The 274,716-nt window shown below is 40.6% G+C and overlaps 16 protein-coding genes across 22 annotated transcripts; all 16 read left to right on the plus strand.

Annotated features, from left to right (window-relative positions):
- Positions 1-1,531: 1,531 nt before the first annotated feature.
- Positions 1,532-8,782, plus strand: LOC115726601 (fatty acid amide hydrolase). 3 transcript variants are annotated; one of them, XM_048272413.1, is made up of 21 exons: positions 1,532-1,887; positions 2,152-2,242; positions 2,382-2,491; positions 2,593-2,653; positions 3,033-3,220; positions 3,300-3,429; positions 3,575-3,652; positions 3,738-3,885; positions 4,644-4,756; positions 4,834-4,909; positions 5,027-5,098; positions 5,912-5,963; positions 6,154-6,234; positions 6,336-6,419; positions 6,652-6,755; positions 6,910-7,002; positions 7,299-7,367; positions 7,676-7,740; positions 7,923-7,984; positions 8,248-8,343; positions 8,431-8,782. In XM_048272413.1, the coding sequence occupies exons 1-21, from the start codon at positions 1,849-1,851 to the stop codon at positions 8,488-8,490; spliced, it is 1,872 nt and encodes a 623-aa protein (XP_048128370.1). In that variant the 5' UTR covers positions 1,532-1,848; the 3' UTR covers positions 8,491-8,782. The 3 variants fall into 3 exon arrangements, with proteins under 3 accessions (XP_048128370.1, XP_030512412.1, XP_030512413.1); XM_030656552.2 differs by having other exon boundaries at positions 1,533-1,803; XM_030656553.2 differs by lacking the exon at positions 1,532-1,887 and adding an exon at positions 1,973-2,015.
- Positions 8,783-10,521: 1,739 nt separating this feature from the next.
- On the plus strand, positions 10,522-13,805 carry LOC115726606 (protein trichome birefringence-like 12). Of its 2 annotated transcripts, none has more exons than XM_048272196.1 (4): positions 10,522-11,157; positions 11,834-11,971; positions 12,691-12,940; positions 13,052-13,235. In XM_048272196.1, exons 1-4 carry the CDS (start codon positions 10,601-10,603, stop codon positions 13,088-13,090), a joined length of 984 nt encoding a protein of 327 aa, XP_048128153.1. In that variant the 5' UTR covers positions 10,522-10,600; the 3' UTR covers positions 13,091-13,235. The 2 variants fall into 2 exon arrangements, with proteins under 2 accessions (XP_048128153.1, XP_030512421.2); XM_030656561.2 differs by having other exon boundaries at positions 10,523-11,157; positions 13,029-13,805.
- A 45-nt stretch (positions 13,806-13,850) lies between these two features.
- On the plus strand, positions 13,851-92,841 carry LOC115726607. 3 transcript variants are annotated; one of them, XR_004013575.2, is made up of 2 exons: positions 13,851-14,918; positions 15,712-17,170. XR_004013575.2 is itself a non-coding variant. In XM_030656562.2 (2 exons), the coding sequence occupies exon 1, from the start codon at positions 14,398-14,400 to the stop codon at positions 14,887-14,889; it is 492 nt and encodes a 163-aa protein (XP_030512422.2). In that variant the 5' UTR covers positions 13,880-14,397; the 3' UTR covers positions 14,890-14,918; positions 92,824-92,841. The 3 variants fall into 3 exon arrangements, 2 of the variants coding, with proteins under 2 accessions (XP_030512422.2, XP_048128154.1); XM_030656562.2 differs by lacking the exon at positions 15,712-17,170 and adding an exon at positions 92,824-92,841 and having other exon boundaries at positions 13,880-14,918; XM_048272197.1 differs by lacking the exon at positions 15,712-17,170 and adding an exon at positions 14,948-15,078 and having other exon boundaries at positions 13,880-14,902.
- LOC115726602 (TMV resistance protein N-like) lies at positions 18,237-19,857 on the plus strand. Its single transcript, XM_030656555.2, has 3 exons — positions 18,237-18,760; positions 19,377-19,464; positions 19,621-19,857. Exons 1-3 carry the CDS (start codon positions 18,237-18,239, stop codon positions 19,855-19,857), a joined length of 849 nt encoding a protein of 282 aa, XP_030512415.1.
- Positions 25,467-39,018, plus strand: LOC115732420 (disease resistance protein Roq1-like). Its single transcript, XM_048272198.1, has 2 exons — positions 25,467-25,541; positions 38,175-39,018. The coding sequence occupies exon 2, from the start codon at positions 38,393-38,395 to the stop codon at positions 38,792-38,794; it is 402 nt and encodes a 133-aa protein (XP_048128155.1). The 5' UTR covers positions 25,467-25,541; positions 38,175-38,392; the 3' UTR covers positions 38,795-39,018.
- LOC115726597 (jacalin-related lectin 16-like) lies at positions 51,994-58,192 on the plus strand. The gene is made up of 6 exons (XM_048273067.1): positions 51,994-52,086; positions 55,208-55,639; positions 56,040-56,519; positions 56,638-57,072; positions 57,222-57,656; positions 57,899-58,192. Exons 2-6 carry the CDS (start codon positions 55,334-55,336, stop codon positions 58,190-58,192), a joined length of 1,950 nt encoding a protein of 649 aa, XP_048129024.1. The 5' UTR covers positions 51,994-52,086; positions 55,208-55,333.
- Positions 53,552-54,972, plus strand: LOC125312966 (disease resistance protein RPS4-like). The gene is made up of 2 exons (XM_048273066.1): positions 53,552-54,411; positions 54,691-54,972. Exons 1-2 carry the CDS (start codon positions 53,749-53,751, stop codon positions 54,970-54,972), a joined length of 945 nt encoding a protein of 314 aa, XP_048129023.1. The 5' UTR covers positions 53,552-53,748.
- LOC115726608 (pyrophosphate-energized vacuolar membrane proton pump 1-like) lies at positions 72,624-80,506 on the plus strand. Its single transcript, XM_048272199.1, is given in 9 exon segments — positions 72,624-72,879; positions 77,397-77,968; positions 78,053-78,222; positions 78,224-78,430; positions 78,587-78,673; positions 78,764-79,094; positions 79,484-79,891; positions 80,091-80,150; positions 80,254-80,506. Coding segments are annotated over 9 exon segments (2,298 nt in total). The 3' UTR covers positions 80,461-80,506.
- A 2,403-nt stretch (positions 92,842-95,244) lies between the features above and the next one.
- LOC115726605 (jacalin-related lectin 4-like) lies at positions 95,245-116,739 on the plus strand. The gene is made up of 7 exons (XM_048272194.1): positions 95,245-95,890; positions 99,111-99,379; positions 111,827-112,542; positions 113,115-113,537; positions 114,369-114,809; positions 115,764-116,198; positions 116,417-116,739. Exons 1-7 carry the CDS (start codon positions 95,367-95,369, stop codon positions 116,657-116,659), a joined length of 3,051 nt encoding a protein of 1,016 aa, XP_048128151.1. The 5' UTR covers positions 95,245-95,366; the 3' UTR covers positions 116,660-116,739.
- LOC115726604 (jacalin-related lectin 20-like) lies at positions 99,427-199,098 on the plus strand. The gene is made up of 7 exons (XM_048272195.1): positions 99,427-100,149; positions 100,262-100,684; positions 101,179-101,619; positions 101,960-102,394; positions 102,612-102,802; positions 183,773-183,909; positions 199,086-199,098. Exons 1-6 carry the CDS (start codon positions 99,442-99,444, stop codon positions 183,816-183,818), a joined length of 2,244 nt encoding a protein of 747 aa, XP_048128152.1. The 5' UTR covers positions 99,427-99,441; the 3' UTR covers positions 183,819-183,909; positions 199,086-199,098.
- Positions 110,713-111,745, plus strand: LOC115726598 (TMV resistance protein N-like). The gene is made up of 2 exons (XM_030656549.2): positions 110,713-111,357; positions 111,555-111,745. The coding sequence occupies exons 1-2, from the start codon at positions 110,774-110,776 to the stop codon at positions 111,712-111,714; spliced, it is 744 nt and encodes a 247-aa protein (XP_030512409.2). The 5' UTR covers positions 110,713-110,773; the 3' UTR covers positions 111,715-111,745.
- On the plus strand, positions 120,998-127,991 carry LOC115733391 (jacalin-related lectin 4-like). Of its 2 annotated transcripts, XM_048272192.1 has the most exons (6): positions 120,998-121,541; positions 121,704-122,709; positions 123,236-123,670; positions 124,689-125,129; positions 126,063-126,497; positions 127,639-127,956. In XM_048272192.1, the coding sequence occupies exons 1-6, from the start codon at positions 121,021-121,023 to the stop codon at positions 127,873-127,875; spliced, it is 3,075 nt and encodes a 1,024-aa protein (XP_048128149.1). In that variant the 5' UTR covers positions 120,998-121,020; the 3' UTR covers positions 127,876-127,956. The 2 variants fall into 2 exon arrangements, with proteins under 2 accessions (XP_048128149.1, XP_048128150.1); XM_048272193.1 differs by lacking the exon at positions 124,689-125,129 and having other exon boundaries at positions 127,639-127,991.
- On the plus strand, positions 131,921-169,234 carry LOC115731927 (jacalin-related lectin 4-like). The gene is made up of 8 exons (XM_048272190.1): positions 131,921-132,180; positions 163,610-164,588; positions 164,996-165,442; positions 165,602-166,039; positions 166,452-166,937; positions 167,057-167,533; positions 167,695-168,153; positions 168,952-169,234. The coding sequence occupies exons 1-8, from the start codon at positions 131,933-131,935 to the stop codon at positions 169,219-169,221; spliced, it is 3,804 nt and encodes a 1,267-aa protein (XP_048128147.1). The 5' UTR covers positions 131,921-131,932; the 3' UTR covers positions 169,222-169,234.
- Positions 188,082-196,056, plus strand: LOC115732095 (jacalin-related lectin 4-like). The gene is made up of 6 exons (XM_048272191.1): positions 188,082-188,804; positions 188,967-189,972; positions 190,534-190,968; positions 191,988-192,428; positions 194,125-194,559; positions 195,740-196,056. Exons 1-6 carry the CDS (start codon positions 188,236-188,238, stop codon positions 195,974-195,976), a joined length of 3,123 nt encoding a protein of 1,040 aa, XP_048128148.1. The 5' UTR covers positions 188,082-188,235; the 3' UTR covers positions 195,977-196,056.
- A 23,469-nt stretch (positions 199,099-222,567) lies between the features above and the next one.
- Positions 222,568-225,493, plus strand: LOC115726600 (metacaspase-1-like). The gene is made up of 5 exons (XM_030656551.2): positions 222,568-223,177; positions 223,526-223,856; positions 224,213-224,324; positions 224,769-224,954; positions 225,434-225,493. Exons 1-5 carry the CDS (start codon positions 222,742-222,744, stop codon positions 225,491-225,493), a joined length of 1,125 nt encoding a protein of 374 aa, XP_030512411.1. The 5' UTR covers positions 222,568-222,741.
- A 39,303-nt stretch (positions 225,494-264,796) lies between these two features.
- LOC115736007 (jacalin-related lectin 4-like) lies at positions 264,797-273,126 on the plus strand. The gene is made up of 10 exons (XM_048273068.1): positions 264,797-264,930; positions 265,229-265,471; positions 267,144-267,509; positions 268,142-269,171; positions 269,587-270,033; positions 270,174-270,611; positions 270,996-271,466; positions 271,561-272,001; positions 272,185-272,640; positions 272,763-273,126. The coding sequence occupies exons 1-10, from the start codon at positions 264,797-264,799 to the stop codon at positions 273,030-273,032; spliced, it is 4,296 nt and encodes a 1,431-aa protein (XP_048129025.1). The 3' UTR covers positions 273,033-273,126.
- Positions 273,127-274,716: the final 1,590 nt, after the last annotated feature.

The following is a 274,716-nucleotide window of genomic DNA, read 5'->3' on the forward strand; positions in this document are numbered from 1 at the left end:
TGTTTCGTGAGAAATGAATATCTGGAAAAACATTGTGGAAAAAAAGAAAATTGCTTATATCCTTTAAAGTAATTAATTAATTCAAGAAATTTCCATCATTGATAGTAATTTATGTTTAATAAATTCTTGTTGACTCATTCATTTTTGTAAGCAATTATATTTGGAAAAACATTTTCGAAAAAAAGAAAATTGCTTGTATCCTTTAAAGTAATTAATTAATTCAAGATTTTTTCATCATTGATAGTATTCCTTTTGGCTCATTCATTTTTGTCTTTTTAAGAAAATATTTTCAAAAATATTTATTTTTCGCGAAACAATTGCAACTTTAAACGTAATTTCTCATTTCGTGCGGTTTGATACCACGAGAAAAACGAGAGTATACTCTCCATCCTCCAAGCGCTCCACAATTTTCGGAAAACGAAAAGGAGATCGAAAGTAAACTTTGATGAACGGAACAAAACAGTGTTTGTTTTTTTTCGAGATTAAATGAGGAAAAAGAGATAGATTTGCTCAGAAAAAATTGAATCTTTTTCAGATGTCTTGCTTTGTATTCCTGACTTGAGGTGGCACCTGTTGAGTGTAAGGTAGATGTCCTACTTTGGTTCTTTCGATTTCAGACATTATACGATACACAGGTCATCCTAGCAGGAGCCGAAACTCTAATGACTCACTTCGGGTGCGGGTCGCTACTATACGAGCCTAGCCGAAAGTAGCTAACCGAAATTGACGTGTAGTTTACTTTCTCCGATGCCACCTCCTTTGAGTTTGAGAGAAAATATTTTTCTTCCCTTCGTATCAAAAGAATATCTTCGAATTTTACGTTTTAAAGCCTTCTAAGGTTATGCTCATGATCGGAAAAAGAGAGACTTGGTCGGGAAAAAATCGAGTCTTTTTTGATGTCCTGCATTGGTTCGTCCGATTCCTAACTTGGGTGTAAGGTAGATGAGCTACGCCTCTGCAGGAAACGCCCACGACTTGATGAGCATCGTCCTCTCCTCACCTAACTCAGAACTCCAATCTCGTCTCCCCTCACCAAACAAATTTCTCATCATTGAGGTTGGAGGCGGTTGATGAGCAAAATGGCACCACCGGGTCGGGTGCCGCTCCAACCGTCCCGAACCAGCCGTCGGAAAGTACGAGAAAAGAGTAAGGAGTGATCCTCGGAGGTGTGCTTCGACCCTAGAGATCAGGAGACATCGATGAAGCTGAACGTTCCCCGTGGGACTTCGATAGTGGAGCTTGACCTGCTTCGTTTCGCTTACTAAGAGAGGCAAGCATGACGATGATTCATGGGGCTCGTCGAATCGTTTTATTTGACATAAAACAAGTTCGCTTGTCGTGTCATTCACGCTTCGGGTCAACGGGGTTAAGGGTTGGTGATGCTGTGGTTTGTCTTTTTTCAATTGCCATCCGGGAGTGCTCGGAGTCAACGCTTGAACTGGCGGAATGACTCCTTAATCCACACCCCCAAAGCGGACGCAATGGACTAGACCGCGCGAATTCTTGACTCGGCGGGCGGTTTCGAGGATGGCTTGACAGTAGGGTCCCTCTTTTCTTCGGACGTGAAAGCCGCCATCTAATCAAGAATTTAATACGGTGATCGAAAGCCGAAGTCTAACGCCATCGCTTTCGCAACGACTCCGCATTGTTCCTCTGTCTGTCTGTCTCTCTCTCTCCCTGGACCTCGACCATTCCTACACGAATCGCCGGTTGACGAGACTTTCCCAATCTCTTTCCACATCTGGCGAGGAAAACAGAGGACCGGGGATTTCTCTCCGCCTTTGAGCGATTTCGTCTTTCAAGGTATGTGAGGCGACCATTACGATAGTGCGTGATTTTGGTCTGCCGATGGGGTGTCTGTCTTGCTGGAGAACTGATCGCGAGCTTGTGTGTAAAGGGTGTTTGATCATTTGCTTGTTTGACTGACGAGCACTTTCTGTCCACTGCTGGCTTCATTTTGTCCGTCTTCTCCGCAGTTACCGGTTTGCAAGTTGGTTGTCTAGTCCAGAATTCATGTCTTAATTTGTATTTTCATTAAACAGATCAATAGAGTACGAAGCTATATTTGATCCTATGTGCCTATTACTACCACAAGATCCGGTGGTTGCTCACATTTTTCAGTCGTCTGTCTTACCCTTTTTTCCCTGGTAGAATAACGTCGACATGGGCAAGAAGCGCGTAATGTTACCAGCTGAAGAGCTCGACTTGTCTACAGTCAAGTATGAGGCTGAAATTATTGACGGTCAGTACTACGTTTTCCTTTTAAGTTTTGATGCTTTTCCTCACAGTTTCTGCAAATCGACATTATCAGTTTTTGGATCATGTGAAATATGAGTTCGCCAAGATTCTGACTTAGGTGAGTCCTCTTGGCTGACTTGCAGCTCCACATCTTACCGGTCTCACGTTCAGGCTGTTTATCAAGATACTCGAGGCACCACTAATTGGCCCTACTATTATCGCCTACTTGAAGAAGAAGAATGGAATGGTTGAGGTGCGGTTTTCTTTCGTCTTGCATACTGCATTCTTCGAGCAAATTTTCTCTCTTCAATGCCGGACAATTGAATTTGACTGGATTTCTCTTGTAATTGGCAGTTTCTTAGGAGTACTGTGATACCGGAGCCACCAATGTATAAACCTGAATATCCTCCTCAAGGTTTTCCCCCTTAACTAGTTAGCTTTAGTGGTTGTCTTGTGAGTTAACATAAAACAGGTGGGAGATGGAGATGATGGATGATTGGAATGGAAATGGGATTGCTATCACAAAATTCAGTTAAATAGATTGCTATCCCAAAGTTTAAACGAGAGGCATTTTCTAAAGTAATTTCGAGCTCTCCCCTGCTTTTCTTTCCCCTATTATTACGAGCCTATGCATGCTCTGCAGTGCATTTATTGCGGGCCAATGCATTGTATAGGGGGAGTAAGAAGAGGGTACACTGGGCATTAGCAGATTAACATGCAACTTAGAATAGATTCAAGTAGAGGGCATCCTTCCCATAAGAAATATATGATGTGCTGAAGCTATTAATGTCTAGATCCAGAGCCTGGTACCATCTCATTGGATGAAGATGGAAAACCTGAAGATCGAGTAGAATTAGCATTGAAATGTCTTCCGGAGTATGATCCTGCCACCTCCTGGAACGGGGATCTCAGTCAATTTCGCTACTGGAAAATACGTGATTATGCGCATGGTTATCGTTCTAAACTTGTAACCCCATCCATGGTAAGTCCATACAGAACCTATGAGGAGTCTCTTTATTATCAGCTTGAGCGAGACACAAAGTCTTACTGTCGATTATTAGGTGGCAGAGCGGATTATTACTGTCATTGAGGAGTTTAGCCATAAGAAACCTCCGGCTCCTTTGCTAATTTCTTTTGACGCTGAGGAAGTCAGGAAACAAGCTGCTGCTTCCACAAAGAGGTTTGAGGAAGGTAGGACAATCTACTGGAACGTGAGCTTAACTCAGTGGAATGGTTGTTTTCGCACCTTCAAAGTATGGTCACTGCTTGGTGTGCAGTGCACTGTCATTAGTTGGTGCAGGGGAGGCATTGTGAAGTAATGGCATTTCTGATGCAGGGAGGCCATTATCTATCTTGGATGGGATATTCATGGCAATTAAGGACGACATAGGTTGCCACCCCTATATAATGAAGGGTAAAAATTGGTTGACGTCTTTGTCGTTTTCCAAAATAATTTCACCATCTCTTTAGTTTGTGTATATGACAATTTGTATGGACAGGTGCAACAACATGGATGGATGAAACTAATTCGAATAATGAAGATGCAGTTTGTGTTTCTCGATTACGTAGCTGCGGTGTGATCTTGGTGGGTAAAGCAAATATGCATGAATTGGGCATGGGTACAACCGGAAACAATCCAAATTATGGGTGAGTTTTATTATGTGGAACTTGGAATTCACAAGATAGATTACGAGGCATGGAAGCGAAAAAGTTTAAAGAGCATTTAAACGTGCACTTGATGTTCTAAGGATCAGCAGATTCATTTCACCATGTGCTGGCATGTTGCCGATGTATTATGAATTTGTCAAAACTAAAATTCCATAGAAATTGTCCCTCATATTTCATCAGAATTATTTACATAGATGGTCTAGTCAATGTATGTTCTCGATGGTAGTCAATCTTCCAGTGGAACTTTCTTTTAGAGGTGAGTTTTCCTGAGGAATCCTGACGTGCTTCGAGACTGCTTATGTTGACCTTGTCATGCTTAAAGCCATTTCATTTTACTTTTCCTATCAGTCTATGTAACCACAAGATAATACCTGGGTTGTTTGGATATGTCACATACACTAATATTTCAAGGAAAAAGAATTTATTTCCACGTTCCATATGATTGGCCAATGATAATACGGCTCATCCTACGGATTAGTAAGTTTCTTCTCATTAGAACGTGTCTACCTTCTCAATCCTCTCCTTTTATCTGGTGCAAAATGATCTTGAGATGGTTCATGCTTCTCGTCTTTTATTCATCAAAACAAATGATATATCCACCACTCAATCTGATTCAGTCCCTCCCTCTCACATATATATGAATTAGCACATGTCCGTTCCTCAATTCATACACACTGGAGTATATTGTTTTTGTCTGCAAAATTTTACTGCAAAATCCATTGGTTATGTATCTGCAGAACAACAAGGAACCCTCATGCCCCAGATAGGTACACTGGTGGATCTTCCTCTGGACCGGCAGCAATTGTTGCTTCTGGAATTTGTTCTGCTGCACTTGGGACAGATGGTGGAGGTTGTACTAGTGTCCTACTGTTTGGCTTGTGCTTACCATGTATTATATGCTGACACTGACTTTACATAACAAGACAGGTTCAATTCGAATACCTTCTTCCCTCTGTGGGGTAGTTGGACTGAAAACAACATATGGGCGAACAGATATTAGAGGGTTAGATTTTGAACTTTTTCCTTTATGAATGCTAGGGACCTAGTATAGGCTTCCTCACACAAAAGTGTGAATCATGGCGATATTGTGTTTTTTTAGAAGAGCTGCCATTTTTTGCAGTTCTCTATGCGAGTCCGGGACTGTGGAAATTATTGGACCAATTGCATCATCAGTGGAAGATGTCACGCTAGTGTAAGTATTCTGTACTTGTTAGCTGGATGTTAGGTGCTACTCCCTCAGCTCTCAGAAGTTTAATGTTTATAACCTAAATACGGAAATCAACAAATTTTGTGGTTGTAGGCATAGAATTGATCATCAATTTTTTGATGTTAGCAGTTTTTCTTTGCCCCTTGTCTTGACTTATTAGGAGATGAGTTCGTTCAGGGAAAACTCTGAGTTCGAATCACAACATTTGGGAGCATTTTTTCTTCCCTTATTCATTGTCTTAGGATTCAAATTGTTGTACCATGGGTTGGAACAGGTTAGCATGCAAGTTTTTTTTTTCCAACTTTCAGATAACACTGCATAAAAAAAGACAGGTTAAGAACTTATTTGACTTGGGAAGCATGTTATTCTCTCTGACTTTGCGGTGACAGTTCAAATCATAAAGGAAGGAGCAGTAATGGATGAATTTGGATTCTTTGGAATTTAAAAAGCTGAAGTGACTTCTATCACATCTAATCATATAAAGTCCTCATAATTGAAGATCTGAATGTCTTCACAGTTACTTTTGCTTCTTTATGAGACTCCACCGGTGACCTCTAGCAGGTCACACTTGCCATTGTTCATAGCTCTCCTGCAGTCTCAACCACCAAAAGAACCATATGGTGCAGTCCTAAGGCATAACAGTAGGGCTCATCTACCTTAGTAGAAGCAACAATCACACGATCTCTGTGACAAATGAGTTTCCGACTGTTTTCTTGATGTCCTTACTGTTTAACTTTAATCACTTCTTTAATTTCTCTTATTTATCATATAATTCTTATCTTGGCAATGTTACATCAGGTATGCTGCAATCCTGGGATCCAATCCTGTGGCCAGAAATATTTTGAACCCTGTAAGTTTATTTTCTTCATTAACAAAAAATGCGGCTATGCCTGATTTATGACATGCACTTGAAGAAGTACATGTTGATGCTATTAACTCGATTGATCTCTTATTGCCAAGTCTTCTTTCTATGTAGGTTGTGAAAACCTATTTTGTGTGATAATTGTCATAATACTACTAACCTGTGCTAGTTCTTGCAGTCACCACCTTGCTTGCCAAATTTCCCATCTATGGAAAGTTTGAATGCCGTGGGGTCATTGCGTCTTGGAAAATATACTCCAGTAATAGCAGATTCTAATAGTTAGAAGTTTTCCTTTTTTACTTTTTTTTTTTTAATTTCTGTTTCCCCTTTCCAATAACATGAACGAATTAATGTTTGCAGTGGTTCAACGATGTTCATTCAACTGATATCTCCGACAAATGTGAGGATATTCTGAATCAGTTGTCCAAGACCCATGGCTGTGAAGTAAGTTCCGCTTCAATTGAATAGGCCTTCGAAGTTACATGATTATTCCATGGAGTTGTATGTCTCTAAAGATTAAAGTAACTTGATCCTCTCCATATTTGTCTTGTCCCACCTACTGTCTTTTTCCCGCTAATGAGTTGGTTCTCTTGTCGAGTTCGCTGCACAAGGCATAATTCTGTCTTTTCATTCATGTATATTGCTGAGTTTCTAATTTGACTCATACATGTGCAAGGTGGTAGAGATTGTTATACCTGAGCTGCATGAGATGCGCACTGCTCATCTAGTTTCAATTGGATCCGAGATGTTAACTGGATTGAATCCTGACTGTGAGGATGGGTAAGTCTGCCGCTCTAATCTACCTGTGGAATAGCATCATCATCAGTCTGACCGGAAATGGACACAGCTGAGAAGGGAATATTAGAAGGTTTTGTTCATTCTTTATAATTGAGATTTCATTTTGGGACTGAATATCCTGTTCTCACTTTCTCAGGAAAGGTACAGAGTTGAATTATGATACACGGACTAGCATGGCACTGTTCCGATCATTCACTGCATCGGATTATGTTGCTGCCCAGTGTCTTAGGTGAGGGAAAAAAAAAAAGAAATTGCAAGTTATTCTTGACATAAGATACTTGGAACCATCATGTAAATATATTATGACCTCCCACTGTCTTCCACTAGGCAGAATACCTGTACTTATTCATGTCCAGTTTTTACATTAGCTATATCATAGCTGAAGCTATTGAAACTGTTGAACCTAGTTTATTCACTTTAGGTATATGTCTTCCATGTGGTTATTTGAAAATGCATTCGCAATCTCATTCAGTTCTTTCTTAATATATTCTTAGACATGGTGGTGATGCCGAAATGTGATTTCAGGAGAAGAATAATGTACCACCATATGGAGATCTTCAAGAAAGTCGATGTCATAGTGACGCCGACTACTGGGTATGTCAATAATGTGACTAGCTCAACTTGATGTTTCCCTTCGAGGATCCAGTTTCAGTGCTTGATGACGTGGAATTGGACTTGGCAAGCCTAATCTAAGCATAGTTTTTATCTTTTCAATCATCCAAGTTTGAGAAGGAGCAAGCTGGTAGTATGCTTAATTGGATTTAAATTTGTGATCTCTGCTTCAATGTCCTGGCAGACCTAATCAGAATCACAGTCCATTCAAATTTTGAGATTTCAGTGCTTCAATGTTAGCTTAATTCTTCTAATAAATTTTCAACTGACACATAAATTGTTTATTACAGAATGACGGCGCCTAAAATACCTCCTAGTGCCCTTAAATATGGGGAAACAGATATGCAGGTTACAGGTTTGTTCGTTGCATTATTAATCTCTGGTTTGATAGTAGCCATCTTTTCACACAAATTGCATTGAAACCATAAGCTTCGTGCACATGCTTGCTTTAATTGCAATAACAAGTTTTCAGATACTCAATGTGACATTGTTCACAAGGGACAATTCTTGAGTAGTTTATGCACACTCTTGTTTCAGGTTACCTCATGCGATTTGTCATTGCAGCAAATCTTCTAGGTCTCCCTGCCATTTCTGTCCCTGTGAGTGACATTGGGTTTACCTATGCAATTTCATGTGAACTTTTTCCGAAATTCTTTTCTTCATTTGCACAAAAGTGCCATTTTAGACAGCTGACAGCTAACCTTATGGCAAGAATTTGAGTCATAGCTCATTGAGCCAGCTGAGGAACAAATTGGATTTGCTTCCAACTGCACCTTTTGCAAATGCGTTAAGTCATTCTATTCATCAACTCTAGTACAGTTATATCTAGCTCATCCCTTTACTTTTGCTGTGAATTTCACAGATTGGATATGATAAGCAAGGCCTTCCAATTGGTTTGCAACTGATGGGCCGTCCGTGGGGTGAAGCTTCAATTTTACGCCTGGCTTCTGTAGTTGAGGTATATCTTTTTTCATCCGAGCGCTAATTCTTTAAAGTAGTTTTAGAGACGAATGCTATCACTTGCCTATCTTTCTCTTGCTTTCAGGAACTCTGTGGATCTAAGAAGAAGCCTGTATCATTCTACGATGTTGTGAAGACAAGCTGAATTCAGCTTAGCTCCTGTTGCTAATGTTTCTCTGCCGCTGATTGTAGGGGATTTCAAGCACGCGGGGAGATCTTTGCAGTGACTTTATTGCTCCTGATTTAGCAGAGATCTCTCTGCTTTAATGTCAATTCGGAAAGGACTTAGTTATCTGTCTACTTTTGTGGCTAGATGTTGGCTTTTCTAAAGCCTAATTACGATATGAAGATTTGCTTTTTATTAGATGAATCGTTTATAGACAGTGACTTTCCCCTCAAAGATGTTGATTCTTCAATAAAATCCACAGTTTCACCGTCGTTTATTTACATTTTTGCTGCTAAGGTGGTTAGATAGTTGTGAGATATATGATCTGTTAAACTGAAAGCAAAACTATTTTCCGGGCGACAACTGTAGGTGGTGATGATAGGAGCAGGGGCCTCAGCGCTCGCAGGAAGCCGAAGATGCTGGTAGGGGTGTCGACTCGCGACGACATCTATTGGCCGATGTCAGCTGGTGGTAGACTGGTAGCTTGTTTGGGGCAATTATGGTGGCGATGTTTTGAGTGGTTACTGGTGCTGTTTTGGCTTGTGATGCTGTGTGGTATCAGCAGAAGTTTAGCGCTCTCCACCGCCAAAAGAAACAAGCTCTTAGCGGCAAACTTGACCTCAGAGAATGTCTGTGGTCCCATGGATGAATAGAATCCATTCGCATATGTTTAAAGGACAGCTCGACTTCACCTGATGTTGATAACTACCTTGAGGACAAATTAACATACAGAAAGTGTGAGAGGGTAAGGTGCAAGGGAAAAAAAGGCGAGCATTTCAGGCCTTCTATCGCACGATTAATGTGATAAGGGAAAATTCCAAAAAAGGGTCCAAAGTATTTTGATTTTTTCATATAAAAGCCTGAAGTGAATATTATTTTAAATAAGGGTTTAAAGTATCTTTTTTTTTTATTTCAAATAAGAACCAGAAATGATCATTATTATTTTAAATAAGGGCCCGGCTTGACTGGTTGCCCAAATTTTCTGGTCGATCAAGAGTATTTTCATCAAAATATAAGGTTAATATGATTTTTAGTTAACTTAAATAAGAATAAAAAAAAAACAAAATAGACAAAATAGGCGAGAGGCCCTCTCGCTGTGTGGAGTCACCCCACCAACGGTGGGGCGATCTTGTTGGCAGTCAAGGTTACCGGCGTCTCGGCGAGAGCCGGCGACCCCGCCGACCAAAGGCAAGGGCCACCGGGCCCTTGACGGAGCCGAGAGAGGGCCACGACCCTCTCCCAAATCTGGGCGAGGGGCGGCCCTCGGTGGGACCGGTGCCGGGGCTAGTGCCCTCAACGGCCACCAAAGCCGCACGCCACCCACTGAAGGTGGGGTTGCTTGCACAATCAGGAGGCTGCCTTAGCCTTCTACCTGTTATTCTTTTTTTTTTATAAATAGAAGAGGCAAAAAAACAAAGAAAAAGGAGAAAAAATAATAAAAATAGATAAATGACGAAAATGCCCATAAACAAATAGTGAGATGTCATTTTTTGAGACTGATATGGTCACTTCATGCCCTTATTTGAAACAATAATAACACTTCATGTCTTTATTTGAAATAAGATCCATTTTAAGCCATTATTTAAAAGAATCAGAACATTTTGGGCCCTTATGTGAAATTTTCTCACTTGATAACAATGGTCTAATGACAATATTAATGTGTACCAATCGGGAGGTTGTCGCCATGAACACTTGATCTAGAGTCTTAGCTCGAGCTCAATGTATCTAGTCATGGCCGCTCGAGCTTTCAAATTATGGCCGTGGACGCTTGAGCTCAAGGCGATGAGCGATGTCATTTTTGTAGGCCGGGCTCACACTTTATTAGTTCTTCATTTTTTCTATTTTGCCTGTTAATTCTTTGAAATTTTCAATTTCTGTCGATTTGTTTCAATCTTAACTGTCATATAACTGTTATATGAAGTCCTAGTAATTTTTTTTTGGTAAAAAAAAAAGAAAAAGAAAAAGAAAAAGAAAAATTGGATCCGCCATTTCAAATATATATATATATATATATATATATCTATCTATCTCTCTCTCTCTCTCTCTCTCTCTCTCTCAGTGATCAGACGGGAATTCGAGGAGATCTGATATGCCTTCTCCCGCCGCTGCCAAGAAAAAGGAAGCGCCTTCTCTGAAGTCACCTTCTTCGCTCTTCCCATACGCAATCTTGCTAACCCTAATCATCCTCTTCCTCTACTCCACTTTCCTCACTTCACCATCCTCTCCTCCCCCCAAAGAAAAGATCTCCCGTTCCTGCAACCTCTTCGACGGCCGATGGGTCCTCGACCGGGAGCCCCGGAAGCCCGTGTACGACGAGACATGCCCGTTCCACAGAAACGCCTGGAACTGCTTGAGGAACCAGAGAGAAAACATGGGTATGATCAATTCTTGGAGATGGGTCCCTAAATATTGCAGCTTGGACCGGATCGACCCGGTTCGGTTCCTGGGTCTGATGAGGAACAAGAACATTGGGCTCGTGGGGGACTCGTTGAATGAGAATTTCCTGGTTTCGCTGCTTTGTATACTGAGGGCGGCTGACGCGGGTGCCAAGAAGTGGAAGAGGAAAGGGGCTTGGCGAGGAGCTTTTTTCCCTAAGTTCAACGTCACAGTTGCATATCACAGAGCGGTGCTGTTGGCTAAATACGAGTAAGACCTTTGCTGATCTGTGGTTTTATTTTTCGTTCATGCCGTTGCATTGTTGAAGAGATGATCTTGAATGATTGATGTGGCTATTGTTTTCAAGTAATAGACGGTTATTGCTGAATGTTCATGTGGGTTGCATATTTAATTAATCAACGGAGTTCCCAAGTACACTCATCCCCAGTTGCTTTTGTTTTCATCAGACAAGCTTCTTCTCCATCAGTAACTTTTATCAAGTTTCTGGAATGGAATTTGGTGACTACGTGGTGTCCCTCCACCATATTCCTGTGGACAGAGTTTGTCTGTAGAAACTGCTGAAATTGTTAAAGTGTAAAGATTTTAAGAGAGAGCTTCTGACTTTGTCTTTAGAGGTAGTTGTCAACATTGCCGTTAGAATATGTTAAAAATGCCTGAGGGGTATGGTATCGATGGACCAGCATATACCAGAAGACCATGCTGCCGTAATCTGGAAGAGTTGCTAATTGACGCTCGGTCTAACTAAAGTATCTGTAACTAAGCTATAAAGATCTCTTGCTTCGAGGAACTGGAAGTGTTAATTCCAATTGGATCACCTACTTTAGAAAATATCAATGTTGCTTATTGTCTTTTAAATCAACGTGCATAGTTTGCTTATAAAGCACTGTACTTGCAACCTCACATGCTTATAACTGATTCATTGAAGGTGGCAGCCGAAAGAGCCCACTCTGGCCGAAGGACATGGGTCAAAAGGTTTTTATCGAGTAGATGTGGACATTCCTGCTGATGATTGGGCCCACATCAATGACTTCTACGATGTCCTTGTTTTCAATACTGGTCACTGGTAATTTTCCTCTGTTGCTTAGTTTTGTTCACTGAGATCAGTCTCTTTTATGCATTTGCATCCTTGGTGTCTTAATGCTTTGATTTCTTTCCCTGCACTAATATCATGTCTCTAGTGATATGTGTGGGCTTGGCCCTTTAAATATCTAGCTTTCGGCTGTGTAGGTAAAACATGATTACTCTGCTCAGTCTTAAGATTTTGTCTGCCGTGAAAACCATTTTCTCCTCATTGCTAAGCTAGTTCATGTCATTTCTTGTGTGTCCTGATGTGTGGGGTGACCATTTATGCTATTTTGAACATTGCAGGTTGGATTAACTGGTGTATTCCTGTTATGCCATATTTATTTTTAGTTTTATGGACTCAATTGAATTCTGTGAGTACGTAGATGGGTGGTTTAAGGAGCCTTATTAGATCGGGTCAGTGTTGAGATAAGTGAATATGGTATCTGAAGAAGACGGGCGTAAGGAAAGAAGAAATTGAAGTTTTAGGAGAAAAGTTAAGTATCAGCATTATTATTCCCATTGGTGGTTTTTTGATGAAGCAAACTGATATAACATAGGCTGGAAAATAGAGGCGTCAACCAATCTAAACACTCTGGTTCTCATGAATCTGAAATGCCACCATGTCACTATTAGCCTCTTTAAGAGCTGCTAATGTTAGTCGCTTGTTCTTGCCTGTGTAAGCCTTTCCCTGAACATTTCTTGATTTGCGTTTGATAGGTGGGGTTCTGATAAGTTCCCGGAAGAGACACCTCTAGTCTTTTATCAGGCTGGACGCCCGATCTTCCCACCCCTCAAGATGTTGGATGGACTCAAAGTTGTTCTTGAGAACATGGTTTTGCATATACGAAGGAATATCCCTAACAAGACTCTCAAGTTCTGGCGGTTACAGTCGCCAAGGCATTTCCACGGTGGAGACTGGAATCAGAATGGTAGTTGCCTGTTCAATGAGCCACTCCAGGATTCTCAGGTATGTAAATAGAATCTTGCACTCTCTACATATCGCAATAGTATGATCAGATTTTTTACTTTGGGATTGGGTACTAACAACTAGACAGCTTGATATGTGGTTTGATCCCAGCAACAATGGGGTGAACAAAGAAGCAAGACTGCTGAATAATCTGATCGAGGGCACGCTGCAAGGAACGGATATTCAGTTGCTGGATTTGACGCGTTTGAGTGAATTCAGAGCTGATGCCCACCCAGCAATTTGGTTGGGGAAAAAGGACGCAGTGGCTGTTTGGGGCCAAGATTGCATGCACTGGTGCCTACCAGGCGTGCCTGATACCTGGGCCGATATTTTGTCCCAATTAATCCGTCATGGCTCGGAGAGATGGTGACGAACCAGAAAGCATCATGCGAGGGTGACTGTAAAAGATGGTGATGAAGCTAGCCTGTCGAACATTAAGGAAGGGTTCGCACCTAATCATGTGAAATGGACCCAAATCTTTGAGATTCTTAATTGATTTGCTGGTAGACTTACAGCTGCTCCATGGCTTGCGACGAACTCCGAACCGACGGAGTTTAAAGTGAAGTGTCGCTTCACAGCTAGCGACAAGCTTTAACAACCAACCATCGAGACGCTTCAGTCACAACATGTTAGGAACCCCGAATCCGAGGGTCTAGTTTGTTGCCGTTGCTGGTGCCTCGCCTTAACCATGGTGGTGATTTTATTCAGAGCTGCGCACGATTTCTTGTCTTGTCAGATCTATTCACTTACTGTGATCTTGATGTGGAGCATGGATGAGATAATCCGATGTATCGAGCAAGCATAAGTTTCAGCAGATTTTTGAAGTTTACGGATCACATAGATCTTAAGTTTGTTCTTCCTTGTATTGTAGGTGAGCCAATTGTCTCTCTTGTTTTGGGTTGCGGGGAGATGTCCGGGTTGAGGTTGGTCTCACAATTATTTTTCTTTTGAGTACGTCAATTGTTGTATACACCGTTGCTAATGTTTAATGTTGGAACGTTTTTCCCTTCATTAAAATTCGCTAATCACATCAAGATAATTAATAGCAACAATAGGTGTGATTACACACTCTCTAAATGTAACGAAATATTTCAAAGCTAGTAATTTCGTAGCCTAAACATTCTCATTTCATAACGAGGAAAATTAAGAATTTTAACATGATTAGAATTTATTCCCATGATGATCAGTAGAATTTCATGTAAGGCAGAAACAATTGGTATATTATAAGAAAGCTGTATGTTATTTTTTTTTGTCGGTCGGAATATGAAAATTATACGTGAATGTGAGGTCAATTTTTATTGGTCAATCGTAAAAAAGCGCACTTGGTAAAAATCCTACGACGGGTGGAAGGTCGTCAAACCAGTAAGAAGAACCCTAGAAACGCAATCAGTGCGTTTTCTCGTCCCGACCGTCTCCTCTATTCAAATTCTCGTTCTCTCCGAAACGGTCGGCCTCCGATGGCCTTAAGAATTCACCCTCTTCCCCTAATTGCCCTGCCACGACCCCCAAAATCCCGCCTTCGCCCCATCTGTTTCAATGAGCGCAAGTCTCTCGTCGTCTCCGTGTCGTGCGCGGGGAAGGAGATCGGCGACGCTGAGGTCGCGTCCGCTTTGGCCGAGGAGGTCGCGAGGGTGCACGCCCAGAAGAGGCAGAAAGACGAGGCCTTGAGCAAGAGCAGGGCCCTCTTGTTCTCCGAGCTCTGCGGCTACTTGTCGCTGAGTGAGGACGAGTTGCAGAAGAAGTGGGAGAGGATGGAGGACGGCGAGAGGAGGGATTTGGCGAAGGAGTTCGTGTCGAATTGGAGCGTCCATTTCCATCCTCTGTCCGCGAGGTCCGTCGTGGAGATGGTGGAAGAGCATCTGCAGCAAGAAAAGAAGCCGTCTTTTTCGAACGATTCGACGTTTTTTCCTAGTTTGAAGAGATTGATGGGTTTGGGTGAGAGCAAGTGAATGTTTCTGGGGGTTGAAATTTTGTCGGGGTACGTGTTTATTCGCTTTGCAGTTTCTTTCTTCTCTTCTCGGATGAGAAGAGCAAAGTAACGAGTAGTGACTGCAGTGCACGATGTCCTTTTTGATCAATTGATTGTACATGTTTACAGAGAATTAGCATGGCAACTTGAGTTCGGTTGATTTGTGTTTTCTCTGCTTTGCTCTGGCTTCCCCTTCTTTTCCCCTGTCCGTCTAAATGATAGAATGGAGTTTTGTTCGTTGAGTTCTGATTGATTGGCAATGCTTATCGTTCGAACGAACCATACCTAATTCGGCAATTACTTTTTTTTTTTTATGGGTGGTTTGATTTGTGTGACTAATAAGTAAAGCATTTTACCTCAGTTTGGCTGTTCTGACATCGTGGTAGAGCATAACAGAACCAGGCAAAGAAGATATCCACCTCTTTGACTCTGTCATGTTCAGTCGTACTTTCACTCTGTAATTTGCCATTTGGGCCTCTGTGTCTAAATGTAATTGCAAATTGACTTGAAGACTATGTACTTCGGTTGCGACCTCTTGCTCTCTTCGTCAACGTGGATTGCTTGTATTGCGAGTTAATTTGGGTTGTCTTCTCCGTTTATTTCTTGAGCGACTTCTGCAAGAAAAGAAGCGCACAATCTGTTTGTAAAATGTGCCACAAGTCAATAGCTACTTGCCTGCCTCGCTTGTCCAGGTAAATAGCAATTTATCTGTCGCTGCTACGCCAGGATACAATTATGAGGTTTTCTTGTGCTTTAGGGTATCGGATACTGACAAGGGCTTCACTGAATTTCTCTATGATAGCCCTATGGATGTCGATGTCAGGGCCTTCAAAGACAGTGAGGAAGCTCCCTGAAGGAGACGAGATTGGCCCTGATCTTTTAGAACCCATCAAGAACTCAAGGATCTTCATACCAATTTTATCTAGAGAGTAAAGATTATGCTTCTAGTAGATGGCGCCTCAAGGAGATGGTGCCAATGGTTAAATGCAGGGAAGAAAGGAAACATGTGATCTTTTCAATCTTCTGTTCCGTCCCATGAGTGCGGCACTCAAAAGCCTTCTCTCGGCGCAATAAGCATTACAGCCATGAGACCGATCCAAGGATGGAGGGATGCTCTTAATGTGGATGGAGCATTGGAAGGATGGGAATTGAAGAACATTGCTAATGGGTAACTTGTTAACTCATGAGTTTGCGTGACTTGCTATGTTGTGGATTTCTATTTTCTGGCCTGGTGAATGCATGCTTGGTTTGCTAGTATGTATCTGGAAAACAGATCATTGCTATTGTAAATTACTAGTCAATACTATGGCATGTCAAGCTTATATAGTATGACTGGCATTTGCACATCGCATCACCGTGTTTTATCACTGCTTTAACCGCCACCACCACTAGCTAGCCAATGCAGCGGTACTATACTGCTATTGCCTCTACATCCACCATCGGTTAGGTAAGACTGCTGTAGCCAAGGTAGTGTACGACCAACTTCTTGAACCATTTGAATGCCATATATTTGTCAAAGACATCCGAGAGCCATTGCTGCAACACAAGGGTCTTGAATATTTGCAGAGTTTACTGGTTGCTAACATCCTTAATGGTGACCACTCTGTCTTTGCAAGTTTCTATGAGGGGATCAAAGAGCTTGAGCAGAGATTGGGCAGTAATAAAGTTCTCATTCTTCTCGTGAGAAGCTGAAGCTCTTGTATCTTGGAAGTTGCAGAAGTCTACGTGAGATTGAAGGGCTTGAAGAGATGGAATCATTGGAGTTGCTGAACATTTCTTGGTGCACAGAAATTGAAAGAACTACCAAACCTTTCAAAGCTGCAGAGGTCACGAAATGGATAAATTTGCGTTTGTGAGAAATATAGATTCAGGGTCTTGAGGTACGTGAGTCTCTGAAATTGCTGGACAGTACAGGATGCACACTTGTACAGCGCTTGAAAATGTACCTGATATGCCAAGTCTTACGATTAAGCGTTTAAATATAGTTATTTAGCAAAGATGGAGGTTACTTATGTGCCGAATGTTACAATACGCCTTTCAAAAAGAAAGTTTGATGCGATGGCCTCTCCGTGCGACTTCCAGCAGGTAATGACCCTAATTGCTTGGTTCTGTTTTACTCAATTTCATTTTTCTGTCTGCATAGTCGTTGAAGCAATTGCTTGTTCTGATGAATTTCTTTTCCAACATCCAAAAACATCGTCGACAAATAAAGAACCGCAAAAAATAACACCCCTATATTTCCCCGTATGTTGAATTAGCACATAGCTGTCATACTATGTAAGTTCTTAAATATATGTCAAGTCTTTTTTTCTTTTTTAGTGGGTCGAAATATGTCAAGTCTTTGAGAAGCGTACTTTATTTATCTTTTGTCCTCGTGCGGGATCACATACCAAATACGCACCCGAGTTAGATTTGCCATTTCCATGGATGCTCACATCGGCAAGGAGGATATACTATTGATTCATCTGCTATAGGCGATGATCTCCTGAATTTTGGCCTTTTCTGATTGAATGAATTAACCGGTCCTCTTGCAATGTTTCCTATGTCATGCTGGAAGAGGTAGAGTTATCTCCTTCAGTAGGAATTTATGTCGCTTGGTGTCTGAAACTGCAATGTGTTTCTGCAGATGAAGCATGCTTGTATTGTAGATCTGTACATGAAATTACCAACTTTTTTTTTTTGGGAGTTCATCTACCAACCATATTTCAGATTGATGCAAAAGTTCGAATTGTTTCAGTAGATTACGAGTATTTGTTTGTGGAACTTACCAGTGTGTCAAATGATCAACACTCACATGAAATGTCACTAATCAGACTCAAAAGTTGCCATCATCTTCCTTCTCGTGAAGAATGGTACAAGTTAATGTGAAAACTTAAACTTTCTAAAACAAATTATAACTTCCTCTTTCCTTTTTACTACGAAAAGTCAATCACAACATTTTTAAGCTGTCTTCTGGTAATTTGATTGTTTCAAACTTACTTTTGACCTTGGAAAGTTAGAGAGCACAGGGCAAGATTGCCAACCAATATGTAGTTGATGTTTCTCGACGCCATTGCTTATTCATGGTCTGGTTCTTGACAAGGTCAAAACTACTCCGTCCTCGAGCGAACAAGTCTTCTTCAGTTCTTTAGACAAATGAAACCTCGCTTGTCGGCTCGTCCGAACAATTCCACTGAATAAGCAGAACGGGTCCTGATGGCGAAGCTTCCATTTGTCGCTCCTTCTTTATCTACCGACTCGCTCCTTCTCTCTCCGATGTGCTCTTCATCTGCAAGGAAAAGTTTGGAGCTTTTTCCCTAGTCTCACACTCAGCCGCGCATCATCCTCATGGGAATCGAAGAAATTGCGGGATGCATTCCATGTTCTTCCTTTTCTGTTCATCGGTGGAAGTATGACGTGTTCGTGAGCTTCAAAGGCGAGGACATAAGGAAGACCTTCGCGGCCCACCTCTTCCGCGCGCTGAAGCAGGCGGGGTTCTCCTACTTCGAGGACAAGGAAAAAATGGAGGCTGGGATTTTCCATGAGCCCAATCTGGTCGACGCGATCCGCCATTCCAGGGTCTCTCTCATCATGTTCACCGCTGACTACGCGGACTCGCGGCGGTGCTTAGAGGAGCTGTTGGAGATCCTGGAGTGCAACAGGAGGTTCAGAGATCATCAGGGTCACGCGGTTCTGCCTATTTTCTACGATGTCGAGCCAAGCGACGTTCGGAAACAGAGCGGGGGATTTGGGGATGGTTTTGGAAGGTGTTTGGCCACCCAGGCGGACGATTTGCAGGTGCAGAAGTGGAGGGATTCGCTTAAAGAAGCTGGGAATTTGTCGGGATGGCATTTATCTCGCGATGCTAACGGGTAATGTCACTACTTAGCTCGAAAGCATTTTGTTCTTTGTCGTATTCTCAGTTGCGATCACCGTAATAGCCGTATTGTTGCCCGATTGATTTGGGTGTTCATCTTCAAACTTTTAATTTGGTCAATTTAATATTAAATCTTTTATAATTTGATCATTCTGGCAAATTTTAATCGAAAATCACTTACATACACTTTGATTGAGTGGACGGTTTTATAATTTTTTAAAAAAGATTTTGAGTAATCTTTCCTCTTTTTTTTTTTTGTTTTCTTTCTTTTCTTCTAAGTTTGGCGAGGGCACGGCTCTAGCCCGGACGGCTTTGCGGGTGTCGCCAAATTTGGGCGAGGGTCAGCTGTTGACCCTTGCTGAATTTCATTAGAAAAAAAAAGGAAAATAAAGAAATAAAAAAATTTAAAAATTATCTATATTAGTACCGATTATCCTATGTGGCACTGCTTGCTGACATCTATGTCCCTGATTTTCGGGCAAAATTGATAAATTGTTAAAAATTTTTAGAACTAAATTAGTCAAATTGAAAGGTTTATGACTAAATTACTACGAATGCAATAGATCCTGGAATTTTTTTGTTGTTGATAATTTACCAATTTTAATACGAAGGTGTCTATCTATCTGTGCTTGTGGGGACAACCCGTCAAAGGTTATTGGACGAGAAAGGATTACAAGGGCATGTGGATGGATTTCTCAAGTTGGTTTAAGTGGTCTAGGATTGATCAGCTCGTGTTATCTATTTGGCTGTTACATTGGCTAACAAAATACAACTTCCCAACCAGAGTGTTCTGCTTATGCCGATTTTGAAGTTGGGGGGGTGGGACTAAGTATGTTTGTGTTTCTAATTTTGCAGATTAAACTCGATTATCCTCGAGAGTACTTGATTTCATTTTCTGGTTACTTTGGAGATTTTTTCGGGTATACTATTGTTCGCTCCCTCGCATTTCAGAGCAATGAAAGAACTTTTGGGCCGATTGGTGTAGAAGATGGGAAGTACTTTTCTTTTCCATCAACCGGTAGAAAGATCGTCGGGTTTCATGGGAGGTCTGGACTCTATCTTGATTCACTGGGAGCACATTTTGAGCCCTGACATGCTAAGCTCTACCTTTATATGCATCGAGCAGTCGATGTTTGGGTTTACATATATATAAATGTAAACTCCAGAGTTAATAGGTTGGTTTGATGTATCCTGCCAGAATAAAATGTGTAAAAGCGTTCATACAGGGAATCACATCTTCATCAACTTGTCTCGCCGTTGCCATCACGCTATACTTCATGAAATATGTTGAGCAAGATCTTATATAATTTACATGGCACATGGAATGAGATTATGTCCTGAATTATAGGCTGTAATCATAATTTACCAGCATTTATTGCACAGTTTATAAACTTGTTAAAGTAACCAAATATAATATGAAATTACCGACCTTTTCGAGTTCATGTTCCAACATTTATAATATTGTTTCAAAAGTACCGATCCTTTCATTAATTTACTGGTATTTATTTCCGGAACTTATCAATGGGTTAAAATGACCAATATTTAAAGGAAATGTCACTGGTTGACACCAAAATAATCTATTCATCAATACACATGTGCTTAGTGCGTGAAGAGGAGTTAAGATAAATATTAGGACGTAAATAGATCATGCGCACATGAACAACGTTATACATACACTAAGTTATTGAAGAAGCATTCATGCGCTAATCGATGATGGCGTTTATTGATGTCAAGTGCCAAGTTGTCGAATACAATGACGGTGTCAAGATAAACATCGATTTTGGCGCCAACAATGGGACGGTTGTTGTTTGAACACTCAGTGATGGAACGGTCATCGACGCTTGCACGCTAAAAAGATAACCGTCTAAGAGCATAATCGTGGGATTTGCAAAGACATGGAGAACGTGGGCATGATCGATGAAGGTAAGCAGAAGGATTTAAATCGTTGACAGAGAACCATCGATAGTTACATAGTTGTCTACACACGGTGGTGGTAACTACCCAAGAACGTGATCAAGTGGTTCATCAAGAATAGGGGACATAGATATAGTCGATGGAGATTATTTGAGGAACACAACTGTCAAGAAGTAGTTACAATTCAACCATTACATACACCACAAAATGCCCACCAAAAAGCTCCCCAACAAATTTATCTTTATCTTTATTTTCATGTACTGTACTTTATTTTCCTTAGTCATAACTTTCACATTCTCATCATTGAGTCAAAATCCGGTGTGTATGTTTATCCTTAGTACTTTATCGTCGAGTCAAACTCCAGTACAATATAGCATCTTTAGGCTTTGTTGTCGAGTCAAACTCCGTGGATGCTTGTTTATGTTGGTTTGCTTGTTATATTTGTACTTTCTATGCCTCTCTGTCTAGTTAACTCCGGTTCAATTTGAGTTTGTATAGTTATATTGGAAACTGAAACTGTTTATTTCTTGATATATCTGGATTGTTTCTGTTCGGAATCACTGTATGATCCTTTTCCTACATTTAAAAACCAAAGAACCACTTTCAATGAAAGGTATTTCGTTACGGGAGGAATTCCGGCGAAACAATCCCATATGAAAATTGCTATCATTTTCCTTTTTCGTAGTGAACGATACTACTTATCATGAAAACTTCAACTTTCTAATATACATATTAGAAGTGCTCTTTTCTTTTTTTATGAAAAATAAAAAAACTATATTTAAGAGTTACCGTCTTTTGATAATTTTAGAGCTCTAAACCTATCACTGATAAGTTTGAACTTATATTTGAAAATCACCCATCGATATAGAGGAACAATAGAGATAGTTGCTATCGATATGTGAAATTACTTCCATGCAACTTACTAAACTCCATATAAGTTACTTATATTAACGTGTAATTTATTTGTATAATGGAATATTTTTATTATTGTATTTTATCCGCATCCTTATTGTAATTAGTCACTATATATATATATATATATTACACGTTAATAACTTACCACGTCTAAAATGTTCAAAACTGTCTAATGAATCTTGCTTTCGAGTTCAAAAAGCGACTAAACATGCAGTGAACATTTTTGTAAGCATTTACATAGAGAAAGACAGAGGTCAAAGAGTAATCAATTGAGAACAGTTGGTAAAGTAGTAATAAATTATAATATCACAAACTTTATAGTTGTCGGGGATGTAGTGGATTTTTTCATAAAAAAAATTATGTGAAATTAGTCGTTATTACTGACGTAAACACAATCTACATGGTTGCACGTAAAAATTGATTTTTTTTTTTATTTCATCGAAGACTTCTCTTCGTCCACTCTTTCCCTTCCTTCTCTCTGTGTACGTAGAAAGCGAAGAGCTTCCAAAGACTTGGCGCACATGGCAACACTTCAATTTCTATCAGAACTTGATTTTTCCATTTCTACTTAGAAAAAGATGTTAATTTTTCTACTTCTATTCTAGAAATTGATTTCTCATAAAAAAAGTATTTGATAATAAAACAAAATTTTTACTTCTGAATAAAAATTCATTTGGTAATGATTGAACATTTCTACTTTTGGAATATTATTACCACAAAATTTTCTACGAAAATCAATCGTCGATGGTCGAAAAATTTCTACTTCATAAAATTTCTTTAAAAAATAATTTTAAGTATTAAAAAATATTATTTACATTTTCAAAATGAAAAATTATTGTTTTTTTAATTCCAGCAACAGGAGACGATGACAATGGGCGATGGTCGGCGGCGAGGCAACGGTAGGCGGTGGTGTTGGTTGATAGTTGGCTATCGGTGGGAGCCGACGGTGAGCAATGGGCGATAGGCGGTGGTCGGCGGTGCGGCGATGGTTGGAGGCAAGAGGTGGTCAACGGTAAGGGATGGTGGTTGTTACGTCGATAGTGGGGAGGTGGTCGGTGGTAGTGGCAGGGGGCGAGCAGTGGGCGGCGAAAGAGGAGGCATGGTTGGGAGAGAGAGGAGCTGAAAATGAAAAGCGGGTGAAGTGTGAGAAATAGTGATGTCGAGAGATTTTTACTTATGAAAGAGAAGTAACTTATTTTAAGGCACATATGACAATACTTCTACTTCGTAAATCAACTTTTGGTCAAAAGTTGATTTTTCTACTTCTACTTCTAAGCAAAAGTTAATTTTTCTACTTCTACTCAAGAAGTTGATTTCTAATCGTAGAAAAATATTTAATAACATGACAAAATTTTTGCTGCTAGAATAAAAATTTATTTGGTAACGATTGAAATTTCTACTTTCGCAACATTATTAATACAAATTTTTTTACAAAAAATTATTGTCAACGGCCGAAATTTTTTTTACTTCATTTTAATTTTTTTAATTTTCTTTAATAATAATTTTTTATTATTAAAATTAATTATTTACTTTTTAAAAATAAAATATTATTATTCATTTTTTACTCCGACGTCTGGAGACGACAATCCGATAGTGGCCGAGGACGACAACGATGGCGGAGGTGTGTTTGGAAGAGAGGGGCGCTAAAAATGAAAAGAAGTAGAAGTGAGAGAGATATTGATGTTGAGAGATTTTTACTTCTGAAAGAGAAATAACTTTTTTCAAATGTAATGCATAATCAAATGGATTTCTGCTTCAAAAGTTGCATTACCAAATGGATTTCTGCTCCAGAAGCCTTCTATAGCACTTCTAGAGCATTACCAAATGAATTTCTGCTTCAAAAGCACTTTTGGAGCATAAATTCATATTCGAAAATATTACCATGTGCGTTTTAACTTCTAAAATTGGCTAAAAAATAATTTTAGAAGTAGAAATTTGCTTCGAAAGTAGAATTATAATTTTACGTAATCAAACGGATTTCGCTTCAAAAGTTGCATTACCAAATAGATTTCTATTCTAAAAGCACTTACGGAACAGCAATCCATTTCTAGAAGTGTTACCATGCGCGCCCTATAACACTTTTGCTTTAGAAATCAACTTCTGATCAAAAGTTGATTTTTCTATTTCAACTCAGAAGTAGAAGTTGATTTTTCTACTTCTACTCCAGAAGTTGATTTTTTATCATAAAAATTCGTTTGATAACAGTTGAAAATTTTTACTTCTAAAATATTATTAACATAAAATATTTTATGAAAAATTATTTTCGGATGTCGAAAAATTTCTTAAATTTCTTTAAAAAATTAATTTTATTATTAAAAAATATTATTTACTTTTTTAAACCCGCTCGCTCCCGTCCTTCGCTTCAAGGCCTGTCCCTCGGTGTGGTCGGTACTCCATACTGTCGGGCAGCGAATTTTATATTTTATATTTTTGCGGCCGGAGATGGTGACTTGGCGGCAGTGGTAGAGGTCGGTGATCATGGCCGGCGGCGAGCGGTGGCGATGGTCGGCGATCACGATTGATGGGGGGCGGCGGTCATGGCCGACGGCGGGCGGCGAGCAGTGGTCATGGCTAGCGATAGGTGGTGGGAAGCAGTGGGCGATGGTCGTGGGCAGCAATGGGCGGTGACCAATGGTGGTTGGCGATGGCGGTGGTCGGCGGTTGCCGACGGCGGCGGTGGGTGTCGGTGGTTAGCGGTGGGCGGTGACGGAAGTCAGCGGAGGTGGGTTGGATCGAAAAGAGGGTGAGGACGCAATGAAAAGAAGGTGAGGCGGGAAATACTTTGTGAGGTTTTTTTGAACTTATATATATAATATTTTTTTTTGATAATTTTAGAGCTCTAAACTTACCACCAATAAGTTTAAACTTATATTTGAAAATTGCCCATCGATGTAGAGGAACAGTAGAGAAAGTTACTAAACTCTATATAAGTTACTTATATTAATGTGTAATTTATATGTATAATGGAACATTTTCATAATTGTATTTTATTTGTAATGAGTCACTATATAAATACGACACGTTAAAAACTTACCACGTCTAAAAAGTTCAAAAAATTAGATGAAATTAGTCGTTATTAACTCTCTGGATTCTGCATAGAGAGAAGGGAAAGGAAAGAGTTGATTGTTTTTACAAGCAGCCATGTAGATTGTGTTTACGTCAGTAAATGTCGAGTGATTCGAAGGATCTTCTTTCCACCAATCAACGCGAGTACTTCTGAAGCTTCAAATCTATGTTTGGGATTTCAGACACGTCTGTGCCGCGCAGACGAAGCTCAAGCTTTTTAACAGCCATCGGTTAATGATCTCGTTTGACGATTCAAACAGAGGGTTTACGGATGCCTTCTCATTCACCACTTGCAGCTGCGCTCTCTTGTATATGCACTTTGCCTGCGAGATGAAAAGTTCCGAGCTTTTGCGCAGTCTCTCACTCAAATCACACATCGTCCTCATGGGTATCGAAGAAATCGAGGGAAGCATTCCATCTTCTTCCTCTTCGGTTCATCGGTGGAAGCACGTCGTGTTCGTGAGCTTCAGAGGCGAGGACATAAGGAGGACCTTGGCAGCCCACCTCTTCCGTGCGCTGAAGCAGGCGGGGATCTACTACTTCAAGGACAACGACAAGGTGGAGACCGGGAATTCCATTGAGTCCGAGCTGCGCCACGCCAAGTTTCTCTCGTTGTGTTCACCACCAACTACGCGGACTCGAGATGGTGCTTGAACAAGCTGGTGGAGATTCTGGAGTGTCGCAGGAGGCTCGGACAGGTGGTTCTGACCATTTTCTAGGATGTTGAGCCAGGGGACGTTCGGGAACAGAGGGGGCGATTTAGGGATGGTTTCGGAAAGTGTTTGGCTAGCCATACTGACGATTTGCTGGGAAGAAGTGGAAGGAATCGCTTAATGAAGCTGGGAACATATCGGGATTGCATTTGAATAATGACGCTAATGGTAATGCACCGTCTTCCTCCGCAAGAAACTTATGTTCTTTTTAGTCGTTTTAGTCACTCACCGCAAAAGCTCATATTGGTGCTCGACTTGAACTCTGCTGCTGATTGAATTTAGTTCATGTTTTCCTTGCTTATATGCTGATGGCCTCTCCGGGTTTATAGTTAATATTTGTTGACACCTAAATTTTGATTTTCAGAGAATCATTTGTATGAGCATAAAATGAGGATTAACTATAATTCTCACAAAAATTAAATCTTCATGTATTGCATATTTATTTTCTGTCCTGCAATTAGGTCAGAGGCGAGTGTAGTTCGGCATCAATATCATTTTTTTTTACCACCAAGGGGGATTTTTGAATTTTTAATGGGTTTGGGCTTAATTCAAAGTTAAATCAGCCTATTTTAGCTCTTTAAATGAAAGGGGCTTTAATTAATTACCTATTTAATTAATTAAAGCCCGATTAGGCCTTAAATTCGTGCATATAAGTCCATTAAATTGAGGAATTTGGCCAAGCCCTATTACCCCCATTAAATTTCGAAATTCTAAAGAATAAGCCCATCAAGAGTAGAAATTTCAATCCAACGACCGTTATTTATCAAAATCCGACGGTTAAAAATAAATCCTACAACTCAAAACCCTAGTTTTCTCTATAAATACATCTTTATGCCGACGGTTAAGGGGTCGGCAAAATTTTTCTGCTCACACATCTTATTCACGTAAAATAGAGAGCTAGAGAGATCCACCGAGGTCATCCATCTAAGTCCTAGAAATTGCCAACATGCTGCCCGTATTCCAGTCCATTGTGGAGGTGCTGCCCAGCTTGCTTCTCATCACGAATCGGCTCAATTTTTGCCTGACGAATCAAGGTAACTCTCGTGCACTTTTAGGGTTGAAATAAGCATATTTTCTGGGTGATTTGTTTGCTGTTTCAATGCTGTTTCTGTTACTATGGGCATGCTGTTTGGTCTGAAAATATTTGCTTTCGCATGTTCTATGATAACCAATTCATGCAGGAATTTGCGGGAGCTAAAAGGTGAGTCTTTGATTGATTTTAGCTGCTGTTCTACACGTGATTCATGCTGTTTTTGAAGCTGACACATTGTTCGCACGTTTCCTTTGCTCAATTCCTGTCGTCTTGCATGTTCATGACTGGTGGCCATGCGAAAGCATGAAAGTGTAAATTTTACATTTTTTTAGATGCTTTTTTTTACGTGGGTTAAAGGGTGTTTGCTTGCTGCACTTCAACGTGAACATGGAAAAATTCTTTCAAAGATTCAGAAACAATTTTCACATATTAAGATTTTGATTTCTGTCACACGTTTAAAAAAAAAAAAACAGGATCTCGTGAGATGAAGTTCTAGCTGGTTTTACGAAGCTCATAAAATTGGTTAGATTCAATGATGTTTTTCTTGAGAATTGATAAGATTCAATTGAAACTGTGTTTTTTTTTTTTTTAAGGCAATGATTTGATCAACGCTGTTTTTTTTAGGGTACACGCTCAAATCTATGATGAATGCTAGATGCTTATCCCTTGGCTTGGTTGAATTGAGTATATATATTTTCAGATCACTATGAGGATATCCTTGAACGATTTTGCCGCCTAATCTTGCATGTTCGAGATTTCTGAGTGAATCTTGAGATATGATTTTTATCTTTTTGGATCCTTTACATATCTTCTGGTGATGGATTTTGAGGTAATCTGAATTTCAATCATATCTTGTAAGATATTGACATATTTTCGAAATATTAGAACAATATCTCGTGGCCTAATTAAAATTTTCGGAAATATAGAAGAAATCTTTAAGATTTGGAAGTTATCTCAATTATCTTGAAAATCCTAAGTGATAACTTTCTTAAAATTAAAAGATATGCGAATTATTTGTGCATAAAAGCTTATCTCCTTGAAAATTTCGGAATCCCCTAAGGATTTTCAAAAATTTAGTAAATATTTGCACATCTTTAAACAAAACTGCCTATAATGTATGCTCCTTGGTGCCTAGTCCCGTCGGAAAATTAAATCACACGCCACGCCCATGATCTTATGGGATGGGATGATGATTTAAATATAGAAATTCGTATTCTGTCCTTTAGCGAGAAGGGATGTTGTATTTCTGTCGCGCCCTAAAAAAAATAAACAAGTTAATTTTCGGGCTAATGGATTATCAGGTTAATTAATTAACTAACCTAACTCGGACTCTCCCAAGTCCATACCAAATCGCAACTTAAGGTTCAAATAATTAACATGCAATGTGTTTTGAATTTGGAGTCGCCACTAATCATTTTCGGTAGGTTGATTAGAAACCTAAATAAAATAGCGGGAGAAAACTATCTTATTTCCGCGAACCGGAGATTTTGAATTCGGGGATTTGGTTACGCTAGATTACTCTAACGCCCTTTCGGTACCATTTTCATGAAAAATATTTGATTTGGCAATTTTGATGGATTTTACTTGAAATTCAAAGATGCAATTTTTTTGATTTTTTTTTCTTTTTATGAGAATGCAAAACATTGAACTTTGTGCGATATACACAATGGATGATTTAGAAAGAAAGAAAACGCAGCCAATCACGAGTATTTACAAAAATAAATTAACACGTAATAATGCTAAATTTTGGAACACGTGGCATGTCTAAAATAAACAAACAAATGTTCAAACCAAACGATTACATTTTTGTAGATCGAGATGGAAATGATTACCTTCTATTACACAAAATCTTACTCACATACACGTTATAGTTCCCTTCAAGATCTCGGAGTTGGAAGAACGCGGCTGTCGTCGAAAATGGCAAGCAATGGCGTTGTTGGGTTGCGATGGGCGAAATATGTGTCGGGACTCGTCGAAGATGATGCTCGACTAAAACTCTTTTATTCACTCTCGAATTTTCTCTTCTGATTTTTCTCAAGAACTCTCTTTTTCCTCTCTAAAAATTCCTCTCAAAAACTCTCTCAATTCTCTTCCACTCCACCCCTTCCTAAAACTCTTCTCAAGAGCTCTCTCCCTTTTCTATCACCAAAATTTTCCTCTTCAATTCTCAAGAACTCTCCCTCTTTTATAGCCAAATTTCTCCATCATCTTTTCATCATCTTCCCTTCTTCATCTTCTCTTCATCACCTTCCCTTCATCATCACATTCCCTTCATCATCTTCCCTTCATCACCTTCCCTTCATCATCTTCCCTTCTTCATCTTCTCTTCATCATCTTCTCTTCATCACCTTCCCTTCATTATCTTCCTTTCTCCATCTTCTTTTGGTATTTGCAATGCAGTCCCTGAAGTTTCAAGTATTTGCAATACAGTCCTTGAAGTTTTAAGTATTTGCAATATAGTCCCTGAAGTTTCAAGTATTCTCGGTGTATTTTTCCATCCCGTGCCTAGTCTAGACGCATGCTAAATTAAGTGTTCTGCTTGCCCAATTATATGCCAATGCAACGTACGCTAAAAATAAATATGTGAGATGATTTTTTATAATTTTTATGCAAAAAATAGATTAGTCAAAATTTAGGCGTCAACAGCTGCCCCTCTTTGAGTGGAGGCTCGTAGAGGTTCCGCTCAAAGACAAAATTGAATCCTAAATTTTGACAGTGCAAATTATGGATGAACTTTTTGGCGGGAGTTTTAATCCCATTTTTTTAATGTAATGAAGTGATGCATGATATGCAAGACTGTAAATAACATGTGTCATAATTCCTCTTTTCCATGTTAGAGAAACCTGCACATGGATCGCATACAAGAATACATGTTTTACCAAATTTCTCGTAAGCTAATGGTTTTCTTAATTTCCAAGTTTCTTTTTGCAGATGCAAGGATTTTAAGGTATCGGTGCCTTATCTGTTATCAGAGACTTCTCCCTAATGCAAGATAGCGCAAGATATGTGTGTCGTTTGAGATCACAAGAGCTACGTCGTTGTGAGTCGAAAGAAGTGGAACCAAGTTCGGAAGAGCTACGTCGTTGTGAGTTGATTAAATGTTGAAATCGCCAGTGCATATGTTTTCACGATTCGACAAAGGGGAAACAAAATCATAAGAGCTACGTCATTATGATTTGGTTTGGATCAAAACCATGGGTGCTTATGTCTTCATGATTTGATAAAGGAGCCGAAAATCATAAGAGCTATGTCATTATGAGCCGACTAAAGGTCAAGATCATCGGTGCATACGTCTTCGTGATTCGAGAACGAAATCATAAGAGCTACGTCGTTATGATTTGATAAGATGTCAAGATCGCCAGTGCATATGTCTTCACGTCCCGATAGAAGAGGCATATTGCCCGAATTGAACAATATTTGATAGGAGCACCATCGAATGGAATCGATAAGTACAAAAGGGGCATATTGCCCGAATTGAATCATAACAACTATCATCAGAAGAGTTGTTAATTTGAAAAGGGGTTCGGAAAACTTACCCGGGTTCTCCAAACGATTAATCAAGGAACGAAACAGATTGCTCGTATCGCACCTGGTAGGCATTTGCCAGCAAAACTTGCTCATTCAATAATCCTTGGATGAATTTCGAGACCTTGGGAGAGAACTCGAACATTGGGAATGTATTACCTATAATAGAATGTCAGAGGTAACACACACAAACATATTCAACAATGAGTATAATGCAATCACTCATACTATGGTTCATGCATAACCATTCCGTTAAGTTTGCATTACCAATTTTGTCCAGGGAGGTTCTCACATTACGAATACCTCGAATGTGAGCTGAATGGGGGGACTTCAATCCGAAAGGGCTTTCTCTCACTCTCGAGAAAATCTATTTATCCTGTCTGCAGGATTCAAGAGAAATCACTCAATCTTTCCATCATCGCATTCGATAAGGATCCAAGTAATCTCGCAATTGATACGACCGAGCCGATCCGGGAGGTCTTGATTAGGACCGTAATGAGGGCTAGGTCAAAGGTTTACAAAGGGGACTCTAGTTGAGTCAAGGTCTTTGAAATGAATTTCTTCATCATCTCGCTCCAGATTTACAAGTCAAGAGCCCCGCAAAAATGAGAGAGAAATAATCTTGCTCGAACTTCTTCGAGTGATGCTTAAAATCATTTAACTCTACGTTAACTCAAGTGCCCTAATCGGAAGAGACTTTGGAGGGTTATAACGTAGGCTAGGATTGGGGACCGAGGAACGAAAAGGCTCGTTTTGGCTCAGAAATTAAATGAGAAGGGGCTTGACGTTGGTGATCATCGCCGACTAGTCACCGATCTTGGTCTTCGGAAATGTCTTGAGAAAGAATACCATCATTGAATGAGGGATGGTAGTTTTCTACTGAAAATTGCACTTTGCAACCGATTTCTTGGGGAGTCTTCTTCACAACAAGTGTCTGTCGAGGATTTGCAAGAGACACAATGCAAACATGTACATGGAACTTAACGTGCAAAAATGTACATTCAAAATTCAGAAGTACTTTACAAATGAATGTGCATTGGCCTTACTTTTGGTAGGCACTTTGCTTTTCCTATGCTTGAAATTTTCATATGAGATCAGCCTTTGCTTTTCTTACTCCCGACTCTCATTTTTTTTTCTTTCGAGAAGAGATTTTTTTTCTTTTTCTTTTCTTTGAGAGCTCTTCGACATCTCCCTATTTTGCTTTTTTTTTTTTCGAGAGTGGGCCCTTCTCCTTTAAGCTGAGTTTGCCTCTCCCTTTTTGACAATCCCATGATTTTAAACCAGGAATTACAACAAGAATAAACATTTACAAAAATTATGTAAAATATAAAAAATCTAGCACACAAGAAATGAGTCCATTTGGGAATTCTCTTTTGACCCGACCATCTCCAATTCTAATCCTTGGGAAAATGCTATTTTCGCCTTTGGAATGAGCAAATGATCACCAACAGGGGGTTTAAGAAATGAATTTGCAGGCTCAAGTGGGCTATGCAAAGAATGAAGTGTATAGGATAGAGAAATGAATGCTCTTCATCATCCTAAGGCACTTGAATTAAACTTCGAGTATAAATGCAAAGAAACACCCGAAGATTAATGTTAGTCCGAGCAAGAAAATTTCTAACCATTTACCTCATGTTGTTGCTGGAATTAACTCGCCTGGACCCCGATGTGGGGTGGTTCTTGGCAGGAGTAAAGAAATGAAACCACCGCTCAAAAGGGGTAATCAATGGATAACATGTAGTGTTTAGGATAGAGAAATGAACGCCTCCGTCACTTCGGTTATCGTACCTTTCGCGAGAAAACTCTTTACCTCGGGGAATGCGGAATTTTGCCACCGTTCATCTCGCCTGAAAAAATTGGACGTGTTTGGGAAAGGATTGCCTTTCATCATCCCTGTCCGCCCCATTCCATACATTCGATGTATCTTATGTAGTTCATGTTCCTTATTCAGAGTTGATAAATTAAACATGAGGAACAGTCATGCGCAAACTATGCAATGTATGAGTGTTTTTGAGCATATAAAATGCAGCAACTTTTTATCTTGGTGGACAGAATTCGCAAGCACATAAGAAACTTCTTAGGGGCGTGGATTGGGAGTTGCCCCTGCTCATGCAAATGAGTTGCAAAACTTCATTATCTGGTTCGAGACATGAGATTGTCAAAGGCTCCGGGAATTTCTTATTTCATTAATTTTTCGGGGAGAATGGATACTTCCCTATTTGGAAAGGCAGTGACCCCTGTAAAAATCAAAAGGGAAAGCGTCAATGTACGTTCTCATGTTCTAAACGAGTTGAAACGATACCGCTTTACCCTTGTACGTATTCCTTGCGAACTTTGAATTTGAAAAGATCAACTCATCTGGATCGGATTGTATGTCCGGGATGTTATCTCTCCGGTCTTGTAACCATCTGGGCTAAGTTTCAATCGGCATTGAACTGCGAAGCAAAAAGGTTTTTATTAATATTTGTACATTGATGCCAAATCCCGGGATCGAACCTGGGACGCCTCGGACCATTGTCATTCCCCCAACCACTAGGTCGTGGTGATGTTGGCGTCCACGGTTGGTTCGCTTTTTGCTATATTGTTCTCAAAACAGTTGGCAATCCCCCGTTGAGAATGAAATAAGCTTAAATCAGAGTTTGAAATGACTAAGAGCCAATTGGGACGATACGGAGTTACCCATCTTTGAGCCCGCTTGGTCTTTTACTCGTATTCTCCCAAGTAAGGCTATTCGGAATCTCTCTTTACGGGCGTTCAGGGGCGTCGTCCACAAATTGATTTGCTACGGGCCTAGCTTAACAAGGAACTTACGCATTTGATAAGATAGGAGAAAATTCGCCCTTTAACTCTAGACAAATTCTAGACAGCCGGAAAGTAAAAAATATCCCATGCAGGGGAACTATACATGGAATTAAAGGAGTATTCATGCGAGATTGGTTCCACCTCTTTTGCTGGCCATTCCAATGATCGATCGATTTTGTCTTTGATCATACACCAACGATCGTTGTTTGAGGATCTATAATCACTTGCTTCGGATCACAACTCGGGAGGTCCTTCAGCTCCGAACCGGCTTATCAAGGTGGTGAGCTCATCATCAAAGTAATCTTCTGATTTTTCGAGCAATCGATACTCGAATTGGGCAGTGTTACTTGCTAACACCGGCGACAGATTTCCCACTTTGTTTTCGCCGTGAGCGATCTGACTCCTTGAGCTTCTGGACCAATTTTGGTCCGGCCCTCCTTGACTTTTGCACCACCGGCTTAGCCGAAGGATCCGTCGGCAAACAATGTTTGACAATGGAATGGTCAAGACCGAGCATATCTGCATATGACCAGGCGAAAATGTCCTGGTAATCCTTCGAGAGCTTAGTCAAGTGCTCAGTCATCTCTTTGGAAAGGTTTGCCCCGATCTTAACATCTTTAGGGTTTTCCGCATCGCCTAGGTTGACCGAGACGGTTTGTTCACCGGTCAAGGGCTTGATCTCCTCATGTCGTTCGAATTTCCTCATAATCTGGATTGGACTCATCTAGGTCGTATACTTCTGAATCCACTAAGTTCCCCTCCTCATGTATCCCCCGTCCGATTCCCAACCCGAATACAAGATTAATTTTACCGTAATGATCCGGTAAAGGATTATTCTAGACATTTGGCTGTTTGTTGCCTTGGAACGAGAATGCCTTAGAATCAAGAAGATATTGGATCCGATGCTTCAACACGAAACATTTGTCGGTGTCATGTCCAAGCTCCCCGCAGTGGTAATCACATTTCTTTGATGGATCATATCTTGGCGAGCTCGTGTTATTGGGTCGTAGAGGCTCGGAAGTCGGTAAACCTCTCTTACGTAGAACCGCGAGTACTTGCGACGGGGTTCCTGGTAGAGGGGTAAACCGCCGAGGGGACCGTTGATTCTCTCTTTGTCGTTGCACCCCGAAATTGGCCTGCTGCTGATTTGGAACCCGTACGACCGGCGTCCGGGTCGTGGGTTTTTGGCCGTAGGTCATGTTGACCTGTGGGGCCGGCTCCTTGTCTTTTCTTACCGCAAACCTCTTAGTCGTTGTGGTGACATCATCGTACCAGCCTTTCTTCATACCGTTCTCGATTTCTTCAGCCATTGCGATGAGATGGCTGAATGTCGTGGCAGCGGATCCCAAAATTCGGGTTCTCATACCTTGCGGCAGAGTGGAAACAAACAATTTCATGAGCTCCCTTTCGGGAGGGACCGGTTTCAGCCGAGATGCTACGTTCCTCCACTTGGTAGCATACTGCTTGATTATTTCTCCTCTCTTCATCTCAAGCTGTTCAAGATCTTCTCTCGGTGGTCGCACGTCCAAGTTAAAGCTAAAATGTTTGATGAAAGCATTAGCTGCCTCCAATCATCCATCCGGTAGATCTCGTAGTCCGTATACCACCTCATAGCAGCTTCTTTTAAACTAGCTTGGAAAGTCTGGACCATTAGAGGGCCGTTGGTCGCATGCTTGTTCATTCTTGCCTGGTACATCCGGACATGCTGAACCGGGTTGGAAGTCCCATCATACTTCTCGAAGTCCGGCATCTTGAACTTCTCCGGCACCATGACCTTTGAAAAGACAGACATGTCAATCTGGGGTATGTTGTGAGTCCCCTCGACTTCTCGGATCCTCTGTTCCATTTGGGCCAACAGCTTAGCCGTATCACCATTCAATCCGAGGGCCGTAGGGCTGGCTTGAGGGATCGGGACTACGGGCGGCGTGCTCGAGTTCACGCCGGTGATGATCACATCTTCTAGCGGCATTGTCGGATAGGGAGTAGCTTCTAGGGCTTTACCGACGTTGTCCGTAGGAGGAATTAGAGCAGGAATGGCGGATCGGCGACGGATGATTGAAGTTTGGCGGTGAAGGTGGCCATCATTTCTTCCATCTTTCGGGACATCATCCCTTCAAAGCGCTCGGTCAAGGAGCCAAGTTTCTCGTCTAGGGCAGCACCGACGATAGCGTTGATGTCGGCCATCCTCTTTGCGATCGATCGAGTAATGTGTAGAGGATCCGTGACAAATTACCTGTACGCAGTAACAAACCCAAAATGAGTACAGGGAGCAAGAATAGCGAGCCGGTCCATGGCATCCCTCTAGACTCGAACGAATAAAGTGATCATAACCAAAGGATTGAAACATGTAATTTTCAGTTTGTCCGCTTTTATGAAAAAATCCGTATCAATTTGCACGTTGATCAAAACATGTCCAAATTTTACGAGCTTATAGTTGAGAAGATGATGAACAACTTTTATGTTGGCCAATCGGACTAGAAATGCACGGATCAAATCAGTTTAATGTGTCTTTCCAAAAAAATCACGTTCAGAAAACTGTTATAACCGCATGTTGTTGAAAAAACGAAAAGCCATCTTAAATTATGAATTTAATTCTGAAATTTTGCAAGATATTAGTTGAAACATAGGTCTACAACTTTTGTGTTTGGCACTTACTCAAAGCTCGATCGTAGAATTTAGTAAAAATCGCACAACAAGAACAAGCCAAATCAGAATTGAGGACAACCGATGAAATTGTAAAAGCTACGGAAGCAAAGTGCGAAATTGGAAATAAGACAACGATACTCCTAAACCATGGACCAGCTCAAAATAAAAATGAGATAATAGGGTAAAAGAGACAAGAAATTACCGTTCATAGGAAGAAAATGTCAATCACAAAGACATGCGCATGAATTGTGAGTTTAAATCTTATTCTATCTATCCAAAAGGCTTTTGCAAAGTGAAATGATGAACGAAACGACATGTCGCAGCCTCACGCACGATCATCATGACTAGTCGCAACCTCGCGTACAATAGTCATGACTAGTCGGGTACAATCACTTCGGCTTGGTTCGGTCGACAAGGGCAATTATCATGCATCGTAGCCTCACGTGCATGAGAACAACCCTTGAGCCATTTTTTGAAAAAAAATTTCGGGATCCAGATGGGATAACCTTTAGCGAAACCTTACCGCCAAGGTTAAAGAACCATCTAAATACCATCTTAAAACTATTAGTGTGACCCCGAGTCCGGTCACGGGTTGTGTGCGAGTGTAGTGCAAATACGATAAATCATGCACAACAATTAAAGGCAAACACCGCTTCAATGATTCAAAAGTTAAATCACAATTCCAATTCACCAAGCCTGCAAAACAAAGGGTTAGCCGATCACTCCTCCCCTTATAACTCCCAATCTGCAAAAACATTTAACACCTAAGAATGAGAATTCAACCAAAGTTTACCAAATCAATTGATTTCTTTTTCATGAAATTATCTCGGCCTAAGTCCTCTTTGGGTCCCCAGTGAGTCGCCTAAGTCGTCGCGACCTAAAAAAAATAAACAAGTTAATTTTCGGGCTAATGGATTATCGGGTTAATTAATTAACTAACCTAACTCGGACTCTCCCAAGTCCATACCAAATCGCAACTTAAGGTTCAAATAATTAACATGCAATGTGTTTTGAATTTGGAGTCGCCACTAATCATTTTCGGTAGGTTGATTAGAAACCTAAATAAAATAGCGGGAGAAAACTATCTTATTTCCGCGAACCAGAGATTTTGAATTCGGGGATTTGGTTACGCTAGATTACTCTAACGCCCTTTCGGTACTATTTTCATGAAAAATATTTGATTTGGCAATTTTGATGGATTTTACTTGAAATTCAAAGATGCAATTTTTTTGATTTTTTCTTCTTTTTATGAGAATGCAAAACATTGAACTTTGTGCGATATACACAATGGATGATTTAGAAAGAAAGAAAACGCAGCCAATCACGAGTATTTACAAAAATAAATTAACACGTAATAATGCTAAATTTTGGAACACGTGGCATGTCTAAAATAAACAAACAAATGTTCAAACCAAACGATTACATTTTTGTAGATCGAGATGGAAATGATTACCTTCTATTACACAAAATCTTACTCACATACACGTTATAGTTCCCTTCAAGATCTCGGAGCTGGAAGAACGCGGTTGTCGTCGAAAATGGCAAGCAATGGCGTTGTTGGGTTGCGATGGGCGAAATATGTGTCGGGACTCGTCGAAGATGATGCTCGACTAAAACTCTTTTATTCACTCTCGAATTTTCTCTTCTGATTTTTCTCAAGAACTCTCTTTTTCCTCTCTAAAAATTCCTCTCAAAAACTCTCTCAATTCTCTTCCACTCCACCCCTTCCTAAAACTCTTCTCAAGAGCTCTCTCCCTTTTCTATCACCAAAATTTTCCTCTTCAATTCTCAAGAACTCTCCCTCTTTTATAGCCAAATTTCTCCATCATCTTTTCATCATCTTCCCTTCTTCATCTTCTCTTCATCACCTTCCCTTCATCATCACATTCCCTTCATCATCTTCCCTTCATCACCTTCCCTTCATCATCTTCCCTTCTTCATCTTCTCTTCATCATCTTCTCTTCATCACCTTCCCTTCATTATCTTCCTTTCTCCATCTTCTTTTGGTATTTGCAATGCAGTCCCTGAAGTTTCAAGTATTTGCAATACAGTCCTTGAAGTTTTAAGTATTTGCAATATAGTCCCTGAAGTTTCAAGTATTCTCGGTGTATTTTTCCATCCCGTGCCTAGTCTAGACGCATGCTAAATTAAGTGTTCTGCTTGCCCAATTATATGCCAATGCAACGTACGCTAAAAATAAATATGTGATATGATTTTTTATAATTTTTATGCAAAAAATAGATTAGTCAAAATTTAGGCGTCAACAATTTCTATATATTTATTCGTGTACTGGCTCGTATCCTCGAGGATGTAACGGATAAAATCTTGTTCTGGCCCGGATATTCGAGAATGAGAGGATTTATTGGAAAATTCGGAATTAAAGGTATATTATGGGCATTCTTGTTTAATTTTGTTCAAATTCATTAAAAAAATTCGAATAAAAAAAAAAAAAAAAAACATCCAATTCATATAAACCAGTCAAAAAGATATTTTCATGAAATTGGTACCGAAAAGGCGTTAATTTTTAATTAACATAACCAAGTTCTCCAACTCAATTTCTCTGGTTAGTAGAAAATAAAGTATGCTCCAGTACTTTATTTAGGTATCTAATCTACCTACCAAAAAAGATTAGTGGAGGCTCTTAAAAAAAAATCAAACCTGAGTTGCGAATTGGTAGGGCTTGAGAGAGTCCGTATTAGGTTAGTTAATTCACCTAATTAACCTAATAATCTATTAACCTAAATTAATTTTTAGGTCGCGATAGTATTTGAACTTATTCTTCACATTGAACTATGGGGATCAATTGGTCTTCATTAAGCAAATTCTTGGACGTCCCTTGGAGACTATTCCCAGAACAAGCTCCCCCTATGCTATCGGAGTAGATTCCTTTGTAGACGATGTGATATCGTTGCTGAAAATTGGGTCAGAGGATGATGTCCGTGTTGTTGGAATATGGGGAATAAAAGGAATTGTTAAGACAACCGTGGCTAAAGTCGTTTGTGATCGCCTTTATATGGAATTTGAAGGTGTTGTTAGCTTACTTGAAAATGTCGGAGTTGCAAACCAAGATACTCTTTTACTTCTTCAGAAGAGACTTCTCCACGATCTTCTTAAGGTACAAGGTCTAGAAATGTATGATCTTAACAGCAACATCAACGAGATAAAAACTAGGCTATGTCAGAAAAGAATCCTTCTAGTTCTCGATAACATCACTGAGAAGCACCAAATAGAGTTTTTCAGCCCTAGAGATCGAGAATGGTTCCAATATGGAAGTAGAATCTTGATAACTACAAGAGAAGAATGGCTTCTGAAAGATCTCAAAGAGGATGATAACTACATGCTTCCTGGACTGGGTTCTAAGGAATCACTCCAACTTATGAGTGGCCACGCCTTTGGCAAAGACCAACCTAAATAAGGGTATGAAGAGTTGTCCAAAAGTCTTGTCCACTATGCAGGCGGTCTGCCTATGGTTCTTAAGAGATTTGGTTCATTTCTTTCTAGTAGGAAAAACCAGTGGTATGAGATATTGAAGAAGCTGGTAAGGGATCCTTATCTTGGTTCAATTGGAATAACTTTAGATCCATTCTCCTCTCTTCGTCCCCCTTGTGGGACCATTTGGAGGCCATGGTACAGATTCTTTTGATGATCAAACATTCAATGATATAAGAAAGATAACGGTCGTTCTAAGAAGTGTGATCGAGTCCATTACTATTGAGTATGATCAGAAGGAGTGTTTGGTGCGCACGCCAAGACATGGTAGATCTTTGGGAGGCCGCACATGGTAGGTGAGTCCATCATTACCGTTCACTCTATTGATTTGCAATATTTACGTCTAGAAATATTTTTTTTTTCTCCCCTGAATATAGCAGCTGCTGTTCGTTTGTGGAATGGAGGTTGAGAAAAAGAGTGTGACTGAGTCATAATATTTGGACTCGCTTGAAACATATCGACTGGGTTCTCCCACGAAGCCTGATCGTGTCTTGTTGCACTTTTGCTAAGATTTCTCTTTAGGCTGCCAAAAAGGAAATGATTACCTACTCTGATGTTACAAGCAATCAGAGATTGCTTGAGTGCTTGTCATTGTCAATGTAGAGCGTCAAGAATGCCATTTTTGCTATGGAGCAAAGCATCGGGGGTTCCAGATGGAGTTCAATCGTTATGACACAAGACTAGTGAAGCAGGCAAATTGTGCTCCAAAATAAGAGAAGGAATACAAGTATGTTGACATCTAAATTTTTATTTATTTTTAATTAGCATAAAAACTAGAGGCTAACCTTAGTCTCTACAAAAAATATTTAATTTATTTTTAGATTTAATTTTCCGCATGCAGTTACATTTTTGCGTTAATTTGGTGAGAGAGTTTTTTTTTTTTTCCCTCACTCTTGAGGCATGCTTGGGAGGACGTCAATGATCTCTGCTGCTTCGGTGCTTTTCCATCAATGACCTGCTGCCCGTACGCAACACCATATTCCAAGCGGTGGTCTTTCGGTGCCAAAAGTCCAGCCGACATCCATCCTTGTAGATCCAAGCTTCCTCACCCTCGCCGGAGGCTGTTACCCCTCGATCGTAAGTGCTGCTGCTTTCTGCCGCCAAGACGACCCCTCGACGAGCGGCTGCAAAGCTCCATTGTCAATCCCTGTTGCGGCCGTGTTCCCGACAAGTCCCTATATTCATAGACGAATTCCTATTTTCTGTTGCTTCCCCACGAACTCATCGCCCAAGTGTCAATGCCTCCGAATCGACGAGACGCTAGACTTTGGTCCTTCAACTCGAACGAATCCAGAATCGGCGAACTCTGAAAGTCTGTTCTTTTCGTTGCTTTGTTTTCTCTTGGCGTGTAGTCCAACGATCAAGCAAGAACCAGAAGAAAACGAAAGAGAAAAATTGCTTATTTTGTTCTTTTGCAAGCTGCTCACGTTGGAACCACCTTCGCCTCGTTGACTGGTGGGCTATGATTGGACCGTGAGGAAAGGCGCGGTCAAAGACCCTGTTAAATATGTCTTGAATTTTATGTATCCGATCCGGTTCATCACTCGACCCGACATATTTTTGTGCAGCCCAAAAATGGAGAAAAAATTGAGATTTAGTTTGTGATGCGGAGAGTTGGGCCGATAGGCCCAACTCGGAGCAATCAAACAAATCTCTATTGCGGTGCAAACAGATCTGTATGGGGGTTCGGGGGCAAAGCCCTTGAGAAAAAAATTTGGGTTCTATTTATACCGCGGCTAGGGTTTCTTTTGATTGGTATTGAGGATTTTCTTTACGTAAGAGATTAGTGAGCCGTGTGCTTTTGTTCAGTCGATAAGACCGACTTTTGTAATATGTACTCTCTTTGATTATAGTGGAATCTTGTTTTGCCTAGCCCGTGGACGTAGATCACATTGATCGAACCACGTAAATCCTTATGTTCTGTGCTCGCTTTCGCATTTGTTACAATAGACCCCATCACCTCTTGGACCGTGAAAAGTTGCTTGGTGTCCACTAATCGTACAGAGAAGATATAGCCCTTGGTAAAATGTAATCTCTCTTTAGATATCTCTTCACTCTCTGTTTCATGACATATTTGCAGGTTCTTCCATGATAATTGGTGACCACTCATCACATGAGTTCTTGATCTAGTGGGTGGATTACTGAGAACCTTCAGCCATGAAGTCGTCGATTGGGAACACCACGAGCCCCCATGGTTTCGTCGGTTCTGCGATCCGGAGCAAATCGATCCAATTCGAATTAGGAAAGATATCCACAAGATAGGTAAAATTCTGATTTCAAATATTTTGTTGCCTATCTTGAACATATTGCACATCTTAAATATATTTGCATATCTTGCAGATTTGCATCAAAATGGATATTTTTATCAAAATATAGGACTCGCAACTTGCCACATGATCAAGAAAGTCCATCTTTAGAATTATTGATGGAATAGTCGATTACAATTTGAGTTCAATCGTTAATCGTAAAATTATGAATTAAATATCATATTCAAATATTCACGAAATATTTTCAAAAATTGATTGGTATATCCAATTTCTTTTCTTTTATTGGCATTTTATCTGCTTTTCTTATTTGAATTTGTTGATTATCAATTGTTATCTTTTAGGCATGATATATTTAAAATTTCTAAAAGATATGACATTTAGATAGTTTCTGCATATAGACTAGATTGCATCTTGGAAATATTTGCATGTTTGAATTAATTATGGAATAAAACTTGGATTTGCATTCTAGGATAGAATCTGCATATTTGAGTAGATTTTCATGTCTCAAAAATAATCTATCTTTAAGAGGTTAAGATTTAGGCAAATTTAAACCCTAAAATATGAAAGATAATTACCTTTAGGCATAGTTTCCTTTAGGATCATTAGTTATTCTGAAAATACAAAAATAAATCATTCGTGTTCGTGTCATGTCATCATGCATTATACATCATTTTTGCCATGTCATATAGATTGCATTTACGTTTGTATTACATATAGAATTGCATGTTTAGAGTTATAATTCACAGGTCATGTAGTTGATCAAATTGAACCGAAACATCATTTGTACTATAGCTTAATTTAATTGCATGTCATCCAAGTCAGTCATGTAGTTAATTAAATTAATTTCATATACATGCTTAGGATTTCCTTGCATTTAGTGTGATTCATTTGCATTTTTGATTAAATTCATGCATTGCATATATGTTAGGCTTCATATATTAAAAAGCGAAAATCCAAAAGTGAGAACAATCTTCCTTGGCGCATGCTTCCTACAATTACCTTGAGTTCTGATTGTATCATTTAATTGATTGCACATATGTATGATAATCTTTGTTAGCGACTTAGGTTGAAATCAATTAATAATGCCCGACAAAAATAAAATGGTACCTAAAGGGCGTTACAAGAACCTAGCGCAATCGAGTCCCCGGACTCTTAATCTCTAGTTCATAAAAGTAATTTAGTTCTCCTGCTAATTTACTTAGGTTTCTAATCGAACTATCAAAAACGATTAGTGGCAACTCCAATTTAAAAATCTTCGCATGTTAATCAATTGAACCTTAAGTTGAGATTTGATATGCGCTTGGGAGAGTTTTAGGTTGCGACAAAGTATACTTGACATAGCCTCTAACTAGTACTCCACTCCTTCCGGGAATTAGATATAGTTTGATTTTGGAAGGCTTAACCTAAGTAATGCATTTAGAGAACATAGAATTTCCCTTTCTTCAAGGGCGATTGATACTCACTTTGCTCTTCTCGCAATTGTTGCGGTACCTTTATATTATCCAATTGAACACTTGACTTCGGTGTCGGGCTACATTAGAGAAGATTCTGATCATGTCATCAACTCTCTTACCTTCCACACCAACAAGAGAGCATATGGGCCAGTTGGCAATGAGAAAGGTGTTGGAATATATAAATATTAAACCACGCCTTCTTCTACAAGCTTAAGCTTTTAGAGCAGTTGGTTGTGGTTCTTATCATGGTATCAGAGCCAGGTTCATTGTCTTGAAGAGTATGCTCTGCGGTTGCCATCAATTGGATCTTCCGCATCAGAAAATAAGACAATGAGCTCATTATTTTTTAAAGTATGCTCTGCGGTTGCCATAAATTGGATCTTCCGCATCAGAAATTAAGATAATGAGTTTAGGGCTTTTGGGCCATCATCCTTGCTCGTTCTAATTCGAGCTTCTTTTTTCTTGATCCTTTCGATCATTTTTTCTTCCACCTCAATCCATATTTCTAGCTTTGCCAAGTGATTTCTTTTTCTGACGTCATGGGTGATTCTAGTGACCGTGTTGACGTCAAACTCAATGGTTCAAACTATTCTCCAATCTCTCAACCTATTACTCTGGTTTCTCCCTCTACGGATGACCGTATTGCTGCTCTTGAGGCCCAGCTTGCCCGATTGAGTCCTTCTCTGCCCAGGTCTTTTCTCGATTCTGGTACTTCTACAACTTTCTCATCTACTGGAAGCACCGCTGCAGCTACTCCACCTTCGGGTGATATTTCTACTACTTGGGTACTTGACTCGGGAGCTGCTAGACATATGTCTACTTCCACTGTTTTTCTCACCGAGCTCAGAGAGCTCAAGCAACCAGCGCATTTCTTTACTGCTAATGGTTCTCCTCTACTAGCTACCCGACAGGGTACTCTTACCATCTCTGAAGATTTCAATGTCCCCGATGTGTTACATGTTCCCTCTTTGACTCTTAAATTATTATCTGTTGGACAACTCACCGATGCTGGATGTACCGTAAGCTTTACAAATAGCTCTTGCTTTGTGCATGATCGTTTGAGTGGCAAGATGATTGGCAAGGGCGATAGACGGGATGGACTTTATATTATGCAACATCTCCATCTTCCAACTTCCTCTCTTCCTCATCCTGTGTTGGCTACCCTCGATCTTGCTCGGTGGCATCGGCGTCTTGGACATATTCCGTCTTCTCGGCTCACTGTCCTTCACCAACAAGGTGCTTTGGGTCATATTTCTTCTAGTAGTCTTCCTCCATGTTCTATCTGCCCTTTGGCCAAGCAATCTGCTAAGCCTTTTCCCGTTAGTAACTCTAGAACTACTGCGATTTTCGATCTTGTTCATTCCGATGTTTGGGGTCCCGCCCCCCTCTCTTCCAAGAGTGGTTTCAAATATTATGTATCTTTTATTGATGATTATTCTCGTTATACATGGATCTATCTTATGCGTCAACGTAGTGATTTCTTTTCCATCTATCAGTCTTTTACTTCCATGGTTTCCACACAATTTAATACAAAAATCAAAGTTTTTCGTTCGGATTCAGGGGGAGAATATCTCTCTGGTGTCTTTCGTTCCCTCTTAGCTAGTGATGGTACACTTCCTCGGTTATCTTGTCCTGGGGTTCCAGCTCAAAATGGAGTTGCTGAACGCAAACACCGTCATATTCTAGAGACCACTCGAGCTCTCTTACTTGGTACATCCGTTCCTACCGAGTTTTGGGCTGAGGCTCTTCTCACGGCTGTTCATTTAATTAATCGCCTACCCTCATCTATTCTCCATCAAGACACCCCGTTTCAGCGTCTCTACTCTCGACCTCCTAGCTATAATCATCTTCGAGTTTTTGGATGTACTTGTTTTGTCATTCTTCCACTCACCGAACGTACAAAGCTTACCGTCCGCTCTATCCGGTGTGCATTCTTGGGTTACAAGACTGAGCACAAAGGTTATCGTTGTTATGACCCAAATGCGCGACGTGTACGTATTTCTCGTGATGTTACGTTTCATGAACACATCCCTTTCTTTCCGACAAATACTACACCTCATGTTTCATCTCCTGTTCCATTTATGGATTTTCCCGTTGATCCTCTACCCGACCCTTCTAGTCCTTCTTCTACATCGGATCTAGATACATTGCCACCTTCTCCATCTCCACCTTGTGCTGCACCTCCCGCTGTATCCGCCATCGACGATTCTGCACAACTAGAGCCACGCCGTAATCCTCCTCGAGATCGGCGTCCACCTGCCCGGTATGTTGCTGCTACTTCTTATTCCACCGAGTTTGGTTCCTTTCTAGCTGCTATTCATGCTGTACAAGAACCTAATAGTTATCGCAAGGCGGTTCAGCATGTAGAATGGCGCCAGGCTATGTCCGAGGAACTCTCGGCTTTAGAGAGTACCGGTACTTGGGAGCTTGTGCCTCTTCCTCCGTGTCGCTCCCTCGTATCTTGCCGATGGATATATATAAGATTAAGACTCGTTCTGATGGCGGTATTGAGCGTTACAAAGCTCGTCCGGTTGCTCGAGGTTTCTCGCAAGAGTATGGTATCGACTATGAGGAGACCTTTGCTCCCGTAGCAAAGATGACATCTGTCCGTACTTTATTAGCCGTTGCTTCAATACGCAGTTGGCCTCTCTTTCAGCTTGATGTGAAGAATGCTTTTCTTCACGGTGATCTTCAGGAAGATATCTTTATGCAACCTCCGCCTGGTCTTGCTCATACCTACGGACAGGTTTGCCGCTTGCGACGGGCTCTTTATGGTCTCAAGCGGGCTCCTCGTGCTTGGTTTGAGAAGTTCAATGATGCTATTCGATCTGCTGGTTTCACTCAAAGTGAGGCTGATCATGCTATGTTTGTTCATACCTCTTCTTCAGGCTGCACTATTCTTCTTCTTTATGTTGATGATATGGTCATCACCGGAGATGATCGTGATCATATTCAGTATACCAAGCGGCATCTTCAGCAACATTTTGCCATGAAGGATCTAGGACCACTACGCTATTTTCTTGGGCTTGAGATTGCTCGCAGTTCACGTGGTATTCTCATTTCTCAGCAGAAATATACCACCGATATTCTGTCCAGGGCTGCTTTATCGGATTCACGCATCGCCGCTACTCCTATTGAGCTAAATCGAAGTTTTGCCCGGATGATGGAGAACCTCTTTCGATGTCACCCGCTATCGGACCTTGGTTGGCGATCTTGTTTATCTTACTATCTCCCGACCCGACATCGCCTATGCTGTTCATGTTGTCGGTCGGTTTGTTGCTGCTCCTCGAACAACTCATTATGCAAATGTTCTAAGGATTCTGCGCTATCTTCGAGGCACTTTATCGCGTTCCTTATTTCTACCATCTTCTTCTGCTCTCAAGTTGCGTGCCTATTCTGATGTCGATTGGGCTTCCAATGTCACTGATCGCAAATCTATCACTGGTTATTGCATTTTTCTTGGTGATTCACTTATTTCTTGGCGTTCCAAGAAACAACAAATTGTCTCACGCTCCTCTACTGAGTCCGAGTATCGTGCTATGACCGACACTACCGTTGAGATTGTTTGGCTTCGCCGCTTACTTGCCGATATGGGTGTTTCACTTCTGGATCCTACTCCTCTGCATTGTGACAACAAGAGTGCCATTCATATCGGTGCAAATCCAGTTTTTCATGAGCGTACCAAACATATCGAGATCGATTGTCATCCGACTCGTCATCATCTCCAAGCTCGCACTATTTCACTTCCTTTTGTTGGAACCGAGAATCAACTTGCCGATTGTTTTACGAAGGCTCTTACATCACAATGATTTAAATTTCTTCTTTCCAAACTCTCGATGTTTGATCCACCTTGAGTTTGAAGGGGGGTGTTAGAACATGTTATATAGTTTTGTAGGTTTTCCCTTACATTCTTCTTTCTCTTTAGTCTCACATAGGAAGAATACTAGGCTCATTTATTCCTCTAAGCCTATATAAAGGCTTCTCATGTACATTGTTCCACACACCATTATTAGAGAACAAATACCATTCTCTTTTAATCTTTCTTTCTTAACATGGTATCGGAGCGGGTGGTCCCGAGTTCAAATCTTTCCAGGCCCCTATTTGCCTCCCCATTTGAATATTTCCACGCTTAGTCGGGTCTTTGCCTAGGGCTAAGCGTGAGGGGGAGTGTTGGAATATATAAATATTAAACCATGCCTTCTTCTACAAGCTTAAGCTTTTAGAGCAGTTGATTGTGGTTCTAACAAAAGGGAAGTTTTTCAGGTTTCCACAAGTGGATGGGAAGATCATTGGTTTTCATGGAAGGTGTGGCCCTTGTCCATATCCCTTCGAAGTTGTAGGGCCATTTGCAAGTGGAGAAAACCGGTGGGATGATGGCAAGCGTACAGATGTCAGACAAATTGTTGTACATGTAGTCTCTGGTTCTGCAATTGAACCAATCAGTTTTACCTATGCGGAGGGTCATTCTTTCAGACACGATACAAGTGATGGCGGCAAAAGAGACACGGTACACTACTCTAGTAGGAACTCGGTGTTAGATAAACATTACCCTTATAATTCGAGTAACGCTTAATCATATGCCATTGCTGAAGAGTGTGTCTGGGTGAAAGTGATAAACTGGTTAACATATAATAAGAATCAAGTTTTTACAATGAAAAGACTTGTTAAAGACAATTCAAACACTTTTTGGGTCTAGAAAAATTAGATTTTCGATATCCACAATAATCTATTCCTAGACAATTTTTATAAGGGTAGGTTTCAAGTTCCAAGATATGCACAATAGTTTCTAGATTCTCGATTTCATATTGAACTTATAAGGAATCCGAAACTGCCCATCTCTATAAAATATTTTCCAGTTCATTCTTAAGTCTTGACCAAACATCGGACACTGTTGTCATCTTTTTTGGAAAATGACTTTTCGAAAATGACTTTTCGAAGATATTATATTTTTTGCGAAACAAACTGAGCTTAAGGCACATTCAATTTTAGTCACAGGTTATGAACAAAAAGCTTGTATACTGGAAAGAAATATTAAAAGGCGTTGGAATGTCCACCATACCCGGATGATGCGTTCTTGGAAGTCTAACTATCAACATCGTCTTAAAGTTCTAATTTCAGTGCTGTCAATTAACGTACAAATATTTTGTATTAGGTTCTGCGTGCTACGAAGCTGAACGTGTAATCTTCGGAGAGAAACTTTGCTCCTGCCATTCAGTGCATTTTCTCTTATGAATGTCACTGGGAACTGAGAAAATATTATCAAACAAGGGTGTATTTGTTTCACGAAAAATCGGTTTGAAAAATATTTTTCAACAAATAAACGCTTATATCTTTTAAAAAAATTAGTCAATGAAAAATATTTTCATTATCGATAACACTTTATGCTTAACTATGTTCACGGTGATGAAAATATTTTACATTCATTTATTTTTATGATGTGATACAAGTGTTTATTTTTTAAGAATGTTTTTTAAATCTTTGATTTTCATGAAACAAACACACCCTAAATCCAAGTTGCAGATTCCAGATGTCCCTAAAACCCCAACATGAACAAATCTCTAATTAAGTTAACTGACACTTTTTTTTTGAAGGTCGCATCCCACCAATCATTGTTTTTCGCTGACAAATTATTGTTTTTCCCTCGACTAGGGGCCGGCAAAGTCAAGACAAAAAAAAAAAGGGAAAGAATTAAACAAATTCAAAATATTTTTAAAAATTATTTACATTAGTGCTGGCGGTGCCACTAGGCTGGCGGATGCCCACCACATTAGTAATTTCCGGCTAATATGGCTAAATTGAACAAAGGTGATAATGTTTATGACTAAATTGATAAACTTAAACGATTTAGGACTGAATTGACAAAAGTACGAAAGATTTAGGACCATTTTTTGACAATTTTCCCCACATATGGTCTCTCAAACAAAGTTTCTATGCCACGAATCAACAAGACAAAAACCATGCAGGATGATCGCGCAATGTTGGCCGTGCACAAAGGAAGACTGATGTACTTGGTACCGAATAGACGTAAAATATTTGAAAATATTCACGTTAGTGCTAATCATGGCACGTGGGACGGCCGGCGTCTATGTTAATGAATTTCGGCTAAATTTGGTCGAATGGACTCAATTGGTACAAATGCAAAAGTTTTAGGACTAAATTGACACTAACAAAAAGTTTATGGTCCTTACCAAAAAAAAATAAAAATAAAAAGTTTATGACTGAATTACAGTGCTATAGGTTTATGACTTTTTTGACATTTTTTTTTCCAAAAAAGGGTTGATTATGTGAATATTTTATTTTGGGCCCACAGGAGAACCAACAGCTGGGTTGAGCTTAGCATGTTTTGGGAAAATTGTTCAAAAAATTATAAGCCAACTGTATTTTTCCTAATTTAGTTATTAAACCTTTAATTTATCAATTAAGTCCTAAATATTTTCAAGTTTGCGAATCTTCGGTGTTGTTGCGGGTGGCCGGCCATCGCTCGGCCGCGGGACGCGTGCCAAGATGACTAGACTTGTCGGGCCGAGGGCAAGCCTCGCCACGATCGACCCTTGCCGGGCTAGGTTGGCATCAATCGGTGACATTGTCCTCACTTTGTCGAAGCCGTCCTCACTTGTTGAGGCCACGGCGATACCTTGCCATCACGTCTCCACCCGGCATCAAGCACCGAGCCCCGCCCACTTGAGTCATGTCTGCTATCCCTCCATTCTGTCTTTCACCATTCGCAAAGTTCGTGGGTTAACATCGGCCGTGACATTGGAGGTCACATGGGTCGGCGTCACCAAATAAGGTGCCGCCGACACTTGCCTAGGCCGTCGAGGCCTCGTCGAGCATCGCCTTCATGGCTTCGCCTAGGTGATGCCACCCTAGCCTGGGTAAGGATCGGCCATTAGGAGGCTCGCCCTCGCCCTAGTGAGTCCAGTCATCCCGATGTGCAGCATCCGGCCGGGCGGTGGTCGTCCCCGCAACAACGCTGAAGAGGAAAGGAAAAAAGAACAAAGAAGAAAGGAAAAAAAAGAAAAAAATTATAAATTATTTTAAAAAACACAAAAAAATTAAAAAAAATTTCTGTCCATGTCAAGACCGATCGTACCACGTGGGATAACCAGTGTCTACGTCGGCTAATTCCGGCTAAAATTTATCGGATGGGCGTAATTGATACAAATATATAAGATTTATGATTAAATTGGCACGAATAAAATGTTTTGATCTGAATTGGCATTAAAGTAATAGGTTTATGACTTTTTTGACACTTATCCTTTTATTTTTTTGGTCAGAACATAATCAACCCTTGAGATAGTTGAAGTCTAGTGAATCCAGATCCAATTTTTTCCTGATCCCAAGAGAGAAACGTGACTTGTCTGCGTTATTTTCTCTTTCGGGTTGGACGTGCATAATATAATCAAATGTTTCTCTTTGTATTCAGATGCCGTGACCATTGCTTACCTCTATATTTCAATTTCACTCGCGTTTTCTGCTTAATGTCAGTATGGTGTTTTAATAGAACATTTAAAGAACGATTTGAGCATCTCGCGCTGAATCCCAGGACCATTGGCTCCGTACTTAATTACAGTCCTCAAGGAATCCCGATGAGCCGCATTTTAATTAATTCTCACATTTTGACCAAAAAGAAAATTAATATTCACATGGAAATGTCCACCAATTCGAAGTCAACGGAGAGGGAGAGAGATTAACAAAATTTGTCAAATAAATCCAAGTTGCAGATTCCAGAATCCCTAGAATTAAAGGTGTCAACATGGGTCATTGACCCACTTTTATTCTCTTAAGTCATATGTGAGTTTAGTAAATTTAAGAAAAGGTCAAATATGGATGTTAACCTAACCGATTTTCGACAGGCCTGCAGCTTTCCAAACACCCACTTATAAATCGGCCTCAACTCAAGTATATTAGTTTATATTTCTTATTTTTATTTTTATTTTTGATAAGTAAAACAAATAAAAAAATAAAAATAAAAAATAAAAACTGTTCTAGGATGTTGCCGGCCGTCGACCGCCAACGCCTGCTGCCGCCACCGACCTCCGCCGCCACCGCTGCTCCCTTGCAAGGTGGCGCAGCCGGGGTTGGTCACGTTGACGGCCTTGGTTGCGATTGCTGTCGGCCTTGATCTGGAACTCGACGTTCTTGCCCTCGGCGAGGGTGCAGAAGCCCTTGGAGGAATGGTGGACGAAGAGATCTTCGGAGCCGTCTTCGGGGGCTATGGAGCCGAACCCCTTCGGGTCGCTGAACCACTTGACCTTCCCGTGATTCTCTTCGCCATGGCCATTTCGGGCTCTATCTCGCTGCTAAAGAATCCACCGCCACCTGGGAGCGGCAAGAGAGAGATAAATGGGAAAAGAGTTCTCTTTTGCCCTTCTTTTTCTTGCTCGAGAGTTGTGAAATTTGTGCGGATTCGGGAGTTTTTGGGGTTGTGGGGATGTGGTGGCGTGGCGGCGAATGTTAAAAGAAATGACAGTTGGTTTGGTTACTGCGGGTGGCAGTGATGGGCGGCGACCGAGTGGAGGCGGTGGAGCAGGCGTGTGACGGCAATAGGCAGCGGCAATGGCAATGGGGCGGGCGGGTGCCCGAACTTTTACTATGTTATGTAAAAAAAAGGAAAAAGAAAACATAAAAATAAAAAAAATGAAAAGTACAAAAATTGTCCACAATTTAGTAATATAATATTTTTAAAAACTCATTAGTTTTGCCAAATTAGATTAAATATGGAGATGTTTTAGTAATATGAGTTGGGTATGAGTTGAGTCGTTAAATTTGTACCGCATAAAAATACATCAAAACAGATTAAATGGGCCAATATAGGTAGGGTCATATTCGACTGACCCGACCTGCCTGACACCACTACCTGACGGGTTAAATGGATCATGAACAAGTCTGATTGTTAGCTGAGATTTTTGGTGAAGGAATTGCATCCCACCAGTCATTCTTTTTCTCTGGCAAATTATTGCCCGACAAGGAGACATGCGCGTTCAATTAGAAGAAGAAGCCGCGGGTTTCCTCCCGATGTCTTCTCCTTCTTCTCATCAATGGAAATACGACGTATTCGCAAGTTTCAGAGGCCCCGACGTGAGGAAGACCTTCATGTCGCACCTCTTCAATCGGCTGGAACGGGAGAAGATTAACTACTTCTACGACCAAGACAGAGAACACGCTGGGAAGGCGATTGAGAAGAAGATCTTCGGAGCTATCCACGATGCAAGGATCGCCCTCGTCGTGTTCTCCAAGGAGTATGCCAACTCCAAGTGGTGCCTGAACGAGCTGGTCGAGATCCTCAACCTCAAAAGGGACCCCAACCTCGTGGTTTTGCCCATCTTTCTCATGGATGTCTCCGAGGTTAAGGATTGGGCGAGGCAAAGCGAATTCGAGCAAGCTCTCAAGAACTTGGCTCGGGAAGAGAAAGATAATAAGCAGAGAGAATGGAGGGGTGCCCTAGAAGAGGCTTCAAAAATCAATGGTTTCCATTTGAGGAATGACACCAATGGGTACGTACCTAAGATTCTTACTCCGTGTCGAAGCTAAGCATTGCGATCCGTGAGTTTTGTTTCTTCAATGTTGTCTGCACTGCAGATAGAATTTGTGTATAAATCGAAAGAATTGGTTTTCTCAAGGGAATGGAAAAAGTAGAGGTCTGTTTCGACTTTCCTGAAAACTCTTCTTGCCACTATTTTACATGTTAAGATCAATATTTTAGATGTAAAATAGGAATAATTTCATAAATTAATTCCACATTTCATTTTATATCAATTTGCATAATGAGTTTCGAAAACTTACAATTGGCACTTCCCAATAGAATCCTCAACTTCAAAAAGACTAATATACCATGGTCGTCGTCATGCTCGATCTAGATTTGTAGACTCCTATTTGGGCTGAACTCGATAGATCTAAGTCAAGCTCAACGCCGGCGGCACATGAAGGTGGTTGGTAGTTGGTGGCGATGGCGCGGCGTGCATCGGCAACACAAGGAGGGGAGGGTTGACTAGTGGGTGGGTAGATGGCTTAGGGTTTTGGGCAAGTAAATTTTCACTGGAAGTGAATTCGAAAAGGTTAACGGTGCAAAAATTGAAAGGGAAACGAGAATCCAAAAAGCATCTTCACAATTCAACTTAGTATGAATTTTACCTTTGGGTTACACAAGCCTACAAAAGAGGCCGCATTAAACCTTCCTCAAGTTTCTGACCAAAAAAAAAAAAAAAGGTTTGTAGCGTGCATTAGTGGAAATTGGGAAACAACAATTAAAATAATAATGTGAGAGAAATGCAAACCAAAAAAGTGTATGAAAGTGTGAACTACTGTTCTTCGGCTGAGAGTTCCTTATGAGCTTTCATACTTTTTGGGGTTCAAATTTCGGAGTTTCATACTTAAAAACATGATAACATACTAGATATTGGGGAAAGTATTGACGAAAAACTCTTTTTTTAATCCCGGAAAATGAGTTATTTAGAAACGATAAATTGTATGGCTTACAAAAATTAATGAATGAGGAAATTTTTTATTATCCACAAAAAAACTTAGATATTAATTATTATCAATTATGAACATATTTTTTTATTGATCAATTATTTCAAGCGATTCAAGTAATTATTATTTTTAAAAAAAAATTGTATCTTAAGATATTTATTTTCTGCGAAATAAATGAAGCTTCAATTTTTACTGATGGACTCAATTTGAATTGTGTCGTTTCTTTGTATGCATGGCACGCCGCACCCTCCTCTACCCTCGGATGAGGTCACTATCGAAAGTGGAGCTTAGTTAATCACCGTTGCTTTGTTACGCATGCCAATGCCTGTGGTGATTTAGTCATGCTCGATCTTTTCTATTCGTGTTTCATATACCCACATAGAAATTTGAGTACAATGTTCGTCCCATGTTGCCTATTGGGTTGCATCTGTATGTTTATTCCGTTATACAAATTGCTCATTTAATTTTCTGTACTGACATTTAACATCAGCCATGAAGCGAAGCTCGTTGACATTATAGTCAAGCGCCTTGTCGAGGAGATTCATCGAATACGGCCTCTCTTCTTTGTGAAAGACGCAATTGGAGTAGATCACTTTGCACTCGAAGTGATTTCCTTGCTAAATAAGGGCGGCAAAAAGGGCGCGCGCATAGTACTCATATGTGGTCCGGAAGGAATAGGTAAGACAATGGTGGCTGGCATTGCTTTGAGGGAAATTGGTCGCGACTTCGGGCCCTTTGTCTTTTTCATTAAAATCGGGGAAGCGAATGAGACTGATCGACTCGACCAGCGGAAGGATTTCCTCAAAAAACTCGGGGGAGAGGAATGCTCCAGCTTGATTGACACCCTCACGAACAAAATAGAGCAAAGAATGCGTGATAAAAAGGTACTTCTTCTTCTCGACGGTGTTACTGACGAAAAACAAGTGGAAGATTTCGGCGTTGGAAAGACTGCTAACACAAGAGCGACGGGAATGGGCGACGGGAGTAGAATTCTGATCACGACAAGAAATCGAGATTTGCTGAAAGATCTCCGGGTAGATGACATGTACATTGTCAACGGATTGAGTCAGGTCAATGCACTTAAACTCTTTCGTCACCACGCTTTCAAGACAGAAGGACGTGAACAAGGTCAAGAGGAGTTATCTGGTAATCTAACTCATTACGCGGGAGGTCATCCATTGCTCCTTACAGCGTTAGGTACCCACGTTAGGGGTAAGTCATTAGATGACTGGCGTACAACACTGGACGAGTTGGTGAGAAGCGCTAGTTCAATATTTCTCCCGTCGCAATCCGTTGGGCTATATGAAGGTCAAGCTGGTGGTGCTGGTGCTCATGACCATGCAACATACGCTGGGGTAAGGCAAGCTAGTGTTCCGGTCAGTATCGTATTACTCGTAAAAGTTTCATTAGTTTTTCTGTCCCATCTGGGTCATCATGATTAAGAGATGGATAGAAGTGATTGTGTGTGCTTGCATCACACGGTAGCGTATGACCCAAGAAGCAACAGCCCATTATATGATTAGTATTGTTGGAAAGAAGTCCCGTGTAGATGGAACAATAGATGAAAAGCGCTTCTCAATCTTGAAAGAGAATTGTGACAATATCACAGATTCTTGCACTTGTTGCAGGTCAATGAATACCGAACTCCTATTGACTCCATTGGAGCAGAATTTGGGCTAAGTTCTCGCGCATATCCTTTTGAAGTTGTGGGACCATTTGGGGTTGTCGACGGTGAAAATCCATGGCGGGATGAGGGATATACAGATGTGAGGGAAATTGCCGTGTATGTTGGCTCCGATCCGAAAGCAATCGAGTCTATTTCTATTATATACGACAAATATGGACGTCCATCTGATCCGGTCTCACATGGCACAACTGAAGAAAATGAGCCACAGACAGTAAGCTATTAGTTTTTTTTTTAATAGTTGGATTGCATGGCTCGTTTAAGCTATCGTGAAATAGATGGGCCCAAAAAGAATTAAAAGAAAAAAATCATAAGAATTGCAACATCACAAGACCAAGAAAAGTGAACATAATTATCATAATTTTTAGAGAGATATGTTATTTTCATATGTTCAATCTCATCTCTGGAGCTTTGTCTTGCGTTCCTCAACTGTTCTCAAATTTTGATTCTTTTCCTTCCAGATTAAACTTGACTATCCCAGTGAGTACTTGACCACCATCTCGGGCTACATTGAAGAAGATTCCGGACGCACCGCTCTTCGGTCATTAACAATCGTTACTAATGTACGCAGTTATGGACCATATGGAATGACGGAAGGAAAGGCGTTTTCATTTCCATACACCGGTGGCAAAATCGTCGGGTTTCATGGGAGTTGCAAGGGCTCTCATCTTGAGTCTATTGGAGCTTTTTACAAGCCGATTCCTCATACATATCCCGTTAAGATTTTCGGGCCTTTTGGAAGCCAAGATGAGAAATCCTTGGGTTTTGGCGACATAAAGGGGATTGATGTTTGCTACTCTGACTTCATTAAGTCCATTACTTTTAAAGTTGACGAAGCCACCAGCTCCGACCCCGAAACAAACTATGGAAATGGCGGGGAGAATACTTTCAAGGTTGCATCTAAAGACTCCTTCCTTTTTCTCTTACTCCGTTTCTACTTCAGTGTCGTAAGTCTATTTTTCAAGCTTATCATAACAAATTTGGGTGACGGACTTGCGAATTGCTTCGCAAATGCACATGAAAAGTTCATACCAGAGATACCTGAGGATCAGCCTGATTGTTTGAAAACCAAATGGAAAGATTAATTACATCACTTTATTAAAATTAGGCAAAGACGGACCTAGCCATAAACAAAACGTTAATTGACTTTTGAATACAAATCTTAGCATGTATAACTTACTGAATTAGATCAGAATCGTGTTCAGAAAGAGATCTACCAATTTATTTTGCTAATCGAATGCTGCGACATATAGTCACTCATGTCGAATCGGTGTTTTTGTGGCCTGTTTGCAGGTGAGATTGAGAAATGGAGAGCACGTAACTTCTCTTGCTGGATATTTCCAAAATGCAAATGACAGGGGCACTCTAATCAGCTCGCTCACATTTCAAACCAACGAAAGAATATTGGGACCCATTGGCAGAGAGGAAGGGGCGTCCGAGTACTTTTCCTTGCCATCAGAAGCTGGGAAAGTTACCAGGTTCTTTGGGAGAAGTGATGGTTATCTAAAATCTATCGGAGCACAAGTCGAGCCATACTATCCCTTCGAGTCTGTGGGGTTATTCGGGTTGGAAAGCGGGTCAAAGTGGGATCATGGCAATCAGCATAACAATGTAAGCAGAATCATTGTTCAACTTGATTCAAGTGGAGAGAGATTCATCCGATCAATCAAGTTTGAGTATATAAACAAAAATAACAGATTGCCGCAAGTGAAGACGGATGGTGTCACTGATGGAAACGAGTCGCCTGGAGCAAGTCCGCAGGAGATCAAATTGGTATGTCCCCATACATACATATGCTTTTTAAAATCCTTACGAAACTTGCATTGCCTAAGTTGGCGGGAGACTCTTTCGAGAATTAAATCATGAGTTTGATGGTTGTCTATTATTGTAGGATCCAGATGAGTATCTGACTTCGATATCGGGGTACATGTTGCAATCACAAACATGTGGGTTTACATCTCTCACTTTTCAAACTAACAAAAAGACGCTCAAAACTATCGGTGTTGAAAAGGGAAAGCACTTCTCATCTCCCGCAACAGGTGGCAAAATTGTTGGATTTTACGGGTGGAGTGGTGAACATCTCAATGCAATTGGAGCTCGTTTTCAACCGATCTCGCATCTCTACCCAGTTAAATCAATCGGCCCATTTGGAGGCACAAGTGGAAATGATTGGGACGATGGGAAATTTGACGGTGTGAAGGAAATTTGGGTAATGCACAACCCTGATATTCACTATATTAAGTTTCTGTACGTCAAATTTGGTGAAAAAGATTTGTGGCGTGTGCATGGTTGCCTCACCAACAGAGCCATTGCCAAGCTAGAAAAGGTTAGTGTCTTTTCATTCTCCGCTTGTTGTTTACTTACGCATTATCTAATCGGTCGATATAATATTGATACGTGTCTGGTTGCACAATTTAGTGAATTGGACTCGATACCACTTATTCAATTTTAAAAGATGCTTTTGAGATTGTGCAGTTTTCATTGGATTATCCGCGGGAATACTTGACATCGATCTTTGGTTACAAACAAGAGGATGGTGCTATCATCCAGTCGCTCACATTTTACACTAATAGAAGAAAACTTGGTCCCTTTGGAGAGGAGGAGGGGAAGTACTTTTGGTATCCATCAACCGGAAGCAGAATCATCGGCTTTTATGGAAGATGTGGCAAAAAGCTCAATGCCATAGGAGTGTATGCCGAGCCTGTACCGCAATGGTATCCTTTCGAAACCATAGGACCCTTTGGAGGCTTTGATGGGACTCCATGGGATGATGGAGTTCATACTGATGTGATGGGATTTCGTATCAGTTTCGACGACACAATTCACTCCATCGGGATTGTGTACGACAACAATGGTTCCTTTGTTGACCGTTCTACACATGGCGGAGGAGACGGCCCCCGCTGCATGGAGGTTAGTCCATATATGTATAGCTTCTCTCTCTCTCTCTCTCTCTCTCTCTCTCTTCGCTGTCTTTTTTCTGTCTGCAAGTCGTTCACGTATGCCGCTTTTCACAACGTTCTCAGCTTCATGTAGCACAGTTTTTCTTCATCGAAGACCGAGGCACTTCCTTTTGCATCCTATATCTAGAGTTCGGGTTCCAACCTTCATATTTTTCACAAGTGAAAACATGTTTCGCTTTGCTATTCTTGCAGCTTTGGCTGGACTATCCCAAGGAGCGTCTACTCTCAATATCGGTTTGGGGGAAAGAAAGCGAAGGCACTTATCAAATCCACAACCTGAAAATATTTACCACGAAGAACACTCATGGGCCGTTCATACCAAGATCATGGTCAAATCAAGATGACTGGAACAGGCTTACGAATGTCCTTAGCAAGATGGAGAAATTTACTATCCCGTCGGCATTGGATGGCGGCAGGATCGTTGGCTTTTTCGGAAGGGCGGGACCACATCTTATTTCTATTGGAGCGCGTTTGGAATCATATTAGATTAAACCATCTCCCTCCCCCAAGCCTTGCAAAACCATTTGCAAAACTCATGGAATTGAATATGATAAGCACAAGTCCCAGTTTGAAGTACAATGTATGAAAAATGTAAGAAATTACCTATTGACTTGACGGTAACATAGCTCTTGAATCGTAACTCATTCCATAAGGAACTCTATCTTTGGTTTGGTCGCTCCCATGTTGATCAAGCTATCCACTCTCGGGAAGAGCACATAGATTGGCATATCTTGCTGAGCTGGCATAGGATCCAACTCTACCTTCGGCTTGTCCAAAGGTCTTGGCTTTTTGCTTGAGTCAGCCATGAGCGTCTCAACTCTTAGTCCTTCTCCCACGAGTCGAATCGTGGAAATGTACTTTGTCTCCGTCAACCCGTGAATCATAGGGACCACCAATTGGCATTTTGGGTTGGTGACGATGATCGACTTAGTTCTCATGTCAATCATTGCCCTCGTATTGTGAAAGAATTCCAAACCCAAGATTAGATCATATTCATCGAGCGGGATTACCTCGAACGTGAGCTTGTCCTTCCAGTCACTGTAGTTCCATGTCTCTAGCAACACCCATGTTTGGAGCATCATTCGAGTTTACTGCCTTGAATCAATGGCCGTTAGGCACTACGCGATGTCCCAGACTCTTTGCTGCTTCGCGTGACATGAACCGGTTTGATGCACTCGTATCAACCAAGGCATAGAGCGATTTGTTGGGTACCTTGACCTCTACGAATGGTAACGCTCGAAGACTTCTTGGGCAGTGCTTTAGCCTTCATGGAGTTTAGGGAGTTGAGAACCTTCACCGTTCAGAGTCACACTTCCTTCTTTTCTTGCTTCAGCTCGTCATCTTCTTTGGTGAGTAAGGCGTTGAGCTTGTTCTTTTTCGGACACACTTGGGTCCAATCCCATCCATTGCAAATGAAGCTTGGGAATGGTGACGGTGCCTTGAACTTGTCGATGTTGAAGTCGTTTTGGGGCCGGTCTCCCTTTGGTAGGGTTGTTTGGAAGAACCCTTCTCCCTATGATCTTTCTTGATCCTTTCGGCCGCTGTTAGCTTTGCCTTGCTATTCCTTGTCGTGGTGGCGATCCGATCTCCACCCGTTCCCTCTTGACTTAGATTAATTAGCTTTGGAGAAGTTGGTGAGAGATTCAGCTACGGAGAGTGCCTTCAAGATACTTCGAATATCCCTTCACTTGAGCTCGAGTTGGGCCTATGGCTTCAATCCATCCAAAGTATGGAATTATCGGAAAGGAAAATAGAAGCATTTTTCAACCAATACTAATTGATGGGAGAGAGACATATGTGGATTGCTTGGCCAATTAATCTTGAATGCCAACGGCGTTGGAGCAGTATTCACTACAAAAAAATAAGAATTTAGCCACAAAAAATTAGCGACGAAAATTATTCGTTGCTAATTTGCGACGAAAATAGTGACGAAAACAAAATTCATCGCTATTTGCGACGAAACTAGAGACAAAAAAATTAGTCGCTAATTAGCGATGAAAATAGCGATGAAACTATATTCGTTGCTAAATTGGCGACGAAAAAATATTCGTCTCTAATTTGCAACTAAAATAGCGACGAAAAAAATTTCGTTGCTAATTTGCGACGAAATTAGCTACGAACAATTTTTTCGTCACTAAATTAGCGACGAAACAATTATTCGTGGCTAAATTGGAGACGAAAAATCGGGTTCGTCGCAAATTTAGCGACGAAACAAATTATTCATCACTAAATTAGCGACGAAAGAAATATTCGTTGCTAATTGAATATGAATAAAAACAAAAAAGAAAATATTCAAATTAGCTACGAATTATTTTTTCGTCGCTAAATTAGCGACGAACTTGATTTTTCGTGGCCAATTTAGCCACGAATAATTGTTTCGTCGCTAATTCAGTGACGAACTCTTTGTTTCGTCGCTAATTTAACGACGAAAAAGTTATTCGTCGCTAATATAATATGAAAAAAATAAAAAAGAAAATATTCAATTTAGCGACGAAAAAGTGATTTCACGCTAATTTTGCAACGGAAAATTTATTCGTCGCTAATGGAATATGAATAAAAATAAAAAAATTCAAATTAGCGACGAATCCGTTTATTCGTCGCTAATTTAGCGACGAAAGAAATTTTTCGTCGCTAAATTAGTGACGTATCCTTTTTTCGTCGCTAATTTAGCGACAAATACACATTTTCGTCGCTAAGTTGGCGACGAAAATATTTTTTCGTCGCTAAAGTCCCCACACAAAAAGCTTTTGCCCTGTTCTTTCTTTTCCTTTTCCCCGGTAACTTACGCTACCTTTTGTTTCGGAATCTTAGGTCTCTGTTCTTTTGCCCCCTCCCCTTTCCGTTTGGTTTTCAAGGATCCGGGGAATGATCTCGATTACTTGTTCGGGGGTTCGTCGCTTCGATTTACGGGTCGTTGAAGGTTGATTTTTTGGGTAATTTCGCTGATGTCGGGTCGTTGACGTGCTTCGTAGTCGAGTGGAAATGGCCGGCGCGTTCGAGGAAGAAGCTGAGCAGACCGTCACAATCCAGGAGTACCTCAAGGACGTGGAGGAACAGGAATTGGTGAGTCTCTCTCTCTCTCTCGTGCTCGTGCGAAATCATCAGCTGTTGTTTTGATCATGGGGTCATCTGATTTTGCGTCCGTGGTTTCACAATCCACAGTGTGTTCATTGGTTGCGACGCAGCCCAAATCTCTCTCTCTCTCTCTCTCTCTCTCTACACACACACACAAAACCTTCGCCGCCAAAGCCAGCACCGACCGCTGTCGCCTCCACGCCGCCGTCTCCAGTCGACCCTTGTGTTGGGAAATGTGGGGATCCGCTCGTTGGTTTAGTGGATTGAAGTGGGTTGTATTTCGGCTAGGGTTTGAGTGTGGGAACACGGGCCTCTGAAGTTCCAATTCATGGGTGGTTAAATTTACCCGAGGGCGCCTAATGATTGTTGGTCTGGAGAGGGTTTTAGAATGTGTACTTTATTCATGGGTAAAATGCGTCGCCTTGTCTTTCTGGAGTTTTCATGACTAGGAATCCTGAATCATCAGATGATTAGATGGACTTAATTGCTGTTATTTAGTTAATCATCACTTAAGGGGAAGTGGGTCAGTGTATTGTTATTAATATGTAGGTCTCTCTGGCTAATGTGTGCACTCAAATAACTTGTTTCAAGCTAATATGGAGAATTGACAACTGGAGTCTGTGCTGGAGCTGTTCTCTAGTTCCCCAGTTTGAGCTAGAGTTGAATAAAAAAGGATGGTGCTAGGAGTGTTCATCTTGTATCTTAAGCATGAAATTGAGATTCTGACTTGTGTCAAAGGTGGTGATGTTCATGTAAATTGCCCTGCTAAATATTGTTTTTCAGGTAGTGTGGATTGAATTTAGTTCTGTAGATTTAAATATTGGTCAAATTTGGCTGTGAGCATCAGTCCTGTCTTTATGTCACTTTTTAAATCACCTATATCGGCTATCATTGGAAAAAAGTGGTTAGCTAGTTGATTTTGAGTCATGTGTATTCTGTCTATGGTTTGCATTTAACTATTTAAAGAATGGGGAGGCCATTCTAAGCAATCAAAACTATCTAAAGCTAATCCTGCAGTTGTATTTCAGTGCAATGTATATGAATTCGTACACGGAGTTTGCTGTTGAAAGAAATAAAAGAATAGTGGCTATTTCTTGGGAGTGACCAAATTATGTCTTGGCTCTTAGCATGAGAAATGTGCAAAGACGAATTAGTATTCTGGATTTATTAAATTTACTTATTTTGTTTCCCTCTCATTGAGAGCTATGTGGGCATTTTCATGGGTGAGGAACTTAATAGATTTATGCTTAATATTTGTGGAATTGTGAGTGCACTCGGTTGTGACACTTAGATTATTGTTGGTGCCAGTACTGACTTCTATTCGATTTGTTGTGTAACGTATAAATGGATCAATTTGGATGATTGGTCATTGTTGTGCTTCAATTGAGAATAAGGGTTTTCTTTATATGCTAAAAGAACACGGTTTGTGCTTGTATGTGATTAGTGGACTTTTGAACTTCATGCCGCTGGTACTCCACGTGATTATGTTATGGTGTTTTGTTGGTTCATGTGAAGCCAAAGTTGGATATTATAGGGATGTTATAGATACCATCCATATGGCATACAAACATGGAAAGTGCACTCTTTTGAATATGTGAAGCCTGAAATGCGGGCTGAAAGGAATAAAAAGTGTCCTTTTACTTTTCTTAGCTGGCCCAGTAAATGATGACAAGATTATTCTCGTTTAGTTGGGTCGGTGGAGCAAAAACACTTGAAGTCTTAAACAGAAATAGAAGGCTTCTTGAGAATAGTCTTTTGTTTTTCTGGTTCCTTACAGATATGTAGATCTCTACCGCAAGATGTTGGTGCATTTTTGCAGCCACACAATCTGCTGCGAATTAACCAAACATCTCTTAACTCAGTCTTATTGTCGTTCTCCTTATTCTTGCTGGATTTTGTGCCAGGCTTTTAATGATCTACGAACCAATGGAGTCAATGTCCAGATGATCTGTTAAGGAGCTTCCAAGGTATCGTTAAAGGCATCTTCATTCTTTTCTCGTGTGCTATTCTGCATGTCTTGAATGGTATTTCTACCCCTACCAATGGTGCTTTTCAAGTAGGAGGTGATATACAAAGTATGTCTCTCAAGGAGCTTCTAAGAAAAGTGTAATGCTTATAATCAATCTCAATGTTGTTCTCACTACAAGTATTTTGCAGTTGCAGGTGTAATTAGAAAGTCAATTGAAGGCAGAACCAAAAACGCCGCCACAAGGTATTTCTTCTCCAGCTGGAAAATGCGCATCCTCAATTGAAGTGTCTTCAAATGGGGGCTGCAGTAACAATAACACACCTCAAGAGGCTACCCCAACTCGCTGCACTTGTCTGCTAGAGATGGCGTTATTTCAGTACTTAAGAATCTATGTTAAGTGAATGTTAGACGAATGGTATTTTGTTTTTTCAAAAAACTCTCTCTTCCGGTGAATGGTGGATGAATGTATTTTGTTTGCATATTATTATAATATTTAGATCTTGCTTTATCAATGTTAAATACAAATTCTAGAAATTAATTTTGTTTTTAATTAGATTTAAAATTGAAAATTAAAAGAAGTTATTTTATTATACGGTCACAAATTGTAAAAGTTCGTTGCAAAATTCATCCCATGCCTGGTTGTCGCAAAATTCATGGCTGAACAAATTTCGTTGTCAAATTTCTCCCTGAATAATATTCGTGGTAAAAAAAAAAATTCGTTGAATCAAATTTAGCGACAAAAAGTTGATTTCGTCGCTAATTTTGCCATGAAAAATTCTGCAAAATTCGTCGCTAATTGACTTTTGTGACGTCATGTGACGAAACACACTTTTCGTCGCTAAATTTTAGCTATGACTTTAGCGACGAAATGTATTTTCGTCGCAAAATTTAGCGACGAAATTTAAAATTTCGTCGCTAAATTTTACGACGTTGGATTAGCCATGAATTTTTTTTCGTGGCAAAATTCGTCACAAAAGTCAATTAGCGACGAATTTTGCCGAATTTTTCGTGGCAAAATTCGTCGCTAAATCCTCGTTTTTTTGTAGTGATTACTCCATGCTCCAAAGAAATTATCCACCTCTTTGGTGGATCGATCGCCCTTGAACTCATTGGGCTTCAGCACCTCTAGCTTGAGCGCCATTTGAATGGGCATAATACTGTTCGCGATGCTAGACTTGCACAAGACTAGTTCGGTTTTGAGTTGTTGGACCTCCACCTTCAAAGCGTCGATCTTGGTTTGTGGGAGTTGTCCTTTTCTAGGACTTCCATCTTCAAAGCTTCCATCGAGGCTTCAAGGGCTTCGTCCTTCATGTGTAAGGGAGCAGTGGCTTGGTTCAAGATGATCGTGAAGTCATCGCGGAGCGTCTTTTCAACCTCATTGATTTGCTCTTGCACATCATCGAGTCCATCAACTACTCTATTATGGCGGTCCTCACTCTAGTGAGCTTTTCATCGACGAAACTTCTCTCCTTTTGGACTTGTATCTCCCATGGGCCTTCTCTTGGGGGACCTTTTCTTGGTGAATTTCACCGTCCACGACGTCTTGAGCAACTTCTTGGTTTGACATTCTTTCGACTAGTTGATATGCTCCTCGATCTCTTGAACGATCTCTTCTACTTTAGCTCTGATACCACCTGTCACCGGCTGACTTTTGAGGATTGATATGTGCCGCGACTTAGGCTTCAAGGCATTGCTTGCTTGAATTACCCGGATCATAGAGAGATAAAATGTTTAGAGAGAGAAGCTCTAGGAGAGAATGCTTGTATTGCTCAAGTGTTGGATGGATACTAATGAGTGGATGACTCCTCTATTTGTACTAGAGGGCAGCTCACCACAACCATTGATCTACCCTTGATCTAATGGCTAAGAATGCATATCTCCATCCTAATAACTACCAACATTAAATAAGAGAATTCTAGAATACAGAACAATTACCGTATCGCCCGCAAATACTAAAAAAAAACCCTAGAAAAATCTTAAAGACCAAGATATTTCAAATCTGGTTGTTCCTTCGGACAATGTGATTGGGACAATTGGCTCACGAAATCCTCGGTCCGTGACATACGCGGCTGCCATGAGCTCGAGCTTGAGCTCACAACTCGCGTCATGCGAGCTCAAGCTTCCATGGCCATGAGCGCTTGCTCTGTTGAGACAGAAGAAGTGGGTGAGAGAGGGCTGTTCGGCGACGAACTTCCCTGGTGAGGGTTCCAAATGTCGACAACGGCACCAGTTAAGGGTCAGCTTGGTTGAGGACGAAGGTGAGTAGGTTTTTTTTTTTTTCAAAAATAATTTTTTTATTTTTATTTTAAAATCCTAAATTTAATTTTTAGATCATCAAATCTAAGTTAATTCGGCGGATAATCGGGAATCGACACAGGAAACGAAAGACGCAAAAACAGAAGAATAAGTCCTCGTTTGATGGATAGTGCTTTTTGTGGAGAAGAAAATGCAACGTTGTATCTAGCCCATGAAGAAAGCCCAGGACCAGGATACCGAGTCTATCTGGCCCATGGAAACGCTGTCTAGAAGGAAATTATTAGGTGCGCGGGTGAATGTCTCTTTCCTTTGCATCCCTAATGATTGAATATTTTTTTTTTTTTGAACACCCTAATGATTGAATATTAAATTGTAAGAAAATTCCAAATAAAAAGGGTTAAAGCAAGTTCATTTTCTCAAAAAAAAAAAAAAAAAAGGTCAAAAACGAATGCGAGTATTTTTGTCTCTCAATAAAGGGTCGAGCCAAATGTTCGCCGACCGACGAGCATTTAATTTTTCCGATAAAGTGAATGCGGGTATTTTTTTCTAATATAATGTATGGATAAATTTTTTTTTAAAGCTTAAAAAATAGGAAAAACTTTCAAAAAATGACCTTAAGTGCTTTTAATTTCTAAAAAAAAAAGCCCGAAGTGAATCTTGTTTCAAAAGATGGCCTAATAAGGGATATTTTCATCTTTTACATTTTAAAATTTGTTCTTTTTTTATTTTTCTGTTTTCCTTTACTTTTCTTTTTCCTATTCCTTTCCTTTCTCCTCTCCCCTCTCCCACCCATCACCGGCTCCAGCTTCTCTTCAATGGTGGGCATCGCCTTACCCTCTCCTCCGAACGTCCTTAAGCCGCACCAAATCAAGAATCAGCCCAACTTATTAAAAAAAACCGGCAAACGTTCGACAAGAAGCAAGAACCACCCAACGCCCGCTGGAAAAATTAAGAACCGAAAAGAAAACCACCATGTCATGTACTTGGTGAGGAACCCCCAATTGGGGCGAGAGCAAAGGATTTGAGACTTCTCGCCCTAGTGATACGAGCGACGTCCGACTAGAGGTCCTCGTAGGTGATCACAGGGCATGGTCTTCTTGAAGGACTCGTGATCGATCTAGCCATCGAGGCCATGGTGGCGCATGTACTCGACGCGAGCATTGCGGTAGGGGATCTCGGCGAGGACATGCCTCTAGACCTCATCGGCGGCCATGACTTCCTTGATGAACTGGAGGGCCTTCTTATTCTTGTCGGGGAGGTTGTGGTCGGATGGGAGTTGAGCGGGTAGGAGATGGAGATGTTGAACCTCGTAGTTGCGAAGCACGTCTAGATCCTCAAGATGATCGAAGACTATCGAAGGTGAAAGGTTCTCTTCACACGAGAGAAGTGTTCAAGAGAGGAGATAGACTCTACAATTTTCTATATTCACTTTACTTTCACCTTACAGAAACGATTACAAGACTCGCCTATATATAGGCAAAAAGACATGACTCCTGACATACCCAAGATACATGAAAAGACCCGTCCGTATACATAGCAATAATTACACATCGGAATACTAAAAAACTCTCGAGACACACAACAATGATGACTCTAAAAGAACTACAAAACAATAATGACACTAAACACGCGCGTCGATAGATGTCCATCGGAAACCGAAAAATCTATCGAAGAGTCACGCTATTGAATTCTAGAGTAGGCGGTGATATCTTCAATACTCCCCCTCACCGACTACTCTATATAAGGACAGATCTCGCGATCATACCAAGCTGAGTTCTAAACTCATCGAACTTTGCTGCTCCAAGACCTTTGGTGAAAATATCAGCAACCTCGATCACTGTCTTGGTGTATTTCATTTTGATCTCGCCTTGCAAGACCTTCTCTCGCAGAAAATGATAGTGTACTTCCACATGCTTTGTTCTAGCATGAAAAACTGGATTTTTCGCCAAACTTATAACCGATAGATTATCACAAAACAACGTTGTCGAATAATCTATCGATTGATGAAGATCATCCAATAATTGCACTAGCCACGTACTCTCCCGAGCCGCTATTGCCGTTGCTCAGTATTCAGCTTACGTCATCGACAGAGACACAATCGGCTGTCTTTTACTACACCAGGATACTACTGGCGATCCAAGGTTAAACGAGTATCCAGTAGTCGAGCGCCTTGTATATTGATCTCCAGCAAAGTCGGCATCGCAGTAACCGACCAACTCACTCGATGAGACTTTCTTATACAAAAGTCCAAAGTCAAAGGTCTTCTTTACATACCTCGGGATACGCTTGGCTGCATCCAAGTGAGGCTTCCGTGGCTTCTCCATAAATCGACTTACTACTCCTATCGCAAAAGCGATATCGGGTCAAGTTATGGTAAGGTAAATTAGACTACCTACCGGTTGCTTGTATGTGGTCGAATCTTCTAATTCTCGACCTTCATCAGCACACAGCTTTGCATTCCCATCCAACGGAGTAGATATAGGCTTGCAATCGAGCATCCCGAACTTCTCCAAGAGATCTCGTGCATACTTACGTTGACATAGGAATAATCATTCCTTTGCCCGATCAATCTCGAGTCCCAGAAAGTGCTTCAGCTCTCCAAGCTCCTTCATCTGAAAACGGACCGAGAGATTTGCTCTAATTCGACATATCTCATCTTCATCATCTCCAAGAATGATGAGATCATCCACATAAACCAACACAGTTGCTATCTTTCCATCTTCTGCCTTCACGAACAAGCTCGAATCTGCTGGGGCTACAAAATAACCGATTCTCAATAAGAATTCTGCGATCTTCCCATACCATGCTCTCGGGGATTGCTTCAAGCCATATAGTGCTTTCTTTAGCTTGCGGACATATTCTGGATGATTTTTGCTCTTGAAACCATCCGGCTGCTCCATGTATATTTCTCGATCAAGCTCTCCATGAAGAAAGGCATTCTTCACATCCATCCGCCATAGATTCCACGACTTGCTTGCTGCGAGTGCTAACAGAACTCGAAAAGTAGTAACTTTGGCCATTGGGCTAAAGGTTTCTTCATAATCGACGCCATACTTTTGCGAAAAACCTCTAGCGACTAGACGTGCTTTATATCTCTCTATCGACCCATCCGGTCGAGTTTTCAATTTATAAACCCATTTGCAAGATATAGGACGTACCTCTTCAAGTTTCGGCGCCAAGTCCCACGTCTCATTCTTCTTTAGTGCGAGGATCTCTTCTTCCATGGCCTTTCTCCACTCTGCATCCTTCGATGCTTCCTCATATGTCGACGGCTCTCTCGCGCCAACATCTTCGATCAACGCTGCATTGGCATACTTGGGGTTTACCCTCCTCCGCCTCCGTGATCTCCGAAGTCGAGGCTCCTCTTCTTCAAGTTCCTCTACTTGACTTGGTCGAAATTCTTCTGTTACTATTTGATGCTCACCGGAAGAACTTGTCGAACCTTGTGACTGTGCTTCGACATCCTTTTCGACATCTTTTTCGATAGGCTGATCCTCATCGAATTCTTTCAGCCTTTCTTGAAACTCTTCTTCGATATGTTGTGAATGTGGCAATTCGACAGCTTGAGGTGACCACCATGACGACAATTCGTCGAACACCACATTCCTCGAAATATAGCACCTCCATGTTGTAGGATCACAGCACTTCCACCCTTTTCGTTGATCATCATAACCCACGAAAATACATCGAACCGCCTTCTTGTCGAATTTGCTGCGAAGGTGTTCTGGTACAAATGCATAACATACACATCCAAAAACTCTGAAATGACTTACCACAGGCTTGCACTTCCATAACCTCTCGTATGGTGACATAGAACCAAGCCTTACTTGTGATAATCTGTTAATCACATGAGCCGTTGTCTTCATACACTCGGCCCAAAATTTGGGTGGAACATTCTTCGCATGTAGCATGCTCCCGCATGTCTCTGCTAGATGCCGATTCTTCCTTTCAGCAACTCCATTTTGTTGTGGCGTATACGGACACGTAAACCGTCGACGTATCTTGCACTCTCGCAAATACTTCGTGAATTCATTAGAAGTATATTCTCTCCCATTATCAGCACGAAGGCAAAGAATCTTCTTGCCTACATCACTTTCTACCTTCTCCTTAAACTCCTTAAATTTGATAAATGCCTCGGATTTATCTTTCATAAAATCAACCCAAACATACTTGGAGAAGTCGTCGATAAATGTGATCATATACTTTGATCCACCAATAGACGATTGCTTTCTTGGACCAAACACATCCGAGTGAATGAGCTCGAGAGGCGTACGAGCTTTGAACGATGATTCCTCGTAAGAAAGCCGATGTGCCTTTCCATGCTGGCATCCGGCACAAACCACATCTTCTTGAACTTCCAACTCGGGGAGGCCCTTCAAGATAATCTTCTGCATTATCACTTTTAACTTGTGATAACTTACATGTCCAAGTCGCGCATGCCACAAATCAGGTGTATCATTCCTCCGGGTTTTGTTTACGTATGCCGTTTGAGCGGACATCACGTAAACGGATTCCGGTCGACGTCCCTCCATAATTGGTCGACTAGTGAGCTTCACACTTCGGTATACCTTAACATCTCGTGGACCGAATATAATATAATTACCCGAGTCCGTGAGCTGGGACACAGACAATAAATTTTTCTTCATCCCCAGCACGTGATACACATTTTTCAATTCAACCTGCTGTGAATTGAGTCGAGGAGTTATCACCGTTTCACAAATATGAGAAATTGGCAACCTCGAGACGTCTGCAAGAATGACTACACGTCCACCGGTATAATCCAGCGTATTCGACTGCTTGCCTTGATCTCCGGTCATGTGATTCGAACACCCCGAATCAACAATCCAGTCAACATCATAATTAATCAACTTATCACTTACAGTGATTAAAGCCATCGAATGGTTCGACTCGGCAATGGACGAGGCAGCGAGCTCGTCTTGCACCTCCGTTACGACGCACGCATGAAAATCCCATTCCACATTGTCATCGAAATCACTCCTCTTTGATGAAGCTGCAACATTTCCTTCAACTCTCTTTGTTCGACAATCTCTGGCGAAATGACCTTCTTTGCCACGGACGTAACATCGTCCACTACGCCTTTTGTCATTCTCATAACGATTCTACCAAGCTCCTCCCGATCGAAAGCTCGTCTCTCCCGGACGCTTTTTCCATTCTCCACGAGTTGGCTGCTTTTGCCTTTCGACATGACTTTTTCCCGACTTGTCATCTCTATTGTCAGCACCGATTCTCCTCCGGCCCTTGAATCCTCTTTTATCACCGAAGAGGGCACTCTCATCTCCCTTCATCGAAACCTTAGACATTTGATTATCTAAAGTTTCTTGGTTGGCCAAAATATTCTCCAGTTCGATCAACGTTGGTTGTGTTGCCCATCCACGGGTAGCCGTAACAATACCATTATACTCCGGCTTTAACCCGTGAATGATAATCCTTCTCATTCTCGTTTCGGAGATGGCATTATTTGGATCTAGCTTCGAAATTTCGTCACAAATAGACTTAACTTTGGAGAAATGCTGACTCACCATCATATTTTGTTGTGACATCGACAGCAGCTCGTTCTCCAACCTTTGCAACTTGGCATCATTCGACCTCGCAAACAACGTTGCCAAGTTATCCCATGCCTCCTTGGGAGTCTGCGCACTTTTTATATGTTGCAACAAGTCATCTTCAACGATCACGGCAAGAGCGTAAAGAGCCTTACCCGCCTTGATGTTCCATCTCCTCAGATCACCATCGTTTGTGGGTGCCATGGTGTTCTTGCCGCCAACAATATCCCACAAATCTTGACCCCGCAAATAAAACCGCATGCGAGTACTCCAATTATTATAATTGGAATTGTTGAGCTTCTCAATACCATTCGTCGAACTTGATACGTCCGCCATCCGATTGGAGAAAAGTGCCCGGCTTGGCCCCAATCAATTGATCACAGCCCCCGATCGTACTGCGCGAGAACTCGACGTACTCCGGTCCTCGACCGCTTACACACGAACAATGGTCGCTAATCACCGTCTTCACGAACCACACTCCGGAAGACTTGATTCACGGTCCCCGGTAACCGCGCTCCGATACCAAGTGTTGAACCTCGTAGTTGCGAAGCACGTCTAGATCCTCAAGATGATCGAAGACTATCGAAGGTGAAAGGTTCTCTTCACACGAGAGAAGTGTTCAAGAGAGGAGATGGACTCTACAATTTTCTATATTCACTTTACTTTCACCTTACGTAAACGATTACAAGACTCGCCTATATATAGGCAAAAAGACATGACTCCTGACATACCCAAGATACATGAAAAGACCCGTCCGGATACATAGCAATAATTACACATCGGAATACTAAAAAACTCTCGAGACACACAACAATGATGACTCTAAAAGAACTACAAAACAATAATGACACTAAACACGCGCGTCGATAGATGTCCATCGGAAACCGAAAAATCTATCGAAGAGTCACGCTATTGAATTCTAGAGTAGGCGGTGATATCTTCAATAGGAGACGAGGGAGGCATAGAAGGGGGTGGTTCGGAGGGTGACGTAACAACGGCGGGAGTTGCGAAGGCCGTTGCAGGCGAAGCCTTCGGTGAAGTTGTCGTTGGTGGTGTCATCGCAAGCAAGCTACTTGTTGTTGATGACATACACTTGCCGAGAGAGGAGGAGGCGAGCTTGGTGGTGGAGGAGGAGGCGGGCTTGGTGGTGGAGGAGAAGGAGAAGAAGGAGGAGGAGGGAGCGTAGAGAGAGACGGTGGACTCAATGGATTCCTCTATTGCTCAAAAATCAAAATAATAATTGGAGTTGTTGGAGGAGGAAGAAGATGACGACGACGGGATGACCTGCAATGAAGGAAGGAGAAAAAAAGGAAAAGGAAAGAAAAAAATAAAGAAAAGAAAAGTGGAAAAAAAATTAGAAAATGTGAAAAGACAAAAACACTCTTATTGAGGCCTTTTTTTGAAAAAAGAAAAAAAGAAAAAGAGGACATTTTAGATTCTTATTTGAAATAAGGTATACTTTAGATCATTTTTTTGAGAAAATTAGAGTACTTAAGGCCCTTTTTCGAAAATTTTCTAAAAAATCAAAACATTATAATTCGTACCAGAGGGGAGAGAGAGAGAGAGAGAGAGAGAGAGAGAGATGGCAGATGGTAGAGGACGTGACGCGGTCGAAGATTGGCTCATCGACCGCATAAAACTAATGGAAATAGCACGGATGTTTAAGCCCGAATACAAGGAAGGTCGATTTCGGATAAAAAGTTATGTCTGTCAAAATCGAGAAATAATAATAACACGTCACTCCTAGAAGATTACAACGGAGTAAGGAACAATAATTGATGAAAAGCCAAGAATGTGGGGGCGGATGTCCTCATAGCCATAGGAAAGTGAGGCTAGTTATGAGATTTTGCTCACTCTCAAAAGGCGTAGAGATTCTTTTCATCTCAGCACGAGGAGCCCGTAGCCATAACCTTCTAGTTCATGAAACTCTCCCCCACAAGCACACCCCCGACTTAACTCCTCGCTGTCTCTCTCTCTCTCTCTCTCTCTCTCTCTCTCTCTCTCTCTCTGATAGGCGTCGAGTCCAGCGATGTAGTCTGGAGTTCCAGCGAGGATGGCTTTGCTCTCAGCTCTCGCGACGGAGATTGCGATCCCGGTCTGTGCCGTCATCGGGATAGTGTTTTCCCTGGTGCAGTGGCTCCTTGTGTCAGGGGTGAAGTTCGCCCCAAAGCTGCACGCGCCGCCGTCGTCCCCGTCCCCAAACAGCGATGACAATGGCCACAGCAACTACCTCGAGGAGGTAGATGAAGACGTGAACGACCAGGCCGTCGTGTCCAAGTGTGCTGAGATACGGAGTGCCATCTCCGAAGGTGACTTTATTGTACGACTTTTGTCCTTTATCAGAGGTTCCCAATTCTTTTACGCCTTTATTTCTGTGGTTCCCAATCATGCTCGTAGCTTTTTAGCTCTCATCCGTTTGTCTTTTGCCATTCATTCGTAGGAGTAATTATTTTCGTCTTATACACATCAAGTTCGCACTAAATGCACGTGTTGTGCACGTGACTAGGAGGCACTTTTTTTTTTTTTTTTCCTTTCTTTTTTTCATTACAAGAATGTAATATCATATTCTCCGTCTCAAAAGTATTCGATTAATGTTGGAGGATAGCCTACGAATAGACTACATATTACAACTAGAAGATTAATTGATTTTACTACCTCAAGAACTGATTGAGTAAGTCGAACTCTGTGCCGCATTTGGACATATGCATATCCATGGACGATTACATCTTATGACGATGGGTTAAGCATCCCTTTTTTGCGTTATTACAGATTTTCCGAATGTTTGGAACGTTTGAAATATCAAGTCAAATGAAAATTATTCCCGATCGGAGAAAACACTCACTGTAAAATGGAGAAAAAGATCCCTCTTTCCTAGTACGAGGAAAAAGTCCTCATTAGCTAAGTTTCATGTTGTTCCATCTCGTGAGACGTCAAAGGACTTCAACCAAGACTCCAGAATTAGTTCTCTTTCTTCTTATTGATAAATCGACAAGTCATATTCTCATTTACTATAAAGTAACGAATCGTATTTGTCAAAATGTCAACGTAGATTATACTTACCGACCAAAAGAAAAAAATTGACAACTTCCTTTATATAGGTTAGTCGCATTACGTAATCTATTTTAAGGAAAATTTTGCCGAAGTAAATTCCGGATACCAGAATATTACTTCCCGCTCATTTTCGTGCTCGTCACCCAACAATCTCACTCTTCCCTCTAGGGCTTCCAGCGCAGTAGTGGCACTTCTTGAGGGGGAGAGAGGGACCTTTCTCTCTCTTTCCCTCCCCTCCCCCTCTCCCTTTCCGTCCTTCTACAACTCTATCTCTCCATCGAGATTTTTTATTTTTCGGCTTTTCTCTCCGACTCTCTTTTAGGACTTTTGGTGTGAAAATAAATTTCTGCAAGGAATCTTTGGTGTACGTGAAGATCAGTTCAGTCATTTGTCCGTCGATAGCCATCGAGAAAGATGTTCGTGACGTGGCTCCATAATCTCTCCTAGATTAGGCCGTTCTTCCCTCCCAATGTGGATTTATGTTTAGATTTGGGGATTTTACTCTTCCAAATTAGATATACATATAGATCTAGGAGTTCCTTATAGGTACTTGATTTATGTTCTTTTAACATAATGATGTTAGTGCCACTACTCGGCGATGATGATAAGGACGTCGAACCTAGACATGCACCAAAAGTCATTGAAGACGTCGTGAGAGATCTTGGCGTGTACTTATGACCGAATCTGATAATCAGCAATGTTTACAATGACAAATCTATCCTTAAGGATGAGTTGTGTTTTAGTTGTAGGGTATGCTTTGTTTATATGCTTTTTTGTATTTCTTTGTTTTCCAATTATTTAGGATTTTCTAGGCTTAAAATCCTTTTATATACATCTCGAGTATTATTTCGCTTAATGAATGATAATTTTCTTTAGGCAAAAAAAAAAAAAAAAAGACAAACGAGGGAAAATCAATTAGTTTCCTTAAAAATAAATTTCGAGTAAAACCATTTCCTTCAACATATAGTTTTACATGAAATAAACACAGCCAAGTCTAATTAACATCTTTTGTATCCTCTTAAAGTACAAACACAAGATAATTCTCTATAAATTGGATCCATTTCCAGCTATCTATGTGATAGATTTAGACTCTGTTTTTGCAGGAAATTTTTTGACTGAAAATATTTGTCTCTTTTTTTGCCTTCATATCACTTAAAATAATAAAGTCAACAAAAAATCTTTTCATAGTGAACAAAAAATATAAGCTTGCATTTAGAAAAATGATTTCCTTTCATAAAAATAAATAATCATTTTTCAAACTACAGCTAGAGATTGGCGCTTGGACTAGAGACCTCGGCTCTTGGGCAAAGGAACCCAAATGCTTGTCTCGGGTCCTTGGTGATTGTACCCTGGTTGAGAAAGGCCAGGAACGGGGCACTTGAGCCCTCTCACTCAAGCCTAGGACCTTGGCGGCTGGGCTCAGGTTCCTCGAGGTTAGTCCCAAGACCTTGGTTCTGGTGCGCAGGTGTTCGCCAGTGGTGCCTAAGTCTTCAGGACTTCAATTGCCGAGCCTGAGTTTTAGTGGCTGGTTTGGAGAAACCATAGCTTCTACAATTGAGCCTCGGTGACCGGGCTCGAGTCCCCCTAGGCCAGGGTCTAGTCCATGACGCTTGAGCCGGTGTCTTTGCACTCAAGTCCAAGACCTTGGTGGCTGGACTCGAGTCCCTCGAGGCCAGTCCCAAGACCTTAGCTCCCATACTCGAGTCTTCACCGGTTAGGGATGTCAAAAAAGCCAACGCCGGCCGAACCCGACCCTACCCAGCCCGAAAATTCACCTAATTTTTAGGCCGAGCGACTCCAGCTTTTTTAACACCCATGTTTTTCTTTTTAATTTAATTTTTTTATTTTTATTTTTTTTTAAAATTCTTTCATTCAATGGGTTTGTGAAGTGATTTTGATTTCAAAAAATAAAAAAAAAAAAGAAAAGAAAAAAAGAATCCGACCCCACCCGACCCGGCCCGAAGAGTTGGGCACGTGTAATTCGGGCTCGGGCCGGGCCAAGCTCGGTACTATTAAATTTCGGGCCCGACCCGGCCCGTGGACACCCCTATCACCAGTTGTGCCTAAGTCCTCGGGACTTTGATTGCCAAGCCCATACCCGTCGTGGCTGGGTTGAGACCCTAGCACCAGAGCCTAGGTACCCGAAGGCTAGGCCCGGGGTCTAAGCACCTTAGGCCGGGTTCCATAAGAGAAGGAATTAAAGGTTTACAATTTTAAAAGCGTTCAAGTTATGAAGATTTAGCTCGATAAAACTTGCATGAGCAGCCTAATGTCACACTTTCAATGCATGTCTTTTCACAAAAAATAAAAAGCAAGTTTCCCTTCCAAGGGACAAAACTTATTTTTAGCTCATTTCAAGATGTCAGTCAAATCTCCGAAAATATTACCATCTTCCATATAATAATTTTTTAACTTTATATTTTTTTTTAGAAATATCAAAACTTCAGCGAAACCGGCGGAGTCAAAGTAGTACTTTTTTCTTCCATCTGTTTTGCATTAGTCATAGGAAGCTTAATAAATGCAGCTACTGAAACAACGTTAAGTTAATTATAATTAGGATGTATATTTTTCTATGCGATTAGCTTTAGTCGAAGCATGTTGTATTAAAAAGGAGAATTTGCTAAGGATGTACAACGTTCTACTTTAAAGTATTTGTTCACTTAATTTGTTAGTAAATGTGTTTGAAGGGCTTTATCTTTCTCTGTCGTCATTTGGTCCAGACTATTCTGTGAGATTATCATCATTGATTTGTGTACTTGTGATGCGAAACGTTAATTTAATAGGATTTGCTAGGAGTACACGAACCGTTCTTATATTTCTCTAAGGTTCTCTTTTGTGTTACATTCTCGCTTGTCTTTACTAATGTCTTTGTATGGGACATGTTTCATACCTATTTCTTGTCATTCTGGTTTGAATAATCTTTCGAACTAGACCATTATCAGTACTAATTATTTTGCGGAACTAGGTACTTTTTTGGTCTGAAACTATGTAGTTAATTTTCAGTTCTTTTTATGTTATCAATTATTTCGCAGAACTGGGTACTTTCTTTCATCCCTTTCCCCATGTTGTCCTACTCATTAAGTGTTTGTCCCTCTTCCGTTGGGGAATTTAATCTAGGAAGCACCGATACTCTTCGGGAGCCTCTGTCATGTCCGACACTCTCTGACATGCGATCGGCAAGTGGTCCGGGCTCTCACACATGAGTTTAGCATCCCTACTCGCCATATCGACACGCACATGCTCAATTTTAAGCATTTTCAATAAATTAGGGGTCAAAATGTAAATTTATCAAAAATATATATACTTAAATCGTATATTCAGTCACCACAAAATTATTATACATAGCCAGCCAACAAAAAAAAAAAAACTAATATGAATTCCTAACATAAGAAGAAGAAGAAGAAGAAGAAGAAACTCACCACTGATATTTTTGTATATATATGATAAATTATCATGTATATTTAGAAATATACATTTAATATACAACGTATTTCAACGTGTCGGCGACTCGGTATTACCGTGTCGGCTTATGTGTTGGTATTGTTGCTACTTAGGATTTAACACTTGCACTGTCCAGCTTGCCAAATGTGAATTGTAACAAAAACCATACCATCTCCCAAGCTACTCTTTTGGAGGCGTGTAGGTTTGGGTTCCTTATTTCTTGGAACTAGGCTGAACAAACTAGGCAACGGAATGAAGTAACTGGATTTAGCTGAATCCCACGTACTTTCATCACGGCATAGAGAGGCTAAATTATTGTTTGTGATTGTAACAGCTACGAAATCTTTTCTGTTCACGGAGTACCGGTACGTTGGAGTTTTCACGGTTGCTTTCACGATTCTAATCTTCCTCGTCCTTGGCTCTGTTGAGAGATTCAGCATCCAAAGCCAGCCTTGCACGTATGATCCGTCACGCATGTGCAAGCCTGCACTTGCCACTGCCGTTTTCAGTGCTGTTTCATTTTCAGTTGGTGCTTTCACCTCACTCCTCTCTGGTTTCCTTGGCGTGAAAATTGCTACCTATGCCAATGCAAGGACTGCCTTGGAAGGGAGAAGAGGCATTGGAAAAGCTTTCATTACAGCTTTCAGGGCTGGTGCGGTTACGGGATTTCTTCTTGTTGCTAATGGTCTTCTTGTGCTCTATATTGCAATCAATCTGTTCAAGTTGTACTATGGTGATGACTGGGAAGGTCTTTTTGAGGCCATTACCTGCTATGGTCTCGGTGGATCTTCCATGGCTCTCTTTGGAAGAGTCTGTGGTGGAATTTATAGCAAGGCTGCTAATGTTGGTGCTCTTCTGGTTGGAAAGGTTCGGAAAAATATCCCAAAAGATCAAAGAAACCCAGCAGTATGTACTCTCTTACTTTAGCTCTATCTCCTATGTAATACCATTCATATGTAGTCATAAATGGGGTTGAACTTCGTCATTCAGGTGATTGCTGATAATGTTGGTGCTAATGTCATGGAAATTGCCGGGATGGGGTCTGATCTTTTTGGTTCTTATGCCGAATCATCCTGCGCTGCCCTTGTTGTTGCTTCCATCTCTTCTTTCAGAATTGATCGTGACTTCACTGCCATGTGTTATCCCTTGCTTATCAGCTCTGAGTATCCTTGTTTGCTTGATCACAACTCTCTTTGCGACCGACTTCCTTGAAATCAGGCGCATGGAGGAAATCAAACCTGCATTGAAGAAGCAACTTATTATTTCCACAATTCTAATGACTGTTGGAATTGCTATTGTTAGCTGGATTGCTCTGCCCTCATCATTCACAATTTACAGCTTCGGGTCACAGAAAGTTGTGAAGAACTGGTGAACTCTTTGATAGTTCTTATCTCTTTCTGATCCTAAATGCTGCTTTCTTCTAATATTGCTCATGTGACATACTTTGAATGTCAGCGGACTTCTACAAGATTGAATTGATATGTTGAGCATATGTAGCTGCTAATTATGGATATGATCTTGCAGGCAGCTGTTCGTGTGTGTAGGTGTAGGTCTTTGGGCTGGACGAATTATTGGGTTTGTCACTGAATATTACACGAGCAATGCCAACAGGTACTAAAATTCTACAGTAAATGAATGATACGACTCTTTACGACTGTTGATGATCATGAGCTGACCACGTAATGATCCTTTTCTCTGCAGCCCCGTCCAAGATGTTGCTGATTCCTGCAAAACTGGTGCTGCCACCAACGTCAATTTTGGCCTTTCCTTGGGATATAAGTCTGTCATTATCCCAATTTTTGCTATTGCCATTAGCATTGTTGTGAGTTTCAGTTTTCCTGCCATGTATGGAATTGCTGTGGCTGCCCTTGGGATGCTGAGTACCACTGCCGCTGGAGTGGCCATGGATGCTTACGGTCCCATCAGCAACAATGCTAGAGGTATTGCTAAGATGGCTGGCATGAGTGCCAGAGTTCGTCAGAGCACTGATGACCTTGTCGCTGCGGGCAATACTAGTGCTGCCACTGGAAAGGTACAGGCAATCTTGCATATGAATATAGTTCGGGACAGTGTCCTGTTGTCCTTTTAGTAGCTTATTTAGATAGAACTCATAACATGGCAGGGGAAAGGATGTCTGGGCGTAGGAAAATTTCATGAGATCACGTTCATATCATCCAGAGTCTCTGCATTATTGTCCAATTACTTTGTTTTTCACCATAAATGAATTGATGTTACGTTAACTATGCAAGTCTTTTCTTGCTGGTGTGGCATGATGTTTGTCTAAAAATCACCTGTCTTTTTTCCCTTGATGTGCTGCCTTTCATCTATGATTCTTAATTTAGCCCTATTGTCGAAATATCCTTTCTGCTGTTTAAATCTAAAAGTAGATTGACCATTTTTTGTCTCTTATCTGGTATGTAGGGATTCGCTATTGGATCAGCTGCTCTGGTGTCTCTCGCTTCGTTCGGTGCATTTGTGAGTCGTGCAGCAATTTCTACCATTGATGTCTTGACACTGAAGGTCTTCATCAGTTTGGTCGCGGGTGCCATGCTTCCTTACTGGTTCTCTGCTATTGCCATGAAAAGTGTGGGGCGTGTTGCGTCGAAGATGTTTCAGGAGGTCTGCGGGCAGTTAGACATTCCAGCGCTCATGGCTGGTCATAAGAACCCTGACCATGCTACATGCGTCAAAATTTCAACTGATGCATCTATCAGGGAGATGATTCCACCTGGTGCCCTTGTCATTCTTACACCACTTATCGTTGGGACCTTCTTTGGTGTGGAGATGCTGTCTGGTGTTTTGGCTGGCTCTCTTGTTTCAGTTGTTCAGGTAATCTTTACCAAAATAATTTATGTCAATCTATATCGTTAGTCATTTTTTGCACAAATTTGAGTAGGTTAGTGAACTAGGTTTGCTGATTAATGCTTTTATCATCACAACTATGGCAATGCTGGAGCTCCGTCTGTTGTCTCATTTCATTGTGGTATTTTCCTGATGAATATTATTTGTTGGGCTTGGTTTCAAACAGATTGCAATTTCGGCATCCTGCTCTGGTGGAGCATGGGACCATGCAAAGAAGTACATTGAGGTATGCAGCTGCTCCAACTGCTCAAAAGCTAGTTTCTGTCTGTGGTGGTTCAGCGACCTGCTAATAGATTTTTCTTTCCTTCATATCTTGAATTTGGTTTCAGGCTGGTGCTTTGGAGCATGCAAGGACCCTTGACTCCAAGGCATCGAAGCTTCTCGAGGCTGCTGTTGTTGGAGATACCATCGGTGATCCAGTGAAGGACACTGTAGGTCCATCACTCAACATCCTCATCAAGCTAATGGCCGTGGAGTCGCTTGTGTTTGCTCCTTTCTTTGCAACTCACGGTGGTCTGCTCCTCAAGATTTTCTGAGGGAGGAAATTGAAGACTTTCCTTTTGTAGTAGCAGGCATTATAATCGACTCAATTTGCACTTGGCATCTATTTCCATGTTACTTTTCTATAGCTTTAGGGAAAGGAATTACTAAGGAGGATGATGCTGATGATTAAGATGGTTTGGATTTTATGAAAATCTCCACACGTGTTTTAAGGTTGAACCTGGCAATTTAGGTATCCTTCTGCATTAACTATGCCATGCATAGTTGCGCCTGGGTTGGAATGACTTGGAGATTCAAGTTGAGATAAGTTGATGTAGAAGGATATCTAAATTAAGGAAGAGCATACCTAACGTTGAGCTCATACGTGATGGGGAGATTATTAAGATACACGTGTGAGTTGTGTTAAAAAAATCTCACATTGGAGAATTGGTTGTGCTATTGAGCAATCACTATATCCTAGTTGCCCTATAACTCATTGGAGTAAACTTTTGAATGAAGGTGGGTCCAACTGGATATGTTGACGGGCTCGGACTTGGGCTTCCTCTTGGTATGTCTCCACGCGAAATGTATCGGACTTTCGGCTGCGCGCTTGCAACAATTAGTATCAAACCTAGGTTTGACGGGCTTTTTGCCGTGTGCTCGCAACACTAAATTTTAGGCTAATTGATTACTAAGCTAGACTTAGGATCATGCGCCAAGCAATTTATTTTCTCTTTTTGGTTTTTACTTTTTGTGAGATCTAATCCATATGCAAAGTGTGAATTCTAATATAAATGCAATTACACGAATAAATGCAAACTATCCTAGGAATGCATTAAACTAAACTCTACTACATGACTAATAACAATAATTATATCAAACTAGTTCTAACATGCAATCTACATGATGAATTTATTAAGCTAAACATGCAACTCTAAATTACATGGCAAAGGCGACATGTATGGCATGATGACAGGGCATGGATGTAACTCTTTTATAATTTTCAGAATTAATAATGACCCTAATTAAAATATGCCAAAATAATAGTCATCTAGCGTAGTCTAGCGATTAAATTGACCTAAACCATAAACTATTAAAGATAAACTATTTTGAGCATGGAAATCTACCTATATATGCATATTCTATCTAAGAATGCAAGCTAATCTAAACTATTCTAGAATTCAATTAAACATTCAAATTATCTATGTGATATGAAATCTATTCAATGTGCAAAAATTATGTACATACAATATCTTATAAAATTTTAAACATGCAATCTAATATGGAAAAGATAATGATTCGCAATCAAATAAGTTCAAATATGGAAAGTAAATCAACTTGAATATTTCACTTTAGTCTGCGAATTGATTATTGATCTAACACCTTATAAATCAACATATCGAATTCAAAATATCCTGCTATGTAATTAATTCTATCTAAGGCCTTGTAAATAGAATTAATTTCACATGTGCGGTTGCGAATTAGGAAAGATTCCTATATCCCTACAACTCAGAAAATCTAATTAGATAACGATTTAATTCAAATTAAGCAACCAAATATCCAATTTAATCAAGATTAAAATTTTTACCTTATCTGAAGATTATCTTTCCAAAATTCGACCTCGGTATCGACTCAGGACCTCAGTTGGACAATCAGTGTCGGCTCACGGATCACGACTAGGACGGTAAGGGACTCGGCTACGCAACTATCTTGCGGACGACAGGCGGTGGCGGAGGTGGTGGTGATGGACACGGCTCCTTGCGACAATAGCAACAGCGGCAGCTTGCAGTTCTCGGCAGTAGGGACAACGATAAGGGAAGGGACTCAATGGCTGCGGTGGTCGGACTAGCGACAAAAGCTCGTAACGGTGATTTGCAGAAACAGAAAACATCAAGGCGCTGTTGGTCATCACGAAGTGGGGCAACGATTGACAAAATAAGGGATTTGCAGTGGCAACGTCGGCTCACGGGCACGACGGGGATCTCATCGGGAAACAGCAGCGGCGGCTTGGGGGATCAATAGAGCAGCGGTAGCTGCAAAGCAGCGGCGGCGATCAAGGAGAACTGTCGGGGTTCTCGGGCGCTCGCAGATAACAGTGGCTAGCGGGAATCACTGGCACAACAGGGGGGCTCGTTAGGGGAAAGTAGCAACTTCAAGGCACGCTGGTAAAGGGCCTCAAATTTTTCTCATGTATTCTGAAAATCCGACCTAAAATCTTGAGGCATAACGTTGTTATATGGACAATGTTGTTTAGTTCAAGGGCCTCAAATTTTTCGACCAAAAAAAAAAGGGCCTCAAATTTTCAATATTCCCAAAATTTATCCGGGATCGAAATATTGTCTCAGTAAAGTTTCTGAAGGGCCAAATCGCGTCAAATTGAGCCTTTTTGCTCTATGTGGAATTCGGCCAAGCCGAGTGCATGGGCTGGCCGAACTCTCTCTTCCCCTTTCAGGCTTGTTTGCCCAATTGGAATTTAATGGGAGGAATTAAGCTTGAGAATAGGCCCTTGGGGCCTTGTAATTTTCGAGCAGTAACCACATGCCTTGGCCGAATCTCATGATGGGTTCTGGGTCCGTTCGCGTGTCTGTTTCGAGTCCGTTCCCACCGCCTTCCAATGGCGGCCGACCAGCACCAGTGATGGGTGAGGAGCAACATGTTCTTGCCTTTGACGTGGGAGGATCGGGACTTCGAGATCCCGAAGCAGCCGGTGGCGAGCCTATCAAATATAGACAAGTTCCTCGAGGACGGCGGCGAGAGACCGAGGGGGAGCTTCAGCTTTGAGGAGAGTCGAAAAATGGAGGTTTTGGAAGACGATGGAAAGAGAGAGGACTCTCGCAGCAATGGGGAAGAGAGCAAGAAATTTTGGGAGACCCAGCACCAACTTTTACAGGTCATTGTTATTTTTACAATTCTCGGTAGCGATCAAAGTAATAACTCGATCGACATTTCTCGTGTTCAATTGATTTCTAAATATGTGTTTTTCTGGGTGTGTTGTGTCGGAGCACCTGGATGGGGATGAGAAAGGAATGCGACGACTGAGGCTTTGAAGGAGGTACGGACGGCGGGGATCCCATGTGGCTGTTGTTCGTCGACGGCCGTCGCCGATTGCCAGAGCTGCTTGGTGACACAAGTTTTTTGTTGGCCTCCAAAGTGCAGGCTTCAACGTCGCCATCTGCAAGTCCAAGTGGAGGAGCTCCTCTTCCCAGCGGCGGTGGGAGCCCTAGCTGGTTCTAATTCTTTTTTTTTTTTTAAATAAAAGTTATATTAAAAATCAAATTTTGACCAAAATGACGTCATTTTAGCAACATCATTGCCATGTAGGAGAGAACAAATATTAAAAAAAGCCAATCAGTATTTTCCATTAGTTAAATTGGACGAAGTTAACCGTGTTACGACCTAAAATTAGAAATTTCAGATTAATGGATTATTAAGTTAATTAAATTAACAAACCTAGCTCGGACCCTCCCAAGTCCTATCAAAATCGTAACTTTGGTTCAAGTAATTAATGCGCAAATGATTTTTCAATTTTAGAGCCGCCACTAATCATTCTTCGTAAGTTGATTAGAAACCAAAATAAAGTATTGAAAAAAATACTTTATTTCTAAGGACCAGATATTTTAAATTCGAGGACTTGGTTATACTAATATTCCTAAGAATGCACTTTCGGTACTAATTTCATGAAAATTATTTGAGTTGGGGACTTTTGAGTATTATGATTTAAAGTTTCAAAGGAATAATTATTTTTGGATTTTTTTTATTTAATGAATGCAATGCATGATTGTAATTGTATTCTAAGAACACAATTATTCTAATGACATGATAAGTGACCACTATCCTAATATGACATGAACGCGTGACAATTTTTTTTTTAATTTTCAAATCTTAATGACGTGCAAAGTAACATGAATTCTAATTCATATGTTATGCAATAACGACATGAATTTAATCTAAATAGCATGTGATAAGGCTAAACTAAGTCCGTTAGCCTAAAATGAACGAACCACATAATTCTAAATGATGTGCGAATGCGACATGGCATCAATAATGTGTCAAGGCTAATGACATGATGAATAATGCGATATGCAATGAATAATACGACAAATTGGCATGACGAACTATATGATATGATAGACTTTAATGACATAGCAAAACAGAATGACTTTGCTAATCAATGCGGCATGGGAATGACATGACGGTTATGCAACTAAGCCTATATGACTGCATATAAAATAAAATACTCAATCCACATGAATTAATTGAACGTTCCAAACTAAATGCGACCTATATGAGTGAGACATTTTTTGGTATTTTGAATGAATTTTCGGATTTCATTATTTGTGAAGTTAAAACTATCATAAATAAAGATTGTCCCAAATGTCTAGGAAAAAAATATGAATTAAAACCTTGAATTATGTAGCAGATCTTTCATCCTAAGTCTAAGCGTTTTAAGATGCAATTATCGACCTAAATTGAGACGCAAACTATATCTAATATGCAGATTTATTTAAATGCGCCTATCCTATTAGACACGATTCCTAACAAATCATATCTTCCTAGATGAATGTCTATCCTATGAGAAAATCTTATCTCACTAAGCAAATTGAATTTTAAAGATAAGATTTCTAATAAACCTTACCTTTCTAAATCTTTTTTTTTTTAATTTTCAAATAAGCAAACAATCAATCGAATATGCAATTAAAGATATGCATGACTTTGAAAATACTTTCCAATTCAAATTTGGTAGCAAATTGGTTCGAGGAATCAAATCTAGTAGTTATAGATTAGATATCTCGATTCCCGCGCCATCGAGACAAATGTCAGAGTCGAGGTTAATCCGAATTTCCAAGTTGTCGGGAGGAAAATAAATCCCTAATTTGAATCCGTTTTTTTGATCGAATGAAAAATATGCTTGAAGATATGATTGATTCAAAAATAGGCAATAATACCAGGAAATCAAAATTAAATAAGATTTTACCAATCTTGAATATTCGCTGAATTATTTCCCGTTTTGAATTGGGGTTGGATCGGCAGACTTGCGGATCGGGATTGGCTCCGGTGGTGAGGGGGACTCGTGGGGGCTAGCGACAGGTGCGGTCGACGATAAGCTCTTGTGACTTTCGGTGGGCTTCAAGGTCATGTTGCTTTAGTGACTCGACAAGCTCACGACCACAAGCCGTCTCAGTAATATCTAAACCAATTCCGCAAAACCGAGTGAATTCGAGGGAAAACAAGGCAGCAAGTGGTTGTGGTAGGATTTTGGGAACTCACTCGGATCAACATCAAAGGCTGTGTTTGGCAGTCTAGATAAAAACTAGAATATGATATGTTATATCCTATCCCGTGTTTGGTGGCCATCTAGGATAGGATACAGTAGGATATAGAGGGGATATAGCACGGATAAAAAAAATTCTAGGAAGGGAGTGGGATAGATCCAAATAGAATTTCTTTTATCCAAAATATAAAACCCTACCCTCTCCTGAATGAGACTCCTTCATTTCCTTCGGGGCTCTCACGTCACTTTGTTTCGTTGACGAAAACAGTCCAAGGTCGTCTCTCATCTCACGTCCTCCGGTCTAATATGACGATTCAAGCTCCATCTTTGGCGAGTTCGAGCTTCAATCTACAGAATTTCGCCGTTCCAGCTTGTGTCTTCAATTTCCAAAACACTCGCCATTCGTAGCCTCGGATTCGCTCATTAACCTGGTAAGATCGAATCTCATACACAACTCTGTTTGAAAAAAATAATCTGAGGAATTGCGTGTTTTGTTTCTTTTGGACAGATAAAGAGAGCGTTGTTGTATGAGCGTGTGAAATAAGCTCTTGCATGCTTTCTGATCTCTTTCCTTCGTGCATATTTCTCTTCTATTTGCATTTGCTCGTCTAGACAAGAAACGAATGAAGGATAGAGTGTTGGAGGTAATCGAACAAGTTTTCGCGAGATATGAGGTGATCATCTAGAAAAAAAAAAGAAACAGGGTTATGTGTGCTCCTACGTTTTCGATGCATTGATGCTCCTTGCATTATCTCCTCTAGAGGTCGCATCCTAAAATTGTTCGATAGCATTTGTTTTTTCCCCTTCCCCTTTGCTCTGTTCGGGAGTTGATTGGCTTGTTAGCTTCAAGTTGTTCTTTTTTAGGAAAACGAAAAGGTAACGTTAAGTGTGTGTTTTGCTAGGATTGAATCCTGCTACACACGTAACCTATTTGATGAATGTCGATGAGAGTTCTTTTTCCTTGGTGCTTTGGTTTACTTTGTTCTCAATGTGCTTTTTCTAATTGTTCTAGCAAAGAAAATAAAAGTATGTATGTTCCTTGTTCTACTTCTTATGGATTATTGCCCTATCATTTCTGTCGTCGTCGTTTTCTGGCTTCATTAATCCATTATTGGGGACTTTTTCCCCGGTATGGACTGTCAAGCAGAGCAATCTGAGGTACTTCTTAAGTACCAATGAAGTTAATGATAATTCTATATCTGATTTAGCTCTACTGTGGTTTACAGATGTACTATGTGTATAGATTATGCGTCTTGTTTTCCTAATTCTCATCATTGTTACTGAATGTGTAACAATGTTGAGCCTCAAACCAGAACAAATCTATTGCATTTTAGGTGGCTTCTATTCCAGGTTAACTCATCTGATTTAGGACTTCTCAATGGAAGTTGAACTTTGCAGTTTATTTCTGCAAAAGCATAACCAGCTAGTGTTTGCATTCAATCATCAAGTTGCCATTGAAAAAAAATGATATTTGATATCTACTGTCCCACCAAGAGTTCCTATTAGTAGTTTATATACTCGCCAGAAGAAATTCTAGAGAAAGGTGATAGTACCAGATGCAATAGTTGTTCAAACAATAATTACCAAGGCTGGTCTATGTTTAGGAATGGAAGGCAACGTTTTTAGTCAAACTCAAGGAAGGGGAACAAAGAGAGACCAATGTGTATGGACAATATATGAAGAAAACACGCTTTTAGATTGTCTTGAAGAACTAGTTGCGCAAGGAGTGAAAGCTAATAACGGCTTCAAGAGTGGTTATATGATTACATTAGAGAAGTGGTTTGAAGAAAAGTTCCCTTGTTCTGGCATCAGGGGCAATCCTCACATAGAGTCAAAGATGAAAAACTTGAAAAAGTTGTACAATCAAATATATAACTTGAAGAATCAAAGTGGCTTTGGGTGGGATCACGAGAAGCATTATGTTGATATTCATTCGGAGGATAGTTGGCAAAAGTATTGCAAGGTTTGTGTCACTTCTTCTCATTTATTTCTGTACTACATATATCTTTTTTAACAAAAATTATTTTTCTTTGTGGATCTACCCAGGTGCTTCTTCTTTGAGGGGGAAGTCCTTCCCTCAATATGACTGACTAGCAACAATATTTGGAAAAGACCGTGCGACAGGAAATCTTAGTGAAGACCCTTCAAAAGCTCATGTGGCTGTGGATCATGAAGAAGGTGGGAATCATTATGACGAGACAATTAATGTTGCAAGTCAAAATTCTCCGTTTCTTTCATCTTCTCAAGCACACAAAATTCTTATACTTCAAGGAGAAAAATGGCAAAAGCAAGTGATAAATGGGCTGCTGGGTTAGTTGAGATTGCTAGTACTTTTGGCTCCTTCTTGGAAAAATCTAACGAGAGGATGGAGTTGCTTGATGGTCTCATCGGACATGCTAAAGATTTGGATAATGATAAGAGAAGAATCCATGAGGAGCTTCTTCAAATGTCTCTAGATACAATGGATAGAATAAAAGTATGAAGACAAATTATGAAGGATCCTGAGAATATTCATCTATTTCTGGATTTCAAGGGGAAGACAGGAAGATATTTGTAAAACAGCTTCTCCAAGAGATGATAGATGGGAAATATTGATTTTTTTTTTTTTATGAATGTTCTATTTCTTGTGAAATTTGGAGCTTAATTTATAGTTTCTATGGTATTCGGTGAAGTTTGGAGCTTGACAACAGGAGAGTCGGTGTTGCTTGTTGTTGCCTTAGGTCTTGGGAACTAAATTTTTAGACGGATGTGAGTTTTTGAATAGTGAAGGTTTCAGGGATTATGAACTTGTGATTGCACCATAGTAGCAGAACCCATTAATCAATTGTTTGAAGAGTAAGAATCTTATTTCGGCTTATTATTAATTTTTGCATAAGTTTGAACACAGGAAAAAGATTATTGCTTTCGTAAACATATCGACAAAAGGAATTGTAGCTTTGAAAATAGAAAAAAAAATTATTATTTCATGGGTGCAATATTTGTCATTTAAAGTGATATCCAATTTCCACCAAATAATGAATAGGATAAGATATCACAATATCCGACTTCAAATCCGTAGTTCACCAAATAAAAGAAAGGCTATAGCGATATCCCATGATTTCTTATCCTATCCTATCCAGTTCTATTCCAACTAGAAATCTGACGACCAAACGCAGCCAAAGTGTTTAACTATTGGGAGAAAGTTCGCCAAAAGCACTTGAGTGGCACAAGAGAAATTAATATTCTCCTTTCTCTTTTCAAGCGTTTTCTTGTTGCCCACTCCTTTCCGGTAATAAGGTTTGGGAGGACAACTTGAGAATGTAAACCTGCAAATTGAATGAGCAATAATCGTGAATAAACAGATGAAGAGCTCAAGCGTGTCTTTGCTCGCGTCATAGTATAATGGGGCAATAAGGATAGTGGCTGGATGGTACGGAGACCGCGTGCTTGGTTTGATTTGGGCCGTTGGCCGACGATGATGACTGATGGCTGACTTCAAGATGGCATGTAGCCCTGGTCGAGCAATAGACTCGCGCCGGTGATTTTGTACCGTAAACCAAGGGATGTTGCTGGAAATTCGTCGGGATACTTAAGGCAACGGAGTATCTCTATTCGACAGTCAATCACTTGCCAGGAGACCTACAAAAATAGAGTCAAACACGATGATATGGGCGAAACTGAGCAAGAGTGGGCTGTTGATGGCTGGGTCCCCCACCGATGGTGCTGGAATTGATTCCCAAACTGTCGAGTGATGCACTTTCATGGGTTGGTCTTGCAACGGGTGGTGGCCGACACGAGACACGAGCAAAGGATCGCCGATGGTGCTTGGCTTCTCGCTGGACTGGTTCGGGTGTTTCCCAGATAAAGCTTAGTGGATTTGTGGAGATCACTTGAACTGCTGGGCTAGTCTGGAATCGTCGATCTTTTTCTTTCTTTGCACCTTTTGACTCTTCTTTGTGCGTGCAGACCATTTTTTCTTCTTTGGGTGAGTAATGAGTATGGAGACAATGAGAGAGAGAGAGAGAGAGAGAGAGGGTGTTTTAGGGCTTGGTAACGTTCCTCTGATTCTGTTTCTCGAAATAAAAAAAAAAGAATTATAAATATATTTGGTAGCACAAATAATTCTGATTCTGATTATGCTCCCATGAACACTTTTGGACCAAAAATAAAAAACAAAAAAAAGTTTTTTCTCCAAAAAAAGAACACTTTTCAAAATAAAAAAGGCAACGATTATCATCTCTCACTTTTGTTAGGCGCCCGAGAGGCATAAGCCGGGTCAACTCGAACCGGTCTTTATAATTTTTTTAAATAAAAATTTCAGAAATTAATAAAGAATAAAAAACCAGAAAATGATTTAAAAAATCCAAAAAATGGAAAATTCATAAAAATTCTAAAAATTTGAAAAAAATCAGAAAAAATCTCAACAAATCTCAAAAATTAGGAAATTGGTCATTTCAAATGGAAAATCCTATTTTTGACGATTTTGCCTTTCGATTTCTCCCAAATGATGATTTTGCCCCTCATGGGCAAATCGTTCGGAAAAATCCTAAAAATTCTCAAAAAATCTCAAAAAGTAGGAAATGGGTCCATTCAATTGGCCAATCTTATTTTTGATGATTTTGCCTTTTGATTTTTCCTAAGCCCTACCTGATTTATTGTCGGAGTATCATATTGCATCAACAACCATTCGCATGGTAACCAAAGATAAAACTGAGCCACCTATGTTGTAGAGATGTAATTTATTCGTTTCGAGCAATAAAAGATAATCAGAGTCACCTCTTTTATCCTTGTCTTATGCATAGTCTCAAGAGAAGTATGGAAAAATAACAATTTTAGCGTATTATCCTTCCAAGAAACAAATCTGAAGCATCCCTATTTTAGCGAAAAAGATGTTATGGTATAAGAGAATCGCAATCGTGGAGTCTGAGAAAAGTCATGAAATGTGATTATGTAATTATTTGATTTAAATGACAAATTGTGAAGACAAATAAATTCCCGTAACACAAATTTTGTGCAGTTACTAAATGCGTTTCTGGTCTAGGAACAGAAATTTTATGTAGCTACCAAATACGTTATGATTCTCTAAAACTCATCTAGGGAACAAAATCAAAAAAATTGATTCTAATCAGAATCACTTTTTTGGAATAGAATGTTATCAAATAGGCCCTTAGTGATTCCCGAGAGAGAGAACTCTCTTTTTCCCTTTCTCCTTTTTCGTTCTTCCTCTAACTTTGGTCACCATGGAGGAATTGCAGGATAATTTAAAAACATTCACTCGGTAAGTCCGCTTGCCATCGGTTTACATTAAATGCAAACTATATTAAAATGCATGAAAAATAAATTAATTGTTTTTGGTAAGGACTAAGGTTAGTCCTTATTTTTTATACAAAAATTAATAACTAAAAAGGCTAGTCAAAATTTATGTGTTAACAAATGGAAAGTTCCGACTACACCAATTTGACAAGTTTTAAGATTGGATTGAACTTTTTAAAAGTTTTAGTACTTAATTATACTTTTCATAACAAATTTTAGGGTTTTAAACATATCCCTTGATCGAAAGAAGGTCGGATTTGAAATTTTTGCTAGGAACCGCAATCCGTCTATTTTCCCTTCCGCAAATCCTCCTTCCCAACCATCTCCTCTATTCAAATTCTCGTTCTCTCCGAAGCAGTCGACCTCCAAATCCAATGGCCTTCAGAATTCTCCCTCTTCCCTGTCACGACCCCCAAAATCCCGCCTTTACCCCCATTTGTTTTAATACCCACAAATCTCTTGTCGTCTTCATACCATGCAAGTATTAAGATTCGACGTATAATCACAACAAAGTAAAGTGCAAAAGCGAGAAAGAGAAATTGAGACGCAATATTTTATGCCGATTCACCTTGAATAGGTTATGTCCAAATATTCTACTATAATCAGTATATCACACCTCTCGTTACATAATATATATATATATATATAATAATAACTATTCATCAATCCAAACTCAAACTACTAAATAAAAAATATGAATTTAAATCGTAAAAGCCTATGTTGTCAGGGGCCGATGCCCCTTGACACTCGCCGAGTGGCTCCTCCAGAATCCAGCCGCTCAGCAAGAAGCATGCTGAGGTCGCGCCTGCTTTGGCCCAAGGGGTCGCGAAGTGCATGCCCAGAAGACGATGAGGCCTTGAGCCAGAGCAGGGCCCTCTTTTCTCCGAGCTCTGCGGCTACTTGTTGCTGAGGGAGGACGAGTTGCAGAAGAAGTGGGAGAGGATGGAGGATGGCCAGAGGAGGGATTTGGCGAAGGAGTTCGTGTTGAATTGGAGTGTCGATTTCCATCCTCTGTCCGTGAGGTCCGTCATGGAGATGGTCGAAGAGAATCTGCAGCGAGAAAATAAGCCATCTTTCTAGAACGGGTCGACGGTTTTTTCCTAGTTTGAAGAGATTGATGGTTTTGGGTGAGAGCAAGTGAATTTGTCTGGGAGTTATAGTTTTATCGGGGGTAAGTGTTTATTCGCTTCGCAGTTTCTTTCTTCTTTTCTAGGATGGGAAGAGTAAAGTAGGGAGTAGTGACTGTTGGTGCACTATGTCCTTTTGAACAATTAATTGTACGTGTTTTTACAGAATTATCATGGCAACTTGAGTTCGGTTGATTTGTCTTTTCTCTGCTTTACTCTTGCAACTGAAGTAAAGCATTTTTCAAGAACAAGAACAAAAAAAAAGTAAAGCATTTTACCTCAGCTTCGCCGTTCTGACATCGAAAGTAAAGCATAATAGAACCAGGGAAAGAAGATCTCCATCTCCTTGACGCTGTCATCTTCAGTTGTACTTCCACTCTGTAACTTGCCATTTCGGCCGCTGGGTCTAAATCTATTGCAAATTGACTTTAAAGCTGTGAACTTCGGCTGCAACTTCTTGTTTTCTTGGTCAACGTGGATTGCCTGTATTGCGATGGTCATCTCGGTCCGTCTTCTTCATTTATTTCTTGACCGACTTCTGCAAGAAAAGAAGCGCACAATATGTTTGTAACAATGTTCCCCAAGTCAATAGCTACTTGCTTGTCTCGTTTGTCCAAGTAAATAGCAATTTGTCTGTCGCTGCTATACCGGGATATGATTATGAGGTTTTCTTGAGCTTTTAGGTTATCAGATACTGACAAGGGTTTCACTAAATTTCTCTATGATAGCCTTATAGATGCCGATGTCAGGACCTTTAAAGACAGTGAGGAAGCACCGTGAAGGAAACATTTGACCTTTTTAATCTTCTGTTACGCCCCTTGAGTTTCGGCACTCAAAAAGCCTTCTGTCGGTACAAGAAGCACTACACCCATTGACCATTCAAGGATGGAGGGATGCTCTTAATGGGGATGGAGCATTGAAACGACAGGAACCGAAGAACATGGCTGATGGGTAACTTGTTAACTCCTGAGTTTGCGTGAATTGCTATGTTGTGGATTTCTATTTTCTGGCCTTGTGACTGCATGCTTCGTTTGCTAGTATGTATCTGGAAAGGAGATCATCTTTATTGTAGATTATAATCAATACTATGACATGTCACTCTTATAAAGTATGATCCTCATTGTGCATCTTGATCAATTGCATGTTTCTTTGTGGATTTTTATTCGAAGTGTTTGTAGATGTATTTTCGGGTATTCTTTTATCATTTTGTCCAAGAGTAAGAGTTCTTCCAATTCTATGAATTTTTCTAAAATACTCTTTTCTTGAATATTGGTTAAAAAAAGTTTCGGATTGCCTAGTATTCCACCAATTAGTAATCCAAAATTCGAGACACATTTGCACATCACATCACCGTGGTTTATCACTGCTTTAACCACCACCACTAGCTATACTGCTATTGCCTCTACAACCACGAGGTAAGACTACTTTTGCCAAGGTCGTGTATAACCAACTTCTTGAACAATTTGAGTACCATATCTTTGTCAAAGACATCTGAGAGCCATTGCTGTGACACAAGGGTCTCGAATATTTGCAGAGTTTACTGGTCTCTAACATCCTTAATGGTGATCACTCTGTTTATGCAAGTGTCAATGAGGGGATCAAAGAGCTTGAGCAGAGATTGGGGAATAGTAAAGTTCGTATTCTTCTCGATGAAAAGCTGAAGCTCTTGTATCTTGAAAGTTGCAGAAGCCTCCGTGAGATTGAAGGGTTGAAGAGACGGAATCACTGGAGCTGCTGAACATTTCTTGGTGCAAAGAAATTGAAAAACTACCAAGCCTTGCAAAGCTGCAGAGGTTACAAAATGGATAAAGTTGCAATTGTGAGGAAGATATAGATTCAGGGCCTTGAGGTACTTTAAGTCTCTGAAATTGTTGGACATTACAGCATGTACACTTGTACAGCGCTTGAAAATGTACCTGATATGCCAAGTGTCACAATTTATGGTTAAATCTAGTTATGTAGCAAAGATGGAGGTTACTCAACCTGCCGAACATTGCAATACGCCTTTCACAAGTTTGATGCGATGGCCTCTCCGTGTGACTTCCAGCAGGTAATGACCCTAATTGCTCGGTTCTGTTTTACTCAATTTCATTTTTCTGTCTGCATAGTCGTTGAAGCAATTGCTTGTTCTGATGAATTTCTTTCCCAACATCCAAAAACATCGTCGACAAATAAAGAACTGCAAAAAATAACACCCCTACATTTCCCCATATGTCGAATTAGCAAATAGCTGTCATACTATGTAAGTTCTTAAATATATATCAAGTCTTTTTTTCTTTTTTTGTGGGTCGAAATATGTCAAGTCTTTGAGAAGTGTACTTTACTTATCTTTTGTCCTCGTACGGGATCACATACCAAATACCCACCCGAGTTAGATTTGCCATTTCCATGGATGCTCACATCGGCGAGGAGGATATACTATTGATTCATCTGCTATAGGCGATGATCTCCTGAATTTTGGCCTTTTCTGATTGAATGAATGAACCGGTCCTCTTGCAATGTTTCCTATGTCATGCTGGAAGGGTAGAGTTATCTCCTTCAGTAGGAATATATGTCGCTTGGTGTCTGAAACTGCAATGTGTTTCTGAAGATGAAGCATGCTTGTATTGTAGATCTGTACATGGAATTACCAACTTTTTTTTTTTTTTGGCGTTCATCCACCAACCATTTTTTAGATTGATGAGTTTACGAGTATTTGTTTGTGGAACTTACCAATGTGTTAAATGATCAACGCTCATATGAAATGTCACTAATCAGATTCAAAAGTTGCCATCATCTTCCTTCTCGTGAAGAATGGTACAAGTTAATGTGAAAACTTAAACTTTCTAAAACATATTAAAACTTCCTCTTTCCTTTTTACTACGAAAAGTCAATCACAACATTTTTAAGCTGTCTTCTGGTAATTTGATTGTTTCAAACTTACTTTTGACCTTGGAAAGTTAGAGAGCACAGGGCAAGATTGCCAACCAATATGTAGTTGATGTTTCTCGACGCCATTGCTTATTCATGGTCTGGTTCTTGACGAGGTCAAAACTACTCCGTCTTCGAGCGAACAAGTCTTCTTCAGTTCTTTAGACAAATGAAACCTCGCTTGTCGGCTCGTCCGAACAATTCCACTGAATAAGCAGAACGGGTCCTGATGGCGAAGCTTCCATTTGTCGCTCCTTATTTATCTACCGACTCGCACCTTCTCTCTCCGATGTGCTCTTCATCTGCAAGGAAAAGTTTGGAGCTTTTTCCCTAGTCTCACACTCAGCCGCGCATCATCCTCATGGGAATCGAAGAAATTGCGGGATGCATTCCATGTTCTTCCTCTTCGGTTCATCGGTGGAAGTATGACGTGTTCGTGAGCTTCAAAGGCGAGGACATAAGGAAGACCTTCGCGGCCCACCTCTTCCGCGCGCTGAAGCAGGCGGGGTTCTCCTACTTCGAGGACAAGGACAAAGTGGAGGCCGGGATTTTCCATGAGCCCAATCTGGTCGACACGATCTGCCATTCCCGGGTCTCTCTCGTCGTGTTCACCGCCGACTACGCGGACTCGCGGCTGGGCTTAGACGAGCTGGTGGAGATCCTGGAGTGCAACAGGAGGTTCAGAGATCATCAGGGTCACGTGGTTCTGCCTATTTTCTACGATGTCGAACCAAGCGACGTTCGGAAACAGAGCGGGGGATTTGGGGATGGTTTTGGAAGGTGTTTGGCCACCCAGGCGGACGATTTGGAGGTGCAGAAGTGGAGGGATTCGCTTAAAGAAGCTGGGAATTTGTCGGGATGGCATTTGTCTCGCGATGCTAACGGGTAATGTCACTATCTAGCTCGAGAGCATTATGTTCTTTGTCGTATTCTCAGTTGCGCTCACCGCAGTAGCTCGTAGTGTTGCTCGATTTGAACGAACTTAGATTCTGTTTGATTTGAGTTTCGGCCATCAACCTTTTAATTTGATCAATTTAATCCTAAATCTTTGACAATTTTCATTCTAACAAATTTTAACCGAAAATCACTTAGATGCACTTTGGTTGAGTGGACGATGTTATAATTTTTTTAAAAGATTTTGAGTAATCTTTATGTTTTTTTACTTTCTTTTTTTTTTGGTTTTCTTTCTTTTCTTCTAAGTTTGGAGAGGGCCACGGCCCTAGCCCAGACAGCTTTGCGGGTGTCGCCAGATTTGGGCGAGGGTCGGCCGTTGACCCTTGCCGAATTTCATTAGAAAAAAAAAAGGAATAGAAAGAAAGAAAAATAAAAAAAGTTAAAAATTATCCATGTTAGTACTGACCGTCATTGCTTGCTGACATTCATGTCCGTGATTTACGGCCAAATTTGATAAATTGTTAGAAGTTTTAGAACTAAATTAGTCAAATTGAAAGGTTTATAACTGAATTAATACGAATGCAATAGATCTAGGATTTTTTTTTTTTGGATAATTTACCGATTTTAATACGAAGGTGTCTATCTATCTGTGCTTGTGGGGACAACTCGTCAAAGATTATTGGACGAGAAAGGATTACAAGGGCATGTGGATGGATTTCTCAAGTTGGTCTTGTATACGAGAATGGAGAACTACAAGCCTATTTATGGGGCCTCTTTATTCGACATGCTCCGCAAGTTATCTCTGGTCGCGTCAGAGATATTTGCTTCAATTGTGTCTTTTTATTTGCATGTTTTAATCATGAACAATTTATTAGCCACTAATCTTAACTACTACAAGAGTTCTCCCAGGAACTTCCAGAAAATCGTAGTCTAGAGAAAAATTTAGGAAATTCTAGAAAATGGATCGATAGTTTAAACAACCCCTTGATCTGTTTAATGATACTCCGACCATGCTTTGAAGTGTTTCGAACGTGGCCTCGATAGTGCCTTCGTGATTATCTTAACCTTATACTTGGTACAAATTACTTGAGCTTGATTTCTCCATTACTTTGCATTTCTTGTGTCAAACATATGGAGAGATAATTAGAGTGTCAAACTTACCTAGAGTCTGATGGAGAGCGGTGGCTCGCTCATGCTCCTTTTAAATCCTTATTCCGTGAATTATTCGTTGGTGCTGCTATACTACTCTTGCAGTGCTTATTTTAATCCGTGTGGGACTTTCTTGAGTCCAAGGACCTTTTTTTTTTATTTGCTTTGCATGGACGATGAAACCTGTGGTTGTTCCATGTAGATTTCTGAAACTTGTGGTTGTTCCATGTAGATTTCTTCTTGAAGATATCCAATTATAATTGCTGATTTCACATCGAGCTAATAGATCTTCTAACTTGTTTTTGCTGAGGCTATGAGACCACAAATAATGTCGAGGCTAGCAACAAGAGTCAAAGTCTCTGCATAGTCGATACCATGTTGTTGCAAATACCTTCGGCTAATCTTCAGGGTGATTGTCGAGCTCCCAAAATTCAATTTTCTCAATCATCTTGATTTCTTCCTCCATAAGTTCTATCCAAACTTCTTTGGAAGCATATTTTTATAGTTTCCAGTTCTAAAGCGGTAAAGTTGCATGAGTAATAAAGTCTTCTACGAAATTTTACCCTCCATATCGGAGATTTTGGAGTAGATCCTTCTTGCATAGGTGAATATGGTAGTGTTAAGTCTTGAGTGGTCGAATTTGATGCTTCACTGTCTCCTTGTGCTGTTGACTCTCACGAGCTGGTGGTATGTGACATACTTTTTCTCCATGTTCTCTTCCTGCAAGTGATTCGTTTATCTAAAAAACCAGTAATCTTTCTCTAAGTGATTCGTTTTCTTGTAAATGCTACATAAATTTGTCTTTTGGAGAGTTTTCTCCTCCTCTTTTATTTTTCCATGAACTCCTTCAACCATTTTTTAGACTGAAATATACTTTCAAATGATTATTCCTATTAAGCCATCAGTTATTTTTCATGCGCCTCTACAGAGCCAATTAATTCACTAACTGACAGGATTCTTAAATCCTGAGATTCTTCGATAGAGGGGACAAATTTGTTGGATGGTCTCATGATCCTGTATTTTAGCAATTTTCGAATCCCCTTCTAAAAGGTTGAAAGCCTAATGGTGCGTACCTTGCTTCGGAGCTATTCTTCTGGTGCCTTTTTTGCAATCTTCGCACCAATGATTCTTGGAAATATCATTTTTGAGAGCGCTTGCCGGATTACACGGACCTTGAATCTTTGTCGGAACTCACGCACCATCTTTTGGAGCCGCACATCCTTTCTCAATGATGTCCTATAAGTCTTAGCCATCAATAAAGTAGTCATTTTAGTAATAGCTATTTCCATTGAAAGTAGGAATGGATAGTGAGCGTGAGGTAGGGTTCGAACTTGATGTCGGATAATTAGGTGGGTGATTTTAGTAGCGGGTGAATAGAACAAACAATCCAATACCAATCGAAGGAGGTTTTGATATCACTATTGAATGTTGTTAGATTTTTGGTGTTAGTAAATTGATGTGAAAGTGTGCAGCATGGCATGGGGTGGACAAGAAAACAATAGAACTCTTACTTGATGAGAAAGGATTAAAAAGGTATAGGGATGGGTTTAGTTTTTCTAGTTGGTCTTGCAGATAAGAATTCAGCACTACAAGCCTGTTTGACCGACATACTCAGCAAATTATCTCTGCCTGTGTCGGAGATGTTTGCTTCAATTGCGTCTTTCATTTACATACCGACAATTTGTTGGCCACTAATCTTAAATACAGCAAGAGTTCTCCTTATGATAAAGATCTCCGCACTTAGGCCAATGTGAGAGCTCCTTCCTTTGTTGCCTTTTTTAATAGTAAAAAGAAGAAGTAGCTTTCCGAGTGAATAACTGGCTATGATCTCAACTCCATGAATCATGATTCCGGGGTAAATGCGCTTAGTGAGAGTATTCAACACACTTGAAGAACATAATTGTTCAGGGAAAAATCTAGGACACTCTAGAAGATGGATTTATAATTTAAAAAAACTTAACTACTGATTGAATTGAGTTCATGTGTTTGTTGCTTATATGCCGGTGGCCTCTCCATGCGATAGTTACTCATGTTTGAACTCGTTCTTCCCATGCAACTCCAGGGATCAAACAGACTTCATCGAGCAAATTGTAGGACATCTCTTCAAGATTATACCCAGAACAAGCTCCCCCTGTGCTATTGGAGTAGATTCCTTTGTAGACGATGTGATATCATTGCTGCAAATTGGGTCAGAGGATGATGTCCGTGTCGTTGGAATATGGGGAATGGAAGGAATTGGCAAGACAACTGTGGCCAAAGTCGTTTGTGATCGCCTTTTCAGGGAATTTGAAGGTATTAGCTTTCTTGAAAATGTTGGAGATGCAAACGAAGGTACTATTTTACTTCTTCAGAAGAGACTTCTCCATGATGTCCTGCAGGTACAAGGTCTAGAAATGGATGATATTTACAGTAACGTCAATGAGATAAAAGATAAACTCTGTCGAAAAAGGATCCTTCTAGTTCTTGATGACATCACTAACAAGGACCAAATTGAGTATTTTGGCGCTGAAGATCGAGAATGGTTCCAATGTGGGAGTAGAATCTTGATAACTACAAGAGAAGAACGGCTTTTGGGAGATCTCAAAGTAGATGATAGGATCATGCTCCCCGGACTAGGTTCTAAGGAATCACTCCAACTCATGTGTCACCACGCCTTCTGCAAAGACCAACCTAAAGAAGGGTATGAAGAGTTGTCCAAGAGTCTTGCGCATTATGCAGGCGGTCTGCCCACTGTTCTTAAGAGATTTGGTTCCTTTCTTTCTAGGGAGAAAAATCAGTGGCAAGAGATATTGGAGAAGTTGGTAACCCATCCTCATCTTTATTCAATCGGAATACCTTTATATACATTCTCCTCTCTTCGTCGCTCTGTAGGGCCATTTGGAGGCCATGGTGGAAGTTCTTATGATGATCAAACATACAGTGATATAAGAAAAATAACAATCATTGTAACATCAGTGATCGAGTCCATTACTATTGACTATGATCAGAATGGGTGTTTGGTGCGCTCACCAAGACATGGTGGATCTACTGACTATGATCAGAATGGGTGTGTGGTGAGCTCGCTGAGACATGGTGGGTTTTTGGAAGGCGAAAAATGGGAGGTAAGTCCATGATTACAGTCACGCTTTGTTGATTTGCAATGTTTGCGTCTAGTTATGCTATTCTTCTTCAAGGGTGATTGATACTCACTTCCCTCTTCTGCAATTGTTGCAGTTACCTTTAGATTATCCAAATGAGTACTTGATTTCCTTGTCCGGCTACATTCGAGAAGATTCTTATTGGGTCATCAACTCTCTTACCTTCCACAGCAATAAGAGGTCATATGGGCCATATGGCAATGAGAGAGGGAAGTTTTTCACGTTTCCACAAGTTGATGGAAAGATCATTGGTTTTCATGGAAGGTGTGGCTTTTCTCTGGATTCCATCGGAGCATATTTTGGACCTGTCTCTCAGCCATACCCTTTCGAAGATGTAGGGCCATTTGGAAATGGGGAAAACTGCTGGGATGACGGCAAGCATACAGATGTGAGACAAATTGTTGTAGTCTCTGGTTCTGCGGTTGAGTCTATTAGTATTACCTATGAGGAGGGTCGTTCTTTCGGACATGGTGCAAGTGACGGCGGCGAAATAAATACGGTGAGCTACTCCAGTAGGAACTCGATGTCAGATAAACGTTATTCTTTCGATTTTCAATGATGCAGCTTATCATGCCATTGCTGAAGACAGTGTCTAGACGGAAATGATATACTGTAAACCTCGTAACTTAGGCATGACCCCACCAACAGGAAGCAAGTTTTTATAGGAAAAGATTTGTTTTTTTTTTTTTTTTTTGGTAAGGGAAAAGATTTGTTAATATATGTAAAACTCGTAAAATTGAACACTTTTTGAACTTTTATGTTTACAATGGTCGATAAGGGAGAGTGAATCAATGGTTCATATGATGTTGAAGTAGGCAAGGTTCTACCATTTTTCACATCATGCATCATCATCTCAACCATTAAGAAAGTGGATCTTGCACTAGTCATACCATTAAGAAAGTGGATCTTGCACTAGTCATTCTCATCTACCATGCTTTTTGTTTACTGACTTGTTGCATTAACTTTTCTCTACCCTTTGTATGGTTGTTCCAGATAAATCTGGACTGGTTGACTGAATGTCTAACTTCGGTTTCGGGATATATTGCGAATGATTCGGGTTCTACTATCATCCATTCACTCACATTTCAAAGTAACAAAAGAACATATGGACCATTCGGGACTGAAATCGGAAGGAAGTTTTCATTTCCAGCGACTGGTGGAAAGATCATTGGATTTTATGGGAGTTCTGGTTCCCATCTTCAATCTCTTGGAGCATATTTCGAACCAATATCTCATCTATATCCGATCAAGCGTAGCGGACCATTTGGAGGCCAAGGTGGACAGCCTTGGGACGATGGAAAATTTAACGGTGTAAAGAAGATAAAGGTGATGTTGGAAAGCGTTGTCCACTGCATCTCCTTCGAGTATGACGATAATGGCGAATCTATTTGGTCCTCTGCACATGGTCACAGTGGCAACGGAGATATTCTTCTGGTGAGTTCATTGAATATTTTTTATTCATAGTACATTTGATCCTCTCTTTTTCTCTCTCTCTCTCTCACGCACACACCTGCACACACAAGCCCCATTCCCAATTCTACAAGAATTTTTATGAAGGATTTTCATTTGCTCCTCTGCAATGGAAGTTAAAGACCTATCGTCTTCGATTGTTGAGCTGAAAAGTATGATGTAAGAGTAGTAGTCCGTCCATACATTAGCTTTAGAAATTCTTGGTTCTAGTATCAACTTCTAGGTTATACGTCGATGCGGTGTTTGCTTAGGATGATAGATAAATGTGACAGCTTAATTCAACAGATACTTCCTAATTCTGCAGGTTAACTTGGACTACCCTCTTGAGTTCTTGACCTCAATATCAGGTTATATCAGAAATGACTGTTCTGTTATTCAATCACTCACGTTCGAAAGCAATATAAGAAGGCATGGACCCTTTGGTAAGGAAGAAGGAAGCTTCTTTAGCTGTGAATTTACGTGCCGCAAGATAATTGGCTTCCATGGAAGGTCTGGTGTCCAGCTTGATGCGCTAGGAGTCTACTCCGAACCAATTTCTGATCTTCCCCTCTTGAAATCCATTGGGCCGTTTGGAGGTCAAGGTGGGAGTCCTTGGGAGGATGGAGATAGCACCGGGGTGAGAGAAATAATCGTGAAAGGTGGATTAGCTATTGACTCCATTACAGTTGAGTACGACAAGAATGGCTCTGTGGTTCAGGGCCCTAAACATGGTGGAGGTGGAGGACATAAAACACTCAAGGTATGGCCGTCAGACATTTACATAATCTTATAAACGTACTTCTTCTGTGTCGTTGCTAAGGTTTGGTTTAAGTGGTCCAGGATTGATCAGCTCGTGTTATCTATTTAGCTGTTACATTGTCTAACAAAATACAACTTCCCAACCAGAGTGTTCTGCTTATGCCGATTTTGAAGTTGGGGGGTTGGGACTAAGTATGTTTGTGTTTCTAATTTTGCAGATTAAACTCGATTATCCTCGAGAGTACTTGATTTCATTTTCTGGTTACTTTGGAGATTTTTTCGGGTATACTATTGTTCGCTCCCTCGCATTTCAGAGCAATGAAAGAACTTTTGGGCCGATTGGTGTGGAAGATGGGAAGTACTTTTCTTTTCCATCAACCGGTAGAAAGATGGTCGGGTTTCATGGGAGGTCTGGACTCTATCTTGATTCACTTGGAGCACATTTTGAGCCTTGACATGCTAAGCTCTACCTTTATATGCATGGAGCAGTCGATGTTTGGTTTTACATATAAATGTAAACTCGAGAGTTAATAGGTTGGTTTGATGTATCCTGCCAGAATAAAATGTGTAAAAGCGTTTATACAGGGAATCACGTCTTCATCAACTAGTCTCACCATTACCATCATGCTATATTTCATGAAATATGTTGAGCAAGATCTTATATAATTTACATGGCACATGGAACGAGATTATGTCCTGAATTATAAGCTATAACCATAATTTACCAGCATTTATTGCACAGCTTATAAACTTGTTAAAGTAACCAAATATAATATGAAATTACCGACCTTTTCGAGTTCGTGTTCCAACATTTATAAGATTGTTTCAAAAGTACCCATCATTTCATTAATTTACTGGTATTTATTTCCGGAACTTATCAATGGGTTAAAATGACCAATTTTTAAAGGAAATGTCACTGATCACTGTTGACACCAAATTAATCTATTCATCAATACACATGTGCTTAGTGCGTGAAGAGGAGTTAAGATAAATATTAGGACGTAAATAGATCATGCGCACATGAACAACGTCATACATACACTAAGTTATTGAAGAAGCATTCATGCGCTAATCGATGACGGCGTTTATTGATGTCAAGTGCCCAGTTGTCGAATACAATGACAGAGTTTAAAAAAAAACATCGATTTTGGCACCAACAATGGGACGGTTGTTGTTTGAACACTCAGTGATGGAACGGTCATCGACGCGTGCACGCTAAAAAGATAACCGTCTAAGAGCATAATCGTGGGATTTGCAAAGACATAGAGAACGTGGGCATGATCGATGAAGGTAAGCAGAAGGATTTAAACCGTTGACAGAGGACCATCGACAGTTACATAGTTGTCTACACACGGTGATGGTCACTGCCCAAGAACGTGATCAAGTGGTTCATGAAGAATAGGGGACATAGATATAGTCGATGGAGATTATTTGAGGAACACAACTGTCAAGAAGTAGTTACAATTCCACCATTACATACACCACAAAATGCCCACCGGAAAGCTCCCCAACAAATTTATCTTTGTCTTTATTTTCATGTACTGCACTTTATTTTCCTTAATTGTAGCTTTCACATTCTCATCATCGAGTGAAAATCCAGCGTGTATGTTTATCCTTGGTACTTTATCGTTGAGTCAAACTCCAGCACAATACCATAGCATCTTTAGGCTTCGCCGTTGAGTTAAACTCCGTTGATGCTTGTTTATGTTAGTTTGCTTGTAATAATTGTACTTTCTATGCCTCTTCGTCCAGTTAACTTCGGTTCGGTTTGAGTTTGCATATTTATATTGGAAACTGAAATTGTTGAGTTCCTGATATATCTGGATCGCTCCTATTCGGAATCACCGGATGATCCTTTTCCTACGTTTAAAAACTAAAGAACCACTTCGATGAAAGGTATTTCGTTGCAGGAGAAATTCCGGTGCAACAATCACATAAGAAAATTGCAATCATTTTCCTTTTTCTCAGTGAACAATACTAATTATCATGAAAACTTCGACTTTCTAATATACATATCAAAAGTGCTCTTTTTTTTTTTAATGAAAAATAAACAACTATATTGGAAACTGAAATTGTTGTCTTTTTATAATTTTAGAGCTCTAAACCTATCACTGATAAGTTTGAACTTATATTTGAAAATCACCCATCGATGTAGAGGAACAGTAGAGAAAGTTACCATTGATATGTGAAATTACTTCCATGCAACTTGCTAAACTCTATATAAGTTACTCATATTAACGTGTAATTTATTTGTATAATGGAATATTTTTATTATTGTATTTTATCTGCATCCTTACTGTAATTAGTCACTATATATATATTACACGTTAATAACTTACCACGTCTAAAATGTTCAAAACTATCTAATGAATCTTGCTTTCGAGTTCAAAAAGTGACTAAACATGCAGTGAACATTTTTGTAAGCATTTACATAGAGAATGACAGAGGTCAAAGGGTAATCAATTGAGAACAGTTGGTAAAGTAGTAATAAATTATAATATATAGTTGTGGGGGATGTATGTAGTGGATTTTTTCATAAAAAAATTATGTGAAATTAGTCGTTATTACTGGCGTAAACACAATCTACATGGCTGCATGTAAAAATTGATTTTTTTTTTATTTCATCGAAAACTTCTCTTTATCCACTCTTTCCCTTCCTTCTCTCTGTGTAGAAAGCGAAGAGCTTCCGGAGAGTTGGCGCACATGGCAACACTTCGGTTTCTGTCAAAACTTGATTTCTCCATTTCTACTTAGAAATGGATGTTAAATTTTCTACTTCTATTCTAGAAATTGATTTCTCATAAAAAAGGTATTTGATAATAAAATGAAATTTTTTACTTTTAAAATAGAAATTCGTTTGGTAACGATTGAAAATTTCTATTTTTAAAATATTATTAACACAAAATCTTCTAGAAAATCAATCGTCAATGGCCGAAAAATTTCTACTTCATAAAATTTCTTTAAGAAACAATTTTAAGTATTAAAAAAATACTATTTACTTTTTCAAAATGAAAAATTATTGTTTATTTCTTACTCCGGAGGAAGGAGACGATGACAATGGGCGATGGTCGGCAACAAGGCGGCGGTGGGTGGTGGTCGATAGCTGGCTATCGGTAGGGGCCGACAACGAGCAATGGGCGACGGGCGGTGGTTGGCGATGCGGCGATGGGTGGAGGCAAGAGGTGGTAGGCGGGCAAGGGGCGGTGGTTGTTACGTCAATAGTGGGGAGGTGGTCGGTGGTAGTGGCAAGCGGTGAGCAATGGGCAGCGACTAAGGAGACATGGTTGGGAGGGAGAGGAGCTAAAAATGAAAAGAGGTTGAAATGAGAGAAATATTGATGTCGAGAGATTTTTTACTTATGAAAGAGAAGTAACTTATTTTAAAGCACAGAAGGCAATACTCCTGCGTCAGAAATCAACTTTTGGTCAAAAGTTAATTTTTCTACTTCTGCTTCTGAGCCAAAGTCAATTTTTCTACTTCTACTTTTTCAAATGGATTTCTGCTTCAAAAGTTGCATTACCAAACGGATTTTTGCTCTAGAAGCCTTCTAGAGCTCTTCGGGAGCATTACCAAATGGATTTCTACTCCAAAAACACTTTTGGAGCATAAATACATTTCCAAAAATATTACCATGTGCGTTTTAACTTCTAAAATTGGCTCAAAAATAACTTTAGAAGTAGAAATTTGCTTCAGAAGTAGAATTATAATTTTACGTAACAAAACGGATTTCCACTTCAAAAGTTGTATTACCAAATGGATTTCTACTCCATAAGCACTTTTGGAGCAGAAATCCATTTCTAGAAGTGTTACCATGCGCCCCCTATAATACTTCTACTTTAGAAATCAACTTCTGATCAGAAGTTGATTTCTCTACTTCTACTTTAGAAGTTGATTTTTGATAATAGAAATTCGTTTGGTAACGGTTGAAAATTTTTACTTCTAAAACATTATTAACAGAAAATCTTATATGAAAAATTATTGTCGGTTGTCGAAAAATTTCTTAAATTTCTTTAAAAAATAATTTTTATTATTAAGAAATATTATTTACTTTTTAAAAATAAAAAAATTGTTATTTATTTTTCATTTCTACGGCCGGAGATGGTGACTCGGCGGTAGTGGTGGCGGTCGGTGATCACGGCCGGCAGCAAGCGATGGGCAATGGTTGACGATCACGGTCGATGGTGGGCGGCGATCATGGCCGACGGCCGGCGGCGAGTAGTGGTCACGGCTAGCGACAAGCGGTGGGAAGCGGCGAGCGATGGTCGCCGGCAACAATGGGCGGTGGCTAGTGGTGGTTGGCAATGGCGGTGGTCGGTGGTTGTCGACGGCGGCGGTGGGTGTCGGTGGTTAGCGGTGGGCTGCGACGGAAGTCGGCGGAAGTGGCCCTGATCGAAAAGAGGATGAGGGCACAATGAAAGGAAGGTGAAACCGGAAATACTTTGTGAGGTCTCTTTTTTTTGTTCAAGAAGTACTTGTTGAATTTTTTTTTTTTTGTCAATAAAGTACTTTTTGGGTTGAGAAGCTACTTTTTTCAACTTTTTAAATTTGGGGAAAAATAATTTCAGAAGTGAAAATTCACTTCAAAAGTATAAATTTTTTTCCGAAGTAAAAGTTTTTACTAAACGAATTTCTGTTTCATAAGTTATATTATCAAATAGATTACTATTCTAGAAGCATTTCTAGAGCAGAAATCCACCTCCGGAAGTGTTATCATGCGCCCCCTAAATGTTGACTGATTCGAAGAATCCTTTTTCCACCAATCAACTCGCGTAGTTCTAAAGCTTCAAATCCATGTTTGGGATTTCAGACACGTCCCTGTCGTGGAGACTAAGCTCAAGATTTTAAGAGGGATGGGTGGCTTCATTGTCTGCTTTGAAAACTTCGACTTTTTGATATACATATAAAAAGTGCTCTTTCTATATATATCTTTTGATAATTTTAGAGCTCTAAACTTACCACCGATAAGTTTGAACTTATATTTGAAAATTACCCATAGATGTAGATGAACAGTAGAGAAAGTTACTAAACTCTATATAAGTTACTTATATTAATGTGTAATTTATAAGTATAATGGAACATTTTTATAATTGTATTTTATTTGTAGTTAGTCACTATATGTATATATCACACGTTAGTAACTTACCACGTCTAAAAAGTTCAAAAAATTATGTGAAATTTAGGTATTATGTGACGCCCTGAAAATTCGAAGTTGTAAATTTGCTCGAATTCAATAAGAAGGAAGAGAATTGAATTTTAGTAGGTGCAAATTTTGAATCGAAAGGACGAAAGTGACGAATTTGGACTAATCCTAAAATGTCGTTCGATTTTGATTGGCTCTCGAAATCTCAGTGGCCACGACTTAGGATTTTTAATCCTCGCGCCTAACCTTTTTCGAGACCGCACATAGCCTGTGAAAATCCAAATTTCAGTCCCAATCGGTTAAGCCAAAAATTTCGTTCAATCCAAAAATGCCAATCTACCATTTTACCCCCTCTTAATGCATGTGAGCCAAATTTTTAAAAAAATCTTGGAATGACCCATGGGCCCCCCAAGTCCTTTTAGCCGTTTCCCCCCATCATCCATCATCCCATCACACTCTCTCTCCTCTTTCCCCTACCTCCCACGTGATCTCTCTCTCCCCCTCTCTCTCTCTCTCTCCCTCTCTCTCCCCCTTTTTCCTTTTTTTGCCATGTGATCAGACCCCTCCCCCACTTGACTTGACTTTTCCTTCTTCTTCCTTCTCCTTCCTCTTTCCTCGTGCGTGACAAGCCCCTTCCTTCCTCCTGTTCATCTTCTTCTTCTTTGGTCTTTTTCTTCTTCCTTCTTGGTCGTTCGGCAGTCGACGCCCGACCACCGCCTCAACTTACAACCACCAACCGTCGCGCCACTGCTCGAGCTCGAGCTCGTCGTCCGTCGACGCTGTCACCACCGTCCACCCCCACGAGCGGCCGTCGATTTTCTCTCGGTCTTCGCCCCGACCCACCTCTCGGCCTCCCACGACCCCGATCGGAAACGCCCCAAACCCCGACCTCCTCCACCCGCGTGTCCCGAGAGCCGCCGCCAGGAGCCACCGAGCCACTCCACCGCCCCAAAAACCCCCCGAAGCCCGAGATCTCAGCCCGTGCCGCTCGAGCTCCAGCCGCCGTGAGCCAGCCGCCACCCGAGCCGCCGTCGCCGCTCCGCAGCCGCAACCTCCAACTCAGCCCGCCGGAATCGCAGCCCCGGCGTCGACCCGTGAGCATGCAGTCCAGATTTTCCGTTCGGATGAACAGTATCGTGAACAGTGTTCGGGTGAACAGTATTCGGTGAACAGTACTTCGTGAACAGTGATCGAGAACAGTGTTCGTGAACAGTATCAGCGTGAATAGTGCCGCCGGCAGGCGTGAACAGTAATTTCGCGCGGTGAACAGTAATTTCGACATCGACCTCGAAGTCGTGCCGAGGAATTTTCAAAGATCGCCATTAATCGTCGCGGGCCAGGCCGAGTTCGTGTCGCCGCCGCTCGAGTTGAAATTGCCCGAGCTAGTTGAATTTGTGAGTTAACCCCTAACTCTTGGTTAGGACGCTAATTGCGTTCGGAGTAGTTTAATTAGATTATTAGGTATTTAGGTAGCTCGATTAGGGCCGTTTTAGGTTAGAAATTTGGTTTAGGTTCAATGGCCCTAATTGGTTAAGTTAGTCTAATTAGTTAGAATTTTATGCCTAATTAGAATTGATTGATTTGACTGATTAAATTGTTTGATCGCGAGCGAGCGATAGGTCAAAGATGAGTGCGCAATTGGAATTAAAATTGAGATTAATAATCGATCGGCTATAATTGACTAATTGAATTATTGAATTATTGGCCGTGAGTGCCGGTTTGGCTATTGATTGCTGTGGGGGTCCGATTAGAGGTTAATCGTCCCAAATTGCTTGGTCAATCGATCGATTTAATTGCGCATTCATGTGACCACGTATGAGATAAAATTGCATGTTTTTGCACGAAAACGGCCTTGAGCCAAATATTTTGAACATGCGTGTATGAGCATTCGACCTAAATCCAAGAAAAGAACTGGCTGGTTGTCGAAGTGCCTAAGTGGTCACATAATAGGATAATTCCGACGATCATTGTCTTCTGGTCGATCGGTCCTGGCAATCATTGTCTTTCGGTTGCTAGATGCGCGTCGATCATTGTATTCGGGCTGTACGTTTGCCGGTCGTGACTTGTGATGGGCCGAAGCCTTTTTAGGATTCCTGTTAGCTACGTGCCGTGTCGACAATCATTGTCTTCTGGTTGGTCGAATGGAGTCACATGGACTATCGGACGCCGTCGCCGGAAGTAAGGGACGATGCCTGGTCCGCCGGAAGAGTACCAACCGACTAGTGTGTTAGCACCAACCGACTAGTGTGCTGGACCTACGGGTTGGATCTGATAATAAATGGACTACGTGTGGTGTCCTGTGTATGCAAGTGCTGTGATGCTTTGCGGTGGTGAATTGATTTGATTAGGTGACTATTGAGTCGAGTCCGCATTGCATTACGTGTGGCCCGGAGGGTAAGTTTGCCTGTGATTGAAATATTTGCTTTATGCTGATGTGTTAATTTTTAGGGTCTCTGAGTGAATCAACGTCCTAACCGGGCTTAGGCGTTGGCTCACCGAGATTAATTTCTCACCCCGTCGTGGTTAACAATTTTCAAGCGGTGCTGAAGGCCGTGGACATTGAACCGAGAGGATTATGGTAGAATTTTTGGGAGTAGACGAAGGATTAACCTTACCCGACCCCGTGTCTTTTTGAGATCCTAGTGAGCCGCTCCGAAGTATGGGGTTGTACGTATTTCTTGTAGTTCAGTAGGGTTAAGATTCGTCTGTTCTGACTTTTGAATGAAGTTATGTTTTATTGAATTGATTGCGTTAATTTTCCTGCTATACTATCCTACCGTTTGATTGTCGGGGAGATTGTACGTTCCGCATGCGCCGTAAATTCATGGGTTGATAGCCTACTTGGGACGCTATCAATTATGACCTGAGGCGAGTAAGGTAGGGATGTCGCGAGCTCGAGAGTCGGGGCGCAACATATTAACTCTCTGGATTCCGCATAGAGAGAAGGGAAAGGAAAGAGTTGATTGTTTTTACATGCAGCCATGTAGATTGTGTTTACGTCGGTAAATGTCGACCGATTCGAAGAATCTTCTTTCCACCAATCAACGCGCGTAGTTCTGAAGCTTCAAATCTATGTTTGGGATTTCAGATGCGTCTCTGCCGCGCAGACGAAGCTCAAGCTTTTTAACAGCCATCGGTTAATGATCTCGTTAGACGATTCAAACAGACGGTTTTACGGATGGCAAAGCTTTGAACATTCATCCCTTCTCATTCACCACTTGCGGCTGCGCTCTCTTGTATATGTACTTTGCCTGCGAGAGGAAAAGTTCTGAGCTTTTTCGCAGTCTCTCACTCAACTCACACATCGTCCTCATGGGTATCGAAGAAATCGAGGGAAGCATTCCATCTTCTTCCTCTTCGGTTCATCGGTGGAAGCACGACGTGTTCGTGAGCTTCGGAGGCGAGGACATAAGGAAGACCTTCGCGGCCCACCTCTTCCGTGCGCTTAAGCAGGCGGGGATCAACTACTTCAAGGACAATGACAAGGTGGGGACCGGGAATTCCATCGAGTCCAAGCTGCTTGACGCCATCCGCAATTCTAGAGTTTCTCTCGTCGTGTTCACCACCAACTACGCGGACTCGAGATGGTGCTTGAACGAGCTGGTGGAGATTCTGGAGTGTCGCAGGAGGTTCGGACAGGTGGTTCTGCCCATTTTCTACGATGTTGAGCCAAGGGACGTTCGGAAACAGAGGGGGCGATTCGGGGATGGTTTCGGAAAGTGTTTGGCCAGCCATACTGACGATTTGCTGGGGAAGAAGTGGAAGGAATCGCTTAATGAAGCTGGGAACATATCGGGATTGCATTTGAATAATGACGCTAATGGGTAAGGCACCATCTTCCTCCGCAAGAAACTTCTGTTCTTTTTAGTCGTTTCAGTCACTCACCGCAAAAGCTCATATTGGTGCTTGACTTGAACTCTGCTGCTGATTGAATTTAGTTCATGTGTTTCTTGTTTATATGCTGATGGCCTCTCCAGGCTTATAGTTAGTATTTGAACTTATTCTTCACATTGAACTACAGGGATCAATCGGTCTTCATTGAGCAAATTCTCGAACATCTCTTGGAGACTATTCCCAGAACAAGCTCACCCTATGCTATCGGAATAGATTCCTTTGTAGACGATGTGATATCGTTGCTGAAAATTGGGCCAGAGGATGATGTCCGTGTTGTTGGAATATGAGGAACAAAAGGAATTGGTAAGACAACCGTGGCTAAAGTCGTTTGTGATCGCCTTTATATGGAATTTGAAGGTGTTGTTAGCTTACTTGAAAATATTGGAGATGCAGACCGAGGTACTATTTTACTTCTTCAGAAGAGACTTCTCCATGATGTTCTGCAGGTACAAGGTCTAGATATTTATGATTTTAACAGCAATGTCAATGATATAAAACATGTACTCCATCGGAAAAGGATCCTTCTAGTTCTTGATGGCATCACTAAGAAGGACCAAATCGAGTATTTTGGCGCTGGGGATCGAGAATGGTTGCAATATGGGAGTAGAATCTTGATAACTACAAGAGAAGAACAGCTGTTGGAAGATCTCAAAGTAGATGATAAGTACATGCTTCCTGGACTGGGTTCTAAAGAGTCACTCCAACTCATGAGTCGCCACACCTTCAGCAAAGACCAACCTAAAGAAGGGTATGAAGAGTTGTCCAAGAGTCTTGTCCACTATGCAGGCGGTCTGCCTATGGTTCTTGAGAGATTTGGTTCCTTTCTTTCTAGTAAGAAAAACCAATGGCATGAGATATTGGAGAAGCTGGTAAAGGATCCTCATCTTGATTCAATTGGAATAAGTTTAGATCCATTCTCCTCTCTTCGTCCCTCTGTAGGACCATTTGGAGGCCATGGAGGAGATTCTTTTGATGATCAAACATTCAGTGACATAAGAAAAATAACAATCGTTGTTGGCTCAGTGATCGAGTCCATTACTATTGAGTATGATCAGAATGGGTGTTTGGTGTCCTCGCCAAGACATGGTGGATCTTGGGGAGGCCAAGCATGGGCGGTGAGTCCTTTAGCTTACAGTTCGCTTTGTTGATTTGCAGTATTTTCATACATTTATGCTGTTCTCCATGAAAATATCAGCTGCTGTTCATTTATGGAATGGAGGTTGTAAAAAGTGGTGTCACTGAGTCATAGAAGATGGACTTGCTCGAAACAAATCAACTGAGTAATTCCATGATGCTTGATCAGCTCCCACTATCTTGATGGTTTTGTTGTATATTCCTAATATTTGTCTTTAGGGTGCCAAAAAAAAAAAAAGGAAGATAATTGCACTTGTATCATCTACTTACTCTGATGCTACATTTAATCCGAGATTGCTTCATTGCTTGTCATCGTCAAGAATGCCATTTGGCTATGGAGCAAAGCAATGGGGGTTCTAGATGGAGTTGAATTGTTAGGATATAAGACCAGTGGAAAATGCAAAACTGTGCTCCATTATAAGAGTAGGAATACAAGTAACATAGCCTCTAACTGGTACTCCAGTCCTTCCAGGAATTTACATCTAGAGAGCGTAGAATTTTTCGTTCTTCAAGGGTGATTGATACTGACTTCCCTCTTCTGCAATTGTTGCAGGTACCTTTGGATTATCCAAATGAATACTTGATTTCAGTGTTCGGCTACATTACAGAAGATTCTTATCAGGTCATCAACTCTCTTATCTTCCACAGCAATAAGAGGTCATATGGGCCATTTGGCAATAAGGAAGGGAAGTTTTTCAAATTTCCACCAGTTGATGGAAAGATCATTGGTTTTCATGGAAGTTGTGGATTTTATCTGGATTCCATTGGAGCTTATTTTGGACCTGTCTCTCATCCATATCCCTTCGAAGTCATAGGGCCATTTGGAAATGGGGAAAACCGCTGGGATGATGGCAAGAATACAGATGTGAGGCAAATTGTTGTAGTCTCTGGTTCTGCAATTGAATCTATTAATATCACCTATGAGGAAGGTCGTTCTTTTGGACACGGTGCAAGTGACGGCGGCGAAATAAATACGGTAGGCTACTCTAGTAGGAATTCGGTGTCAGATAAACGTTATCCCTTCTATTTTCGATGATGCAGCTTCTTGTGCCATTGCTGAAGACGGTGTCTTTGTGGAAATGATAAACTGTTAACCTTGTAACTTAGGTATGACACACCATCAACAGGAGGCAAGTTTTTCTAGGACAGATTTGTTAAAATAAAATTAAACATAAATTTGAACACCTTTTGAAATTTTTGTATTTTAAACGGTTGTTAAGGGAGAGCGAATCAATTGTTCCCCATCTGTGGACTTTCTGCAGATAGATTTTCGTCTCTAGCACAAAATCTAGTTATTCCCTCTGGGCATAGTTGTTCAAACAATGAGTTTTTTTCCTGAAAAAGAGCACCAACAATGACTTACCCAAGAAATACTGTTTGCAACACTATTGCGATTGTTTCATGGAAATCAAGGATTCCTAAAACAATTTTATGTTTCCATCATTTAAAAATTAGTTGACGGAAAACATTTTCTTTATCAACAATACTTATCCCTAAACATTTTCATTATGATCAAAATGTTTTTCCTTAGTTTAATTTTGTAAGCGATACGGTGAATCGGTCTTAGGAAATTATTTTTCAAATCATTGATTTTCCGCAAAATAAGCGTACGTGGATTATCTTTTTTCATCTAATATATGATGATGTGATGTTGAAGTAGGCAAGATAATCTACTATTTCTCTGATCATGTATCATCATCTCAATCATCAAGAAAGTGGATCATGCACTAGTCATTTTCATCTACCATGCTTTTGTTTCCTGACTTGTTGCGTTAACTTTTCTCTACCCTTTATATGGTTGTTACAGATAAATCTGGACTGGTTGACTGAATATCTAACTTCGGTTTCGGGATATATTGCGAATGATTTGGGTTCTACCATCATCCATTCACTCACATTTCAAAGTAATAAAAGAACATACGGACCATTCGGCACTGAAACAGGAAGGAAGTTTTCATTTCCAGCAACTGGTGGAAAGATCATTGGATTTTATGGGAGTTCTGGTTCCCATCTTCAATCTCTTGGAGCATATTTCGAACCAATCTCTCATCTCTATCCGATCAAATATCTTGGACCATTTGGAGGCCAAGGTGGAGACCCTTGGGACGACGGAAAATTTAATGGTGTGAAGAAAATAAAGATCATGTTGGAAAATGTTGTCAACTGCATCTCTTTTGAGTATGACGCATGTGGCGAATCTATTTGGTCCTCTACACATGGTCACAGTGGCAACGGAGATATCCGCGTGGTGAGTTTATTGGACATTTTCCATTCCCTTCTCTTCGATGGAAGTTTTGTTTTCCTAGAGTGTACCCTGATTTTTTGGCCTATTCTTCTTCTGATGATCGACTCAACCTATTGTTCAACAAGTTTAGTAATGAGCATACAACCCTATTGTTCCGATTGAAACAAGAACCTATGATTATCTTTTCAGGAAATTTCCAAGTGAACAATTTCAGTGAAATCTTTTAATTTTCTTATTTGCTGTATTCAGCTCTATGTATTCCTATGTCCGTAGAGTACATTGAATGTGAAGTAATGGCTATAACGGAGTTTCTCTTATTCATATTAGCATCTATTCTAGGAAGAATGTTTTTATGTGATGTGGTACCTTACGGTGAAGGTCTTAGGCACCTATCACCACCCTGTGCCACTATTTATATATATATGTATGTATGTATATTTGGTCAAAGTGCCACTATTATATCAAGTAGTAGTTTTCCTAATAAACTTATCAAAGTAAACTATAAGGGATAGTAACGTGTATACATAATGTATAATGATAAAGGACGGTCGGGTTGTGGGAAGCATCTCATGGGGAGATGAAGCCATCCAATGTACTGAACATTTGAAGTTGTCTCCTGGTCATTTAATTTTCTTCCCTTAAATTTAATTTTTATACATAACACAGGTCAATTGATATGCTTTATGCGAGATGGACTCCATGAGAGTAACCTAGTACGATAAGTTTTCTTTTTGGTTGCTAAATGAAGTGAATCAGCAAAGTTGTTGACCCCCAAAAGTATGATGTAAGAATAGTAAGTAGTCCATCCATACGTTAGTTTTAGAAATTCTTGGGTCTAGGATCAAATTCTAGGTTATATGTGGATGCAATGTTTGCTTTGGCCGCTGTGGTCTATCTATCTTCTTTGATGAAGATCTATGTACAGTTCAATTCAATAGATACTTGCCAATTCTGCAGGTTAACTTGGACTACCCTCGTGAGTTCTTGACCTCAGTATCAGGTTATATCAGACCTGATTATCCTGCTATTCAATCACTCACGTTCGAAAGCAATATAAGAAGGCACGGACCCTTCGGTAAGGAAGAGGGAAGGTCCTTTAGCTGCTCATCGACATGCAACAAAATAATAGGCTTTCATGGAAGGTCCAGTGTCCGGCTTGATGCATTAGGAGTCTACTCTGAACCAATTTCTGATCTTCGTTTCTTGAAATCCATTGGGCCATTTGGAGGTCACGGTGGCAGTCCTTGGGAGGATGGAGATAGCACGGGGGTGAGAGAAATCATCGTGAAAGGTGGATCAGCTATTGACTCCATTACTGTTGAGTACGACAAGAATGGTTCTGTGGTTCAGGGCCCTAGACATGGCGGAGATGGAGGACATAAAACACTCAAGGTATGGCTGTCAGACATTTGCATAATCTTATAAACGTACAACTTCTGTGTCGTTACTAAGGTTTGGTTTTAGTGGTCTAGGATTGATCAGAGGTGTGTTATCTATTTAGCTATTACATTGTCTAACAAGATACAACTTATCAACTTGAGTGTTCTGTTTATGCTGATTTTGAAGTTGGGGGGTTGGGACTAAGTATGTTTTTGTTTCTAATTTTGCAGATTAAACTCGATTATCCTCGAGAGTACTTGATCTCATTTTCCGGTTACTTTGGAGATATTTCGGGGTATACTCTTGTTCGCTCCCTCACATTTCGGAGCAATGAAAAAACTTTTGGGCCGATCGGTGTAGAAGACGGGAAGTACTTTTCTTTGCCATCAACCGGTAGGAAGATCGTCAGGTTTCATGGGAGGTCTGGACTCTATCTTGATTCACTTGGAGCACATTTTGAGCTTGAGCCTTGACATGCTAAGCTCCACCTTTATATGTGTCATGCAATCAGTGTTTGAGTTTGCATGTAAATTTGTAGCATCACTGAGATTCTCGAAAGTTTAGAGGTGTCAATAGGTTGGTTTGATGTATCCCTCAAGAATAAAGTATGTAAAAGCGTTTATACAGGGAATCGCGTTTTCATCAACTAGTCTCACTATTACCATTACACCGTTACCATTACGCATATTTTCTTAGTAACATCTCATAATTTACATGGCACATGGAACAAGATTATGTCCATGAACTATAAGCTGCAACCGTAATGTGCCTGCATATTCATCGGCATAGCTTATCAATGTGTTAAAGTAACCAAATACGGCATGAAATTATCAGCTTTTTTGAGTTTCATGTTCCATCACTCATGAGACTATTATAAAAGTACCAATTGTTTCAATGGTTGATCGGTATCTATTTTCGAAACTTACGGATTACTTCATGATGTATATCAGATTGTGAGTAGTCCTTCAAAAAATTGGGCCCAAATCCAGAATCGATAACAATATGATACTTCACTTAACGATTCTGCCTTCATAAAACAGTTATAGTGAGTTATACCGTTGCTCTTTTCTCGAGTTAGATTCGTCACACTTCCTTTCGTCTAATAATGAGGATCCCTTTGCTAATACACGTCTATTGATTTCAGGGAGTTGAAGTTTTTAGAATGAAACTGTTCGGCACTCAATTTCCATAGGTCTGGTAGAATAATTAAATATTAAATTAAGTATCTATTTAATAGCTTAAACTTTTAAAACAATTGACAGTGATCTTCACAATAACTCATATGGTGTTTGAGCAAGAGGTGCTAAGTTCAAATTCTTCTGGGCCATATTTGCCTCTCAAATTAAATATTTCTTCATTTAGTACTAATAAAAAAGATCGGATTAAGTGTGAGAGGAATTAAAGAATAATTAAATACTAAATAATTTGTTAGAATCATTAGTATTGATCCCACAAAATCTCACGGGACCAAATGCAAGGTCTAATTTAATACTTCATTAATAGTTTAATTCGGTCAAATGCGCCTCATAGATGATCAAGAGAAAAAGTAATTGTGAATGTTGACTTCAACCTCTGGTGCGAATACCTCGTAATCTCAATCTTTTCTTAATACTATAATCTACTTCTCCCCTGTCCGTCCACCAAATTTTTTTTTCTTAACTTATCCTAATTAACACGTCATACACAATGCTTCGGTGCGTTTGCTTCAAATGTTAATCAAGTAGAAACTTTTCCAACAACATTCACTATTTGTTATAATTTGAGCCACACGTATCCCGACGGACTCATGCAACATATTGTCATTAATTATCACCACCATGGAGCACCAAACTGCCCAAAGTTCCACCATTGATCTGTGACGTAACCTTTGTATCCCTTAGATCAAAAACTTCGACTTTATAAATAGGAAAGATTTTAAATAAAAGTTTAAAGTGTTCTCATTTCTCTCAAATGATCACCTGAAGTGGATCTTGTTTTAAATAATGGTATGAAGTGCTCCAATTATTTAAAAAAAGGGCTTGACCATAAGGTATTTTCGTTTTTTTTTTTTATGAAATTTTTTTCTTTTTCAGTTTTTCACTTTTTGCCTTTTCCTTTCTGATTTTCCTTTTTTTTTTTGCTCCCTCCTCGCCTCCATCCTCCCACGTCCGCCCCCTTGGGCTTCCGTTGCTCCAACTCCGCCGCCGCCATGATGTGCCAATCCCTCGTCCGGTACGTGTCCCCGAACGCCACCACACTCGTCGCCATCCAAGCCCTCTTCGGCGTCAAGCACCTCCACTCCATCCTCGACGCCAACTACCTCCCCTTGTCCACCCCTGCCAACTCCACCGTAAGCCCGCATCAGACCATCACCATCCCCTTCAACTGCTCTTGCTCCAACTCCACCGGCTTCTCCTACCCGCGTGCAGTGCCCTTATTGTCAGAACCTCATCAAACTCACTAGGAACGAATTCATGGGTCTTAAATGGCTTGCCTTAGCTTTTAAAAACAAACTTAAGTTGTTCATAAATTGGTTACTTAACAAATTCATGGGTCTTAAATGGATTTTTAATAGGTTACCTAACTATGTTAGGTGAGTTATCAGAAGGTTTTATGATTTTTTATTTTTATTATTTTTCTTATTTCTTTTCTATTTCTTTATGAAATCCGGTGAGGGCCGCGGGCCTCGCCAGATTTATGCGAGGGCAGCCCCTGCCGATCTTATAATAATTATAAAGATGTTGACAATTTTTTAGTAGTATGATTATTTAAAAAAATCTATAAGCAACAAGCTTTCATAAATTGGATTGAATATGAAAGTGTTTGATCAATATGGTCGGTTTGGGTTGGGCAGGATATGAGTAAAAAAATTTGCACTATGCATAAATGGATCATAAACCGGTTAATGAGACAATTAAGGTCGGACTATTTATGACCCGACTCAACCCGATCCACATGTTTGATGTGGATGTCTCTTGTGTTCAATCATGGTTCAATCTCGCATCTCAATCCCCTCGTCTTTAGTTCTCGTTCAGATAATGCCGTGTTGGTCCTTAAAAGTAAATGCTGAATCTCCTCATCTTGAATCATTTTTAAGCAATCATCTCCAAACTTGGTCTTCAATTAAAATAATTAGAATTGGGCCGGAATAACCACGCATGTCGTCTTGAATCATGGTCAAAACCTTGGAGGGTAATCCAAATCTTGAATACCCACCTTGCATTGGTATTGGGGTCAATCATGAAAGCTCTTCCAAAACCGGCTTCCAATCCTAATCCTAGTTTGTGGTTATATTAATGCAAACTTGCCTAGATACTCCACCAGTCTAGGAATAATGTCCACTTAGCCCCTGCGACATGCTCAATGCAAATAAATTCGACCTAAATACTATCAATACCTATAAATGCAAAGAAATGCGATAAAGAATATATAATGCAAAATTATGCCATGTCGATGTTTTTGTAATATGGGTAAAGTTTGACCCATAATTTTCTCATGCACCGAGTGATGTATGACAGAGTTGTGGGACAAAATTTAGATGTCAATAATATATATATTTTTTGTAATAGTATCATAAACTTGACGGATGTTGGGATATATGTGGGGGTTTTCTAATATTTATTTTTGTGAAATTAGGTTATGTGCTGTAGCACTTGAGCACACTTGGGGATTACAAATAAGAGCCCCAAGTGGACCTTATTGCAAATAAGAGTTTGAAATGCCCACTTTGTTTCAAAGAAGAGTTTAACCAATGACATTTTCGTCATTTTTTGTAATTTTTTCTTTTCCTTTTTTTCATTTCATTGTTGTGGCCAGCAAGGGTCGTCGCCCTCATCGGCAACGTCAAGGCAACCCTTATCTAGATCCAGCGAGGGCCGGCCTCACCTATGGTCAACGAGGGCGGCCCTCACCAAATCGGGCGAGGCCATCCCTCACTGCCGTCAAAGGCAGCCTTGCCTCGACAACCACCGGTGAGGCGATGCCTAAGCCCTCGCCCGGGCAAGGCCATCCCTCTTGGCCGTCAAGGGTGGCCTCCTCACGACGGCCACAGGCAAGGATTGCCTCGCCCAACCAAGGTCGTCCCTCTTGGCCGTTATGGGCAAGGTGTCACGAGCAAGGATTGCCTCGCCCACCCTTACTAGTGGCCGACCATCACTTGAGATCGCACACCGGCAGAAAGGAAGGGATGAAAAAATAAAGGAAAAAGGAAAGAAAAAAAGAGAAAAAATAAACAAAAGCAAATGACAAATATACCCTCGGTCAAGTTCATCTTTGAAACAATGGAGATACTAAGTCCTTAGCTGAAATAAAGCCAAGTTCAGATCTTTATTCAAGAAAATCAAAGCATATCGAATCCTTATTTGGAAATATCCGATACATTGGGCTATGGAAATGGCTTATAGAGAAAAGGGCAAGATATTAGGAAATAAAAAAATGAATCAATATGTACATGCAGCCGTGTAGGTTGCATTTACGTCAACTGGTACGATGAATCTTCTTCTTCCACCAGCAGGCGCGTGTCCCGAAGCGTCAAACCCATATCTCTGTCACGTAGACCAAGCACAAGCTTTTAAGAGAATTCGATTCGTGGATGTGGTTCGTTTGACGATTCAAACCTAATCGTCCTCGAGCGAGCAAGTCTTTCTTCAGTTCTTCGAACAAATCCAAGTCTCGCTCCCCAACTTGTCCGAGGATTCAATTGGAGAAGCCGAGCCTGTCCTGACAGCGAAGCTTTGATTCCTCGTCCCTTCTCATTCACCACTTGCGCTCTCTCTCTTTCTCATACGTACTTTCTACCTTCGCGGAAATGTTTCGGCCTTTTTCAGATTCTCTCACTCAATCACGCACTGTCCCCATGGGAATCGAAGAGATCGAGCGATGCATTTCGTCTTCAGCTTCGATCCATCAATGGAAGTATGACGTGTTCGTTAGCTTCAGGGGCAAAGACATAAGGAAGACCTTCGCGGCCCACCTCTTCCATGCGCTGAGGCAGGCGGGGATCTACTACTTCAGGGACAATGAGAAACTGGAGACCGGGATTTTCATCGAGCCCAAGCTGCTCGACGCGATTCGCCATTCTAGGGTCGCCCTCGTCGTGTTCACCACCAATTACGCCGACTCGCGGTGGTGCTTGAACGAGCTGGTGGAGGTCCTGGAGTGCAACAGGAGGTTCAGAGATCATCAGGGTCACGTCGTTCTGCCCATTTTCTATGATGTTGAGCCAGGGGACATTCGGAGACAGAGCGGACGATTTGGGGATGGTTTCGAAAGGTGTTTGGCCACCCACACGGACGATTTGCTGGTGCAGAAGTGGAAGGATGCGCTTAAAGAAGCTGGGAATTTGTCAGGATGGCACTTGAATAATGATGCTAACGGGTAATGCATTTGATATGCTCACTCACGAAAAAACTTATATTAGTGGTCGATTTGAAATATGTTGTTGATTGAGTTTTGTTCATGGGCTCGTTGCTCATCTGCTGATAGCCTCTCTATGATGTAGTTACTCATATTGGACTTGTCCTTCCTATGCAACTACAGGGATCAATCAAACTTCATCGAGCAAATTGTAGGACATCTCTATAGGATCAGTCCTACACGAATCTCCCCCTATTTTGTCAAAAATGCGATTGGGGTAGATTCCTTTGTAGAGGACGTGATATCGTTGCTGGAAATTGGGTCAGAGGATGATGTCCGTGTCGTTGGAATATGGGGAATGAAAGGGATTGGTAAGACTACGTTGGCCAAAGTCGTCTGCGATCGTGTTTTTAGGGAATTTGAAGGTGTTAGCTTACTCGAAAACGTGGGAGATGCAAACCAAGATACTCTTTTACTTCTTCAGAAGCGACTTCTCCATGATGTTCTGAAGGTACAAGGTCTAGAATTGTTTGATCTTAACAGCAACATCAACGAGATAAAAACTAAGCTCTGTCGGAAAAGGATCCTTCTAGTTCTCGATAACATCACTAAGAAGGACCAAATTGACTATTTCGGCGCTGGAGATCGAGAATGGTTCCGAAATGGGAGTAGAATTGTGATAACCACAAGAGATGAGCAGCTTCTGGAAGATCTCAAAGTAGATAACAAGTACATGCTCCCAGGATTGACTCATAAAGAATCGCTCCAACTCTTGAGTCGCCATGCCTTCCGCAAAGACCATCCTCAAGAAGGCTATGGAGAGTTGTCGGAGAGTCTTGTCCACTACACTGGTGGACTTCCAATAGCTCTTAAAAGATTTGGTTCCTTCCTCTCTAAGAAGAGAAAAAATCAGTGGCATGAAATATTGGAGAAGTTGGTGAGAGACCCTCATCTTGATTCAGTTGGATTACCTTTAGAACCGTTCTCCTCTGTTCTTCCCTTTCAATCCCTAGGGCCATATGGAGGTCATGGTGGGCGTCCTTATGATGATAAAACATACACCGATGTTAGAAGGATTACTCTAGTTGTAACATCAGTGATTGAGTCCTTTTATATTGAGTATGATCAGAATGGGAGTTTGGTCCGCTCGCCAATTCATGGTGGACCTGCGGAAGGCAAAATATGCACGGTGAGTCCATTGTTATGGTATGCTATGGTATATGTCTAATTATGGTACTCCCCATCAAAATGAGGTACTGTTTGGTCATTGGAGAATGAGAGTCCATTTCAAAGCTAAATGGCTTAAAAGGATTCAAGGGGGGGTTGGTCCACAATGCTTCATGATCTCCCAAATTCTCGATGTTTGTAAAAGAAAGAAAGCAAAAATAACAGAGTTCTGTTGGTTTTATCTACTTGTCTTGATGTTGGATTTATCAAAGTTCTCGATTTTACTTTGATGTTCCCAACATACAGTGTCTTGAACTCCATCTGTTTATGCAAAAATCAGGGTTTTAAGATGGAGCTGAATGATTGTAATATGAGTTTAGTGAGACTAACAAATTGATTTTCTATCTGGAAAGAAGGATTGCAAGTGCTCATGCAATATCCTCTTGAAGCATTTTTTAAGTCCTCAAAAGAATCAAATATCCTTAGTTTTGGGAAGGTTCATTTCTTGATGAAGCTGATGGATACTAGATTTGTGCCGCTGCCTGCAGGTAAAATTAGATTATCCAAATGAGTTCTTGACATCAGTGTCGGGCTATATCAGAGAGAATGAGGGACCTGTCGTCATTCAATCACTTATCTTCCACAGCAACAGGAGAACATATGGTCCATTTGGCAATGGGAGAGGGAGATTCTTCAGTTTTCCACCGGTTGCTGGGAAGATCATTGGATTTTTTGGGAGGTGTGGTATTTTTGTTGATTCCATAGGAGCATATCTTCTACCGATCTCTCATTCATATCCATTCGAAGTCGTAGGCCCATTTGGAAACTGTAATTATGAAGACCGGTGGGACGACGACAAGCATATAGATGTTAGAGAAATTGAACTTGTTTCTGGTTCTGCAATTGAGTCGATTACTGTTACTTATGAGCAAGGTTGTTCTTTTGCACATGGTATAGCAAGTGGTGGAGGCACAACGAACAAGGTACTGGTGCTATTCGAGTAATGAACTGTCGATCTTGGTGTTACATCAAAGCTGGGAAAAGTACACTAGAAGTGTCATAACTTGTGTACGGCGTTCACTTAAATGCCATAACTTTCAAAACGTTCACTTAAGTGCCATAACTTTTAAAATCGTTCACTTGAGTGCTACGTCGGAGCAAAATCGTTCACTTGAGTGCTACAGTAACTTTTCCGGCGTGCCACGTCAGCTTTTCGGCGTGCTACGTCAATTTTCCGGCGTCTACGATAACTTTTCCGGTGTCTACAGTAACTTTTCCGGCTGCCACGTCAACATGGCACTTAAGTGAACGATTTTTAAAAGTTATGGCACTTAAGTGAACGTTTTGAAAGTTATAGCACTCAAGTGAACGCCGTAATAAAAGTTATGGCACTTCTAATGTACTTTTCCCGATCAAAGCTACTATTTTCATTTCTGATTCACGCAGCTCATATTGGCTGGTGCTGATTCTGCTGAAGACATATTGCGTAGATAGAAATCATTAGTTGCTAATGTTTACAAGACGGCCAAGTTGAACCACCATATTTACAAATCATCTAGGAAATATAATAGCGGGATGTATAACATAATAAAATTGAAAATTTATTCAATCACGATTTTTATTTGTTTTTGGAATTTGGTGATTTCTGTGCCTGTGAATGTTGCTTTGCGTACCTGAGTTGTTTCCATAATGACTTATTGGCATAATTAACTGAATTCGAATAATGAGTTGTTTTTTGTAACTCAAATGATGAATGGATCTAGAAATTACACAATGTTAACGATGACATATCGTGTGCAACTCAAAGGGTATCTGCTATTTGCATAAGACATACGACAGGATAGTGAATTAGGCAAGATCATCTTCTTCTTCTTTTCCGCTCATGCCTATTTACCTAACTACCTAGAAGTTGGTGTCACGGGCTAGTTACCATCAGGCATAATGTTTTTGTTTTTCAACTTGTTGCATTAACTATTGCTTACATTCTAATGATTGTTACAGATAAATCTGGACTGGTTAATCGAGTATTTAACTTCAGTTTCGGGCTATATTACGAGTGATTGTGGCTCTACTATCATCCATTCACTCACGTTTCAAAGCAATAAAAGAACATACGGACCATTCGGCACTGAAACCGGAAGGAAGTTTTCATTTCCAGCCACTGGAGGAAAAATCATTGGATTTTATGGGAGTTCTGGTTCCCATCTTGAATCTCTTGGAGCGTATTTTGAACCAATCTCTCATCTATATCCAGTCGAGTTTATTGGACCATTTGGAGGCCAAGGTGGACACCGTTGGGACGATGGAAAATTTAAGGGTGTAAAGACAATAAAGATGATGTTGGAAGATGTTGTCAAATGCATCTCCTTTGAGTATGACGATAACGGCGAGTCTCTTTGGTCCCCTACGCATGGTCACAGTGTCAACGGAGATATCCATACGGTGAGTTCATTGCATATTTTCCATTCATATCATGATTGATCCTTTCTCTCTGTCTTTCTCTCTCGCACGAACACACTCCTGCACAAACCTCCTTATCGATTCTACAAGAACTTTTGTGAAAGCCTTTCATTTGCTTCTCTTTGATGAAATTTTCCAGAATGTATCCTAATTTTTGGCCTAATACTTCTTCTGATGATTGATCCAACCTCTGAGAAGAAAAAGATATACCTTGTTTATATTTCATCTCTTCGATAGTTTAGTAACAAGCACAACATCCTCATTGTTCTGATGGGAAAAAGAACCTATGATTATTTTTTCAGGAAATTGCCAAACGAACAATTTCAAGGAAACCTTTCAATTTTTTATCTGCTAGGTTCACTTTATGTATTCCTCTTGTCCGTCAAACACATTGAATGTACTGAAATGGCTGTAATAGAGCTGTTCTTATTGGCATTAATTGCTACTCTAGCAGGAATGTTGTTATGCGGTGCGGTAAAGTACGGTGAAAGTCTTAGGCAACTACCACTGCCCTTTGCCACCATTAGATCGAGCATTAGTTTTCTAATTAACTTGAGAAGCTTTATCAAAGTAAATTGTGAGTGATAGCAACCTGTGTGCATGATGTACAATGATAACGCATGGGTTGTGGAAAGCATCTTAGAGGGGAATGAAAACCATCCAAATGTACTATAGAATATTTATATATTAAATCATGCATTCATATGATAGCTTAAGCTTTTAAAATAATTAGTATTGGTCTCACAAAACTCATATCGATCGTCTTCGATTGTTGACCCTAAAAGTACACTGTAAGAATAGTAGTCCATCCGTACATTAGCTTTAGGAGATTCTCGGGTCTAAGGATTAAACTTCTAGGTTGTACGTGGATGCAATGATTTCTTAGGCGACTGCAGTCTCATCTTGATTCTGCAGGTTAACTTGGACTACCCTCGCGAGTTCTTGACCTCAATGTCAGGTTACACCAGACATGATAATTCTGTCATTCAATCACTCACGTTCGAAAGCAATATAAGAAGGCATGGACCCTTTGGTAAGGAAGAAGGGAGCTTCTTTAGCTGTGCATTAACATGCAACAAGATCATAGGCTTCCACGGAAGGTCTGGCATCCAACTTGATGCGCTAGGAGTCTACTCTGAACCAGTTTCTGATCTCCATCTCTTGAGATCCATTGGGCCATTTGGAGGACAAGGTGGCAGTCCATGGGACGATGGAGAGAGCACGGGTGTGAGGGGAATAATTGTAAGAGCTGGAGTAGCTATTGTTTCCATTACTGTTGAGTATGACAAGAATGGGTCTGTGGTTCTGGGCCCTAAACGTGGTGAAGATGGAGGGCATCTAGCACCCGAGGTATGGGCTTTGAGACATTTACTTAAATCTTATGAACGTGGTACTTCTGTGTTGTTGCTGAGGTTTGGTTTTAAGGTGAAAGTAGACTTGTCAAACTGGGTAACAAAACTATTTCTCAATTCATGTATGATGTGATGACCTGTTATATGAGTTAGTTATATTCCGTGTAAATGGGTCATACATGGATATAAACATATAATATAGGCGTTAAATGGATTATAATTGAATTTACAATTTATTTAAACCCGACTCATTATATGAGTTAGTTATGTTCCATGTAAACGGGTCATACATGGATATAAACATAATATAGGTGTTAAATGGGTCATAATTAAATTTACAATTTATTTAAACCCAACCTACCTCTGTGACTCTTTTCATTTTCTATCTCATTGCTCGATCTCGCTTCTCTGTTTGGTATGAGTTTTCTTATATTAGGTTAAATATGAAAGTGTTTTAGGAATCTATGTCAGGTAGGGTATGAATTAGGTATGGATCGGGTTGGATATGTGTCATTATATTTGCATAATATGAAAATGGGTCAAAACGGATTAAATTGGTCTTTCTAATTAGACCATTTTTGATCCAATCTAATTCACCTATTTGACAGGTCTAGGTGAAGGTAAGATATGAGAATAGTCCGCAGATTTTGTGTTTAGATTGGCAAATGATCTGGAATGGGAATTATCCTCATTGCCGGGCATGACGTAATATCACCCCAGACAAGGGACTTATCTTTGGTTTTCCTACCTTCCTCGGTTCCATTTACGACGAAAGCCCTCAATACATTCAAAAGTACTGCCTCCGAAAATTGAAAAAAATAAAGAATTAAAAGGTATTTTCACTTTATGACTTTTAAGTCTTGGAACAATTTTTCCTTAAATCTTAGTAACTGTTCTCAAAGCGCCGCCAAAGCATTTTTTGAGCAATTGCCTTTTGTTCTACAGACGAATGATTTGTTTAGCAGTGCCAGACCAAAATTGGTCTTATGCTCTAGATGCAGTGAAATGATCTATTTAGGTATTACATTGCTTATTTAACCAAATACAACTTATCAACCGGAGTGTTCTGTTCATGCTGATTTTCAACATTCTACAGTTCGGGGGTAGGGATAAAGATGTTTGTCTTTCTAATTTTGCAGATTAAACTCGACTATCCTCGAGAGTACTTGACTTCATTTTCTGGTCACTCTGGAATTTTTTGCGGGCATATTGTTGTTCGTTCCCTCACATTTCAGAGCAATGAAAGAACTTTTGGGCCATTCGGCGAAGAGATCGGGAAGTACTTTTCTTTTCCATCAACCGGTAAAAAGATCGTCGGGTTTCATGGGAGGTGCGGATCATGGATTGATTCACTTGGAGCCCATTTTGAGACTTAAAATGCTAAGATTGACCTTTATGTGCGCCATGCTGTCGGCGTTCAAGTTTGCGTGTAAATATGTAGCATCGTGGACATTCTCAGAAATCTAGGGATGTGAATGGGTCTATCCTCTAAGAATAGTGTGTTAAAGTAAACTTTTGAAGTTTTGTATTTTAATAAGGTGGATAAGGCCAATGGAGAGTGAATCAACTGTTGTCCATCTATGGACTTTCTATAGATCGATTTTTGTCCAAATCTAGTTATTCTCTCTCGGCATAGTTGTTCCGACGTTGAGTTTTTTCCGGACAAAGAGCAATAACAAGGATTTGTCCAAGACATACTGTTTGCAACACTGGTGCGTTTATATCATGATAAATTAAAAAATAAAAAAATATTCTTAAAAATAATCATTTATGTCGATTATGAAAATTAATGGATGGGTTTTCATTATTAACAATAATCTATTCCTAAACACTTTCGTTGATTATCAAAGTTTTCATTAATTTATTTTGGATAAATGACATAAATGATCCTTGAACTTTGGCTCAATGTGCAAACTGAATTTTAAAGTTGCTCAATGGGATTCTTGAACTTTAGCCCAATGTATAATATCATCCCTCAACTTTTAATTTGTTCAATGTGATTCTTGAAATTTTGATACATGTTCTATTTGGTCTCTATATTGTGTGAAAACATTCAATGTTGTCATCTCACAATTAAAAATGTTCGTGATGACTAAGATCATCACAAATCATGATGGGCACGCTAGCCACTATTAGTGAATTTTAAGTTTAGGTGGACATGTGGACAAATTTGGTCACCGCAACTATGCCCAAATACCCGTCATCATTCTAATGATGAATGTGTAAAATGTTCTTTACATTGGCAGTAAACCTAATAGAATCTTTACAAAAAGTGTTGTAAACCTATGAGAGAAATATTAAGGTGCATTTGGTTCAGCTTTCCTAAGGGACTTGAGTGGGGGGAAATGCTAGGATGTTTGGCAAGCCTTTTCAATGAGCATTTGGCCAAATGTCAGCTTTGGGAAGGCTGAAAGCCCAATGTTGATATGGACCAGTATTGGGCTTTTAGCATTTTCAAAACGTTGAACTCCCTATTAATGAAAATTCATCATATACCTATTTTGCCCAAAACCTTACTGAAATGCATTTTTCCTCCTCTTTTAAAAAAATCCCTAAATTGTTGCTATTCATCTTCTTCTTCAAGGTGGAGTCGTTAAAGGGAAGGGCAACGAAGGCCGCTTGGAGCCACTTGACCTCAAGCCTCATTGCTTGGGTCACTCAACCCCTGCGATGGCCACTTGGGGTTTGCGCAACAACCGGCGACGATCTCCTAGGTTGCTCAACCTCGGGCTTCGTTGTTGGGGGTCGCACGACCCAGGTGGCCTCGGCCGAAGCCCTTCGCTGGCCAATGAAAAATGTTAATTTCTTTTTTTTTTTTGAAAAAGCTGAATAAAAAAAATATACAACCAAAAGCCCTTTGTAATTTTTTTTCCAAACATTACTTAACGTAAAGTTGCATTTTAAAAGATTTTTTTTTATTGAATACCATTTGCATTTCCTCAAAATCACTTAAACTAAAGACACTAGCATTTGCTGAAAGCCAATTTTCAAAATCGAACCAAACGCACGTTCAAGCTATTAGAAGATGATTTGTTCGAGCTAAAATTCCAAAGATAAGTAAAAGCCGAAAAAGTGAAAGTCAGGTAAAAGGAAAAGGGATGACCACCTAGTCCACTATTGTTTTTTTGGTCGAACTAGTACACTACTTTAGATAGCTAACACATCATCATACATTTCAATATTGTTGTCGGCAAGTGAAAGTTAAAGGAGTTTCAATTGGCTAATCGTGCAGTCAAACTATGATGAATTCTATATGAGGTAATAACATAAGAGAAAGCTGAGGTTCTCCACCCATCATTGTCCAATATCTATGGACAAGCAATGTTGGATACCATCGGATGCTGTCGGTGGCAGGATCATTGGGTTTTCTGGACGGTTTAGACGCATCTTGATTGCATTGGATCGCATTTGGAATCATGTAATTCGATGGTTGGTTTAGTTTAACAGTGTCCAACCTAATGTCTCACGTTAAGCCCAAAAATGTGATTCCCTGGTCCACCCCTCCTTTTTTTAACTTGCTCCATGCATCTTGAGTTATTTTTCATAATAACTTTATAAAACTATGGCTTATAATGCAAGAAAAGCATAAATGACTAGAACATATACTCGGAGTCTCATTTTTTTCCCTTTCACTTTAGTTTGAAAGAAAAAGATGAGATTGTGGAGCATACTTTCACTTTTATTTTCCCTCATTTTGAGGATCATCTCTCATTTTCTGGATTTGGGTTCTTTTCTTCTAGCAAAGAGGATTCTTGTTCCAAGTGTTTTTTTCCCCTGGCCAATAAAACTTGACATGCTCCTCAGCTTGAGCCAGCATGCTTTCTACGACAAGCCTGCTTTCACTTTACACCAGAATCATCGTGATTTCCTTGGGAAGAGAAACTTTTGAAAGAAAATTTGTCTTCTTCCTGGACTCCGTTTTTTTTTATAGGAAAATGAGTAATTTGGAAAATATTTTCCTAAAAAACGATGACCTATATCACTTATAAAAATGAACGAACGAACAATATTTTTATCGGTACGAAATTATTTAGACATAAATTGCTATTGATAATGAATATATTTTTTATTGGGTAATTATTTTAAGTGATATAAGTAATCATTTTTAGAAAAATATTTTATAAATCACTTATTTTTCGCGAAATAAACTAAGCATTGGTGTTCATCGCTAAAAAATAGAGCTAGTTTCAGTGTCTCACTAATCGCATTTCCCAGTGTGTTTCTCTTCCACAGAGAAACATGGGTAATATTTTCTTAATCCAAATAGGAAACTTATTTGCATTTTTATTTCGCTGAAGACAAAATCAAAAACAGTTGGGCTATCTTTTACTGCCGACATCATGTGAAAACAGTAAGTGTACCCTGAATTTTGGCCTAAGATTAAGCGTGAAAATAAATGATAAGGAAGGTTAATAAGGGGTCATGTACAATTTTGTGTGGCTGCTGCCGACTATTTAAAAGTTTAAACTATTATATAAAGATTTAGTTTAGTATTCAAATATTCTAACACGTGGTGGGAGGATCACTCCAATCAATTTGTAGAATTGATGGTAACCAATGAAATCATACTCTTTCCTTACCAAAAAAAAAAAAAAAAATGAAATCATACTCTTATGGATAACTTTAGTCGCAACCGGGAAAAACTTAAGTTCATTTCTCACTCTCCCTTTCTAATTAAGCTCATCCACCTCTGCGATGACTCCGCCATGGCCCTTGCTGACTTCTCTGATAATCATCACTATCATCCGCGCACCATTACTGGGCAATTCATACATGAAAACATGGTCTAAATTTTTTTTCTGATGCCATTCATATTCGGTGGTCTTTAATTAAGATTACCACGGGTGATTTGGGTAAGGATTTTAAGCTCAATGCCCAAATAAAAAAGAAATCGAAGACAATGCAATTGCTGGTGATAAATTTTTTTAACAAAATTGACATACAAAACAGCATGTTAGACTTCAGTGGCTAATTAAATGATCAAGGACCCCGATTTTGTAAGTCATGGCACCGCCGGAATCTGCATAGGATTCTTCTCAAATAAGTCCCTATCCAATGTCTTGATCAAACTTACCTATACATAATCCCTCAAACGAAGTGTCTAACTACATAACAAATCACCATAGGAGCATTGAATCAATATCCGAAACCATGTTTCCTTCCCCTTCTCTTCCTCCACCACCACCTCCTCCTCCTCCGCGTCCTCCTCAATGGAAATATGATGTCTTCGTGAGTTTCCGAGGCAAGGACCTGAGGAGAAACTTCATGTCACACCTCTTCTCCGCTTTGAAGCAGGCCTCAATCCGATGCTTCAGAGACAACGCGAGAGAAGACATTGGAGAAGAGATCAAATCCAAGCTTTTCAAATCGATTTGGCATGCGAGGTTTTCCCTCATCGTGTTCTCCAAGAACTGTGCGGACTCGAAGTGGTGCATGAACGAGCTGGTCGAGATTCTGGAGTGCAAGAAGAGGTATGAAAACCATGGTCACCTAGTTGTGCCCATCTTCCTCCACGTAAAACCAGAAGATATTTCGAAGTTGACAAGCGGAAGCGAATTCGCTCAAGGTTTTGAGAGATTGTGTGGAAAGGAGAGAGACGATGGGCAGCTACAGAAATGGAGGGATGCCTTGACAGAGACTAAGCATTTGTCAGGAGTCGACTTGAGGAACGACGCCGGAGAGTACGTATCTCTACTTCATCTTCATTGCATCATGATTAACTTAAAGTGTGAATAGTTATGTGCGCTTGATGTTGCTTGTGAGATTCAAACTCTTTGAAGTTTCGCCATCTTTGGGTCCAAGATGGGCACGTACGAACCTTCTCCTGGCGAGCCACCATAGCAATGCAAGTTAGTTACAACCGAGAAGTTTAAGGTCAAAACGGATACTAACCAAATACGTTGAAGGAGGGTTATGACGTAGCTATTATAATACATGATTTAGTTTCTTCTTCATCCTCCTCTTCTATTATTTTTTACTTTCTATGGTTTTCGCTCACTAGTGGAATTAATCGGTTGAAGTTTGGTCATCCAAACGTTCTGTAACCCAGGAAACGTATTTCAATAAGTCAAATTTGTCCCCGTTAATTACGTGAAAATCCAGAATATACTATTGTTGCACGAGGGATTGACTGTCAGCTGACTGTCACCTCTACCAGCGACGATCGCTATGCTCGTCGTTACAGCAGCTACTGGTGTTGCGACCTAAAAATTGGTTTTTTCAGGTTAACGGATTATTAGGTTAATTAGATTAACTAACCTAATTCGGACTCTCCCAAGTCCTACCGAATCGCAACTTAGGTTCAATTACACGCCAAGATTTTAAATTGGAGCCGCCACTAATCTTTTATGGTAGTTAGATTAGAAACCTAAATAAAGTATTCGGGAGAAAATACTTTATTTCATACGAACCAGAGATTAAATGGATTCGGGGACTTGGTTACATTAACTTTTCAATTAATACCCTTTCGGTACCCGATTTTCATGAAAAAACCTTAGTTTGATGATTTGAATTAAATTTCTTTTTGGGGTTTTCTTTTATTAAATGCAATGATAATGCAATCTACCTATATGACATGTGAGATGTAATGACATGGCAAAAATACGTGACATGGCATAATGACGTGGCAAATATGCATGACAAAGAAAATATAATAATGCAAACTAAACTATAATGCTATGCAACGTAGATGGTATTTTTTGGTATATTTTTGTGTATTTTCGGATTCATGAAAAAATAAAGGTAAAAACTACTTTAACGTGAAGTAACATCTAATTTAACTTAAGAAATTGATTTCTCAAAGTCCTAATTTTATTAGACATTATTTTCATGCAAGAAGTGAAGAGAAATGTGATTTAGCTTAAGAAAACGTGACATCTTTTTTGGGATTTTTTAAGAAATTATTTAAACCATGAAAACAGTGAAATTTGAACAAAAATAAACAATATTGCCCATAAAACACCTTTAAATCCGAAATTCCGATTTTTATTCACAACATCCCCCGAGATTAGGGTTAGCAAGTGAATATATTATAGAATTACCGTCGTCCCTATATACATAGGGCAAACCTTGAAATTCTATTTAGGAATTAGCGATCCGCTCCTCGAGATCGAGGATTTGATATCTAATTCACACGTACGGGCACGATCGTACTTCGAGATCGAAGTCATATGTTGCCTTTAATGTACGTTTTCCAAGGGACAAGGCACAATTGGAGAGCGTGTGTTATGGGCAAGTTTGTTTAAAGATGTGCAAACTTTATAACAGTAAAAAAAAACAAACAACATGACAAAAATAAAGTAAAAATAAGTCCATTGAGCTTGAATTTTCGAAAATTCAAAGAGGGGTGGGCGAAATTGTGAAGTGAGAGCCCACCTTTCCTCATCCAAAATTTATTCAATTTTAATTTTAGAAAATTATCTTTGAGGATCAGAAAAATTAATTTTCAGATAATTCTCAAAAAAAATTGGGCAAATATTCAATGAGCTCAAACTTTATCTCTAACAATCAAGTGTCAAAAAAAAAAATCACAAGATGAAACTTGTTCGACCAATAGATAAATATCCGCAATAAATCACATGTTAGAGATAATCCTTAAGATCGGAGAGCACATCCATAGCACATGAGATAACATCAAACAACTACGAGATAATATAATCCAAACGAACATGATGGCTCAAGGCAAGAATTATCTCTATTACACATAACAAATCTGATCATGAGGATATATGCCCGCCAAGAATCTGTTTTACCAAAGTTTTGTCTCTTTTTTTTGTGTTGGGCCAATTGAATAGCTTATTATTTGGAGGAAAGACATATTTTCAAGTTCAATCTATCACCCATAGAATTCAATTCATGGATCAATTCGTCTAAAGAAAACAAACAGGTTCTTGTATATAAAAAAAAAAAAATCAACTTCTAGTTCAAGCAAGAATTCAATAAAAAGGTTTAATTTTTCCTTTGCTTTAATTGCAAATCACACGTGTTCAAAGGGATCCAAGAATGACAATGCAAATTTCCAAGCAAATATGCATAGATTAGCAATTAAAAGTCCAGAAAAATTACCTCTTTAGCAAATTTTCAGCAAACTTTCAAACTAGGATCCACGCCCAAAGACTTGTGCTTTTGAGTCCGATTCACCACCAATATTGTTGACGCCTAAATTTTGACTAATCTATTTTTTGCATAAAAATTATAAAAAAATCATCTCACATATTTATTTTTAGCGTACATAATTGGGCAAGCAGAACACTTAATTTAGCATGCGTCTAGACTAGGCACGGGATGGAAAAATACACCGAGAAGATTTGAAACTTCAGGGACTGTATTGCAAATACTTAAAATTTCAGGGACCGCATTGCAAATACTTGGAACTTCAGGGACTGTATTGCAAATACTAAAAGAAGATGAAGAAGGGAAGATGATGAAGGGAAGATGAAGAAGGGAAGATGAAGAAGGGAAGATGAAAATGGAAGGTGAAGAAATGAAGATGAAGAAGGGAAGATGAAAATGGAAGGTGAAGAAATGAAGATGAAGAATGAAGGGTGGAGAAATTTGGCTATAAAAGAGGGAGAGTTCTTGAGAATTGAGGAGGAGAATTTTGGTGATAGAGAATGTAGAGAGCTCTTGAGAGGGAGTGGAAGAGAATTGAGAGAGTTTTGAGAGAGTTTTTGAGAGGAATTTTTAGAGAGGAAAAAGAGAGTTCTTGAGAATTGAGGAGGAGAATTTTGGTGATAGAGAATGTAGAGAGCTCTTGGGAGGGAGTGGAAGAGAATTGAGAGAGTTTTGAGAGAGTTTTTGAGAGGAATTTTTAGAGAGGAAAAAGAGAGTTCTTGAGAAAAATTAGAAGAGAAAATTCGAGAGTGAAGAAAAGAGTTTTAGTCGAGCATCATCTTCGACGAGTCCCGACACATATTTCGCCTCTCGTCACCCAACAACGCCATTGCTTGCCATTTTCGACGACAGCCGCGTTCTTCCAGCTCCGAGATCTTGAAGGGAACTATAACGTGTATGTGAGTAAGATTTTGAGTAATAGAAGGTAATCCTTTCCATCTCGATCTACAAAAATGTAATCGTTTGGTTTGAACATTTGTTTGTTTATTTTAGACATGCCACGTGTTCCAAATTTTAGCATTATTACATGTTAATTTATTTTTATAAATACTCGTGACTGGCTGCGTTTTCTTTCTTTCTAAATCACCCATGGTATATATCGTACAAAGTTCAATGTTTTACATCCCCATAAAAAAGAAGAAAAAAACCAAAAAAATTGCATCTTTGAATTTCAAGTAAAATCCATCAAAATTGCCAAATCAAATATTTTTCATGAAAATGGTACCGAAAGGGCGTTAGAGAAATCCGACGTAACCAAATCCCCGAATTCAAAATCTCTGGTTCGCGGAAATAAGATAGCTTTCTCCCGCTATTTTATTTAGGTTTCTAATCAACCTACCGAAAATGATTAGTGGCGACTCCAAATTCAAAACACATTGCATGTTAATTATTTGAACCTTAAGTTGCGATTTGGTATGGACTTGGGAGAGTCCGAGTTAGGTTAGTTAATTAATTAACCTGATAATCCATTAGCCCGAAAAATTAACTCATTTATTTTTTGAAGGTCGCGACACTTTGGCGACTCCACTGGGGAAACGAAAGAGGATTTAGGCCAGATAATTTCATGAAAAAGAAATCACTTGATTTGGTAAACTTTGGTTGAATTCTCATTCTTAGGTGTTAAATGTTTTTGCAGATTGGGAGTTATAAGGGGAGAAGTGATCGGCTAACCCTTTGTTTTGCAGGCTTGGTGAATTGGAATTGTGATTTAACTTTTGAATCATTGAAGCGGTGTTTGCCTTTAATTGTTGTGCATGATTTATCGTATTTGCACTACACCGCACACAACCCGTGACCGGACCTGGGTCACACTAATAGTTTTAAGATGGTATTTAGATGGTTCTTTAACCTTGGCGGTAAGGTTTCGCTAAAGGTTATCCCATCCGGATCCCGAAAATTTTTCCAAAAAATGGCTCAAGGGTCGTTCTCATACACGTGAGGCTACGATGCATGAGAATTGCCCTTGTCGACCGAACCAAGCCGAAGTGATTGGACCCGACTAGTCATGACTATTGTACGCGAGGTTGCGACTAGTCATGATGACTGCGTGCGAGGCTGCGACATGTCATTTCGTCCATCATTTCACTTTGCAAAAGCCTTTTGGATAGATAGAATAAGATTTAAACTCACAATTCATGCGCATGTCTTTGTGATTGACATTTTCTTCGTATGAGAGGTAATTTCTTCTCTCTTGTACCCTGTTATCTCATTTTTATTTTGGGCCGGTCCATGGTTTAGGTTGATTGTTTAGAAGTTTCATTGTCTTATTTCCAATTTCGCACTTTGCTTCCGTAGCTTTTACAATTTCATCGGTTGTCCTCAATTCTGATTTGGCTTGTTCCTGTTGTGCGATTTTTACTAAATTCTACGATCGAGCTTTGAGTAAGTACCAAACACGAAAGTTGTAGACCTATGTTTCAACTAATATCCTGCAAAATTTCAGAATTAGATTCATAATTTAAGAGGGCCCTTCGTTCTTTCAACTACATGCGGTTATAACAGTTTTATGAACCTGATTTTTCGGAAAGACACATTAAACTGATTTGATCCGTACATTTCTAGTCTGATTGGCCAACATAAAAGTTGTTCATCATCTTCTTAACTATAAGCTCGTAAAATTTGGACATGTTTTGATCAACGTACGAATTAATACGAATTTTTTCGTAAAAGCGGACAAACTGAAAATTACATGTTTCAATCCTTTGGTCATAATCACTTTGTTCATTTGAGTCTAGAGAGATGCCATGGGCCGGCTCGCTATTCTTGCTCCCTGTACTAATTTTGGGTTTGTTACTGTGTACAGGTAATTTATCACGGATCCTCCACATATTACTCGATTAGTCGCAAAGAGGATGGCCGACATTAACGCCACTATCGGTGCTGCCCCGGACGAGAAACTTAACTCATTGACCGAGCGCTTTGAAGGGATGATGTCCCTAAAGATGGAGGAAATGATGGCCGCCTTCACCACCAAACTGCAATCATCCACCTCCAGCCCGCCGCTAATCATTCCTGCTCGAATTCCTCCTGCGGATAACTCCGGTAAAGCCCTGGAAGCTGCTCCCTATCGGATAATGCCGCTAGAAGATGTGATCATCACAGGCATGAACTCGAGCACGCCACCCGTAGTCCCAATCCCTCAAGCCAACCCCGTGACCCCCGGATTGAATAGTGATGCGGCCAAGCTGTTGGCTCAAATGGAACAGAGGATCCGAGAGGTTGAGGGGACTCACAACATACCCCGGATTGACCTATCTATCTTTTCAAAGGTCACGGTGCCGGAGAAGTTCAAGATACCCGACTTCGAGAAATATGATGGGACTTCCAACCCGGTTCAGCATGTCCGGAGTTGTCACAAATGTCAGATTCATGGTGACAAGATTAATGTCCCTCCGAACGAGTTGCATCGGTTATCCGAACAATGACCGTTTTTTATGTGGGGCATTGATGTTATCGGCCCTATCAATCCTAAAGCATCCAATGAGCATCGATTCATCTTGGTAGCAATTGACTATTTCTCTAAATGGATCGAAGCCGCATCTTATTTAGCGGTCACAGCACGAAATATCGTGAAATTTATCCGTCGAGATATCATCGCTCGATATGGTTCACCCGAAGCCATAATCACCGACAATGGCTCAAACTTGAACAACAAGCTAATGGACGAATTGTTCAAGGAATTCAAGATCGGGCATCCGAACTCTTCCCCATATCGTCCTCGGATGAATGGAGCAGTAGAAGCCGCCAATAAGAACATTAAGAAAATCTTAGCAAAGACGGCTGAAAATTATCGCGATTGGCATGAGAGGTTGCCATTTGCACTTATGGCGTATCGGACCTCGATCCGGACATCTACGGGGGCAACCCCGTATTCTCTTGTATATGGAATGGAGGCTGTTCTACCAGTTGAAGTGGAAATTCCTTCCTTACGTATACTGTCTCAAGCTATCTTGACGGAAGCTGAATGGATCCAAACAGAGGGCGAGCCAATTGAATCTGATCGATGAAAAGAGACTTAAGGTTATATGTCATGGCCGGTGTTATCAGCAGAGGGTTGCTAATTCATTCAACAAAAAAGTTCGGCCTCGATATTTTCGGATCAATGACCTGGTCTTGCGAAAATTGCTGCCAATAGTCCCGCTCCCGGAAGGGAAGTTTGCTCCAAACTATGGTGGTCCATATATAGTAAAGAAGGTGCTCCCTGGTGGTGCTTTGATTCTAGCCGAGATGGATGGTCGTGTCTTTACCAACCCATCCGGTTCTGATGCTTTAAAAAAAAATATTATACTTGATTTACTCTCATGATTTCATAATCGAGTTATAATATGAAGACAGATTCACGAGTTGTTCACATTCGGGCATTCGTTTCTCGAGAGATTGTTTCAAATGGGGGTTTCTCTGTCCCAACCGAATTGACCATCGGGAGCGTGAGATTTACATATCCACAAAGTAAAGGGGTTATCTTGCAAAAAAAATATATGACGACCAAGATAAAATCCGTCAGCATATGGAAGAAGGAATAATGCGAAAGCAAAACGCAAATGAGCAAAAACTTGCATCCATTTCATTCAGCGGGAAACCTTACAAACAGATTATTGGGGTGGGAACGTAAAGCCAAACCGAGCCCTAATGAGCATCACAAAGGAGTTCAACCGACTCTCCATACGGTTGATACTCCGCCTACACCGATCGCTCCGAGAATCGAGATCCGCCACCTTAAAGAGGAGGAGCTCACATTTCTCTTTAAGCTTGGCTACCTTGTCCTCGTGATACTCGACAGCAAATTCCAGGTCATGGATCAGCATTCTCCCGCGACCTATATCCAGGGTCGGATCGTCCATCCTTTCTTCCAGCCATGTGCATTGGAATTTCAAAACAATATTGAGCGGATTACGCTCAAAGATGGTCTGGGACATGGCCAAACGTTCCACCAAGTTCCCCCTCTCGCGAATCAGCAGTGAGACTTGATCATTACCATAGTCAAGGGCCTTCTTATGATTGTCGGCTACAAGACCGGCCAACATCAAGTTGTCCGACCGATCCCGATAGCGTGCCCTCACAAGATGGGCCAAAGTAACATCTTGATGAGCATGATTGTAAGCCTCCGGGAAGTTAGTGAAGAGGGTAGGGAAGATCCTATATTCCTCTTCTAACTTGGTACCTTGAATAGAAACGGTGTCCATATCCGTAAACATGAGACGGATTTCGGTTTCGACCTCCGGATGGTTGGCTATATAAGAGTAGCCATGGCCTAGGAGATTATAAAGTTTCTCCCATTGGGCTAAAACCTCAGCCGAGAAGACGCGTGCAGGGAGGGAGGCCATTGTTGCTGAAGTTGCTAAAAAAGAGTGGATGCGAAAGAGTGCTTAGAAGATTGGAGATGAAGATATGGAAGCGATAATCGTTTCGGCGTTAAACCCTAATTTAAAGGGCAGAAAAAGTCATAGCAATAATTATTGTGGGGGCCGAGTTAATTATCCGGGTAAAACTACAAACGTTTCGTCCGTGAATCGCGGATCTACCATCTCGTGGCTCACGAATTCGAAAAAGTTGCGAAATGACTTAAAGGTCTTGCCATATTAAAAGAGGGACAGGCATACTGCAGAAAAGATTTGAGGGTCCCACCATGTCAGAAGGAAATGAAGAAGACAAAGCGGGAAACACGAAATCTTGGGAGAAGCACTGGCTTGGTGGTTTTCATCCACGTTAAAAGGGAGGCTCTGGAACATACATGTTTACTCAAAAGAATTTGGAGAGAGTAAGCATACAGCGGAGAGTAGAGTGAACAAAAGGCAAGAAGAGGTATTTCAATCCAACATGTTTGGAGGCTACCAGCACTTACCGGAGGCAACCAACCTAGACATCCCCGAGAATGAACCGCTGAATTTCGAGGCCGGATCCAGCACAGAAGCCGTAAAACCCAACTCCCTTGGCGGTGAAGTTCAAGATCTCGATAACAGCAATAACAATAGTAGCAGCAGCAGCCGTAGTCAACCCTAGAAAAGAAAACATCAAATCAAAGAGCTCGAAGCTGCCTTCAAGGAGTGCCCTTACGTGAACGGGAAACGAAAAAATGAGTTGAGCCGGAAGCTAGGAATGGAGCCCTTGAAGGTCAGGTTTTGGTTTCAAAACAAGCGGGCCCGAGTGAAGGTTCAAAGTGAAAGTCATGAACTTGCGTCTCTAAAGGAAGAAAATGAAGAGCTTCGCGCAGAGATCAAGAGGTATAGGGATGCTCTTAACATCGCTATTTGCCATGTCTGCAGCAACCCCATCACCTTTGGTGGCATGTTCCTTGATGAGCCACATCCGAACATTGAAAATGCTCATTTATCGATTCATCCCCCCGAGCAAGTTCTCGCACAATCGGATTTCGTTGGGGATACATCCCGGAAAGTCGGCCTTGCGGAGGCGTAACCGATGCCCTTCGAGGGAAGTGACATGCATAACTACAATTAGAGTTTCCCCGATGTCACGATCGGCCAATTCAACACCGATGAAACTCCGAATCAGTAGCCTACATGAAGCTTGAGTTTTTATTATGGGCTTTCAAAATATCACTCTTTTGAGCATTACTAGCTAGCCCTTATGAATTCTCAAGAGAAGTAGAGACATGCGTGAATGAATGTACTGTTTGTTACAAAGTCCCCATGTGAGACATTCTTCCTTTTACGCCTAGAGTTAATCAAGGGGCAAAGAACAGTACTATCCGCAAATATCATCATGCTTAAATGCGTGAATTCTTTGTCAGATTTGACTGAACGCCGAAAGGAAAAGCATTAAAAGTCTTCACATAGGTAGATGCAAAAAGATTTGAGAAAAAAATAGCTGCCTCGTTATTAGATAAAGCAAAAAGATTCGAGGAAATAAGCGCCTCGGGAGGAAGTGAAAAGATTTGAGGAGGGAAATAAGCGCCTCGTTCGTAGGGGGAACCGAAAAGATCCGAGGAGGGAAATAACTGCCTCGTTCATAGAGAAAGCGAAAAGATTTGAGGGCTCCTACATATCGGAAAAGGAAAAAGATGACAGATTGAGTGAGAGGCAAGAGTTATTACGAAATGGATCCAAGGCACTAAGACCGGAAAGGAGAGAAAAAGTTGTCCTCTTTCGTAGAAAAAGCAAGAACCTATATGCGAGACTAACAAATCAGAAAAAGTTTATAAATGACCACCGGAACTCGTCACGAAAGACCACCGTCACTTTTGTGATTTTCGGGCAGATTGTTTTGCAAGTCTGAGAACATCTAAAGCTCGGTCTCTGGTCGAAACAACCATTTTCGATCTACGTATGGAAGGTTTTAAAAGAAAAACACGTTCATTCTAGGCGGAAGTATGGGAACCTTCCTATCCCGAAGATCTGCGAGTCATGGTCATTGATGGCAACCCCGTTTCCCTCTCAATCCTCGTTGCTATGCTGAGAAGTTGCATGTACAGGATTTTTGCTTATGCGAAAGCAACGGATGCCTTACAAGTATTGAGGCAGTACAAATATGATTTTGACATCGTCGTCACGGCCGTGGTAGGGATCGACATGGACGGTTTCAGTCTCTTAAAGATCATTGATTCTGAGTTGGACATACAGGTCATCGTAGTATCAGCAAGTAATGATCAGCAGTTCATAACGAGGGCCATATCGCATGGTGCTCGAGACGTCCCTACAGAAGCCGGTCTGCGTTCGAGTGCTCCAAAACATTTGGCAGCATGCTGTAAGGAAGCAATTACTCGTACAAAAAAACCACGACCAAGCCGACGACGACGATTTTGTCCAAAAGAAAAGGCCCCTTTGGTCCGCCAAGCTTCATTCTATATTCATTGAGGCGGTTCGACGCCTAGGAATCAATTCAAGCACGACCATCGGCTGTACACAAAATGATGAATATAGACGGACTCACCATGCAAAGTGTCACAAATCACCTTCAAAGGGTTAGAGATAAGCCGAGGAAGCACGATGCAGCTTGGGACCAAGGCGACCGGACCAGAGTTGACTGGAAGATCAATTCCGGGAAAACCTACCGAGCAAAAGGTACCCGGCCACTTCCCAATCAAGAATACAAAGTTATACCAACCTTCCGCTGGTGGTTCTAGTAGCGGACAGTTGATCATCCCTACAAGTTCCCGAGCAACGACGGAGGCTCAAGCTTAAGGAGTCGAGGCGCTCACAAGCAATCTGTCACCGGTGTTAGCAAGTAACAATGCCCAATTCGAGTATCAATTGCTCGAAAAATCAGAAGATTACTTTGATGATGAGCTTGCTACCTTGATGAGCCTGTTTGGAAATGAAGGACCTCCAGAGCTGTGATCCGAAGCAAGTTATTATGGGTCTTCAAACAACGATTGTTGGTGTTTAGTCCAAGACAGAATCGGTTGATCGTTGAAGTGGCCAGCAAGAGAGGTGGAACCAATCTAGCATGAATACTTCTTTAATTCCATGTATAGTTCCCCTACGTGGGATATTTTTTACTTTCTAACTGTCTAGAATTTGCCTAGAGTTAAAGGACGAATTTTCTCCTCTCTTGTCAAATGCGTAAGTTCCTTACTAAGCTAGGCCCGTAGCAAATCAATTTGTGGACGACGCCCCTGAACGCCCGTAAAGAGAGATTCCGAATAGCCTTACTTGAGAGAATACGAGTAAAAGGCCAAGCGGACTCAAAAATGGGTAACTCCGTATCGTCCCAATTGGCTCTCGGTCATTTCAAACTCTAAATTATGCTTATTTTATTCTCAACGAGGGATTGCCAACTGTTTTGAGAACAATATAGCAAAAAGCGAACCAACCGTGGACGCCAACATCACCACAGCCTAGTGGTTGGGGGAATGACAGTGGTCCGAGGCGTTCCGGGTTCGATCCCGGGATTTGGCATCAATGTACAAAGACTAATAAAAAATTTTTTTTGCTTGGCGATCCAGTATCGGTTGAAGTTTTGGCCCGGATGGTTACGGGACCTGGAGAGATAACATCCCGGACATACAATTCGATCCAGATGAGTTGATCTTTTCAATTCAAAGTTCATAAGAAATTTGTACAAGGGTAAAGCGGTATCGTTTCAACTCATTTAGAACATGAGAACGTACATTGATGCTTTCCCTTTTGATTTTTACGGGGGTCATTGCCTTTCCAGATAGGGAAGTATCCCTTCTCCCTAAAATTAATGAAATGAAAAATTCTTGGAGCCTTTGACAATCTCATGTCTCGAACCGGATAATGAAGTTTTGCAACTCATTTGCATGAGCAGGGGCAACTCCCGATCCATACCCCTAAGAAGTTTCTTATGTGCTTGCGAATTCTGTCCACTAAGATAAAAAGTTGCTGCATTTTATATGCTCAAAAACACTCATATATTGCATAGTTTGCGCATGACTGTTCCTCATGTTTAATTTACCAACTCTGAATAAGGAACATGAACTACATAAGATACATCGAATGTATGGAATGGGGCGAGACAGGTTGATGAAAGACAATCTTTTTCCAAACACGTCCCATTTTTTCAGGAGAGTTGAACGGTGGCTAAGTTCCGCATTTCACAAGGTAAAATGTTTTCTCGCAAAAGGTACGATAGCCGAAATGACAGAGGCATTCAGTTCTCTATCCCAAACACTACAGGTTATCCATTGATTACCCCTTTTGAGCGGTGGTTTCATTTCTTTACCCCTGTCAAGAACCACCCCACATCGGAGTCTAGACGGGTTAATTCTAGCAGCAACACGAAGTAAATGGTTAGAAATTTTCTTGCTCGGACTAACATTAATCTTCGGGTGTTTCTTTGCATTTATACTTGAATTTTAATTCAAGTGCCTTAGGATGATGAAGAGCATTCACTTCTCTATCCTATACACTTCATTCTTTGCATAGCCCACTTGAGCCTGCAAATTCATTTCTTAAACCCCCGTTGGTGATCATTTGCTCATTCCAAAGACGAAGATAGCATTTTTCCAAGGATTAGAATTGGAGATGGTCGGGTCAACAGAGAATTCCCGAATGGACTCATTTCTTGTATGCTAGATTTTTTTTATGTTTACATAATTTTTCTTTGTAAATGTTTATGTTTGTTGTAATTCCTGGTTCAAAATCATGGGATTTAAAAAAAAAAAAAAAAAAAAAAAAAAAGGGCAAACTCAACTTAAAGGAGAAGGGCCCGCTCTCGAAAAAAAAAAACAAAATAAAGAGATGTCGAAGAGCTCTCAAAGAAAAAGGAAAAGAAATCTCTTCTCGAAAAAAAAAAAAGAAAAAAAGAAAAAAAGGAAAATGAGAGTCGGGAGTAAGAAAAGCAAAGGCCGATCTCATATGAAAATTTCAAGCATAGGAAAAGCAAAGTGCCTACCAAAAGTAAGGCCAATGCACATTCATTTGTAAAGTACTTCTGAATTTTGAATGTACATTTTTGCATGTTAAGTTGTAAATTCCATGTACATGTTTGCATTGTGTCTCTTGCAAATCCTTGACAACACTTGTTGTGAAGAAGACTCCCCAAGAAATCGGTTTGCAAAGTGCAATTTTCAGTAGAAAACTATCATCCCTCATTCAATGATGGTATTCTTTTCGAAAACATTTCCGGAAGACCAAGATCGGTGACTAGTGGGCGATGATCACCAACGTCAAGCCCCTTCTCATTTAATTTCTGAGCCAAAACGAGCCTTTTCGTTCCTCGGTCCCCAATCCTAGCCTACGTTATAACCCTCCAAAGTCTCTTCTGATTAGGACACTTGAATTAACGTAGAGTTAAATGATTTTAAGCATCACTCGAAGAAGTTCGAGCAAGATTATTTCTCTCTCATTTTTGCAGGATTCTTGACTTGTAAATCCGGAGCAGATGATGAAAAAATTCATTTCAGCAGCCTTGACTCAATTAGAGCCCCCTTTGTAAACCTTTGACCTAGCCCTCATTACGGTCATAATCAAGACCTCCAGATCGGCTCGGTCGTATCAATTGCGAGATTACTTGGATCCTTATCGAATGCGATGATGGAAAGATTGAGTGATTTCTCTTGAATCCCGCAGACAGGATAAATAGCTTTTCTCGAGAGTGAGAGAAAGCCCTTTCGGACCGAAATCCCCCCATTCAGCTCACATTCGAGGTATTCGTAATGTGAGAACCTCCCTGGACAAAATTGGTAATGCAAACTTGACAGAATGGTTATGCATGAACCATAGTATGAGTGATTGCATTATACTCATTGTTGAATATGTTTGTGTGTGTTACCTCTGACATTCTATGATAGGTAATACATTCCCGATGTTCGAGTTCCCTCCCAAGGTCTCGAAATTCATCCAAGGATTATTGAATGAGCAAGTTTTGCTGGCAAATGCCTACCAGGTACGATACGAGCAATCTGTTTCGTTCCTTGATTAATCGTTTGGAGAACCCAGGTAAGTTTTCTGAATCCCTTTTCCAATTAACAACTCTTCTGATGACAGTTGTTATGATTCAATTCGTGCAATATGCCCCTTTTGTACTTATCGATTCCATTCGATGGTGCTCATATCAAATATTGTTCAATTCGGGCAATATGCCTCTTCTGTCAGGTCGTGAAGACATATGCACTGGCGATCTTGACATCTTATCAAATCATAACGACGTAGCTCTTATGATTTCGGTTTCAGATCACGAAGACGTATGCACCGGTGATCTTGACCTTTAGTCGGCTCATAATGACATAGCTCTTATGATTTTCGGCTCCTTTATCAAATCATGAAGACATAAGCACCCATGATTTTGATCCGAACCAAATCATAACGACGTAACTCTTATGATTTTGGTTCCCCTTTGTCGAATCGTGAAGACATATGCACTGGCGATTTCAACATTTAATCAACTCACAACGACGTAGCTCTTGTGAACTTGATTTCACTTCTTTCGACTCACAACGACGTAGCTCTTGTGATCTCAAACGACACACATATCTTGCGCTGTCTTACATTAGGGAGAAGTCTCTAATAACAGATAGGCCGGATACTTTAAAATCCTTGCATCTGCAAAAAGAAGCTTGGAAATTAAGAGAACCATTAGCTTACGAGAAATTTGGTAAAACAGGTATTCTTGTATGCGATCCATGTGCAGATTTCTCTAACATGAAAAAGGGAAATTATGACACATGTTATTTACAGTCTTGCATATCATGCATCACTTCATAAAAATGGGATTAAAACTCCCGCCAAAAAGTTCATCCATAATTTGCACTGTCAAAATTTAGGATTCAATTTTATCTTTGAGCGGAACCTCTACGAGCCTCCACTCAAAGAGGGGCAGCTGTTGACGCCTAAATTTTGACTAATCTATTTTTTGCATAAAAATTATAAAAAAATCATCTCACATATTTATTTTTAGCGTACATAATTGGGCAAGCAGAACACTTAATTTAGCATGCGTCTAGACTAGGCACGGGATGGAAAAATACACCGAGAAGATTTGAAACTTCGGGGACTGTATTGCAAATACTTAAAATTTCGGGGACCGCATTGCAAATACTTGGAACTTCAGGGACTGTATTGCAAATACCAAAAGAAGATGAAGAAGGGAAGATGATGAAGGGAAGATGAAGAAGGGAAGATGATGAAGGGAAGGTGAAGAAATGAAGATGAAGAAGGGAAGATGAAAATGGAAGGTGAAGAAATGAAGATGAAGAAGGGAAGATGAAAATGGAAGGTGAAGAAATGAAGATGAAGAATGAAGGGTGGAGAAATTTGGCTATAAAAGAGGGAGAGTTCTTGAGAATTGAGGAGGAGAATTTTGGTGATAGAGAATGTAGAGAGCTCTTGAGAGGGAGTGGAAGAGAATTGAGAGAGTTTTGAGAGAGTTTTTGAGAGGAATTTTTAGAGAGGAAAAAGAGAGTTCTTGAGAATTGAGGAGGAGAATTTTGGTGATAGAGAATGTAGAGAGCTCTTGGGAGGGAGTGGAAGAGAATTGAGAGAGTTTTGAGAGAGTTTTTGAGAGGAATTTTTAGAGAGGAAAAAGAGAGTTCTTGAGAAAAATTAGAAGAGAAAATTCGAGAGTGAAGAAAAGAGTTTTAGTCGAGCATCATCTTCGACGAGTCCCGACACATATTTCGCCTCTCGTCACCCAACAACGCCATTGCTTGCCATTTTCGACGACAGCCGCGTTCTTCCAGCTCCGAGATCTTGAAGGGAACTATAACGTGTATGTGAGTAAGATTTTGAGTAATAGAAGGTAATCCTTTCCATCTCGATCTACAAAAATGTAATCGTTTGGTTTGAACATTTGTTTGTTTATTTTAGACATGCCACGTGTTCCAAATTTTAGCATTATTACATGTTAATTTATTTTTATAAATACTCGTGATCGGCTGCGTTTTCTTTCTTTCTAAATCACCCATGGTATATATCGTACAAAGTTCAATGTTTTACATCCCCATAAAAAAGAAGAAAAAAACCAAAAAATTGCATCTTTGAATTTCAAGTAAAATCCATCAAAATTGCCAAATCAAATATTTTTCATGAAAATGGTACCGAAAGGGCGTTAGAGAAATCGACGTAACCAAATCCCCCGAATTCAAAATCTCTGGTTCGCGGAAATAAGATAGCTTTCTCCCGCTATTTTATTTAGGTTTCTAATCAACCTACCGAAAATGATTAGTGGCGACTCCAAATTCAAAACACATTGCATGTTAATTATTTGAACCTTAAGTTGCGATTTGGTATGGACTTGGGAGAGTCCGAGTTAGGTTAGTTAATTAATTAACCTGATAATCCATTAGCCCGAAAAATTAACTCATTTATTTTTTGAAGGTCGCGACAAATATAATTCGAACAATCAGATCGGAACCGAATGGCAATGGTTGGAGACTTCGGGGATAAGCGGCCGATACGCACAAGGGCTGCTGGTCGGCGAGGATCGTGGTTGTTTCACAACGGAAGAGAGGTCGGCAGCGATGCGTTCGGCGAAAAGAGAAGAGATCGAAGAGTCCAAATCTAGCTCGAATCAAAGAGGATTGTCTCGACCGGTGGGGGAGACAATCAAACTCTTAGATTTTCTCACGTTATGCTAGCTCTACGTGTGCTAAAAATAACAAGAATCCCCCCTCTCCCTCTATTTCTCACGAGTATTTCTGTGCATGAGCAGAATTTTTTGCCGACCAACCCTTGCATGTGTCAACCTCCTTCTTTTATAGGCATGAGAAGATTGGACTCCAAGACAAAAATTGAATCTTCACGTACGATTCCCTTCCAATTCCGTGCGGTGTAATCCCTCTTTGAAATATAGTCTTGCCTCTTTAAAAAGAAGAATATACTCTTGCAATTAAAAATCTTACAGATTATATTGTCACCAACCCCCTAAACTTAACGATGTCAATCCATGTACATATGAAAAGATAATCTTGATCCCCTTGAATAATAATAAAAAAATACTACTAGTCATGGTGGATTTTGGAATCAGCGGAGGACTTTAGATGTGAAGTGAAAGTATTGTCCAAGCTACTGGATCCCAAAGATTCTTGCACGAAGGAGACTAAATCTAGCGGAATTTTTCTGAAGGTTCTCTCTTGGTTGAGTTTATCTTTTCCAAAGTTTTAATATGCTATTAGAGATGCTAAATTCATTAGCTAAGGCATTTAATCCCCAACAAATTTTTAAGGAATTTAAGGTTTGCTCAAACATGTACCTCTACTAGCAAAGAAAACGAGCATCTGTCTATAATGAGTCCTTGGTGTCGATCCGACCTACTCGCATCCATTAGATCCAACCGAGCTAAAAAAAAATTCAATTATGCCCATCTACTGCCGATCCGATGCATGATATGAAAACTGAGTTAATTATTTTTGGTAGGAACTAAAGTTTAATTCCTTTTTTTTTTTTTTTTAAAAAAAATAAATGACTAACAAGATTGTTGACGCCTAAATTTTGACTAATTTATTTTTTGCATAAAAATTATAAAAATCATCTCACATATTTATTTTTAGCGTACATTGCATTGGCATATAATTGGGCAAGCAGAACACTTAATTTAGCATGCGTCTAGACTAGGCACGGGATGGAAAAATACACCGAGAAGATTTGAAACTTCAAGGACTGTATTGCAAATACTTAAAACTTCGTGGACTGTACCGCAAATACTTGAAACTTCGGGGACTGCATTGCAAATACCAAAAGAAGATGGAGAAAGGAAGATGGTGAAGAGAAGATAAAGAAGAGAAGATAATAAAAGGAAGATGGTGAAGGGAAGATGAAGAAGAGAAGATGAATATGAAGAAGGGAAGATGAAAATGGAAGGTGAAGAAATGAAGATGAAGAAGGGAAGATGAAAATGGAAGGTGAAGAAATGAAGATGAAGAAGAGAAGATGAAAATGGAAGGTGAAGAAGGGAAGATGAAGAATGAAGGATGGAGAACTTTGCCTATAAAAGAGGAGGAGAATTGAGAGAGTTTGAGGGGGGGAAAGTGGAAGAGAATTGAGAGAGTTTTTGAGAGGAATTTTTAGAGAGGAAAAAGAGAGTTCTTGAGAAAAATCAGAAGAGAAAATTCGAGAGTGAAGAAAAGAGTTTTAGTCGAGCATCATCTTCGACGAGTCCCGACACATATTTCGCCTATCGCCACCCAACAACGCCATTTCTTGCCATTTTCGACGACAGCCGCGTTCTTCCAACTCCGAGATCTTGAAGGGAACTATAACGTGTATGTGAGTAAGATTTTGTGTAATAGAAGGTAATCATTTCCATCTCGATCTACAAAAATGTAATCGTTTGGTATGAACATTTGTTTGTTTATTTTAGATATGCCACGTGTTCCAAATTTTAGCATTATTACATGTTAATTTATTTCTGTAAATACTCGTGCTTGGCTGCGTTTTCTTTCTTTCTAAATCATCCATGGTGTATATCGCACAAAGTTCAATGTTTTACATTCTCATAAAAAAGAAGATAAAAAACCAAAAAATTGCATCTTTGAATTTCAAGTAAAATCCATCAAAATTGCCAAATCAGATATTTTTCATGAAAATGGTACCGAAAGGGCGTTAGAGAAATTTGATGTAACCAAATCCCCGAATTCAAAATCTCTGGTTCGCGGAAATAAGATAGTTTTCTCCCGCTATTTTATTTAGGTTTCTAATCAACCTACCGAAAATGATTAGTGTCGACTCCAAATTCAAAACACATTGCATGTTAATTATTTAAACCTTAAGTTGCGATTTGGTATGGACTTGGGAGAGTCCGAGTTAGGTTAGTTAATTAATTAACCTGATAATCCATTAGCCTGGAATTTAACTCGTCTATTTTTTGAAGGTCGCGACAGCTTGGCGACTCCGCTAGGGAATTGAAGAGGACTTAGGCCAAATAATTTCATGAAAAAGAAATCACTTGATTTGGTAAACTTTGGTTGAATTCTCATTCTTAGGTGTTAAATGTTTTTGCAAATTGGGAGTTATAAGGGGAGGAGTGATCGGCTAACCCTTTGTTTTGCAGGCTTGGTAAATTGGAATTGTGATTTAACTTTTGAATCATTGAAGCGGTGTTTACCTTTAATTGTTGTGCATGATTTATCGTATTTGCACTACATTGCACACAACCCGTGACCGGACCTGGGTCACACTAATAGTTTTAAGATGGTATTTAGATGGTTCTTTAACCTTGGCGGTAAGGTTTCGCTAAAGGTTATCCCATCTGGATCCCGAAAATTTTTCCAAAAAATGGCTCAAGGGTCGTTCTCATACACGTGAGGCTACGATGCATGAGAATTGCCCTTGTCGACCGAACCAAGCCGAAGTGATTGGACCCGACTAGTCATGACTATTGTACGCGAGGTTGCGACTAGTCATGATGACTGCGCGCGAGGCTGCGACATGTCATTTCGTTCATCATTTCACTTTGCAAAAGCCTTTTGGATAGATAGAATAAGATTTAAACTCACAATTCATGCGCATGTCTTTGTGATTGGCATTTTCTTCGTATGAGAGGTAATTTCTTGTCTCTTGTACCCTGTTATCTCATTTTTATTTTGGGCCGGTCCATGGTTTAGGTTGATTGTTTAGAAGTTTCATTGTCTTATTTCCAATTTCGCACTTTGCTTCCGTAACTTTTACAATTTCATCGGTTGTCCTCAATTCTGATTTGGCTTATTCCTGTTGTGCGATTTTTACTAAATTCTACGATCGATCTTTGAGTAAGTGCCAAACATGAAAGTTGTAGACCTATGTTTCAACTAATATCTTGCAAAATTTCAGAATTAAATTCATAATTTAAGATGGCCCTTCGTTTTTTCAACAACATGCGGTTATAACAGTTTTCTGAACGTGATTTTTTTGGAAAGACACATTAAACTGATTTGATCCGTGCATTTCTAGTCTGATTGGCCAACATAAAAGTTGTTCATCACCTTCTCAACTATAAGCTCGTAAAATTTGGACATGTTTTGATCAACGTGCGAATTAATACCAATTTTTTCGTAAAAGCGGACAAACTGAAAATTACATGTTTCAATCCTTTGGTCATAATCACTTTGTTCGTTTGAGTCTAAAGGGATGTCATGGGCCGGCTCGCTATTCTTGCTCCCTGTACTCATTTTGGGTTTGTTACTGCGTACAGGTAATTTATCACGGATCCTCCACATATTACTCGATCGGTCGCGAGGAAGATGGCCGACATCAACGCCACCGTCGGTGCTGCCCTAGACGAGAAACTTGGCTCATTGACCGAGCGCTTCGAAGGGATGATGTCCCGAAAGATGGAAGAAATGATGGCTGCCTTCGCCGCCAAACTTCAATCAGCTGCTACCGGCCCGCCGCTTCCTGCTCTAGTTCCTCCTACGGACAACTTCGGTAAAGCCCCGGAAGCTACTCCCTAGCCGACAATGCCGCTAGAGGATGTGATCATCACGGACGTGAACTCGAGCACGCCGCCCGTAGTCCCAATCCCTCAAGCCAACCCCGTGGCCCCTGGGTTGAATGGTGATACGACCAAACTATTGGCCCAAATGGAACAGAGGATCCGAGAGGTTGAGGGGACTCACAACATACCCCGGATTGACCTGTCTGTCTTTTCAAAGGTCACGGTGCCGGAGAAGTTCAAGATGCCCGACTTTGAGAAGTATGATGGAACTTCCAACCCAGTTCAGCACGTCCGGATGTACCAGGCAAGAATGAATAAGCATGCGACCAACGGCCCCTTAATGGTTCGGACCTTCCAGGCTAGTTTAAAAGAAGCTGCCATGAGATGGTATACGTACTACGAGATCTACCGGATGGATGATTGGGAGAAGGCAGCTAATGCTTTCATCAAACATTTCAGCTTTAACTTGGACGTGCTCACCACCAGAGAGGACCTTGAGCAGCTTGAGATGAAAAAGGAAGAAACAATCAAGCAATATGCCACCAGGTGGAGGAACGTGGCATCTCAATTGAAACCAGTCCCTCCCGAAAGGGAACTCATGAAATTGTTTGTTTCCACCCCGCCGCCGATTATGAGAACTCGAATTTTGGGATCTGCTGTCACGTCATTCAGCCATCTCATCGCAATGGCTGAAGAAATCGAGAACGGCATGAAGAAAGGATGGCACGGTGATGTCGCCATGACAACTAAGAGGTTTGTGGTAAGGAAAGACAAGGAGCCGGCCCCACGGGGCAACATGACCTACGGCCAAAAACCCACGACCCAAACGCCGGTCGTACTGATTCCTAATCGCCAGCAGGCTAATTTCGGCATGCAACGACAAAGAGGGAATCAACGGTCTCCTCGGCGGTTTACCCCTCTACTAGGAACCCCGTCGCAGGTACTTGCGGTTTCGCGTAAGAGAGGTTTATCGACTTCCGAGCCTCTACGACCCAGTGACACGAGCTCGCCAAGATATGATCCATCAAAGAAATGTGATTACCATTGCGGGGAGCTCGGACATGACACTGACGGCTGTTTCATCTTGAAACATCGGATTCAAGATCTTCTCGATTCTAAGGCATTCTCGTTCCAAGACAACAAACAGCCAAATGTCCGGAAGAATCCTTTGCCGGATCATTACGGTAAAGTTAATGTTGTATTCGGACCGGGAATCAGACAGGTTGGTGCTATTAAGGTTGAAGCAGGTGATGTTCTCAATGCTCTGATCGGGGCAGAATATTATGAGGTCGGTGAACTGATATCACTCGATCGGTTGAAGGAAAAGGTCTCCGCTCTCCCGAAGGACGGATTCATAGTCCGGGCAAATCAAACCGGGACAGTGGCCACTATATCCCGGATTATCATTAATCGGGATCGGGAGCTCGCGGCTTTGACCCAACTCAAAGATGACTTGGGGATTGTGTTCCTGGACATACCGAAGGATCAAGGGGGATACATGAGGAGGGAAATCTAGTGGATTCAGAAGTATACGACCAAGATGAAATGAGTAGAATGAAGAGCCCCTTGAATGTCAAAGCATATGGAAGATCGAATAATGCGAAAGCGAAATGCAAATGAGTAAAAGCTTGCATTTATTTCATCCATCGGAGAGCCTCACAAACAAATCATCGGGGTGGGAACGTAAAGCCAAACCGAGCCCTAATGAGCATCACAAATGAGTTCAACTGACTCTCCATATAGTTGATACTCCGCCTACACCGATCGCTCCGAGAATCGAGATCCGCCAGCTTAAAGAGGAGGAGCTCACATTTCTCTTTAAGCTTGACCACCCTGTCCTCGTGATACTCGGCAGCAGATTCCAAGTCATGGATCAGCATTCTCCCGCGGGCTATATCCAGGGTCGGATCGTCCAGCCTTTCTTCCAGCCATGTGCATTGGAATTTCAAAACAATATTGAGCGGATCGCGCTCAAAGATGGTCCGGGACATGGCCAAACGTTCCACCAAGTTCCCCCTCTCACGAATCAGCGGTGAGACTTGATCATTACCGTAGTCAAGGGCCTTCTTATAATTGTCGGCTACAAGACCGGCCAACATCAAGTTATCCGACCGATCCCGATAGCGAGCTCTCACAAGATGAACCAAAGTAACATCTTGATGAGCAAGATGGTAAGCCTCCAGGAAGTTAGTAAAGAGGGTAGGGAAGATTCTATATTCCTCTTCTAACTTGGTACCTTGAATAGAAACGGTATCCATATCCGTAAACATGAGACGGATTTCGGTTTCGGCCTCCGGGTGGTTGGCTATATAAGAGTAGCCCTGGCCTAGGAGATTGTAAAGTTTCTCCCATTTGGCCAAAACTTCGGCCGAGAAGACGTGTGCGGGGAGGGAGGCCATTGTTGTTGAAACAACCGAAAAAGAATGGATGCGAAAGAGTGCTTAGAAGGTTGGAGATGAAGATATGAAAGCGATGATCATCTCGGCGTTAAATCCTAATTTAAAGGGCAGGAAAAGTCATAGCAATAATTATTGTGGGGGCCGAGTTAATTATCTAGGTAAAACTACAGACGTTTCATCCGTGAATCACGGATCTACCATCTCGAGGCTCATGAATTCGAAAAAAGTTGCGAAATGACTTAAAGGTTCCGCCATATTAAAAGAGGGACAAGCATACTGCATAAAAGATTTGAGGGTCCCAAAGATGTCGAAGGAAATGAAGAAGACAGAGCGGGAAACACGAAATCTTGGGAGAAGCACTGGCTTAGTGTTTTTCATCCACGATAAAAGGGAGGCTCTGGAACATACATGTTTACTTAAAAGAATTTGGAGAGAGTAAGCATACAGCGGAGAGTAGAGTGAACAAAAAGCGGTAAGAGGTATTTCAATCCAACATGTTTAGAGGCTACCAACACTTACTGGGGGCAACCAACCTAGACATCCCCGAGAGCGAACCATTGGATTCCGAGGCCGGATCCGGTACGAAAGCGGTAAAACCCAACCCCCTCGGCGATGAAGTTCAAGATCTCGATAACAGCAACAACAATAGCAGAAGCAGCCGTAGTCAACCCCGAAAACATCAAATCAAAGTGCTCGAAGATGCCTTCAAGGAGTGCCCTTACGTGAACGGGAAACGAAAAAATGAATTGAGCCGGAAGCTAGGAATGGAGCCCTTGAAGGTCAAGTTTTGGTTTCAAAACAAGTGGGCCCGATTGAAGGTTCAAAGTGAAAGTCATGAACTTGTGTTTCTGAGGGATGAAAACAAAAAGCTTCGAACAGAGAACAAGAGGTATAGGGGTGCTCTTAACACCACTGTTTGCCATGTTTGTAGCAGCCCCATAACCTTTGGTGACATGTTCCTTGATGAGCCACATCCGAGCATTGAAAATGCTCATTTGTCAATTCATCCCCCAGAGCAGGTTCTCACATAATTAGATTTCGTTGGGGATGCATCCCGGAAAGTCGGTTTTGCGGAGGCGTAACCGATGCCCTTCGAGGGAAGAGACATGCATCACTACAATTGGAGTTTCCCTGGTGTCACGGTCAGCCAATTCAACGCTGATGGAACTCTGAGTCCGTAGCCTACATGAAGTTTGAGTTTTTATTATGGGCTTTCAAAATATCACTCTTTTGAGCATTACTAGCTAGCCCTTACGAATCCTCAAGAGGAGTAGAGACATGCGTGAATGAATGTACTGTTTGTCACAAAGTCCTCATGTGAGATATTCTTCTTTTTACGCCTAGAGTTAATCAAGGGGCAAATAACAGTACTATCCGCGAATATCATCATGCTTAAATGTGTGAATTCCTTGTCAGATTTGAGTGAACGCAGAAAGGAAAAGCATTAAAAGCCTTCACGTAGGTAGATGCAAAAAGATTCGAGGAAATAACTGTCTCGGGAGGAAGCGAAAAGATTTGAGGAGGGAAATAACTGCCTCGTTCGTAGGTAAATGCGAAAAGATTTGAGGAGGGAAATAACTGCCTCGTTCGTAGAGAAAGAGAAAAGATTTGAGGGCTCCTCCATATCAGAAAAGAAAAAGATGACAGATTGAGTGAGAGATAAGAGTTATTGCAAAATGGATCCAAGGCACCAAGACCGGAAATGAGAGAAAAAGCTGTCATCTTTCGTAGAAAAAGCGAGAACCTATATGCGAGACTAACGGATCAGAAAAGTTTATAAAGTCTCCATGCACCTAATGACCACCGGAACTCGTCACGAAAGACCACCATCACTTTGTGATTTTCGGGCAAATTGTTTTGCAAGTCCGAGAACATCTAAAGCTCGGTCTCTAGTCGAAACTGCCATTTTCGGTCTACATATGGAAGGTTTTAAAAGAAAAACACGTTCATTCCAAGCGGAAGTATGGGAACCTTCCTATCCCGAGGATCTGCGAGTCATGGCCATTGATGGCAACCCCGTTTCCCTCTCAATCCTCGTTGCTATGCTGAGAAGTTGCATGTACGGGGTTTTTGCTTATGCGAAGGCAACAGATGCCTTAGAAGTGCTGAGGCAGTACAAAGAGGAGTTTGACATCGTCGTCACGGCCGTGGTAGGGATCGATATGGACGGTTTCAGTCTCTTAAAGATCATTGATTCCGAGTTAGACATACGGGTCATCGTAGTATCAGCAAGTAATGATCAGCAGTTCATAACGAGGGCCACACCGCATGGTGCTCGAGACGTCTTACAGAAGCCGGTCTGCGTTCAAGTGCTCTAAAACATTTGGCAGCATGCTGTAAGGAAGCAATTACTCGAACAAAAAAACTACGACCAAGCCGACGACAACGATTTTGTCCAAAAGAAAAGGCCCCTTTGGTCCGCCAAGCTTCATTCTATATTCATTGAGGCGGTTCGACAGCTAGGAATCAATTCGGCACGACCAATGGCTGTACACAGAATAATGAATATAGACGGACTCACCATGCAAAGTGTCACGAATCACCTTCAAAGGGTTAGAGATAAGGCGAGGAAGCACGATGCAGGTTGTGACCAAGGCGACCGAACCAAAGTTGATTGGAAGATCAATACTGGGAAAACCTACCGAGCAAAAGGTATTCGGCCACTTCCCAATCAAGAATACAGACCATACCAACCTTCCGCTGGTGGTTCTAGCAGCAGACCAGTTGATCATCCCTACAAGTTCCCGAGCAACGGCGGAAGCTCAAGCTCAAGGAGTCAGATCGCTCACGGCGAAAACAAAGTGGGAAATCTGTCGCCAATGTTAGCAAGTAACAATGCCCAATTCGAGTATCAATTGCTCGAAAAATCAGAAGATTACTTTGATGATGAGCTCACCACCTTGATTAGCCGGTTCGGAGCTCAAGGACCTCCAGAGTTGTGATCCGAAGCAAGTGATTATGGATCCTCAAACAACGATCGTTGGTGTATGATCCAAGACAAAATCGATCGATCATTGGAATGGCCAGCAAAAGAGGTGGAACCAATCTTGCATGAATACTCCTTTAATTCCATGTATAGTTCCCCTGCGTAGGATTTTTTTTACTTTCTAGCTGTCTAGAATTTGCCTAGAGTTAAAGGGCGAATTTTCTCCTCCCTTATCAAATGCGCGAGTTCCTTGTTAAGCTAGGCCCGTAGCAAATCAATTTGTGGACGACGCCCCTGAACGCCCGTAAAGAGAGATTCTGAATAGCCTTACTTGGGAGAATACGAGTAAAAGACCAAGCGGGTTCAAAGATGGGTAATTCCGTATCGTCCCAATTGGCTCTCAGTCATTTTAAACTCTAAATTATGCTTATTTTATTCTCGACTGGGGATTGCCAACTATTTTGAGAACAATATAGCAAAAAGCGAACCAACCATGGATGCCAACATCACCACGGCCTGGTGGTTGGGGGAATGACAGTGGTCCGAGGCGTCCCAGGTTCGATCCCGGGATTTGACATCAATGTACAAAGATTAATAAAAATCTTTTTGCTTCGCGATTCAATGCCGATTGAAGCTCAGCCCAGATGGTTACAAAATCGGAGAGATAACATCCCGGACATACAATCCGATCCAGATGAGTTGATCTTTTCAATTCAAAGTTCACAAGAAATTCGTACAAGGGTAAAGCGGTATCGTTTCAACTCGTTTAGAACATGAGAACGTACATTGACGCTTTCCCTTTTGATTTTTACGAGGGTCTTTGCCTTTCCGGATAGGGAAGTATTCATTCTCCCCGAAAAATTAATGAAATAAGAAATTCCTGGAGCCTTTGACAATCTCATGTCTCGAACCGGATAATGAAGTTTTGCAACTCATTTGCATGAGCAGGGGCAACTCCCAATCCACGCCCCTAAGAAGTTTTTTATGTGCTTGCGAATTCTGTCCACCAAGATAAAAAGTTGCTGCATTTTATATGCTCAAAAACACTCATACATTGCATAGTTTGCGCATGACTGTTCCTCATGTTTAATTTACCAACTCTGAATAAGGAACATGAACTACATAAGATACATCGAATGTATGGAGTGGGGCAGGGCGGGATGATGAAAGGCAATCCTTTCCCAAACACGTCCCATTTTTTCGGGAGAGTTGAACGGTGGCTAAGTTCCGCATTTCACAAGGTAAAAGGTTTTCTCGCAAAAGGTACGATAGCCGAAATGACAGAGGCATTCAGTTCTCTATCCCAAACACTACAGGTTATCCATTGATTACCCCTTTTGAGCGGTGGTTTCATCTCTTTACCCCTGCCAAGAACCACCCCACATCGGGGTCCAGACGAGTTAATTCCAGCAACAACATGAGGTAAATGGTTAGAAAATTTCTTGCTGGGACTAACATTAATCTTCGGGTGTTTCTTTGCATTTATACTCGAATTTTAATTCAAGTGCCTTAGGATGATGAAGAGCATTCATTTCTCTATCCCATACACTTCATTCTTTGCATAGCCCACTTGAGCTTGCAAATTCATTTCTTAAACCCTTGTTGGTGATCATTTGATCATTCCAAAGGCGAAGATAGCATTTTCCCAAGGATTAGAATTGGAGACGGTTGGGTCAACAGAGAATTCCCGAATGGACTCATTTCTTGTATGCTAGATTTTTTATGCTTACATAATTTTTCTTTGTAAATGTTTATATTTGTTGTAATTCCTGGTTCAAAATCATGGGATTGTAAAAAAAAAGGAGAGGCAAACTCAGCTTAAAGGAGAAGGGCCCACTCTCGAAAAAAAAAAAGCAAAATAAAGAGATGTCGAAGAGCTCTCAAAGAAAAAGGAAAAGAAATCTCTTCTCGAAAAAAAGAAGAAAAAAAGAAAAATGAGAGTCGGGAGTAAGAAAAGCAAAGGCCGATCTCATATGAAAACTTCAAGCATAAGAAAAGCAAAGTGCCTACCAAAAGTAAGGCCAATGCACATTCATTTGTAAAATACTTTTGAATTTTGAATGTACATTTTTGCATGTTAAATTGTAAATTCCATGTACATATTTGCATTGTGTCTCTTGCAAATCCTTGACAGACACTTGTTGTGAAGAAGACTCCCCAAGAAATCGGTTTGCAAAGTGCAATTTTCAGTAGAAAACTATCATCCCTCATTCAATGATGGTATTCTTTACGAAGACATTTCCGGAAGACCAAGATCGGTGACTAGTCAACGATGATCACCAACGTTAAGCCCCTTCTCATTTAATTTCTGAGCCAAAACGAGCCTTTTCATTCCTCAGTCCCCAATCCTAGCCTACGTTATAACCCTCCAAAGTCTCTTCTGATTAGGGCACTTGAGTTAACGTAGAGTTAAATGATTTTAAGCATCACTCGAAGAAGTTCGAGCAAGATTATTTCTCTCTCATTTTTGCGGGGCTCTTGACTTGTAAATCTGGAGTAGATGATGAAGAAATTCATTTCAGCGGCCTTGACTCAACTAGAGTCCCCTTTGTAAACCTTTGACCTAGCTCTCATTACGGTCCTAATCAAGACCTCTAGATCGACTCGGTCGTATCAATTGCGAGATTACTTGGATCCTTATCGAATGCGATGATGGAAAGATTGAGTGATTTCTCTTGAATCCTCGAGACAAGATAAATAGTTTTTCTCGAGAGTGTGAGAAAGCCCTTTCGGACTGAAGTCCCCCCATTCAGCTCACATTCGAGGTATTCGTAATGTGAGAACCTCCCTGGACAAAATTGGTAATGCAAACTTGACAGAATGGTTATGCATGAACCATAGTATGAGTGATTGCATTATACACATGTTATTTCTAATCATTGCAAGCTCCACAAAATAGTTTTGTATGAACTCATTGTTGAATATGTTTGCACATGTTACCTCCGACATTCTACGATAGATAATACATTCCCAATGTTCGAGTTCCCTCCCAAGGTCTCGAAATTCATCCAAGGATTATTGAATGAGCAAGTTTTGCTGGCAAATGCCTACCAGGCACGATACTGCAATCTGTTTCGTTCCTTGATTAATCGTTTGGAGAACCCAAGTAAGTTTTCTGAACCCCTTTTCAAATTAACAACTCTTCTGATGATAGTTGTTATGATTCAATTTAGGCAATATGCCCCTTTTGTACTTATCGATTCCATTCGATGGTGCTCCTATCAAATATTGTTCAATTCGGGCAATATGCCTCTTTTGTCAAGTCGTGAAGACATATGCACCGGCGATCTTGACATCTTATCAAATCATAACGACGTAGCTCTTATGGTTTCAATCTCGGATCGTGAAGACATATGCACTGGCGATCTTGACATCTTATCAAATCATAACGACGTAGCTCTTATGATTTCGGTCTTAGATCACGAAGACGTATGCACCGGTGATCTTGACCTTTAGTTGGCTCATAATGACATAGCTCTTATGATTTTCGGCTCCTCTATCAAATCATGAAGACATAAGCACCCATGATTTTGATCCAAACCAAATCATAACGACGTAGCTCTTATGATTTTGGTTCCCCTTTATCGAATCGTGAAGACATATGCACTAGCGATTTCGACATTTAATCAACTCACAACGACATAACTCTTGTGAACTTGATCCCACTTCTTTTGACTCACAATGACGTAGCTCTTGTGATCTCAAAGGACACACATATCTTGCGCTGTCTCGCATTAGGGAGAAGTCTCTGATAACAGATAGGCCAAATACCTTAAGGTCCTCGTGTTTGCAAGAAACCGGGAAATTAAGGGAATCAGCAGCTTATGAGGTATTTGGTAAAACAGGTATTCTCATATGCGATCCATGTGCAAGTTTCTCTAACATGGAAAAGAGAAGTTTTAGCACATCATGCATCACTTCATAAAAAATGGGATTAAAACTCCCGCCAAAAAGTTCATCTATAATTTGCACCGTCAAAATTTAGGATTCAATTTTGTCTTTGAGCGGAACCTCTACGAGCCTCCACTCAAAGAGGGGCAGCTGTTGACGCCTAAATTTTGACTAATTTATTTTTTGCATAAAAATTATAAAAATCATCTCACATATTTATTTTTAGCGTACATTGTATTGGCATATAATTGGGCAAGCAGAACACTTAATTTAGCATGCGTCTAGACTAGGCACGGGATGGAAAAATACACCGAGAAGATTTGAAACTTCGGGGACTGTATTGCAAATACTTAAAACTTCAGGGATCGTATTGCAAATACTTGAAATTTCAGGGACTGCATTGCAAATACCAAAAGAAGATGGAGAAAGGAAGATGGTGAAGAGAAGATAATGAAAGGAAGATGGTGAAGAGAAGATAAAGAAGAGAAGATAATGAAAGGAAGATGGTGAAGGGAAGATGAAGAAGAGAAGATGAATATGAAGAAGGGAAGATGAAAATGGAAGGTGAAGAAATGAAGATGAAGAAGAGAAGATGAAAATGGAAGGTAAAGAAGGGAAGATGAAGAATGAAGGATGGAGAACTTTGCCTATAAAAGAGGAGGAGAATTGAGAGAGTTTGAGGGGGGGAAAGTGGAAGAGAATTGAGAGAGTTTTGAGAGTTTTTGAGAGGAATTTTTAGAGAGGAAAAAGAGAGTTCTTGAGAAAAATCAGAAGAGAAAATTCGAGAGTGAAGAAAAGAGTTTTAGTCGAGCATCATCTTCGACGAGTCCCGACACATATTTCGCCTATCGCCACCCAACAACGCCATTGCTTGCCATTTTCGACGACAGCCGCGTTCTTCCAGCTCCGAGATCTTGAAGGGAACTATAACGTGTATGTGAGTAAGATTTTGTGTAATAGAAGGTAATCATTTCCATCTCGATCTACAAAAATGTAATCGTTTGGTTTGAACATTTATTTGTTTATTTTAGACATGCCACGTGTTCCAAATTTTAGCATTATTACATGTTAATTTATTTCTGTAAATACTCGTGCTTGGCTGCGTTTTCTTTCTTTCTAAATCATCCATGGTGTATATCGCACAAAGTTCAATGTTTTACATTCTCATAAAAAAGAAGATAAAAAACCAAAAAATTGCATCTTTGAATTTCAAGTAAAATCCATCAAAATTGCCAAATCAGATATTTTTCATGAAAATGGTACCGAAAGGGCGTTAGAGAAATCTGACGTAACCAAATCCCCGAATTCAAAATCTCTGGTTCGCGGAAATAAGATAGTTTTCTCCCGCTATTTTATTTAGGTTTCTAATCAACCTACCGAAAATTATTAGTGGCGACTCCAAATTCAAAACACATTGCATGTTAATTATTTGAACCTTAAGTTGCGATTTGGTATGGACTTGGGAGAGTCCGAGTTAGGTTAGTTAATTAATTAACCTGATAATCCATTAGCCTGGAATTTAACTCGTCTATTTTTTGAAGGTCGCGACAAAGATCAGTCAAAATTTAGGTGTCAACAACTGGCGACGGTCACTGTCCCTAGAACTAGTCGCCACAAGACTCTTGTGGAAGCCTACGGGGACAGTGCTAATATGGTTTTAGGAAGACTCTTTTCTTCTTTGTCTTCTGTAATTTTTGCTAACCTCATTTGTCAAATTACAGAACCACGAGAAATTCAGAATCATTTGAAAGCGAAATATTATAAGTTATCTCCATCATTTTACCATTAATAGCAAACATGGATTTAGTCAATGCATATATCAAAAAACAGGGGGACATGTCATTTCGTGTTGATGTAAAATAACTGCCGATATGCGCATGCTACATCAGCAGAAAAACTTAATAACAAACACTGATTTAGTCAAGTTGGATGTAAAAAATCTTGAACATTATGTCTCTCGGTGCATATATTTACGTTTGTTTCTCTTATATTCTTAACAACGCTTAACATCAGGGATGAAGCGACACTCGTGGACATAATAGTAGAGTACCTTGTCGAGAAAATCCGTGAAGCACGGCTACTCTACTTTGCGAGAAACGCAATTGGAGTGGAATTGGTGGTAGGCGAGGTGATTTCTTTAATCAGAACGGGCCAAGAGGAGGACGTGCGCATCATAGGTATATGTGGAGTAGAAGGAATAGGCAAGACAATCGCGGCCGGGGTCATTTGCGAGCGCATTCGTCGCGATTTCGAGTGTTTCGTCTTTCTTGATAAAATCGGAGAAGCAGATCGCAACAGTCTATTGGGCCTACAAAAGAAGCTGCTCTATAATCTCATAAAGGCGGAAGGATTGAGGATGCATGACGATATTCAGACCAACATCAACGAGATAAATAGTAACATGTGCATGAAAAGGATACTCCTTGTTCTCGATAATGTCACCAGGAAAGAACAACTTGACTACTTCGGGGCCGGAGAGCGAGAGCTGGTGTGTCCTGGGAGCAGAATTTTGATCACAACCAGAGACCAAAACTTGCTGAAAGAACTCAGAGTAGACGACAAGTACATCATCAGAGGATTGGACCCGAACGGAGCGCTTCGTCTCTTCTGTCGTCATGCCATAAAGAGAGAAGAACCTCAAGAAGGCCATGAGGAGTTGTGCAAAAATCTAGCTCATTATGCAGGAGGTCATCCATTCTCTCTTAAAAAGTTGGGCTCTTCCCTATACGGCAAGCCCAAACATGAATGGCATAAAAAATTAGAGGAGTTGAAGAGATGCCCTTATCTCGATTCGCTCTTCCGTTCGTTCGGGCCAGTTGGGCCATATGGAGGTCAAGGCGGCGATGCTTTTGATGATGGGACGCGTACTGGTGTGCGGCAAATTAGGCTGTATGGACAGACAGTTATTGATTCCATCACCATCGATTATGACCAGAACGGGTGTTTGCTGAGATCCTTCCAGCACGGTGGACATTTCCGTGACAATGAAAGGGTCAGTTTTCTGCCACTAACGGACTGATTATGTACTTCACTACTCGCCGCTTATAAGAATCAACTGCAAAGTTTAACTTCATTTTGCTTGTTTTCTTCTTTTCAATATTTACTTCGTCTCTTTTTTAGTTTATTTATGGGACTTTATTTTCTTGCCTTCCATTTACAGCAAAATCGGCAAGCGGCACCTTTGCTCAATCACCTATTTATAGCAGAAATCCAAAACTGAAAAAACTTCTTCGCTCCTTTTTTATTAGGGATGAGTACTTAAACCGAATTCGGTCAAGTAATTTGTTTCTCGCAGTGAAGGAATTATATTGATCATAAATAACACAGAGGCAATACATATTAGATATTAGATGGATGTGATGAGGGTAGCACCCATAAAAACTTTTGCACATCTTGCAGCTGGTAAGATTAGATCATCCAAGTGAATACCTCATTTCTGTATCGGGCCATATTGATGATTATGGAGGTCATGATGTTGTTCGGTCTCTCAAGCTCCATAGCAACAAGAAGACGTACGGACCATTTGGATCTGAAATAGGATTGCCTTTTGATCTCTCACATTCTGGTGGACGGATTGTCGGGTTTCATGGGAAATGTGGCAGCCATCTCCACTCCATCGGAGCCCATTTCGGGCCGATTTCTCACATGTATCCATTTGAAGTCGTGGGACCATTTGGTGGTGATAGTGGTGTGGACATTTGGGACGATGGAAAACACACAGATGTGAGGCAAATCATCTTAGGCTTCGATTCGGCAATTAAGTCCATCTCTATCTTATATGATGAACATGGACATCTAGTTGGTCCGTTCTCACATGGCCCAAGTGGAGGAGGCAAAACATATACGGTGAGCTATGATATAACCATTGTCAACATTAATTTCAGGATGCAATATGATTTTGTTGATATCTTTGATACTTTATTTCTTCTGGTAAAGTCTATCCTTAATCGTTAAAGTAGATAGTTCTTCTTGAATTCTATGAGTTTTATCGTTTTTCTTTCTCAGATTAAACTTGACCATCCAAATGAGTACTTAACATCCATCTCGGGCTACACTGAAGAAGTTTCCGGACTCATCATTCTTCAGTCATTGACAATCCATACTAATAGAAGGGATCATGGACCGATCGGAACAGCTAATAAAGGGAGGCATTTTTCATTTCCATACACTGGCGGCAAAATTGTCGGGTTCCATGGGACCTGCGATGGCCCTCGTCTCGAGTCTATCGGAGCTTTTTATGAGCCGATTCCTCATACATATCCCGTTAAGGTTTTTGGGCCTTTTGGAGGCGAAGGCCAGAAATCCTGGGATTTGGTGGATTTAAAGGGGATTGATGTTCAGTACGCAGACTTCATCAAGTCTATTACTTTTGAAGTGGACGTCGCCGCCAGCACCGAACCGGAAACTAGTTATGGTGGAAATGGCGGGAAGAATAGTTTCAAGGTTGTACCTAAGACTTTTTCCTTTTCTCTTTTTTCCGTTTCTACATGAATGTCGTAAGTATGTAGCTTATCATAACATTAGTCGATTACGGCATTAGGAACCATGAGATTCTTAACAATTGCTTCGCAAATGCACGTGAAAAGCTCATAGCAGAGATACCTGAGTATCAGCATGATTGTTAGAAAACCAAATGGAAAAATTAATGACTTCATTCTGTTAAAGTTAGGCAAAGTCAAACCTAGCCATGAACAAAAAATAGATTAACTTTTGATTTACGAAATGAAATGTGCTACCCAACTTATTAGAAACGTAATTTACACTAATCTTTGCATGCTTAACTTATTTTGGTCATTGAATGATGCAACATGTAGTCGCTCACTTCGAATATGGCTTTCTATGGCCTTGTTCGCAGGTTAAACTGAGAAATGGAGAGTACATAACTTCCTTTGCTGGATATCTCAAGAATGCAAATGATAGAGGCACTCTAATCAACTCGCTCACATTTCAAACCAACAAAAGAATATTGGGACCCATTGGTAGTGAGGAAGGGGTGTACTTCTCCTTACCATCGGAAGCTGGGAAAGTTATCGGCTTTTTCGGGACAAGTGATGATTTTCTCGAATCTATTGGAGCACAAATCGAGCTATACTCTAACAAGCTCTATCCCTTTGAGTCTGTGGGGTTATTTGAGAGCTCGGATGCCCCATCTTGGGATGATGGCAATATGCATACCAATGTAAGGACAATCATAGTCGAATTTGAACCAAGTAAAATGTCATTTATTCGATCAATCACCTTTCAGTATGAAGAGGAGAATAGAGAATTACGGCAATCTAAGACACATGGAGGCATTGACGGAAACAAGTTCCATACAGTACGGAGCGTCGGCATCCATACGGTATGTTTTTGTGAGTACAATGCTTTGTAAAATCCTTACATGACTAGCATTGCCTACTTTAGCTGGAGACCCTTTCGAGATTTAAACCTTGAGTATGATGGTTTTGTCTACTATTGTAGATCAAAATACATGATCCAGATGAGTATTTGACTTCAATATCCGGGTATCTATATGAGTATGTTCCCCACAGCGGCATTCGGTCTCTCACGTTTCAAACTAACAAAAAGACAATCGGACCTATAGGTGATCAAATGGGATTGCATGATGGACGGTGTGATTGGGGATTCCACCTCTACTCTCCTGCAACGGGTGGCAAAATTGTTGGATTTTTTGGTTGGAGTGGTGAATATCTTGAAGCAATTGGAGCATATTTTGAACCCATCTCAAATCTCTACCCAATCAAATCGATCGGACCGTTTGGAGGCCTTGGCGGATGTGCTGGGGATGACGGGAAATTCAACGGTGTGAGGGAAATTGTGGTAATGCATGACGATGTTATCCGCTACATTATGTTTGTGTATGACAAGCATGGTGAACAATTTTGCTCAGTTATGCATGGTAGCCACACCACAAAAGACAAGGCCAAGGTCACTAGGGTTAGTGTTTCTTTACCTCTCCGATTCATCGCTGGTTACTTTCTCATATCTCATTGGTCTAGACCATGTTCATATGTGTTCCGTCGTGTGATTTAGTAAATTAAACTTGACAAAAATATGCCTTTTTTCTCACCACTCATCCAATTTTAAGAAATGCACAGGTTATATTGGATTATCCACGGGAGTACTTGACATGTATCTCTGGTTACAAGCGAGAGGATGGTGACGATGATGTGGATAACACTATTGTTCAGTCGCTCACATTTCATAGTAATAGAGGAAGACACGGTCCCTTTGGCAAGGAGATGGGGAACTACTTTTGGTATCCGTCGACCGGAAGCAGAATCATCGGCTTTTATGGAACATGCGGTATGACTCTCAATGCCATAGGAGCGTACGCAGAGCCTATGCCACACCTGTATCCTTTTAAGACTATTGGACCCTTTGAAGGCTCTGGTGGTGGTCGTACTCAATGGGATGATGGAGTGCATACTGATGTGAGGGCATTTCATATTAGTTTTGGCGACGCAATTCGCTCCATCATGATTATGTACGATAACAATGGCTCCATCGTCCCATGCTCTCAACATGGCCAAGGAGATGGGCCTCTAGACACCTGGGTTAGTCCATCCGTCTCTCTATTCAACCAACTCTTCTACTTTTCACGAAAAAAGAAGAAGAAGAAATAAATAAATAAAAAATTCCCAATCATGATCCTTACTGATCGGATCTTTCTTTATAGTTAATTGAGGTTATAGATCTCGATCGATTGATGATAAAGAAAGGGAATTCTTGATTTAATTTTTCACATTAATATTTCACTATTATTCATTTTTTTATCTATCGGAAAAAGTCTCTCTTCTCTTTGTTTTTTTTTTTCTTTTATTTTTTCATCTGGAAGTCATCTGCATGAGAAAATTACCCTAAAAGTTCTAAACCTATTGCACTAGTATTAATGCAATCTTAAACCTTTTAATTATGCCAATTTAGGTTTAAACATTTTTACGTTTTGTCAATGTAGTTCATCCGGCCAATTTTGGCCGGAAAATACTGGCATGAACGCCACCTTCCTACGTGATAATGTCGGCCTTGACGTGGACAAAATTTATTAATTTCTTAATATTTTTCGAATTTTTTAATTAATTTGTTTTTTTTTTTAATTCTTTTTCTTTCTTCCTCCAACGATCATCGGCAACCGATCAAAGGCAATTACTAGCGAGGGCGTCCCTCGGTGGCCTCAAGTGAGGTCACCCACACCGAAGGCTAGTGAGGGCCAGCCTTGCCAGTTCTTACAATGTTCTTAGCTTCATTTGCCCCAGTTTCTTTTCAAGGAAGACTGAGGCACTTCTTTTGGCATTTCGAACCTTTACATGTTTTCTTTCCCAAGTAAAACATATTTCGCTTTGCTATTCTTGCAGGTCAATTTAGATTATCCCAAAGAGCGTCTAGTTTCAATATCCGGTTGCATGAACGGGAATAGAAACACTCCGCAAGCACAAATTATCATACACAACCTGAGCATACATACCACGAAAACTACTTACGGGCCATTTGGATCAAAGGACTCTCTTGGAAGGTCAACGGGATTTCGTATTCCACCGGCATCAAATGGTGGCAGGATTGTTGGCTTTTTCGGAAGTGCGGGATCACATCTTAATTCTATCGGAGCGCGCTTGGAATCATATTAGATCAAAGCCCCTCCCTCCCCAAGCTTTATTTTCATTTGTTTATTTTTTGTCTTTGGCTTGTTTTCGTAAGAATCTTCTTTTTCTTCTGTTAAATCATGTTGAAAGTAGTCTTTTTTTAAGCGCTGGTCACGACGAGTGTCACGTAATTTGAAAATTAACTATGAGGGTGCTCCGAGACGTTAGCTGAGATTATATTTGGATGGGATTCCTAGTCGTCAAAAAGAAGAAAACGAAGAATATAAATGCACGATGACTATTTTCAAATTAGAGATGGAGATTCACATAAATACATGGATAGAACTTGTCAACCAAAACATAACCAAATCCAAGGGTTAAACCCGCGGTCCATCTCCACGTTGGCTCATGTATTGAGAGTGAAAATTTTTTACATCATAATTCACATGGATATAGCTCCTCAATTTTTCGAACTAATAACAACTTATTGCCTAAAATATGTCGCTCTTGATATTTAATTTTGTCCATTGGTTAATCCAAGAGTTAGGTGCAAACGAAGATGGGATGGCCTAGGCCCATTTCCCGCACTATCCAATTATAATCAACAAATTAAATCGTAAAGTAAAAAATTCGCACAGAAATATAGTTGGCGCTGTCGTTTAACTAATCTCCTCATCACAAATTAAATTTACTGTCCCGTTCTATTCACAGCTCTAAGGCAATTTTATAGATAGTTTGAGCAAAGAGAAATTTATAAATGTAATTTATGACGAAATAATCATTATTGCGTCACTATTACATCATTATTTTTATCATTGATTACCCACTGAAAAAAAAAGTTATTATTTGTTATCGAATATTTAATTTAAAAAATATCATGATATAATCATATTTCATCATTTATCATTATGACTACCTTAAGGGACCGATGGAGTTTAAGGAATATTATTAGTTTCAGCTTATTAGCGTACACAATGTCACTTTCGAAATAATTTTTGTAGTTATTGATATATCTAATTAATGCGATAACAATCATGCTTGAATTATTGCTCCACGCACATGTGATCATTGCTAAATTGTAGTAAGTTATCATTTACAAAACTCATGCAATCAAATGAGCCAAGCACGAATCCTAGTTTGATGCAAATTGAGTCGAAAGTGTAAAAGTATACATTTGTGAGGAGAATAATTGATCCTTGCAAATCATGGTCCTATGCGTCAATTTTGGGAAAATTTTCGATAAAGTCATTGTCCATTTGGTCTACTGATCCTACGTGGATAATTTTTATTAATTACTTTTCCTTCTTTCTCTTCATTTTCATATTTTTCATTTTTTTTCTCTGTTTTTTCCTTCCTACTATGACCGGCAAGAGTCGCCAGATCTCGCGGCCCTCACCCAATGGCCCATGAGCTCCGACAATCCTCGCTAGCCATAATAGGAAAAAAAAAGAAAGAGAAAAAAAATGTAAATGAAAATATTATTAAAAATTATTCACGTCGGTCCCGGTGATGCCACGTCGGTCTTGATTGGCCAAATAGATTGAATTGGTACAAATGTAAAATATTTAGATCTCAATTAGCAAAAAAAAAAATTGGATATTTTTCTTGTCAATTTTAATAGCAATTATCCGGAAATAAATAATTATGAAGTCAAAAGAACATAGATTAGCAAACTAAACATGGTAGAGACTTCGTCATCGTGCGTGAGCCCTATTCTATACTCGTGGAATAGTTGTTTCATTCTTATCTTATTCAATTTTGGAAGCTAAAGGTGTCGGTTTCTATGGTCTTGCAAAAGAATTCATGGACCAGATGTTTATTAAATGTGTGATTTTCTTTAGGCACCTTCAGAAAATAAATTCTGAATCCCAACTACCAAGCCTATTTAAAAAAAATTGCTCTTCTTTTTTTGCCTTTTTTTTTTGCCAAAAATTTGCTCATCTTCTTTTCTTCACTATAATAAAAAAAGGTTTTAGAAGAACAAAAAAAAGAACGGATATATTCACCATAAGTCGGGTGTTTTTCCAATTTAATTTTTTTTAAAAAATATTTACAAAAATATTTTTTAAAAATAAATATTTATGGATTTGGGCCTCGCTCGGCGGCCAATTTCTTGAGCAAGCCTTATCCCTTTTTTTTTTAATTTCATTTTTTAAGTGTTTTAATTATTTATATTTATAATATTTTTATATTTTTTAACATGTTTATATTTATTTTATTTATAATTTTTTTTGCGAAGCTTATCTTTATGTAATTAATTGAAAATATTTACTTAAGGAAAATCCTCAATACCAAACGAAAAGAAACCCTAGCTAATTACATAATTACAACATTATTTATGAATTATAGATCTTAATAATTTTTTGTATTAATTATTACTAATTATGTTATAAAGATAAGCTTCGCAAAAAAAATTATAAATAAAATAAATATAAACATGTTAAAAAATACGAAAATATTATAAATATAAATAATTAAAACACTTAAACAATGAAATTTAAAAAAAAAAAGGGATAAGGCTTGCTCGGCGCCCCAACTGCCGAGCAAGTGGGCTTGCTCGGCAGTTAATTGTCGAGCGACCATGCCTGGGCCCACCAGCCTAGCCGCTCTAGCCAGCCAATTAGAGCCGAGCCCTGCCTTGCTTGGCGCTTGCGCCGGCGGGCCTCGCTCGGCAACCCAACCGCCGAGCGAGGCCCAAATCCATAAATATTTATTTTTAAAAAATATTTTTGTAAATATTTTTTTAAAAAAAATTAAAGTGGAAAAAAAAACCCCGTAAGTCCTAAAACTTGTCCCAAAAGTGCAATTGAGTACTAAAACTTACAAAAAGTGCAATCGAGTCTTAAAACTTGTCAAATTAGTGCAATCCTTCGGTTAACATGACGTAGCATTTTTAAATTAATTTCCCTATCCTACCACGTGACATTTTTATTATTTTCTTTTCAATTCTTATTTCTATCAAAATAAAAAAAAAACGAAAATGTTAAATTTAAAAAGCCAAAGCAGAAATGACAAAAAAAGGGGGGACGAGGCAAGGCAGGGCCTTGTTGTGAGGTGCAAACGCTGCCCATCGCCGGACGGGCCAGAAGAGGTTGCCAGCCCCGGGCGAGACCTCGCCGGCCGTAGGCCTTATCGTTTTGAAGACAAATCATTTAATTTTGTGGACATCACAGATAGGCAGCGCCATTTACTTGGAAGAAGGTGAGGATGAGGAAGAAGATGAAGTCAGGTTTCGAGGAGGTAACCTGGTCGTGGCTAAAATCGAAACAGAGTTGGAACGTTTCGGGGAACAATGTAGCGTCCTTCAGTATCTCCCACACCGAAGCTCCCGACTCGAACAACGAGTGCAGCGCCACCATCGTGCTCGCCGCGACCGCGTATCTGCAAAAAACCCCAATTTCCCATTTTTAGCAGATTCATGATGAGATTGATTCGATTTCGCTGCGCTGGATCATTGATCGAGCTCGTGAGGATGCGAAAATGGCGAGCGCTTGCAGACCTCTTTTTCAAACCCCCTGCGGGCTGGCGAGGCCTTGCAAGCATCGGTGGCCGCCGCCGCAACCCCCGCCGTCGCCGCCCGCCGCCGTGACCGCCGCCGCCCGCCGCAGCAACCATCACGGTTTTGTTCTCGGTGTGGTCTCCTCTCCCTAGCATAATACCTCAAGAGCTCACTCTCTTTTTTTTTTTTTATATATCTGTAGTCTACTCTCTTGCCCTCTGTTGCTTATCAAAAACGAGTCCAAAGAACCAGACCCCCCCTCCAACTTCGTTCTTCTGCTTCTACCGAGAGCTCCCTGACGATCTCTCTCAGTCTCGGTTTGTCAGGCTCTGCTTGGGACTCAGCTGACTCCGCGACGGTCACGCCGCCGTCGCCGGCTGCGGCGAGGCCGGCTCCTCGGGCTGCGACGACGGCGGCCGACACACGGTGACTTGGTCGCCCCGCTCTTTCTCTTCTGGTGAATTTTCTGCCCTTTTTTTTTACTCTCGGTCTCAACTCTCGCCAGAACCAGAACTCACACTCTCTTTCCATTTTGGCCGAGAGAGTCCCCGCGTATATCCCCTCCACCGGCTCTACTTCTCTGCCTTTTATCCACCTCTGGTCTTTTATTCAGACGAAGAAGAAACGCCCACTTGAGCCTCCACTTGCCTCTGTGTTTAGCCATAGCCAATATTCTCTTATCCTCTGCTCTCCTCTTGGTCCCACCCTCTAATCCACGGCTTCCCTCAAGATTCCTTCGTATCCTCTCCCAAGTCCGTCCGTGTGTGCAGGTGAATCGGTGAGAAGATAAAGAGGGTGAGAGAGAGCACGCACGTGGGCGGTGTGTGAGACAGGCATGGTGAATTTATTCATGGAAGTTTCCGTGTGAAAAGCATGCGATTAGAGATTCCATGATGTTATAAAATTCCCGCGTGCACTCATCGGAAGAGAAGTATAAGTTCTACAAGCAAGGCAATTTGCAGCACTCAGATTTCAGAACTCCCCCTATGCTCATAGAGAAACATCAGCCTGGTGGTCTAGGCTCCATTTCTGAATTCTCAAGAGTGCTTAAGATTCCAGACGGGTAACAAAGTCGGAGGTCACAATGGATGGTCGTTACATAAGCTGCAGCCAGTGCCAAAAACAGATGATGCCAGCATGACCTTAACAGAAATGCACTGCCCTTGTTGCCAGAATCTCATCTATGTCAGGCCACCAACAAGCGTGGATGCCAAATTTATCCTCAAGGAGAAGTTTCAAAGTAAGCTCGAACGCGGGAATTCAAGCAGCTCCAGCTCCAATGGGACTCCCTCGAATCGCTACTCAGTTCCTGGAAGTGGAATGACATCGGCCACCAAACCGCATCCAGTGAAGCGTGCCGTTCTCTGTGGGGTGAGCTACAGGAAGAGGAAGTATGAGCGCAAGGGAACTGTTAATGATGTGAAGCACATGAAGCAACTGTTGATTCGTACCTTTGGATTTCTGGAGGAGAACATCCTAGTCCTCACAGGTATTCGTATTACAACGCGATTACTTACAGTTGTTTACTAGATAAGGCCTTCTTAAAATCACTTGTAATGTATGAGGTACTGCTTGTTCAGTCATTTTCGTGGGATGCCTCGCACTCTGTTCCTATCCTTCTCTATACATCTAGCTTCGAACCCAAATGCATGCTAATTTGGTCGTCGATTCCTGAAATCAGTGCTTATGCTTGATAAAACACAATTACTTTCTTGGAGAAATTTTGAGTTACTTTTTAAAGTACCTCCATATGGAAGATATATATAATTAATTGAGGAAAATAAGACGGATAATCAAGAGAGGAGCTTGATAGAATTGATTTTTGGCTGTGCCATTTCCGCCACGAGCTGGGTTGGACCGCCAAAACTAGATGGAATCACAATTAGAAATGTACTAAATGGCAGAAGAGGAGAAGGACGAGCGTCGAAGACCAACAAGAAAGAACATTCTGGACGCGTTTCAATGGCTTGTCAGGGACTGCAGGTCAGGGTACTCCTTGGTTTTCTTCTTCTCAGGGCACAATTTACGGCATCCCGAGGGTGATGGCGATGAATTGGATGGAGTCGACGAAAGCATCTGTCCAGTTGATTTTACCATGGAAGGCATCATCCTCGATAATGAAATAAATTCTGCAATTGTTCGTCCGCTGCCGAAAGGGGTAACCCTTCACGTGCTCATTGATTCTTCTCATAGTGGGAATGTTCTGGATCTGCCATATGCATACGACATAAAAAAGTGAGTCCTCCAACTTTAACTGGATAAAAATGTTTATCTTGTTGTAAAACATCGCTGAATAGTCGCACTTCGTGTGTTATGTTGATGCACTGAATTCATTGTGCAATTTAGTCTATTAAATTTGCATCGTAAACCTCCTTATTACGGTTTTCTCATACATGATCGATACTTTCATGCCTGAGAAAACAAAGTGTATGCATACAACCATGTATTGTCCGTGTGCTGAGTTATTATGTGAAAACATAAGAAGGCAGGCAAAGTGTCTGAAATGGTCCTATGCAATTTGAAATTAGCATGCTCATACTATGAAAAGATCATCTGATGTTAATTTCTGAGGAAATTTTCTGAGAAAACAGAGGGCAGTGGGTGGATTGTGGGCCTCCTTCGGGTGCATATCAGGGAACAAATGGCGGACTTGCCATTTGTCTTAGTGCTTGTGCGGATGAGAAACTGGCTGCTGATATTTCTGTAAGACATATGGCCTTTGACAAAGTCACGTCTCTTTACATTTAAAATTTTGTGCAATCTGTTGCTCTCTCGAGTTTATTTCCCTGGCTATTATGCAAATGTCTCCAGAATTTTACTAGGAAAATGATATGATCTTCTTCTGTTAATTATCTAGACCAAAAAAAAAAAAAAGATGGAAGTGTTGCATGCAAGGATAAGGAGCTAATTCTTAACATCATGAAGTCATTGAGATTCCTGTATATCAGTAGGAAAATGTGAAAGAAATTAACAAACTTCAACAGAGGAAACAGTGCTTAGTGCCAACAAAAGATGTCAATTTGAGAAGAATCTTGATTCAAACATGAAGCGTACTCAATTTCAGCAAGTTTAAGCTGCTCTCGTTTTCTGATATTAACAGTATCAATATACTAAGAGTGAGATTCTTCAATAATAATCATTGCTTGCAGGCTCTCTGTGGGAAGGCGATGTCTGGTGCCATGACCTCGAGCTTCATCCGAGATATTCGGGAAAAACCTGGGATTACATATAAACAACTACTGAAAGCGATGCAAGATGTCATCGATGAAGCTAACAATTGTAATTGCTTAAATAGTCCTATCCTATCAAGGTCGTTTCTTGCCAAAATGTCACAGGTCATCTTCTTCCCTTCCTGAATTTATTGTTGAGTCAATATAATGGCGACCTGAAACGGAATCCCATAATTCATCATAGAATCCAGGGTATATCTTGCCATGATTCTTGATTCAAGAAGAGATCATAGGTCTCAAAGGGACCTGATGTTTCTATTTATTAGAGGCATTAGTTATATCTGAGATCATCATCGTCATGCCAACCACAATTCTACCATGGTTTTGGAGTTTGCCATTCTCAGAAAATATGACAGGCAGGACACGAAAATCTTCAAGAAAATAAAAGAAACAAATGCGGTGTCTTCTCAATAAATGACAAAAGTCGGTGCAATTGTGATCAAATAGGTGCATTAAGTACTAGTCAATCGAAAAGAAGCAGGTGTTTGAATATGGTAGCAGGGTCTCATTAGTAAATGTTTTTGAAGTCTTTAGTTTCTTAAAATTCCATAAAATGACTATGAGCTACTTGTAATTGAATTCTGCAGGAATCTGTGCTGTCATGTTCTGAGATGATAGGCATTGAAAATATGAAGTTCGAGCTATAAAAAGGGAAACAACTCCAGTTTTTCTTTTCTTTTCCCTTTGTCCTTTTGTCGTCGGATAGTTCCTTTGTACTTCATTATAAGATGGTAAAAGCTTTTTGAGATATGACAAGGAGGCTGTAGAAATTGCGCACTGGTCTGCAATGATGTTCGTATGTAAATTTCTGTCTGCACTCTCCATATGGTTCTCAGACATGCAAGGAAGGTTTGCATTTCAGGAAGATTCCCCTTAAACTATGAAGAAACTCATGACGAGAACGAGAATCACTCGAAAAAACACATCCAGGAAGTGTCGAGTGAAAGGAGGTCCATACTTGTTCGTGCAGGAAATTCTATACACCACTCTTTTTTCCCACCATTGATGCCTTAAGGCATTACCATGAAGGTCCTTGACATTTTTATCAGGTTCAAGTGCCAAAACTTCCAAGTGGTAGAATAATAACATGTCCCTGGTTCCCTTTACCTCAGGACGATACAAAAGAAAGAACGAAGAAAGATAGGAGAAGCAAGGATCTGATTCGCCGCAATCCGTGGCACGACTCAGTAAGGCTAAAGTGAATAAAGAAAACGGAAAGGATGATCTTTTCTAATGTATGTGCTCCTTTACACTACAAGAGATGCAAATTCCTGGATAGTCTCCATTGAAAAAAAAAAAATTCTGAAAACACCTTTTGATAGTTCACAACAAAGAATAAAGGAAAACTTTCAAATAATGGCCTAAAATGGCCTTATTATTTCAAATGAGGACTTGAAGTGGTCATGACTATTTCAAACAAGGGCCTGACTTTGCTGGCCGGCTAAAGGTATTTTGGTTTTGTTCGAAATTTCTTTGTTCGTACTGAACCGCTTGCAAAATCAAATCCTATTCCACAAATCCTATTCCACAAGATCCTATATCAGCTATACATCCGCCTTGCATTTATGCTAGAGACATTGCTAGTACTATGGGCTTTGGCTTATGTAGATCAAAAATGACGAATGGGATTGTGGCACTCCCTCTCGCAAGGGCAGTGGATTTGGAACTTGCAGTAACGCCTCTTGTGCAACGTTCAAAAAAGGCGCAACGGTCTCCAATAATTCATCAAACATGCGATAACCTTTCCTGTACATGGGGTATGAATCTCGTCAAACTAGATCATCACCATCACCATCACCATCACCATCGTCGCCGTCACCATAGCCATAGCAATAATAATAACAATAATAACAACAAGGAGGAGGAGGAGGAGGAGGAGGAGGAGGAGAGGGAGGCCTCGTTGGAGACGCAACTCACGCAAGAATCTGCGCAGGTCTCTGTCCGAAAGTCTGCATTTATATCCTGTCTGACTTGCTTTATTCTAATAGTCAAAATACAGTTTTAACTTAATTTTTAATTAAATTAAATTATGAAATAAAAAAATCTAAAATTTAAAATGCAAAAAAAAAAAAAAAGGAAATACAGGCCACCTGTGGTTCTGTTTTTTTTTAAATAGAAAAAATAAATAAATTAATTAAATAAATTACGAAAATGCCCCTAAGCAACTAGTGAGATGATTTTTTTTAGACTAATATGACCACTTCAGGCCTTTGTTTGAAATAATATTCACTTCAAGCCCTAATTTGAAATAATGAGGGCACTTCATGCTCTATTTGAAACAAGGAAAAAATCCAAAAAAGGGCTTGAAGTCATCTTATTTTTTCAAATAATTGCCCCAAGTGGACCTTGTTTCAAATAAGGGCCCGAAGTGACATAGTGTGTTTCAATTAAGGGCCCGAAGTGGCCATAGTATTTCAAAAAAGGGTCCGGCCTGAAGGGTATTTTCGTCATTTCACTTTTAAATTTTTTATTCATTTTTTTCTCTATTTTTTCCTTTTTTCTAATTTAAAAAGAAGGAAAAAAAAAAGCCACACAGCAAGAGGGCTGCCCCTCCCACTTGTGGTCATCGGCCCACCAATAGTGGAGGTCGGCTTGGGCGGCAAGGGCTAGCGGGGTCGCCGGCGCCTCGGCGAGGGCCGGTGACCCCGCCGGCCATTAGCTAGAGCCTCTAGCCCTCACGAAAATTTCAAATCCGAGAGCGTGTCGTCCCCGTCTTCTTCTTCTTCGGGCTTCATCCGCAACTCCTTGTGAGGAGTTCATCCGGCCCTAGCCAACGAGGACGAGCTCGTGCAGAACCGGATCTACTTCGTGCTCCCCAAGTCGAGGCTCTAGCATCGCCCGATGGCCTCGGACATGGCGGCCCTCGCCGTGAAGGCGAGCATCGCGATGCAGAAGGCATTGAGGCGGATATCGCCCCCGTTGCCATGCCCGGGTGAGCCAAGGGCTGGCCTAGACCTCGCTCGGGCAAGCCGAGGCCGGGCGAAGCCGACGAGGGTTGCCCTCTGCTCACCCCGGCGAGGGCCGCCCTCGGCTTGCCTAAGCGAGGCTGCTACCGCCCTCGCCAGTGGCCAGCCACGATGAGCTAGGGCGGAAATAAAAAGGAAAAAAGGAAAAAAGAAAGGAAAAAAAAGAGAAAAGGAAAAAAGTTTTTAAAAAAGGGAAAATGACTAAAATACCCATACTCATGCCCTTATTTGAAACAACGTCTACTTCGAGCCTTTATTTAGAAAATCGAGAGCACTTCGAGCCCTTAAACGAAATTTCCCTTGAAACAATGTCCACTTTAGACCTTTGAGGGCATTTCGAGCTCTTATTTGAAATTTTCCCTAGAATAAAAGTCATCCGTGCAATTCTAACAGGCCTAATTCTCTTAAAACCCAACAATTTTAGGTCGGTCCTGATTCTAGCTCAACTTTTTTTGTTTTGGTATCATGAAAAGCACCAAAATACGTGGTTGAGTCTCAATTGTAAACCAAACTTTTTTCTGCCTTGTAAAAGAGCATCAACTTCCAATAGAAACTCAAATTATTGGCCTTGTTAGTTTCCCGTCTCATAATGTTGTTAAAGATTCGATGTGTCACTGAAAACTTGACAAAATAAATTTGGAACTCAAACGAAAGTTAGTGCTTCTTTTTTTTAAGAAACAAAAAAAAAAAAGTTTAGGCCAGAGTTGAGACCCAACCTAAAATTTGTGCTTTTTTATAAGATAAAAAGAAGTTTGGGCTAGAATTGAGACTTAACGTGCCTAGGACGTTATCCTTTGTGACCTAAGAGTGTTTTGGTAGGGATGGGGCGAGCTCGAGAGTCGGGGCGCGACACCAATACGGCCATACGGCCTTCTTAAATCACATTGTTGCAAGGTATCATGCTGATTATGATGCACCAGATCACGATGGAAGAAGTCCTCTTCATAGGTATGTTAAAGTTGCGCCGGATGTTAAGTCGCATGAACGTCGGGAAACTGCTTTCTGGAAAATAAGTGACAAGTTTGGACGCACTCATTTCTTTGACCGTAAGACTACATTTTTATTGATGATGGGCTTATTGGATGTGTTAAGAATTCCTTTGACGGAAAGGAGCATAGTTATGCTCATCATTTCGAATGTCGTTTCTACAGAGCTTCATGACATCAAGGATGATTGATTACTAGTTTCGCATGCGCACACTTAAAAACTTAATTTTTGGCCTACTTCTTCCTCATATGATTGCTTCAGCCTCTGATAAAAATGATATATCTTGATTATGTATAATCTGTTCAACATTAGTAACGAGCACAAATGGCCTATTGTTCCCATGAAGAGATGAACCTATGATTATCTTTTGAGCGAATATCCAAATGAACAATTTCAATGAATCTTTCAATTTTTTATTAACTCTGTTATGCTTCATGTACAGTCCTCTGCCCATAGACTACATCGAATGTACATAAATGGCTATAATAAAATTTCTCTTATTTTTATTTACAGCTACTTTAGAGGAATGTTTTACGATGTGCGTTAAGGTATGTCGAAGGTCTAGGCACCTACCACCGTCCTGTGCCAGCATTAATAGTTTTCTACTAAACTTGGAAAGTTTTGTCAAAGAAAAATATGAGTGATATAAACCTGTATACAACATGTACATTGATATAGGATGGGTTGTGGGAAGCATTTTAGAGGGAAATGAAAGCCATCCAGACGTACCGAATGATTAAAGTGGTCTTTTGATTATTAAATTTCTTCCCTTAAATTTTAATTTGTGATAGTAACCTAGTAAAATAGGTTTTTTTTTTTTTCCCTTTTCATTGCTAAATGAAGCGAATGAGCAAAGTGTGCCTGAGAAACTAAAGATCTATGGTCTTCGAAGAATTGGAAATAAAGAAAAAAGGGATTTGTCTATTCTGTCCCCCAAAAAAACAGGAGAATGCGCATTTGCTTATTGTTGACCTGAAAAGTATAATGTAAGAATAGTAGTCCACCCATACATTAACTTTAGAAAGTCTTGTGCCTAGGATCAACTTCTAGATTGTATGAGAATGCGGTGTTTTCTAAGGGAGAAAAATGACATAAATGGTCCTTAAATTTTGATTTAATGTGCAATATGACCCATGAACTTTTAATTTGTTTAATGCGAACTCTGAACTTTAACTTAATGTGTAATGTCGTCCCTGAATTTTTGGTAAATTTTCAAACTAGTCTAGATTATATGTAAATGTTCAATATTATTTCTGAACTTAAATTGATTAAAGGATAACATTGAATACATGCATATAGTTTAGGGACTAGTTTGACCATTTGCTAAGAGTTGAGGGATCACATTGAGCAAATTAAAAGTTTAAGTACAGCATTGCACATTGAACTAAAGTTCAAGGACTACATTATACATTAGACCAAAGTTCAAGAACCATTTGTGTCATTGTCCTTCCGATGCCATTATAATCTATCTGTCATCTTTGATATCGTTCAATGTAATAGTTAACTTCAATCAATACTTGCTAATTCTATGGGTTAACTTGGATTACCCTCGCGTGTCCTTGACTTGAGTATTAGGTTATATTAGACAAGACCGATCTGTTATTCAATCAGTCATGTTCGAAAGCAATACAAGAAGGCATGGACCTTTTGGTAGGAAGAAGGAAGCTTTTTTAGCGGTGCATTGACATGCCGCAAGATAATTGGCTTTCATGGAAGATCTGGTTGTTGTATTTAGCAATATCACCTAGAGAGGGTGAATATGTGATTCCGAACAGTTTTGAAACTTAATGTAGAATTTAAACAAGTTCAAAGCACAAACTGAAATAGTTTAGATATAAGTTCAAAATATCATATGCAAAGATCTAAACATAGTAAAGAAAGTTTAGAGTAAGAGAGAATTGCACGCAATGTTTATAGTGGTTCGACTTTAGCAAGCCTACATCCACTCTCCCACGCTAACAGTTGATTGGCTGGATTCTACTATATAAATTGATGAAAGGTTACAAGAGATATCACACTCAATCACTCTTACGGAACCTCTCAAAGATAAAACTTATGACTCTCGAGAACAAGTATGTGAATCTGAATAACTCAAGCACTTCGAAATTATAAGTTCTAATCTCTCCCGGCTGGTCATCATGGATCTTCCTTTCATTCTCCTTTATCTCCAAACTAGCCATTGGACAAGTCTTCAAAGGATCCCTCTTCAATCATTGATTGGATGCCATCAATCGTGATTGAACGAGACCGTATTTGGGAAGATATAGCAGTTGTTGGAGCAAAGTCCGAACTTTTCAGATTCGGTTGCCCATACAACTAAATCCTTAGTTTTCATAAGAAGGGTTAATTCAAATTTTTAGCAAAACTTATTCCTGAAAGGTAATATGCAATCGAACATATTCTCCTGATCTGATTAAAAAATAATCTTATCAATCAAATATTACAAAATTTCATAAATAGCTCAGCCAATTCGGAAACCCGCTAAACGTAGGTCTTCGGAATCTGTACAAGAGATATTGCAGAATCTAAACATAATTCATAAGCAGTCTTTAGAAGTAGACACTCTCTGAAGCTGAACGGACTAGATCGGTGATTCCGAACTTCGGTAAAGTCCTCGCCGACCTGTCACGTAAAGTCTTCTTACGATTAAGTCTTTAGAGGCAATCTCTTCCTCCATCTGAATAAAAGACTTTAACTTTCTCGGAAGCAAATACATCACAACTACCACTTGAGTTCGAACGTCGGGGTTGGAATAATATAAGCTTTAGTTTACTTTCTCATTCCTACAATATAAATTTATTTGCATTAAACAAATTCTTTACAAATAAGGATAGTTTTGTCAAAATCAAAATATTCAAAAGGAAGGTTTTCTCAACACTGGTGTCTAGCTTGATGCACTAGAAGTCTACTTTGAACTAATTTCTAATCTTCATTTCTTTAGATCCGTCGGACTATTTGGAGGTCAAGGTGGTAGTCCTTGGGATGATAGAGATAGCATAGGTGTGAGAGAAATAATTATTAAGGGTGGATCAGCTATTGACTCCATCACGATTGAGTATGACAAGAATGGGTCCGTTCATCACCGTAAATGTGGTGCATATGGAGGACATTCAACACTCGAGATGGCCTCCAGACATTTACTTAATCTCATAAACGTGCAACTTCTATGTCTAAGGTTTTTTAAGTGGTCTGGACTGGAGGTCACGTACATTTACATAAGCATGAAAGTATGGTGAGTAGAGTGTAGAGGTAGAAGTAAAGCTATGAGAATAGTCAGCCAATTTTGTGTTTACATTGACAAATGCTCTTGAATCAGAATCAATCACTGAGAAAGTCATTGAATAGGCATGGTGTGATATCATCACAGAAAAGGGACTTTTCTTTGATTTTACGACTTTATGATGAAAGCACTCAATACATTCAAAAGAGCACTCTCTACAAAAATTACACATCAAAAAGGTATTTGTACTTTATAAGCTTAAGTCTGACAACAATTTCCCTTAATTTAGTAAACTGTTTTCAAAACATTGTTGACGCATTCTTGAAGATATTGATATTCGTTGTACAAACAATGATTTGATAATTGTTGCTGACCAAAATAGGTTTTATACTCTAGATGCAACGGCATTATCTATATGGCTTTACATTGTTTGTCTAACAGAATACAACTTATCAACCAAAGTGTTCTGTTTATACTGATTTTCAAGATTCTTACATCTGTGGGGTTGGGATTACATATGTTTTTGTTTCTAATTTTGTAGGTTAAATTTGATTATCCTCAAGAGTACTTGACTTCATTTTCTGGTACTATTGTTCGCTCCCTCAAATTTCAGAGCAATGAAAGAACTTTTGGACCAATTGGTGTAAAAGACGGGACATACATCTCTTTTCCATATCATCGGGTTTCATGGGAGGTGTGGAATCTATCTTGATGCACATGGAGCACATTTTGAGCCTTAATAGGCTAAGCTTGATGTACACCATGCAATCGATGTTTCAGTTCACATTCAATGTGTATCATCACATAATCCCGTTTGATGTATCCTCCAATGTTAAAGTGTATTAAACGGTTTATAGAGAATCATATCTTCATGTTATAATTTTAGTTACATTTCATAATTTAATGGTACATGGAACAAGATTATGTTAATGATTTGTAAATTAATCATGGACAATTTAAACGACCCTAATAATTTAATCATATTCGTAAACTAACAATGGAATTTAAACTATTATGCAAAGTAAATCATATCCGAGCTTTTTTACTACTAGGAAAAGAAAGCGACTCAACCTCTTTAAATAAAATGGGAATCCCTAATGAATTTTAGGAACAATCTATCCAACACAACATTAGTAAGAATAGATGGCTGCCGCATATAACCTCGTTCTTTAAAGAAGGCAATTATGAGGATGGGATAATCCGTTCCCGCTCGCTCCACCTAATCTAATTTAATCTAATCTAAGATATTACAGCTAATTATGACTTTTAAACATCAAATGGATTTAACCTAATGAAGTTGTTCATTTCTTTTCCAGATTTCGATTATGGAGGAAAATCTCTTAAAATCTCAATCCATATATAAACATTTATCATCTCATGATATTTTATATACGCAGTAAAAAATATGTCCTGCAATCATGTGATACGGTAAAACCTTTTCTTTTCTCTCAAGAAAAGTTTAAGAGAAAAATGTTCTAGAAAAATTAGATCATAAGTATCATTTATATCTAGTAATAAGTTGTAAAAGTGAACTCCATGAGAATCAGAAAATAATTATGCTTGTAAACATAAGTAATATTGGCTTATTGGGCACGACATTTTATGCGGTAGAAATAAAGAACAAGCACATTCGAGACAAATTGATTTAGGGATTGTAATGGGATTTGTAGCAAACCAAAACCGACGCTATTTGAAACGATATATCAAGCTTAGGACCAAGAATCAATTATAGTAAAATTATCTATACTATACACATTATGTTGAGCGAGACAATATAGATAATTATCAGCATGAATCAATATTACAACATTTACATTACTTTTGTTCAAGCATACACAAAATGTTAGAGTATACTATACTTGATTAGAGAATGATGATTGCTAGAAATGACAAAATAGTGGTGTCAAATTAAAAAAACAAACAGGGCATGACAAATTCATGTTAGTAAAATAGGAGATATAATATGTTGGATAAGTTTAAAGTGAGTTTATATATAAGGCAATCGAACCTACGACATTTGATAATATTATAAACGATACATATCTATTTTGCATAATATGCTCTTCGATTGTTTAAATTTCACGGTTCTGGTCATTTACACACCATTGAAAAGATGTTATATGTTCTTATAAGTTGAATGTATTTAAGCAGAGGAGGATTTTTGGTAAACTTTCAACAAATTTTGAAATATAGAACCTTGCAAAGCATGTGCAAGTACACTAGTTCCATCAATCTTGACACGGTGACTTCTATTTTGACCTTTAAGTTTTTGAACATTGCGGGACTCATGCTTTGGCTTTTGTTTCCCTAAAAACCTTTCGAATATTCATATGTAGAACCATGTCTAATAACTTTTGTGTAACTCAAATTTATTTAAGTATTAAAGATAAAGTTATAAGTACAAGTGCGTAGTAGCCGATAAGTCTGGGCAAACAAATATCACTTTGAGGTTTCATACAAAAGAAAGCCAGTTTAAGTAGTAATTTCTTCCTAATAACTTGTTCATCAGTTTAATAACGTTACTAAATAGTTTGTATATACAACGAAATATCTGTTAGCATGTATTCAGTCGTCACTACATATTTTTAAGGTACGGCAATTTTTCAAGCGATCCAATTAAGAATTGATTTTGATTAAAAAAAATTAAGAATTGATTGCCGATAAGTTGAGTAATGAATTAGAATTTGCTTAAGTTGAAGCATCTTATAGGTTAGACCGAAATGTGAGTCAAATGCTTAAATAATTAATGAGGGCCAAAATGTCACGTTTTCGGTTCTTTTTAGAGGTGGCAAAATGGGTCTTTAACCAGTACACTAACCCATATTAAGGGTGTGAGTCATAAATGGCTTGCCTTAGCTTTTAAAAACAAACTTAAGTTGGTCATTAATTGATTACTTAGCGAATTCATGGGTCTTAAATGGATTTTTAATAGGTTACCTAACTATGTTAGGTGAGCCATTAGAAGGTTTTATGATTTTTTATTTTTATTATTTCTCTTTTCTATTTCTTTATGAAATCCGACGAGGGCCACGGCTCTCGCCGGATTTATGCGAGGACAGCCCTTGCCAATCTTCTAATAATTATAAAGATGTTGACAATGTTTTAGCAGTATGATTATTTAAAAAAATCTATAAGCAACAAGCTTTCATAAATTGGATTGAATATGAAAGTGTTTGATCAATATGGTCGGTTCGGGTCGGGTAGGATATGAGTAAAAAAATTTGCACTATGCATAAATGGATCATAAACCGGTTAATGAGACAATTAAGGTCGGACTATTTATGACCCGACTCAATCTGACCCACATGTTTGATATGGATGTCTCTTGTTTTCAATCATGGTTCAATCTCGCATCTCAATCCCCTCGTCTTTAGTTCTCGTTCAGATAATGCCGTGTCGGTCCTTAAAAGTAAATGCTGAATCTCCTCATCTTGAATCATTTTTAAGCAATCATCTCCAAACTTGGTCTTCAATTAAAATAATTAGAATTGGGCCGGAATAACCACGCATGTCGTCTTGAATCATGGTCAAAACCTTGGAGGGTAATCCAAATCTTGAATACCCACCTTGCATTGGTATTGGGGTCAATCATGAAAGCTCTTCCAAAACCGGCTTCCAATCCTAATCCTAGTTTGTGGTTATATTAATGCAAACTTGCCTAGATACTCCACCAGTCTAGGAATAATGTCCACTTAGCCCCTGCGACATGCTCAATGCAAATAAATTCGACCTAAATACTATCAATACCTATAAATGCAAAGAAATGCGATAAAGAATATAAAATGCAAAATTATGCCATGTCGATGTTTTTGTAATATGGGTGAAGTTTGACCCATAATTTTCTCATGCACCAAGTGATGTATGACAGAGTTGTGGGACAAAATTTAGATGTCAATAATATATATATTTTTTGTAATAGTATCATAAACTTGACAGATGTTGGGATATATGTGGGGGTTTTCTAATATTTATTTTTGTGAAATTAGGTTATGTGCTGTAGCACTTGAGCACACTTGGGGATTACAAATAAGAGCCCTAAGTGGACCTTATTGCAAATAAGAGTTTGAAATGCCCACTTTGTTTCAAAGAAGAGTTTAACCAATGACATTTTCATCATTTTTTTAAATTTTTTTTTTCCCTTTTTTCATTTCTTTGTTGTGGCCAGCAAGGGTCGTCGCCCTCACCGGCAACGGCAAGGCAACCCTTATCTAAATCCAGCGAGGGCCAGCCTCACTTGTGGTCAACGAGGGTAGCCCTCACCAAATCGGGGCGAGGCCATCCCTCACTGCCGTCAAGGGCATCCTTGCCTCGACAACCACCGGTGAGGCGATGCCTGAGCCCTCGCCTAGGCAAGGCCATCCCTCTTGGCCGTCAAGGGTGGCCTCCTCATGACGGCCACAGGCAAGGATTGCCTCGCCCAACCAAGGTCGTCCCTCTTGGCCGTTATGGGCAAGGTGTCACGAGCAAGGATTGCCTCGCCCACCCTCACCAATGGCCGACCATCACTTGAGATCGCACACCGGCATAAAGGAAGGGATGAAAAAATAAAGGAAAAAGGAAAGAAAAAAAGAGAAAAAATAAACAAAAGCAAATGACAAATATACCCTCGGTCAAGTTCATCTTTGAAACAATGGAGATACTAAGTCCTTAGTTGAAATAAAGTCAAGTTCAGATCTTTATTCAAGAAAATCAAAGCATATCGAATCCTTATTTGGAAATATCCGATACATTGGGCTATGGAAATGGCTTATAGAGAAAAGGGCAAGATATTAGGAAATAAAAAAATGAATCAATATGTACATGCAGCCGTGTAGGTTGCATTTACGTCAACTGGTACGATGAATCTTCTTCTTCCACCAGCAGGCGCGTGTCCTGAAGCGTCAAACCCATGTCTCTGTCACGTAGACCAAGCACAAGCTTTTGATATGGTTCGATTCGTGGATGTGGTTCGTTTGACGATTCAAACCTAATCGTCCTCTAGCGTGCAAGTCTTTCCTCAGTTCTTCGAACAAACCCAAGTCTCGCTCGCCAACTTGTCCGAGGATTCAATTGGAGAAGCCGAGCCTGTCCTGACGGCGAAGCTTTGATTCTTCGTCCCTTCTCATTCACCACTTGCGCTCTCTGTCTTTCTCATACGTACGCTCTACCTTCGAGGAAATGTTTCAGCCTTTTTCAGATTCTCTCACTCAATCACGCACTGTCCCCATGGGAATCGAAGAGATCGAGCGACGCATTTCGTCTTCAGCTTCGATCCATCAATGGAAGTATGACGTGTTCGTTAGCTTCAGGGGCAAAGACATAAGGAAGACCTTCGCGGCCCACCTCTTCTATGCGCTGAAGCAGGCGGGGATCTACTACTTCTGGGACAATGAGAAAGTGGAGACCGGGATTTTCATCGAGCCCAAGCTGCTCGACGCGATTCGCCATTCTAGGGTCGCCCTCGTCGTGTTCACCACCAATTACGCCGACTCGCGGTGGTGCTTGAACGAGCTGGTGGAGGTCCTGGAGTGCAACAGGAGGTTCAGAGATCATCAGGGTCACGTCGTTCTGCCCATTTTCTATGATGTTGAGCCAGGGGACATTCGGAGACAGAGCGGACGATTCGGGGATGGTTTCGAAAGGTGTTTGGCCACCCACACGGACGATTTGCTGGTGCAGAAGTGGAGGGATGCGCTTAAAGAAGCTGGGAATTTGTCAGGATGGCACTTGAATAATGATGCTAACGGGTAATGCATTTGATATGCTTACTCACGAAAAAACTTATATTAGTGGTCGATTTGAAATATGTTGTTGATTGAGTTTTGTTCATGGGCTCGTTGCTCATCTGCTGATAGCCTCTCTATGATGTAGTTACTCATATTGGACTTGTCCTTCCTATGCAACTACAGGGATCAATCAAACTTCATCGAGCAAATTGTAGGACATCTCTATAGGATCAGTCCTACACGAATCTCCCCCTATTTTGTCAAAAATGCGATTGGGGTAGATTCCTTTGTAGAGGACGTGATATCGTTGCTGGAAATTGGGTCAGAGGATGATGTCCGTGTCGTTGGAATATGGGGAATGAAAGGGATTGGTAAGACTACGTTGGCCAAAGTCGTCTGCGATCGTGTTTTTAGGGAATTTGAAGGTGTTAGCTTACTCGAAAACGTGGGAGATGCAAACCAAGATACTCTTTTACTTCTTCAGAAGAAACTTCTCCATGATATTCTGAAGGTACAAGGTCTAGAATTGTTTGATCTTAACAGCAACATCAACGAGATAAAAACTAAGCTCTGTCGGAAAAGGATCCTTCTAGTTCTCGATAACATCACTAAGAAGGACCAAATTGACTATTTCGGCGCTGGAGATCGAGAATGGTTCCGAAATGGGAGTAGAATTGTGATAACCACAAGAGATGAGCAGCTTCTGGAAGATCTCAAAGTAGATAACAAGTACATGCTCCCAGGATTGACTCATAAAGAATCGCTCCAACTCTTGAGTCGCCATGCCTTCCGCAAAGACCATCCTCAAGAAGGCTATGGAGAGTTGTCGGAGAGTCTTGTCCACTACACTGGTGGACTTCCAATAGCTCTTAAAAGATTTGGTTCCTTCCTCTCTAAGAAGAGAAAAAATCAGTGGCATGAAATATTGGAGAAGTTGGTGAGAGACCCTCATCTTGATTCAGTTGGATTACCTTTAGAACCGTTCTCCTCTGTTCTTCCCTTTCAATCCCTAGGGCCATATGGAGGTCATGGTGGGCGTCCTTATGATGATAAAACATACACCGATGTTAGAAGGATTACTCTAGTTGTAACATCAGTGATTGAGTCCTTTTATATTGAGTATGATCAGAATGGGAGTTTGGTCCGCTCGCCAATTCATGGTGGACCTGCGGAAGGCAAAATATGCACGGTGAGTCCATTGTTATGGTATGCTATGGTATATGTCTAATTATGGTACTCCCCATCAAAATGAGGTACTGTTTGGTCATTGGAGAATGAGAGTCCATTTCAAAGCTAAATGGCTTAAAAGGATTCAAGGGGGGGTTGGTCCACAATGCTTCATGATCTCCCAAATTCTCGATGTTTGTAAAAGAAAGAAAGCAAAAATAACAGAGTTCTGTTGGTTTTATCTACTTGTCTTGATGTTGGATTTATCAAAGTTCTCGATTTTACTTTGATGTTCCCAACATACAGTGTCTTGAACTCCATCTGTTTATGACCAAAAAAAAAAAAAAAAACTCCATCTGTTTATGCAAAAATCAGGGTTTTAAGATGGAGCTGAATGATTGTAATATGAGTTTAGTGAGACTAACAAATTGATTTTCTATCTGGAAAGAAGGATTGCAAGTGCTCATGCAATATCCTCTTGAAGCATTTTTTAAGTCCTCAAAAGAATCAAATATCCTTAGTTTTGGGAAGGTTCATTTCTTGATGAAGCTGATGGATACTAGATTTGTGCCGCTGCCTGCAGGTAAAATTAGATTATCCAAATGAGTTCTTGACATCAGTGTCGGGCTATATCAGAGAGAATGAGGGACCTGTCGTCATTCAATCACTTATCTTCCACAGCAACAGGAGAACATATGGTCCATTTGGCAATGGGAGAGGGAGATTCTTCAGTTTTCCACCGGTTGCTGGGAAGATCATTGGATTTTTTGGGAGGTGTGGTATTTTTGTTGATTCCATAGGAGCATATCTTCTACCGATCTCTCATTCATATCCATTCGAAGTCGTAGGCCCATTTGGAAACTGTAATTATGAAGACCGGTGGGACGACGACAAGCATATAGATGTTAGAGAAATTGAACTTGTTTCTGGTTCTGCAATTGAGTCGATTACTGTTACTTATGAGCAAGGTTGTTCTTTTGCACATGGTATAGCAAGTGGTGGAGGCACAACGAACAAGGTACTGGTGCTATTCGAGTAATGAACTGTCGATCTTGGTGTTAGATCAAAGCTGGGAAAAGTACACTAGAAGTGTCATAACTTGTGTACGGCGTTCACTTAAATGCCATAACTTTCAAAACGTTCACTTAAGTGCCATAACTTTTAAAAATCGTTCACTTGAGTGTTACGTCGGAGCAAAATCGTTCACTTGAGTGCTACAGTAACTTTTCCGGCGTGCCACGTCAGCTTTTCGGCGTGCTACGTCGGTTTTCCGGCGTCTACGGTAACTTTTCCGGTGTCTACAGTAACTTTTCCGGCTGCCACGTCAACATGGCACTTAAGTGAACGATTTTTAAAAGTTATGGCACTTAAGTGAACGTTTTGAAAGTTATAGCACTCAAGTGAACGCCGTAATAAAAGTTATGGCACTTCTAATGTACTTTTCCCGATCAAAGCTACTATTTTCATTTCTGATTCACGCAGCTCATATTGGCTGGTGCTGATTCTACTGAAGACATATTGCGTAGATAGAAATCATTAGTTGCTAATGTTTACAAGACGGCCAAGTTGAACCACCATATTTACAAATCATCTAGGAAATATAATAGCGGGATGTATAACATAATAAAATTGAAAATTTATTCAATCACGATTTTTATTTGTTTTTGGAATTTGGTGATTTCTGTGCCTGTGAATGTTGCTTTGCGTACCTGAGTTGTTTCCATAATGACTTATTGGCATAATTAACTGAATTCGAATAATGAGTTGTTTTTTGTAACTCAAATGATGAATGGATCTAGAAATTACACAATGTTAACGATGACATATCGTGTGCAACTCAAAGGGTATCTGCTATTTGCATAAGATATACGACAGGATAGTGAATTAGGCAAGATCATCTTCTTCTTCTTTTCCGCTCATGCCTATTTACCTAACTACCTAGAAGTTGGTGTCACGGGCTAGTTACCATCAGGCATAATGTTTTTGTTTTTCAACTTGTTGCATTAACTATTGCTTACATTCTAATGATTGTTACAGATAAATCTGGACTGGTTAATCGAGTATTTAACTTCAGTTTCGGGCTATATTACGAGTGATTGTGGCTCTACTATCATCCATTCACTCACGTTTCAAAGCAATAAAAGAACATACGGACCATTCGGCACTGAAACCGGAAGGAAGTTTTCATTTCCAGCCACTGGAGGAAAAATCATTGGATTTTATGGGAGTTCTGGTTCCCATCTTGAATCTCTTGGAGCGTATTTTGAACCAATCTCTCATCTATATCCAGTCGAGTTTATTGGACCATTTGGAGGCCAAGGTGGACACCGTTGGGACGATGGAAAATTTAAGGGTGTAAAGACAATAAAGATGATGTTGGAAGATGTTGTCAAATGCATCTCCTTTGAGTATGACGATAACGGCGAGTCTCTTTGGTCCCCTACGCATGGTCACAGTGTCAACGGAGATATCCATACGGTGAGTTCATTGCATATTTTCCATTCATATCATGATTGATCCTTTCTCTCTGTCTTTCTCTCTCGCACGAACACACTCCTGCACAAACCTCCTTATCGATTCTACAAGAACTTTTGTGAAAGCCTTTCATTTGCTTCTCTTTGATGAAATTTTCCAGAATGTATCCTAATTTTTGGCCTAATACTTCTTCTGATGATTGATCCAACCTCTGAGAAGAAAAAGATATACCTTGTTTATATTTCATCTCTTCGATAGTTTAGTAACAAGCACAACATCCTCATTGTTCTGATGGGAAAAAGAACCTATGATTATTTTTTCAGGAAATTGCCAAACGAACAATTTCAAGGAAACCTTTCAATTTTTTATCTGCTAGGTTCACTTTATGTATTCCTCTTGTCCGTAAAACACATTGAATGCACTGAAATGGCTGTAATAGAGCTGTTCTTATTGGCATTAATTGCTACTCTAGCAGGAATGTTGTTATGCGGTGCGGTAAAGTACGGTGAAAGTCTTAGGGCCTGTTTGGTTCAGCATTGCAAATGAGCATTGGGGCTCTAAAGTCCCTTGGCCAAATGCAAATGGTGTTTGGTTCATTTTTTGACTCACTTTGGGAAGATGCAATTGCATCTCAAATGCTCTCAAAAGTCCCTTAGCCCAAAGTACCTCAAGAGGTACTTTGGGCTAAGGGACTTTGGCGAAATGCAACTAATTTTTTATTATTTTAATTTTTTCACCTTTGCTTGCCGCCACCGCCGCCGATCCACCGTTACCGCCCGGTCGCCGCCGCCGCCCGGTCTCCGCCGGTCGTCGGTCGCCGCCGGTGATCGCCGCCGCCGCGGTCGCCGCCGACGCAGCCGCCGCCGCCGGTCTCCGCCGGCCGCCGGGTCGCCGCCGGTCGCCGGTCGCCGCCGCCGCCCGGTCTCCGCCCGGCCGCCCGGTCGCCGCCGGTCGCCGGTCGCCGCCGCCACCGCCGGTCGCCGCCGCCGCCTCGGTCGCCGCCGCCACCGCCGGTCGCCGCCGGGTCGCCGCCGGTCGCCGGCCGCCGCCGCCGGCCGCCGCCGCCGCCGCCCGGTTCTTGCTTTTTTTTTTCAAAAAGAAAAAATATTTTACGAAGTTCATTTTTTCACGAGACAACATTTTCGTCAAAGTTGCTTTTTAAATGTGTTTTTAAAATACACTTTACCAAACACTACTTGCATTTTGAAAAAGGCCTTTAGCCCAAAGGTATTTGCATTTTCTCAAAGTCCCTTGGCCAAATGTTGAACCAAACAGGGCTAGGCAACTACCACTGCCCTTTGCCACCATTAGATCGAGCATTAGTTTTCTAATTAACTTGAGAAGCTTTATCAAAGTAAATTGTGAGTGATAGCAACCTGTGTGCATGATGTACAATGATAACGCATGGGTTGTGGAAAGCATCTTAGAGGGGAATGAAAACCATCCAAATGTACTATAGAATATTTATATATTAAATCATGCATTAATATGATAGCTTAAACTTTTAAAATAATTAGTATTGGTCTCACAAAACTCATATCGATCGTCTTCGATTGTTGACCCTAAAAGTACACTGTAAGAATAGTAGTCCATCCGTACATTAGCTTTAGGAGATTCTCGGGTCTAAGGATTAAACTTCTAGGTTGTACGTGGATGCAATGATTTCTTAGGCGACTGCAGTCTCATCTTGATTCTGCAGGTTAACTTGGACTACCCTCGTGAGTTCTTGACCTCAATGTCAGGTTACACCAGACATGATAATTCTGTCATTCAATCACTCACGTTCGAAAGCAATATAAGAAGGCATGGACCCTTTGGTAAGGAAGAAGGGAGCTTCTTTAGCTGTGCATTAACATGCAACAAGATCATAGGCTTCCACGGAAGGTCTGGCATCCAACTTGATGCGCTAGGAGTCTACTCTGAACCAGTTTCTGATCTCCATCTCTTGAGATCCATTGGGCCATTTGGAGGACAAGGTGGCAGTCCATGGGACGATGGAGAGAGCACGGGTGTGAGGGGAATAATTGTAAGAGCTGGATTAGCTATTGATTCCATTACTGTTGAGTATGACAAGAATGGGTCTGTGGTTCTGGGCCCTAAACGTGGTGAAGATGGAGGGCATCTAGCACCCGAGGTATGGCCTTTGAGACATTTACTTAAATCTTATGAACGTGGTACTTCTGTGTTGTTGCTGAGGTTTGGTTTTAAGGTGAAAGTAGACTTGTCAAACTGGGTAACAAAACTATTTCTTAATTCATGTATGATGTGATGACCTGTTATATGAGTTAGTTATATTCCGTGTAAATGGGTCATACATGGGTATAAACATATATATTCCGTGTAAATGGGTCATACATGGGTATAAACCTATAATAGAGGCATTAAATGGATCATAATTGAATTTACAATTTATTTAAACCCGACTCATTATATGAGTTAGTTATGTTCCATGTAAACGGGTCATACATGGATATAAACATAATATAGGTGTTAAATGGGTCATAATTAAATTTACAATTTATTTAAACCCAACCTACCTCTGTGACTATTTTCATTTTCTATCTCATTGCTCGATCTCGCTTCTTTGTTTGGTATGAGTTTTCTTATATTAGGTTAAATATGAAAGTGTTTTAGGAATCTATGTCAGGTAGGGTATGAATTAGGTATGGATCGGGTTGGATATGTGTCATTATATTTGCATAGCATGAAAATGGGTCAAAACGGATTAAATTGGTCTTTCTAATTAGACCATTTTTGATCCAATCCAATTCACCTATTTGATAGGTCTAGGTGAAGGTAAGAAATGAGAATAGTCCGCAGATTTTGTGTTTAGATTGGCAAATGATCTGGAATGGGAATTATCCTCATTGCCGGGCATGACGTAATATCATCCCAGACAAGGGACTTATCTTTGGTTTTCCTACCTTCCTCGGTTCCATTTACGACGAAAGCCCTCAATACATTCAAAAGTACCGCCTCCGAAACATGAAACAAATAAAGAATTAAAAGGTATTTTCACTTTATGACTTTTAAGTCTTGGAACAATTTTTCCTTAAATCTTAGTAACTGTTCTCAAAGCGCCGCCAAAGCATTTTTTGAGCAATTGCCTTTTGTTCTACAGACGAATGATTTGTTTAGCAGTGCCAGACCAAAATTGGTCTTATGCTCTAGATGCAGCGAAATGATCTATTTAGGTATTACATTGCTTATTTAACCAAATACAACTTATCAACCGGAGTGTTTTGTTCATGCTGATTTTCAACATTCTACAGTCGGGGGTAGGGATAAAGATGTTTGTCTTTCTAATTTTGCAGATTAAACTCGACTATCCTCGAGAGTACTTGACTTCATTTTCTGGTCACTCTGGAATTTGTTGCGGGCATATTGTTGTTCGTTCCCTCACATTTCAGAGCAATGAAAGAACTTTCGGGCCATTCGGCGAAGAGATTGGGAAGTACTTTTCTTTTCCATCAACCGGTAAAAAGATCGTCGGGTTTCATGGGAGGTGCGGATCATGGATTGATTCACTTGGAGCCCATTTTGAGACTTAAAATGCTAAGATTGACCTTTATGTGCGCCATGCAGTCGGCGTTCAAGTTTACGTGTAAATATGTAGCATCGTGGACATTCTCAGAAATCTAGGGATGTGAATGGGTCTATCCTCTAAGAATAGTGTGTTAAAGTAAACTTTTGAAGTTTTGTATTTTAATAAGGTGGATAAGGCCAATGGAGAGTGAATCAACTGTTGTCCATCTATGGACTTTCTATAGATCGATTTTTGTCCAAATCTAGTTATTCCCTCTCGGCATAGTTGTTCCGACATTGAGTTTTTTCCAGACAAAGAGCAGTAACAAGGATTTGTCCAAGACATACTGTTTGCAACACTGGTGCGTTTATGTCATGATAAATTAAAAAATAAAAATATATTCTTAAAAATAATCATTTATATCGATTATGAAAATTAATGGATGGGTTTTCATTATTAACAACAATCTATTCCTAAACACTTTCGTTGATGATCAAAGTTTTCATTAATTCATTTTGGATAAATGACATAAATGATCCTTGAACTTTGACTCAATGTGCAAACTGAATTTTAAAGTTGCTCAACGCGATTCTTGAACTTTAGCTCAATATATAATAAGGAAAAAGTCACCAAAAATCCTAAACTATGCTTGCTGTGACACATTTATCCCAAACTTTTCTTTGTGACACAAAAAGCCCTAAACTTGTATGCATGTGACACATTTACCCCAAACTTGTGCTCGTGTGACACATTTGCCTCAAACTTTTTATTGTGACACTAAAAACTCCAAACTTGTACGCATGTGACACATTTAACCCAAATTTTGAGGTAAATTTGTCACATAGATATAAGTTTAAGATTTTTGATATCACAAAAAAATATTTTGGGGTAAATATGTCATAAGGGTACAAGTTTAGGATTTTCGATGTCACAAGAAAAAGTTTAGGGTAAATGTGTCACATGAGTAAAAGTTTAAGGTTTTTGGTGTTACAAAAAAAAAGTTTGGGGTAAATGTGTCACAGTTGACATAGTTCAGAGTGATTTTTTCCCTATATAATAACATCCTTCAACTTTTAATTTGTTCAATGTGATTCTTGAAATTTTGGTACATATTCTATTTAGTCTCTATATTGTGTGAAAACGTTCAATGTTGTCATCTCACAATTAAAAATGTTCGTGATGACTAAGATCATCACAAATCATGATGGGCACGCTAGCCACTGTTAGTAAATTTTAAGTTTAGGTGGACATGTGGACGAATTTGGTCACCGCAACTATGCCCAAATACTCGCCATCATTCTAATGATGAATGTGTAAAATGTTCTTTACATTGGCAGTAAACCTAATAGAATCTTTACAAAAAGTGTTGTAAACCTATGATAGAAATACTAAAGTGCGTTTGGTTCAGCTTTCTTAGGGCACTTTAGTGGGGGGAAATGCTAGGATGTTTGGCAAGCCTTTTCAAGGAGCATTTGGCCAAATGTCAGCTTTGGGAAGGCTGAAAGCCCAATGATGATAGAGATCAGCATTGGGCTTTCAGCATTTTCAAAACGCTGAAATCCCTATTAATGAAAATTCATCATGTACCTGTTTTGCCCAAAACCTTCTTGAAATGCATTTTTCCTCCTCTTTTAAAAAAATCCCTAAATTGTTGCTATTCATCTTCTCCTTCAAGGTGGGGTCTTTAAAGGGCTAGGCAACGAAGGCCGCTTGGAGCCGCTTGACCTCATGCCTCATCGCTTGGGTCACTCAACCCCCGAGATGGCCGCCTTGGGTACCAGCGACGATCACCTAGGTTGCTCGACCTCAGGCTTCGTTGTCGGGGGTCGCACGACCCAGGTGGCCTCGGCCCGAGCCCTTCGCGGGCCAATGAAAACTGTTGATTTCTTTTTCTTGTTTGTTGAAAAAGATGACGAAAAAAATATACAACCAAAAGCCCTTCGTAATTTTTTTTTCCAAACATTACTTAACCTAAAGTTGCATTTTAAAAGATTTTTTTACCGAATACCATTTGCATTTCCTCAAAGTCACTTAGGCTAAAGACACTAGCATTTGCTGAAAGCCAATTTTCAAAATCGAACCAAACACACATTGAAGCTATTAGAAGATTTGTTGTTCGAGCTAAAATTCCAAAGATAAGTAAAAGCAGAAAAAGTGAAAGTCAGGTAAAAGGAAATGGGATGACCACCTAGTCCGCTATTGTTCTTTTGGCCGAACCAGTACACTACTTTAGATAGCTAACACATCATCATACATTTCAATATTGTTGTCGGCAAGTGAAAGTTAAAGGAGTTTCAATTGGCTAATCGTGCAGTCAAACTATGATGAATTCCATATGCGGTAATAACATGAGAGAAAGCTGAGGTTCTCCACCCATCATTGTCCAATATCTGAAAGATGCACCTGTGGACCGTTTGGCAAGGAAATGGGCAAGCAATGTTGTATACCATCGGATGCTGTCGGTGGCAGGATCATTGGGTTTTCTGGACGGTTTAGACGCATCTTGATTGCATTGGATCGCATTTGGAATCATGTAATTAGGCTAAGTTAAAGCATGATATGAATATTGATTATTGTTTCAATACCATTTCTGCAAAATTATAACGAGCACTTGCTTTGCAATTCGATGGTTGGTTTAGTTTAACAGTGTCCAACCTAATGTCTCACGTTAAGCCCAAAAATGTGATTCCCTGGTCCACCCCCCCTTTTTTTAACTTGCTCCATGCATCTTGTTGACGCCTAAATTTTGACTAATCTATTTTTTGCATAAAAATTAGAACTAATTTTAGTTCTAAATAAAAATCATCTCACATATTTATTTTTAGCGTACATTGCATTGGCATATAATTGGGCAAGCAGAACACTTAATTTAGCATGCGTCTAGACTAGGCACGGGATGGAAAAATACACCGAGAAGATTTGAAACTTCGGGGACTGTATTGCAAATACTTAAAATTTCAGGGACTGCATTGCAAATACTTGGAACTTCGGGGACTGTATTGCAAATACCAAAAGAAGATGAAGAAGGGAAGATGAAGAAGGGAAGGTGATGAAGGGAAGATGAAAATGGAAGGTGAAGAAATGAAGATGAAGAAGGGAAGATGAAAATGGAAGGTGAAGAAATGAAGATGAAGAATGAAGGGTGGAGAAATTTGGCTATAAAAGAGGGAGAGTTCTTGAGAATTGAGAAGGAGAATTTTGGTGATAGAGAATGTAGAGAGCTCTTAGGGGGGGAGTGGAAGAGAATTGAGAGAGTTTTGAGAGAGTTTTTGAGAGAAATTTTTAGAGAGGGAAAAGAGAGTTCTTGAGAAAAATCGGAAGAGAAAATTCGAGAGTGAAGAAAAGAGTTTTAGTCGAGTATCATCTTCGACGAGTCCCGACACATATTTCGCCCCTCGCAACCCAACAACGCCATTACTTGCCATTTTCGACGTCGCCCGCGTTCTTCCAGCTCCGAGATCTTGAAGGGAACTATAACGTGTATGTGAGTAAGATTTTGTGTAATAGAAGGTAATCCTTTCCATCTCGATCTACAAAAATGTAATCGTTTGGTTTGAACATTTGTTTGTTTATTTTAGACATGCCACGTGCTCCAAATTTTAGCATTATTACATGTTAATTTATTTCTGTAAATACTCGTGCTTGGCTGCGTTTTCTTTCTTTCTAAATCATCCATGGTGTATATCGCACAAAGTTCAATATTTTACATTCTCATAAAAAAGAAGATAAAAAGCCAAAAAATTGCATCTTTGAATTTCAAGTAAAATTCATCAAAATTGCCAAATCAAATATTTTTCATGAAAATGGTACCGAAAGGGCGTTAGAGAAATCTGACGTAACCAAATCCCCGAATTCAAAATCTCTGGTTCGCGGAAATAAGATAGTTTTCTCCCGCTATTTTATTTAGGTTTCTAATCAACCTACCGAAAATAATTAGTGGCGACTCCAAATTCAAATCACATTGCATGTTAATTATTTGAACCTTAAGTTGCGATTTGGTATGGACTTGGGAGAGTCCGAGTTAGGTTAGTTAATTAATTAACCCGATAATCCATTAGCCTGGAATTTAACCCGTTTATTTTTTTAGAAGGTCGCGACAGCTTGGCGACTCCACCGGGGACCCAAAGAGGACTTAGGCCAGATAATTTCATGAAAAAGAAATCACTTGATTTGGTAAACTTTGGTTGAATTCTCATTCTTAGGTGTTAAATATTTTTGTAGATTGGGAGTTATAAGGGGAGGAGTGATCGGCTAACCCCTTGTTTTGCGGGCTTGGTGAATTGGAATTGTGATTTAACTTTTGAATCATTGAAGCGGTGTTTGCCTTTAATTGTTGTGCATGATTTATCGTATTTGCACTACACTGCACATAACCCGTGACCGGACCTGGGTCACACTAATAGTTTTAAGATGGTATTTAGATGGTTCTTTAACCTTGGTGGTAAGGTTTCGCTAAAGGTTATTCTATCCGGATCCCGAAAATTTTTCCAAAAAATGGCTCAAGGGTCGTTCTCATACACGTGAGGCTACGATGCATGAGAATTGCTCTTGTCGACCGAACCAAACCGAAGTGATTGGACCCGACTAGTCATGACTATTGTACGCGAGGTTGCGACTAGTCATGATGATTGTGCGCGAGGCTGCGACATGTCATTTCGTTCATCATTTCACTTTGCAAAAGCCTTTTGGATAGATAGAATAAGATTTAGACTCACAATTCATGCGCATGTCTTTGTGATTGATATTTTCTTCGTATGAGAGGTAATTTCTTGTCTCTTGTACCCTGTTATCTCATTTTTATTTTGGGCCGGTCCATGGTTTAGGTTGATTGTTTAGAAGTTTCATTGTCTTATTTCCAATTTCGCACTTTGCTTCCGTAGCTTTTACAATTTCATCAGTTGTCCTCAATTCTGATTTGGCTTATTCCTGTTGTGCGATTTTTACTAAATTCTACGATCGAGCTTTGAGTAAGTGCCAAACATGAAAGTTGTAGACCTATATTTCAACTAATATTTTACAAAATTTCAGAATTAAATTCATAATTTAAGATGGCCCTTCGTTTTTTTCAACAACATGCGGTTATAACAGTTTTCTGAACATGATTTTTTTGGAAAGACACATTAAACTGATTTGATCCGCGCATTTCTAGTCCGATTGGCCAACATAAAAGTTGTTCATCATCTTCTCAACTACAAGCTCGTAAAATTTGGACATGTTTTGATCAACGTACGAATTAATACGAATTTTTTCGTAAAAGCGGACAAACTGAAAATTACATGTTTCAATCCTTTGGTCATAATCACTTTGTTCATTTGAGTCTAGAGGGATGCCATGGGCCGGCTCGCTATTCTTGCTCCCTGTACTAATTTTGGGTTTGTTACTGTGTACAGGTAATTTATGACGGATCCTTCACATATTACTCGATCGGTCGCAAAGAGGATGGCCGACATTAACGCCATTATCGGTGCTGCCCTGGACGAGAAACTTAACTCATTGACCGAACGCTTTAAAGGGATGATGTCCCGAAAGATGGAGGAAATGATGGCCGCCTTCACCACCAAACTGCAATCATCCACCTCCAGCCCGCCGCTAATCATTCATGCTCAAATTCCTCCTGCGGATAACTCCGGTAAAGCCCTGGAAGCTGCTCCCTATCGGATAATGCCGCTAGAAGATGTGATCATCACAGGCATAAACTCGAGCACGCCACCCGTAGTCCCAATCCCTCAAGCCAACCCCGTGACCCCCGAATTGAATGGTGATGCGGCCAAGCTGTTGGCCCAAATGGAACAGAGGATCCGAGAGGTTGAGGGGACTCACAACATACCCCGGATTGACCTATCTATCTTTTCAAAGGTCACGGTGCCGGAGAAGTTCAAGATGCCGAGAAGTATGATGGGACTTCCAACCCGGTTCAGCATGTCCGGAGTTGTCACAAATGTTAGATTCATGATGACAAGATTAATGTCCCTCCGAACGAGTTGCATCGGTTATCTGAACCATGGCCGTTTTCTATGTGGGGCATTGATGTTATCGGCCCTATCAATCCTAAAGCATCCAATGGGCATCGATTCATCATGGTAGCAATTGACTATTTCTCTAAATGGATCGAAGCCGCATCTTATTTAGCGGTCACGGCACGAAATATCGTGAAATTTATCCGTCGAGATATCATCGCTCGATATGGTTCACCTGAAGCCATAATCACCGACAATGGCTCAAACTTGAACAACAAACTAATGGACGAATTGTTCAAGGAAATCAAGATCAAGCATCCGAACTCTTCCCCATATCGTCCTCGGATGAATGGAGCAGTAGAAGCCGCCAATAAGAACATTAAGAAAATCTTAGCAAAGACGGCTGAAAATTATCGCGATTGGCATGAGAGGTTGCCATTTGCACTTATGGCGTATCGGACCTCGATCCGGACATCTACGGAGGCAACCCCGTATTCTCTTGTATATGGAATGGAGGCTGTTCTACCGGTTGAAGTGGAAATTCCTTCCTTACGTATCTTGTCTCAAGCTATCTTGACGGAAGCTGAATGGATCCAGCAGAGGGCGAGCCAATTGAATCCGATCGATGAAAAGAGACTTAAGGTTATATGTCATGGCCGGTGTTATCAGCAGAGGGTTGCTAATTCATTCAACAAAAAAGTTCGACCTCGATATTTTCGGATCAATGACCTGGTCTTGAGAAAATTATTGCCAATAGTCCCACTCCCGGAAGGGAAATTCGCTCCAAACTATGATGGTCCATATATAGTAAAGAAGGTGCTCCCTGGTGGTGCTTTGATTATGGCCGAGATGGATGGTCGTGTCCTTACCAACCCAATCGGTTCTGATGCTTTGTAAAAAATATTATACTTGATTTACTCTCATGTTTTCATAATCGAGTTATAATATTAAGACACATTCACGAGTTGTTCACATTCGGGCATTCGTTTGCTGAGAGATTGTTTCAAATGGGGGTTTCTCCGGCCCAATTGAATTGACCATAAGGAGCGTGAGTTTACATATCCACAAAGTAAAGGGTTTATCTTGCAAAAAAATATGACGACCAAGATAAAATCTGTCAGCATATGGAAGAAAGAAGAATGCGAAAGCAAAACGCAAATGAGCAAAAACTTGCATTTATTTCATTCAGCGGGAAACCTTACAAACAGATAATCGGGGTGGGAACGTAAAGCCAAACCGAGCCCTAATGAGCATCACAAAAGAGTTCAACCGACTCTCCATACGGTTGATACTCCGCCTACACTGATCGCTCCGAGAATCGAGATCCGCCAGCTTAAAGAGGAGGAGCTCACATTTCTCTTTAAGCTTGGCTACCTTGTCCTCGTGATACTCGACAGCAAATTTCAAGTCATGGATCAGCATTCTCCCGCGGGCTATATCCAGGGTCGGATCGTCCAGCCTTTCTTCCAGCCATGTGCATTGGAATTTCAAAACAATATTGAGCGGATCGCGCTCAAAGATGGTCTGGGACATGGCCAAACGTTCCACCAAGTTCCCCCTCTCACGAATCAGCGGTGAGACTTGATCATTACCGTAGTCAAGGGCTTTCTTATAATTGTCGGCTACAAGACCGGCCAACATCAAGTTGTCCGACCGATCCCGATAGCGAGCTCTCACAAGATGAGCCAAGGTAACATCTTGATGAGCAAGATGGTAAGCCTCCGGGAAGTTAGTGAAGAGGGTAGGGAAGATCCTATATTCTTCTTCTAACTTTGTACCTTGAATAGAAGCAGTGTCAATATCCCTAAACATAAGACGAATTTCAGTTTCGACCTCCGGATGGTTGGCTATATAAGAGTAGCCCTGGCCTATGAGATTATAAAGTTTCTCCCATTTGGCCAAAACTTCAGGTGAGAAGACGTGTGCGGGGAGAGAGGCCATTGTTGTTGAAGCAACTGAAAAAGAATGGATGCGAAAGAGTGCTTAGAAGGTTGGAGATGAAGATATGAAAGCGATGATCGTCTCGGCGTTAAATCCTAATTTAAAGGGCAGGAAAAGTCATAGCAATAATTATTGTGGGGGCCGAGTTAATTATCCGGGTAAAACTACAGACGTTTCGTCCGTGAATCACGGATCTACCATCTCGAGGCTCACGAATTCGAAAAAGTTACGAAATAACTTAAAGGTTCTGCCATATTAAAAGAGGGACAAGCATACTGCAGAAAAGATTTGAGGGTCCCACCATATCAGAAGGAAATGAAGAAGACAGAGCGGGAAACACGAAATCTTGGGAGAAGCACCGGCTTGGTGGTTTTCATCCACGTTAAAAGGGAGGCTCTGGAACATACATGTTTACTCAAAAGAATTTGGAGAGAGTAAGCATACAGCGGAGAGTAGAGTGAACAAAAGGCAGTAAGAGGTATTTCAATCCAACATGTTTAGAGGCTACCAGCACTTATTGGAGGCGACCGACTTAGACATCTCCGAGAGTGAACTGCTGAGAGGCATTAAAGATTTCGAGACCGAATCCAGTCTTGAAGCCGTAAAACCCAATCCCCTTGGCGATGAAGTTCAAGATCTCTACAGCAACAACAACAGCAACGGTAGCCGTAGTCAACCCCGTAAAAGAAAACAGCACCACGCTTGGAGGCAAATAAGAGAGCTCGAAGCTTCCTTCGAGGAGTGCCCTTACCTTGACAAGAAACAAAGAAATGAATTGAGCCGGAAGCTAGGAATGGAACCCTTGAAGGTCAAGTTTTGGTTTCAAAACAAGCGGGCCCAATTGAAAACCCAATTGAAGGATCAACATAAAAGTCATGAACTCGCGTTTCTAAAGGAGGAAAATGAAAAACTTCGAGCAGAGAACAAGAGGTATAGAGATGCTCTTAACACCGCCGCTTGCCTTGATCGTAGCGGTCTCATCGCCCTTGGTGAAATGTTCCTCGATGAGCCACATTTGAGCGTTGAAAATGCTCATTTATCACCTCACCCTCAGAGCAATTGCTGGCACAATCAGATTTTGTTGGGGATTCATCCCAGAAAATCGATCTTACGGAGACAAACCCCTTCGACGGGGGGGACATGCATCACTACGATGGGAGTTTACTTGATAACGAGCTTATCACAGTCGGCCAATTCAACGATGATGAAACTCCGAATCTGGAGCCTACATGAAGCTTGAGTTTTTTATTATGGGCTCTCAAAATGTCGCTCTTTTGAGCATTACTAGCCAGCCCTTACGAATCCTCAAGAAGAGTAGAGACATGCGTGAATGAATGTACTGTTTGTTACAAAGTCCCCATGTGAGATATTCTTCTTTTTACGCCTAGAGTTAATCAAGGGGCAAAGAACAGTACTATTCGCGAATGTTATCATGCTTAAATGCGTGAATTCCTTGTCAGATTTGACCGAACGCCGAAAGGAAAAGCATTAAAAGCCTTCACACAGGTAGAAGCGAAAAGATTTGAGGAGGGAAATAATCGCCTCGTTCGTAGAGAAAGCGAAAAGATTTGAGGGCTCCTCCATATCGGAAAAGAAAAAAGATGACAGATTGAGTGAGAGATAAGAGTTATTACGAAATGGATCCAAGGCACCAAGAGTGGAAAGGAGAGAAAAAGCTGTCCTCTTTCGTAGGGAAAGCGAGAACTTATATGCGAGACTAACAGATTAGAAAAAAGTTTATAAAAAACTTGAAGTCTCCATGCACCTAATGACCTCCATAACTCGTCACGAAAGGCCACCATCGCTTTTGTGATTTTCGGGCAAATTGTTTTGCAAGTCCGAGAACATCTAAAGCTCGGTCTCTGGTCGAAATACCAATTTTGGTCTACATATGGAAGGTTTTAGAAGAAGTACACGTTCATTCCAGGCGGAAATATGGAAAGCTTCCTATCCCGAGGATCCGCAAGTCATGGCCATTGATGGCAACCCCGTTTCCCTCTCAATCCTCGTTGCTATGCTGAAAAAGTGCATGTACAAGGTTTCAGCTTATGCGAAAGCAACAGAAGCCTTACAAGTGCTGAGGCAGTACAAATATGATTTTGACATCGTCGTCACGGCCATGGTAGGGATCGACATGGACGGTCTCGATCTCTTAAAGATCATTGATTCTGAGTTGAATATACAGGTCATTGTAGCATCAGCAAGTGATGATCAGCAGTTCATAACGAGGGCCATATCGCATGGTGCTCGATACATCCTAGAAAAGCCGGTCTGCGTTCGAGTGCTCCAAAACATTTGGCAGCATGCTGTAAGGAAGCAATTACTCGAACAAAAAAACTATGGCCAAGGCGACGACGACGATTTCGTCGAAAAGAAAAGGCCCCTTTGGTCCACCGAGCTTCATTCTATATTCATTGAGGCGGTTCGACAGTTGGGAATCAATTCAGCACGGCCAATGGCCATACTCAAAATAATGAATATAGACGGACTCACCATGCAAAGTGTCACGAATCACCTTCAAAGGTTTAGAGGTAAGGCGAGGAAGCACGATGCGGCTTGGAATCAAGGCGACCGGACCAAAGTTGATTGGAAGATCAATACCGGGAAAACCTACCGAGCAAAAGGTACCCGGCCACTTTCCAATCAAGAATACAGGCTATACCAACCTTCCGCTGGTGGTTCTAGCAGCAGCCCGGTTAATCATCCCTACAAGTTTCCGAGCAACGGCGGAAGCTCAAGCTCAAGGAGTCAGACTGCTCACGGTGAAAACAAAATGGGAAATCCGTCGCTAGTGTTAGCAAGTAACACTACCCAATTCGAGTATCAATCAGAAGATTACTTTGATGATGAGCTCACCACTTTGATTAGCCGGTTCGGAGCTGAAGGACCTCCCGAGTTGTGATCCGAAGCAAGTGATTATGGATCCTCAAACAACGATCGTTGGTGTATGATCCAAGACAAAATCGATCGATCATTGGAATGGCTAGCAAAAGAGGTGGAACCAGTCTTGCGTGAATATTCCTTTAATTTCATGTATAGTTCCCCTGCGTGGGATATTTTTTACTTTCTAGCTGTCTAGAATTCGCCTAGAGTTGAAGGGCGAAGTTTCTCCTCTCTTATCAAATGCGTAAGTTCCTTGTTAAGCTAAGCCTGTAGCAAATCAATTTGTGGACGACGCCTCTGAACACCCGTAAAGAGAGATTCCGAATAGCCTTACTTGGGAGAATACGAGTAAAAGGCCAAGCGGGCTCAAAGATGGGTAACTCCGTATCGTCCCAATTGGCTCTCGGTCATTTCAAACTCTAAATTATGCTTATTTTATTCTCGACAGGGGATTGCCAACTGTTTTGAGAACAATATAGCAAAAAGCAAACCAACCATGGACGCCAACATCACCACGGCCTAGTGGTTGGGGGAATGACGGTGGTCCGAGGCATCCCGGGTTCGATCCCGGGATTTGGCATCAATGTACAAAGATTAATCAAAACCTTTTTGCTTCGCAGTTCAATGCCGATTGAAGCTCAGCCCGGATGGTTACAAAACCGGAGAAATAACATCCCGGACATACAATCCGATCAAGATGAGTTGATCCTTTCAATTCAAAGTTCACAAGAAATTCGTACAAGGGTAAAGCGGTATCGTTTCAACTCGTTTAGAACATGAGAACGTACATTGATGCTTTCCCTTTTGATTTTTACAGGGGTCACCGCCTTTCCAGATAGGGAAGTATCCATTCTCCCTGAAAAATTAATGAAATAAGAAATTCTAGAGCCTTTGACAATCTCATGTCTCGAACCGGATAATGAAGTTTTGCAACTCATTTGCATGAGCGAGGGCAACTCCCAATCCACGCCCCAAAGAAGTTTCTTATGTGCTTGCGAATTCTGTCCACCAAGATAAAAAGTTGCTGCATTTTATATGCTCAAAAACACTCATACATTGCATAGTTTGTGCATGACTGTTCCTCATGTTTAATTTACCAACTTTGAATAAGGAACATGAACTACATAAGATACATCGAATGTATGGAATGGGGCAGGGCAGGATGATGAAAGGCAATCCTTTCCCAAACACGTCCCATTTTTTCAAGAGAGTTGAACGGTGGCTAAGTTCCGCATTTCACAAGGTAAAAGGTTTTCTCGCAAAAGGTACGATAGCCGAAATGACAGAGGCATTCAGTTCTCTATCCCAAACACTACGGGTGATCCATTGATTACCCCCTTTTGAGCGGTGGTTTCATTTCTTTACCCCTGTCAAGAACCACCCCACATCGGGGTCCAGACGGGTTAATTTTAGCAGCAACACGAGGTAAATGGTTAGAAATTTTCTTGCTCGGACTAACATTAATCTTCGAGTGTTTCTTTGCATTTATACTCGAATTTTAATTCAAGTGTCTTAGGATGATGAAGAGCATTCATTTCTCTATCCTATACACTTCATTCTTTGCATAGCCCACTTGAGCCCGCAAATTCATTTCTTAAACCCCTGTTGGTGATCATTTGCTCATCCCAAAGACGAAGATAGCATTTTCCCAAGGATTAGAATTGGAGATGGTTGGGTCAACAGAGCATTCCCGAATGGACTCATTTCTTGTATGCTAGATTTTTTTATGTTTACATAATTTTTCTTTGTAAATGTTTATGCTTGTTGTAATTCCTGGTTCAAAATCATGGGATTGTAAAAAAAAGGAGAGACAAACTCAGCTTAAGGGAGAAGGGCCCGCTCTCGAAAAAAAAAATAAATAAATAAACAAAAAAAAACAAAAAAAAAAGCAAAATAAAGAGATGTCGAAGAGCTCTCAAAGAAAAAGGAAAAGAAATCTCTTCTCGAAAAAAAGAAGAAAAAAAAAAGAAAAATGAGAGTCGAGAGTAAGAAAAGCAAAGGCTGATCTCATATGAAAATTTCAAGCATAGGAAAAGCAAAGTGCCTACCAAAAGTAAGGCCAATGCACATTCATTTGTAAAGTACTTCTGAATTTTGAATGTACATTTTTGCATGTTAAGTTGTAAATTCCATGTACATGTTTGCATTGTGTCTCTTGTAAATCCTTGACAGACACTTGTTGTGAAGAAGACTCCCCAAGAAATCGGTTTGCAAAGTGCAATTTTCAGTAGAAAACTACCATCCCTCATTCAATGGTGGTATTCTTTCTGAAGACATTTCCGGAAGACCAAGATCGGTGACTAGTCGGCGATGATCACCAACGTTAAGCCCCTTCTCATTTAATTTCTGAGCCAAAACGAGCCTTTTCGTTACTCGGTCCCCAATCTTAGCCTACGTTATAACCCTCCAAAGTCTCTTCCGATTAGGGCACTTGAGTTAACGTAGAGTTAAATGATTTTAAGCATCACTCGAAGAAGTTCGAGCAAGATTATTTCTCTCTCATTTTTGCGGGGCTCTTGACTTCTAAATCTGGAGCGGATGATGAAGAAATTCATTTCAGCAGCCTTGACTCAACTAGAGTCCCCTTTGTAAACCTTTGACCTAGCTCTCATTACGGTCCTAATCAAGACCTCCAGATCGGCTCGGTCGTATCAATTGCGAGATTACTTGGATCCTTATCGAATGCGATGATGGAAAGATTGAGTAATTTCTCTTGAATCCTGCAGACGGGATAAATAGCTTTTCTCGAGAGTGAGAGAAAGCCCTTTTGGAGTGAAGTCCCCCCATTCAGCTTACATTCGAGGTATTCGTAATGTGAGAACCTCCCTGGACAAAATTGGTAATGCAAACTTGACAGAATGGTTATGCATGAACCATAGTATGAGTGATTGCGTTATACTCATTGTTGAATATGTTTATGTGTGTTACCTCTGACATTCTATGATAGGTAATACATTCCCGATGTTCGAGTTCCCTCCCAAGGTCTCGAAATTCATCCAAGGATTATTGAATGAGCAAGTTTTGTTGGCAAATGCCTACCAGGTACGATACAGCAATCTATTTCGTTCCTTGATTAATCGTTTGGAGAACCCAAGTAAGTTTTCTGAACCCCTTTTCAAATTAACAACTCTTCTGATGATAGTTGTTCAATTCGGGCATCATGCCCCTTTTGTACTTATCGATTCCATTCGATGGTGCTCCTATCAAATATTGTTCAATTCGGGCAATATGCCTCTTCCGTCAGGTCGTGAAGACATATGCACTGGCGATCTTGACATCTTATCAAATCATAACGACGTAGCTCTTATGATTTCGGTCTCGAATCACGAAGACGTATGCACCGGTGATCTTGACCTTTAGTCGGCTCATAATGACATAGCTCTTATGATTTTCGGCTCCTTTATCAAATCATGAAGACATAAGCACCCATGATTTTGATCCAAACCAAATCATAACGACGTAGCTCTTATAATTTTGGTTCCCCTTTATCGAATCGTGAAGACATATGCACTGGCGATTTCGACATTTAATCAACTCACAACGACGTAGCTCTTGTGAACTTGATTTCACTTCTTTCGACTCACAACGATGTAGCTCTTGTGATCTCAAACGACACACATATCTTGCGCTGTCTTGCATTAGGGAGAAGTCTCTGATAACAGATAGGCCAAATACCTTAAAATCCTTGCATCCGCAAAAGAAGCTTGGAAATTAAGAGAACCATCAGCTTACGAGGTATTTGATAAAACATGTATTCTCGTATGCGATCCATGTGCAGGTTTCTTTAACAAAAAAGAGGAGGAGAAGTTTTAGCACATGTTATTTACAGTCTTGCATATCATGCATCACTTCATAAAAATGGGATTAAAACTCCCGCCAAAAAGTTCATCCATAATTTGCACTGTCAAAATTTAGGATTCAATTTTGTCTTTGAGCGGAACCTCTACGAGCTTCCACTCAAAGAGGGGCAGCTGTTGACGCCTAAATTTTGACTAATCTATTTTTTGCATAAAAATTAGAACTAATTTTAGTTCTAAATAAAAATCATCTCACATATTTATTTTTAGCGTACATTGCATTGGCATATAATTGGGCAAGCAGAACACTTAATTTAGCATGCGTCTAGACTAGGCACGGGATGGAAAAATACACCGAGAAGATTTGAAACTTCAGGGACTGTATTGCAAATACTTAAAATTTCGGGGACTGCATTGCAAATACTTGGAACTTCGGTGGACCTGTATTGCAAATACCAAAAGAAGATGAAGAAGGGAAGATGAAGAAGGGAAGATGATGAAGGGAAGGTGATGAAGGGAAGATGAAAATGGAAGGTGAAGAAATGAAGATGAAGAAGGGAAGATGAAAATGGAAGGTGAAGAAATGAAGATGAAGAATGAAGGGTGGAGAAATTTGGCTATAAAAGAGGGAGAGTTCTTGAGAATTGAGGAGGAGAATTTTGGTGATAGAGAATGTAGAGAGCTCTTAGGGGGGGAGTGGAAGAGAATTGAGAGAGTTTTGAGAGAGTTTTTGAGAGAAATTTTTAGAGAGGGAAAAGAGAGTTCTTGAGAAAAATCGGAAGAGAAAATTCGAGAGTGAAGAAAAGAGTTTTAGTCGAGTATCATCTTCGACGAGTCCCGACACATATTTCGCCCCTCGCAACCCAACAACGCCATTACTTGCCATTTTCGACGTCAGCCGCGTTCTTCCGGCTCCGAGATCTTGAAGGGAACTATAACGTGTATGTGAGTAAGATTTTGTGTAATAGAAGGTAATCCTTTCCATCTCGATCTACAAAAATGTAATCGTTTGGTTTGAACATTTGTTTGTTTATTTTAGACATGCCACGTGCTCCAAATTTTAGCATTATTACATGTTAATTTATTTCTGTAAATACTCGTGCTTGGCTGCGTTTTCTTTCTTTCTAAATCATCCATGGTGTATATCGCACAAAGTTCAATGTTTTACATTCTCATAAAAAAGAAGATAAAAAGCCAAAAAATTGCATCTTTGAATTTCAAGTAAAATTCATCAAAATTGCCAAATCAAATATTTTTCATGAAAATGGTACCGAAAGGGCGTTAGAGAAATCTGACGTAACCAAATCCCCGAATTCAAAATCTCCGGTTCACGGAAATAAGATAGTTTTCTCCCGCTATTTTATTTAGGTTTCTAATCAACCTACCGAAAATGATTAGTGGCGACTCCAAATTCAAATCACATTGCATGTTAATTATTTGAACCTTAAGTTGCGATTTGATATGGACTTGGGAGAGTCCGAGTTAGGTTAGTTAATTAATTAACCTGATAATCCATTAGCCTGGAATTTAACCCGTTTATTTTTTTAGAAGGTTGCGACACATCTTGAGTTATTTTTCATAATAACTTTATAAAACTATGGCGTATAATGCAAGAAAAGCATAAATGACTAGAACATATACTCGGAGTCTCATTTTTTTCCCTTTCACTTTAGTTTGAAAGAAAAAGATGAGATTGTGGAGCATACTTTCACTTTTATTTTCCCTCATTTTGAGGATCATCTCTCATTTTCTGGATTTGGGTTCTTTTCTTCTAGCAAAGAGGATTCTTGTTCCAAGTGTTTTTTTCCCCTGGCCAATAAAACTTGACATGCTACTCAGCTTGAGCCATGCTTTCTACGACAAACCTGCTTTCACTTTAGACCAGAATCATCGTGATTTCCTTGGGAAGAGAAACTTTTGAAAGAAAATTTGTCTTCTTCCTAGACTCGGTTTGTTTGGAGGAAAATGAGTAATTTGGAAAATATTTTCCTAAAAAACGATGACCTAAATCACTTATAAAAATGAACGAACGAACAATACTTTCATCGGTACGAAATTATTTAGACATAAATTGCTATTGAAAATGAAGATATTTTTCATTGGGTATTTATTTCAAGTGATATAAGTAATCATTTTTAGAAAAATGTTTTCTAAATCACTTATTTTTCGCGAAACAAACTAAGCCTTGGTGTTCATCGCTAAAAAATTAGAGCTAATTTTAGTGTCTCACTAATCGCATTTCCTATTGTGTTTGTCTTCCACAGAGAAACATGTGTAATATTTTCTTAAACCAAATAGGAAACTTATTTGCATTTTTATTTCGCTGAAGACAAAATCAAAAGCAGTTGGGCTATCTTTTACTGCCAACATCATGTGAAATAGTAAGTGTATCCTGAATTTTGGCCTAAGATTAAGCGTGAAAATAAATGATAAGGAAGATTAATAAGGGGTCATGTATAATTTTGTGTGGCTGCTGCCGACTATTTAAAAGTTTAAATTATTATATAAAGATTTAGTTTAGTATTCAAATATTCTAACACGTGGTGGGAGGATCACTCCAATCAATTTGTAGGATTGATGGTAACCAATGAAATCATACTCTTATGGATAACTTTAGTCGCAACCGGGAAAAACTTAAGTTCATTTCTCACTCTCCCTTCTAATTAAGCTCATCCACCTCTGCGACGACTCCGCCATGGCCCTTGCTGGCTTCTCTGATAATCATCACTATCATCCGCGCACCATTACTGGGCAATTCATACATGAAAACATGGTCTAAATTTTTTTCTGATGCCATTTAGATTCGGTGGTCTTTAATTAAGATTACCACGGGTGAGTTGGGTAAGGATTTTAAGCTCAATGCCCAAATAAAAAGAAATCGAAGACAATGCAATTGCTGGTGATAAATTTTTTTAACAAAATTGACATACAAAACTGCATTTTAGACTTCAGTGGCTAATTAAATGATCAAGGACCCCGATTTTGTGAGTTATGGCAACGCCGGAGTCTGCATAGGATGCTTCTCAAATAAGTCCCTATCCAATGCCTTGATCAAACTTACCTATACATAATCCCTCAAACGAAGTGTCTAACTACATAACAAATCACCATAGGAGCATTGAATCAATATCCGAAACCATGTTTCCTTCCCCTTCTCTTCCTCCACCACCACCACCACCACCTCCTCCTCCTCCTCCTCCTCCTCCTCCTCCTCCTCCTCCTCCCCGTCCTCCTCAATGGAAATATGGTGTCTTCGTGAGTTTCCGAGGCAAGGACCTGAGGAGAAACTTCATGTCACACCTCTTCTCCGCTTTGAAGCAGGCCTCGATCCGATGCTTCAGAGACAACGCGAGAGAAGACATTGGAGAAGAAATCAAATCCAAGCTTTTCAAAGCGATTTGGCATGCGAGATTTGCCCTCATCATGTTCTCCAAGAACTATGCGGACTCGAAGTAGTGCATGAACGAGCTGGTCGAGATTCTGGAGTGCAAGAAGAGGTATGAAAACCATGGTCACCTAGTTGTGCCCATCTTCCTCCATGTAAAACCAGAAGACATTTCGAAGTTGACGAGCGGAAGCGAATTCGCTCTAGGTTTTGAGAGATTGCGTGGAAACGAGAGAGACGATGGGCAGCCACAGAAATGGAGGGATGCCTTGACAGAGACTAAACACTTTTCGGGAGTCGACTTGAGGAACGACGCCGGAGAGTACGTATCTCTACTTCATGTTCATTGCATCATGATTAACTTAAAATGTGAATAGTTATGTGCGCTTGATGTTGCTTGTGAGATTCAAACTCTTTGAAGTTTCGCCATCTTTGGGTCCAAGATGGGCACGTACGAACCTTCTCCAGGCGAGCCACCACAGCAATGCAAGTAAGTTACAACCGAGAAGTTTAAGCTCAAAACGGATACTATCCAAATACGTTGAAGGAGGGTTATGACGTAGCTATTATAATACATGATTTAGTTTCTTCTTCATCCTCCTCTTCTATTATTTGTTACTTTCTATGGTTTTCACTCACTAGTGGAATTAATCGGTTGAAGTTTGGTCATCCTAACATTCTGTAACCCAGGAGACGTATTTCGATAAGTCAAATTTGTCCCGTTAATTACATGAAAATCCAGAATATACTGCTATTGCACAAGGGATTGACTGTCAGCCACCTGTCACCTCTACCAGCGACGTCTCCTGTGCTCGTCGTTACAGTGCGTACTGGCGACGGTCACTGTCCCCAGAACTAGTCGCCGCAAGACTCTTGTGGAAGCCTACAGGGATGGTGCTAATATGGTTTTAGGAAGACTCTTTTCTTCTTTGTTTTCTGCAATTTTTGCTAACCTCATTTGTCAAATTACAGAACCACGAGAAATTCAGAATCATTTGAAAGCGAAATATTATAAGTTATCTCCATCATTTTACCATTAATAGCAAGCACGGATTTAGTCAATGCATAAATAAAAAAATAGGGGGACATGTCATTTCGTTCCCAAATTCACTACCACGTTTCGGAAAAGCCTGCATACTACGTTGGGAACGAAGCTATAGTTGGTATGGCCTACCACCCTCGGACGGATGGTCAGTTTGAAAGGTTAAATTAGATGCTAGGTGATATATTGTAGAACGTGTTTGTGACTAGTAGGGGAATAGTAGCAACTGCTGTCAGTTTGTTAATTAAGAGATTGTCGATCGACGAGCGTGGTTGGCTAATTGATGTGATGGATTGTGGTTATAGTATGGCAATCGACAGTTGGTTTGAATAGCCGATCCGGATGGTGACAATTTAAGTTCGAATTTTTGGAGTTAGACGATTTAACTTGTCAAGTAGGATTGTGGATATGGAATTGTGACAGGCTAGTAGTTGAGGATCGTAAGCTTGAATCTGACTTGTGTTTTGATGATCGCATTGTGATTTTAGTGTGCTGAGTTGTGTCGCGACCTAAAATTTAGGCTAACGAATTATCAGGTTAATTAAATCAACTAACCTAATTCGGACCCTCCCAAGTCCTACCGAATCGCAACTTAAGTTTATTCATGAGAAAATATTTAGTCGGAGTCGCCACTAATCATTTACGGTAGGTTGATTAGAAACCTATATAAAATAGCGGGAGAACTATTTTATCTCTACGAACCAAAGAGAATGAGTCCGGAGACTTGGTTACGCTAATTGAAAAATTAACGCCCTTTCGGTACCAATTTCATGAAAAAGCCTTTCCGATTGATCGATGTGAATTTGATGATTAATTGAAAAAATGTGACATGAAGACCATATATTAAGCGCTCGGAGGATGATTTTTTGGTATTTTCGGTAATAAAAGAAAACATTCAAAAGCAATAAAAAATCTGAACAAAAATAAACAAAAATGCCCATAATATACCTTTAATTTTCGATTTTTTTGAAAATCCTCTCATTCCCAAAGATCTGGGCTAGAGCGAGATTTTATCCGCTACATCCTCGAGGATTCGAACCAGTATGCGGTTATGTGTATAGAAAAACAACATCCCTTTTGCCGAAGGGCAAAATACAAATTTCTATACTAAATCACCATCTCATTCCACGAGATCGTGGCTAAGGCATGTGATTTATTTTTCCGACGGGTCTAGGCACATTGGGGAGCATATATTATGGGCATGTTTGTTTAAAGATGTGCAAATTTTATAACAAATCAAAAACAAACAGCACGACAAAAATAAAATAAAAATGAGCCAATTAATGTTAAGTTTCGAAAATTCAAAGGGGTGGCCGAAAATATGAGATTAGGGACCCACCTTTCCTCATCCAAAATTTGATCCAATTTGAGAAAATTATCTTTAAGATTTAAATATAGTTTCAGATAATTTTTCAAAAAATTAGATAATTATCCAATTAATCTTTATCCCTTGAGCCGAACTCGAGATTGTTTCAAAAAAGATTCCGATCAGAATTCTAGATAACCTGAATATTTCAAATGATATGGCAATCTCTTCAATATAATGATCAGGATTTAGATTCATGAGATAAAAAAGGGCCATCGGATATATCTAAAATTCAATCGGAATATCCACAATTTGAATTCAAAGATACGCATAATATCCATGAGATATGCTCCAAATTCGAAATAAACAACCAAAAATTTCTAGAATAATCTCTAGGTAAGCCTTGAAACTAGAAATTCAAATCAAAGAACAGCAATGCCAAATATTCATGAGATAAGCATAGATATCAAGAGGTTTGTTCAAGATTCCAATTTTCCAATTTAAGAAAAAATCCTTACAGATAATGTCAAGTAATCTGGACAAATTTAAACAAGATAACTTTGATATCCAAGAGTAGAATTTTACCTTATCTTGCGAACCGGAATTTCCTAATTCAAACCTTGCTCGAAAATTGCGCACCAAGCTCGGATGATTGGCTTGATCTAGAGAATTCCGCACGCGTTAAGGACTTTGGCAAAGGCGATTTTGTGGCTTCGACAAGGCTCGAACAGCACTTAATCAGTGGAGAGATTGCGCTCGAAAGTGTGGTACTTGATCCCAAACGGCTAGCAAAAATCTGCACTGCTGAGCTAATGAAATCGTCCAAAAAATAACACTTTTTGGACTAAGAACAGTGACAAAATAAGACTAGAACAGCAGCAAATTCCAGCACTAATCGACAGGGGATTCCAATACCAAATTGCAGCTAGAATAAGGGTCGAACGGATGCAAAACAGCGGTAAAAATCAGCACTGAACAGTGGACTAAACAACTGCCAAGATCGGGACTGAAAAGTTGAAAAATTAACACCAAACCGTGCATGATCAGAGGCCAAACAGCAAAAGAATTGCTCTTGAACAACAGCTCGAGATAGCGCGAATCAGGAGCACCAAACGAGCTTGAACAATGGCGGATTGGCTTCGGTGGACTCTTAATTTTAAATGATTCCTGTACTCGACTAGGCGTAACAGGGAGCACTTAATTTGACCAGAGGAGAAAAAAAAAACACCTTCGGGGATGAGCTGGTTCCCATGGTGGTCCGCTATGAAGGATTGCCAGTCCGAGACCCGTTCTTGATGAAGGTAGTAACAACGTAGGGCAAGCTTCAACGAAGACTGGACTCCATGTTGCTTCTTGAACTCCTGGGATTGTTAGACGTGTCACCAATGGTACAGGGAGGAAGAACACTTCAAGGATCCACCTCCATATTCCACCACTTTCTCCCTCACGTCTCTTCCTCTCACAATTCTGCCTTATTTTCAATTCAGTTGGCCTCCTCCAACAATGGCCGTGCTTTGAATGAAGTCCCCCCCTCAAAATTGTGAGCAAAGTTATGCTTATATAGGCTTAGATTTAGGGTTTTCTTTAAGAACAAAATCTGTTATTTTCCTAATCTAGAGCCCGAGAGATATATTCAAATCAAATTGCTAAATTATCTAACATTTTCCAACTTGGCATTTATTGCAATTTTCAGCTAATTAATATGTGCAATGGGCTTGGCTGAATTAATTTGTGCTCTTGTGGGCTCATTTCAAATAATGGACATCAAACTACAAGCCTTATTAATTAAGCTCAAATGGACTAGATTAAGCTTGAAAATGAGTTCAATTAGCTCACAAAAATTCGGCCCTCCCTCTAGCCATAGGCGAAAATTTCAAGTTGAGTTTGGTCCGGCCACATGTCGAAATTAAGCTCAATGACTCACCTCTAACATGATTGACAAAAAATAAATATGCAATGCATGAGAAATTATTTTTGCGAGAATTATGGCTAATTCTCATTTTATGCTTAAATAAATGATTCGCTAAAAATCAAAATTTAGGTGTCAACAAGTTGAGATAAGGATTAATATGAAATGAGTCGTGTTTGACGATCGGTGAGAACGTTGTGTTGTGTCGGTATCTCTATCTTTTGTGGGTGTAATTGTAGTGTAATTTCGGGGACGAAATTTCTTAAGGTAGTTAGAGTTGTGACGTCTAGGAATTTCGACGTCCCTAAGAAAAAAGAATTGGATTTGATGGATTTTAATCGCGAATTCCAGCTTGGTAAGTAAAATTTGGATTTTGGAGGTTTAGGAGATAATAATTGGATTATTTCTGAGACGTCGGTCAGAGTAAATTAGGCCTCGATAATTTAATCGTCGCGTGGTAGAATCGAGACCCTCGCGCCCGAGCCTAACCCTAACCTAGCCCGACTTGTGTTAAGACAAAAAATACCCTCCGCCGATTGAACCAAATATTCGACCTGTCCGGTATTGTTGAATTACCTTTTTGCCCTTCTTATTTATACACTACAAGACAAGATATTTGAATATTTTGTGGGCCCCACTCAAGTCATCTCACATCACAACCCTCCCATTATGACTTTTCAACCCCCCATCCCATCACCTTTTCTTCTCTCTCTCTTCTTCCCCCCGCTCCCCCACGTGCTCGCTCTCTCTCTCTCTCTCTCTCTCTCTCTCTCTCTTCCCCCTTCTGCCGTACGACAGACTAGGATTGAGCGATTCCGGGTTCCGGGTAGATTTCACCTAAAACCTACCCGCTAGTACATGTTCCTCATTTTTTGGAACCTAAAACGTACCCTACGTATCCTAGAACCTGGAACATACCCTATCACAGGTTCCAGGGTATCTGAGAACTTGTAATTTTACTAAGAACACTTAAGAACAGCAGCTCCAACATCCACATGATCATTTTTAATCACAGAGAGTGATTAGCAATTGATTCAAAAAAAAAAAAAAAGCCAGTGCATTACCAAAGTGTAAGATTGTGAATTATAAAACATAAGACTTGGAGAATTCAAAGTATTTACAATATACTAGCTTGCCACTTGTGCAATACCTTTTTGAAATTATCTCGAATCTCTTCCCTATTTGAGCACAACACAATCGAGCTCAAGTTTTCAATTTTTTTTAGTTTGCTCTTGTAAACTTCTCTCACGTTCAACTTGGGCTTTCTTTTCCTCCACCAACTCCAGAGCAATTCGCTCCCTCTCCGATTCGATCTATTAAAGAAGTTTGAGTGATTTCAAGATCACGTTCCCAAGTTCTATGACACATATACAACATAAGTAGCAACATTTCCAATTTTTATGACACATATAAAAAGTGTCGGTTCCGGTTCGGTTCCATAGAGAACCGGAACCGGAACCGGCAGTTCCTCAAAATGGGGAATCGGAAACCACATGTTCGATTTTCTAGTTCTCGGTTCTACCTTGGAACCACGCTCACCCCTACAACAGACCCCTCCCCTCTCTACTGTTCATCTTCTTCTTTAGTCTTCTTCTTCTTCCTCTGGTTTTCTTTCCTTTGGTCGCACCCCTCCGCCCGACCACGCCTAACCGGCTCCGGCCTCCACCCGAATCGCCGGACACCGCACCTTATCGCCCCTATCACCGTATCCCGCAAACCGCCAAGCCATAGATTCGACGCCAGCTCGAGCCCGACCATCGCAAGTCGTCGCCTCTGTAGACCACGAACTCCCGGACCCAAGCTCGAGTCCCTACCGATGTCCCCGATGCCGTTGCACCTCCTCACCGTGTCCCAACGCTAGCCACCTATGACCTTTACGACCCGTTGAGACCTACAAATCACCCCTCGACCAACTACAACCTTGCCCGAGCTGCTTCCGTCCCTCGCCGTGTGCAGCAGAGCTTGACCAACCAAAAGCCGCCAGCCATGTGTGACCCAATCCCGCCGGTCCGCGACCTCCACTCACCCTACCGACCTTGCCGCCTCTGTCCCGAGCCGGCCAGCCCTGTCGACCCTCGCCTCTATCCCGACAGCCCACAGCAATTGCTGGCCCTGTTATTACCCCGACCAGCCCCCGGGACCCCGAGGAGCCCACTGGTCGCTATGGCCGCAAGCTAGTTGGGAGCCGCTCGCCCTCTACCGTGAAGTCGTGCCGTTCTAGCCCATGCTAACCCAAGTCCACAAACCACCACCAGCTACCATCCCGAGCGCATGTCGCCGAGGTTACTGTTCTGTGAACAGCACCCGACCCCTTGAATAGTACCTACGACTCGAAACCCAACCCGACACCGACCGCCGGTTTTTTGTGAGTTAAACCCCTAAACCCCGATTAGGGCGCTAATTGTGCTTAGTGATAGTTAATTAGCGTAGTTAGCAATTTAGGGTGTTTAGGTAGTTTAATTATGGTCGAACTAGATAGAAATTAGGTTTAAAATAAATGGCCACAATTATTTAAGGTAGTCGGATCTGGTTTGGTCGTCGTGGCTAATTGGTGATTAGATTGGATCGATTGTTTAGGCGGTGATTGCCGGTATTTGATCGCGAGCAAGCGATAGGTTAGAGCCGAGCGTACGACTGTCAATTGGCTAAAATTGGATTAATAATTATCGTTGGGATTATTATTTGTGTTTAATTAATCTGTGGTGATTGAATATTTGAGTGAATGCTTGGTGTTGACTGCTGGTTGTTGCGTGAGCAATCATGGGTGTCGGGCACTCAGTATCGGATACAAAGCCTTGTGAATAATATTGTGCATTCATCTAACCACATGCGGAGTTAAATTGCATGTTTTAGCATAAAAATGGCCTTGTGCCGAGTCTTTGAGCATGTCCGCATAAGCATCCGGCTAAAAGTAAAAGATAAAAATTGGTTGGTTGTCGGATATGCCCGAGTGGTCATATGATGAGGTTAAACCGTGCCGGTCGTACGGGAACCCGACAAGTTTATACCAAGCCGGTCTTACGGAACCACACAACTTGTCAAATGCACGTCAATTCGTACCCATGCTAGTCACGAATCACATGAACCGTCGGATGTCGGTCACAACTTGTGACGGACCGACTCTCCTTTTAGAATACACATGCTGCTATGTCGTGCCGGTCGCACCGGATACATAGCTTTCAATTGCCGTAGCCGGAAGTAAGAGACGATGCCTGGTCTTGCCGGTATACACTAACAGTCGTAGTGTTGGGGCCACACCGGTCGTATGCGCCGACCACGCCGATCGTGTGGGTCACCGATTAATAAATGGACTTCGTATGGTGTCCTGCGCGTGCAAATTGATATGATGTCGTGCCCATTGTTTGTCCGATGTGACTGTTGAGTTAAGTCGAGCATTACATTGTGCATGGCTGAAGATTGGTAAGTTTGCATGTGGTTGACATATATATGTACGATGCTTTTGTGGTTGCCTGGTAGGATTTTCTAAGCGAATCAATGCCCTAGCCAGGCTTAGGTGTTGACTCACTGGGATTATTCTCATCCCATCGTTTAACGTTTCGGGTCCCAAGTGATGGAGCCGTGGACGTTAAGGCTAGGGTCGTTGTAGGATTTTGAGAGTAGATGAGAGTTAACCTTACCCGACTCGTATATCTTTTTTAGAGTCTTAGAGGGCCGTCCCGAAGCATGGGGTTGTATAGGTTGGCTGTTAGCTCTGTAAGGTTAAGGATTATCTGTTATAGTTATGAAACGATATATCTTTTGGCTGAATGACTGTTGTGTCTGTTTCCCGCTTTACTACCCTATGTTGTTTGTTGACCGGAGAGTTCACGTTTCCGCATGCGCTGTAAGCGAGTAAGTCGATAGTGTACCCGAGACACTATCCTTTATGACCTAGGGCGAATTGGTAGGGATGTCGCGAGCTCGAGAGTCGGGGTGTGACACGATCTTTCTTCTTCTGGAGAATTTTCTGCCCTTTTTTTTTACTCTTGGTCTCAACTCTCGCCACAACCAGAACTCACACTCTCTTTCCTTTTTGGCCGAGAGAGTCCCCGCGTATATCCCCTCCACCAACTCTACTTCTCTGCCTTTTATCCACCTCTGGTCTTTTATTCAGACGAAGAAGAAACGCCCACTTGAGCCTCCACTTGCCTCTGTGTTTAGCCATAGCCAATATTCTCTTATCCTCTGCTCTCCTCTTGATCCCACCCTCTAATCCACGGCTTCCCTCAAGATTCCTTCGTATCCTCTCCCAAGTCTGTCCGTGTGTGCAGGTGAATCGGTGAGAAGATAAAGAGGGTGAGAGAGTGCATGCACGTGGGCGGTGTGTGAGACAGGCATGGTGAATTTATTCATGGAAGTTTCCGTGTGAAAAGCACGCGATTAGAGATTCCATGATGTTATAAAATTCCCGCGTGCACTCATCGGAAGAGAAGTATAAGTTCTACAAGCAAGGCAATTTGCAGCACTCAGATTTCAGAACTCCCCCTATGCTCATAGAGAAACATCAGCCTGGTGGTCTAGGCTCCATTTCTGAATTCTCAAGAGTGCTTAAGATTCCAGAGGGGCAACAATGTCGAAGGTCACAATGGATGGTCGTTACATAAGTTGCAGCCAGTGCCAAAAACAGATGAGGCCAATATGGGCCTTAAAGGAAATGCGATGCCCTTCTTGTCTGAATCTCATCGAACTCACTAGGTACGATGTCAGGCCACCAACAAGCGCGGTTGCCAAATGTATCCTCAAGGAGAAGTTTCAAAGTAAGCTTAAATGCAGGAATTCAAGCAGCTCCAGCTCCAATGGGACTTCCTCGAATTGCTACTCAGTTCCTGGAAGTGGAATGACATCGGTGACTAGACCGCATGCAGGGAAGCGTGCCGTTCTCTGTGGGGTGAGCTACAAGAAGAGGAAGTACGAGCTGAAGAGAACTGTTAATGATGTGAGGCACATGAAGGAACTGTTGATTCGTACCTTTGGATTTCTGGAGGAGAACATCCTAGTCCTCACAGGTATTAGTATTACTACACGCGATTACTTCAGTTGTTTACTAGATAAGGCATTCTTAAAATCACTAGTAATGTATGAGGTACTGCTTGTTCAGTCATTTTCGTGGGATGCCTCGCACTCTGTTCCTATCCTTCTCCATACATCTAGCTTCGAACCCAAATGCATGCTAATTTGGTCATCGATTCCTGAAATCAGTGCTTATGCTTGATAAAACACAATTACTTTATTGGAGAAATTTCGAGTTACTTTTTAAAGTGCCTCCATATAGAAGATATGTATAATTAATTGAGGAAAATAAGACGGATAATCAAGACGGATGGAATCACAGTTGGAAGTGTACTAAATGGCAGAAGAGGAGAAGGATGAGCGTCGAAGACCGACAAGAAAGAACATTCTGGACGCGTTTCAATGGCTTCTCAGGGACTGCAGGTCAGGGTACTCCTTGGTTTTCTTCTTCTCAGGGCACAATTTACAGCATCCCGAAAGTGATGGCGATGAATTGGATGGATTTGATGAAAGCATCTGTCCAGTTGATTTTACCATAGAAGGCGTCATCCTCGATAATGAAATAAATTCTGCAATTGTTCGTCCGCTGCCGAAAGGGGTAACCCTTCACGCGCTAGTTGTTTCTTGTCATAGTGGGAATGTTCTGGAACTGCCATATGCATACGACATAAAAAAGTGAGTCCTCCAACTTTAACTGGATAAAAATGTTTATCTTGTCGTAAAACATCGCTGAATAGTCGCCCTTCATGTGTTACGTTGATGCACTGAATTCATTGTGCAATTTGGTCTACTAAATTTGCATCGTAAACCTCCTTATTTTGGTTTTCTCATACATGATCGATACTTTCATGCCTGAGAAAACAAAGTGCATGCATACAGCCATGTATTGTCTGTGTGCTGAGTTATTATGTGAAAACATAAGAAGGCAGGCAAAGTGCCTTAAATGGTCCTATGCAATTTGAAATTAGCATGCTTATACTATGAAAAGGTCATCTGATGTTAATTTCTGAGGAAATTTTCCGAGAAAACAGAGGGCAGTGGGTGGATAATAGGCCTCCTTCGGGTGCATATAAGGGAACAAACGGCGGACTTGCCATATGTCTAAGTGCTTGTGCGGATGAGAAACTGGCTGCCGATACTTCTGTAAGATATATGGCCTTTGACAAAGTCACGTCTCTTTACATGCAAAAATTTTTGCAATCTGTTGCTCTCTTGAGTTTATTTCCCTGGCTATTGTGCAAATGTCTCCAGAATTTTTACTAGGAAAATGATATGATCTTCTTCTGTTAATTATTTAGACCAAAAAAACAAGAAGATGGAAGTGTTGCATGCAAATAAGGAGCTAATTCTTAACATCACGAAGTCATTGAGATTCCTGTATATCAGTAGGAAAATGTGAAAGAAATTAATAAACTTCGACTGAAGAAACAGTGCCTAGTGCCAACAAAAGATGTGAATTTGAAAAGAATCTTGATTCAAACATGAAGCGTACTCAATTTTAGCAAGTTTAAGCTGCTCTCGTTTTCTGATATTAACAGTATCGATATACTAATGGTGAGATTCTTCAATAATAATCATTGCTTGCAGGCTCTCTATGGGAAGGCGATGTCTGGTGCCGTGACCTCGAGCTTCATCCGAGCTATTCGGGAAAAACCTGGGATTACATATAAACAACTACTGAGAGCGATGCAAGATGTCATCGATGAAGCTAACAAATCTAATTGCTTAGACAACCCTATCCTATCAAGGTCGTTTCTTGCCAAAATGTCACAGGTCATCTTCTTCCCTTCCTGGATTTATTGTTGAGTCAATATAATGGCGACCTGAAACGGAATCCCATAATTCATCATAGAATCCAGGGTATATCTTGCCATGATTCTTGATTCAAGAAGAGATCATAGGTCTCAAGGGACCTGATGTTTCTATTTATTAAAGGCATTAGTTATATCTGAGATCATCATCGTCATGCCAACCACAAATCTACCATGGTTTTGGAGTTTGCCATTCTCAGAAAATATGACAGGCGGGACACGAAAATCTTCAAGAAAATAAAAGAAACAAATGCGGTGTCTTCTCAATAAATGACAAAAGTTGGTGCAATTGTCATCAAATAGGTGCATTAAGTACTAGTCAATCGAAAAGAAGCAGGTGTTTGAATATGGTAGCGGTCTCATTAGTAAATGTTTTTGAAGTCTTTAGTTTCTTAAAATTCCATAAAATGACTATGAGCTACTTGTAATTGAATTCTGCAGGAACCTGTGCTGTCATGTTCTGAGATGATGGGCATTGAAAATATGAGGTTCGAGCTATAAAAAGGGAAACATCTCCAGTACAGCATAGGACTAAAACATGCTTTTGTGGAGATTTTGTGATGGAAGGGAATAACAATGTGAACATATGTCATATTTGGTAGATGATGAGGCATTGGAGGAATAGGATTAGCATAAGGTCCCAGTTTTTTTTATTTTCCCTTTGTCCTTTTGTCGTCGGATAGCTCCTTTGTACTTCATTATAAGATGGTGAAAGCTTTTTGGGATATGACAAGGAGGCTGTAGAAATTGCGCACTGGTCTGAAATGATGTTCGGTTGTAAATTTCTGTCTGCACTCTACATATGGTTCTCAGACATGCAAGGAAGGTTTGCATTTCAGTAAGATTCCCCTTAAACTATAATGCCGAAAACGCAACAGAAATTGACTAAACAGCAAATTTGAATTGGAAAGAGGAACAATTCGTTCTTTCAATTGCGATTATCAAAATCGATAGAATAATATCAAAGTCTGTTGAACCCTAAGAGTCTTAACACCATTTTATACAGTGTTAACCCTAATTACAACAAGACACAAAATTATGAAAATGCCATTGAAATTACAAAAAAAAAGCCAAAAGCTACTGAAATTACAAAAAATGTCCTAAAACCCATCTAAACGACTCCGAAACTTAAAAAAACAACGTCGGTCATAGCATAGCAGTGAGTTCGGATCAGCAGCCCGTTTCCTTACAGCCGACCAAATTTTAGCCCATTCTGAATTCGTCAACTCTAGGTGCATCAAACTATGAAGAAACTCACGACGAGAACGAGAATCACTCGAAAAAATACATCGAGGAAGTGTCAAATGAAAGGAGGTCCGTGCTTGTTCGTGCGGAAGTTCTATACACCATTCTTTTTTCCCACCATTGATGCATTAAGGCATTACCATGAAGGTCCTTGACAATTTTATCAGGTTCAAGTGCCAAACATCCAATTGGTAGGATAAGAACCTGTCCCTGGTTCCCTTTGCCTCAGGGCGATACCCAAGAAATAACGAAGAAAGATAAGAGAAGCAAGGATCTGATTCGCCGCAATCCGTGGCATCACTCAATAAGGCTAAAGTGAATAAAGAAGACGGAAAGGATGATCTTTTCTAATGTATGTGCTTCTTTACGCTGCAAGAGATGCAAATTCCTGGATAGTCTCCATTCAAAAGAAAATTCTAAAAACACCTTTTGATAGTTCACAACAAAGAATAAAGGAAAACTTTCAAATAAGGGCTCGAAATGCCCTTATTTTCTCAAATAAGGGCATGAAATGTCCTTATTGTTTGAAATAAGGGCTTGAAGTGGTAATGACCATTTCAAAAAAGGGCCTGACCTCGCCGACCGACCATATATTCTGGCCGACCAAGGGTATTTTGGTTTTGTTCGAAATTTCTTCATTCGTGTTGAACCGCTTGCAGAATCAAATCATATTCCACAAGATCCTATATCAGCTATACATCTGCCTAGCATTTATGCTGGAGACATCGCCAGTACTATGGGCTTTAGCTTATGTAGATAAAAAATGATGAATGAGATTGTGGCACTCCCTCTCACGAGCGCAATGAATTTGGAACTTGCGGTAACGCCTCTTGTGCAGCGTTCAAAAAAGGCGCAACGGTCTTCAATAATCCATCAAACATGCAATAACCTTTCCTGTACATGGGGTATGAATCTCGTTAAACCAGATCATCATCATCGTCACCATCGTTGCCGTCGCCATAGCCATAGCAATAATAATAACAATAATAACAACAACGAGGAGGAGGAGGAGGAGGAGAGGGAGGCCTCATTAGAGAGGCAACTCTCGCAAGAATCTGCGCAAGTTTCTGTCCAAAAGTCTGCGTTTATATCCCATCTGAATCGATTTATTCTAACGGTCAAAATACATTTTTAACTTCATTTTTAATTAAATTAAATTATGAAATAAAAAATCTGAAATTTAAAATGCCAAAAAAAAAAAAAGAAATACAGGTTGTGGTTCTATTTTTTTTTTTTTAGTTTTAAAAAACAGAAGAAAAAATAAAAAATAAAATTACAAAAACACCCCTAAGCAACTAGTGAGATGATTTTTTTAAGAGCGATATGACCATTTCAGGCCTTTGTTTGAAATAATATCCACTTCATTCCCTAATTTGAAATAATGATGGTACTTCAGGCCTTTATTTGAAATAATGTCCACTTTAGACCTTTGAAGGCACTTCGAGCTCTTCTTTGAAATTTTCTCGAGAATAAAAGTCATCCGTGCAATTCTAACAGGCCTAATTCTCTTAAAACTCAACAATTTTAGCGAATATCCAAATGAATGATTTCAATGAATCTGTCAATTTTTTTATTAACTCTGTTCTGCTTCATGTATATTCCTCTGCCCAAAGACTACATCGAATGTACATAAATGGCTGTAATAGACTTTCTCTTATTTTTATTTACAGCTACTTTAGAAGGAATGCTTTACGATGTTCGGTAAGGTACGTCGAAGGTCTAGGCACCTACCACCGTCCTGTGCCAGCACTAATAGTTTTCTACTAAACTTGGAATGTTTTATCAAAGAAAAATATGAGTGATAGAAACCTGTATACAAAATGTACATTGATACAGTATGGGTTGTGGGAAGCATTTTAGAGGGAAATGAAAGCCATCCAGACGTACCGAATGATTAAAGTGGTCTTTTGATTATTAAATTTCTTCCCTTAAATTTTAATTTGTGAAAGAAACCTAGTAAAATAGGTTTTTTTTCCCCTTTTCATTGCTAAATGAAGCGAATGAGCAATGTGTACCTGAGAAACTAAAGATCTATGGTCTTCGAAGAATTGGAAAGAAAGAAAAAAGGGTTTATCTATTCTGTCAAAAAAAAAAAAAAAATAGAATACGCATTTGCTTATTGTTGACCTGAAAAGTATAATGTAAGAATAGTAGTCCACCCATACATTAACTTTAGAAAGTCCTGTGCCTAGGATCAACTTCTAAATTGTACAAGAATGCGGTGTTTTCTAAAGCGGGAAAATGATATAAATGGTCCTTAAACTTTGATTCAATGTGTAATATGGTCCATGAACTTTTCATTTGTTTAATGTGAACTCTGAACTTTGATTCAATGTGTAATATCGTCCTTGAATTTTTGGTAAATTTTCAAACTAGTCCCTAGATTATATGCAAATGTTCAATATTGTTTCTGAACTTAAATTGATTGAAGGATAACATTTACTCAAAGTTCGGGGACCACATTGAGCAAATTAAAAGCTTAGGTACGACATTACACATTGAGCTAAAGTTCGGGGACCACATTGCACATTATACCATAGTTCAAAAATCATTTGTATCATTATCCCTTCTAAGGCCACTGTAATCTATTTGTCATCCCCGATATCGCTCGATGTAACAGTTAATGTCAATCAATACTTGCTAATTCTGCAGGTTAACTTGGATTACTGTCGAGGGTTCTTGACTCGAGTATTAGGTTATATTAGACAAGACCGTTCCGTTAGTCAATCAGTCATGTTCGAAAGCACTATAAGAAGACATGGACCTTTTGGTAGGAAGAAGGAAGCTTTTTTAGCAGTGCATTGACATGCTGCAAGATAATTGGCTTTCATGGAAGATCTGGTTGTTGTATTTAGTAATATCACATAGAGAGGGTGAATAGGTAATTTTGAACAGTTTTGAAACTTAATACTGAATTTAAACAAGTGCAAAATACAAACTGAAACAGTTTTGATATAAGTTCAGAATATCACGTGCAAAGATCTAAACACAGTAAAAAAAGTTTAGAGTAGGAGAGAATTGCATGCAATGTTTATAGTAGTTTGGCTTTAGTAAGCCTACATCCACTCTCCCACACCGACTGCTGATTGGCTGAATTCCACTATATGAATCAATGAAAAGTTACAAGAGATGTCACACTCAATCACTCTTACAAAACATCTTAAAGATAAAACTTATAACTCTCGAGAACAAGTATGTGAGTCCGAACAACTCAAGTACTTCGGAATTGTAAATTATAATCTCTCTCGGCTAGTCACCATGGATCTTCCTTTCATACTCCTTTACCCTTAAACTAGCCATTGAACAGGTCTTCAAAGGACCGCTCTTCAATCATTGATTGGTTGAACAAGACTGTATCTAGGAAGATATAGTAGCCGTTAGAGCAGAGTCCGAACTCTTCAGATTCGGTCACCCATACAACCAAATCCTTAGTTTCCATAAGTAAGGTTAATTCAAATCTTCAGCAAAACTTATTTCTGGAAGGTAATATCTAATCGAAGATATTCTCCTGATCTGATTGGAAAATAATCTTGTCAATCAAATATTACAAACTTTCATAAAAAAAAAAAACTCAGCCAAATCGAAAACTTACCAAATGGGGGTCTTGGGAATCTATACGAGAGATATTGCAAAATCTAAACATAATTCAGAATCGGTCTTCAGAAGTGGAGACTCTCCGAATCCGAACAGACTATATCGGTGATTCTAAGCTTCAATAAAGTCCTTGCTAACATGTCACATAAATCTTCTTAGGATTAAGTCTTCGGAGGCAATCTCTTCCTCCATCTGAATAAAAGACTTTAACTTCCTCGGAAGCAAATACATCATAACTATCGCTTGAGTCCGAACGTTAGATTTGGAATAATATAAGCTTTAGTTCACTTCCTCATTCTTGCAATATAAAGTTTATTTGCATTAAACAGATTCTTTATAAATAAGAATAGTTTTATCAGAATCAAAATATTCAGAAGGAGGATTTTCTCAACACTGGTGTCCAGCTTGATGCACTAGGAGTCTACCCTAGACCAATTATTGATCTTCGTTTCTTTTAGATCCATCGAACCATTTGGAGGTTAAAGTGGCAGTCCTTGAGATGATGGAGATAGCACAAGTGTGAGAGAAATAATTGTTAATGGTGGATCAGCTATTAACTCCATCTCGATTTAGTATGACAAGAATGGGTTTGTTCATCGCCGTTAGAGTGGTGCAGATGGAAGACATTTAACACTCGAGGTATGGCCTCCAGACATTTACTTAATCTCATAAACATGCAACTTCTGTGTCTAAGGTTTTTTAAGTGGTATGGACTGGAGGTCACGTATATTTACATGAGCATGAAAGTATGGTGAGTAGAGCGTAGAGGTAAAAGTAAAGCTATGAGAATAGTTGGCCAATTTTATGTTTACATTGACAAATGATCTTGAATCAGAATCAATCTGTGAGAAAGTCATTGAATGGGCATGGTGTAATATCATCACAGAAAAAGGGACTTTTCTTTGGTTTTACAACCTTATGATGAAAGCACTCAATACATTCAAAAGAGCACTCTCTACAAAAATTACACATCAAAAAGGTATTTCTACTTTATAAGTTTAAGTTTGACACCAATTTCCCTTAATTTAATAAACTGTTCTCAAAGCATTGCGGCTCATTCTTGAAACAATTGATATTCGTTGTACAAACAATGATTTGATCATTGTTGCTGACCAAAATAGGTTTTATACTCTAGATGCAGTGGCATTATCTATTTGGCTTTACATTGTTTGTCTAACAGAATACAACTTATCAACCGGAGTGTTCTATTTATGTTGATTTTCAAGATTCTTACAGCTGTGGGGTTGGGATTATAGATGTTTGTAGTTCTAATTTTGCAAGTTAAACTCGATTATCCTCAAAAGTACTTGACTTCATTTTCTGGTACTATCATTCGCTCCCCCAAATTTCAGAACAATGAAAGAACTTTGGGGCCAATTGGTGTAAAAGACGGGACATACATTTCTTTTCCATCAACAGGTAAAAAGATCCTCGGGTTTCATGAGAGGTGTGGAATCTATCTTGATGCACTTGGAGCACATTTTGAGCCTTGATAGGGTAAGCCCAATGTACGCCATGCGGTCGATGTTTTAGTTCACATTCCATGTGTGTCATCACATAATCACGTTTGATGTATCCTCCAAGATTGAAGTGTATTAAAAGGTTTATAGAGAATCATATCTTCATCAGCCAGTCTCAACATAACCATTACGCTATATCTCATGTTATTATTTTAGTTAGATTTCATAATTTACATGGTATATGGAACAAGATTATGTTAATGATGTTTTAACCTATGTGTATGCATACACATAAGAGAGTTGATAGACAAACCAGAAATTGAATGCATGTGAATAATCAAAATGCAGATGGATAATCTGAGCCCAATGAATTCACGTTGTGTCTTTAAGACAATTTGTCCCCTCCACTAGTACCCAAAGTCCTTAAGCAATTGCCTCCCAAGATAGAACAGATTGCATTTCCTATAAAGCAGTATTACTCCAATAGGAAACCTTCGAGCTCAACTTTGCAGAATAATCGCACAAAATGATGGTGATGAGAAAAAATGACAAAATGACAGAAATGCCGAAAGCAAAAGAAAATTGAATTAATTCGAGGCAGTTAATGTTTGTATTTATAGGCAGTGAAGTGGTTAAGAACGAAGAGTCACGAACCCGAACAGATATCTTCCTAACGAACACGTTTGTTCAAAGAAAAAATTTCCAAAAAATTTCTAGACAAACATGTCTGTTCGGATGGAAATAAAATAAAATAAAATCGATGGGCTCCAAAAAAGAATAGGAACTAGCCAGCCCATCCCAAGCTCGAGCCCTAGCAGAGCCGATCGGCCGGCAAACGGTGGCGGCGGCTCACGCATGTGGGTCAACCTAGCAAAGCCTAGGTCATCTCCTTTCCACATAAGTGGGGTGTCCCTTGGGACCTAAATTCATATGTAAGATTCCTATATTTAAACCTACCTCTCAACTTTTCTTCTTTCCAATGTGGGATTTGCTCCATCCCTCACTTTCTTATGGGATTTGGAGACTAAAGTCCCAACAATCCCCCACATGAATGAGAAGTTCAGTTATCATGATTCTTCGTGAATGCATGAGATGCAGTGTGTGATTATTCAATGAGAGGCTATTGCATCGGGATAAGTAGTTTGAGACTTTGAACTCTTCCTAGTGAGACCTATCGGACTTACTCAATTAATCAGTAGACTTGATGTCCTTGAACCATCGACCTTTGGTGTAAGCCTAGACAATAGAAATCACACAACTATCTCTTGAACAAAGTTGGTTCTCACTATTGTGTTCATTTTGGCCATGAACACCACTTGATTTAATGATTGCTTTAGAGAATTCGGCCTTTCAAATTCTCATAGAAGCGGCCCTCACTTCATACTTACGTAGGTGATTTCTAAATGTGTAGTATACCAAATACCTGATTCAGAATCATTAAAAGCTTATGCTTAACCTCTACATGTTAGTACTGTCTTAATATAGAAATGGGTTAGAATTGACAGTACTCTATACCGCCAACATAACTTGGTTGTCCCTTTGAAACTATATCTTGGGATTTCCAGTCAACTAGGTAGGGTTTCCGCTATGATGACTTATTTTATAGGCCTTGAACCCATTCCCCTTGATGTTTTTACAACCATATCTTTAGTTAGGCATTTGGTTAGTAGATCTACAACATTATCTTTTGACTTCACAAAGTCAATCGTGATAATTCCACTAGAGAGTAGTTGTCTTACGGTATCGTATCTTCGACGTATATGTCGAGACTTACCATTATACATGACGTTCCTTGCCCTACCTAGTCCCGCTTGGCTATCACACTGAATACACACATTTGGCACTGGTTTAAGCCAATTAGGAATATTCTCTAAGAAGTTTCGAAGCCACTTTGCTTCTTCACTAGCCTTATCCAAAGCAATAAATTCTGCTTCCATAGTAGATCTCGTAATACGGGCATGTTTGGATGATTTCCAAGAGACTGCTCCCCACCAAGTGTAAACACATATCCACTTGTGGATTTTATGTCTCTTGTGTTGTTTATCCAATTTGCATCATTGTATCCTTCAAGCATTGCTGGATACTCTATGTAATTTAAAACATAATTTGAGTATGTTTCAAATAGCTCAATGCACATTCCATAGCTCTCTAATGGTTTTCATTTGGACTGATCGTAAACCGACTTAACTTGCTTTCAACATAAGCTATGTTCGGCCTTGTGCAATTCATGACATACATTAAACTGCCTAGTATACTAGCATTCTCTTTTTGAGCCTTGCTTTCACCAGTATTCTTTGAAAGATATAAATTAACATATATCGAGGTCTTTATCGGTACAATGTTTAGATTCTTGCACTTTCCAAGAATCTTTTCAATGTAGTGAGATTGTGATAGTACTAATCCTTCAGATATTTTACGGATTTTAATTCTCAAAATAGCACCTGCGACCCACATGTCTTTCATATCAAATTTACTTGTGAACATGCGTTTGGTTGCCTTGACAACCTCACTATTGCTTCCCATTATAAGCATATCGTCTACATACAAGCGCAAAATGACAAAGCCATTATGAGTGTTCTTAACATATACACATTTATCACACTCATTAATTTTAAAACCATTCGATAACACGACTTGATCGAATTTGACATGTCATTGTTTCGGTGCTTGTTTCAAGTCATAGTGAGACTTGATAAGTCAATATACTTTCTTCTCTTGTCCTGGAACAATGAACTCTTCAAGTTGTTCCAAATATATTTCTTCTTCTAAATGCCCATTTAAGAAGGCCTTTTTTACATCAATTTGATGAATTTCAAGCTTATACAATGCCGCTACAGCAATTAGCATCCTTATAGATGTAAATCTTGTAACAGGTGAATAGATATCAAAATAATCAAAACATTCTCGTTGCTGGTAGCCTTTTACTACAAGCCCAGCCTTATATTTATCAATAGTACCATCCGCTTTCATTTTCTTCTTGAAAATCCACTTACATTGTAGTGGTTTATTACTAGGAGGGAGGTTAACCAATTCCCAAGTATGGTTTGACAAGATGGATTCAATTTCACTATTGATAGCTTCTTTCCGTAACGAGGATTACGGGGATGTTACGACCTCCTTATAGGTCCGAGGCTCATTTTCTAACAAATATGTTAGAAAATCATGTATAAATGATGTAGAAGTCCTGTCTTTTACTACATCTAGGTTCATCTTCTATAGGATCACTTCTAGATGTAGTATCCCGAGACCTCTTATTATTATCATTTGACTCATATATCATGTTATATGGAACTATATTTCAGAGAACGAAGCATCCCTTTATTCAATGATCGTATTAACACGTATATCTAGGATCTTAGACTTATGAACAAGAACTTGATATGCATTACTATTAAGAGCATAACCAACAAAAACACAATCAACGATTTTTGGTTATATCTTAACCTTTTTAGGTCAAGTCTCAAGCTCGCTAGGATCAGTAGAGCCCGAGCTCGCCGAGGTTAGCTGCCGGTTGTCGGGCCACAGGCCGTCGCCGAGGCCCGGCGACCAACGGCAAAAGGAGGCAGAAGAAAAAGAAAAAGAAAAGAAAAGTAAATTTTCAAATTTTAACCCTTGATGGATATAGGTATAGGCTAAGTAGCACCGACACGAGGTACCACACGCCGGTATGTTATTTCTTAAAAAGATAGAGAATTCTGACACGTTGGAATATGTTGTATATTAATCTATATTCTTATATGTACACGGTGAATTTTGGATTGACAAAAACTAAGAAAAATCTATAAATTGTTTACGAGAAAATATCAAGATATATGTGCATAATATTTTTAGTGTATTCTTATATATTCCTCTAACATTTTACATGCTCTGTACAAAAATATCTTATCAATAGAGTAAGGAAAAAAGAAAAATTCTTCTTCACCATCCAGTTGAAGGAACCTATATTTGACAGACTAGTGACTACTAAATGCCGAATGAGGTTCCTGTCTGTTAATCATTCTTGTTCACCATCCAGTTGGGGGAACCTACTTTATGTCGGATGAGGTTCCTCAATATCAAACAATTGCACCAAAGTTATATTATAGGAATCTTCATCCATCCACACAATTCATAAAATTCGAACAACACCCAAGCATTGGAAGACTTCGGAGATGCACATCAATTTTAGAACACGAATCATCATAGTTAAATCAACAAGGTTCACAAGTTTCAAACGACTGCTGCAGAGAAGTGGCAGAGTTCATAAGAGTTGAACAACTCCCAGCCGAAGATTTGACAGAAGAAATTGCATACCTGAGTTGAACTTTCAAGAATTTTAACACGAACTCTTGGAAGAAGTGGAAATCGAACCGATAAATTCCCCAAATCAAAATCACTGACAAAATCAGGAAAAACGCTGACTTTTAAAAATTAGAAATCCATTTAATTCACCAATTTGGAGTTGGCTACCAATTATGGAGAAACTGTTCAGAATGTTCACAAGCATCGCAACTTCAATTTCTGATTTAAATTCCATAGAATTGATTTACCCTACTTCGGAAGATTAGAAAACAAAGATTCTTAAAAGTTATTTCTCGTGAAACAAAAGAGGCATCAAAATGATTGTGTGGGAATATAAGAATCTTACGAAGAAGAAGTATAAGAAATCATTCAATTGTTATTCAGTGGAAAAAAGAAAATGCAGCTCGATGCTTTATCGTGGGAAAAGTACACTAGAAGTGCCATAACTTTTGTAAGACGTTTACTTGAATGCCATAACTTTTAAAACGTTCACTTAAATGCCATAATTTTCAAAAATCATTCACTTGAGTACTATGTTGACGTGGCACTTCGGAAAAGCTGACGTGGCACTTCGGAAAAGCTGACGTGGCATGCCGAAAAGCTGACGTAGCTCGTCGAAAAGCTGACGTGGTACGTCGGAAAGCTGACGTGGCACGTCGGAAAAGTTGATGTAACACTCAAGTGAACAATTTTGCTCCTACATGGCACTCAAGTGAACGCCGTACATAAGTTATGGCACTCACGGTGTTCCTCTTTATTGTCAATCACCTTCTTCTTGTAAAAACAGAATAACTTACCGACCTTTTTGTCTAATAAATTACCGATTAACCAAATAAAACAAATACAAATTTCCAACTAATAAACATAAGATGAATATGAAATCGAAAAGAAGAAAATCACAGGTTGGGAACTCCATTACTGAAAGCTCATCGCAGATGTAAAAGCGATTGTCATCAGCCTTTTTGTTGACCAAATTTTATTCCTAATGCATCAGAGCTCAATCAGATAATGAAAATGAAAATCTCTCACTAACCAACGAAAACAAAAAAAAAAGAAAAGAAAAGAAAATCAAAGTTTGCAAAGTTGGGTAGCTAAAAGAGAGAAAATAATACAATCAATTAAATATCTAATATGCATGAATTTGTCTATAGCTACAAGCGAGATTGTGGTTCCTCCATTGTGGAAGGAAGATATGGTGGTTACTATACTCGCTCACATTTCATAGCAATAAAGGACAATAGTGGTCTTTGTGGCAAGGAGATAAGAAGGTGTTCCGGGTATCTATCGACTGGAAGCAAAATCATCGGCTTTTACGGAAGATCAAGTTCAAATCATGGTTCTATCACTGTATATGCGGAACCAATATAACATCTGTGCCGTTTCATGTTGCTCGGATCGATCGGAGGTGAAGGTGGAGCTCCGTGGAATGATGGTGTACACACCGATGCAAGAGAGATTGAGATTGTGGTTAGATCCGTGATTGAGTCCATCAGAGTTGAATACGATTACAATGTGTTGCGCGTTAAAATCCCTCGACAGGGCTTTGCTGGTTATGGGTTCTAAGCCCGGATTGACTATGGCCCAAAGAAGGTTGCTTATGCGAGAATCTTTTATCGAACTTAATCCGTTCGTTTTCCGAAAAAGGGGTTCTGGGTCAGTTTTGGACAGAGAGTGTCAAATGCAATAGATTTACACAAAAGGGCGCGTTACAAACGGGCTTTCGACAACTTCGACGGCCCAATGTGCAATAGTAACAGTATGTGACAGACTTCGACGTGACCCTGGAATTGAATCGACAGGATCGGGAGATAACGTAGGACACAATGCTGGAATTCAATCAACAGACTCGGACGGGAAATTGTAGAACACAATACCGGAATTGAATCGACGGTACTGAACAAGATGGGTGAAGGGTGCAACACCGAAATTTAATCGACGGTATTGAACCTAACGAGTAGACGCCGGAATCTAATCGACGACACCTAACTCTGGATATGATACTCGCCGGAATTGAATCGACGACGGGGATTTGAAAACTATAGCTAGGCTAGGCTAAAGGCTAAAGATTAAAAGCTAAGAGCTAGTTTGAAAATGCAAGTGTTTTAGATTTGTTGTTGTGTGTCCTTGTATCTTGCTATTGCGAGGTATTTATAGGCAAGCTCTTTGGTAACCGCCGAGCGGTTTCTTCCTTTGGCCCCACGCTTTGCTCTTTTCCATAGGCCACGTGGATGACGGTTTCCCAGTCTTCGCGCCTTTTCTTTTTACCTCGTGGGGATTACCGCCAACCACTTCGATCGTGGCCTCCCTCCGCGCGCTTTTCTTGCTCTAGAAGGAAATGACACCAGAATTTATCCCGACACGTGGCATCTTTCTGATTGATACGTTCCTTGCTTCAGTGTTCCTTCCCGTAGCTGATTATCGCTTCCTCACGTGCTTGTCACGAGTCTCTCTTGGATTATTTTAAGTGTCAACATATGCCCCCTTAAAAGATGTAAATCGAAGATTTACCTCTTTTAAAATATCTTCCTCTGGTTTGGTGATCTCCAATTGTACAAATGATGATTACGCTTTCCTTTTGATCTCTTTTCCCAAAGCGCAACCTTTTCGACTTCGTACCGTCCACTGGCCTTTTTTCATCTTGCTTTTTAAGGATCTTAAAAAAGCTCCCAATTGTCGTCTTTCTTCATCAGCGGTTTTCCCTTAAACCATAAACCCTTTTCTCTGAGCATTCCAAGCTTTCATGGCGACCGAAACTCCCGAGTTCCTTCCTCACCAACTCATCGCCCGCTTCGATGGGATCATCAATAGTGATGACGCTGATCACTGTTTCCTCAAGTTGTTGAACTCTCGACGAGAGCACGCCGGTCTCATTCTCGGGCCTAGTCTTCATGATCACCACCACATTCCATCATCTCTTCGGTCTTGCTTTCCAATGCGGGCCGATGAGCAGCTTCCCATTCAAGCTTCTTCGCTAAAGGACATTTGGTCCATGCCGGCTCAGCGATTTAGGAGTTTTCCGTCATTTGATGACAGGGCTTATACTTGGTTCCAAAGGCTTCAAGAGGATACTCCAACGGTTGGCCTCTGGGAAACAGCGCAAATCGGGACAGCACTTGAGGTCAGCATGTTGTCCCATGATTTGAATAGAGGTCTGCTAGGGTCCGTTACAAGCTTTTGGTCCTCCTCCACTAATTGTTTTTTTTCCCGTGGGGTCCCATGTCCGTAACCCTTCTAGATACTTTCGCCATAGCTGGTCTCTCTCCTTATGGGACCTCGGTCAAGAATCTAGGAAAAACTAAGGATTGCCCCATTTCTGACGATTCTCTTGCTTATGGAAGTTCATCGATGCCCATAGTAAAACGTCCGGGGATGTTTCCCTCAAGGAACGAACAGCCTTCCTTCCTTTCTGGCTATCGAAATATCTATTCTTTAGCCCAACACTCAAAGTGTCCAAGGACTATTACGATCTCGCCCTACTTCTAGCAAAAGGGAATCTTGTTGCCCTTGGCCCTCTTGCTCTTGCGTCTCTGTACATGAGTGTTTCTTATGCCGCTCGGCTAATGTCGAATTCCGAAGAAGATGGTGTACTGTCGGGGCCGCTCTGGATTCTTCAATCTTGGATTGCATTCTACTTCCCTTTCATGTTTAAGAGCGTCCCTTCCTTCAATCCCAACATGGTTCCTTTGAAGCTTGGTATACGACTACTCCAAGCTATCCCCTCAAAGGTCCCCGGTGATGTTCAGCCTTTTCGGTTCTTCCTTCAACAGCTTCTATCTCACGAGGCTGATCGAATAGATTTCTTTCCTTACCGCTCAGGCGAGTTCAATTCTTGTTTCAACTCTCGGACCTTGAAACGGTTCAACCACCGTGATTTTTGGACCTTTGTCCTATTCCCTAGAGACCTTCCAATCCGGCTATGTCTTAAGGGTTGGTTCTATCCAGGCTTCGAACCATATTCTCCTCATTATTGCGCCAGGCAATTCGGTCTTCGACGGGCAGTGCCTATACCTATCCCTTATCTCATGGATTTCCCATCGATGGACAAGAAGATGTATAATATCAAGATTGACGAACCGTTCACCTCTTGTGCCAAGATTACCACCATGATGTACTAGCGGTTTTCGGGGGATATCCCAACAATACTTCGTTCTAGCCCTGGCGTGACTTCTGAGTTTACGACCTGGTGGACGTCCTTTGCCTTCGAAAGCCCTTTCGAAGATGCCATCTCATCCATCCTCCAGAGTAGCCGGATACTGCCCTTTGGTCCCGCTTTGAAGAAAACCGGGAAAAAGGGTGCCACCAGAGTCCTCTCGATTGGTAGTCGCAAACGTCCGACGACTGTTTTCGGTGGGTCTCTTTCTTCCTGGTCTTCGTAGTATTACCGGCCCGAGGTGATTTTTGCTTTATGTTCGCTGTTAGGTGACGATTCTGACGACGGGGCTGATGAGGAGACGCTCACTTCCCTTAAACGGCGAAAGATGATAGCGAAGAAGAGCAAATCTCCGGTGGAATCTCCAATAGTCCCTCGGCTTGTCGAAGCGTCTCCAACCGTTTGCCCTGAAGATTCTTTGGTAGATCTTGATCCACCGCTTGGAGGGTCTAGCAATATTGCCATTGCTGAGGATCCGTCCGAACCCGCGGCTCCTTCGCCTACTGAGCCTCAAGGGGAACCTTCTTCGATGACCCTTGCCATTGTCCCAACCCCGATGGTCGAAGCTCCTTTAATAGCTGAAGGTCCCTCAACACCTGAAGACCCTTCATCTGCGGATATTATCTGGGATCTTCCTGCTGCTTCTCTTCTTACGTCGCCCATCGAAGACGTTCAAGCTCATCCTGCTGGATCTTCTCGCTCTTCGGATCACCCGAGTATGCCCGAATCAAGCAGCTCACCCGACTCGGAGATTTTCAGCAAACCGAGAATCATGCTATCTTGCTCCCTGGACCTTGTTCATTCAGGGGTAGCCTCTTTTGTTGACAACCCATCGAATATTCGAAACATCCAATCTGTGATGGAGTGGTCGGTCAAAGAGGAAATCAGCGCGAAGCTTCTCGAAGGCCTAGTCCGCCGGCTGAAAACATTCTTGGAGCACTTTCCTACTCCCTTTATGCATTTTCGACAGTATCGGGACAAGGTGCTTGCTGCGTCGAACTTTCCCGATCAGCTCTTTTCTCCCAGCTCCGAGACGCAAGAGGCGAGGCAGCTTGTAACTCAAGGAGAACAATCCCTTCAATCCGCTGTCGACGAGCTTGCTGCTTTAGATAGGAAGGAGGCTACCCTGGAGCAACAAAGGCTGGCGATAGAGAGAGAACTAGAGGAGACTCGAAGTCAGCGATCGACAGTACTTTCTCGTCGATCCTATATAGAAGATCAATCGAAGACGCTCGCGGCTTCCTTAGAAGAGAGGAAACGAGCCGATCGCGCTCGGGTTATGTAGGCAGAAGTAGACCGACGTCATACTAGGAATATGTACATAGATAAAAATAAGAAGTTTGAACGTTTACTCTGTGAACCGCTTGAAGGGATCAAGACGGCTCTGTATCCCGATTTTCGTTAATGAAATCTCCCTTTCTTTCTCCTTATTTTCCGTATTGCATTCTGCCACGATCCATGTAATCGCCCACGTCCGAGTAATCGCCATCACAATCTCGAGTCGGTTACTTCAAAACCCCTTATAAATAACGATTGCCTCCAAATGCCAATTCATATGAACTTTGCTATCAAGTTCACATGAGTACTTACGCAGCTCCTTGCTTGTCGCGCTTCGACGCTTTCTCTCACAACGATGCCAAAAGGGAACTTTCCTTATCCTTCATGGATCACCAACCCAGCAATGGTCACATAATTTTGGGTCCGCATCTCACAAGTTTGCCACCCCCTTCTTCACCGATTACTTGCTTTCCCCGCTGCTCTGAAGAAGTTTTACCCTTTGAGCAATCTATTATTTGTACCTCTGCTTAGTCGTCGAATAACTATAGATTTTCTTCATACCCATCCTTCGACCACCGGTTTTACAACCGGTACAAACGACTAGAAGGAGAAGCAGCTACCATCCGGGCACAAGCCGGGATAGATGTCCTATTGTCCTTTTGTGGTACATCTATTGACCCCTCGGAGTATGGCCTTGTCGGTAGTTTGTGTTGCTTTTGGTCACCGTCATCGAACTGTTTCTTTTTGCCTATTAGTCCAGTGACCCCTACCATTCTTGATATTTGGTTTCTGACCGATCTTTCTCCATTTATCGACGGTGACTCTCGACCTCCAGACGACCAATTTTCCCTTGATATGTCTTCTTGCCTTGACCCGCCATATGGTGAATTCATGGATCGCCATGCTAAATCTTCAGGACCCATCCTTCTCGGGGAACATACAGCCTTCCTTTTATGTTGGCTTTGCAAATATGTCTTTTGTCTCCCCACATGTCGAATTTCCTCGGAATTCCTTGATATGTCATATGAACTGGCATGTGGTGTTGATATTGGCCTAGGCCGGATGTTCCTGGCTGCATTATATCGGGGATTATCGGATGCTCAATCTTCGCTGATGGACAATCATCCCGCCCCCTTTTCGGGTCCTTTATGGATTCTGTACTATTGGGTCCGAGTGTACTTTCCTCATATGTTTTTTGATCAAGCGCTTACTTCGACAACCGAATCATCGAAAATTAAAAGGGATGATGTACCCATGGTGTTCAATCGGACCCTTCATTGTGCCCCCGACAATCTTACCGCTTTCGACGACTTCCTTATTGAACTGTTGGGTCTCACCAGTTTTGATTTCTCCAGGCTGCCCGTCGATAATGATATCTATAGCTCCTCCAGTGCAGATCCGGATTTTTGTCTATTCTGGATAAGCGTGTTAGCCCCAGCTGACTTAGCCATGAATTTGTCCGGTGGCGGCAAATTCTCATCAAGATTTGAGATTTATAATCCTCATTATTGTGCTCGCCAATTCGGGCTTACTCGGGGGATTCCAATGCCGGTGGTGTATTCCATGAATTTCCCTTTCTCTGGTCGCAAGAAAGAGGTAACCGACATGATGGGCCATATCGAAGTTGTTCATGCCGTTCTCGGGCGCTTTGTATTTGTCGGCTTCTCTGACCATCCTTGTAGCACCTCATTTTTCGACAAGTGGTGGCTCTCCTATCGCTCCTCTTTGTTCTCAACCAGTGCAATGGACGTTCTCTCGAAAGTCCGTCGACACTCATTAGGCTTATTGCATCCTCTAAGAAGACCCGCTTCTTTCGTTATTCCGAGCATTATACTTGAGCAACTAGTCGATGAAGGTAAACCCTTTGTTGATATAAACAATCTGATAATGAAAGTGGGTACTTCCCTGCATTCTTGCTTGATGTAATTATTGATCTGACTTTCTTCCCGGATGATTCACCGGCTTCTGATGGCCGCACGAACGACTTACCCAACAAATCGTGGGTTGTTCATATGAACATGGCGAGTGCCTCGGTTGGCCCATCGAATACTCTTCGCTGCGACTATCTATACCTTCGCGGCAAGTGGTCACGCTTGCATGACTTACTAGGAGGAGGATATGCCTACATATGTAACCAAGCATACGTTGAGGACGAGATCAAAGCTCTCCTTTCTTTTTTGGCCCATTTGCCCTATCCGGTCCAATGTCGTGCCCTTGGATTCGCCATTAATGAACTCTTCCTCACATTTTGCTCGACTCTAAGGTCTTTCGGGACAAGGCAACGTGAACTAGCGATTATCGACAAGTTGGAAACGGATTCCCTTCTTGCTGACAATGAACTGGCTTATCAACGTAGTGTTCTTGATACCCTGGAAAGTGACGGTTGTACCACCCCGCAAGTACTATCTGCACAATTGAAGGCAATCAAACAGCAAGAGGCAATTTGCGAATCACTGCACCTTGATATGATACAAGCCAGTCATCGAAAGGAGGCAATTGTTGACGCCAACCGCAATGATGAAATGCAACTTCATAGTTTCGTCTCGTCTTGAGTCTTGTACAGCACGTATTGTAGTCTGCTGTTGCTAGTTCCACATTAATGCCACCTGTCCTTATCGTCTTATTCTATCATTGAACTGCCGGTCTTAGTATCAATTCTCCAAAGTTCATCATGACATGATCTTCTCAGGATCATCCTTTTTCCATGCGGCATTTAATGAAAGACGTCGTTTCCGATTCTCCCTCCGAATTCAAATCGTCATGACGGTTCGTCGTGGTTAATAGCCAGCGGGAAACCCGCCACTTGCGTCATTATGGTTACTTACGTGTTTCACCAATCGCGATATACCTTCTCGCCTCGATAACCGTCCACTAACTTTTCTTGCCTCGATCGTCGGAAGGTCGTGGGCGGACACTCAGCATCGTGGGAAGAACCGTTCCTTGGCCTTTATCTATAAATAGGATCACTTGCCTGGAGTGTGTCTTCATCCAAACCCTTCTGCCTTTGATCCTTAGAGAAAAAACTTCTCAAAGCCCTAATGGAGCGTGCGTCTTCTTCTACTGCTTCATCTCCTCCTACATACTTCAGCCGTGAGTTCTCGGCTATCCGGAGGGAGATTATCTCCCTTAAGAGTTACACCTATACCATGCTGGTGGTGAAACCGCGGGCCCTCGAGAAGCTGCATGCCCTAGTCAGCCGCTCTGCGCCCCAAAATCTTCCCTCCGACCACCCGTTCCAGTCGGACTACGAAGAGTTTGTCACGCTCTTCGACTACGGGCTGGATAAGTTTCGCCGGAATCTGGCGACCATGTCTCAGCATGATCTCACCGAACATGAAGTTTGGTGTAAGATCGAAGAGATTGAGAACGGGGAAGTGGTGCACAAGGAACTCGCAACGTCCGGGGAAGTTCTCCATGCCTCTCATGCCGGCGTCCTCCAACTTCGGAACATTGTTTCCGACCGTCTCACTGCCGGCCAGCGACACCTGCGAAGGCCCTCGAAGGAAACCGAGCAGCGGGAACATGAACGGGCTGAGGGCTGCGAGACCCGTTCCTTGGCTCCCTTTGGGGCCCCTTTGGAGGGTCTGAAGGCCATGTTGGACTCTACCAATGGTCTTCTGCAGGGTCGGAAGGAGCACCTTCAGCGGCTGGAGGGTGAGAAGGACAAGTTGGAGGCGGTGCTGGAAGAGTTGGCTGAAGCTCATCACCGCGCGAGAGAAGAGAATGCCAAGTTGGAGTGCCGGCTGCGAGGCTTCGTGGTCCGTTTTAGGGAGCACTTCCAGTAAGGGCTTGCTGGAGCGAGCGAGCAAGAGGAAGAGAGAGAGAAAGGGAAAGAAGGGAAAAAGAAAGAGAGAAAGAGAGGGAAAAGAAGGAAGATTGTAAAAAGTTTTTTCTTGAATGAATGGAATTGATCTTTCTTACTCTTCGCTTTTTGATTCTCCTTGCATTTCCCACATCGATGGATATAATTTTTTCAAATACTTCCCGTTAATCGAGCGTTGTAGTTCTCTTCCATCGATCTCCATTACTCGATATGCATTCCCCGGGAGGGCGTCTATCACCAAGTATGGTCCTTCCCACTTCGACGACCATTTGCCAAACTTTTCGCTGTCGAGGTTCATAGGCAAAATAGTCTTCCATACCAAGTTTCCTACGTCGAAACGCTTAGCTTTCACGTGTTTGTTGTAAGCCTTGACAACCCTTCGCTTCTGAGCCATCAATTTTTTCAGTGCTGTGGCTCGGTTCTCTCCCAATTCATCAATATTGGTGTACATCATTTCATCGTATTGCTCTTTAGCCATACCATCCTGGAGTTTTACTCTTAATGATTGCACCGTAATCTCCAGGGGTAACACGGCCTCTTGTCCATATGTTAGCATGTAAGGAGTGACTCCAGTGCTTGATATTTTGGAAGTTCGATAGGCCCATAACACCGTCAACAACAATGAGTCCCATTCCCTTGGGTTGTCCTCCAAATGCTTTTTAATCAATCCGATGATTATTTTGTTGGAAGCTTCTGCTTGGCCATTAGCTTGAGCGTAATAGGGCGTCGAGTGAATCATCTTGATACCCCTCGACTTAGCAAAATCTCGTATTTCTTGGCCTGTGAAGACCGTCCCTTGATCGCCAGTGATAATCTCTGGAATTCCAAATCGATGAATAATTCGCTCTTCGATGAACTCCCTAACCGTTTTTTGTGTCACGCTTTTGTATGACGCCGCTTCAACCCATTTTGTGAAGTAATCTGTGGCCACTAAAATGAAACCGTGCTTCTTCGATGAGGGAGGATAAATTTTCCCTATTATGTCCATTGCCCAACCCCGAAAAGGCCACGGCTTGATAATTGGGTTCATCAATGCGGCCGGTACTTGCTGGATTAGTCCATGCCTTTGACACGATTGACACCCCTTCGCGTAATCGATGCAATCATGGGTGATTGTTGGCCAAAAATATCCATGTCGCCTTAACAACCACTTTGTTTTCAATCCAGACTGATGCGCACCACGGATCCCTTCATGGACTTCCGTCAAGGCTAGCATTGCTTCCTCTTGCCCCAAGCATTTGAGAAGCAGTCCGTCGATGGTCTTTCGATATAACTCATTGTCGATCAGCAGATATTTTAAGGCTTTTCTTTTGAAGTCCCTACCGCCAGAACCCGGGTTTTTCAAGGAGTTTACCAAAGGGGTTCTCCAATCTTGTTGGCCGTTGGTTTCTCCCGAGCTTTCAGATTGCTCAATCATCATTACTCGAGCATCTATTGATGGTAAGGTCCTTACCCGAGTAATGATGTGGTCCGCTAGTTCCTTCGATATACGATATCCCGACGCCATCCGAGCCAATTCATTAGCTTCTGAATTTTCACTCCTCTTGATATGGATTAGCTCGTATTCGACGAACTTCAACAACAATTCTTTTGCCAGGTGGTGATGCCTAATAATGTTTTCATTCAAACATTGATACTCACCATTTAGTTGTTTGATCACCAGGTGAGAATCGCCCTTCACTTTAATTGACCTGATCCCCATGTCAATTAAAACATTCGGCCCCACGATCGGGGCTTCATACTCGGCTTGGTTATTTGAGCATTCAAAGTCGAGCCCGAATATGAGTTTTGTTTTCCGTCGAAAAGGTGATATAACCATGATTCCTGCACCCGCTGAACCGGATGCCACCGACCCATCGAAATATAATATCCAAGGTGCAATACCCAGATAATTTTCATCATCCTCGACTTTTAAACCTGAAGGGTATTCGGTAATGAAATCGGATATTGCCTGCCCTTTCACCGCTTTGAGCGGCACATAAATCAGATCGATTTCTATTAGAGTGAACGCCCATTTTGCAATCCGGCCCCTAATGATTGGCCTGGACAACATGTACTTAATAACGTCTGTTTTACAAATTACATGTACCGTAGTCGGCAACATATAATGTCGTAATTTTGTACAGGCCTAGTACGGTGATAAACATAGTTTTTCGATGGACGTGTATCTCGTCTCGGCATCATTGAGCATCCTACTTAGGTAGTACACGGCCTGCTCTCTCCCTTCGTCATTTTCTTGAGCCAGCATACTCCCGATCGTTGTATCGGCGGCCGATAAATACAACTTCAATGGCCGTCCCGCCTTTGGTGGCATCAACACTGGTGGCTTGATGAGATACTCTTTTAACCTGTCGAAAGCCACCTGATGTTTCTCTTCCCACACAAACTCTCGCTCATTCTTCAATTTGAGCAACGAGGAGAAAACTTCGATTTTTCCCGAGAGGTTAGCTATAAAACGCCGCAAGAAATTTAATTTCCCGATTAACATTTGCAGCTGTTTTTTATTATCAGGAGATGGCAATTCTGAAATAGCCTTAGCTTTATTCATGTCTACCTCTATACCTCTTTGATGAACCAAAAAACCAAGGAAATTACCAGCTTTTATCCCAAAGGCGCATTTCAAAGGATTCATTTTTAATTTAAATTTGCGCATTCTCTTAAAAGCTTGCTCTAGGTGGTTCAGATGACTTACCGGGTCTGTCTTGACGATGACGTCGTCGATATAGACCTCCATGAATTCCCCAATCATATCATGGAAAATGTAATTCATTGCCCTTTGATACGTAGCACCAGCATTCTTCAAACCGAAAAGCATGACGACCCATTCGAACGTACCAATGGCCCCGGGGCATCTAAATGCTGTCTTATGAACATCCTCCGCTGCTATAAATATCTGATTGTACCCAGAATATCCGTCCATGAGGGACATCATTTCATTATTGGATGCCGAATCGATCAACATATCGGCGATGGGCATTTGGTACTAGTCTTTCGGAGTGGCCGCGTTAAGGTCGCGGAAATCAACACACACTCGGAGTTTGCCGTTCTTCTTCTTGACAGGCACAATATTCGACAACCATTCGACATACCTTGCTGATCTTATGAATCCGGCTGAAAGGAGACGCTCGATTTCCTCCTTAACTTTAAGGATTACTTCGGGAGCGAACCTTCTAGCAGACTGTTGGTGTGGTCGAAATCCCCTCTTAATTGGCAATCGATGCTCAACTATGCTCCTCGAAAGACCAGGCATCTCATGGTAATTCCAAGCAAAACAATCCTTATATTTTCTCAACGGGTTTACCATTTGAACCTTGTACCGCTGATCGAGTAATTGGCTCACATAAGTAGGTTGAGGACAAGCCTCATCTCCGAGATTGACCTCTTCCAGTGGGTCTTGAGCTTAAATTACCTTGTCGTCCTCCTTAATTGGGGATTCTTCAAAATCTAAAATGCCGTCTGCAAGCTGTCTAGCTTGATCACTTTGCTCGGCCTTGTAGGCTGCATACCTCTTAGCGAGGTTTTGCGCAAATGACCGACTTTCCATCGGAAAAGCGGTCGATTGGTTCCACCGGTTCCTTTCTTGGGATCCATTCGGTACTCCCTTTGTCGAAACGACAGAATGCAATATCTCTTGGGTCCACTTCAGGCGGTTTGGATATGCGAAGGCAATCATCTGGCATCACTTTGTCCCGGCCGGATATACGGGTCCAGGTAACACAAGTCCGGGGATTTGCTTTTACATATTCGACTTTGTCCCCATTCCAAAATGCCAGCATCTGGTGAAGCGTCGATGGGACACATTGGTTTCCATGTATCCAATCTCGTCCCAACAGCAAGTTATAGGATCCGTCGGCGTCGACGACACAGAAAGACGTCATCGATGTTTTAGATCCGACGGTCGGGTCAACGACATATACTCCCTTTACCTCGGTAATTTCGCCGGTGAAATCAGACATTTGTATGTTCGATGGGATTATTTCGTCATCATTTCTTCATATTTTCTTGAAGAAGCGGTATGGAATGAGATTTAACGTTGAACCCCCATCCACAAGTACTTTCATTACCGACCGTCCGTTGATCTTGGCATTTATATTGAGCGACCTCAAGTGATTTGAGAGATCTTCCATGGGTTTCCCGAATTCCATGGTTTCTTCATCGTTGAAGCAAAACCGAGCCCCTTCCTTTTCTTGCGTCGTTTCTTTGTAGCCGCCGTCAGCCGAGGTCGACTCGAGTTGAAACTCGTGTGGTAACTTAACTCGTACCATACAAGAGCTTATGGGGGAAACCGACCTGCTAGCGGGGGTTTTAAATCGAGATTTGGACGCAGATGTTTTACGTGTCTTTGTAGCTTTTTCTTGAGCTGGGTGTGTCTCTTCTGGTCGTCGTCGCCAAACCAGATTTCTCGGCCTCCGCAGTTTGGTATGGTTAGGAGCTGCTGCCATCGAGTCATGACCGACTGGAATCTCCTGTTGCCGTAGTATGCGGACCCTGTTCTTTCTTTGCACCCTTCTCTTCTGAGTTCGGGTCAAGATTTTCTCCTTTTCTTGATCTTCCGTCACCTCATACCATGACCCCTCTACAGGGTTGCTTGGTATCTTAAAAGTGCGTCGACGATGTGGCTCATGAAGGCCTTGTCGAAAATCTCTGTCGAACTCCTTTCCCCATCCATAGTGGACTCTTTCTTGGGGATGTGGGATTGGTGGACCATAGCTTACGTAATAATCAAACTTGCCACTTGGCTCACCTAAAGTACCAATTGTAGGGTCCCCTTCATCGTATCTCCGCTTAAATGACTTATAAACTCTCCGATGATTTGAACTTCTTCGAGGTCTGTCACTTTCAATGTGAAAAGGCGTCTTATCCCTCTGACTAGTTCGACCGCTCTTTTGGTACCCTTCCTCGGGTGTACTCATGTTTCCCAATTTTCGCATGCAATAAGCGCATAAATTTGTTGACGTATGGCCTTTACTCGATCGCTTTAAAGATACCATTCCAGTCATCACCGGAAAAGGATCCGCGTCCACATCCATCGGGGGTTTCCCTTTGTCTTCGCCGAATTTGATCTTTCCTTGTCGAATCGCTGCTTGAATATTCTTTTTAAGGACTAGACAATCCGATGTGTTATGGTTCCATGAGTGGTGCCATTTGCAATACTTCTTCCCCGCTAATTCTTCTTTGGATGGTATCTTACGCCCTTCTGTCAACCTGATTTGTCCGTCAGCCAGCAGTATGTCGAAAATTTCTTCTGCCCGATTCGCATCTAATGAATAGTACACTGCCTCTTTTGCTTTAGCCATTATAGTTGACTTTTCTTTCATCCTTGCTGGCTTCGGTGCTTGGCAAGTGTATGGCTTGTGGATGGTTAATTGGGCGATGGCCACTTCGACGGGCTCCGTTGATTCTTCGTCGAAATCGGGTGGCTCGACAAAACTTACATCTCCTCTTCGGGTGTGCTTTTTGTCTTTTTCCTTGAGCAGACTTTCGTGCTTTGTTGCCATCGTGGATAATTCGAATAGATCCGCACATGGATGTCCCACCATCCTATCTCGTATTTCAAATTTCAATCCGTTGAAAGCGAACTCAGCGAATGTCTTTTCTGGTAAAGGAACTAAACATTTGTTCCTAGCCCGTTTAAACCTTGCAATAAACCGGTCGACCGTCTCGTTTGTCATTTGCTTCATTGTCGACAAATCTGCCACCGACAAGTTCGACACCGCTCTTTGAAACCGGCCATGAAACAAACGCTCCATCTGTTCCCATGTCAACACCGAATTGGGTGGTAGTGCGGTATACCATGTAAAGGCTGTTTTCGACAAGGATAATGGAAAGAGCCTTAATTTCCAGTGATCCGCATGTGTAGCATCCCCACATAGTGCTAGAAAACGGTTGATATGTTCATACGTGGACCGATCATCCTCGCCAGTAAAAAGTGTGAACTCGGGTATTTTAAACCCTCTTGGATACGGGATCGTATCCATCCAATCCGGGTACGGTTTTCGGTAAACATTAGCCCGGTATCCTACCATTAGGTCAATGTATACGGGTGCCTGGTCGAACACCGGCTGATGGTACTGCGGTTGATATGGCATTTGATATCCAGGTTGTGGCGGATGATATATAGGTTGCACAACAAGTTGAAACATTGGCTCGGGACCTGGTGATTGAAGGGCCTGATTCATCTGGCGATATCCAGGTCGTATGGCCCGATGTCCATCTTGTCCTTGCCCCCTGGCTTGGGGTAATTGGTCTTGTCCCCTAGCCTGCCATTGCCCCCTAAAGGGCACCGCCCCCTGATTTTCGATAATCATGGGTGCCGGTTGTTCATTGATATGGACAGGGTTATGTTGGGCAACTACCTCCCGACGAGCAATATTCTCGTCTTGTCGAACAGGGTGTCCCGGAAACATAACGGTATCCGCAGGTATATCTTGTCGAATAGGATGTCTAGGGAACATACATGTGTCTGTATTTACCGGGGTCTAGGTTCGTTGGCCGGTAACGCCTCTCCTCGTTGCGGAATCCGCGGAGGTGCTAAAGGTTGAGTATTACGTCCCGTAAGGCCTATATTTGGCGGTGTTGTTCTTGGTAAATCGCCACTTGCTGCTCGTACGAAACCATTCCCTTCTTGAGCATGAGGTGGGTTAATTGTAATCCCATGTTGTCCTGCAGCACATTCGTGATACGTGTTGATGATTAATGGCCCGACAACCTCGGTCATCCGCTGGACCATGTGATCAGCAAACTCGTTACGGACTTCTTCGATGGTCCGCCTTATCGACGTTAGCATGACGGGCGTCATTTCTAGATTTCTCCTTGGCTCCTCAACGTTACGTCGAGAGACCTCGACGTCCTCTTGATGGGCCGTGGATGACTCCATTCGTTGTATTTCTTTCTGGGGTTCGTCTCCACCACCGTCTATGTTGTTACGTCCTCGTGTGCGTGGCATAGCACTTCTCTCGAACCGACACCAAACGTCCCACCGGGCGTGCCCAAAAAGATTGTTGCGCGTTAAAATCCCTCGACGGGGCTTTGCTGGTTATGGGTTCTAAGCCCGGATTGACTATGGCCCAAAGAAGGTTGCTTATGCGAGAATCTTTTATCGAACTTAATCCGTTCGTTTTCCGAAAAAGGGGTTCTGGGTCAGTTTTGGACAGAGAGTGTCAAATGCAATAGATTTACACAAAAGGGCGCGTTACAAACGGGCTTTCGACAACTTCGACGACCCAATGTGCAATAGTAACAGTATGTGACAGACTTCGACGTGACCCTGGAATTGAATCAACAGGATCGGGAGATAACGTAGGACACAATGCTGGAATTCAATCGACAAGACTGGACGGGGAATTGTAGGACACAATACCGGAATTGAATCGACGGTCTTGGACAAGATGGGTGAAGGGTGCAACACCGGAATTTAATCGACGGTACTGAACCTAACGAGTAGACGCCGGAATCTAATCGACGACACCTAACTCTGGATATGATACTCGCCGGAATTGAATCGACGACGGGGATCTGAAAACTACAGCTAGGCTAGGCTAAAGGCTAAAGATTAAGAGTTAAGAGCTAGTTTGAAAATGCAAGTGTTTTAGATTTGTTGTTGTGTGTCCTTGTATCTTGCTATTGCGAGGTATTTATAGGCAAGCTCTTTGGTAACCGCTGAGCGGTTTCTTCCTTTGGCCCCACGCTTTGCTCTTTTCCATAGGCCACGTGGATGACGGTTTCCCAGTCTTCGCGCCTTTTCTTTTTACCTCGTGGGGATTACCGCCAACCGCTTCGATCGTGGCCTCCCTCCGCGCACTTTTCTTGCTCTAGAAGGAAATGGCGCCAGAATTTATCCCGACACGTGGCATCTTTCTGATTGATACGTTCCTTGCTTCGATGTCCCTTCCCGTAGCCGATTATCGCTTCCTCACGTGCTTGTCACGAGTCTCTCTTGGATTATTTTAAGTGTCAACACAATGCTTCCTCGATTCAATGCTCGAAACATGGTAGAGATCATGGAGACAGACATGAGGTGAGTTCCTAAATTTGCATTTAGAGGAGTTCTAGTAATTCACATTATTGTACGAGTTTTGTGTGATAGGATGTAATCAATGAAGCATAGAAGGTAATTAATCGTGGGGTTCTCCAAGGCTGGGTATACTGTCCTGTCTTGATTGTTGGGCAATCAGGGACATTTTTTTTTTTTTTAAGTTTTGCTTATTTGATCTTCGCTAATTTACAATCAAAGCTACAAATGTTCATTCAGTAAATCTTCGAGAAAATTACGGTGGCACATAATTTCAAATGAACATATGCACTTAAAGATTTGGATATTTGATTTGAAAAAAAAAAGTCAAATCTCAAATCTTGTGTCCATATTTAACAGTGGGTAATTCTCTCGCAAGATTGAACCACGTGGCGCGCTCAAATGTGAACTTTTCCCAGCAGTTTGTTTTTCATCGTCACTTTACCAATTCATTTTCTCTTCTTTAGAATGTGAGGAGTTGAAAAGAAGTTGCTAAAAATAGATTACCGAGAGAGATGCGTAAAAGAACCTCCCTAGCAAATCTGTAAATGTGAATTGCTAATTCTGATGTATATTTTGGTAGTATATGTTTGGGGATTTCGTTCGGATAGACATGTATGTCATATGTTTTTTTTTTTTTTTGTATGACATATGTTCAAAAATAATTGTTTATAGTGAGATTTTGAAAGTTTAATAATGTAGGGATATCTATCTCATTTGACTTATTTTCAATAAATAATAAGTTAAAAGATCAGTATGATATGGGCCAATATTTCACAAAAAAAAACTATTTAAATTATATTTGAGAAAAATATGTAACACTAAAATACTAATAAAAAAATCCATTATCGCATAAAACTATGTAATACAATATGAATGTAATAAAATGATCCATCAGAAGGAATGTATCTAGATATGCGCGCACATATATATATATATATATATATATATATATATATATAAGGTTCTATTAAATGACTGAGTCTATTTCAATAATAGTATAACAAAATGTTCTATAAGTGATAGATTCTTATGATTGAAAAGTTAAATGATACATTGTAGATTTACCAGATTTGTGTTGCAGAGACTGCGAGAAGTAGATCAAGGAGACCATTCGAGGAAAAAATAAAATAGGAGAACTATTAATGAATTTTTTAGGATGACATGTGGACAAATTTGGTCGCCGCAACCATTTTCAAATACACGTGTCACCCATCCAATGATGAACGTGTAAAAAGCTATTTACATCGGCAGTGAACTTAATAAATTCTTCAAAAAAGGTGTTACAAAAATCATGAGAGATATACTAAACTGGTCAGAAGATTTTGTTGTTCGGGCTAAAATTGCGGTGACAACCAAAAGCAGAAAAGTAAACTCAAGTAAAAAGAAAAAGTATGTCCATCGGCTTAAGTACATCCCAAGTGCCATAAGTTCTATACGGCGCTCATTTTAGTGCCAAAACTTTCAAATCGATCACTTAAGTGCTAAGTTTTTGTAATTTCGATCACTTCAATGTCAAAACTTTCAAAACGATCACTTAAGTGCCAACTTTTTTTTAAAAACAATCATTTAAATGCCAATGTTTATAAAAAAACGATCATTTTAGTGTCAAATTCACCGAGCCACGTCATCTCAAATATTAATAAAAAATAACACGTGTCGAATTTTCGACAAGCCATGTTAGCTCTGGCATTAAAGTGATCGTTTTTAAAAGAAGTTAGCACTTAAGTGATCGAAGTTACAAAAACTTAGCACTAAAGTGATCGATTTGGAAGTTTTGACACTAAAGCGAGCGCCGTACACAACTTATGGCACTTGTGATGTACTTAAAGCCTATGTCCATCTAATGCATTACTTTAAATAGTCAACGAATCATCAGATATTTCAGTATTGTTGGCAAGTGAAAGTTAAAAGAAGATTGGCTAATTGTGCAGGTCAAGCTAAATTATTCCAAGGAGTGTTTCATTCGTACATTAGGTTATCTAAGGTTCTCCACCCACCATTATCCAATCTCCCAAAATCTACACCACTAGATGCAATAGAAGCACCTATTGGTGACAGGATCATTGGGTTTCATAGACGATCTAGATCACATCTCGATTCCATTGAAGCACATTTGGAACCATATATGTAGGCAAAGTAAAAGTATGATATGACTATTGACTATCGTTTCAAACGCATTTCTGCAAAATTATCATAAGCAGTTGCTTTGCATCGCTATGGTTAGTTTAGCTTAACAGTTTCCAACCGAATGTCCCACATAAAGCCAAAAAAAAAAAAAAATCATGATTCTCCGATTCCTTTTTGAGGATCATCTCTCATTTTGTGGGTTTGGGTTCTTTTCTTCCAGCATAGAGTATTCTTGTTCCAAGTATTTTTTTTCCCCTGCCCAATAAAGCTCGACAAGTTCCTCAATAACTCAGTTGGGGCCATGCTTTCTACGGCCAGCCTGCTTTCGCTTTAGACCAGATGTAAAGTTGTCTTCTTCTTAGTGTTCAGTGCTAAAAAAAAATAGTTGGGCTATGTTACTGCCAACATTATGAAAAAATAATGAGTGTAGCCTAGACTTTGGCCTAAGATTAAGCGTGAAAATAGATAATAATGGAGGCAAATAAGGGGTCATGTAAAACTTTGCGTAGTCGCGGTAGGCTGTTGTAAAAGCCTAAACTATTATTAGAATGCATATTTTAATACTTAAGTACTCAGACACATTATTAGAGGATCACTCCAACCAATTTGTAGAATTGATGGTAACAAATGAAATCAATACTCGTGTTGATAACGTTAGTCACAACCCGAAAAATAATATTTCATTTCTCTCTATGCCTTTCTAAGTAAGCCCATCCACCTTCGCCATCACCCCGCTGTGGCCCTAGCTGACTTCTCTTATCATAACCATCATCATCATCAAGGGCACCGCTACCTTGCAATTCACACATGACGAATACTTGACTGGAGAAACATTGCGAGATTAAAACATGAGTTCTTTTCCTGAAGGGGAAATAGATTTTCAGTCTTTAACTTACTTTTCTAGTGAAAGAAATGCATCACAATAAACAATTTCCTCAAATAAACTATTGCTCTAAACCTTAACATGGATTTGACAATCCGACGTGTTTATTTAGACCTGAACATAATTTGGACGGTAATGACCACGCATATTCCTTTTTTCAGCATAGGCCATCCACTTAGGCCGCATCCACCTGTCCCCACCTTGCCATTATATCAAGAAAATTTAAGATGGGTGAGCCTGGGTAAGGATTTTAAGGTCAATACCGAATGAAAATTCAAAGACTCGTGGGATGTTAGAATAGAGTGGACAATTAAATGATCAAGGATGCAGATTTTGTAAATTAATAGTACCGCCAGGATCGGTGTAGATGCTTCTTAATTAAGTCAGAAAAATTATCAAAAAAGTCTTAAACATATTGTAATTATGTCAATTCATTCCTAAATCTTTTTTTTTACCGATTTAGTCCTAAACATTTTGTAATTGCGCCAATTTAGTCCATCCGGCAAATTTTGGCCGGTCGGCGCCGACGTGAACGCCAGTTGGTAAGCGACATAATATTTTAATATTTTTTGTATTTTTAAATTTTTAATATATTTTTAATCTTTTCTTTTCTTTTCTTTTTTTCCTCCTCCCATCTTCTCCCTTTGCTTCAGTCATCTTGTTCCTCCACTCCGGGGATGGACCAAAGGACGGGCGGTGAGCCTCGCCATGGCCCGGTGAGGCTCGACCTCTCCTTGGTTGGGCGAGGCCGAGCCTCGCAGCCCAAATTTGGGCGAGGTCGAACCTCACCATGGCGGGGTGAGGCTCGCCTCGCTAACCCGGATCCGGGCGAGAACAACTCTTACCTGGCCATGGCGAGCCTCGGGACGACCGGCAAGAGAGTGATGTACATATGGATGTTGAATGGAAACCTATGTGTGCTTTTGAAGTCGCATTTTTGCCATCTGCTTCTTGGCAAAACCGTTGTTCTATGCAAACGTTCTCTCTTCTATCTCCGGGACCAAAAAAATGACACAAACATCGAGCTTTGAGCTTCTGATTACATACTAAATCGGAGGTAAATGCTGTGTATATTGAAACGTTGCTATTGTTTTGTACATCACTATTTTGCCGGCCGTCTCGAGCCTCACCATGGCCGGGCGACACTCGGTCTCGTCCGGATCTGGACTAGCAAGGCGAGGCTCGACCTTGCCCGACCACAGAGAGGTCGAGCCTTGCTTGGCCATGGCAAGGCTCACCGCCGGTCCTTTGGTCCGTCGTTGGAGCGGAGGGAGAAGATGACTTAAGCGGAGGAAGAAGATGGGAAGAGGAAAAAAGAAAAGAAAAAAGAAAAAATATTTTAAAAAAATATTAAAATTTCAGAAATCAAAATTTCATTGGATGGACTGAATTGACACAATTACAAAAGATTTAAGACTGAATTGATAAAAAAAAAAGGTTTAAAATTGAATTAGCACAATAACAATAGGTTTATGACTTTTTTGTAAGTCTCTCTCCAATGTTTTGATCAAACATACCTATACATATCCCCTCAAATTATGTTTCTAACTACCTAACAAGAATTGTATCCATGTTCGAAACCATGATTCCTTTCCCTCCTCCTCCTCCTCCTCCTCCTCCTCCTCCACCACCACCACCACCACCACCACCCCCGCCGCCGCCTACCTATCCTCGTCAATGGAAATATGATGTCTTTGTGAGTTTCCGAGGAAAGGACGTGAAGAGAAACTTCATGTCACGCCTGTCCTCTGCTATGAAGCAGGCCTCTATCCAATCCTTCAGAAATGACGCAAGAAAAGACATTGGACTAAAATTCTTAAACAAAAACAGGAGTTGCAAAAATTATGAGAGATATACTAAAGTGGTCAGAAGATTTTGTCGTTCGGACTAAAATTGTGGCGATAATCAAAAGCAGAAAAAGTAAAAGTCAAGTAAAAAGACAAAAGTACGACCATCTAATGCATTATTTTTTTTTGTTGGTCGAAATCTAATGCATTACTTTTGAATAGTTAATGAATCATCATATATTTCAGTATTGCTGGCTAATTTTGCAGGTCAAGCTAAATTATTCCGAGCAGCATTTCATTTGCACATCACTTTACATAAGGTTCTCCATCCACCATTATCCTATCTCCCTAAATATACACCACTAGAGGCACCTATTGGTGGCAGGGTCTTTGTATTTTAATGGCGATCTAGATCACATCTCAATTCAATTAGAGCACATTTAGAACCATATAAATAGGCAAAATTAAACCACGATATGACTATTGATTATCGTTTCAAATTAAAAATTATATTTAAAAATCACCTATCAATATAGAGAAAATTCACTCGTACGTTAAAGAAAGTAACTTATCGATGTGGGAAATTTACTTCCTTGCAACATACTAAGGTACGTGTAAGTTGCTTACCACGTTTAAAAATTGTAACGTTGCTAATGAAACTTTGCTTTTAAGTTCAAAAAGTTACTAACATTTTAGTGACTAAATTTTAAATGAAATTTAGGAAAGTCACTGTCATCTTCCTCCGAGTCAGAATCTTCTTTCCACCTCTGCGATTTCAGAAATGTCTCTATCACGTGGACGGAGCTTTAAAGCTTTTAGCAGACATGGATTCATGATTTGATTTGACATGCACAGCCTTATCTTTCAATCGTAGACGACGAGAAAATATTGGGTGCTCACGGAAGTCCACGTCACCGTGCTCCCCAACCAATCACGGTAAGCCACGTGTGCCACGTCAGCCGATGGGCCCGTATGCCCTTTCTGCACCAAAAAGATAACATTCTATTTTTTTTTCATTTGAAATTTATTTTCTTTAAAGTCTGCAGCTATTTAGTAGCCTGTGCACAATAAATGCACGCTACTATTCTCGAGAAAAACTTGTTCGCCTCCGCTCGCCATCTCCTCCTTTACTGAGTTCAAACTTTCTGCTCTCTTTTCGCTCCCTCTCTGCTCCAATGCTTTCTGCTTTCCGTTGCTCGCTTCCTCGAACGACGACCACGGTGACTTCGAAATTGCGCACTGCCTCGGCTCTGACGCTCTCCGTCGCTCGCTCGCAGAAGTCATGACTTCGAAATTTTGGCTACCTTGTCTCTACTCCGGCGCTCGTTCCCTCTCTACTCCGGCGCACACAAAGCCCACGCTCTCTCCCCCAAGAGGCCCGACCGTTCGCATTCCGATGTTGCATCCGCTTTTGCCATAGCCTCCGCGGCCGCCTCTTGGAGCCACTCCCTTTCTCGCTCCCTCTGCCCGCGTCTCCGCCGTCACCTCTATCGGACTATTACTGGCTGGATTCTATGTCGTCGCATTTATGTTGCGCTCGAATGTAGATCGCAGTTTAGCCTGGTATCAGTCTCGCTCCAATTTATTGCTCCAGTATATTTCCCGTTCTCTCTTTTTTGTAAATTCTTTCTTGCTTTCTGTATATTGTGGCAACCGTTAGTGTCTCTAGGATAGGGAGTTGATGGTTGTTATTGTCTACGGTGACATTCCAGAAATTTTAGTTCGCAGCTCTTACGTGATGCAATCTTTTCCCTTATGAGAAAAAAAGAGCCAACTTTGGGGCATCTTTGGCATACTAGAGTGCGTCTATGACTGTTATCTTGCAAAATGTTGGCCTTGTGAGATACTCTTGAAAGGGTTCTTTAACGGATGTTGAGATTGTTGATCCACTAACGTAGAAAATTTGAGATATCTTCTGTTGTAACTGGAAACATAGGATGGATATCTGTAATTGTTTTGCCTCCTTTTGATTGTTCTTATCGTTAGTGCTGTTCTTTTGTGCAGATACATCAAGAAGCATTGAATGAGCCTCGTAGAAAGGTTTTCGGATGACAATCTAGGTAAAATCAGAACAACATCAATCCGAAATAGAAACAAATGTGCTTGTAGGTGGTCAATTAATTCGCACGTGTAAGGTTATCTGATGGCTGAATTAGAGGTAATCCTAAACTTTTATTATGTCACCGATATTTGCTTTCTCAAAATATAAAGATGTTGTTTTGTGTATAAAAGCACCGCGTTAAATACTTTTTGTTTTTTGCATGCAGAATGACACTCCTCATTTGGCACATGTAACCTATGATTTGAAAAAAGATTTTGAGTTTGCAATACGAATGATTTTTGCAAGTGAACTTGAAGCATATCATAAATATGTGGCCTATGCTATAGATAAAGGATTTGGAGTGAGAAAGGGTAAGACTAGAAAAAACGGCAAAAGAGAAATAACTCGATGAACTTTTGTCTGTAATTGTGAGGGGTATTCCGTCAACTCTTCCGATCAAGAAAGAAAATATGAAAGACTTGAAGTTAGATGTGGTTGTCTTGCTTCTATCAGATTTAAGGCTGAGAATGGCATTTATGAAGTGATAGAATATGTTCCTAAGCATAATCATGATTTTATTCCGGAACATCAAAAACACTTAATAAGATGTGGAAGAATGATTTCTGATGATTGCAAGGGTGTTTTAGCTATCATGGCTAAATCTGGCATTGGAGGGACAATATCATATAAGTTATTGGCAAACCAAGTAGGAGGAAGCCAAAACTTGAGTTTCATTTTACGCGATTGCCAAAATCATTTGCAGAGTGAAAGATTAAATCTTATAAGTGAGGGAGATTGTCAAAGCCTTCTAAATCATTTTCATTGCATGCAAATGTAAAATCCAATGTTTTCATATGCTGTACATGTAGATTAAGTTGGTAGAATGACAAATCTATTTTAGAGAGATAGTTTGTCCAAATTTGATTATGACTGTTTCGGTGATGTGATGATTTTTGATATAACGTATTGTACTAACAAGTATAACATAGTATGTGCACCTTTTGTTAGAGTTAATCATCACTGGAAGAATACTTTGTTTGGTTGTGCATTTTTGTTGGATGGGATTGCGGATACGTTTACTTGGTTATTTGAGGTGTTTTTGAAGTCTATGGGAAATAAGGCTTCAAAAACCATTTTTACCGATCAAGACCAAGCCATGGCAAAAGCCATTCGAACGGTGTTTCTGAATACTCAACACCATTTATGCACTTGGCACATTGGGAAAAATGCCAATCAAAACATTCCCCAACTTTATCACAAACCGGGGTTTAAGGATAAATATTTCCATGCACTTATGTATATATGCAAATCGGAGGATGAATTTGAATCTACATAGAGGAAAATGGAAGAGGAGTGGAAAACTAAGGATAATAGTTGGCTTCGGAGGTTATACGGCTTGAGACATAAATGGAGTTCGGCTTTTGGTCGTGATACTTTTTCTTGTGGTATAATATCAAGCCAAAGGAGCGAGAGCACTAACAATGTCTTCCAACAAATGTCGATCAAGACATTGACCCTTGTAGAATTTATCCAGCATTATGAAGAACATCTTAAACATATGAGAGAAATTGAATGTCAAGATGATTATCATTCTCGTGGGAAGCCTAAATTGCAAATTTTGAATAACGAGATATTGACGCATGCTGCTTCGGTGTACACTCATGCCATTTTTAAAAGATTTAATGAAGAATTTTTTCAGAGTGTCTCCGAAGGGATTTTAAGTATTGCTTTCCGTGGGTCGGTTTATGAATACACTCTCAAGTGTAAGGGGATTCAAGGTGAACATGTTGTGAGATTCAATGCTATGGACTTTTCAATTTCTTGTGAATGCAAATTATTTGAATCAAAAGGGTGGTTGTGTCACCATGCTTTGCATGTATTGAATGTGAACAACATTTTGGTTTCATCCATTCCATCTTGCTATAGTTTGAAAAGATGGACTGAGGGTGCGAAGCAAGGTGTGGGAATGATGAATCTCATCAAATGTCACAAGGTCCATCTACATTTAATCGATTTTCCATGTTAATGCAAAGATCTTTTGAAGTGATGAGTTTGGGAGCCAAAGATGCATACACTATGAAAATAGCGAAGAAGAATTTGGATGCAACGGTGGCTGAAATTTCATCATACGAATCAAGTGTGGTTATGACAAATGATGCTTGTAATGATGATGATAATGAAGCTTCTTTGTGTGGGATAACAGTATTGGACCCCATTCGAAGGAAAGGAAAGGGAACAAGTTATGGCAGACTTAAAAGCTCGAGTGAGAAAAAGAATAAAAAATCTAACAAGGGAATATCCCCGATGCTAATAGAAAGTCGAGGTGGGCTGAGTGGCAGAGAGTTCAAGTTAATGTGGTTAGTTTATTTTTACATTAGTGCCACATGATGCCAAATAATATATCTCTTATTTTGTAATGTAGAGCTTATTGTTCAAGAAACACATGACGAGACCCATTTATCGGGTTACTCAAGAAATTCTAATCATATTCAAAATGCGTTTTGTCCTAGCAACATTGGTGGTCCTATAGTAAATCATTTCCATAGTCGGGTATGTCCCTTTGAGTTCATCATTTGTATTTTATATTCTACTAATTGGGTCAACTTTTTTTTCCATATAGACGCAACCACCATACATCATGTCATCATGGACTATAAATAGATTCTCCCCATTCACTAATCGGGTATTTAAAAGTCCGGGTTACTATTCTCATGTTTGGCTGAAACTTGTAGTCATTGGTAATGGTTTCTTGTTTATAGATGTTGGAGTAGCCAAATAGATCCTATGGAAGCATTTTGTTACATTCTACTAATGAGATTTTTTCTATACAGATGCAACCACCATATACCATGCCGCCGGGGGTTATGAATGGATTTGCCACCTTCACTAGTCAGGTACCTATGACGAAAATCATATTTATGCGGGCGTATTGTTTAATAAACTCTGGTTTTTATCAATGTATTATTTATTTCTTTGTACAAGGGTCATCAAGTTCTTTTCAACAACCCGGGATGAATGAATTGAACAACTCCGAAGGCATACACAATGCATGGTCACACCACAATTCATCGGGAGGCGGAAGATAGCAGCATGGTAGCACCATATTCTAGTTCTGTCATCAATCCCGGTTCTTATCATCTCTATATTCACTTGGATGAAGTATGAGACGTCTTTAGATAGTTGTCTTTTGGCATGATTTGATTTTGTTAAATTCAATCTTGTCTAGAGTTAGAACACTGACGGATGTTCATGTATTTCCATTCATGGTTGAAGAATGCTCTATGGAGGTGCCGGAGATGACAGCCAAGTATTTTTTCCGAAAGATGTGATTCTACGGAATGAAGCGCCAACTTACTTGTACATACCGATTCGTTTTTTGATTTACGAATCACTTATCCGGTGAAGCTTTTTCTGAATCTTTCACTGTGGAAAGATACTTAGTTCCCAGATAATATTTGTTTGTCAGTATTTAAGAGTATTGGTTCTTGTGAAATGCTCTTACTAATGAGTCCAAGATGGATTGTGCTGATGCCTTAATCTTTTTTTTTTTCTTCGCTAAGGCAGCCATTGCAAAGACTAATGGAACAATGATATATGGCTGTGATGGCTGTGCGGTGCTCATTAGAGTTGGTTGTAATTTTCTCATTTTTCTGATGTCCGAAGCATATACCAACTAGGGAGTTAATGTCTAGTTGGTTTTTTCTTTTTTTGTCTCGTAATCGTTTTAGTTGGTTGTAATTTCCTCTTTTTTTCTGTTTTTTTGAACCATATACCAATTTGTCCAGTTATTATTATTTTTTATTGTGATCGTCCAGTTCTAAACGAAAAGAGGTTCTTAAACCTCATTTAAAGCATATAATTGGTGATGGTTATGTTCGTAGATGCATGGTTGTTCTGTAGCTTAGGGGACTTAATCTATTGTAACCTTCTTGCCTTGGCATTTCAAAGCATATGTGGCGCAAAAAGAACAATGCTCTCAGCAAAATGATTACCACAAACAAATTGAATAAGCCCATTAAATGCAATTACGATGGCCAATGGACTTCGAAAAACAAAAGAACAAGAAATGCGTCCTACTAAAAACCATGCCTGATGAGGGCGACATGTTCATAAATGCATGGTTATTCATCATTCGTTTGTTGAGTGCGAGATGTACTGGAGTGAGTCCATCCGTGCAATAATCACAACACTATGATCGACAAAAGTACAAAATCATTTGTTCCTTCAGAAAGTATTTATGATATGCTTCAAGTTCACTTGCAAAAATCATTCCTATTGCAAACTCAAAATCTTTTTCCAAATCACGGCTTACATGTGCCAAATGAGGAGTGTCATTCTGCATGCAAAAAACAAAAAGTATTTAACGCAGTGCTTTTATACGCAAAACAACATCTCTATATTTTGAGAAAGCAAATATCCGTGACATAATATAAGTTTAGGATTACCTCTAATTCAGCCATCGGATAACCTTACACGTGCGAATTAATTGACCACCTACGAGTACATTTGTTTCTATTTCGGATTGACGTTGTTCTGATTTTACCTAGACTGTCATCCGAAAACCCTTCTACGAGGCTCATTCAATGCTTCTTGATGTATCTGCACAAAAGAACAGCACTAACGATAAGAACAAGCAAGAGGAGGCAAAACAATTATAGATATCCATCTTATGTTTCCAGTTACAACAGAAGATATCTCAAATTTTCTACGTTAGTGGATCAACAATCTCAACATCCATTAAAGAACCCTTTCAAAAGTATCTCACAACGCCAACATTTTCCAAGATAGCAGTCACATATGCACTCTAGTATGCCAAAGATGCCCCAAAGTTGGCTCTTTTTTTCTCATAAGGGAAAAGATTGCATCACGTAAGAGCCGCGAACTAAAATTTCTGGAATGTCACCGTAGACAATAACAACCATCAACTCCCTATCCCAGAGACACTAACGGTTGCCACAATATACAGAAAGCAAGAAAGAATTTACAAAAAAGAGAGAACGGGAAATATACTGGAGCAATAAATTGGAGCGAGACTGACACCAGGCTAAACTGCCATCTACATTCGAGCGCAACATAAATGCGACAACATAGAATCCTGCTAGTAATAGTCCGACAAAAGCGATGGCGGAGACGTGGGCAGAGGGAGCGAGAAAGGGAGTGGCTCCAAGAGGCGGCCGCGGAGGCTACGGCGGAGGCGGATGCAAAATCGGAATGCGAACGGCCGGGCCTCTTGGGGGAGGAAGCGTGGGCTTCGTGTGCGCCGGAGTAGAGAGGGAACGAGCGCCGGAGTAGAGACAAGGTAGCCAAAATTTTGAAGTCACGACTTTTGCGAGCGAGTGAGCGAGCGACGGAGAGCGTCGGAGCTGAGGCAGTGCGCAATTTCGAAGTCACCGTGGTCGTCGTTCGAGGAAGCGAGCATCGTAAAGCAGAGAGCGTTGTAGCAGAGAGGGAGCAAAAAGAGAGCAGAAAGTTTGAATTCAGTAAAGGAGGAGATGGCGTGCGAAGGTGAAAAAGTTTTTCTCGAGAATAGTAGCGTCCATTTATTGTGCACAGGTGGTCCGGACATTCAACTGGAGAAGCAGAGCGTGCACCGGTGGCGGAGCATTGTATCGATTTTAAGATCATGTTTCCTTCCCCTTCTCCTCCACCGCCGCCGCTGCCGCCGCCGCCGCCTCCAGGCCGTCCTCCTCAATGGATATATGATGTGTTCGTGAGTTTCCGAGGCAAGGATCTGAGGAGAAACTTCATATCGCACCTCTTCTCCGCTCTGAGGCAGGCCTCCATCCAATACTTCAGGTGAAATCTTCTTATCAGACCACCTAGTTTATCTCTCTTCCCCTCCCTCCCCCGCCGTCGCTGGCGCCGCGTTCAGGCCCACACTGTTGGGCTTCCAAACCGAGCCACTCCCTCCGTCGTCTTCGTCTTCCTCCGAACTAGGTCTGGAGCCATGGTCGTGTCCAGATTTGAATCCGCAACAAATCTGGAGGCATGGCCGAGTCCACATCTGGTGCATGGCTGCGTTCAAGCCAGATCTGGAGGCACCGGCCCTGGACGAGCAAGGAGAACTTTCAGATCTGTCAAAGACCCTTGCAGGAGACAAGAATGAAAACTACGAACTTCCAGATCTGGAGCTTGTCCATGGCCGTGAGCCTTGACGGCGAGGTCAGTCCATTCGTCTTCGGCCACCGACCAAATGTGGTCGCTTCGTCTTCTCGCCATCACTTGGCTCCAGATCTGGTCTTCAGTTTCGTCTTCGGCTTCGCCTTCCTCTGTGCGTCTACTTGTCTTCAACTTCGTCTTCCTCTGTTTTTGCTTTATGAACTCATAGTGTCGCAGCAGCCAAATCTGGTTGTAGCGACCAAGGACAAGAAAGACTCGTGTCCATGGACGAACCGCCTCGACGGTCATGCACCAGCAACGTCACTATTCAGATCTGGTCGGCTCTGTCTTCCGGCCATCGCCATGGTTCCAGATCTGGACAATGTGGAGGGCTCGAGAATGGAGGTTGTGGCGGTTGAGCGGTGGGCTTGTAGAGGTGAGCATAATGGACCGAGCAGATCGGAAACCGCCCAGACGGGACCGGCGGATTTGGTCTTGTTCGGGAGTGCTTCGGTCTGATTCCTACGTTCCCGGTTCCTAAGAGTGAAACCGGTGTCCAGCCGTTCCAGTGCTCGATTCCAGGGGAAACTGGACGGATGTGGCCCATCCGGACCGGCAAATTTTTTATATATATTTTATTATAATACAAGTTGGGACTAGGATTGCCATTTTCCCATTTTTACCAGTTTTTTTAGACTCTGCGGCTAATCTGTAGAGATGCATTTTCTCACGGAGGAGATGCAATTGAACTTTGATTTTTTCTTCTTCTTTTTTTTCGTTCTGGACGGTTTCCAACATGTTTGGTCTGTCTACCGAAGTCATTTTATGCTGCTGAGCAGACCAAAGTTTATGCCTTGAAGGCTTGAACAACTTACTTCGACAAGAAACTTGAATTTGTTGCACCTCAACAACTAGCTCCTGCATTTTGAACGAAAATAATAACAGAATCTTCCATGTAGCACTAATTAAGACAAAGTGCAAATTTTTAAGTCCTTTAATTAATTTGTATGATCAAATTTTTAGCATCTTTGTTAAACTTCTTTTTAGTGCCGCGAAGATTTGTTTGTTAATGTACAAGTTGGGACTACACTTGCCATTTTCCGATCGGACCAGATTCGGTTCTAGAGACCTCCAGTCTAATCCTCAGTTTCAGCAATTGAGAAACGGGACCATCGGTCCGGTCCCTGGTTCGTGAGGGAACCGAGGAACCAGGACTAATCCGGACCATCCTCATTCTTAATGGCTGTTACGGTGGAGGAGGAGAGAGAAATGAAGTTTTTAATTTTTAAGGTGTCAAGCTGTATTTGAAAATATGAGCACAAAATTGCTCGTTAAGAACAAAGCACTAAATATTTTCTCAATGCTTCAGTGACAACGCGAGAGAAGACATTGGGGAAGAAATTAAATCCAAGCTTTTCAGAGCGATTTGGCATGCGAGAATTTCCCTAATCGTGTTCTCCAGAAGCTACGCTGACTCGAAGTGGTGCATGAACGAGCTGGTCGAGATTCTGGAGTGCAAGAAAAGGTTTGGAAACCATGGTCACCTGATTGTACCCATCTTCCATGATGTAAAACCCGAAGACATTTCGAGGTTGACGAGCGGAAGCGAATTCGCTCAAGGCTTTGAGAGACTGCGTGGAAACGAGAGAGATGATAGGCAGATACAAAAATGGAGGGACGCCCTGAGAGAGACTAAGCATTTGTCAGGATTCGACTTGAGGAACGATGCGGGAGAGTACGTGTCTCTTCTTCATGTTCATTGCACTATCATTTTGTGACTCGATTATCTTGATTTAGTCATGTGTGTTTGGTGGTAAATGTGAAAATTTAAACTCTTTCAAGTTTTTCCATTTTTTGGTCCATGATGATGGCCTCATACAAACCATTTCACCTTCTTGCCAGCAGGGGTAGTCCTTTTTCTCCAATTTAAGTTTGTTGTTTTTTTGTCAATGAAAAACGTTTCCATCGATCAATTTTGTGTCATCCAAAATCACAAAGTTGGAAAAGAGTTTTCCTCAAACAAACGGCCCTAAGTCTATAGGGGCGGTGCTAGGATGGTTTTAGGACGTCACTAGCTGTCCTCATTGCCTCTCTACTTATTGCTTTTTCTTCTTCTTTTTCTGCAATTTTAGTGATACATATGTTCAATTCGTCGTCTATGTAAAACTCATTTATCAAATTACAGAACTTTGGTGAAGTCACAATCATTTGACATTCGATTAACAATATGTGTTTACATTATATTACGATTGGATGACATGTTACCCATCAGATGGTAAGGGCATTCTCAAGCATGCGGTTTAAAATCCACTTGGTGCATAAATTTACATTTTTATCTCTTATATTCTTAACTACACTTAACATCAGGGATGAAAGGACACTCGTGGATATAATTGTAAAGTACCTTGTCGAGAAAATCCGCGAAACACGGCTACTCAACTTTGCGACAAACGCAATTGGAGTGGAATTGTTGGTAGGCGAGGTGATTTCTTTAATTAAAATGGGCCAAGAGGAGGACGTGCGCGTCGTAGGTATATGTGGAGTAGAAGGAATAGGCAAGACGACGGTGGCTGCAGTCATCTGTGAGCGCATTCGCTCTGATTTCCAGTGTTTCGTCTTTCTTGATAAAATCGGAGAAGCAGATTGCAACAGTCTTGTGGGTCTATTAGGCCTACAAAAGAAGCTGCTCCATAATCTCATAAAGGTGGAAGGATTGAGGACGTATGACGACATTCAGACCAACATCAACGAGATAAATAGTAACATTTCCCGTAAGAGGATACTTCTTGTTCTTGATAATGTTACTAGGAAAGAACAGATCGACTACTTCGGGGCCGGAGAACGAGAACATCTGTGTCCCGGGAGCAGAATTTTGATCACGACCAAAGACCAAAACTTGCTAAAAGATCTCAAGGTAGATGATAAGTATATCGTCAGAGGATTGGACCCGAATGAAGCGCTTCGGCTCTTTTGTCGCCATGCCATGAAGAGAGAAGAACCTGAAGAAGCCTATGAGGAGTTGTCCCGAAGTCTGGCTCATTATGCAGGAGGTCATCCATCGTCTCTTAAAAGGTTAGGCTTGTTCCTAAACGGCAAGCCAAAACACCAATGGCATCAGACATTGGAGAAGTTGGTAAGAAGCCCTTATCTTGATTCGCTCTCTCCTTCCTTCTGGTCGGTCGGGCCATATGGAGGTCAAGGTAGTGTTGCTTTTGATGATGGGAGACGCACTGGTGTGAGGCAAATTAGGGTCCATGGAGGGTCAGTTATTGATTCCATCACCATTGATTATGATCAGAATGGGTGTTTGGTGAGATCCTTACGGCACGGTGGTGGACACATCCAGATTATCGAAAGGGTCGGTTTTCTGCAGATTATGCGTGTTGGCTTTCAGAAGGTAACCAGAGAATCGACTGCAAGTTAAATATCATTGAACGGGTATTTTTGTGCGTCTATAATAGAATCTACTGCAAAAGTTACTACTGCACAGTTCACGTAACTTTGCCAAGTATGATTCAACCAAAAAAAAAAAGGACTTTGCCAAGTATGAAGGAGTAAATTCTATCATTTTGATTTGTTTATAAGACTTTATTATCTTGCCTTTCATTTGCAGCAAAATCGGATGTGGCAGCGTTGCTCAATCACCTATTTATTATCCTTCGTTCCTGTTTTTATCGGGGATGAGTACTTAAACTGAATTCGGCTAGTAAAAGGAATTATATTGATCTATTCTTACACAAAGGCTATAGATATTAGATGTTAGATGGATGTGATGATGGTAACACTTGTGACAACTTTTGCACGTCTTGCAGCTGGTGAAATTGGATCATCCAAGTGAATACCTAGTGTCCATATCAGGCCATATTGATAATTATGGAGGTCATGATGTTATTCAGTCTCTCAAGATCCACAGTAACAAGAAGACGTACGGACCATTTGGTTCTGAAAGAGGACGGCCTTTTGATCTCTCACATTTTGGTGGACGTATTATCGGGTTTCATGGGAAATGTGGCAGCCATATCGACTCAATCGGAGCCCATTTCAGACCAATTTCTCACGTGTACCCGTTTGATGCTGTGGGACCCTTTGGTGGTGATAGTGGTATGGATATTTGGGACGACGGAAAACACACAGGTGTGAGGCAAATCGTCGTAGGCTTCGATTCGGCAATTAAGTCCATCTCTATCTTATATGATGAGCATGGATGTCCAGTTGGTCCGTTCACACATGGCCCAAGTGGAGGAGGCAAAACATATACGGTGAGCTATGATATAAACATTATCAACATTATCTTCAGGATGCAATGTGATTGCTTTATTTTTTCTAGTAAAGTCTTCTTCATTGTTAATGGAGATAGTTGTTCTTGAATTCTGTAACTTTTATCCTTTTTCTTTCTCAGATTAAGCTCGACCATCCAAGTGAGTACTTGACATCCATCTCGGGCTACACCGAAGAAGTTTCTGGACTCACCATTCTTCAGTCGTTGACAATCCATACTAATACAAGAGATCATGGTCCAATCGGAACAGCTAATAAAGGGAGACATTTTTCATTTCCATACACTGGCGGCAAAATCATTGGGTTTCATGGGACATGCGATGGCCCTCGTCTCGAGTCCATTGGAGCTTTTTACGAGCCGATTCCGCATTCACACCCCATTAAGGTTTTCGGGCCTTTTGGAGGCGAAGGCGAAAAATCCTGGGATTTTGCTGATATAAAGGGGATTGATGTGCACTGCGCAGACTACATCAAGTCCATAACTTTTCAAGTGGACGACGCCACCAGCACTGAACCGGAAACTAATTATGGTGTAAATGGCGGGGAGAATACTTTCAAGGTTGTATCTAAAGACTCTTTCCTTTTTCTCTTTCCGTTTCTACTTGAATGTTGTATCATTATCAACCTTGAGATTCTTAACAATTGCTTCTCAAATGCACATGAAAGTTCATACCAGAGATACCTGAGGATCAGCATGATTGTTAGAAAATCAAAATGGAACAATTAATGACTTCACTTAAATACAATTAGGAAAACACAAACCTAGCTATAAACAAAAGGTAAATTATCTTCTGATTTACAAAATGAAATGTACCGTCAAATTTATTAATAATGTAACTTACACGATTCTTAGCATATCTAACTTATTTCATAGATTTGAATCGTATTTCAAAAGAATCTACTAGTTTAATTTGCTCACGTTGCACATGGCTTTCTGTTGCAGGTTAAACTGAGAAATGGAGAGTACATAACTTCTTTTGCTGGATATCTCAAGAATGCAAATGATAGAGGCACTCTGATCAACTCGCTCACATTTGAAACCAACGGAAGAATTTTGGGACCCATTGGTAGAGAGGAAGGGGAGTACTTCTCCTTACCATCGAAAGCTGGGAAAGTTACTGGCTTTTTCGGGAGAAGTTGTGATTATCTAGAATCTATCGGAGCAACAGTCGAGCCAAACTATCCCTTCAATTACGTGGGGTTATTTGGTAGTGCAAAAGAAGCGTCATTTTGGAACGATGGCAATAAGCATACCAATGTAAGGAAAATTATTGTTGAATTTGAGCCAAGTAAAGGGTCATACATGCGATCAATCACGTTTCAGTATGAAGAGGAGAACAAAGAATTGTGGCAATCGGAGACACATGGTGGCATTGATGACAGAAAGTTCCATATAGTAAAGACGGTCCACACGGTACGTTGTCGTGCACAAAATATGCTTCTGCCTACGTTGGTGGGACTCTTCTAGACTTGAATCATGAGTTTGATGGTTATGTTTATTATTGCAGATTCAAATACATGATCCAGATGAGTACCTGACTTCAATATCAGGGTATTGTTTTTTGCTCGGCATTACTTCTCTCACGTTTCAAACTAACAAAAAGACGATCGGACCTATTGGTGATGAAGGAGGATGGCACTTCTCCTGTCCTGCAACGGGTGGCAAAATTGTTGGATTTTATGGGACGAGTGGTGAATATCTTGAATCAATTGGAGTATATTTTCAACCGATCTCACATCTCTACCCAATTATATCGACCGGGCCGTTTGGAGGCCTAGGTGGAAGTGCTTGGGATGATGGGAAATTCAATGGTGTGATGGAAATCGAGGTAATGTATGACGATGTTGTCTGTTGCATTAAGTTTGCGTATGACAAGAGTGGAGAACGAGTTTGCTCAGTTATGCACGGTGGTCGCTCTGGACGAGTTAATGCCATGGGCACTACTAGGGTTAGTATTGTTTTCCCTCTCCAATACATCGCCGTGTACTTACTCGTTTACTTACTCATATCTCATTGGGCACGACAATATTGATATGTGTTCATTCATGTGATTTAGTAACTTAAACTTGACAAATATGTCTTGTTTACACCATTCGTCCAATTTTTAAGAGATATTTTTGAGATTGTGCAGGTTATATTTGATTATCCAAGGGAATACTTGACATCAATATCTGGTTACAAGCGAGAAAATGGTGACGACGCTGATAATGCTATCGTTCAGTCGCTCACATTTTACAGTAATAGAGGAAGATATGGCCCCTTTGGCATCGAGATGGGGAAGTACTTTTGGTATCCATCGACCGGAAGCAAAATCATCGGCTTTTACGGAAGAAGCAGCAAGACTCTCAATTCCATAGGAGTGTATGCAGAGCCCGTACCGCACCTTTATCCTCGTGAAATCTTTGGACCCTTTGGAGGCTCTGGTGGTACTCCATGGGATGATGGAGTTCATACTGATGTGAGAGGGTTTTACATTTATGTGGATTTAGCAGTCCAAGTAATTACCGGCATTAGGATTGCGTACGATAACAATGGTGCCTCCGTCCAATGCTCTCGTCATGGCATAGGAGAGGTAGCACAGTACCAGGTTAGTCCATAACTCAAATCTTTCCCTCTCTCTGGAAGTCGTTCATGTTTACATGTTCCTTTTCACAGTTGAACCTTATGTTTTCGCAAGTAAAACATGTGTCGCTTCTGCTGTTCTTGCAGGTCAATCTAAATTATCCCAAGGAGCGTCTAATTTCGATAACGGGTTCGATGAACGGAATTCGAAACGCTCCTGACACCATCATCCATGACCTGCGAATACACACCACGAAGACCACTTACGCGTTGCGAACAGGAGGGTCAATGGATCCTCTTGCAAGGTTAACGGAATTTCGCATCCCGTTGGAACCGGGCGGTGGTAGGATCGTTGGCTTTTTCGGAAGGGCGGGATCACATCTTAATTCTATCGGAGCGCGCCTAGAACCATGTTAGATTAAACCCCCTCCCTCCCCCAATCTTTTTTTCCCTGGCTTGCAATTGTACGAGCGTTTTTCTTTGTTTTCTTATTTGGTCTAGTAAGCGGTGGTCATGGCAAGTTTCGCGTACTCGATTATCAACTGAGAGGATGCTCCAAGGAGCAGCTGAGTTAATATTTGGATGGGAAAAATAGTTCGTTATTTTTCCCAAACTAATAAGAACCTATTATACAATAATAAGTCATCTTGACAATTAATTTGGCCAATCGATTAATATAAGAGTGACGAACAAAAGAAGATGGACTGGCCTAGGACAATCGTGTAAGGTGGGAACTCCTTGATTCTTGTACTAAAATTGAATAATATGTATGTGATTATAATCTATAAACTATGTGTGGCATTATTTTCATCCTCATTTTGACTAAGGCACTTTTTTTTTCCCCAATGATCTCATCGAAATGCCCTCACTCTCTTTTCAATTGATTACTTTTTTTCCTTTTGTCAGGATGACCGGCAAAACAGCCTTTTATTTTTATGATCTCTTTTATCTTTATCAGCTTCACAATGTACATGTAAAACTTCACCCAACAAGATATTATCTTATCCTACATTCTATTATCACTTTACCAAGAGAAGATTGTTAATTTTAATTTATGATCTTATATTTTAAATCAAAAAAGTTTCATTGAATGTTAAAATTTCTAGTCTTGACGGTTTATGAAACACAATTAATTACCCATTTTTCTATCAAATAGTTTGCACAAACTTCACTTGAAAGTTGAAAATTAAAATTCAATGTAATTATCGAGTTGATTTTGACGTTGTGGGTGTTTTTCCTAAATAAGCCCGCAGGTTTTTCAGTTAAACATCGTTGGTTTTTGCTTTCTTTTGAGCTTTTTACGTTTTACTAAGAATCGCAAGATGAGGGTTTGCAATTTTTTTACACCTTCTTCACTTTCAAAGTCCCATCAGATTTTTTCAGAAGAAAGTTTTAAGCATATTTTAAAATTTTAATCCCCTTGATATGAGATTGAACCTACAATGAATATTAGTTGCATTGGTCATTGTAAGAACAGCAAGAAGTTTCCTTTTTCCCTTGTGCTTATCTTTTGTTAATTAAAAGATATGATCTGAACATATATATGTTTGACATTTGATCATTCTTCTAACAAATTAACCTTTTTCACATTTTGATCAATTTTTATTTTCCACTTTTTAAAAATCTGCCAGATGATTAAAATGAATTTTAATTCTTGACTTCGACATATAGTTTCACTTAAACTATCTGATAAAAATAGATAATTAATTGTGTGATCATAACCATCTATGTTAGTCTATGCGAAGATGTGGATGAAACACTAATAAATTGAAATATGTTGTAATTGAAGATATGAGACCATATATTAAATTGACAACGTTGTCCATGCAAAGTGATAATAAGATGCATGATAAATCATTAGGTGTAATGGAAAATCGACCATTGAAGTGCCAATTCTGGCAAAAAATGATTATTTAAGTGTCAATTCCGGTCAAACAATACACATAGCCTTTTTTAATTATTTTTTAATACTACGTGTCAACCTTTTTTAACAAAATCAACTCACGTGGCGTCCACGGGCACGTTGACGCCCGGTTGCGCGAAACGTTTCGGTTCGACTGATCCTCCTACGGATCAAGAGACGCTTCACGATCATCGTCGG

This window comes from Rhodamnia argentea, chromosome 11 (genome assembly GCF_020921035.1).
Source record: "Rhodamnia argentea isolate NSW1041297 chromosome 11, ASM2092103v1, whole genome shotgun sequence".
In the NCBI taxonomy this organism is placed as follows: domain Eukaryota; kingdom Viridiplantae; phylum Streptophyta; class Magnoliopsida; order Myrtales; family Myrtaceae; genus Rhodamnia; species Rhodamnia argentea.

Bases quoted from the DNA above. Each gene is read 5' to 3' on its own strand.
- LOC115726601 (XM_048272413.1), top strand. From the start codon at position 1,849: ATGGGGTGTCTGTCTTGCTGGAGAACTGATCGCGAGCTT. The intron at 7,003-7,298 runs GTGAGGGAAAAA...ATGTGATTTCAG, and splicing joins GTTGCTGCCCAGTGTCTTAG to GAGAAGAATAATGTACCACC. The intron at 7,985-8,247 runs GTGAGTGACATT...TGAATTTCACAG, and splicing joins TCCCTGCCATTTCTGTCCCT to ATTGGATATGATAAGCAAGG.
- LOC115726606 (XM_030656561.2), top strand. From the start codon at position 10,601: ATGCCTTCTCCCGCCGCTGCCAAGAAAAAGGAAGCGCCTTCTCTGAAG. The intron at 11,158-11,833 runs GTAAGACCTTTG...GATTCATTGAAG, and splicing joins GTGCTGTTGGCTAAATACGA to GTGGCAGCCGAAAGAGCCCA. The intron at 11,972-12,690 runs GTAATTTTCCTC...TGCGTTTGATAG, and splicing joins GTTTTCAATACTGGTCACTG to GTGGGGTTCTGATAAGTTCC.
- LOC115726607 (XM_030656562.2), top strand. From the start codon at position 14,398: ATGGCCTTAAGAATTCACCCTCTTCCCCTAATTGCCCTGCCACGACCC.
- LOC115726602 (XM_030656555.2), top strand. From the start codon at position 18,237: ATGGGAATCGAAGAAATTGCGGGATGCATTCCATGTTCTTCCTTTTCT. The intron at 18,761-19,376 runs GTAATGTCACTA...TTTAATACGAAG, and splicing joins TTATCTCGCGATGCTAACGG to GTGTCTATCTATCTGTGCTT. The intron at 19,465-19,620 runs GTTGGTTTAAGT...CTAATTTTGCAG, and splicing joins CATGTGGATGGATTTCTCAA to ATTAAACTCGATTATCCTCG.
- LOC115732420 (XM_048272198.1), top strand. From the start codon at position 38,393: ATGGAATTTGAAGGTGTTGTTAGCTTACTTGAAAATGTCGGAGTTGCA.
- LOC125312966 (XM_048273066.1), top strand. From the start codon at position 53,749: ATGGTGGCTGGCATTGCTTTGAGGGAAATTGGTCGCGACTTCGGGCCC. The intron at 54,412-54,690 runs GCTGGGGTAAGG...CACTTGTTGCAG, and splicing joins CTCATGACCATGCAACATAC to GTCAATGAATACCGAACTCC.
- LOC115726597 (XM_048273067.1), top strand. From the start codon at position 55,334: ATGACGGAAGGAAAGGCGTTTTCATTTCCATACACCGGTGGCAAAATC. The intron at 55,640-56,039 runs GTTGCATCTAAA...GCCTGTTTGCAG, and splicing joins GCGGGGAGAATACTTTCAAG to GTGAGATTGAGAAATGGAGA. The intron at 56,520-56,637 runs GTATGTCCCCAT...CTATTATTGTAG, and splicing joins GTCCGCAGGAGATCAAATTG to GATCCAGATGAGTATCTGAC.
- LOC115726605 (XM_048272194.1), top strand. From the start codon at position 95,367: ATGGGAATCGAAGAAATTGCGGGATGCATTCCATGTTCTTCCTCTTCG. The intron at 99,380-111,826 runs GTACTATTTTAC...ATGCAGACCGAG, and splicing joins TGTTGGAGATGCAAACGAAG to GTACTATTTTACTTCTTCAG. The intron at 114,810-115,763 runs GTGAGTTTATTG...CCAATTCTGCAG, and splicing joins GCAACGGAGATATCCGCGTG to GTTAACTTGGACTACCCTCG.
- LOC115726604 (XM_048272195.1), top strand. From the start codon at position 99,442: ATGGATGATATTTACAGTAACGTCAATGAGATAAAAGATAAACTCTGT. The intron at 100,685-101,178 runs GTGAGCTACTCC...TGGTTGTTCCAG, and splicing joins ACGGCGGCGAAATAAATACG to ATAAATCTGGACTGGTTGAC. The intron at 101,620-101,959 runs GTGAGTTCATTG...CTAATTCTGCAG, and splicing joins GCAACGGAGATATTCTTCTG to GTTAACTTGGACTACCCTCT.
- LOC115726598 (XM_030656549.2), top strand. From the start codon at position 110,774: ATGTACTTTGCCTGCGAGAGGAAAAGTTCTGAGCTTTTTCGCAGTCTC. The intron at 111,358-111,554 runs GTAAGGCACCAT...ATTGAACTACAG, and splicing joins TTGAATAATGACGCTAATGG to GGATCAATCGGTCTTCATTG.
- LOC115733391 (XM_048272192.1), top strand. From the start codon at position 121,021: ATGGGAATCGAAGAGATCGAGCGATGCATTTCGTCTTCAGCTTCGATC. The intron at 121,542-121,703 runs GTAATGCATTTG...ATGCAACTACAG, and splicing joins TTGAATAATGATGCTAACGG to GGATCAATCAAACTTCATCG. The intron at 126,498-127,638 runs GTATGGGCTTTG...CTAATTTTGCAG, and splicing joins GAGGGCATCTAGCACCCGAG to ATTAAACTCGACTATCCTCG.
- LOC115731927 (XM_048272190.1), top strand. From the start codon at position 131,933: ATGAACGAGCTGGTCGAGATTCTGGAGTGCAAGAAGAGGTATGAAAAC. The intron at 164,589-164,995 runs GTCAGTTTTCTG...CACATCTTGCAG, and splicing joins ATTTCCGTGACAATGAAAGG to CTGGTAAGATTAGATCATCC. The intron at 166,040-166,451 runs GTTGTACCTAAG...CCTTGTTCGCAG, and splicing joins GCGGGAAGAATAGTTTCAAG to GTTAAACTGAGAAATGGAGA.
- LOC115732095 (XM_048272191.1), top strand. From the start codon at position 188,236: ATGTTTCAGCCTTTTTCAGATTCTCTCACTCAATCACGCACTGTCCCC. The intron at 188,805-188,966 runs GTAATGCATTTG...ATGCAACTACAG, and splicing joins TTGAATAATGATGCTAACGG to GGATCAATCAAACTTCATCG. The intron at 190,969-191,987 runs GTACTGGTGCTA...TGATTGTTACAG, and splicing joins GTGGAGGCACAACGAACAAG to ATAAATCTGGACTGGTTAAT.
- LOC115726600 (XM_030656551.2), top strand. From the start codon at position 222,742: ATGTCGAAGGTCACAATGGATGGTCGTTACATAAGTTGCAGCCAGTGC. The intron at 223,178-223,525 runs GTATTAGTATTA...ACTAAATGGCAG, and splicing joins GAACATCCTAGTCCTCACAG to AAGAGGAGAAGGATGAGCGT. The intron at 224,955-225,433 runs GTCATCTTCTTC...TGAATTCTGCAG, and splicing joins TTCTTGCCAAAATGTCACAG to GAACCTGTGCTGTCATGTTC.
- LOC115736007 (XM_048273068.1), top strand. From the start codon at position 264,797: ATGGCGGAGACGTGGGCAGAGGGAGCGAGAAAGGGAGTGGCTCCAAGA. The intron at 269,172-269,586 runs GTAACCAGAGAA...CACGTCTTGCAG, and splicing joins TGCGTGTTGGCTTTCAGAAG to CTGGTGAAATTGGATCATCC. The intron at 270,612-270,995 runs GTTGTATCTAAA...TTTCTGTTGCAG, and splicing joins GCGGGGAGAATACTTTCAAG to GTTAAACTGAGAAATGGAGA.